The sequence below is a fragment of the Aythya marila genome, assembly GCF_965140915.1.
Source record: "Aythya marila genome assembly, chromosome: 5".
In the NCBI taxonomy this organism is placed as follows: domain Eukaryota; kingdom Metazoa; phylum Chordata; class Aves; order Anseriformes; family Anatidae; genus Aythya; species Aythya marila.
This window is the reverse complement of record NC_139046.1, coordinates 15,982,215-16,253,846: the sequence shown is the minus strand read 5'-3', so window position 1 is coordinate 16,253,846 and position 271,632 is coordinate 15,982,215. Positions and strand designations below refer to the sequence as shown.

At 44.2% G+C, this 271,632-nt stretch overlaps 6 protein-coding genes across 11 annotated transcripts; 3 read left to right on the top strand and 3 right to left on the bottom strand.

Annotated features, from left to right (window-relative positions):
- The first annotated feature begins 17,515 nt into the window (after positions 1 to 17,515).
- On the top strand, positions 17,516 to 27,601 carry CHGA (chromogranin A). The gene is made up of 8 exons (XM_082762251.1): positions 17,516 to 17,647; positions 18,069 to 18,115; positions 22,119 to 22,212; positions 22,651 to 22,719; positions 23,321 to 23,419; positions 24,407 to 24,913; positions 25,343 to 25,803; positions 26,969 to 27,601. Exons 1-8 carry the CDS (start codon positions 17,605 to 17,607, stop codon positions 27,050 to 27,052), a joined length of 1,404 nt encoding a protein of 467 aa, XP_082618377.1. The 5' UTR covers positions 17,516 to 17,604; the 3' UTR covers positions 27,053 to 27,601.
- A 3,494-nt stretch (positions 27,602 to 31,095) lies between these two features.
- On the bottom strand, positions 31,096 to 171,738 carry ITPK1 (inositol-tetrakisphosphate 1-kinase). Of its 2 annotated transcripts, none has more exons than XM_082762530.1 (11): positions 171,625 to 171,738; positions 171,142 to 171,305; positions 140,370 to 140,394; positions 104,323 to 104,448; positions 92,826 to 92,943; positions 54,051 to 54,149; positions 52,122 to 52,162; positions 47,260 to 47,425; positions 45,342 to 45,409; positions 43,705 to 43,867; positions 31,096 to 38,020 (listed from the first exon to the last, which is right to left on the bottom strand). In XM_082762530.1, exons 2-11 carry the CDS (start codon positions 171,234 to 171,236, stop codon positions 37,698 to 37,700), a joined length of 1,224 nt encoding a protein of 407 aa, XP_082618656.1. In that variant the 5' UTR covers positions 171,237 to 171,305; positions 171,625 to 171,738; the 3' UTR covers positions 31,096 to 37,697. The 2 variants fall into 2 exon arrangements, with proteins under 2 accessions (XP_082618656.1, XP_082618657.1); XM_082762531.1 differs by having other exon boundaries at positions 171,610 to 171,693.
- A 16,087-nt stretch (positions 171,739 to 187,825) lies between these two features.
- LYSET (lysosomal enzyme trafficking factor) lies at positions 187,826 to 192,976 on the top strand. 2 transcript variants are annotated; one of them, XM_082762208.1, is made up of 3 exons: positions 187,826 to 187,983; positions 189,213 to 189,254; positions 189,807 to 192,976. In XM_082762208.1, exon 3 carries the CDS (start codon positions 189,823 to 189,825, stop codon positions 190,216 to 190,218), a length of 396 nt encoding a protein of 131 aa, XP_082618334.1. In that variant the 5' UTR covers positions 187,826 to 187,983; positions 189,213 to 189,254; positions 189,807 to 189,822; the 3' UTR covers positions 190,219 to 192,976. The 2 variants fall into 2 exon arrangements, with proteins under 2 accessions (XP_082618334.1, XP_082618333.1); XM_082762207.1 differs by lacking the exon at positions 189,213 to 189,254 and having other exon boundaries at positions 187,828 to 187,983; positions 189,807 to 192,972.
- A 2,469-nt stretch (positions 192,977 to 195,445) lies between these two features.
- GON7 (GON7 subunit of KEOPS complex) lies at positions 195,446 to 195,974 on the bottom strand. Its single transcript, XM_082762660.1, has 2 exons — positions 195,765 to 195,974; positions 195,446 to 195,668 (listed from the first exon to the last, which is right to left on the bottom strand). Exons 1-2 carry the CDS (start codon positions 195,943 to 195,945, stop codon positions 195,541 to 195,543), a joined length of 309 nt encoding a protein of 102 aa, XP_082618786.1. The 5' UTR covers positions 195,946 to 195,974; the 3' UTR covers positions 195,446 to 195,540.
- A 152-nt stretch (positions 195,975 to 196,126) lies between these two features.
- UBR7 (ubiquitin protein ligase E3 component n-recognin 7) lies at positions 196,127 to 206,955 on the top strand. The gene is made up of 11 exons (XM_082762659.1): positions 196,127 to 196,346; positions 196,870 to 197,003; positions 197,298 to 197,358; positions 198,569 to 198,664; positions 199,462 to 199,515; positions 200,744 to 200,849; positions 202,517 to 202,704; positions 203,206 to 203,337; positions 203,739 to 203,901; positions 204,559 to 204,620; positions 205,404 to 206,955. The coding sequence occupies exons 1-11, from the start codon at positions 196,164 to 196,166 to the stop codon at positions 205,494 to 205,496; spliced, it is 1,272 nt and encodes a 423-aa protein (XP_082618785.1). The 5' UTR covers positions 196,127 to 196,163; the 3' UTR covers positions 205,497 to 206,955.
- Positions 206,956 to 208,174: 1,219 nt separating this feature from the next.
- On the bottom strand, positions 208,175 to 264,540 carry BTBD7 (BTB domain containing 7). 4 transcript variants are annotated; one of them, XM_082761794.1, is made up of 12 exons: positions 264,409 to 264,540; positions 245,067 to 245,252; positions 238,189 to 239,268; positions 225,852 to 226,060; positions 224,271 to 224,346; positions 222,526 to 222,686; positions 222,027 to 222,170; positions 221,679 to 221,792; positions 220,019 to 220,208; positions 216,865 to 217,043; positions 214,776 to 215,204; positions 208,175 to 213,098 (listed from the first exon to the last, which is right to left on the bottom strand). In XM_082761794.1, the coding sequence occupies exons 2-12, from the start codon at positions 245,146 to 245,148 to the stop codon at positions 212,283 to 212,285; spliced, it is 3,480 nt and encodes a 1,159-aa protein (XP_082617920.1). In that variant the 5' UTR covers positions 245,149 to 245,252; positions 264,409 to 264,540; the 3' UTR covers positions 208,175 to 212,282. The 4 variants fall into 4 exon arrangements, with proteins under 4 accessions (XP_082617920.1, XP_082617922.1, XP_082617921.1 ...); XM_082761796.1 differs by lacking the exon at positions 264,409 to 264,540 and adding an exon at positions 263,796 to 263,812; XM_082761795.1 differs by lacking the exon at positions 264,409 to 264,540 and adding an exon at positions 260,551 to 260,684.
- Positions 264,541 to 271,632: the final 7,092 nt, after the last annotated feature.

Sequence of the window (271,632 nt, the reverse complement as noted above, 5' to 3'; positions counted from 1 at the left end):
GGGAAAAGGAGAAGAAACCCAGGATTTAACAGTAAATGACTGTCAACGGGAAAACTGTTGTTTTACTGTTTAGAAGACTGAAACTGCAGTGTTTAATGATCTCTGCTCACTTTCCTAATAAATTATTTTCTTCAATTAGCCTGCACTGCAAACGGCTCTGACTCGGAGCCTTTGAGAGGGCTGATGAATGTTCTCCAGGCTTAATGACTGCCCGTGCTCTTTCTGCTCCCTCAGCCAGTTGTTCATCATTGCCAGATTCTCCCCCCTCCAACCCCTCCAACACGTTGTTTATCTGGTAATCAGGGGCACTGCTACTGGAGCATTTCTACAAAAGATTATGCTGCTTATTATTCAGAGGTCATTAATTGGAAGGTGAAGCTGGCACCATCCCTCAGCTTTGAGCTCCCCGGTACTACAAGAATGTTCCCCTTACATAAAGAATATATTTTTTTCATCTGTAGCACATAATCTTCTCACAGCATTTGGAGGAAGGTTCCAGCTCCAGCAGATGTGCTTTGTTTGGAAGAAATAGAAGTTTTCTTCCTTTTAATCCAGGGTATTTTCAATAACCACAACAAACTGAAGACATTTCTCCATCCTGTCGCCACCACAGACTATTTTGAGGGGAAAAAGCAAAAAGCAAATGCCCAGCACCTGCACAAGTGATCCCAGTTGGACATGTCAGTAGTGTCCACAGGCAGGCACTGCAGCTACCTGTGCAAACACAGGCAGGTGTTGCCTGAAAAACTTGGATTCTCTTCTTCCCTAATAACCTTGAGGGTTTGTAGAAATAGAAATGGGTTAATATTCACCTGTGGGTCAGGGAACACAGATTCTGAACATGCCACTCCACTTGTGCCCTTACTCAGAGCTCACCCCTTCATGGAGAACAGGCACTCCCCTACCATGCACTCAGGGCTCTTCTGCAGCCCCTCAGCATCCCTCGTGGGTTTTGTTTTGCCCAGATCTATGGAGCTGCATCACAGGTGGCTGCAAAAATATTGCCAAAGAATTGCAGAGGAAAGAAAGGCTAAAACCAGACCCCAGAGAGGATGTGTGCAGGTGTGACAGGTGAAACAAGGGGCTGAAAGCGTGGAGCAGTCACCCCCTTGCTCAAAGGGGGACATACTGTGGATGCCATGAGCTGCAGAGAGGACGGGACGCAAAGCTTAGATGAGAGTGTTTGTGGGCAGGGAGCTGCATGCTTTGTGATGTTATGCAGAAGAATTGCAGAAGCTGGGTTTGGATCACTGTGATCAGCTGCTCCATCTTATCACTAATCTTTGCCTTATCACTAATACAGACAAGGAAAACTGATCTCTTACTGTGCTACCCAAAGTTGAAAATGATTGTGCCTCAGGGCCACAGCAGTGCTGATGTTTCTGGTTGCTCTTGCCACTCTGTACCCTGCACCAGATGGATCAACAGATTCCCCCAAGCCGGGACTTGGCAAGGGACTTTTCTAACCCGCTGGGAGGCTACCACAGCCCCAGGGCACTGACTGATCCAGCAAAATGAAGCTTTTCATGCAGGATGCAATGGGGCTGCCCGTGCCCATAAAGCAGGCACTTCTGCTCTTACCAACTCCCTCCTTCTGAGGAAATATTAATTTTTTGGTCCCCTGGCTGTAACAAGCGTATGCAAGTGCCCTGCTCACTGCCCACAGCTCTTTTGATTGTCATGATGGGAATCGACAAGCAGAGCCCGCAGGAAGAGATCTTCAGGGAGACAGGAGGAATCCAGAGGCCTGCTTAGGGGCAGCTAAGTCTCCTCCAAACAAAGGATATAGCTCTGGAGAGCTTTTGCTTAATACAGCTATTGGCTGATTTCATCTTCTGCTGGATTTACAAAGAAATTCGCAAGCCAAATCCCTTCAGTCAAAAAACAATCCATCTTTTCCTCCTAATTTTGATACACAAATGGCTTTAAATACACACTGCTGGATAAACTCAAATAAATAATACTGACTAGAGGAAACCTGTGTTTATTTAATAAGGCAAGAATAAGCCTGGCCACAAGAAAGGGGTTACGAAAGAGGTGAGGCCTCCTGGTGCTAAGCGCAGGAGAGGAGCAGCGGCTGTGGTCTCCTGGTGCTGAGCGCTGGTTTACCAAGGAGCTGCTGGTTTAGATGGGCCAACGGGGGCTTCCCCCTGCTTGCTGTGACACCGCTTATCCCCAGCCTGTCTCTGGCAGCGCTGGCTGAAAACCCCACCTAGAATTCATTTTGCAGTTTGGTTTTATGGAGAAAGGCTGCACACCTGGCCTCAGGGGGTGGCCAGGCCTCGGGTGAGGCATTAGTCTTATTCCAGCAGAGGTTTCAGTTCACTGACTGAAAACATGGCTACCACAAGGAGCAACTGCAGAAAACTCATTTGGGAATGTTCCCAGTGCCTGAATATCACCCAGGTTGTGTTTGTCAGTGTTTCTGCTGCAGGCAGGCAGGGACAGGGCAGGGCTGGGTGCCTGAGGGCCGGCTCTCGTGCGTGCTGCTGCTACTCAGCTTCGCGGTGGCAACTGCTGTGTGAGCACTGGGAGCTGTCACTCCGTTGGTGACAGGAGCCCCAGGGTTTGGGACACCGTGGTGGGGCTGCTGGAGGGGGCTGTGAAACCCCAGGCTTTGTTAGCTCTGCTGCACGCAGCACAATTTGTTCCACCACAAGGTGCTGCGGGCAGCGAGCCCCTGCTGGGGCAGCAGGGAGGGGACAGCACAGCAGCTGTCCTTATCAGCAAACCTCTCCGCTGCTCCGAGCCCGGCAAGGCCCATCGCTCATTAAGCCACTCTCTCTGCCACTAATTCAGTTTCCAGCCCTGTAATTGCTGAATATCACTTCATGCACACATCTATTTGCTCCACAGTCCCCCCCCAGGCCAACAGCCACTAGCTACCCAGATGCTGTTTGCCCAGCCTCCGCACTGCAGCCTTGTGGTTTCATGAACAGCATTTGCAATTGAAGAATGTAAGTGCAAAAATAACCAGCCTCAACAATAGGAAGGAAAAAAAAATGAGGTTACAGCTCCCTGAGAGCTCGCAGTGTGCTCTGGCTCAGGAGGCTGCCTTGCGTGCTGATGGAAGACAGCCAGGATTGCACACACACAGCCTGACACCGGGAAAAGGGCTTCAGCACGGCAGCAGGTGTTTCGTGGCAAAAGCCAGGCCCCTGCCAGGAGCCGAGTGTTTGGGGAAAGGTGGGATCAGCAGCACTTTGCGTCTTCCAGATGCTCCAGCCGGCGCTATTGTTTGTAACACGGAGAGGGGATTTGCAGTACAACTCAGCTGTGCTTAAAAAAGGCCCAGAGAGGGTGTCCAGGGTGAGAAGACAAGGAGTAGCAACTCCAGGAGCACAGGGTTCCTGTTTCTTGTGTGTCAGCTGGCTGTTAGTGAGGCCAGGCAGGGGACAGGGCTGTAACGCCCAGGCACACAGAAACCCCCTCTGCATAGGTGAGAAAAGGGGTTAAAACACAGACTGTGCTATCAAAGTTAACCTTGACAGGAATCAAAATCCGTATTCCCATTCCACATGCTCTGCTTTTCCCCTCTGAAACCATTCTTAAAAAAAAAAAAAAAAAAAAAAAAAAAAGGCAAACCAGGAAAACATATCTCAGAAGAAATTTCTTTCCTCTCCTGCTCCAGTGAGGGCACAGCAGTGCCAGCACACTTCCCCACAGGGTTCGCTGGTGCCACAGCTGCATTTTAGTGAGTTGAATCTTCGCCTGTGTTATGAGCAGGCCGGGTGTCAAACACACTCATGCATCCACATACAAACACACCGTTTGCCTTCCCTACCCTGTGCCCGAGGTGCTCACCTTCCCATCTCACCTCCATCACCAGATACTGTAAGCCCAGTTCACTTGTTGCCAGGGCTGCGTTTCCCCCATGCACCCAGGCGTGAAGACACCGTGGGTCACCACCCTGGTCCAGCAGCAGGGACCTGAGGAACTCCTTCTCTTGCTCTTGTTTAAGACCTTTTTCCAGAGTTTTCTTTCACTTTAGCAAGCTCAGACCCCCATGTTCACCCTCCTGATGTTTCTGCATCATTTCAGGCAGCCCAACTCGGTGCTGGCTCTTACCTGCGTCTGCCTGCCTGTCCACAGCAGCCATTCTTGCTGTTGAGCCCCTCTGCTTTTTTGGCACCTTCAGTGCTGCCGTTGACATTATTGATCCCTTCTGTAGGGCGGTGGGTAAGGGCGATCCTTCTTGCTGCACAGCAAAACCCCTTCACTGGCTTGGAGGGTCTGGTTGGAAAGGTATCACGGAGGCTGGCTGCAGACAAATCCTCGGCATCATTAATGCCAGCCTAGAAAGAAAGATGTGGGAGGAGGAACAGGGCATGGGTTAGTCCCTCAAACCATGGTCTGGAGGTTGGCCATGTCCCACCAAACTGTGAGAAGAGGGGCCTGGAGCCACCCGCAAAGGGCTGGGCACACACTGTCTTCACAGGGAAAGCTGGAGCCCGATCCACGGAGGAAAAGGTCTGTGGAAACCCCTGCCCAGGGGCCATTGCTCTCTGTGTAAAACAGCAGTGGCCTGTGGGTCTTCTGCCAGAGGGTCCTGCTTCGTTCCTGGTGGATTGGTTGAGAAGGAGACTCATCCCAAAACAGCAGCATCTTCAGCACCACCTCCCTTCTCCCTGCCCTTCTGAGAAGTGATGAGGAGCACCCCCAGCTCTTCCCCTTTTTGAGGCAGCCATACCAACACAGGGCCGTGCTACCACACGGTGAGAGCATCCCACTGCTCGGCTCCCCACCAAGCAGGACACAACGCTTGCTCTGCACCATCCAAACACCCATGGATACTGCTCTGCTGGGGGGGATCTCAGGCCCTCCAGCCTCACAGATGTGGCCCCACAGCACCTGTGCTTCAGCTCCTTGCTTTGGGTCTTGCTCCTTGCCTCCGAGCCACTGATTAGCGATTCTGCGGCAGTGAAACTGCCATACAGCATAAGCCAGGTTTAGATGGTGATCCCTTTAACCAGGAATGATCTCTGTCAGAACAGCTTTCTTAAATCCTGAGATAGATGCTGCTACTTGCGATGAATTGTTTTTCTGTGTATTAGCTATTTGATGGCATTAGCATAATGCGTGTTCCCATTTGCCGAGGAAGCCTTTATCTGGGCGGATTCACAAAAAAAAAATAAAAAAAGAATGTGGGTTTGATTAATTAAAAAAGGATGGGATTGCTGTGAGGATTTGAATGCAAATGCACCAGCAGATGCTTCCTGATCCTCCCAGCAGAGTACATCACTTTTAATAAACTCAGAGCAGATGGCTGGCTGCGGTGGCAAAGCTGCACTGTACCAACACGCGCCGCACTCCCCTCCCGCCTGGCTCCCTCCTCACATCTGGAAGCTGAGAAGGCTGGATCCTCACCTGCAGCCCTCTGTTAGATCTGCCTCTGCCTCAGGGGTGCCATTTACGCAGGTTTCTGCTTCATGCCCTGCGTAAAGGCAGCAGAGCCTGCAGTTGGATGAACAAGGCAGCATGAGAAGCAGCAGGAGACGAAGCATGGATAGTTAGAAGTTCAGGTGTTGCTCTCTTTTCTCCTCCATGGGAGCTGGCTCCTGCTGGTTTCTAGCAGGAAAAGCTCCCCTGCTTTCAGAAAGGTGGTGGTGTGAGCCAAGCCTGCGGGACTGCAGTGCTCTCTCCCTGAATTGCTTGCTGTACCAAGTCACAACTAAAACTGTTTCTGTGTTTGCATGCCCTCCTGATGAGAACATAAGATGAGGAATCCATTCAAAATAGGAAAATTATAGAATATGAATAGTCATTATTTTCTTCGGGCTTGCATCCCTACGTCCCAAAGCCCTCTCCAGTGACACTGACATATTGCTGCTGTTTTATATGAGGAGTAAACTGAGCTGAAATGTTTCCCCAGTTTAAGCACATCCATTATCTGACTCCTTCCCTGAGTACCTAGTGCTGGTTAGAGCCAAATTATGCAATGAGCTGTCTCACTCCCTCACACCAATTTGCTGCCTGCTGCTGCCTGGTGTCTCTGCCGGCAGCAGCTGCGGGCTGGCAGGCGAGCACTGGAGAAGCCAGTGGGCCTGCTGGAAAGGAAAAATGAGCACCATGATTCACTAGGAAACTGGAGCCAATTTTCTGTTAAGTAGGCCTTTCCCAACCCTGGACTATCACTAGGAAAAAAAGAATATTTTTCCTGGGGGGCTGCACAGCCCAGGTGTTGCCAGCAGCTATTTCAAAGGCTGCAGAGGAAATTAAGGCAGCAGCCTGACTTCTAGGTTTCTTCATCATCTGCAGCTCAAGCAGTGTAACCAGAGGTGAATGCAGACTTAATTGCATAAAATGAATTAGGTCTCGTGAACAGTGTTGGAGATGGAGAACATCTAGGACATAGTTGGCAAAATTTCCAGTGTGAAATCTTTACGAAAATAAGGACTGGTACTAGGAAGCTGTGCCCTGCTTTCATGGTAAGAAATCTGGCCCAGGTGTGCTGTAAAACAGCCTAGCAGAAAGGATAGAGGATAAAATACTAAGCAGAATGGGTTGCTAATGAAATGTCCCCCTTTTAGCTAAAGCACAACAGAAAATCATGTCGATATTCAGCAGAAGGCATGGCAGACTGGCAGCAGAGTCCAGGGGAGCCTCTGGGAGAGGGCAATGAATCAGGAGCTCAGCAAATCCTGATCTGGGGCCCTGTTACATGCAGATCTCCTACAAAGGCTTGGATGAGCCATGCTGGGTCTTTGCACCCACCCATCTGTAGGTGAGGAAGGATGCCTCTAGCAGGCAAGTGTGTGGAGCTGAACATCCCACATTGCACACTAAGCCAGAGGAAACTTGGCTGGTGTTGGTGAGGGTGGTGTGGAGACCTGGCGCTCAGGGTAAGTGCAGAATTAAATAATTAAATTGAATTAAAGAATTGGGTCAGTGGTTCTAAAGAAAAGTGGATGGATAGCAGGGATGAGGCAAATAAAGATATCATCTAGGATGTTTTGGGGAAGAGAAAAGAAGTCATAGGTAGATGGGCGTAGGTAAATGGGAAGGAACAGAGAGGTTGGGATGGTTCTGCCCAGCATCTCGCTGTGTGGATGTCACGGCCCTTGGCCTGTACGATCCCTGGGTATTGCACGAGCTCCCACAGGCCTGGGGATAAACATCCAGTCCTTCCCGCTGCCCACTTCAACAGACACCCGTAAAACTTCACGCCTTCTTATTTCTTGTTCAAAGGCAAAATATTATTGTGTACTGGAGGTCTGAAATTAAGATCACCACAACGTGATTGATACTGGGGGATTTGAAAATACTTCATAAAACTGTGTCTTTGGTAAAATGGAGGCTTTGCAGCTGGATGAATGCCTGTCTTGGGAAGTTCTTTATTTTAAGCACCCATTTATCACTGCAGCAGGTACTGTGGGCTGCAAGCACTCAGCAACTGCAGAATGAACTTTCCCATGAGTACAAACTCATCATTCAGCTCTAATGATCCAAAGAAAAGTTTCAAAGTAATCCATACAAGAAAAACGGCAGTGTCATCCCAGGATGTCTGTAAGAATTGAAACAGTGCAAGGTCATCCCACTAGTAAGGGGAGCCCCGTACGTTCTTGAAGAAGCACCTAACATGTATCTGAAGGCTGTGAGGCAAAGCCCATTGCTCGTGCAAGAGCAAAGGGTCAGTGCCTTGATTTCACTTGAATCCTATGGAATTCAGGAGTGGATGTGAGGGCTACAGTCTCACAAAAAATAAATAAATAAATAAATAAAGTTACCTAGGACATCAAACTTCCAAGTATTCACTTGATGATCTCGATAGTAGTAAAGATATTCCCAGGTCATTCCTGGTGGTAAGGCAACGCTTCTAATACGGGAGATTAAAATTATAAAAGCATTACCCCCAAGTGGTACGGGTGGGGTAGAGAGGGGCATGGGGAGGACGCCTGCCTCGGGGCTCGGGCAAGCCGAGCAGCTGGCGGAGCTGAACCAAGCCTCTGGTGGTTTTACTCACTGCACCGTTGCCTTGTTCTGTGGTGGTTTTATTTTACCCCTGAGGGTCTGACTTCTCTAATTAGCTTTTTTTTTGTTACATAGGAGTGATACATAAAGATTTCCTTTTCTCATCTCTGGCTAAATAGAAGATAACGGCTTCATTAGGCAATTGAGTGCTCTTCCAATCAAACAGCAATACTTTGTCCCCTGGGAGCTTTCCTTAACCACAGAAAGCAAGCAGCTGGTCTAATTGTGCTGTGCTCGAGGCCCGCTGCAAGGGCAGTCAGGGCTGCTGGTGTTCCTGATGGTATCTCATGAGCAGAGCAGGGGGAGCTCTGTGCCTCCCTTCCCCTTTTGCGGTGTGAATTTCCAAGGGGCCCCTCCACCGTTCCAATTAACAAAGCTGCTCTCAGAATGTGAAGAATTAATTTCTTTGCTTAAGTCAAGCAATAAACCCCAGAAGGCTGACGATTTGAAGCACTCAGATGTAAAATTTTTAAATAAAATAACATAAAGTTGCTTGTGTTCCCCAGGAGTGTGTGAGCAGAGGTGGGGAGGTCAGGGCTGAACACACGATTTCTCTCTGTGGCTGTTGTTCAGATTGTGTACCTGCTCTTTATAAAGGGATAACAAATCATCAATAGATGCAATAGGCATGTTAAAAACATGAGTAGCCTGTGATCCAGATGGCTCTAAACATACCAACTGATGGTGCTAGAGAGGGACTTTGGCACAGTTATAAATAGGGCTGATCGAAATATGGAAAAGTGTTTCTGCAAAATATTTCAATGAACAAAAGCTGTTTGCTGATCAAAGGGTTTGAAATACACACCCTTATTTTGTTAAGTGTTTGACAAATAACCCATTCCACTTCTGCCATTATCTGTTAAAATATCATCAAAATAGATATTGACAATTTGCATTAATCAGAAACCCTATAAAATGGGTTGACAGTGAGTTTTCGAGGAGCAAACTGAGTCACTCTCCGAGTGTGTGATCCTGCAGAGTTTCTCCTGAAATGATCTGGGCCGTCTTCATCCATGTCAGGCTTGTGCCCGTATCTGCACACTTCACAAGAAATTCAAGTCAAGTCAGATCCACATCTATACACATTGCTGTTCCTCCTGCTCCGACTTCTAAAATACTCAGTTCAGTCACATCACCTGATGGGTATTTCATAGCTTCAAAGCCAGAGGCATACGGATTTCACATCAAAATTAAAGGAAGACTAAGGGAGAGCATGACCTCCAGCTCCCAGGTGAACACAGGAGCAGTACCTGTCAGCACGAAAGCTTATTTGCTGACAGCAGGTACACGTAACCCTTTGTGCTCGATCTCCCAGAGGCACACGTGGAGAAGTGGCCCTCTGAGGCTCAGCTCCTCCAGAGGGTTTGTATTTGCAACCAGCCTGAAGGCTCAGGCAGGTCGTGCTGTGTCCCAAGGAAGAAGGAAATGGGCTCTTTGACCAGACATGGTTTATACACAGTGGTTCTGCAGAGCTTTGACTGAGCTCTCCCATGTGCGAACCCTGGTCACACCAAAACTTGCTTGAAACTGGAAACAATTTCACTTCTTCATGAAGTACCACTTTAGATGAGCTGTCTCTCCTAGCTGCCTGTTTGCCTTGGGTCACTGGACCTCTAAGATGACAGGGAACGTCTGTATGATTTGGCACTAAGTAAAGCAGGCCAAAAAGGAGCAGGCAGCTCCCAAAAGCTAAGAAGCTCACACATCCTAGCAGGGAGGGCCAGAAGGACTTACCCCAAGAGGTTAGCTCTTGCAGCAGCCGAGAAGAGCACCAATACCTGGCTGTCCACACCCTGTCTCAAGGCAGAAGATAAGGCCACACTGCAGCTGCAAGGGACAGCGATGCAAAGCCACCACAGATGGACTGAAGGAGAGCTATCCCTGATGCCTGACAACCCCCTCCAAATCAGAAGTAGTTCTTTGTGATCCACCTGTTAGGTGTTGTTCTGGGGCTTTGGAAGCATTATTAATGTTCTGGCTTTCCAGTATACATGAAGGTTTTTTCCAGTAGCTGTACCTACAAGGAGCTTGATCCTGTACGATTCAAATTCAAATTCCCATTAATGTGACTGCATGAAGATCAAGTCCTGAAGCCTTCTTCCCAAGAGCCTCCCAAAGAAAGAAGGGCTGGACCATTTTCCTAAGACCCAATAGTGAGCTGAGCTATCTGGAGCTTGCACCCTTCCACAGATTAGTACAGGAAACCTGGAGTAAGGCTCCAATTAAATATTTTGACACCAGAGAAAGGAATTGGGTCAAGTAGTATGCTCACAAGTGAGTCTTAATAAGCAGTGGCTGACATGGCCAGCACTGCCTCTCCAAGTGACCCTGGAAAATTGACCCTTCTCAGCCACAACAAGGTGCACCTTCAGTAATGAGGAGCCAGCTTCAGCTCAGGATTTACCTGGGCAATAGAAAGGAGACTTTCTAGGACCTTTCACTCTCCCGTGTTTTTAATACTGCTACAGGCTTAGGTCTACAAAAATCTTCACCTGACCAAAGCAGACCTGTTTAGTCTTTGGTTTCTCTAAATTGGTATTCAGAGGGATAGAAAGCATTGATGCCTGCCATTAGACATACAGAATTCAAAGTGATTCCTCATCTTTATTTTTGGTGATGAGTAACATTGACTGACACCTCTTTTTTGCCCCCACCTTTTTTAAGACTCCTCTGAACAGCAGTTATTCCACCTTGTAGCTGACATCCTCACTGTTACCTTCACTGCTTGCCTGAGTACAGCAAAAATGGCATCATTGCCTCTGGGGAATGCTTCCCCAGCTCCTCTCTCTGCAGAAGCCAGGCTGCCAGAAACCTTCAGGTGCCCAGTGACAGAGGCCAGCACTGCTCGCATGGGGCAGCAGGCCCCAGCGCCAGGTGTAGGACTCAGCCCAAAGCTCACCGGAATGGGTAAGAGCCTGCCTATTGACCTGCATATGTTTGGGTTCAGGTTTTTAATTAATGATTTATTTATAAATGTAAATAATAAATTTGTGCCTTACACACCCAGTGCTTACTACGTGTACCTATATCAAGTAAAACAGCTGCAGCATCCCCTCAGTACAGTCACGTACTCACTGCGGGTTTAAATGAAAAGCAAATGTAGTACCCATTTATCTTCCCTGCCTGGGGGAACACTTCCATTTCTGCTCCAGGGGGGCTGCACATGACAGCAATTGCTTCTTACAGGGCATGAAACATGTACAAGGGTTTCACCGTGTTTGTGGTTATCTAGCTGCCTCCATAAAACAAAAAGCTGTTGTGAGCCAGTGGACGTTATTCCAGGGAACAAAACAAAACAAAGCAAACACTAAAAGCAGGGAGAAACGTGTGGCTAGGCTTTTCTCTCTTTCTTTCAAGGAGGAACCTGTCCCAGCCATTTTGTCCATGGAGCATGGGGATGTCCCTTGCTCCACGGCAAGCAGTTGCTGCTCCCAAGGACGGGCACAGCAGCCCTGCAGCCTCTGCTCTCCCAGCAAGCCAAAGTGCTGGTGAGGAAGGAAACCTGAGCTCCTGCACGGCAAGGAACAGCTCAGCTGCAGTAATTTAAGATTCTCTGGCTGCTCCTCAAGCTCTGTGCTAATGCTCTTGGGCAATTCAGTACCTGAAAGGCTACCTCTTCCTCTCCACTGTTTAATGCAGCAGGAACGAGTTTGCTTTGCCATTAGAGAGAGCAGTCATTAGCTGGCATTAACGTGCAGTTTGGTGTTCAAAAACAGCCTTATCGAGAGAACATCTGAGGGGACAGCCAGCTGCACTGCGAAGGAGCAGCTCTGCTTGGGAACGGCCTGACCCAGAGCAGGGGGTGGCTGGGGAAAGGGCCAGGGGGCTACTGTGACAAATGAAGCTGCCCTGGGAGGCTTTTTCCTTGCCCCATCCAGGCTGAGTCAGGTTGTCTGGTACAAGCGGAGACCACCTTACTGGCGGCATGTCTGAGAGCTCCAGACTTTCTCCCCCTCCTCTCCACAGTGTCTTTCATGAGGGAATAAATACATCTTGAAGGCACGCAGGCTCCTGAGGCATCTGTGTGTGGTGACTGCTGAAATTAAAGCAGGGCTTTCAGGTATCTCCCAAAGAGTGTCTGTGACACTAGTGAGTGAATGCTCAAAATGTCCTAGGAGAACAGGATCCACCTGCATGTCTTTGCTGTACTACCCATGCTATAGGTGATTTGGCTGTGGGACTCACTGGCTAGTAGCCAGGTTTGAAGGAGCCATATGAGGAACCAGAATGGTGGGACTGTTCCTCTTGGAAAGGAGATGAGTATGGGAGAAATGTAAATGTCCATAAAAGCCTCACTGCTCTAGGGAAATCTATTCAAGACCTTTTGCTTTTCCCAGCTCATAGCAGCAGGGTAAGATGCAGTTTGAAAACAACAGCTAAGGTATTTCTGCACAATGTTTAGGCAAGCCGTGGCACTCACTGCCATAAGAAGTCCTCAGGCTGAGAATGTACCGAGTATGAAGAGAGGTTTTGCTCAGGGGAACAAGCAAACTCACTACTTTTAAATAACACTAAAACATTGTGGAGCACTGATAAATGGATGGCCAGGTTTTGAAAGGTTTGGAAGCTGAGATTCAGCCTGACACAAAGGCAGGGAGTGACCCTGCCTCTGACCCCACTGAGGCCCCAGAGGCCGGATCCTGCCTCCAACATAGAATGGCAACTGCTGTGTCCTTTTGCTCTCTATCTCCAGGTACGTGGTTCCACCAATGTGTTATTACCACTGCTTAGAGAAGAATATTCCTGGGGGACAGCAGTGTCCCAGAAGTCCTTAGGTCTGGCTTTTGTGGCTGGCACTTTTGGGGGACAGAGGAGTGCAGGAAGCAGATGCTCAGATGTCGGTTCCCCACCACCTCCCTCCCTCCTCCTGCAGCAGCAGGGAAGCAAGCTGTGTTCAGCCTTCTTTTCATCTCCTCAAGTGCGATATTTCTGATGTGAGCCAAGGAGATCAAAGAAACCATCTAGAATGGAATGTGCTCCTGTGTTCCACGATCCTAAACCCCGCTGTTTGGAAAACCTTCCTTCAGGAAGGAAGGAGCCAGTGTTTAAAGGCATAAGATGAGGAATAGGATTAATCGGTACCAAATTTACCAGGTAGCCATTTAATGCACATAATCTGGGATGAAGCCAATGCTGGCTGTGGGCTCACGCATTAGCTGTGGGATGCAGGTAGTGTGGGGGTAATCCTGTGAGCGTGCGGATCCCCAGGAGGGGAGTGCAGGTCCAAAGACCTGAATCACTCTCAGCATATTTTTTTTTTTTTGGTATGGCTGTATGGTTAAAAACAAAAACAAAAACAAAACAAAACAAAACAAAAACAAAAAAAAAAAAGATCTGCCAAGCTTAGTCTTTATAAATTTTTAATTTCCAAAACTGTAATTCCACATTTTCCATTTAAATCACTGTTTTCTCCTTGTATTTAAAAATAAAATAAAATAACCACCCAATCCCTTAACTAATTAACCCTAGCGCTTGTTTGCCATCACTGCCTCTCATAAACCTTGTTAGTGCTTGAGGACAATAAATAGGACTATCTGTCTCTCACTTTGGGGGTAAGCAAACATTGAGCAATATCAATGGACTTCACATGAACTTGTTTAAGACCATTCTAGAACTTAGAAAATTGTTTTGTGTTACTTAATATTTACATTAGTGTGACACAGACTTTGTTGTCACAAGTCAAATATAACCATAGCCATGGGAATAATCAGTAATTTCCTGAGGAGGCTGCTGGGGATCGTTTTGACCAGGGAGATCCTCCATCTCCACAGCTTTTCTTGCTGGTTTGGTGAGGCTCACAGGAATAAGCAAGGTCTCTCTGTATGTGCTAGGTGAGCCAACCAAAGCATTGGAGGAATATGATGTTTTCCAGACTGGTGTTTGGATGTTTTTTAGAAAAACTATAGCAAGATCCAAGCTATTCATAAGGGCTCCCAGATGGTATTCTCTGATTGCTATGGAGAAGCCTCCTCTCCCAACAGGGAAGGAACATCATCCATCCGCCCCAGTGAGCGCTGTGCATGCCAGGCAAGGATGGAAACGGAGAGGCAGAGAGAGCAGTAGCCACTGTCAGGATTGAGCACGATATTGGGCTGTTTTGATGGTGTGTAAGTAACCGTTTGAACAGGAAAATCAATTAATTTCAGGTTGGTGCAATCACAGTCTAGACGAAGAAAATCAAAGCAAATCAACGTCAATTTGCCTCTGACCTGAAAAAAAAAGAAGAGAGGGGACTGCCTTTTAGCAGCATAGATGGATATTCACAACAGCAGCCTGAGCTTTGAAGCTCATTTCTATTTGCAAGCAGATGAGCATGGCTTGTGTCAGGGAACTGAAAGGCAAGCGTGACTGACTAACGTGGGCCAGAAGGAAAGGTGTTATGTGGGGTTTTTAATAGGCCTTGCTGCTAATTTGGAAGTGAGAATACATTCCATTTTTCAGTCAGTTATTTACTGATTTCATATGCAAGAATGTAATTGTTGTTAATATTTTGCTTACTGGTCTGTTTGGCTCAGGTGCAGGTGATAGCCATGAATTGACTTTGAATTTTTAGATATCTTTGTGAAAATGACACTTTTCTTCTTTCTCTGCCTCAGCTCCCAGATCTGTAAAGCCACAGCAGTCTGAAATGCAGTGTCAGTGTTTCCAAGCACAGGAGATGGATGAATTCCTATCCCAGTTTCAGCCAAGGAGTTAGAGAACAAAGCTCTCCAAGTAGCTCAGAGCCATACCCCAGATCCTTTGGCTTTATTTCCTAGATTCTGGTGGAGAAAATGTCTCTTATGTGCTGACTGAGAATAACATTTGAGCCAAGTAATCTTTTTCATAGAAGATGTTCATATATCAACATGGCTTTCAGGCTGACCCTCTTGTTCTCTGAGCTTAGAGCATGGCTGGTACAACAGCACAGGGTGCCTACTTCCATCCGTCCAGGCATTGCCTTTTTCTCTAATCATCTCTCAGGCTAGGAGGGCAAATATCCATTTCCCACCACAACAACTCACGGTCCTGTCCAACTGCCCATATTGCACTAGTCACTGCAGGCAGGTCGCAGCATATAGCTCTCCATATTCTCACCACACGTCATGCACTAGAAATTAGACAGCTATAAGGAAAAAAGGCATTGTTCTCTAAAGACATAAACAGCCTTTTTATAAGACTGGAATCGGTCAGAAATGCCTGCCATCATCACTTAGCCAGACACTAAGGATCTACTCCTGTTCTCCGTATACTAAACCACAAACTACTTCAGAGACTCACAAACCTGCTCTTCCCTTGAAGTCTGTTTCTGGCATTGCCTTTCCCTGAGTGGCAGAATACCTTCTACTTTTTTATTTGATCACTTTTGCTCTTTGACATAAATCTTTCCCTGACATGCTTTACTTTGACAGTTCCTAATATAGCTGTGCCTAATGAGACAAATTCCAATAGCAGAAGTACTGATTGCTGGATTAACAGTTTCATATCCATTTCCCTGGGGCAAGATATAGAAAAAATCATCATCCATCATGCCACTACAGTGGGAGATTGCATACCCTACCTGGAAAACGTTTAGTTTCTTCATTGCAATGAGCATAAAGGATGCAAGACCACAGCTTGAGAGAGGGAAATGTATAGTCACAGGCACTGCATATTCTGCTACATGTCTCAAAAAGGGGCCTCAGGGAAGAAAAGGGCCTTGTGTAAGCAACTGGATTAGAACTGAGATAATTTATTACCCTAATAACATCAACATTTATAAGTAAGGATAAGCAAATATTGACTAAGTAAACATAACCTGATAAACAGATCAATCTGTTTCTCTGTTTGAAATATGTAGGAATTAACAAGCTTAATAATATTCAGTGTTTTACACTCGGAGACTAAAATGCTCTGGTGTACCTGAAGTAGTAAAAGGCTATTGTATAAGACAATAATAAATAAATAAATAAATTCAACAGCACCCAGAAATACATACACGGACAAAAGGAAAAAAGAAGGAAAAGGAAAAGAGAAATGAAAAAGAAAAAGGAGAAAAGGAAAAATGAGAAAAATAAAAAGGAAAAGAAAAAGAAAAAGAAAGAGAAAAAGAAAAAGAAAGAATAGCTTTTGTTCCTGTTGGATACAGGTTTCCCATGCAACAAGAACTGTCATGGGTGTTCATTTCCTGGTCTTATAAACATATAACCATCAATCAATGCTATTCACAAAGTACTGTTTAGAAGATCAACTTATTTCCAGCTTTTCTCTGCTATTAATTAAAAAAATGCAACAGACAAGGAGAACTTTGATTTTGTATGGGGGGGATTTTACAATCCAAATGTGCTTTTTGAGGCATGGATTTAAATAAGATACTAGAGGACATTTGAGAGTACATTTGGGAACACGTTTCCATGCACAAAGTGGAAACCTGTGTGCTCCCTGGTCTCAAAGAAAAGTTTTAGTCAGAACAAAAGCGTTCTCACATCCTCCTTGAGCACAGGGCTTCCATAGCAGGGTGGCGTGCTTTTCTGAATTTAATTTTCTAGTATAAGTCCCTGACTTTTGTGACCTCTGAAATTGCTTTAGGTATAATAAACTCCTTGCATACCATTGACACTGAGTAACAGGGGCACACAGTGGAAGGAATAAAACTCTGAGCTTGTTCTAAAGAAGCACTGCGGTCACTTTCAAAAGAGAATCCAACAGGCAGCCCTCACAGACTGCACCCAAAGAATAAACAGGCATTTTGTCAACTGTACGGGGATGATTGTGACTAAGGGAATAGTCCAAGTCATTATTTCATCTCCCTACTTTGTCCTGTGATCAGGTAATCTTGGTTACTTCAATGTAGCAGTGCTTAGCTGGGAGGGTATATATCAGTATAGTGTGATACTGCTGCTCGTTGTGAGCCACTAAAGTAAGGAGAGTGATGTATTAAGGAAAGGACAGCAGTGTATTGCTTGCAGAGTCACAATAGCTGAGCTAAAAGCCAACAAATTTTGCTATTTACCCCAAACACTATCCTACTACTTAAAAGATCTGTCATAAAACAGCTGGGACCTGCCACCTCCATCGGCAGACTGGCATTGTTGTGGCCGGTTCCCTGGCCATTGACCACACTCACAGGCACTGCTACCCTTTGTGGAGGCATCCAGCAGCCATCTAAAAACTTCAACATCTGTTCTGAACTATTTGCCTAGATCTCTGTGGTCAGTGAAAGGCAAGGGCACCCCTGGAGGGCACCCAGCGGTGCTGTGGCGGCAGGGACACGCGAGGGGACAGTCCCCGACTCCTGTTTCTGGTGGTGCACTGAGGGCACCCATGCCTGCAGGTGGCCAGCGCTGGCTGGGGCGCACCCCACCCTCACCAGTGCCCTGCCATACACCCCCAGAACACCTCGCTCCTGCTGGGGGTGAGCAGATGGAGGCTCTGGAGCCTGACAGCGCTTTGCCGGGGCTGGGGGTGCCCGGTGCGAGGCTGCCCCCCGCTCCCCGCGCACGGGGGGAGGGCAGGGGGAGAGGAGGCGGCTTCCTCCTGACGCCATTTCCGAGCGCTGCCCTATTTAACCGGGCGGCTGCGGCACTGCCCGCCTGGGAGCCTCAGCCGGGGGCAGGCACGGCTCTGCCTCAGCACCCGCCGGCACCTCCTGCCCAGCCCGCCCCGCCCCGCGCCATGGGCCCGGCGCTGCTCGGCCTCCTGCTGCTGGCCCTGCCCGGTGAGTGCGGCCCCCACCGGGACCCCGGCCCCGGCCCCTGCCCCTCGCCGCCGGGCCCCAGCACCGCGGGCAGCGCCGCCAGCACGGCCCGGCAGCACCGCGGACAGCGGCACCGCAAGGTCACCGCCGCGGAGCTCCTTTCCCTTCCCTTCCCTTCCCTTCCCTTCCCTTCCCTTCCCTTCCCTTCCCTTCCCTTCCCTTCCCTTCCCTTCCCTTCCCTTCCCTTCCCTTCCCTTCCCTTCCCTTCCCTTCCCTTCCCTTCCCTTCCCTTCCCTTCCCTTCCCTTCCCTTCCCTTCCCTTCCCTTCCCTTCCCTTCCCCCCCACTTTTCACCCCATTTTCCTCAGTTCAGGATTTCTCAGCTTGCCCCACACAGCTGGTAGCTAACTCGCTTTTTCTTTCTGCCCTCCCTCGTTTTGCAGCTCTCTCTCTTCCTGTGACCAGCGACATGAGCAAAGGGGACACCAAGGTAAGGATGAGACTGTAGTGAGAGAGGGCAGCGAAGCTGAAGGGTGCGATGTTTAACCTCCACCTGGCTGGCTGACTTTTGGCTGCTTCTGCTGAAATACCCCCTGGGAAGTGACAGCTGGGGGGATTTGCATGAGATATCCCTGCAGCGGGCTCCATCCTCCCCGACTCCCTCCCCACCAGGATTTACCCTTTGTGCTTTCACTCCTGGGCACCTGAGCAGGATGAGAGCCCCTCAGAATGTACCAGAGGGACCAGACAAGCTGGTCTGAAGCCTGGTGAGGACCATGGAGGTTGGGTATGACCCTTCCCTGTCCTACTTTCAGCTTTTCAAAGCTCCCAGCAGGATGTGACTCAGGGGGAGTGGGGGGAGATGTGATTCAGGAACGGGCATCGCTGGTACGGTGTGTGTTTGGGGGCGTGCGTGCATCTGTGTGTGCGCTGTGTTACTTAGCTGTGCTCCTGCAAAACAGGCAACCGACGACTCTCAAAGTCCTAATCTGTGCTCGTCATCCTGGCCGGGTGGCTGCAAGCTGTGTGTGACTTGGCTGACCTCTTCAGCCTTCTTTAAAGACTTCTGTGCCTACATCCCTGTGCCTCTCTGCCATCCATAGGCGCACTTCACATGTATGTGCACTCCCCCATGCTTGGCTAGGTGTGTGTGTGCCTGTGCTGATCTGCAGCAGAGACCCCCACCCCCTTCCCGATGTTACAATGCCAATAGGCTTTCATGATCTGATCATCTAGCTGCTCAAATTAACACTTCTACAGAAATTAATGTCCAGAAAGCAGATGCCAGACCTTTCTCCCTACTTCCTGAACCTCTTTGACTTCTGAAATCTTCCAGCCACATGTGTTTGTTTTTTTTTCCCCCAGGCAGCAACAGGGAGGTACGCTCATGTCACTCTCAGCCACGGGTTCTGATTTACGGTGCCCCTGCTCAGTTACCTACAGGGCAGGTGCCAGGAGAAACTCCTCCCCATCCCGCGTCAGATGTGCCTGGGTCTGGAGAGCTGTCGCCTTGCTAAGACCTTTAGGCTGCTTAGCCCTTCCTGGGGCTGAGCTGTGAGCCGCTGGGTGCCAGCTCCAGGCTGTGCACTGCCAGCTGGGGGAGGAGACCTGGAGCAGGCACTCATCCCTTCAAACGGGCTGGGTGCTCACTGTGCATCCAGTGGGAAAGTCCATTAATTCCACAGTTGTCCTCGTGAAGTCTGTTTCCTGGTGTGTTTCACCATGGCAAGTCCCAGCAGAACAGGTGTAGTTTCTATGGAAGCTGGCACAACTCCATGGAAGGCCTTCCTTCAAGGAAGGCTCCTCTCCCAGGCCTGTCCCCTCCCCTGGTGCTGCACTGGCACTGGCTCTAGCTGAGAGCAAAATGAGAGCACAGCTTTCTTTTGGATTTAGCTGCAACTGGAAGGAGCCATTAGGGCTCTTCTGCCTTGTGTTCCCTGAGACATTTCAGTGGGGGAGCTCCTGGTCTCAGGGAACAGATACCACCACGTAGGTACGGCACTGGGCACTGCAGCTCTTCCTACCCACCAAGCTGCTGTAGACATCCTCTGCCACCTGTATTTGTGGGTGTCTCGGGGCTGTGAAATGAGAAGCTAGCACCTGCAGGACTTCCCTGGGCAGCTCATCAGGCTTTCCTTGCAGCAAGGGCTTTGTGTGGGGAGCTGAACACAGCCACAGCAGTTACAGCAGCTCTGGTGTATGCCCACTCGTGCTCTAAGGACTCTATTGCACACTTACAGGCAGACATTTCAGAAAGGGCCAGAGCATACCTGAGCTTAAATATGGGGAAGTCTTTCCCAGGAAGGACATGATCCTAGGGAGATTTCTGTGTAGGGACCAACTCCTAAGGATCTATGTACGGACTCACAGTTAGAGGACAGCTATGGCAAAATTCCAGCCTGAGTTTCTGCACTGGATTAATTACATTCATTTGGAGAGGATATCCTTCATTTCCTGGTGCTGGCTGTTCTGTGACCTTGTGAAGCCTCACTCTGCAGGATTTGCTCTTACAAAAAGTCCTGGAAAGTGTTGGAACGATTGCATTCCTCATTTCTTTAAGTTGCATAATTCCTCCACAGAGCTGGCCAAATGTCTGCAGTGGCTGATTTGTTTCTCCGTGTTCAGACAAAGACCCTAAATCATCTGAGAAATCTTCAAAGAGCTTGTATAGGGTGTTTCACTGGACCAGGTTCTTATTTCTCATGCTGAGAAAGTGCTTGCTTCTGAAGCTGCACCAAATTCTGCTGCAATAAGTGGCTCCAGAGGTTGGGAAACATGGGAGGGAAGTATCAGAACCTGTCTTGTTGTTTTTTTTCTTTTTAATGGTAGAGTGAAGTAACTCTAAGCCATCTGAAATCAATATTAATGGATTGTTTGTGGCATAGGAGAAAGATACCAGAGAAATTTCTCAGGTTTCCTTTTGTTAGGTCTTTACTGCAACATTTTTATTCCAACAGGCAATCCCCTCAAACCCAGTAAGCAGATAAGGGCTCAGCATTTTATGGCTGTAATCTGCAAAAGGAGGCTTCTCTCCTTCCACGGGGTGAAAATGGACCTGTTCTAGCTGGTCAGTGGATATATCCAATTGCTTGAATGAGCAGCGCTGTAGCTGACTGAGAACTGCTGACTGTGTTTAATTTCCACTGCAGCTACAGTGCTCTGCTCCCCGGGGAACGGCACCTTGTGAGGGAGGTCAGGGCTCTCGGGGCTGCCTGCAGAAATCATGAGCAAGAGGTTCAGTCTGATTATTTGTTGCCCCCAAGGCTTAATTGTATCTTTTTGTTTTCTTGGGTTTTCTTTGTGGTTTTGTTTTGTTTTTTATTTTGTGAATAATCATCCTTTTGAACTGGGCAGCCTAATTCCTGCTCTATTAGTTGGCGTGAGCTGTAGCAGATGCTGTTCTCTCACCCGTGTGACTACTTGGGTCCACACCACGACCACTGCCCACCTGGTGGGGCTCCTGCTGTGGTGAAGGTGCCTCCCCCCTACCAGAGTGCCACCTTGCCTTTGTGCCGGGGGCTTCGATTCTCTCACCACATCCATACCGCGCTGGGTGATCCCCGTGGGACCTAGCAGTGCTGCGGTTGCCTGGGTACAGAGTTAGGCCTGTAGTCTCTGTGGGGGTGATGGAAATAATGTCTTCTTGTTACACACTGAAGAAAAGGGCTCTGCAGAAGGCAGGTTCAGAGTCCATCCTGTCTGGGAAGCTCCCTCAGGCAGCAGTAAACGCTTCAGATGAAAGGGTGAGAACTTCCTAAATTTCAGGTGACCCATGGCCATGTACAGCTTCCAGTCTGCAATAGATGGCTTGCACTCCAGCAGAGGTCAAACACTTCTCCAGAGTGTGCTGTCTTTCTCTAGGACTTCACAGCAGTATTTCTCAGCCACATTTGAGAGTACAGTTTGCCCTCGGTGCCTGGCTGCAGTCCAGCTAGGATGCGCCGAGCTTGAATAGGTTGCAGGATTTCAAGGTTGCCTGATTAAGAGCTCTGGACAGTTGTTGCTGTCTGTGACCTCCCCCTGAGTCCTTTCACGAGATGTGGGTTGAGGGTTGAGGTGCGTTGACTTAACATTATTCTTACCCTAAATCCCAAACGCAGCACCATAGCAGCTACTAGGAGGAAAATCAACTCTACCCTAGCTGAAACCAGGACAGATGGGTTGGAGCTCCCTGTGTATTTCTATGGTTTCCCTTCAGTCGCTTCTTGTGCCCAGTCTCTGGGGTGGGCTGGAGTCATGAGATCCTCTGCAGAAGCTCGCAGCATGTTGAAAAAGCTCCTTCCATTGCCATGTGTCATTCGCTCACTTCTCAATTTCGGGAGGTACCTTCTGTTCCTGCGTTAGGTGAAATGGGAACCGAACATTCAGTTCTGGCTCCACCAGAAAAGCAAGGGGATCTGTGCCATCATCTGCTGCATTCCAGCCTTGGTAACAAATAGGTTTGGAAAAAAATAGCAAAGCAGTTCTTTAATTTGTGTGTTGTCTCTTTCTAGGTGATGAAATGCATCGTGGAGGTCATCTCTGATACTTTATCGAAGCCAAACCCTCTGCCAATCAGTGAGGAATGCCTGGAAACGCTCCGAGGAGGTACGGATGCAGATTTAGTGCTGGGTATCAACCAGAGCAGATGTGTCAGGGACACAAGCAGGGGCTGGTCTTGCTCCCCATGGCCCAGTCCGGCCCATACTCTATCAGGGCCTGACAAGGGGTCCCCGACACTTTCACCTTCCTCGCAGTGACCCTGCTGGGCTGCAGCAGGCCCCAGGAGCTGCTGCGTGGCCCAGGCCATGCCTCACCTGGGCACCATGGCTGGGTGAGGCGCTGAGTGGTCTTCGTGGGATAAGAAATATCCCATGCCAGCCACCGTTTCTGCCAACTGCACAGCTAAGAGATGCGGCAGCAAACCAGGCCAGGGGAGAGAGAAGAGCAAACGGAGGGGGAGGTGGCACCTGGGGTTCTGTTGTGTTTCCTGAGGGTGGGGGAGTTGTCGCTGACCACCTCCGTACCAAGCCTCTCCTGTTGCAGATGAACGAATCATTTCGATCCTTCGCCACCAGAATTTACTGAAGGAACTCCAGGAAATCGCTGCTCAAGGTACAGTAGTTTGGGAAAAGGGGGTTCATCAGCTGTAGCTCCTCGCACAGTTTCCATTGTGTTTTTCTTTTGTTTTACATTAATTTAATATCATGTAAATGTGCCATAGGGCGTATAGTTTCAGGATTTCAAGAAGATACTGCAGCTGTGGGGGAATTTTGCTTATAGTAACTCCAACGTGTATCCAATGATTTACATGACCCAGTGCTCACTCAGCAGAGCTATGTGGGCAGCATCTGGAAGGAGGCATTTTTTTTATCCTTCAGCATTGCGATGCCTAGGTGTTTTGTTGGCCTCAGTGCACTGCGGTTCAGCATCTCTTATTCCCTAGCTCCCCATCAATATCGCTGTTTTCCTAGCAACCCCACTTCTCTGAGTTCTTTCAGAGACCTTTTATTTCTGCAGATAATGTTTTTGATGACGGCTTTGTTCCTGCAGTTGATTCACATATCCTCCAGTCTCAGTTTTCCTTACAGCTCTCCTTTGACATTGTAGAAAACACACACAGCATTATAAAGGGCACAGAGCTATTGTGCTACCTGTACTCTCTGAAAGACGGGCGGGGATGTTGCTTTTTGCTACCTTTTGTTACCTGACCCAGGTGCCAACGAGAGGACTCAGCAGCAGAAGAAAAACAATGGCTTTGAAGATGAACTTTCTGAAGTCCTTGAAAGTCAGAATGATGAGAACAAGCAAAGAGGTCAGTGTCAGCCTCCCCCCGGGGAAGCACGCCAGGCTGTAAACAAGGATGTTCTTTCTAACAGCCTTGGTGCGTCCATCTGCTTCTCGTTTGGGCCTCTCCTTTGATGTGACACACACAGGCAGCCCTCTTTGCTTTGCTCTTATTGACCAGCTGAAACAGCGTGTCAGTTCTGAGCTCTAGTACCCAGTCACCAGGCTGACACTGAGCTCTCCCACCTTGCTGCCAACACGCACGCTTAATGCTTGCAGTGAGTCACAGCCGGGGAAATCCCGTGCTGAAACACTCAGCGATGGCTGCAAGAGCAACGTGGGTTTGTGCCCGCCACCCTTGTTTGCAAGGCACGTGGCGGTGGGGCTCTGAAGGGCCAGGCAGACCCCACACACACATCACCTGCATCCTGAACAGCCCACATGGGCCGGGATGTCCCCTCGTCCCCACGTTCCCACAGCCCAGCTGCAGACGGGCAGCGCTGTGTGAGGCAGGGTTGTCAGTCCGCTCCCTTTTGCACCTCAGGAGGTGATGATGCCCCAGAGGGGTGCGATGGTTTTTTATCCAGCAGAGCTGGCTCCTTCTGCGTGGTGGGGTGGGAGATAGGGATGTCCAGCGCAGTCCTCTGAGAGCAGAGAGCTGCATGTGTATTACATACAGCCCTAAATCCTTTCGTTTTTCGTGCTATTTGGTTTCATGCACAGAAGGTATGCTACTGATATCTCGGGAGATGGCTGTGAGGAGTGTGCTGCAGCAGAGTGCTCAGGCATATGTTTAACTTCAGCCTTGTGAGGCTCTCCAGCAGAGCAAGCACCGGTGAGAGCCCCGGCTTGCTTGAGTGCAAGCATATGTTGAAGTGACTTGTGAAAGGCTGAGCCACGGGCTGGTTAAGCAGATTGCTGAGCAAGGCTGACGCTCCCTAGGAAACACGCAGGCTCCCCTGTTTGTGAAATGAGCTCTCAGGAGAGGTGTTGCTTCTTGCTCCTCACTCTGCAGATGCAGCGTGGCAGCACGCTGAGGAGGAGCAGCCCACGGAGTCCCTGGCTGAGCTACCAGCAGAGAAAACCCAGCAGAAAGAAGATTTGAGAAAGGAGGGGAAGAACAGCCTGGGGGAGAGGGAGCCCAGGCCACGGGATGCTGACCCTGGTGAGAAGGAGGACCAGGAGGAAGCAGAGAGCAATGAGATCAGGGACACGGGGGATGCCCAAGGAGAAGAAGCTTTGGAAAACCACATCGGCAAAGATCCGAGTGAGGATGAGCTGCAGCCCCGAGAGGATGAAGAGGAGCAGCCCGGAGGCCCCAGGGACAGCCAGGAGATGGAGGAGGAGGGAGAGCAGCCTTCCAGGCAGGGCCAGGAGCAGAGCAAGGAGGCGGTGGGGAAGCGCATGGAGCGGGAGGACGACGGAGAAGATGCTCCTGCAGAGGAGGACCCTACTGAAGCAGAGAGGTCGCTTGACTTGGCTGAGGAGGACGTGGGGGCTGAGGAGATGCAGGGAGAGGACAGTACGTATCTCAGAGACCGCCCTGATACATACCTGGGGTTAGCTGAGACAGGCTGATGAGGCTTTAAAACCCCAAAGTTCAGGCAGGTGCTTACAGGGGTTACAGAAATACCCCCTTGACAGTCACCCACACCCCCAGGCACCCGATCCCTGGGCACACACACAGCACAGGCCCTGCAGGTGCCTCGCTGCCTGCTGCCCAGCTGCCTCCTGGGGACAACTTCCTTTTCCTTGAGCTTCCTGCATGGTTTCTGGCAGCTGCCTCCAGCCCTCCTTACGGACACTGTGACCTCAGAGTGGGTTTTTCTAGAATCCTGGGAGTGGGGCTGAGTCAGGAAACCCACCTCGCATCACCTCTGAAGGCTTGCTTCGAAGGTGGAGCCCAGCCAGGTTAAAATTGTGCTCACTGTTGTGTACAATGCTCTTTCAGGTAACGACGATGCTCTGGGATTTGGCAAAGATGGGCAGAGCTCCGAGGAGGAGGAGGAGGAGCAGCCACGTGCACTGAGACGAGGAAGGCATCACCTGGAGGATGAGGGGATGCAGGCGGACGAGGACACCTTCCAGCCCAGGGATGCCAAAAGTGAGGAAATGGAGGACGAGTCCTCCAGGGAGTGGGAGGACTCCAAGAGGTGGAACAAAATGGATGAGCTGGCCAAGCAGCTGACATCGAAGAAGCGCATGGAGGAAAACGATAGTGGAGAAGACCCAGACAGGTCCATGAAAATGGCATTCAGGTCCCACAAGTATGACTTCAGCAGCCCAGAGGAAGGAGTGAGAAGGTCACGGAAGCATCACTCGAAGGAGGACAGCAGTGAAGGAGGCTTTCCGCTGGCTCCCATGCCTGAAGAAAAGAAGGACGAGGAAGGCAGTGCTAACAGGAGAACAGAGGTTGGTGCACATAGGCTTAAGAATAAATCCTGTCTGGTTATTACTTGGGAATTCAAACTGTGCTTGGAGAGATGTTGATACCTTGGCCTTATGCAGCCAGCATTGGTTCTCTGTGACGTTAACAAGAGGTCTGGTGACCTTTTAGTTTTCCAGACCTAGGCTATATTGAGGTTTTCACCTGTCTGTGCCTTTGGTTTATTTTTCTTGTTTTAATATCTAGTGCAAAAACATTCCCTGTCCCAGAGAACCTTCAAAATGTGACAGAACCTTTGTGCTGGCCTGCAGTGGACACAGTGACCAGCTGGGGGGTGGGTTTTGTGTCCCAGAGCCCTTTCAACTCACAGGGAAAGCTCTTCCTGGCTCAGGTATGGAGTGAGCATTGTCTGATCTCCTAAGGAGGCAAACCAGAACACAGCAGTAGTGAGAGAGCTGGGGTGTGGAGTGGAAATGGCTGGGAGGGATGTGAGTATGTCTGAATATACTCATTCCCTGGTGCCTTGTGTGATGCCGTGCAGTATCTCAGCAGGTCCCCGGGCAGCCAGGAGCTGTGGTTTTGCCATGGTGCTGACACCCAGCGCCAGTTTATCTGAGCCACAAGGGGGCTGAGGAGCCCAGGGAGGTGAGGAGGTGCCAGACCTGTGGAGGGGTAGGGCTACTTTTTCCTCATGAGGAGAACAGCTCAGGGATGAAAAAAAAAAAAAGAATGCCTTTTTTTAATGTACCTGTTGTTTTTTCACACTGACCACACACAGTGCAGGTTGGTGGTTTTGCCAGCTTGTGCTTGGCTCAGCATGGGGGAGAGGATGTTTCTTCAGCACTAAAGAAGTAGTGGCAGCACAGACACACAGCAGCAACCACAGGAAGGCCACGTTGGTGGACAGATGAGCCTTTAAACTGGCCCAAGTTTATTTCCAAACTGAAAAGCCTCTTTTGATGGCAGAGGTGACTGAGGGTGCCTGGCATAGCACGCAGAGAGATGGTACAGAGGTGACACCAGTGCCTAAATGCGGGTGTTCAGCACTGTTTGAGAGCACCCATCCTGCTCTCCCTCACATTAGGGAGCAGAACCCACCCCGGCAGCACCTCTGGGCTCGCGGTGGGCACCACACATCTCCCATCCCTGAGGAGCAGCAGGGCTGACGCTCCTCCTGGCATCTCGTTGCAGGACCAAGAGCTGGAGAGCCTGGCAGCCATCGAGGCCGAGCTGGAGCGCGTGGCCCACAAGCTGCACGAGCTGAGGCGGGGCTGAGGGCTGGTGGCCACCCCCTTCCCTCCCCGCCGCGGTCTCTCCCTTCCCGATCTCTTGGCGAGCACGACGGAGCAGCAGCACCGCACCTCGATGCCGGCCGCGCGGGCACCCAGGCCTGCCTCCCTCGCAGTAGTGTTGTGCCCATCACTGCTTCTTGCCCCATGCTCCTCTGTCCCCTACGGATGTCCAACTGCCCTGACGGGCCACTGTAGCCAAGAAGTGCAACCTGCACCTGTATTTTCTTTCTTTTTTTTTTCTCTCTCTCTTTTCCCCCCTTTCTGTTTTTAAATGACAGGACAGCTTTCTAGAAAGTTCTCCTTCCACCGGTAGTTTCACTGGGTAAAATTGCAATAACTTGTTACCTTTTGATTAAAAGCTGAGAACTCTGACTGTAATATATTCTATATAAAAAATTTATCTAAGGAAAAATAAAACCGCAGTGGGCTCCTTGTTTTATTTGCCAGCTTTGGTCTCGGTCAGCGGCAGGGCTGTCCGGCCCCTTTGGGGAACAGGGAGCCGCGGCGTCCCCTCACCACAACACGTATCAGTGGCATTTCCAGCCCTACCGCTGCCCAGCCCTACGGGCATCTCTCTGGGGCCAAGGGGGGGTTTTGGAGCTTCAACATTGGGTAAATACTGGAGAAAGTCAGGTTATTCAGGCAACATCAGTGGGTTTTAATAAAATACTGATAAATGGGCTAGTCATGAGGAAAACCATGAGGTGCGGTCTGGCGGCACCATCTTGTGCTTTCCCTCCCCTCAGGCGCAGCAGAAGCACCCATGTCCTTGGGTGTAGGCCGGGTGCCAGTTGGAGGGCTGGGCTGTCTGCGGCTGGGGAGATTTGCCCCTAAAAGTCTCTAAACATAAGAATTCGCCCTGCTCAAATGGAAGAAAGTGTTTTTAGGGGGTGTAGGAATATGCTTAATAACTATGATGGTGAGGTCAAAATTAAACTCAATATATGCCTGTATTCTGTTAAAAACATGAGCTGTGTTGGCCCATGCAGTGAATCAGATTGGATTTGGGTGTGCGGACTTCCCTCAGCACAGAGGAGGTGGCTATCACACCACGAGCTTCCCCAGGGGGCTGGCAAAAGCTGCTGCGATGGGCAGTGCTCCTCGTCCCCTCCCAGCCCATGCAGCACCTGGAGGAGGAGGAGGAGGAGAAGGAGGAGGCGGCGAGGCCGAGGCACTGCCTGAAAGCTGCCCTGGGCTCAGGCTGGGACGAGTGACACCCAAGCCAAGTGTGGATCAGGAGGCTCATCCTGACAAGATCACACTCATTAAACCCGTAGAAACACACTTAGGAACAGAAGTGAGATCAAAGCTGTTCCATGGAAAACATACTAGAATTTCAGAAATTAGGGAATTCATCCAGCTGCAAACATCTCGTTTTTACCTACTGCTCACCATTTAGATTTTACTTTAAATACTGTACTTAATTTCCTGCCTTTAGCACTACCCATACAACCCCTTGCAAATTGAGGTCTACATATGGCAAGGAATTCAGAGAACCCCTTCCTCCCATTCTCCCCCCCCCCCCCCCCCAAAGAAAAACCAAACAACCCACAACAGAAATGCAGCCATTTCCAAGGAATCACAGAATCACAGAATTATCTAGGTTGGAAGAGACCTCAACATCATCGAGTCCAACCTCTGACCTAACACTAACAAGTCCTCCACTAAACCATATTGCTAAGTTCAAAATCTAAATGTCTTTTAAAGACCTCCAGGGATGGTGACTCCACCACTTCCCTGGGCAGCCCATTCCAATGCCTCACAACCCTCTCAGTAAAGAAGTTCTTCCTAATATCCAACCTAAAACACCCCGGCGCAACTTGAGCCCGTTCCCCCTCGTCCTGTCACCAGGCACGTGGGAGAATAGACCAACCCCCACCTCGCTATAGCCTCCTTTAATGTACTTATAAAGAGCGATAAGGTCGCCCCTGAGCCTCCTCCAGGCTGAACAAGCCCAGCTCCCTCAGCTCTAACAAGCCTTGTTTCAGCCCTGTCCCCCTTCTCACCTAGTTTAAAGCCCTCTCAATGAGCCCTGCCAGCTCCTGGCCCAGGATCCGTTTTCCCCTTAGAGACAGGGACCTGTCTGTGGCCATCAGGCCGGGTGCTGAGTAAAGGGCCCCATGGTCAAAAAAAACAAAATTTCTGTGTTGGCACCAGCCTCTGAGCCATGTGTTTATCAGGTGGGCTTTCTCTGTCCTCTCTGTACCCCTCCCTGCCACCGCAGGGATGGATGAAAACACCACCTGTACTCCCGCTCCATCCACTAACTGTCCCAGTCCCCTAAAGTCTCGTTTGATGGTCTTCAGGTTTCTCTCTTCAATGTCATCACTGCCAGCCTGGACTATTAAAAGAGGATACTAGTCAGAGGGGAGAACCAGGTTGGGAAGCTTTCTGGCAACGTCCTTGACTCTGGCCCCAGGGAGGCAGCAGACTTCCCTACAGGTAGGGTCAGGCTGACAAATAGGTCCCTCTGTTCCCCTGAGAAGGGAGTAGCCCACAACAATCACCCTTCTTTCTGTCCTGGTGGAGGCAGTCCTGAGGCGTAGAGGCAACTTCCTCACCCCAGGCATCTTCCTGGGTACACTTTCTACCTCTTCCTCAGCTACCTGTCTCTCAAGCTCCAGCACCTCAAACCTGTTGCGTAAAGGCACCTGGGAAGGTGGGGCCGGTGGGGGGGGAGCATCGCCTGCGATGTCGAGCAGGGACCTGTCTCCATTCCTCCTCAACTCCCAGGTCCCCTGCCTCTGCCCGACAGTGACAGGGTAGGGGCTCCACCCCCATTTGGGGTGTCTCACCACAGTACCTCTCCTTGAGGCCGCACAGGGAGTCGCTCCACAAGTCTGTCTCCCGCTCACACTCCCTGATATCCCTCGACCTCTCGACCTCCTCCTTGAGTTCTGCCACCAGGCAGACCAGGTCATCCACCTGCTCGCACCTCACGCACACAGTCTCTCTGCCCCCCGCAGGTGGTAGCAACAGGCTGAGGCACTGCCTGCACCCGGAGACCTGAACTGCCGCAGTTTTGATCGGGCAGTCGGTCTGGGTGTGTACAGACCTACTGGAGAGCGCTGTGCCTGGTGTACACCATTGCAGCTGAGCTAGCAGTAGACCGCCGTTAGAGGAGGTGTTCGTATGGGCAGGGGAGAGCGCTCTGCCCTGCCTGCTCGGCCTGCCTGCGCGAACTGCTGTGCCAACTGCCGCACCACGCCCTAACTGCCACGCCCTAACTGCCATGCCCTAACTGCTGTGCCACGCCCTAACTGCCGCGCCACGCCCTAACTGCCGCGCCACGCCCTGTTTGCCTGTCCTGGTCACTATGCTCCCTAGGGGCAGGTTTTGAACGGCCAGGGAGGGGGCGCTGCTGGCTCCGCCTATGCCTCGTTCACCTCCCTTGCGAGGGCTGCTGGGTCCTGACGGCTCCTTCGAGTGGGCTCGGTGCTGAAAAAATTAGCCCTGCCTGTCCGATCCCCTGCTCCACTGCAGATCACATCTGCCCTGGAGCCGATCGCCTCGGCAAGAAACAACCCACAAACCCACAAAAAACAAACAACCCACAAAAGAAATTCGGCCATTTCCAAGGAAGTTAGACAAGTTTTTTCCATAAAGGATGGTGGTAGCAGACAGAACTTGCCTTTCACAAAATCAACAAAAGGGAAAACGTGTTACTTGATGGACCTACTATGAACATTTTAACTGGACAATTGTGTAATGACAAATGTTTGGGATCCAGAGACTTTCTTCAAAGGAAGACAGAGTTGAGGGCCGGGCAGGGCACCCGACCAGCAGGCAGATGCTCGCCCTCCGACCAGCAGCAGCTCTGCTTTGCAGCCCTGCTCACCTTCCCCGCTGCACGGCTCGTCCTTGGAGATGACACAAAGCGCTGATCTGCTTGCAGTGTTTCCACGAGGGCCCTTGCCAGACCTGCCTGTTGCTTAGCAAAATGTCATACTGCTGGGCAAGACATCCAGCTCCCCTGTGCTAGCCCAAACACGATCCCGATCAAAAACCTGCAAGGTTTGGAATTCCTCATCTAGGATGATAAAGGAAGAATCAGCCCAAAAGGCTGCACGAGGAATAAATTCTCAAGTACAGCCTGGATCCCACTGCAGTTTAGATGTGCTATACAGTAGTTACATAAATAGACTACCCACTAGTCTTGGAAGTCAAAACCAAACCAAACCAGCCACTAGTGGTGCTGCCACAAGATGGTCTGAAGTAACCACAACCAACTACACTGAGGAAGCTTCCCCCAGTGAACTGCTCACTTTGCTGCCCTACCCACTCATAAAGAGAAAGCAAAGAAAACTTGTTATAAGGCATTTATTTTCATTATGTGTTGGGACAGTTCTGTCTTCAAAACGATTACAGAGAGAATGCCACAATACCTACTGTATATTGCTTTACTGGTGAAATCAAAACATTGTCCATCACAGGTGCTTGGCAAAATAAAAAATGAAAAGAAAAAAGAAAAAAAAAAAAAGATATATTACCATTGAAATCATTGCTGTTAGATGAAAACACCATCTTCATTGTCAGATCCGATCAGTCATGCAATTAAAGATGCCAAATAGCAAATACTTCTGTTTTTTTACAGTAAGCCATGATCTTTTAAGGGTTTTTATCATTCCATACAAATTTAAGTACAAAACGGGAATTGTGTTTCAGAAATCATAGTGAAGAGGGCTGAGGCAAATCACAAGACACACTTGTTAACACTGTACAGCTGGATTCGAACACAGATACTGACGACCTTGTGACACCTAGCACACATGAAGAATGGTCCCCAGGTTTCAGCCATGCCTAAGTGGGGAGCACGGTTGGCGAGTGAAGGAGAACATCCAACAGGACTCATGTGTGAGGGGCCAGCTGTCTCAGGACTGCCGAGGTCCCAATGAATTACTGTCACTTGATTTTAAGAATGACTGCATTTTAGTATGTCGTCCTCACAAGGGTATACACAAGCCATATCACATACTGAATGAGAAATAAATAATAAAAGATACATCTAATACAGCTTTTATTTTTAATTATTTTTGTTTTTACAGCACTGACTTTACAAGAGGATAAACAACTCATTTTTAGGGGCTGCTAACATCTGAAACAAAGAAGTCACTATTTTATACTCAACATATACTCAACCTTTTAATAACTTTATATATGTATATATGACTTTTCACACAAAAATGTTAAAATAATTTATACCTAAAAACTACTGTGTAAAGAATGAAGGAGGAAATAAAATGTGGGTTTCCTTAAAAAGGATGGAAGAGGAAGACCTGATTTTCATGAACTCCGTTCACTGTTTCACCTATTTCTAGATTTTCAAGAGCTTTCCAGGCCATCAACAAGAACTTCACAATGCATCAGGAGCCCCATGCAAACTCATGGCATGCTGGGTAAGGCCACCATCAATTGAGCTCATGGCCCATGGGCATCTGCTGGTGTCAACCCCAGGGTTTCGGGGTGAGAAAGGTGGAGAGGAAAAGTCTCTCCAGATTGTTACACAACCAGGTGGAGAGGAATCCTGGCATGTTGGTATCAGGGCCCACTGGCCAGGACTTCACCCCCAAACCCTACCTCTCCTCGCCCCATTTCAGCACATTTTTTAACACTGATTTTTTTCTTCCACAGGGAAACTGCACGACCAGCAGGAATGGACCAGACCCAAAGAGTCCCCTACACACATAGCGAGAACAATTCAGCGCCTTTGCTTGCTTACAGGTGTTGTTGTGCCTGCATTGCTGAGGGATGACTCTAACACCTCCACCTATACCTGGATCCTCTCAAACTTTAACAAGCTTCAGTAATTTCTGTGGCCATGTAAACACGACAGAATCCACAGAGGATGTGTAACTCACCCAGTCAAAAGCTCAACTTTTGATGGCCTGGAGATCCACACAGAGTGAACAGGGAAAGGAAAGGTAGTGAAGATGTGGAAAGTACTTTTCTGGAAGTTACAATCCTCTGAAATAGATATTAAAGCAATATTACAAATAAAATCAGCAATGTGATCTGCAACGGTGTGTCTGTTTATCTATGAAAGCGCGAGGAGATTATATTAAAGGAAATATTTTAATCTACACAAAGCATTTTCACATACTGCTATTACAGAACACACGGTTGCAACGCCATAAAGTAAATGTATACTGAATACAAAAATCAATACATCTCTTACTAAAAAGGAGACAGGGAAAAAAATAGCAGGGTAATGCAAGTGAACTGCAAGTGTGCACATGGGGAGACTGCTACAGACTCAAAATAGACTCTATTCACTAAAAAAATACAAAACCCAAGACTTTCTGCACGGCTGTGGAAGAAGGCAAGGCTGTAAGCTAGTGTGAAAAAGCCCGACTCACTTGTGACTGCTGCCACACGAAGACTTTGGGAAACCAGTGTTAGTCGAAGAACTGATAAGCCTGGAACTTATTTTTGTTGGAGGGAAACAAAAGTTTCCATTTTCCTTTTTTGCTCTATTATTATTAATTATTTTTGCCAGTCAATTCAAACCTCCGGCCACCTTTGTTCTGTTGCCTTTGGACTGTGTCCTGCTGCTTTTACCTACACTGCTCCAACCACTGCTCCCCGGCTGGACATGGCCTGTGGTTAGCAGGAGAACTTCAGGCCGTATCTTGAGCCATCCTCATTACTGTCAGCTCCTCCTGAACCCACAGGGTGAATTTCTTGGTTCGTATCCATCTGTCAGGACAGCAAATTAAGCTGCTGGTTCTCCATCCAAGCAACCTGCTGCAGACCTCTGTGCAGATACTGATGCATTTCAAATGGGGATCGTTAGTCAATTTTCTCATCCCAACAGTCCGAAGGGCATTAATAAAAGCAGCACACCTCGTCCACCAGACGGCCCAGCCAACAGGCAGCTACGCATGGAGCCTGGAATAGCTGGGCACGTGGTTAGCCAAGGCAGAAAGGCAGGGGCCAGGCGGTGGGTGTGTTACACGAACCCCAGGCATCAACACCGACACTCACGTTTGTGCAGGCTGCCTGTCTGCAGCTGGGCTTTCTGTAAGGATCTGAACGTCCTGGTGCCGTCATTGCAAACCCGACCATAACACGGCGAAGATCCCTACAGAGGAAGGATGATGGCGATGGCTTTGCGCCATGGGCACTAATGACACCATTCAAGTTCTCTTCAATCGGGCAAAATCTCCATCTACTGAAGCCAAGCACATAATTAGAGTGGAAATCACAGTCCAGTCTCCTCCCTCACGCTGACATAAAGCCTGGAGAAGTTCCAGTGAAGGTACTGGTGGTTTTGTGGATTTATAACAGTGAAGCAGAACAGAAATTGATCCATAAGAAGCTAACTGGTGACCATGTAATTTTAACGTAATTGCTCCAATCAACACCACAATAATAACTATGCCTCTAAAAACACAGCAGAACCTTTTCTAACCCACAATAGCAGAGTTCAAACAGACGTTATGGAAAATCTCCCTCAGATTGTCTGCAATTTTAAGAGCAAGGGCATTCTGATATGGTCTAATATTACTATATGTCCTTACTTTTACAAAAAGAAAGAAGGAAAAGAAGAGACTACAGAACATTAACCAACTTACTGTGAAGCTTATCGTAAATCAAAACTATCCTGAACTTATCAAATGAGGCAGCAATTCAGAAAAGCACTTTAGCACAGGCTTAATAACATATGCATGCTCAAATATTTCGCAGTAATGTAATTGTACGTCTGAACACCTGGTAATTTACAGTTTTGGCTTTTAAAAATTGGTCTCCCTATCTGCCCATGTGATTCAGCAACAATCTAGTATAGTCTTAGCCATAACAATAATTTCTGCAAGGAAATAGAGTAGTACAGCAATCGCATGGTAATTTATGAGACAACTCTATTGTAATGCCACATCACAACAGGTACCTGCATACTTGCACCTGGTAAATTAAAGTGATACCAATACATTTGATAAATAAAAAATAAATTACAGACTATGGGAAAAATGTCACTGATCACACCAATGACCTAAACTTGTTTTCTAATTACAGCCAAGGTCTGGAGTAATATTTAAATATAGCATTTCTGTAAGCCTTCAGAGAATTACAAAATAAACTTTTAACAATCATTTGTAAACAAGTTTAAAATGCACAATTATATTTCAGTAGTTTATTTTGGAGAAATAAAGCAGTGCAAAATAGGCCAACCAAAATTCAGAAGGCAGCCAGGAAAATAAAATTCTTATTTGATGTTCTAACTAGGAAACAGCATACAGACATTTCAATTGGATCCGACGCTCAGATTCATGTAAACATACTTGGTTTGAAAGGTCTTGAGTTACCAACCCAGTTTTAACATCATCGCTTCTTCCCCACCACCCAATTAAAAACACAAACAAAACAAATCAAAACAACAACAAAAAAAAGCCCAACCCCAAGCCATTGTAATAAAGGGAGCAAAAGGCAAGTCTACAAACACTCCACCAGCTGGTTACAAGAAAGTACCATACAAAAATAAGCACTGGCAAGTTCCTTCCTGAGGGTATCTTTTGTTACACGCGCAACATAAAAACACTTTTTATTTCAAACGAACAAAAACAAACCCCAAACTGTCGATGTCGATTTTATTTCAGTCATGGCTTTACGAAAGGTTTGGTCTACCAGGAATACTTGTACAAACCCTTGCCTATGTACATCTACCTGACCCACGCACACCAGCAGACCTGCAAGCTGCAGCCACCGCGGGGTTCGGCAGCCTTGAAGCACACCAGGGCTGTGAGGGGCGCCCGGCTCACAGCTGAGCTGCAGCACCCTGGGATCCGACAGGCACCACGCCGACCAGGTCCTCCCAGTCCTTACAGGAACACTTGAAAGTTCGTAACCCCTCTAGCGGTGGGATAATCTCTTGTGTAGATCACCCACAGATATCCAGTCCCGGCTACAGAAATTCCCCTAGAATGGCACTTGGGGAGCAAACCCAATCTCTCCCAGGGAAAAATCCAGTTTGCACAAAGTAATTGCTACACAACACTCGCCAAAATGTTATCCCCTCCAGGACTGGTCCCATCAGGTAGGGCGCTGACTTATTCACACAGTTTACTCCTCTCTCTGTGGTCTACCCAGGCTTCAAACTCTAGATCCTTTCCTTCTGAGCAGGCATCTAGTACATGACACTGAACAAAGTGGTATTAAATGCTGCAGTGATGGGTGCTTTTCACATACCTGCTATAGAAAGACGGAGATTACCATATCTGTAAGCTAGGAGCTGAACTAAGGACATTTTCTTAACACCACCCCCTTCAGAAGTATTTTAGGGCTTGTAGAGGGAAGGATAGGCCATTTCAGTCTACCAAAATAGTGTCTACGTTCTCAGCACTGACAGACTTGGATACTTCCAGTTTAGTGTTCAGAATTGGCAAAAGCTGCAGAAATTCTCAGCAGCAGAAGATGCTGCCTTGCTGGAAGGTGCAACAGGGGGGAACACTGTAGGTTTACTGCACATCTCAAGAGATGCAATGAGGCTGTGCTATAGCTTCCACATCGCACCAAGCACTCCTGCAAATTACCACACAGCCTCCCCTGGCAGCCAGCAACACAAGGACGTGGTCCCTCAGCTAGGACTGTCACGTCCTGCCATCTCATACAGGTACACGGTTCTGCTCACGTTTACCTTGCAAGAGGAAAATAAAAGGCAGTGACTGTGTTAGCCCTTGGATCCACAGACCAGGGGTGCTGCTCCAAGGAAAGCGCCCGGCTCTGTTCGGCAGCCTGCTGGCAGAGCTGTCCCAGAGCCTTCCCAAGTGCACGAGGGAGAATTAAACGCCCTGCTAAGAGATGAGCTGCTCTTCTAGGATTTCACTGCTAGCAAACGATTGAAAGGATGATATTTGATCAACTAAATCACTCAACCTAACTATCTGCACCCTTTTTTTCAGACTCCGGCCTGCCTGGACACACTTCGCTGTTGGCAAGTGTAGCTGGAAGCTGCTAGTGACTGGAGCCGTGAGGCCTGGGGGGAAAGCTGCGGAGCTGGGACCAGGGCGACCGCATCAGTTGTGCACCCTGAGCACCCAACAGCCCGGCTGCTCGGTTCCACTCCGAGTGCCGCGGCCCACGGCAAGCTACCTGGCAACACCCCAAATATGTTTCAGGAGATTTGGTTTAGGGACACTGAAGCTGTCTTAGCTTTCTTTTGCAATGGCCTACCTAGAAAAGGGGAATGGGGAGCATTTTAGGCAAAAATCTCTAGCACTGTTACATTCATACATTCCTTTCAACATTATTATCTTCTTGAAACCATGAGGTCCGATTTTAAAATGCTGGTCACCAGTGATTACAAAGAACAATAGAAACGAAAGAGCAACCCTCCCACAATGAAAGGTCTAGTGTTAAAACCCACGTGTGTGTAAACTCACTACAGATTTGCAACTGGAATCTGATGAAATGGATCTGAATCACTTTCCCACCCTCTCCCTCTCAGTCCATTTCATCAGCAAATCAGGTTAAATCAAATGGAAGTTGTTTGTTTTTTTTAATTATTTTGCCTTTTTTTTTTGTGTTGCGTTTTGTATTCCTTTTTTTCACAATTGTACTGTTACAGCCTGATCTGGTTCTGGGACCACAATTTGTATCCCTGCGGCTTCTCCTCAGTCCATGGAACTGGCGAGTTATTGGGAGGAAGCTTTTGTCGCCAATGTAGCGACGCAGTGCTGCTGGAAGCTGGGGGACACTGCTGAGTTGCAGCCTAGTCTCTGGTGTTGCAGTTTTACTGAGCTGTTGGTCTCGCTTTCCACAATCCAGGAGGAGTCTTTTCCCATGACGCTGAGGCAGCCCGTGCCCGCGCAGCATATCCGCTCGTCCATGATCCCACCGGTCTGCTCAGCCAGGAGCTTGCTGCGGTTTAGCTGGGTCACCTCGGGTGCCTGACCCTGCAGGACAGCAGCTATGTGGTTCAGGAGATCTGTGAAAAATTCCGAAACGCCCTCGTAACCTGAAAAGGGAGAAAACAAAGCAGAGAAAAAAAAAGGCAATTAAAGCGTTTCCGTAAGTTCTCTGAAAGGCTTCTTCTACTAGTTTATTTCTTGGGCTTTCCTTGCCCTGCAGCTTATCATAAAATGACTTTTTTTCCATGATGTCCCTGTGACTGAAAGCAATCCAAGTCCAGGTTTTTCCCTAACTTACAAGCTCTGCGGTGTAACACTGATCTTCTGCATCCTGTTCCAGCATACACTGCAGAGACTGGCTCTAAAGCATTTTCCCTGAGGGTCTGGACCTTCTCTAAAATTTCCCAACAACGCCCCCAGTTAGGGAAACCTCAGAGAACAGCTCAGCATGCTTTACACCCTACAGAAAAGGCAGTGGGAAAGAAGCAGTGTGATCCTTGTCTAATCTAACCTGCCTTGGCACTTAAAACATGTTCCCCACTAGAACAATATCTGAAAAAAACACTCAGGGGACACTATGCATATGTCGATGATACAGTATTTGGTAGAAACACCAGGATTTGTTTTCAGCACTGAAACCATATTTCTGCATGGTTCTGTTACGAGATTTCGGACAATTTGCACTGCAATTTAACAACTATTTCCTGGTTTAAAAAGTTGGTCAAATACCTGAAGACACTACATTTTTCGTGATAAAAAGGGGGGTGGCAGGTGTACAGAGCTTCTGCTTCCATTTTAAACACTCTGGTATGGGAGCAGTTTTATGATTACATTCATGTTAAAACTGAATGAGACACACACTGTGTCCGTACAGTGTTTTGCAATAGATCATAACTATGACTGCATTAACGGAAATTGGCATCAATCTGATTTAGTATTTAGAGGTGACACGACATGCAGTGTATTTGATGGGCTAGGCTGATTGTTTTAACATGTCTATAGAAGTATTCTGCAAGTGACCCAATATTAGTACAGGGGACTGAAGCAATAAATAACAGTTTAAAAGCTCCATGTGAATAGCACACATTCAAACAGATAAACACATGAGCAGAACCAGAGACCACAAAGTAAATGTATATTTTAAAACACTTTTAGTGACGTGATCGCAGGGCAGAAGAGTCCCTCAGAGCCATAAATAATTCAGCTTTAATCTCCCTTCTCCTGTAAAAGCCAAATTCCTTTGGCAGTAATAAACCAACTTCCTGAAAAACACAAGGTAAGAGGATAATTTAACCTTGAGATAAATGTGGTGGTTTCATGGTGTATTTATATCTCATACATTAACCAATTAACTCTTATTTAGGCTGCTACATTGCTTTGGATTTTACTGCACTCGACTGTAATTCTCCTAGGTACTTTGTAACAGGTCTCATATGGTTTGTGTGACAACAGCTCCCCGTTTTCCTTTCTCAAAGACCCTTCAAGAAATTCCCCAAACAAATCAGCCATTAAAAAACTTCAAGTTTCCCAGTGCCCCCCCCATAACCCATCCATCAGGGACAACCGGGGCTCTCGTGGCCAGCCAGGGGAGCCAGAACAAGATCTCCACCTCTTTGACAGAGGTGCTTGTTACGCTTTCTTGCTTATGTAAAAGCCATGGGATTAGCCTTCAAATCTACTCAGAGTGCTTCCAGCTCCCTGGGAATAAGCCATCTCCATAGTAACAGCTTTAATATTCAGCGAGGAGACCCACAGTACCCTAGAGTGTTTCATGTCTGCTTGGTGAAAACAAGCCAGCCTTGTTTGAGGGCACACGGCAAACTCACAAAGAAGTTACATTAAATATTTACTGGGAATAAGGTGGCTAGTTATCCAGTCCTAAAAGCAGCAGATGCTACAGAGTAAGGACGCATATATACATTTGAGGCAAGCTTCCTCTGTGCTGGCCTGCTGCACACTGGGTGGAAAGACCCAAATAATTCTGCTTGGTCACTGAGAAGAAAGTTCACACCATTAAAAAAATATATACAAGGAAGGGAGGAAGAGAACCAGGGTGTCTCAACTCTTGAGTCACGATATGGGGAAGGCTGCAAATTCTGTCGGTATTGCCTCACTCTCTTCACGGGCTGCTGCTGCAGATCTTTCAAAAAGAAAGATCTTCAGGGCTGAATTTTGCTATGACGAAAAGTCTCCAGAGTCCTCTGGCAGGGCATGGATAGGAAGGAAGTCACCCAGCAAACACAAATGAAAACAGGTACCCTGCACCTCTGAGCTCTGCAGAGTCAAGAAATGCCTGTGGGCACTGTTACGCTAGTGCTGGAGATGCTGCACACCTGACTGGAACAGACCTTCCTTGGCCTGGCACCCGCTCTGGTTTTCTGCACCTTGGGCAGAGAGAACTGGAGAGCCCGGGGCCTGCCCTGGCAGCAGCATGCCCATGCACACAGGGAGCACGTCCGGATCTGATGCTTCCAGCTGCCAAATATAAGCACAGAGCCAGAGGGTCACACGTCCTGGTGACAGGCAGCTGCTCGGGCTCAGTGAGATCCCCAAGGGATCCCCAGCCACTGCGACACAGCAGTGGGCCCCACGGAGCCTCTTCTGTCCGTTACCTGAGGTCACAACACAAAATCCATGCACTATGTGCCTAGGCCTGCAGTTCAATGTCTCAGCTGGTAACCACAGCTAAATATAGCCCAGGCGGTTTCCTACAGAACAGCAGACACCATAGGCCTTCTGGGCATTTATCTTTAAAATCTTTTTGAGGCGTAGCTGGTGCTAAATGAAGCAGATAACAAATAACACCCTCCTACGGGTACACCTTGCTGTGTGGCAGGCAGCTAAGCACCACAGAGCCACTTGCTCGCTCCCTCCCTCCCCTCCGCAGTGGGATGGGGGAGAGAATCAGAGAAAAGCTAAAATTTGTGGGCAGAGACAAAGACAGTTTAATAGGACAGAAAAGGAAGGGAAAAAATATTAATGACAAAAGAATATACAAAGCAAATGACGCAATGTGCAACTGGGGTGCAGTAGCACCCCGGTTTTATTGCTCAGCACGTCCTCATGTGGCATGGGGCATCCCTTTGGCCAATTTGGGCCAGCTGTCCTGGCTGGGTCCTCTCCCAGCTCCTTGTGCACCCTCAGCCTGCTCACTGGCAGAGCAGTGTGAGAAGCTGAAAAGTCCTTGGCTTAATGTAAGCATTGCACTGCAACACCTAAAACATCAGTGTGTTATCAGCATTATTCCCATCCTAAGTCCAAAACACAGCACCATACCAGCTACTGGGAAGAAACTTAACTCTACCTCAGCCGAAACCAGGACACATCTGCTCTAAATTCTAACTTTACATAATCTCAAGATGACATCCATGGATTGGCAGGTTCAAATGAGCTTCAAACCTGATAGACACAAAAGACAGAAGAAAGGAAGCCAATCCCCTGGGAGCTGGACATGGCTTTGGTCAGGCCTGCCCCGTGCTGTAGCTTGAGCTCCATGAAAGAGGCTTTGAATGCTCCTGAAAGGGCACCTCTTCCTCTCCCTCCCCAAAATGCCGTGGTGCATTGTAATGTAACAGGTCCCCAGGGGGTCTAACTTGGCTCCAATTTGGCTCTTCTGCAATCCTTGCAGGACAGGATGACCTGAGCAGGAGGAATGAGGGAAAGGCCCTTCCTGAGACTGCAGTGAGCCAGGAACAGTGTGATCCCACTGCTGACACAGCCCATCGGGGACTCTTTTGAGCAGGGCAGCATTTCAGCTGCTCATTTACAAGGTGCTGACTTCATTGATGAAGTCAGTCCTTGAAGCTGCTCATCCTCAAATCAAACTGGCCCCTGGAGCGAAATGCATCTGCCTGGCCTGAATGTGCCTTTGAGCAGCAGGATATTCCATGTTGAGATATAAATTTTCTTCGCTGTTGTATTTTACCCTGTTACTTCTCTTCTGATGTCAGCAGCCCTTAAAAGCACCTCATCTCTCAGTTCTGCTATCTTCTACAGATTTTAAGACCCCCAGCATTCTCTCTTCCACATGTCTTGTTCCTGCTGCTATCCTCTGGACTTTCTCCAACTGGTCTTTAACACTCTACTCCATGGTGATAAAACCAGTAGATACCTTCACTACCCACGTGTTCACCACCCCAAAACCAAAAAAAAAATCCTGTGTGAGACCCAATGTAGAACTGTCCACAAGAACCTATCCTGTGCTTTCAGGTATCTTGAAAGGGCTCTATTAAGATGACGTCTCTTCAAGGTCCAATTATTGTGCAGACTGAAATGCAGGACTTGGGTTGAGTATCAAAAACTACTGCCTTAGGGTAGAAGCACAGCAGAGCATGAGCATTACAAGGAGACATTACTCCTCTTTAAATAGTTAAGTTTGCCACTAGCTGCCCCCCAGTCTGGGCTTTTCACCATTTCAAGAAAAGGTGAAGTTCAGTCAGTGCAAAGTACCAAATCCAGAACAATACTCGCAAATAAAACATTACCCCATCAACAGACTGCAAAAAATGAATGCAAAATTCAGGATTGCAGGGGGATGTCTTACATTGCTGACTTCAATACCCAGTGCCTGAAATATACACCCATTCATAAAACAGATTTGGCTCCATCTGACACCTAATTTAGGTTGTTTCACTGCTCTTGACAGAAGAGTTTTCATAGATTTGCAGACTGCATCAACACCATATGGTAGAACCAAGCAGCAAAGTGACCTTAGAACAGCAGGGCTGGAGGAAAAAGGAAGCCAGTCACTGTAGAGACAGACAGGCAAGGCACAACAGGGCAGCACTGGGACTGAGGACTTGGACTGGTGGATCAGGGCAGAGTTTCTAGGGTAAAGATACCTCAGCCACACTGAAAATTCAGTCTTCAGGGACAGCTTAAACTATGTGAGAGTCTGCCTGTATCTCTGGAAACAAACAAGACTATTCAGGTAACAATACAAGATTCTCAAAGAGAAAAAACTCATGCAAAACACCATTAGATGAGATAATCTTTTTTTTTGTGATAGACAAGAATCCAACACAAGTGACAGAGCATTATTGTTTCCTATTATACACACTTATAACTCCTTCTAACAATTCCAGTGGTCAAGGAGCTTGTTTAGCTGTTTCCAAGACATATATTGCACTAACAAAGAGGAGGACAAATGTATCCATTTTCACAAGGTATATTCTATTGTTTTACTCCAGGATTCACCTATGATAATATGCAAGGATATTTAAACCTTTATAGCAGCTTCTGTGAACCTGCAATTTTATCATCTTCCTCAGATTCCTGGTACTGCTTTTGTGCACAAAAAGTGTTTTCATGGGGAATCAATTTGCACAGGAATAAATTTTCTAGGGAACAGTTTGCTGCTTTCACCCCCTCAACACTTTTATTGGCTCAAAGTCTGGAGAAAAATAATCTCAGAGGCTCTCTTAAAATATCATGTATTATTCCTCTCTTCATCTTCAGAATGAGAGAAAGGGCTAGAAAGGTCAGGTCCCTGCACACAGTCCATGCTCCAGTTCCTGGGCAACTCCAGGGAAGAACATGGAAGTCAAGTTACAGCCAGTAACTAAACGTTGACTGTATCTCCTAAAAGCTATTATTTCAGTAGCCTGTTCCACGTCTATATTAGGGTTGTGCCCTTGCTAGATTAAACAGTGTCTGATCTCAGGATAATTTTGCCTGCTGCTCTCCCTTTCCCCACCTGGAAAGCACTGATGTGAGACACCAGCAGCAAAACTTCACACTAAGCACACACTGCATGGCTTCGGCAAAGCATGAGTGGAAGGGCCTTTCTCACCTGGGAATGCATTTATATCAATGACTGCATGCTGCCCGGTCTGATTGTTAATGATGATATCAATGCCAAAGAGGGAAACTCCCAGAGCTTGTCGCAGTGCCTTCGAGATTTCCCGGATGACGTCGTCGTTTGGCCGCTCAAATACTCCTTCGATTTTATCCAGCTATAGTGGAAAAAGACACATTACTAAGGGACTCTGAAACAGTCTTCTCAGTGGAAAGATCAAATTTCATTTTTCAGGTGTACATCCACCAAATCTAATTGCAGAGAACTGGTGGCATGAAACAGAAAGAAACAAAGAGAAACTTATTTCGTAATTCGGAATCCTACGTGTACCAGAAGTTCACCATCTCTAGAGCACCTAGCTTGTTATTTCGTATCAGTGCAGTTCCTTGAACGACATGTCAGCGTAGGAATCAATGGAGAATCACTATTTTAAGTACTACATCTTAATCTTAAAAAACAAAACCAGCTGACCAGTTTAACCCTGTGCTGCAAATGCTCTGGATATCAATCTGTTATTTCAACGTAGATTAAGGCCTATGTCGAAGGACTGGTAAGACAGACTCCTACTATTTTCATTTGAACCATACAGAACAACTCAGCTGGTATCTTCAAGGCAGCAGCTAATTCAGAGAGCAGCTAATTCAGCTAATCTTTCATGTGAGTTTTCATCTCTAAGTTATTCTACAGACATCTATTATTAAGAATAACTCAGGTTACTTATGACTGGAAGATGTCATTTTTTCATGTTTTAAACAAGACTTTATGCAGCAAAAGTATATGTACGCCTACAGAAGCATGTAGGGAATATGTATGTATAGGACCAGAGCGTATATTCTCCCTAAGTTTAAAAGTAGATTAACCTACAGAAGGATTTACGACTAGCACAATTACAGCTTTAAAATTTAACATGCCCATCAGTCATTTACACAACTTAAATTTAATCATTACTACTACCAAAAGTACTCCCAAATAGAGCTTGTGAAACAGAAAAGAATCTGGAAACTCAGAGATTTAAAGGACCCAGTCCTGCAAAGCGACTTTCACAGCAGTTGAGTACCTTAGGCCTTGTTTGGATTCATACATACAAAACTCATTACAAGGACTGGTAATGCAAGCATTAAGGCATAGCACCTGCTTGCACTGTGGGTCTCAGAAGACCCCCAGAAATGGTCCTCTGGTTGCAGCTCAGCAAAGCTTGCACTGCAGCCATTTACTGTCTGTCCCTCTGTGGTCGTGCCCAATGCAATTTCTCTGCTTGAATTTTCACCATTTGTCTTTCCTCACAGAACTGAGTCCTAAAAGGCTGATTTATGCTTATGAAGCTCTCTGGACAGGAAAAGGGCAGACATTTATATTCAGAAGCTTCCTCTTCCCTTTGTCTAGATTAGATTTGGGGAGTTTAAGCCTGGTGAGCAGCAGACAGGCCTGTATCAGTGCTTCCTCACCAGAGCTCGGTAAGGAATACCAGAGGGACACACAGTCATGCTGGTTCGTTGTACCAAACAGACCTCAGCCTGCAACACAGAAGCAGACAACTTGTGAAGGAGAGTTGCTAGCTACTGATGCTTTGATAAGAAAGGACTAGATAGTTTTTCAGCCGTGACAGAACAAAAAAGATCCAGTGTACTTACTGCTGTTAAGACAGATGATGATTCTGGCTTTGAGACATTGTGGCTGTTGAAAAATATCGATTCTCTGTCTGGAATTAAAAGAAGGTTGTAAATAACTTTATAGTGGATTTTAGTATCCCAAGAATTAGTGCAAGGAACAGTAGATGGCACTGCAGCCCAGGGAACCCAGACTTGATCAATACTGGGCAGTCCCCTGCACCATCCACCTGCAAGCCTGCTCATACAACTTGGCTGTGAGCACAGGCAGCAAACCACGGCCCTGGCCAACCATGGTTTCTGGACCTCAGCTTATAGATAAATAGAACTATAAGGAGTTAACACAAACCAGTTTTGATTCCTCCACCAAAGTCAATTCATAATGAAGTTAAATTTCTACTAATTTGATACATTCAATGTGGCACGGGAAGGCATGCAATAGAAAAGAAAAGCTGCTGTCACAGCAGGCATCAGACTGATAGCACCCAGTTTACAGTGAGAGCACTTTTGCTGTGGAGGAAGGCAGGAAATTTTATGGTCTGGACCTGGCCTCCTTTTGGAAGCACCTTAGGAATGCAGGAGACACCCTGAGGTGACCAAAGCCACTAATGTACCGTGGTGGTACCATGAGGAGAATTGCACCAACACCTTCCTTTCCACTCCGTCTGCCCTGGAGGTTTCTAATACCACCATGTGCTCTTCTTGCCTCTCCTCCTGTCTAGAAAGGCCCTATGCTTTCAGACAGTCAGCTCCTGGGAGTGCTTCACAGCCACCAGACCCACCTCATCGTTGGACCTGCTTCATCAGGTGCCTGTAGTGCAGCCCCCTTGGGACTCCCAGTGGTATGGGTAAGCCAGACACTTGTCCTAATCTGCCCACAAAACTTCTTTTTGTGTGGGCTTCCAGACAACTTTAAAGTCTGACACTAACTGATGAGACATTAGCAAAGCCATTTTTAGAAAGAAGCCTTAACATGTTCTCTTCCTGCAAAAGTACAGACCAACTGTCATGGTACTTGATGTGAGCACAGCTCCAGGCCTACTTCATTTGGTTAGGACACTCAGCATGCCTAAAATGCCACACACAGCTACAGACAAGGCCTTTGACCAGGATCCTACTGAACCTCACGTAAACTAAGTATGTGCTCATGTGTGGAACACAATAGTGAGCACACGCTGACACATTAAGATCAGCAGAAACAAAGAAAAGTGACAAGACACTGGCACTTGTTCATTTCCTTCAGCTTGCTACCTTCCCCTCCCTCTACCACCTGCTGGATTTGTACAGGACTCCATCCCCTGGGAGCTCCGAGGGGCACCAAGCACCTTCACAGCCTGCGTATGCTCAGGGACTGCTGTGAAGAGACATACAGGAGGGTCACTGTCCCTACTGACAAGTCCCTTCCTCCTGCCCTCCAACACAGCTGGTATCCACACACCAAAGGAAGCTTCCCATTAGGGTTTACAGCACTGGGCCTCACATGTACAGAGAGGCTCATTTAGGGAAAGCACAAGTGATCTTTAATTTAAACACACATAAATAATCAAGGTAAAAATAGGGAGAGGAAGTTCTGAAGCGATAGAATCCAGGAAATTCTCTCCAAAGCACATTTATAAACAAACTCCGGAACAAATGACATATGAACTTACTGTGAAATTAGAGAATTTCTCTGTCTCCCCCCTTCCACATGACATAAAACACTGTTTCTAACAGGTAAGACTCAGGTTACTGTTACATAAATATTTACTATATGAATGTCATTCATATATATTCCAGAGCCTGTGAGTTATCTCCCTTCCTAGTGAAATACTACAGAAGAGGTAATATGGTATATAACAACCAGATGCATTCATTTCAGCAGCTTTTTCAAAGGTTTTTTTTGGAGATGTTCATTGCCAAGGCTGTAAGAACCGACATTTCATTTCAGATTGGCCTGACGTACCTGAGATTCCAGCAGAGAAGTTTTTCAAAGATGGTCTCTTCACCACCGTGTAGGATTCCCCGACCACAAACACTTTATACAGCACAGCGTTGTGATTGATGAAGCTCTGAATGACACAAGGGGGGCGGACAGCCTTCAGGCCCTCCTGGTTGAAGATGATCGCCATCTGAAAACACACACACACACACAGTTGTGCACAAGCCTTTGAATAAATTCACATATTCCACCAAGCAGTGAAGGGGAACATCTACTGCTGGATATATATTGACCAAGGGTGAATCCCTTCTCAGCAGCTCGTACTATTTCATTACATTTACAGTGACATTACATTTCATTCATGTCACTGACACGTAACTCTCCAGGCACAACTGGCCCTGTAGCTTTCACTTTCAATGACATTTTTTTCTCAGCTCTCTGAGATTTCATTTACCCACTTCTAGTTAGGATGCTACTGCACTTGCAGGTTTTTAGAAGAACAGAAATGGTAAAACATTTGACCTGTACTGCCAACAAAGCCTGCATTAGACACAAGCTTGTATCACCAGAACAACAGAAGTGCAAATGAGCAGGTCTGTATACTAACAATACAAGTTCTTCTCTGCAGCTGTATCCTGTGGTTTGGTGCAGTCCACTTGCAGTGTCCTAAGCAACAAGATTTTACCCACATTGTCAGAGAATTTTTTCCAGCACCTAGCAGTTCTTACTAGTAGCAAATGCTGTGCCAATGATTTTCTTGGCTTGGTTTCACCTCATTATTCCAAATGTATAGTCACCATGAAGGGACTGGAAAAAATAGGCCAAAAAGGAAGTCATTTATAGGGCCTTAATGATGAACACCAGCTGCCACAAACAACTGAAGTGATGCTGGTAGGTGCAGAGGAGTACAAGCCAGCATGTCTTCAGCATGTTACACTGCTCTTTGCATAGATCCTTCCACCAGCATGCTTACATGCACGTTAAATTATCATGAACATGGTGCCCTATCCTTGAGCAAGGATAAACTTAGGTTTGTTCTCAATCCTCCAAACCCTAAAATAGCTATGCTCTAGTTATCTGCACATGGACCTCTCTTCATCATTCCAGTGACACTGGGCCTCATTATCCACAGAGGCAGAAGGGAGTTTTGACAGTCAGGTCAGTGTGAGTAAGGACTATCCAAGGTGAGACAATCTGACGTAACGTTTATCTTCCCTTCTTTTGAGCAAAACTGGCTCCCAGAGGTAGAGATGCTTGGTTAGAGCACCTTCCTCCACTGAGGAGCTGTCAAGACAACAGTTAACCTTCCATTTTTTGTTCCTGCACCAACCTCATTAAGTACAGGATGCCCAACACTTGCCAGAAATACTCCTAAGCTCTGAAAATGAGTTTTTCATCTGTGTCAGTATTTTCTCACTGGCCTCCTTGAGCCTAGTATTTCATTTGGGATGTGAGACAGTCCAGAGAGGCTAAAAGAACTCCTGTCCCACAGTGACTCCATGGCAAGATACAGAATAAAACTGGAGCTTCCTGCCTCAGCATGGTACAGGTGAGTTATCTTTCCACATGCTTCCTGTCAGTTTTCGTGCCTTCTGAGATCAGCTGCATCTTAGTCAGAGTCACTGGAAGGATTTTACAAAGAAACTCTTCCACTTAGTGCTCTCTCACTCATACTTTATAACATGTAAGATCAGCTGCTCATTTGCTGTACAGCATACTGTCAGACTGAGTTCTTGTTAACACCTTTGCTCCTGTAATAAAAATAGTAAATATAACAGGTTTGTTGTTCAAAAATATAGCCATGGTAAGTGATGTAGTGACTACACATTTATAGTTAAAAGTCTAAGCACATTTTTATCTCTACCTGACTATTTATTATTCTGTTTTCCTCCTTATCTGGCAGACCACTTAGGATCACATAATTGTCTGCAAGCATGCACAATGACTCAGTAGATTAGCATTTTCTGAGTTCAAGTCAGTGTGTGCACTCAATGAGTACGTGCAGCTGATATTCTCACTCTGTCTCTGTTATACCTTGTGCTACCTGGTTGACACACAGACTGAATGTGTGAGTGGTAATAACCTGTGCAAGAAACCCACTCTAACCAGCAGAATTGTCCCACAAGATGATTCACAGCCATAACACCGTAACCCATTTGTTTCTCACTGGTAGCAAGAACCGCTGTGCTTTTCCTCCCTGTTCACAGACTGCTCATTTCATAATATCTACAATGTCACACTGGTATGAACTATATTGGTCCTAACCTTCAAGTACTCTCTGCAAATATTAGTTAATTAATTCCTGCAAGCCACTGCTTTGAAAGACAAGCAGGAACTTATCACCCTTTTTTTGTGGATGTGGAAACCCCAGATATTTATCTGCTCAGTACAGAACCAACCCAGTGGAAAACCACATGAAACCTTTCTTCTGCAGAGCTCTGTGCTGACAGCCCGATGGACTAGCACACAACCCATCCAATCCCCATGGTGCAGTGTTGTGCTGGTTCACTGTGATGTCTCATGACTTTTAGCATGCATGAATACAGCTCCAAGAATCTGCTTGCAGGGTGCACTTGCTCTTTGTCATCTAGCACAGACCTGCTGTCTCTGGCAGTAACATGGGAACAACACTTTATATCATAATTTCCAAATGGCATTCCTCATTTTAGATGCAGAGTTCTTTTGAAGGCAAAACAAAACATTTGGCACCAAGAAATATTACTGACAATGTCCTTAAGGAATTCAGTCTGAAAAAACAGAGTGATTCTCTGCCTTTTCATTCCTCCCTGCTCCACATTTAGAAGAAGAGCCATTCTGGACATGTTTCTTCAGGTTATGGGTCCCAGTGATTTCTCACAGCAGGTTTACCAAAGGGCAGTTGTATTCTGACCTACCAGCAAACGGGCAGGAGAACCTTTAGGAATCATCTTGGTTCAATTCTAACACAAATGGTGTTGGCGAAGCAGGGCTTAAGCGCTGCTCTGGCTGATGCGACTCGGAGCGCAGAGGCCACGTGGAACTGCGGGACACCACCAGCAGCCCAGCTGCCAGCACCTTGGCTTAGCTAGCGTGTGCCTTCACAGCGAGACACGGCATCTGCCAGCCAAAGCTGGCACCAAGCCCAAACCGAAGCCTACACCTCCAGCTGTCCCTGGTAGCCAGTCCTGGATCTTTCTAACAGGCATCTTAGGAAGAAAAGCAAGTCTGGCCAGGCTGGGTTCTAGCGTCAGTGTCAGCTTTGCAGTGGGAATCTCTCTACAGAAAATTAAGCAATTTACTAGAAGTAAAGGGAGAAGCCATTATTAAAACAGGCAACAATTTCTTGCTCCCAGACCCATGGTCCATCTTTTAGACAGACTCTATTTAAGCAGACTATTTATTCTATGCTCCCCTTGTCATTACTGTCCATAAGACAGCATTTATACAACAGATCCTCTCTGATCATAAATACATTTATGGATCACACCTGAGAACACAGCAACTCCAAAAGTGATGACTACTACTACTAAATATGTAAAGTACCATGCAAGACTTCAGGCTTTTTTTCAGGGGACTCTCGTAAACTCTAGTTATACGTTCCTGTGATAAAGTGCAGCCTGCAACTATATTTTAGCCTACTTTTTGCTCAGAAAATGGAATTCTGGCAGAAGGCTGCGGTATGTCTGCACTGTATAAAGGAACAGCAAGGAAATATTCACCAGGAAAATGGAAGTCCCTGAAAGCTTCACACATTTCAGGGTGCAGACGCAGAGACAGAAAAACATCACAGAAATCTACACAGAAAAATCAGCAGAGAACCCAGGGTTTTAAATTCATTAACGATCCACTCCCAAGTGCTCTCAGCAAAAATTTATAGCAGCTGCTCCAGCAAACTAACAGGGCTGTCTGTCGTGCTTGTAAAATGATCCACGGTTAAGGCCTGAATGAAAAACCTAGCTGCATTTTTAAAAGTAAGTGCTGGTCATTCAAAATTTCAGCTGTAGGCATTCTGTTAATCTAGACTGACGTTTCACTTCAGGGCCTTCAGTTTTCAGAGATGCTGCAGCAGCATACTGCACATTTCAGGAGCAGCTGGGAAACCTGGAACGATCACCACGCTGCTAACAAAGGAAGCCAGGCATTCTTAGAGCCAGCAGGGAGGGCAGGATTCTCAACACCGAGCTGTGGTACGCAGGAAGGCAGGAAGCACAAATGGAAAAGAATTAAATCAGGACTCGGCTCGGCTAAATTTAGAGGAAGCTAAGCTCACGGAGAATGCACTCCTTCCAGGAATACAGAATGATTTTAACTGCAGTTGCCTTACGGGAATAAGGGAAAGCAGATAATTCTAGCAGCTCTGTCCTTCCCACAGCTCCAGCCACGTTATTACGACTGAACATGCCTGGAAACAGCCACTATTTGCTGTTCCCTTCCCCACAAGGAGAGGAACCAGCCTGCCTTCACTCACACCCTCACACCTGTGCTTCATCTGCAGCACAAAACCATTTCTTATCAGTACCACATACACACTGGAAGGAAACATCACAGGGTGAAAACGTGCACCCCTTAGTGTAACCTCCCACCAAAAGCAAGGCTGATGAAGGAGATGCCTTGCAGACAGCTTGATTGGAGACTAAAAGCTGCTAGAAGGAAGAAAACTAGACCATGGAAGCTTGAAACTGCTAGAAAGAACTTTTACGTCAAGAGGTTAAAGTCAGATTTAGCTACATTTCAGATAAATTTGAAAAAAATAATGGTGTTATTAAATCCAAGGGAGGGGCGGGGGAAGGAGAATGGTTTGGGCATAGCCTTCATTCTGCCTGCTACAGGTTCAGAGAGCACCAGACAAGCCACCCTGAGGGAAGGGGAAGCAGGGGGAAAACACTGCAATGTTTTTTTTAACTCACCTCATGAGAGTTGGTTCCATGGGCCACTCTGGTTTTACAAACTGGATAAAGATAAAAGAAAAAAAAATACACCACTGAGACAGGGCACACAAAACCTTTACAAATCCATTCCCACCCACTCCTACAAACACTGGATTCACCAGCCCAAGGCACTGACTGTACCAGATAACACTGACAGCCTCTGCCTCAAACAGCATCCTCAGCCACTGCAAAGCTTGGCTTGCTCCAAGCCCTCCTCTCTCAACTCCTCTTGCAACCGACGTGCAAACAGAGGTCATTTGTGGGACTGGACAGATTTGCAAAGCATCAGCTCAGGAGTTAGTACCACTGCTGGTACTGCCATCCTGCCCACTCAGAGGGCTTTCTCACAAGTCTGGGGTTCTGCCTGAGGCTGGAGCTATTTACATGTAGCACAAAAACCCACTGTCTTGGAAACAAGGGAGCTGGGAGACAGTGGAAACCAACTGCTTTTCCTGCTTCCCTGTTCCTGGGGAAGGGTAGGAAAACAAACGGTTTGAACCCAACTAAGATACAATGTGTTTTTCACAGGCAACTATAAAGGGGGACAAAGAAGTAGAAAGAGTCCTGCAGTTCTGCTTTCTCCTGCATATTTCTTATCTGCTCTGCATATTCTGGTTCTCATCTCCTTACTAAAACTGGTAAGGGGGGAAGAGAGGGAAGAAAATCTACGGTCTTGCTGTTATGAAACCAGGAAAAAGCTGAAGGTCCCAGGAGCTGCAGGATGAGTAGGGCTGATGGTATTTATATGTTAAACAGAGGAGATAAAACTTGCATGTGGTAAAGGGGTGGATAAGACAAGACTTCTTTGGGGATTGCTGGAAGAATAAAACTGCCAGGCAAGAGGACAGGCAGCTATGAAAGGCAGATGACCTGCACTGGAGTCCAAAATAAGTCATAACTGGAAATTTTGGAAAGTGGTGCATGATGTCTCACAGACACATGCTCTGGAAAGCGGGAGAGTTTAGGGGGGAAAAGAAAAAAGAAAGAAAACCAACAAGAAGCAGGAAAAAGCACTCCCACATCACTCTTGTTATTTTATAATTTTATCATGACTTAGAGGGATTGATCCAGGCCTTCTGAGTACGTAGGCTATGCTGTTTGATACAACACTGAGAAGACAGTGCACGTGGGGTGAGGAGGGGGTGTCAAAGCCATTCAGGGAGCTCTACAATACTGCTTTGCAATCTAGCTTCAAGAGATCTGTCTGTCTCTTTTTGGAGAGCAATGGCAGCAAGGGCAAAACATGCTTTTTCCACACAACTTTACCTCTGAACCTTACAAATGAGGCAAACACCAAGGGAACAAACACCGACTAACCAATTCAGCTCACTTTATACTGCAAAGAATCAGATAAAGGAATGAATTTAAGCACAAGTTCTACAACAAAACCTGCTAAAAAGCACAAACAGATCACAGCAGCTGTTTGAGACTGTGGGCCTTTGGTGCCTGATAACTACATTTTACATTCTTTCTTCTACCTTCTAATATTGTATTTGCAGCCTGGACCAGGGAAAGGAAGGAGTGGTGAAAAAAGGGGCAGCCAGCAAGGGAATGATTGTCACAAGAAAAACAATGAGCACAGCTGGCAGGAGAAACTTCTTGCACAAGTTCAGGGCAAGAGGCTAACTTTGTTAGAACTATTAGCAAATCCCAGGAACACATGTTTACTGTAGAGAGGTGTTTAAAGTAACGAACATCAATAAAAAGCTAAGTAAAAGCTGATAGGGAGGGATTTTGTTCCACATTCCAAGCAGACTGCTTCACAGCCATTTGCTTCAGGAAGGTTTTAACCTGTACACTTTGGCAGTGAACCATGCACTTCTACAATGTTGGCCACAATGTTCCTGAGGGAGCATGTGCAATATTAAGAGCCTACCAGAAGCACCAATGAAAAACTCATTTACATACTGAAAGGGAATGCCAGTCCATTCTTCTCTATAAGCTGCATGGTATCTTCTCCACAGGCACTTGTCAGCTCCATGAAGGGTGGTGAACAGATCCTCTCATCTGCAAGACAAAAAGAGTCCACATGAAGATCAGGGGTTTACCTTCTCAGTCACATCATTACAAGCTATCTCCAGACGAACTGCTTCTTGAGAGTCTTGGCTATACTTTTACAGTCAATATTAAAGCATCAGAAAGATTATCAGTCAGTTAGGCATTCTCAATTCTGAAAACATTTCAGAAGATGAAATGTTGATTTTCAGACACACTAAAATGGAAATACAAAGTCCACATCTTCTCAGGTAGGCAGGCATCACCCTCTTGGGAATATGTAGCTGCACAAGACGTAACCAAGAAAGTAAAAAGCAACTGGGATCTTAGTTCTTAATATTATACCTACAAGTTGCATTTCCAAAGGCATTTTACAAAAACCTGTATGGTCAGCAAGTATGGCTGGAGCAGGCAGCCTCCCAAAGCAATCATTACTGTAGGGCCACTCAGGTGCCAGATTCCTGAGTGGGTTTCTTTCAGCCACGGTGCCAGACATGCTTTACAACCCACTGTCCATTGAGACATCCCTGTCATGAAAGCAGTACCCATCTGGCCTGATAAAGCCAGAGTCAGAGCATCTCCTTCCACTGAGACACCTTGGCAAAACTGTTCATTGGTCTTTGATTAGAGAAAAAAAAAAAAAAAAAAAAAAAAAAAAAAAAGCAACAACAAAGGAACCATGGTAAAATTGAATAGAGCAGTTCTGGTCTGGGGTGTTTCTGCTGATGTGTTTCTTGTTCAAATGAAGTGCATTCTTGTTCAAATGGCTGCATTCAAAACTCGGCCCTATTAGTGATTCAGTAGGTTGAAATGCTCTAGGACTCACGTCCTGTTTGCTGTGGGAGAACTTTGATTCCTCTACACATGCAGCAGGAATGTGTGGAAAGCACTGTAGGACTCAAAGTGCTCAGCCATAAATCTCCACCTCTCAAGAGGGCTGGATTGTGATTTCAAGTGCAAAGAGAACTTTGGCTTCAGCCACAGCTCTGGGACAGGTTAGCGAGCCCAAAGACAAAAGCTTTGCACACACTGACAAATTTAAATCAAGGACATCGCCCGAGCAGGAGCAACCATTGAAGTTAACTTGTCAGTGAGCAGAGTCTTAAAAATACTGTGTCCACAGGGTTTTAACTATGGCCAGGTTGACTTTGGAGTGACAAATTAGTTATAACTCAAGTTAGCTACACAGCATAGAGCCACAATTCAGAAAGGGTCTGCCAAAACTCACTTGTAAGTCTTATTTCAAGGGATGCAGTGTGACACCTTGCTCCAAGAAGCAACCGGAGACAAGCAAAAATGATGGGAGCAACTACGCCTAGCAAACTCAAGTCATGGGTTTGTATCAACCAGCAACTTGTCTTGAAAATAAGCAAAACAGGACTTAGTACCACCCATATCTACCCCAGTGAGCACAGAGAATCCAAACAGGTGGAGGCCATGCTGTGCAGATGCTACAGAAAGTGAAAAGCACACGTAAACTGAAAGCCCAGCAAAACTAACTATATACTCTCAGAGTGCTGCGCATCCGGAAACCACTTTATAAGCATTGTTTAAATTAATGTTTGTCACTTCATTTTAAGAATATGCTTATGCATTTCCTCGCATACAGAAGGGGAAATTGCAACACTGAAAACAACAGAGAGGAAAACCTCTGTATTTTGGTATACATATCTCAGTGCCTGCTTCAATGTTCGGAGAACATACAAGAACTCAGGACACTAGCAATGCTGTTGCTGCAAGAAGTTTTCTGTGAAAAGAGAAGTCTGTTTTCATACATCCTAAACGGAGCAGAAAGATTGATACTTTGAGGTCAACCTCTAAAAAGCTAAACAAAACATCCCAGACTTCAAAGTTTTCACTTCACTGGTATGAAAACAGAAAGCAGCATCCAAAAGTGACAGGTACTGTAATATTTACAAGCCTTTGCCAGAGCTAAAGTTCCTTAGCTGGATGAATTTAAGGAATCAGATTTAGTTTACAGATACTTGGGAACAACTTTGCCTTGGCAGCTCTCCTACCCATATGCTTAGGGCTCACAAATAACTTTGCCTTCAGAGTGGAAATGCAGAGGGATGTACGGTTCCATCTCACTTCCCAAGCAAACAGCAATCGGAGACAGGGAGGTTTCAGCGCTCCTGCCAATTACAGGACACTTGCATGGAGAGATGAAGGAAGGAGCAAACAGTAATCTCTTTGACTTTGTACTTAGAAAAGACCACCTGGATCAACAAAAATGAGTGGAGAAGACTCTTAGCATCTCAAAGTGCTGCTGCTGACTTTGCACAGCAATGGCATTTTCTCCACCAAGAAGGCAATTCTAGCCCACTAAAGCCTCTAAACCAGACTGTTAGTTCATGGCCAGACCCGAGGACAAACAAACCCTCACTCAACCCAAGGTTTCAGTACAGCCTCCAGCTAGGAAGTGCTGCTCTGAGTTTAATTGCACACACCGCAATTCTGAAGGTAGCAGACAGTTTAAAAAAAGCCCTCCAGCTGTCAGTAGTGATCCCTTCTTCCTTCTCCAGGTGGCAAACACACTCTGAAGCTCTCTGGTCACCAGAGTCCCACTAACAGTGACTGCAGTTTCAGTACACCTCCTCTGTCTGCCCTGGGGTCCAGGACAGACCTAATTCCCTCGCCACCGGCCCTGCCTGCACGCGGCCTCTGGAACCGCAGACATCAGAAAGAAAAATCTCTTTGTATGTCAGAGGAGCGCTGTGATGAAAGAGCCTGTATATTTTTATAGGGCACATTTACAGAGTGGTATTTCTTTATTTTTCCAAGTGCATGGTAGTCTGTCAGAGACCTGCCCCTGGAAACAGACAGAGCTGCAGGTGGGCCATGTCAAATGCAGGGCTGGCAATGAGGAAAGGCTACTCAGACCAGAGAGGGTTCAGCTCCCGCTTCAGACAACTACCAAACGTACCTGTACCATTCTTGTTGTGAGGAACAACACATCATCATTAAATGTAAGGTCAAAATGTTGTCACTGTGTCCCCACAGCCATCTTTGTCCCTGTCTTTACTGCATGTCTTGGCACATACTTTGCAGTGTCTGCTTTCTGTATTTTCTTTAAATTCTTCCTTTTCTTCAAGCCTATCTGATCTCACAGGGTGCTTCCTCTCTCCTTTCTTTTTTACTTTCTGCATTTCCTCTAACCCCCACCCCCATTTCTTCTCTATGCTGATCTTTTTTAACCATCATTTCTGTTCTGTTCTTCCCAGCCGGGCCTGCTCTGGCCTGAGCTTTGTCAGCGCAGTGCTCCGCTCCAACCGAGCACCCTGAGGGTGAAGGAGGATCACCCGACTGATGAAGGCTGTGTACAGCATGATTAGCACTGCTAAACAACAGGAGAGAGGTGAAAGAGTATTCATAGCTAGGTGTTGGTGCCATGGAGGGGATTATTATGGATGAGGTTTAATGATAGCAACAGAAGCAATGGGATGTGAAGATGTGGAAGATGCAGACTGAGAACTGGTTGCGGAAAAATAGGTTTTCTGGCAGTGCAAACTGGGGGACATCTTAATGCTTGAGACTTGCCCAAAGAAGAGATGTTGAGCAGTGGTCCCCTACCCAGGCCCTGTGCAACGCTGGTGGCCAGCAGACGGACTGCAAAACGATTACAAAGTACCCAAACCCCCAAAGGAAGAAGGCACAAGAAACCCAGCACTGAACACACTCCCATGCAGCAGGTAAGCAAAACAGATAAAGGAAAACTAACAGCAATAGACGTCTGTTCCCAGTTTAAGCAAATTTTAAGTGATAATAAACAGAAACCACTGGGACAGTGCTGTACAAGTCTCTGGATGGTTTTCAGTAGGGGTAGTTAGTCCTTGCACTATAAAAAGTTGGGAAGTGCAGAGGACAGCTGTGGATCACTGTGGAAAAAAATAAACCATAAGAACAAATGAACAGAAACATATTTTCCTATTCAGATTTCTGTGCTCTTAACAACTTTGGAGAGATAAACCAACAAATAATAAATTGCAGCTCCAATGCTCTGCATACATAAATCAAAAAACTGCACTTCTTCAGAAAAGGATTTTAAAAAAACACAGTTCATGGTCACAGATTTTCTGTGAGGATAGCTTAGAACCTGTGGCTAGGAACAAAGCCACGAGGATGCCATTGCCTATTAAACTTCAGATTTATAGTCTCAACATGTGTCCCTACACAGTAATTCACCATCCTTCACTATCTAACCTAGGGATCAGGGAGCAGAGCAAACACACCGAGGAACAGATATTTATGCTCAGCACCATCAGCTCCTTGCCATGAGACCATGACCACCAAGCATGTCCCATCTCAGAGTTCCCATCTGCAAAGTAGGGAGAAGGCTTCACCTATCCTTGGTGAGGGGGTGCTCTGTGAAGCTAGATTAAGGAGACTTTCAGGGAAAAGACTTTCTGATGCTAGTACCCACCACCTAAACAAACTAACTGTTTGAAGCTTCGGTCTGAATATCAGCAACCAAAATCCTGAGAAAGTTACTGGAAAAACAAAAGGTGTTTACTCAGGATTATTTTGTCTTCTGGCCAGGCTCTGTACTGCCTCTTTAGTGGCAGCATCTTTGTTTAGCCCCAGAAGACATGAGGAGCACCAAATGAGGGGTACATCAATGAAGAAAAGAGACGGGTAAAAGGAGTTCCTGCAGTGAATTTCTGAAACAGGTGGAGGGAGAAAGCAGTTTGTTAAAAGAGCACAAGAGGAGGTCTGGAATCCCCTGGGAATGCAACAGACTTGTCCCAAAGCACCTGGAGGTGTGATCCCCTAATTCTGTGGAAGCACAATAGAGCACAGCTCTGCCTGAGCTGCTCTCTGTGGCTGGAAAGGCGGCCAGGATTATTTCTGAAGAAACAGGATGCATGGGCTCTTCACACAATGCTCCACGCAGAGAAGTGACAAAGCTCCTCCTGAATAGTGCTGGTCTCTGCTGTAAACACCCATTAAGATAAGTAGAAAACCAACCCTGTCAAAATCAGGACTGCCTCAGGTCAGTCACTATCAAACACTCACAGAGCAAATGTTAAGCCTTAAGCTAACTGAAAGATTTATAGCAGACCTTATCAAACTCTAAACTTCCTACTTTAGTGGGAAAAGCCACTCTTTAATAGAATAGTTGGCTCGGTGATTTGAAGACGCTTAAGCCTCTTTAAAAATAAATGGAGATTTTCAGTAAACTGTGCTTCACTGTAGCTGCCACCAGTTTGCACTACTGCACTCTGCTCCTCTGGGGATAGAGAGGATGCATGGCCGGTACAACATCTTTTTCTCCTAATACAATAAGGGGAGGAAATCTGAACTTCCAGCTCACCCTGCCTCCCCTCCTAAATTCATTTTCAACAACAAAAAAAAAACATCAACCAAACACACAGACAAGCTGGCAGGTTCTTTTTTTAGCATGCAGCTGAACTTTATTTTGGAAGTATCTTAATTTAAATCACTACATGATTTTTTTTCCCTTCAGAATCACTTTAATCTCTGTAAACTTTTCATAGCTTTGGACTTGTTACTTCTGCTATGGTCATGATGGCATGTCAAGGAGTTAGCCAAGCTAAGCCAACCCACCACTTGGAGAGACAGCAGCCTAGTCTTTATCATTTGCAAGAATCCTTTCCCTGCCACTTTCTCTGGTACTTCATTTTCAATCAAAGCTTCATTAAATCCACGGCTTTATAATGTTCTATTAGGCTTATTATTGTATTTCTGAACTGTATTAAAAATACTCTCAAGTTGTTTTCCCTTCAGAAATTTCGGTGTCTGTGGAATACCAGCAGAACAGATCTAGCTCAGATGTATGTTGACTCTTACCAATCAAACCAGATCTGAATATCCACGGGTTTGCATCTTATTTTTAAGTCTGTAGGGGGAAAAATCCAATTCTTATGACAAAGCAGCTGTATTTGGGGTGCATTTAGCAGCGTATTACAAAGACACAAGAGGGCAGAGCAGACTTAGCTTTGTGGGCATGATGCTAATCTTGCCATACCTTTAAATACGAGGAATTGTGTACTGCATATCTATGCTAAATGGTACATCTGCAGAAGCAAGAGTCTTGATGTCTAATAAACCGGTGATTTTGGAGCATCTGGTCAGTCGGTGAGGAAATCTCATAACTGAGTACAAATAAGAAACTATTAAAAAAAATCCCAAGAACCTGCCATTTACTTGCAGTTTAGGAGTGCTGAACACAATGTATTCAGCTTATGTTGGGGAGCAATGATAGAAGTTGAAGAAGAAATAAAGAAAGCCAAAGTAAACCCAATCTAATGGAGGTTTCTGCCCCAGCTTCCCTTGCTGAACTCTTCTTCAGCAATAACCATTTCACAAAGCTATGGTCTGCGCAGTGTCCTCCCCTACCTTTTAGAGCCAGATTTTCATCTTATGCCCACTTTCCTCAGAAACAGGATGCTCCTGTCTGATTCCCACAAAAGGAATTCGCCTTTCTTGGGCAGTTAGGTGGAAAGAAGCACGCTTTGCAAACAGGCGTTCAGCTTACTCACTGTGTTTGAGCCTCACGGATACCTGGAAGCAGACCAGAGCAACTACAGACATGCCTTAAGTTAAAACAGGCCTGTGGTGAAACACATTCATTGACACGGCTGATAACATGAGCTCACGGAAACGCAACGCATTAAGAGGTGAAAGATTATCTCATTCAGGAGACAGATCAGAAGAGAGACCGGGAGATGTGTGTTGATCATCAAATTGCCTAATTTTTCAGTGAGTAAGAGCGGTTGCCACCACCTTGCAAACACAAAGAACAGGAAGCTTTGCAGTTTAATTTAAGCAGACAAAAACAACTCTTCCACCCTTCCCTCCCCCCCCCCCCCACTTTTAAAGTACATGACTTCAGGTGCTTGAAAATGGGGCGCTTTGGCTATGTTTATACTTACTGTGCCCCCAAATTAAAGCCTGTTCTGTTTCCTGTAGTGTCAGAGGATCACCTGAGAGTGGGCTACCTACAGACCTCATCCCCCTCCACTGTTTTACAGGTTTCGTAGGAGCACCACAAGCAGAGGCTCTTTGGGAGGCACTCTGACATGCCTGGCAACAGAGGTGGGGGAAATGGAGCAGCTTTCCAGCAGAAGAATATAAAACTTCTGGCGCTTCTTAGGCTCTGTGTAAAGAACTATCTCAGGCAAAACTCTCCAATAAATCATGACAAAGGGTGGAAAAAACTGCTAGAACTGCCTGTGTTGAAACTGTAAGATTTATTCTTTAGAGCAATGAAGCTGTACCAAAACTCAGGGAATCATTTTACAGACTGGATCGTTTCCAGCGTTACAGGAAGAATGAAAGCCATTTTCCTCATCAAGTTAAAAAATGAAAGGGATTACTTGGCAGGCTCAGGGAAGACTTTATCTGCATTTTTACCCCAGTAATGTTCCACTCAGAGCCCTGGCTTTGCAAGTATTAATATCCGTGAAGCCCCAAAGAGTCTTCCAGAAAAGAGAGAATGCAAAATCTGCTCCACAAGTACGCTCTGTGTTAATGCAGAATACCTGAACCCCAATTAAAGGCGGATCAAAGGTCTCTATCTAAACAGTAACCTCTACCGGGTGTGTTTCACATACTTACCTATATACCTGGGTGTAGTAACGATAGCTACAATTGCCATTCTGCAGCCACAAATGTCTCCAAGTTTAGCACTCTCACCAACCCGGCCTGCCTCAGTACACAGAATGAGAAATGAACGACAACTCTCTCCTCTGAAACACAACAGGCATCTAATGGTCCAGTGCTGCTAATTTCATGCTTCCTCTGCCCAAATACTGAGCCAAGAAACTACTTGAGACTGTTACAAAACAATTTCCAAGCTACATTCCCACCTGCAAGCTACACACCTCCAGGTCAGGACTGGTGGGATGCTGGTTTGCCTCCCTCTGGTCTAGAAGGTAGGGTGAGAGCAGCAGACGGTGGCCTGTGCTTCCCTGTACGAACACACACAGCTCAGATGTGGCCAGGGAGCACCAGATTCGGTGCAAAAATGCTGTTACATACTGTGGTGGAACTTGAAGGAAAGGTGTTAGCACCAGGGCCGTCATGTGCTTGAACAGATACGGTAGGATGAAGGAACCTCATAGCCAATTGAGGCACATGAGAGATTCAGATCACAGCACGGCAGCAGTTTGCTCCATGCAGTAGGATGCTAATCACACTGAGGAATCTAAGGTGAGCCTTGAAGGCCCAACACCAAAATCCCCACTGTTTTTGTTTACGTGCAACCCTACTGAGTTAATTGAGTTACTTCCTGTTGGCTACAGAATCTCTATCTCCGTGTCTTACACAAAGTACATTGTCTACCAGAAAAGAAAACCACCGGTGAGTGTATGTCAGGGGGGTGAGGAGATGATACCAGACACAACATAGGCAGCTTTTTCTTGTCCATGACAGAGTTCATTTGCAGACATTAGAGTACCCAGAAGAGCAGAGAGTCAACGGAAGCTCTTTATAGCTCTAATCTAACAGGGCTGATGGCCCTTAACCAGATCAGTTTAATGAGCTTTTGGAGGCTAAATCCTGGGAGAGACTACACGACGCGTGTCCCATGCTTCAGCAAATACCACTTCCAAGCTGTACATGCTGGGTCGGAGGCAAAGCAGCAGCCCCCAAGGACTGTGATACAGCTTCCCCAAGGCAGAGAGGCTTCTGAGGGCTGGCTGTGCAGGAGTGGGCTGACAGCACCAGCCCACGGCCAGACTAAGCCTCTGGAGCCAGGCAGAGCACCACTTCTGCAGCAGCTCTGCTCAAGCTTCATGCCGGGCAGGAACAGGGCTCCTGGCCTCTAGTGCAGAGCACACTGCTGGCCACGGGGGAAATGTGAATAACCACTTACCCATCACTGCCCCACCAACTCACGTGTGTGTGAGCATGCCATGAGGTGCGAGAGCTTACACGCAGACCTGTAACGCACAGTGAGATCTTGGGAGAGCACTCCTAGGAGAGGTGTATCGCTGTCACTGTGCCACTGAGCAGGGCTGACAGCAACCGAGCTGAGCATCTCCAGCCTGATATTTTGAGGGTCCAGCTTGAGCCTAGCACAATGCGGGGCCACCTTGGTGCTGTGAAGTCAAAAGGACTTTCCAGAGACTTAGTGACTGTTGCTTTTATTTGCATTTCATTATGTAAAGCAGCTTCCCAGAACAAAACTACGCGGTAGCAATGGATGTCTCACTGCATCACAACTGAAAACACAAGAACATGGTATTTCAGTAACAGCAGCGGAAATAGCTGTTTAGTCTAAAACAAACATGTCTTTAAACAAGGGTAGATAAACCCAAGCAGAGACTTAAGAATCAACTCAACAACATATGCAAATGACCACGAGCCCTGAGTTTACATCTAACGAAAAAGCAACATCCTGCCCTACTCTGTCTTTCCTCAGATTAGCAAACCTCTCTAGTATATGGGGGACATTTACCACCTACACTTCTCATAGCTTAGATCTTGCACTTTGTGGTGTAGAAGGAACAACCAAATGAACAGTGTGTTTTTTTTCATTATGAAATGTTTTGTATTTTTAAGTTAATATCTTAAAGAAGATCTGTAGACAACTCTGAAATGCTTAGGAAAAATGTAGTTTTCCTAACAGGAGCACTGGTTCTGGCCTCAGAGGGTTCTGTTCTGCACTTGCCAGTAGCGGACACAACTGGAGCACACATCAAAAGGCTGCTGCCTCTGCGGGCTCTGCTGCAACTTGATGATTTTCCAAAGCAGAGTGGATAGGACCCACTTTGAAACCACCGAGAAAAATAACTTTAGACAAACAAGCTCTGGGCATTTCTATTTAACACCGGAAAGAAAGAAGCAAAGGCCTAGCTACGTGGGAAAGCTTTGTTGGTGTATGCTTTTCTGTTTTAATTACGTTAGTATAACTAGCAGAGGAATGCACACACACCACACTGTTTACATTGGGTTAATTTCTTCCTTTAAAGAGTCTTCAGATGGCCCGCACTTTTTTTTTCCCAAATAACTGCAAAACAGTCTGGGTAGACATTGCAGCACTTCCACACAGGATCCTAGACAATCAAAACCCTGTGCTACATATATGCAAAGGTGTCAGGGGGCAAGGACCAGCAGACCTTCCTGGGTACCCCAGAAGCTGTGTTGTTTTACTGAGCTGACACTATTTCCCCTCTGCTGCCAGACTGCAAGGAGGAAATACTGATCGCCAGGACTCTGGCCATCATGAAGAAGGAAAAGCAGTGGCTTGTAAAGTCCATGGTGCATGTGTCTGAGCTCTGTATATCTGCTTGTGTCATCTGCTAAGAGGGCAGCCCTCTATCAATATCCAGAAGAACGTGGTTTCACAGGGATAGCACAGCCACATGGTGCTCCTTGGGAAACACCTACTGCCTCGCACCGTGAGGCGGTGGCTTGGGCACCAGCATTGGTGCCATCAGTGCCTGAGCCACGGGTCTGAGGCTGGATGCATCAAGGAGCCTCCTGCTCCTTGAGGAAATCAGTAGGCAGATGGCTTTCTGACCGTGTCACATACAGAAACCCTTCTGTGGCCTCCTCCTGCAGGAAGTGCAAGCGCTAGCAGAAGTAACTGGAGACCCAGTCTTCACAGTTAGCGCTCAAATTTAGTACCACCTCTCCTGTGTTTGCTGTGCTAGCTGTTTGCATATATTTGCCTTCCAGCCCTAGGGAGCTGAATACAGCCATCTCCCTAGAAAGCAACGAGGTTCAGGACCCCTAGACAGGTTTAGATTTAAGCTGATTTAAGGACTCCATAAATACCCATCTGTTACAATAGGAGTGCCTGCCCGGTCACCCTGCTGTACCCACAATGGGGAGGCAAAGCTGCCCAGGGGCCCTGCAGCAGTGGTGGGGTTGGTTCGAAGATTCCCTCTGAGAAACATGTCTCTTGTGTCCCAAACAGCAGGAATTAAAGCACACTGAGATGGAAGACGTTTTGATTGTAAAATAAAGCCAAACCAATCCTCCCAAACAACTCACATGGAGGGACACACAAAAGCGCCAGAAATTTCACCCCTCTCCATGTGTTAGCATGCAGCCAAACCCCACATGAAAGCTTTCTCCAAACTGTGCGAGTAACTGTACAAAGGGATTCCTCTAGAACCTGATCTCTTTCACCAGCAAATAATCCCCTGGGTTTGCACTCTCTGCATCCATGTACTCTTTCAGACTATCTCCATTGATATGGCACTTTGGGTGACCTGATCTAGTGGAAGATCTCCCTACCCATGACAGTGGAGTCGGACCAGATGATTTTTGAAGGTCCCTTCCAACCCAAAGCACTATGATTCTGTAATACTCTGTGGCCATAGCACAAAAAATCCTACCTTTTACGCTGGAGTCTATTGCTGTGTGGAAGGAAGGATAACTCAGCTGGGACAAAGTCCTGCACCACCTTGCCAGCACTGGTAGCAGCAGCAGGAGCCAGGCGTGCAGTGACCACAACCTCCTGCTGACGGATGGCCATGGTGGAAGGGGACATGAGTCTCACCCACCTCATAAATCACAGAATATCCTGTGCTGGAAGGAACCCACAAGGATCATTGAATCCAACACCTTGTCCATACTAGCTGGCTGTGTACCAATGTAGCCAGAGAAAATGGGCACCCACCTTTGGCCATGCTTCACCTTTTATGCTCAATAGTTTAAGATTAATCACTCACGTATCTCTGCTCAGTGATTGCAGAGGAATGCAGACACCTAGTAGTAAGCACACAAGCAAATTTTAGCTAGATAACGTCAGGTACAATGACCTGCCCTTAGCTGCTCAACAATTACCATCATGTGAACAGTTGCTGTAGTCAGCCAAAAAGAATCTTCCTTGTTTCCTGAAGTGTGTATTTCTGTCTTGCACTACACAATGCTGACCTGTAGATTCTGAATACACAAAGAAATACATACCTTTGTCTGGCCTGAGTTACTACATGAAGCCAGAATTCATGAACCTGCTACCAGGTCCTGTCAAAGAAGCGTGACAAGAGAGAAGATGTCTGTATGCAAAATCACCCTAAGTAAAGCCCAGGAATGACACAGAGCTTGTGGCTGGTTTGCTCAGTTTACATCTAGCAATGCTAGCCAAGACAAATAGTCTCCTGAACCATATTCTCCATGTTAGCAATGATAAACTCCCAAATAATCTTACTAATTTAAGAGAGAATGAAAATATTACCCTGTTCCATCTGACTGTAAGCATGTCTCTGTGGTTTCACCTTGGGCTCCTCATCACAGGCTTTCTGCTGCTTATTGAATCTTTTGCTTATAACATTAACCCTGGATTACATGTCCTGTTCTTGACTAGCTGGTTGGTATGGACTGAAGCAGTGGGAAGAATCTTTTTCCTATGTATCTTTGTATGGCATTAAGCTGGAGGAGTTGTACCGGCTTCAGCAAGTAGTTCCCATCTGCTGATAAAAGGACCAGATGTACTGAGGCATACTTTTTTTTTTTTTTTGTATTGGCTTATCCATTTAAGGTTTGATACAGGAGCTATCTCTGTGATGTCTAAAACCCAATTAGTCAGAATTGAAGGTGCATGGGAAGTGCTTTTCCTAAAGATTAAAATACTTTAAAAAACATTGCTGTGCCTTCTACATAAAACGCCTGTGTCTTCGTTATCATCCTTCTATTTTCCCTTGCTGATAGGAATGCTGGTGGGAAAGCATTCACTGTCTTGGCCCTCTCATCCTGGGGGCCCTTTAGTTGAAGGACTGTCCCCAGGCCTTCTCGCACATTGCTGGTGTGTCGCCTCAGGGGACCTTCAGCTCCTTCCCTCTTCCCCACAGCCACCAGCTGTGCTAACTGATGGCTCAGGCCTCTTGCCATTCCTCCCCTTCCCCTACCTGCCTACACTGCCACTTTTTCAAACACTTTCTGAACATAAACTTTTTTCTGTGACAGCTCTAAAACCAGGTCTTTCCTCAAGCCCCCTCTGCTGAAACTCAAGCTTATACAATCACTTTATTTCTCCTTTCCCTGGATCGTCAGATCTCTTTGACATCTCTCCTATTTAATAGCTTGAAAGCTGTACAGAAGTGTCTTAAGTACGTGAGTCTACTCAGTGAAGTACATATGAAAAAGACCAACAATACCTCAAGAGGAAGAAGCCTCAATTATCAGGAAGGAGCCAAAGAAAACTGAGCTACAATGCAGCCACAGGCTGGAGTGCTGAAACATTAAAGGGTGCTGAGTGAGCGTGGGGAGCTGTGTGAGGAAGCTTTTGAAGTCCTGGCTACCTATCTGTAATTCCTAGAAGCACTGCGCCTATACCGAGAAGCACAGGAACACAGCCTCCTGGAAGGTCAGCCTGTCCCATATAAATCCATTAGCTTATTCTTACAAAGAGGGCCGGGAGCCCTAGAAGTTTGTAACAAAACAGCCAAGTTTTCCCCTGTCACACCAGCCACTGCCAGGATCATGCCCGTGATGTACAGATGGGCCTGCAGGATGCCCTGAGCCACACAGGCAGGTCCACTTAGGAACACCACCACACCGCAGCTCAGACTATCTGATCAGCAATGTTCCCCTTCTGTTCAGTGTCAATTCCAAGATTTCACCTTTTCATCCTCTGTCTTCAGGAAATGTTTGTCTCTGAGAAAACTTCATTTACACCTGCTGACTGTCCTCCCACCTACACTTTGGTGGGCAGCAGCAAAGGCGTGTTGAAATCCCGTGCTCTGCTTAGGACACGTCCTGCACAAAGGAATTCACAAGTTACTAACACGATAAGTAATATCACAGGCCAAACTCAATTCTTAATTATGTGGAAACAAATGAGCATTAAGGACCATCCAGTCAGGAAAATACCGGATTTATACCATGCCGGTTGTAGAATCTGAGCTCTGCTGTGTAGGTGGATTAGAAGTTATGGAAAGAGCTAAATTCTTGGCTAATTTTCAAGCAGAGAAACATTGCTAAGCTCAACAAGCTAGACAGCTCTCAGCATGACCCATCATGGTTTGTATAAAACATCTTTGATTTCGTAGACATGCTATTTCCTTTTTGTCTGATGTAGTTAATGACCTTTTTCCAGGCTTCGGGAATCTGGGTACTCATTTTCTTTCTGACAGACTGAGAATGCTATAACAAAGTCTGTGCGACAGAAGACATTCAGAGAAACAGCATTGCCAAAAGGAGGAACTTGTCTGTCGCTCCGGGAAAGCTAAATACTCCAGGGCAATTAGTAGATTTCTGAGACATGCAGTCATGTCTTTCATTCAAAACGTTGCTAATCTGATTCCCATTAAATGAACAGAATTAGCTTGTATTTGCAATGGTTTAAAAATAAAAAATAAAAACAAAGCCACAACCGTAAATACTAAGAATAAACATTTCAATTACCTAAAATGCTCGTGAAAGAATGCTCGCAGAAAATGCAGGCGTCTGTCACTGAGGTACACGTCACTTATGCTCATTTTTTCAAACACACAAAGCTTCACATACATTAAGGATTCTTTCCACGTCCCTGGGCTATCCAATGGGACTTTCATGGTACTCCCAGGGAAGCTGAAGTGGACCTTTAGCAAACTGAGCACAGCTACAGTGGGTGTCAGGAGCAGGGTAAGGACCAGAATATAGCAGCACTGCTGCCGAGCCCTCCCACAGCACTCCTCATCTGGAGATCGTGCCCTTTTACAAAGGCACCCCTCAGCACCACTCCATTTCACAGTCAGTGAAAATAAGAAACAAACCACTAAAAGGCTCTCTGCCCAACAGACAGCCTGCAGAGGGGCAGAAAACCTCATCTTCTGTGTGTGATTTCACCTGAACCGCGAACTTCCCAGCTCCTGGCCCTGAGTCACCAGCCTCAGTGCAGCTGCTGAGCAACGCCTGGTGAGGCAGCTAGATGCAGAGAAAGGAAACAGGTACTGGAATTAGAGCAGTGCAGTGGAGATGTTTATAAAACTATGCCCAGCACATGGAGCATAAGCATATTGGATTATTCCAAGAACGCAGAATGTGATCTTAAATAATGTTAAGATTTGCAAAGACACCCAACGAAGACTCACTGCTGCGTGCTTTAGATGAGACTTTTTTCCTGTTTCTGGAAGCTCGAATCCATGCCCGTTTGTTTGGTTTTAACTTTGTGTTCTTGTACTGTTGTGATTACTATTGTGGTTTTCTGCCCTTTGTGCCCACAGATGATTTCCCACGCTGTAGCTATCCCCAGCATGGTGCAGGTACCCAAGCACGCCCAGTTCTGCGGAGCCCCCTCAAATCCAAGGGTCAGCACTGAGGGCACTCCAGCAGCGAGCCTGACACGTGCTGTGCAAACACATTGCTTCGCTGGGGCAGGGGAGCTTCTCTTCCAGACTCCAGCTCGTATTTGGAGAAGATGAGGTTATGCAAACACAAGACTTCTGAGACCACAGCTTTGCCCCAACATGAACATTTTAGCTTTTCTTCCTCTTCCCTGAGGCCAGCGCTGGCGCCATTCGCTAGCAGAAACCCCTGCACCACGTGGTGAGCAACAAAGCCAAGTACATACAGTTTTCATGGGTAATTTCCATCCCTTCCCATTACCAGAGAAAAGGGCACCAGAAGGCATGAGGCCACTGTTGCTGTAAACCCCAGCACTGCACTAAGCAGCAGCACCAAGGCACTTTCCAACTCGCAGGGAACATCCTTCCAAACCTGACATCACAGCTTCCCTGCAGGATTTAACGTGGGGAATGCTGCTGCTTTTCAGTGCTGCTAAATTCAGCTCTGCACGCGTGGAAAAGCACTGGAAAACGACCCCACGTATTGTAAACAAGGGCACACCAGTACCCTACAGGGGCACAAACCCAGGCACTGCCAGCCTGTTCTGCTCCTGTGAGCCTGGCTATTGCTCACATTTATGCACAGAGAGCAGCAGCCAGCGCTGCAGTTGGACACCCGAGAGCTATACAGGCAATTGCAAAACTCATTCATGCCGTGCCAAAAGACAACACGCTGCCAGTTCGAGGGGGATTCTCCCTCTAAGAGCAGGGGGAATATTTTGTTTCCAGGATGTAATAGGAGTCAGAGGCGTTATAAAGCCTGGAAACTGGCAGGAGCGTATGAAGTCTCAGCCCGACATGGAGTTTGTCCTCGGGAAGCCCAGGGCTTTAGCACAACAACAGGAGAAAATGCACCGAGCCCTCCTCGGGGCATCTCTGCGGGAAGAGAAATTGATTGCTGAGAAAGCGGAAAAAAAGCAGTGTGCAGAACGAGAGGATCACAGCAGGTGCCGATATTTCCCAGTCTCCAGGCACGTAACATCAACATTTCAGGCTTCTCCGTCAAGCGTTTATTAATGGTCTCTTTAGGTTTCTGAGGAACTGTCTGCACAGCACACAGGAGAGCACAAAGGCAGGAAACTGTCAGGAGGTTTGGTGTTGTACTAAATGGGGAGCAGAGAATGTGCCAAGGTTTTTACGAACAGATGATGACTGCAGGCTCAGTAGTGCTGCACGGGACACGGCTGCGATCCTGACTGCGTGTTCGCTCTGCTGCTGCTCCTCGAAGTGCCATGGCCGAGGCGGCACTGAGCGAGGGTATGCAGCAGTGACCTGCCTCGCTCACGCAGATCTGTTGCTACTGCAACTTTATTTCCTGCATTGATGGCATTTACTTTCACAGACCACTTTCAGAACATTATACAGCGAAGGCAGGGATCCTGCGTACACCATCCATCAGTGAGCATCAGCTCAGGTTCAGGCAGGAACAGGCGGTGACGAACAGAGCCGAGATGAAGTTTAACAGAGCTCCCACCAAGGGAGAAATCAAGGTGGAGCCCTTTAGTTCAGAGCACCTACTGCAGTCATTACTGGACACCTGGGGCAGCACCAACAAAATGCACTCCATATACCCAAACACTTCCATTTCCCTCTGTAATCCTACTTGGGGTACGAGGGCACAGGCTTTGCTCTCCAGCAGATTAAGGGAAGTATTAGCTCTGAGGCTCACTGATGAAGAAACCATCAAAACAGAGAGATCCCTTCGTTACCAACATGCCCTCCTCACTCAGCCACATTTTGATGGAGATGAATGAGGCTGGGAAAGAAGGCAAGCATCTACCAACGCTTCAGGAGAAGACAGGACAGCTGGGATATTCACACGTACTTTAACCAAAAATTATCCACGACACAGAAAAAGGCACGTGGAAGTTCTACTGGCACAACCAGCTGGGGAAACTCTGTCACTGGAAGAGGCAGGGACTTGGCCCTCCTGTGACTGACTTACTGCAAAGGGAGCAAACGTATGCTGCTTCCTAGAGGGATCCGAGCTCAGCTTTGCCCTAGAAGGCAAACTAAACGAGATCCTGAGAAGGATGACGCTGCCACAGCTGCTGCTGGCTAAGGCAAAGATGAAGGCACATCTAAGCCAGACTGATAACAGCCAAGAGCCATGCCCAGGGCATGCAGAGGACAGTTGAGCATCTTCTGAAATCGAAACTCCTCTGCACCATGCGTTTTAGTCAGTTCCCAGTCTTCCCTCCTGAGGCTGAGCTAGATGCTTACTTGAATTTGCATTTAAATCTGCAGGATGACCCTGCTCTGCATGCTATGAAACAGCAATTATATTTCTCTTGGCAATAGGTAAGGCCTGGTATTGAATACCCCATCCTCAATGCCTGTTTCTTAAGCTTGAGTAACAGCATATTCTGTAAGTATTTCCCTGTCAGCCAGCCAACACACTCACGTTATTTTCCATAAAATTGGTGCACTTTTATGGCTCTCCCCATACAAATGCTTTGCGAGTCTCTCACAGACAAGAAGAAATTCACTTTCCATGTGAAAGACATAGCGGGATAGATGTTCCTGCAGCAGACTAAAATATAAAGCATCCCAAAGACATCCCTGCCAATGGGCAATTCTCCTTTCTTCAGTTGCAGTAGTTTGAGAGTTCGGTATGAATGAAGCTACTACCCTTTGCTCTCCACTTTCTCTTTGTCCTGCTAAGCAGAAAATCCCAGAGAAGGCTCAGTGCCTACACTTAATAATGCATCTTTCTAAGAAGCAACTTAAGATTTTTAAAGGATTTTCATTTACTGTAGGTCATAATCACATACACAAGGCACCATACTCATTTTACTTCAGCTCCTCTCAAAAAAGACCCCCGGATTTTAATTTCATTTTCTTTTTAACCTCTGCATCCATTTTCAAGACCACTTGCATTCTGCAGCACGAGTCTAGTTGTTATGTTCTGCATTACATAAAGCTGCCAAAATCCAGGGTTAAGCTGCAGTCAGCCAAATTTCAGACCACTTCTTCAGGCAAAACAGCTCAGGATCAGTTCAAAAGCTGCTCCTCAGCTAAAAGTGGGGTCCTGCACACGGAAGCCTGGCAGGCAGCATCCCATCCCATCTCAGCCAGCAGGTACAACCTGGAGGCACCAGCACCTTTAAAAAAACTTTAAGCACATTTCTTTCCAGATACTCAACAGGAAAGACTTGAAACACCTCAGTTGGCTCCTTATTTCAATACCCATTTGATTACAGTATGATTACAGGAGGAACAAAAGGGGGTTGCGACAACACAGCGAAACATGCCACGGGAAGCAGTTGTGGGCTTCTAGTTTTCCTTATGCCCTCCGGTTTATGCTAGTGCAGGCTTCCAAAGGAAGGAGACTCAGCAGTACAATTTGTGGTGGTGGGGTACGTGTTCACACACTCCCATAGGAACTGTCCCCTAACATTTAGTTTCTTTGCATTTTTCTTCGCCTTCAGCTTCCCCACTTCCCCTTCTCCTTGGGCTTTGTCAGGGACGTCTCCAGCATCCCTTGGCCAATTTTTTGCCTTTTTTTTCCCCAGCACTGGGATGATGCCTCATCAGAGTAGGACAAATCAGCAGAGACAAAGGCTAGAGGCAGATGTCTAGGGAAGAGCATAAAAGCACAGAAAGTTTACAATGACATTTTCTAAGTCATACCCCATTGCAGCTGCCATTTAGGGACTTCTTTAGGAAATTGCAGGGTTTATCTGTTCTCAGTGGATTTTTCTGCCATCAGTCTAATTGCTTTTTTGAACCAACACAAATCAGCATTCACAGCATCCTGTGGCACTGAATTTCCTTGTTTAGCTGTGCAGTAAGGGATAATGAAAATGTTTTTTTTACACTTACCACCTACTACTTTCATATTTACCATAAGAAACAACACACTGCTGTTCCCATTCATCATCAGCATGCTGCTCCTGATTCATACAGGCCCCCATTGTGCTCCCCTCTCAGCTGCTTCAAGAAGTTTAGAGTTCTCTGTTTCATTTTGATCAAATCCTTTGCCCAGTGAAGCGACTGTACTGGATGGAAAAGAAAAGCTCTGGCCACTATAGCGAAGCATTTCATTTATGTGGTGCGTGTTGTCTCAGAAAACCTTTGACTTTGCCTGACGAGATTTACGCTAAGTCTTTAGGAGAGACACAGAAACACAGGCAACCAGAATTAACTTGTGATTTTTTTTCCAGTCTTGTGAAATAAATACATTTCTCTAAGCTTGCTTTGGGACCTTAGGCAAGCTACTTCTGTTGTGTTTCAACGTACCAGGCTATTGGGTAGCCCTTGCAAGGCTAGAGAAGCCACTGTCTGAAAGAAAATGACAGATTTGCTTGGAAGTAGTTGTAAAAATGCAAGAGAATACTATGCTTCTTGCTGCAAGTCAGTTTTTGAACAGTCTCCTACACCAAGTCCCTACCTTTAATATTAAAGTATGCTAAAGCGACAAGCCTAGTTACTAAAAACCAAAAATTGCTCTAAAAATATCATGAAATAGTCTAAAGTTAGCACTCTGAGCTAACTGAAATTTCCTTCATTCAGAAAGAAATACATTTCAGCAATTATAATGAAGATGAGAAGCCGTGCTTACCCAGTAACAGCACATTAAACACACCACATTTCTTTCGTGCAATTTAGGAAACTAATCAGAGGCCATCATCACAAAGGTGCTCTGTAATACCTACGCACTTAACTCAGGCTGTAAATCCTCCCACCTTGTTCCAGAAGGAGGGAGAAGATTCATGCTCCACAAAACTGCTGCAGGCCCAGCTCAGTGTGATAGTGCTGGTCAGACTGACTTTCATCCACGACTCTATTTAGACATGAATCCTCAAGGACTTGTATGCAGGTAGGCAGGGAACAGCATTCAAGTGCAGTGCCTGCAGGGAGTCAGTTTGCTTAACCCATCCCACCCCCAAATACCCAGTACACACACACACATCACAAAACAAAACAAAAAAACACTTTCCTCTTGTAAAACAAAAAAAATGCTATCCCATACATATTCTGCTTCTCAATTCCAATTAAGAGTAATCAAAATAACATATAACCAGAAGTAAGATTTGATTTAAGGTTAACTTTAAGTCAAGATTCAGATTTTATATCCGAATTGTTTTGTTGTTTGTTAGCTGTTGGTTTTTGTTTTGTCCTGATTTTCTTCAGTATCTGCTTTGTAGCAGCAGATGTGTTTGGTTTGGGGCTCATTGGGGCTCAGCTCAAAGAGCTCTGACGGCTGCTCAGATGCTGGTTTTGAATCCTAGAGCAGCTCCACACAGTGCTCTTTCTCTCCCTCCCCTCTCAGTGGAGATGCTCTCAGCTGATTACACAGGCATCCCCAGCCCACTGCAGCATGAAACGAACCAGATCTGTCTAATTCACTTCCACAACTTATCTTCCTTCTCTTACCTTGAAAAGGAGCTGTAAATTCAGAGCCTGTAATGATACTGAGCTAACACGTGCCAGGCAATGAGTGTTATCTCATTACCAAGAAAAAGATATAGCCTGGAAGAAAAATACGTTTCTCCTGCAACGTGCAGTGCTCAGGGCTGGATTTAACCACGGCACAGAAGTAACCCTGCAATGTGACACACGGCACGCTCTGCATCCTGCGAACCCAGGGCTGCTGCTGCTTTAGGCTCTGCCACATCTGAGTGTAATCCTTCAGGAAGGTGGAAGACTGGAAATCAAAGCAAACTGACTTCTCCAACCTCGTTAACATTGCAGGGTGATGCTGACAATGTTGTAGATGGACGTTTTCCCATTATGGAAAGCTTTCAGTAAGAGCATCGTTGTTCTGTACCCGAAAGGCCAGCACTGGCCAAAGACATTTCAGTAAGCCTTATGACAAATGGCAGGTCTGTCCCAATATTATCTTATCCAGCCATCAGCTAGAGAGGTCTCAAGGGGTAAATGCAATAGAAAACTGACAAATAAATCCCATTTTAGAAATAGAGGCTCTCTGGTCAACTCAGTCTACCTAAGTTTAGCTGCAATTCTTCACAGACATGTATTTTAAGCGTAATTAAAATATACATATTTAGTCTGGTTTATTTGGACTACATGCGGTGACACACTGCCAGCCCACAGACTTTTGCTCCCCTACATCAAACTTTGACTGTAACATATGAGTGCTTTATTTTATGCAAACATAGCTTTCCTGTAGGATAAAGATCATTACATTAACTTATCATTAATTTTAATTATCATGCTATCTAAACTTTGGATATCTTTCCCAGCCCTAAAGACATGTTTTGTTTCAAACTACAAAGCATTCTCTCTCTTTCTGGACTGTTTTTTGAAAAAACATTGCTTTTATTTAGCCCTAATGGCAATCATTATGAAGGAGAAAGCTAAATCACACCACTGAAACAGTAAACACCGAGTTCCCAGCAGCGTTAATCTTTCTCCGATCCCTCCCTTCAAGAGGCTGCTCCTTACAATCTGATCAAACTTGAAAGCCAACAAGTACTTGTGGAGATTAGCTGGTGGAGCAGAAGATAAGAGCGAGTCAGGGCGGAGAGCAAGGGTAAGAAAGAGGTTCACTGTGCAAACTTCTGCACACTCAATCCTCGGGGTTCTTTTTATTAGCCGTGTTTAATGTTGCTTGAATGGCAACCTGTGCTGAATTTCCATAACCCTCTGTCAACAGCCCACAAAGCCCAGCTTTGAGAAGAGCTCCTTCCAGCAGTGATGATACCTGTAGCCAAGGATAAACAACACAAACTGCCTCGTTTGCTTAGCATCCTCTTTCAGCATTTCAGTATTTGATGTAGACAGAGAAGTCAGATGAAACACCTTCATTTGTTATCTTTTCCCTTGGTCTGCTCTCCTACAAATCTAACTGCTTACGGTCATGTCCTGACAGACAAACCCTGCTATCTGAATACCTGCCCTCTCACTACATCGTAGTCACTGACACTAAGGCCTGTCGAATAATTTATTGAACAATTAGGTTTCATACAGCTTCACACACACACAAAAAAAAAACAAGTGCTGGAATTGGAATTACTAGCTTCTTTTACTGTGTCCCTTTCAAAAGGCAACACTACGACTAGCAATCTCTTCTCATTATTAATGCAAACCCCATTACACATCTGAATTTCCTATTCCTCTGATCTGCCTTCTCTCATTCATTTCCCTACTTCCTTTTTGAGGGAAATGGATGAATATCCTTCTGAAATGGAGCATTGCTCAATCTCACTTTCATAGATCATGTACCCAGAACAAAAAAGGAAGGCAGAAAAATGTCATAAGAACAAAAGGTCAGAAAACCGAAATTCTTCTACAACAAAAGGCAACGAACTCTCAGAGCTGACCTACAAATGTTACTTAGGATCAAATCAGCTGGATGAGAATTGCTGAGGGTAAAACAGGATGCCCTGAATAACTCCATTCATCTTTCATTTGCGTTTTGTAAAACAGACAATCTACCTCTGCACCCAGACCGGGGACAGCCCAAAGCAGAGCTCCACACATTACCTTGTAGGTAATGCAGAAGTGAGACCTGGGACCCACAAAGGAAAAATGAACTCTGCAATTCTTCTGCTTCTGAAAATCAGTACCTGTTCCTTCTCATCCCAGTGCTCTAGTGTAATTGGGGCTGCACAGGGGTCCCAGCGAACAGGCAGGCTGCCCTTTTGGGGAACAGAAGGGGCAAAAAGCACCAAATCCCACCACCATACATGGTAGATGGATCTCACTCCTGCAGAGCTGTACGAGCATTCCAGCCTTGATGTTACATGCACTGTAATTTTCTTCATTGTTGTAGTTTATTTTAAGGTTTGAATTAGGTTCTGTGAAGTTTGGCTGCTGGTATTAGCTCTAACAGACTGCAGAGACAAAATTCACAGCAGTTCCTGGTACAATGATTTTACAAACCCATTTTTCAACTTGAAGATGAATGTGCAGGAATAAACTTGGAAACATGAAGGCAGTAGGCTGGGCTGAGGGACTGGGCACCGATGATATTCATCACTTCCCAGAAGATCCTACAATGAAACTGGCACGCATGAAAGCAGGGATTGCTCATTGCTGAGAATTAAGCCAAACCATTTGCTTCCTAATTAAATTAACCCTGAGATCCCTGTAAAACCTTTCTAGGATATGCTTGCTACTTGCACAACTTTTGTGTGGATTTATACTGTGAATTTGGTGGGGAGAGGGCACGCGAGAGCCCTTTTACCAGCAGCACTCTGAGCGCTCCGTGATGTCCCTAAAGAAGCTGCAGAGGCACCCGTCCACCCTGCCGGAGCTCAGCTGCGCCGCTCGCTCCCTTGTCCTGCTGCTCTCACTTCAGCTTGCTTAGTAGATGCTAGAACCTACATGGATTTCTGCCGCTGTGCTTTGCTGTATTGATACCCATATGGGATTTCCTATTCTAGCAATTACTGTTCATAGTTGTCCCATGTCCAGAGAACATCCCCTCGGCATCACTTTTTTTTTTTTTTTTTTAAGCTCAAATGCACTTGGACCTTTCTGTGACCTCAATATCCTTGTTGTTTTGCTTTAGTCAAGATACCTAGATCCAGGAGATTACCTACAGCACAGGTTCTGTCAGCCTAAACAATTCCACCTCATAAACAAACATTGCATCTACACTTTTTCCCCTCCCAGTTAAAAATGACACCTTTTCCCAGTAACTGCACATTAACCATGCCTGTGAAATCCAAACCGTGACGGATTAAAGCCTTCAACTCTACGCTTATGCAAACACAACAATAAAGTTCTTAGCTTAAACCACTTCAAGGCTTGCAACTGTAAAGGTGCACTACCCACCCTTAGCACGTCACAGCCGATTGAAGAATTAAGGAGGATTCTCCATAGTCCTCTCCAAGTGTGTGCGTATACTGAAGGAATGGCAAAATAAACTGAAATGATTGAAATGATGCTATAAAAGAGAGCAGGATATCAAAAATAGGTCTAGGAACTCTCATATTCTAAATCTGTGTTTTTCTACCCAGTTTTGGTTTGCTCTGAGCAAATCCCTTACGAATTGCATGTCAAGACATTTCTATAATGATCTGGAGAACAAGTATTATTTATGGCAAGATTTATATAACTACCTACGCATGGGAAGCTCAGCATCGTGTATTTTTAGCATCAGATACTGCAGCCTTCAAAATAACAATGAAACCTCAATGTTTAAAGAAATTAGACCAGAGCTCAGAATTCAGTTTTCACTAGGTGCTCTTTCAAGGTGCTTCCTCTGTATACAAGTCTAATTGAAAGCCACATGGACGCTGTGGAAGGCTTCCTGATTATTTGTATTGCAGTAGGAAAGCTAACGTTTCAAGCATTGTGCAAAACACATGATAAGAAGTAGCACCTGCCCCTGAGCAGCTTCAAAATAAACAAACAGGACTGAAGGACAGAGGTGTGAAACCAAAAAACAAAGGGCTGGAGAGATGAAAACCTACTCAGGCACTACTGAAAAGGCCTGGAACAGGCTCAAGCTTTCCAAGCCCCAACACAGCCAGGTTCTTCTATGGGTCTGTCCTTAACAACTTCAAATCTCCTTCCGTACCTTCCTGCCTGACACGCTGCCCTTGCCCTGGTGGAGCTCATGACGGTGCCATTCCTAAATTCATGCTGTGTGCCCTACAGCCAACAAAAGCATGCATCAACACCTTGCTCTTCACAAGTTGCACTAGATTGTATATACAGTGGAAAAACCTCAGGACAGCAGAGCACAAAAATGATAAGAAAATGTTTTGAAAGTAACAGTTCTTTTTATTTAAGCCGTAAAAGAAGAGAAGAGAAAGTCTACTTACATTTCGGTTTCAGAGAAAACAAACTTCCCTAAGAGCCCAAACAATCAGTGCATGTGCATTTACCTTTACAAAAGGAAAAATTAGTTTTCCTATAAAGGCTAACCAGGTATGGAAAGGTATTGAAAAGAAATTCTCTTGGACAAAATGAAATGAAAACCAAGGACTGCATGAGAGGGCAAAACCAAAATGGATCAATCCCAGCTGCATATGACTAGATCTGTTCAATTCAGTATAAAATGCAGCTGTTTCACTCTTCAGTTCCAGACAGGCTTTTACCTTCCCTCTAAATAAACAAACACTAAAGAGTTGATGCAATTTTCTAACTTGCATGGTTTAAAAATACACCTAGAAATAGGTATACTTACACTCATGAGATATATTTTGGTTTAGAATTTGTTGATATTCCTAATACAGAAGGAAACAATAAATGTGATTTTAGAATTAGACAGAGATAACCATGAACATTTTTTTTCCTAAAGATAAAATCCTTCTGGTAAATCAAAGGTTAAAAAGTGGAAATAAGGCAAATGCTACCAGGTTCAGATGTGTGTGCTTGTCTAGATGTCGTTCTCAGCCAGTAAATGCCTGATAAGCTTTGAATCCCAGCTCTGTCTTTACTAGCTGGTTTTTGTTTGTGCCAAAGTTCAGGGCTCCAACAAAAGGCAAAATGGTCAATGCAGACAGAAATTGGTGCTGTTAAGTGACGGTGGTACTTGTATTTGTGGGCAAAATTGAATCAATTTGGACTTGAAATTAGAAGAGATCCGTAACTATTTTGTTATCCAGCTTGCAACTGAGATAAGGTGGAGAGAAGGGAGGGAAAAAAATCTGACTGTTCTTCCCACCAGCTCACCTTAATGTTTCTAAAATGGATTGCATGCCGAAGTGCCTACAACAGGCAGGACAGGACTTGATAAGCCTGGATACTGAACTACCTCAGAACATCCAATTTCCTTGTAGGAAGAACAAAAAAAGGAAGGGCTCGGTGTGTATACTCCGTCTGTCTGTCTTGCTCTTTCTTCTTTGTGTTTTTCAGGGAGGGAAGCAGCCTCCTCAGCACATGTGTGCTACTTGTTTAAGCTCTTCCACTTACTTCCTTATTCTCTTTTCCCTCAGCTCCTCTGGTCTTTTTTCGACTTCTGCCCAGGCTGTGGTTTAACAACACCGTGCAGCTCAGCAGCAACTCTGCTTTTGTGTGCTCTTGTGCCCAATGCCCCCAGAACACACACTCTTGCCTGCCTGTGTCTGCTGTCAAGCCCTGGCACGCTGCCCCTGAGTTGTACGGGAATAAACACATGCGCTGGACAACGCCTCAGAGAACCAGCTCAGAATAAAAATAAAATAATGACTGGGAGATAGGGGCAGGTCTTAAAAAATGGATTAGTTGCCTGATCCAGTCCACGGCTTGGCCCATCAAATGTTTGCGCTGGGTAGTGCAAGCTGGTGGAGCATCACTGAGCAGGGACGTGCACAAATTGGGGGCAGCAAAAACTTTAGGTGGGTACTGCTGCTGCAGCTGCTGCACAAAGCCAGCCCCAAGCACACAAACCTTCACAAACCAACCAGTCCAGGTCCTCCACCCATACCTGCCTGTGAAGAGCAACACATGACTGTTTGGCACAGGCAGCACCATTGTGTCGGCTGCTTGGTTAGATAAACAATTCTAAAAGCTTCACCGAGCACTTAGGCTGAAAACATGTAACCAGTGGCATTGTTTCACAAAGGATTTACCTAATTCTCAAGATCATCTCTGAAAATAATCAGCCTAAGAAGGCAAGAGGGAAGAGGCAAAGCACTGCATATCTTGGCTCACGACAGGCGTGCACTTGCAGAGAGCTGCATCCACGGAGCGGTTGCTGCCAGAGGTGCAATTACCACCTGGAGCAGCTGCCCTGCACCAACACCTGCCCTGATGGAGCTGTACAGGCTGTAAGGGTGCTTCATCCTGGTACAGTTTATCCCTTTTCCCACGCAGGAAGTTGTGTAAGAGCATCCACACTAGAGCTATCGTTCACTCGTAGAAAAGAAAAGCAACACACCTGATACTGCCAAGTCCTCAGACCATTTCAGAGGGGATTCTCATATAACTCTAGCCATGTAACTAGATTACAGCTACAGTAAGTCCTTAATGTTTAAGGGTTTGTTTGTTTGTTTTTTTCTTCTCAAAATACTGAAGAACAGAAGCAATCATGATCAGCTCTAGTACCTAAAAAAATTACTTTCCCATAGTGTAAGACCTTGAGGAAAAGCAAGTTTACAGCACTGCCTGTATTTCATAAATAGCTCCCAAACAGGAGTGCACTGCAGGAGGTGTTGGAAGACACAACACTCAGAGTAAGTGTAAAACTAGCAAGTGGAGAGATCTGTAGTGCCTAAAATACTTCTACTACATAGATAAACACATTTCAAAATTTTAGCAGTTTAATTAACTGGCAGCCTAACAATTGGTTAGAAAACTCATTGTCAAAATTCATGATCACGACAATAAAACACCGGTGTAGACTTTTTCCCCAAAGCCAAATCTGAGTACTGGTTGCAAAGGCAGCAGAAATCACCTGAACAAAAACCCATCTGCAGCCTGGCATACCTGCAAGACAACCTAGACCAGATCCATGCAATGCCAAGGAATTTATGGTAGGATTTGTTTCCCTGCAGCAAAATACAAGGCAATTTCATTTGAACTGATTAGCTTTCTTATTGCAAGTGCCCCTCCAGAACTGTATCTGCTTCCTGACAAAATTAAGTTGTTGTGTTTTTTGTTGTTGTTGTTTTGGTTTTTAGTTTTTATTTTTTGACATTTTCTTAAATAGGAACTAAAACACTGTCCCAAAGAGCTACAGTGGCATCAGCAAATTACACGGGAGAAGAACTCAGCTATCCAATACACTTCCCTCCTAGAAAACCAACACTAATTGCCCAATATTGAAGTAACTGCAGTTTATCTCCTAGCAAATTCTTGTGAGGATTCCCAAATCAGCAATTAGTATCTGTCCCATTGTGCCGCTCTGCCTAATATCTTATGCAAATTATACAATTTATAGCTCCAGATTTAACGTGCGGTTGCCTCCCCAGTGCCGCAGGGCAGGAGGAGCCTGCTGGTTCAGGAATGCATCGCTCAACCGCCTCACCCTTGTGAACCAAGTGACAAACTCATTCCACAGATTTCTCTGCCGGGAAGGAAATATTTGCTCCTGCTGCACCACGTCCACATGAACAGGTGCAGACAGAGCACAGCTCCCCTCTCAGCATCCCAAATCGAGCAGAATGAGGCCAGCTTCAGTCCCCAAGTCCGCCAGCCATGGTAAGGTGGCTGTGCCCCACCAGAAGGTATGGCTGTTCATAAGGGAGCAGGGCCAAATGTACCCATGTCTGCCTGCACCTACCTACGGAGATTTCCCCCAGCATCAGCCCAAGACTGCTCGGGCTGCTTTGTGCTTATGCCCCTACAAGTGAGCATTTGTTACTCGTCTCCTGAGCTGGGCTGGCGCTGGACAAGTATCTGTCACCATTCCAGTGGGACACCATTAATCTCCCCGGCTCAAGCTGCCAGTAGCTGCTGCTTTTCATTCTGAAGCACGACAAACAAAATATCACTCTGGAAAGGACCTCACCAGATTACCTGCCCCAGGCACGCTGCATTCAGGCAAGATGAAATGCTCCTACCACCAACAGTGACAGGTGTTTGCCTAGTCTGTCCCTAAAACCTCCGACAAGGGAGGTTCCTAATGCCTCCATTAGTTTGTCCCGGAGCTACAGCAGCCTTGTGACCACAAACCTTATCATACTTACCTTCTCCTCCCCACCTTCAAGCAGGTGGAGAGGCTTCCCAAGTGCTGACTAACCCTCAGAAAGTTTCCTTGTGAGACAAGGAAGTCTGGCTGGAGTTTTGGAGATCAAGAGACTAAGTAGGGTTGTAGCCAAAGCCCCGAATCTCAACAACAGAGATCACGAATGCCTGGTTCTGGGCCCTTCAGCTCTACTCGTGGTGTTTCTTTGGAGCATCAGGTAGGGCAACTCTACCAGGACTATTCAAACAAGTAAAGTATCTCCACAGATTTGGCAGCAGCGAACCTGCATGCAGTAGCTTACAGTTCCCAAAATCTCTTCTATATTCTGGCAGGCTCAGAAGTTCCCTTAATATGTGCCTTGCCTATGATGCTGCGTGTAGACTGACATGAAGCCAACCGTTCCTGACTAAACACGAATGAGGATTAGCACAGGATGGGGCTTGGTGTCCCAACTACTGGATGGGTGTCTTGTCTATGCACCAGCACCTCAGGAAGCTGGTGTGACAGACTGGGCTCTGCGTGAGGAGAAGCTGAACTTCTTTAGTGAAGTTTGACCTTCACATGGGACCAAGATCTTTGTGGATCTTCGACTGCTAATAAAATACAGATCAGAAAGGAATTCCTGAATGTTAACATCTTCCATTGCCTTCTTAATATGTTTAGCATCCCTCGGTCAAGAGAAGGACTCTCCTCAAAATAAGCACGTGCCCTTCCTCAGAAAAGACAGGCGGTGGGTAGATGTCTGCACTGCTGACACTTGGCATCTCTGCAGGGCAGATTTCACTGCTGGCCGCTCACTGAGACCCAGTCTGAGACAGAGCAAACACCCCCCCAGCATCCTCAAGCTGGTAAAGGAGCTGGAACGTGAGCACTCCCTCATGCAGGAATCCCGATGCCACACCTAAAGTTAACAGGCTCAGTAACAGCTGGGTTCTCACCTGTCTCCTCATCCCACGGGACATGAAAGAAGCTGGCAGCTGCGCTACCGCACGGGGAACAAGCAGCAGCTATTCTGATCCTGGGCCAGGCTCGTTAAGGCAACCAGGAGGGCGAGACCTGTGAAGTACTATTTGTTTGTTCATTTTCATATTTACATGGGAGATGCACTTTGCAGCTTGTCGATTTTCCTCATGATAGTGCCAGGCAGCAAGGGAGGAAATGAAACAAGAACATCTGAAAGTCACTGAAAGGTCCCAGTGTTGTAACGCCCTGTCCCAGACAATGCCCGAGCATGATCTGGAGGAAAGTCTTTGATCCTCTGGTAGAACAAGAGCTAATCATCAAAATCCTTCAAAGGTGTTCAGTAACGCTCAGTCCCTGGCATTATACTTCAAGTATCTGCTCAGCCGTGCCATGGTTCTGTCCCCACCCTGCCTCACCCCACAGAGCTTAGTCTGGGCTCTAACACAGCAAAAGAGAGCTATGGAATTAAAAATGGTCATAAATATATCATCAAGCTGTATCTCTGATAAAATAATAGTTTTAGCTTGTAAGGCTGTAGTTGAATTTCTTACTTAAGATGTAGATTGCTGCTAATAATTAATATAAAATCCCAAGACTTTATTCACAAGATGGCAACAGTGCCAAAATATTACTACTTGTACCAGGTTTAAAATGTATGCCAAACTAAGAAACGCTTTAAATCACCACCGTGGTTTCAGGCATTCCTGCTTCATGGGAGGTGAGAACCAGAAGATGGAAATTATCAAACCAAATGGGACCACAGGTCAGCTGAGACAGTGTGATCTCAACTTCTGTGACTCAGCAGTGGACTTCGGACCAGAGGAACGTGTGTACACATTGTCTCCGAAAATATCTCAAGTTATAGAGTTCAGAGTTCATAAACCAAGTTTCTTCCTAACACCCACCTGTCATTGCCATTCACCTCAAAGCACGACCATTTGTAAACTTTCAAAACCCAGCTGTGAACATTTCCTATCTTTGTCCGTCCAGCTATTCTCTTGGATGGTGTTTTATGGAAATTGCAGATATTCTGAGGAACCCTATTGGAACCCTGCTGTGCCCTGGTAGGAAAAAGGAGAACATTTGTGCTTTCCCATTTATTCATATTTTGTTTGCTCAGATTCTGTTCCATCTCTGACAGCCCCAGCTTTATCTCACTTTCCCCTTGCATGGTTGTCTCCTGGCCCTGACCACGTCTCTTTTCTCCAACACTTCTTTCATTTCTAACACGTTTTTTTTAAATTCAGGAAAGCAGAACTGAAAACAGTCTTCTGGGGAGAGAAAGCACATTATTTCCATAACTGTATGCTCAGTATCTTCTACGCTATTTTTGGCCACCATAATCTTTTTGTTTGGTTCTGTTGGCATGTTCTCTTTTGACTATTGAGGCAGAGGGGGCAGAAGTTTCCAGTGAGCTGTCCACTGTGACGCCGAGGTCTTTCCTGAGCAGTGAGTCAATTTAGAAGTTAACAATGCATGACTGTTCATATTATTTCTTTATGGGCCCAAGAGACTGCAATAAACTTGATCTATCATCATGCTGACTCTTAACTTACTTTGGTTAGACCCACCTGATATTCCTGTCTCCCATAGCTTGGAAAAAACTAAGCAATTTGGATTTATCTGGAAAAAAAAATAATAAAAAATTGCCACCTCAAAAGGAGGTTCATTTGCCTTTTCCAGAGTGATTACTAAATGTCCTGGAACACCACTGGTATGGGATGTTTGGCTCACCACATCAAAAGCAGCTTGTTTCTTTCTCTCTCTGTCTTTGGTCTTTGTCTTGTACTTTGTGATATTTCAGTTTACTTTGTCAGCTCTCAAAGGAGTCACTTTTTTTGGAAAGTTATTTCCATGTGTAGTATCCACCTATCCAAACTTCACTTGACAACTTTGAAGGGCTCTAAAGACCAGAAGGCCTGAAGGCAACCAGAGCAACAAGGCCAGAGAGCGCCATGTGGGACAGGCACAATTCCTACCACTCCAATTATTTTCCCCTGACTTAACAAGGAGTGGTTCACCCCCAGCATACAGAGTTTAACAAGTTGAACGAATTGGATATCTCACTACAAATCCCACTAGTTCTGAAACATGCTCTAAGTACCTCTTGCCCACCAAACAGGTCACAACAGGGTGCAGCATACACCTGTAACACCACCACACCTTCTTCTCAGTGTCCTACCTTTCCATTTTCATCGATCTAAGCTGTATCCTGCAGAATCAGTGGTTTGTTTCCTTTATATAGAAGCAGCACAGTGACCTGAACCATGATCAGGGACATTCCAGAAGAGCTGACAGTCTCCATACAGCCATGCCTGCCTATGGATGCATTTAAATATCTCCATTTCCACCTCATACACAGTGCTTACACATCAGGAGACCAAAAAAAATCAGCACTTTCCAACCATTTCCAACCTTTACTGTAAGAAGAGTATGCCAAAGAGGAATGATAAGAAGAATCCTCGCTCCTCCTTTCCTAATTCTAGAGAAAGCATAACCTTCAAGAATTGGTCGATGTTCTGTTCTTAAAACAGAAACTGAAGGTGTCTTAGAAAAGCCATGTGACAATGGTGTGCAGTGATTTTACCTCATAAAAGCCGATTCAGGCTTTCTTTTGGTTCGTCCAAACTCCAATCACAAAATTCATAAAGGTCTTGCTTAAATTGCTATAAACTTCTCCATGTTTTCAGTTTTATCGAGTACACACATGCTTTGAAATGATGCACATAGATGTAAAGCAAAAGTCACCAACACTAGCATGCAATAAATGGATAAAAGGGCCAGCTTTGTTTCTTTCTAGATGCTGATAAGCAAAGGAGACTGAAAGTGGGAAGCAGAATCCTCATATCTGGCCAGAAAAGGCACACAAGATTTAAAGAGTAAACCTAACGGCACCCAAAAATAACATCTGAACTTCACAGACAGGCTTATCTGGAAAGCTTAGTGACTGACCATCAAAACTACTGGGATAGAAGGCAACTGTTTATTGGTTCAGGGAGTTCTGACATGCTATGAGCCAACACCATTAAAATGCTTTGTATTTTCTTCTCTGGGTTTTGTGTCTGTGTTGGACTGCAGGATCTCCTTGAACAATGTCAAGCTCATGTATCTTAGCAGGCCAGAAGTATCAAGCCAGGAGAATACCGCTCCTGGTTGGAAGAACTGGGACCATGAGCAAGTTTTTTCATTTCCACATCGGCCCCTCCAGCTCTCTGGTTCCCCCCACCTTCTCCGACAGCTCAAAATGGTAAATTCTGGGAAAGGGGAAGAAGGGTATGAGGGGAAAGAAAAGTAATATTCCTATTTTCTGTTTATGAAATGGATACCTTTCAGCATTCTTACCTCACAAATCCTTTTGTAAATTACCTTGACAAGAGCAAGCAACAGTACAAGACAGGAGATTCCAGCTTCCCTTTGTGGCTTCCCTCTTTCTTTTCCTCCTACCTCTCTCAGGATAGGAGTAGTCCTTTGGAAGCAGATGTCTACTTTAAATTTCAAAGCCTGGCCTTTTTTATTGCAATACCAACTTGCTCTTGCCTCTGTAAACCTGATCCTAGGTGAACGAATGAGCTTTTATAAAAAAGATGCCAGGTGACACCTTTTTGGGTCAAAAGCCCCAGATTTTTCCCAGTTTGGCACAGTGGGGCTGAGATGTACAAAGGTGCTGACAGCCAGAGTACACAGCACTACCATGTTCAACACTGCTGTGTGCTGATGCTCTTTGTCAAGGTCCTTCCAGTTGCAGAGAATTTTAATTTCATTCCCATTACTTCCCTCCATGACTGTACACTAGTTTTCAGACAGAAATTAAAATGCAGAGAGGGAAGATGCACCACACTTGGAGCGAGGTAATAAGACATCTGTTTGTATGTGCTCTTGGAGGGAAGAGAACATATAATTAACAAAGAAGATTTCTGCATCCAAAACTTGGCCTGGCTATAGCAGTAACTAACATCCAGCCTTCTAACTCAGCTGTTTTAGTGACACATCCCTACATTGACAAGTGAGCTCAGGTGGATGATTTTAGGGCCTTTAAATTAAAAACAGATTTCTCTTTTCATTTTAATATGGGCTTCATATATAGATAGAGGTGCCTAAAGTTGACCGTTGTGAATATTCTTCTCCCTCCCCTCTGGCCAAACCTGCTAACTAAAGTAGGCCACACACATCAGTGACCACAGCTTCAAAAGGTGAACGTATAGCTATGTATATGAAGCTATTTTCAGGCACTTTAACTGGGTGGCCTCATTTTTGGAAGTTCTGAGTATGCCCCACTCCAGATATGTACATCCTCCATAACTTCCAAAAAACAAAGTCAAACTACTTTCTTTGCTGTTGAATTGTAAGAACCCAGGTTTCTACTCAACAATAGACCTCTGATTTCTGATAAAACACCGCCCACTCACATTGCTCGACATCAGAGGCAGTGTACGTATATTTGGAAAAGAGGTTCCTGCCTGGAAAAACGTGGCATCTATAGGGAAGAGACAGGCAGACAAGTGTCAGGAGAAGAAAGAGATGCACAAGGGTGGTGTGCTGTGCCTGAGGTCATGAAGCAAGTCAAAACCAGCACCAAGCAGAAAACCCAGTCACAAATCAAGTGCCTTACCCATTACATCATGCTGAGCCGCTCTCCCAGGCACAAAAGATACATGCAGTTGTTCAAGAGGTATTTCTAAGACAGAGACTCAGAATCTAATAAAAAGAAATTCAGGGAAAAGCGAACGGTGCAGTGCTCTGTTCCTTAGTATTGCCCAAAATCAGAAAGGAGTGCACACAGCGACAGCATCTCATGTAATAGTAAACAGTCAAACATAAATGAATTCAGTTCCACACTGCGATGAAAATATCACAGCTAAATGGTTTTGTATTGTTTCAACTGTCCTCAGGGAATAATTCCCCTATTTCAAAAAAGATCATTAGGAGAGAGAGGAATTCAGGAACCACAACTAGGTTCATATGAGAACTCTTAAAACCACTTTAAAAAAAAAAAAAAAAAAAAAAAAACAGGTGAAAATATTTATAGAAATGAACTCCAGGGTCTGCAATATCTGAGGCTCAACCACTGAAGAAACTTTTAGTCAGAAAGTTTCAGGTGACAAAAAAGGGAGCTGAATTTTATATGTAAGCATTAACTAGACAGAGCACCTAGCGCGTAGCAAGTTGATCAGTTTTGATTTTAATTCCTTCAGTTTAGATTATTACTATTACATTTAAAAGCCTTTAATCTTTAAATAAAAAGGCTATATTCCCAAGCCTACTCACAGTGATTATCTGTAATCATCTTAACCATAATTTAAGAAGTCAGATCTTGAACTCCGAGGTTGTAAGATGACAGCTTTTCAAGACGGTTTCAGAGAATTTAGTTATTTTTCATGAGGCTGAAGCTTCAAAAGGCTGACCCAGCCCCAACCATACAATAATCTGCAAAAATGAATTTTGTTAAATAATGCTCCTAATCTTTCACTAAACATTACAGAAGCTGAACTAGAATACTTTTGTATCACAAGTCATTCTTCACTGATAAGTAAACAAAGCCATACAGCTGCCAAGAGAACTCAACTGCCACGCCAAAAAAAAATCTTTTCAGTGATTTATTTCAAGATAGACCTGCCAGCTATGTAGGACACAAGCAGTGAGTGCAAACTTTATTTTTGAAGTCTTTTTTCAAAAGACTTAGAAGTGAAGGTTTCAGAATGACTAGGTCTTTTCGAGCTTGCACTCAAAATAACAGAGAACAGGAAAAAGAGGAAGTCACAGCCCTGATTGGACTATTTCTGAAAAAAAAAAATATATCCATGAAAATCAATGCTAAAATAGCTTTTCATATACGTATACATATTTTTAGAAGAGAGTCCTACTTCCTTCCAAGGGAGATATCACTATCTGAACTGAAAAAAACAAAGGCACCCACTGTTAGCTATATCCTACCCTGTTACACGGTGGGGTCAAGGTGAATCCTGGAGCAGGTTGCCCGGAGTGGTCATTCAGCCTCCTTCCATGGATATATAAAAGCCCAGCTGGACATGGTCCTGCTTGGAGCAGTGGGGGGACTAGATGATCGACAGAGACCCCTTCCAGCCTGAAGTTCTGTGAACCCTGTGTTTCTACAGGTGGCAGCGGAAAGAGTGGTTAGTGCCAGTCTAGGACCTGGAAAGTTCAGGTTCAGCTCCATGCTTGGCACTAAACTGCACGTACAACTCTTCCCTGCTTGTAGTTCTCACTGTTCATTTAAGGGCTACAGACTGCAATAGACAAAGCTTGCAAAAAAATAAAAAATAAAATAAATAGACAAAGCTTGCAAAAGGCAAAGCTTGGGCCACAAAACGTCTTTCCAGACGGTTCTTGTGAGGCTGGATCACAATGCTTATTATTAAGATATTTGACTCCATAAAGAGCATGGAAAGGACTTCCAAAACTCCTAACAATGTCCAGGTGCCCAGTTTTAGGCACTTCATATAGTGATTCTGTTTTTCAGGCCATATGGAGAATTCACAGTTGAAAGGCATTAACTTGGATATCCGAAAGATAATTTCATTCAAAGTCAAGCTGTTTGTATAACACTGTGCCCTACTGCTGCAGAACACAGTCACCTCAGCAACATCCGACGTTTCCAACGATGCAGGCAACACGGAGCAGGATTCAGCATTGTGCAAAATGGAGAGAGCAGAACACATGTCCATCCTCCCTTCAGCCCAACTGGCATGAATCTTTAATTATACAGTTCTGTTAAGGTGTACAGGCTTAAATGAAATGCAAACTGAAGATCATAAATGAAGACTACTTTGTTTACAGTTACTTTACAATATAATTCAATTAGAGGTTAGGATTACCTGAATCCAAAACTGCCCTATAAATCAGATGATGAAATTTAAAGGTTTTCAAAAGCAGAACATTCCTCCTTACACATGTATCGAACCCTCCAGAGCTTATGGCATTCCTTTGGAAGACGGAATCCCTTGCACTGAGCTTAGTGCACCACGTCACTTTTGTATCCTCTGATAAAATGGGTTCTTTTCCTTGCAGCTACATACTAGGATATTATTCTTGGTAGTGACTTCCTTCTGAAATTCCAGAACAAAAAAGATGCAACTCTTAAGACCTTATGCTATTTACAGATGTATTACTTCTTGTTTGAGCTCTCTAAGTGCTCATTGCCTTGGGATACGACATGACAGCTGCAGAGCAGAAAACACAGTTTAGCAGGTGAAAACAAGGAGGGGAAAAAAACACCACAAAGTCTAGAGGGATGCAGCTTTTTTTGGTCTCCTGAATTTCTCACCACAGATGATTACATGTGGGAATACAGAGGCTGGTCTACTTGGACCAGAGTGAGAAGTTAGCCAATTATTCAGCTCTCTTGAGATTTCCCCTCCTAAGTACAAAGTTGGTTCAAGGTCTCTGCCGTAATATTTCTGATGATGAGAAAAAAATAAGCGGAGACGGAGCAGGGGCACTTGGGGTGGGTGTAGATATGGTCACCTAATATTAAAGCAGCCAGTGAAAATGGGTGATGCCTTTTTCTACTTCATTCCTAAATTTTATTAACAGCTTCTCTTTAACATGTCAGTTTTAACTGACACTTTAACTCTTCCTTAAGGAAGAAAAATTTACTCTTTTTTCTCACCAGTTTGACCAGAGAAGGCCATGATACGTGCAATTCAAAGTCCTTGGAAACACTGGATGCTCTCCTGAGTATAATGTTCCCAGAGATATAACACCACCAACAATATCGATAATAACTTAAGGAAAAACAAACAAACAAACAAACCCATCCTGAATCTCTCTGCTCCTAGAACAAAAACCAATCCCTTCCTCGGAGTACAGGTCTCCCTTAGAACCCTTTTCCTACTCACACACAGCAATAACTACTCCAGAAAAAAAGTCCTTTTAAACTAACTGCACGTTTTCTTGTAAAGAGATTCCAAAGCATATGGGAGAGTGCTGCAATTATCGGTCATACTTTTACATACTTGAGAGGGTCATAAAGTCACTACTTATGAGGCCAGGCAGGTCAGATGCAAACAATACATCTATAAAATCCACAATTATAAAAATACAAATTGATGAACTTCTTAGGTGCCCATGAAATAGTGCTAACACAATTGTAATGGCAATTGCAGTAACACCACATTAGAACATAGTTCAGAAGTGCAATTTCCCTAAATTATAGTCATCTAATGTATGAAACAGTTGCTTCAAGAGCTGATCTAAAACTGAACAAAAAAGCCAAGAAATATTTCAAGAAAATGGCAAAAGAAGAAATAGAAAGGCAGTGAAAGACTCACTTAACCTAACAGTTAACATGGTAAGATGATAGCATTATTCAGGTTAAGAGGCATGACCTCCAAATATGGGATGGCAACTCTAATGATACCAATTAAAGGCAACAGTCTGTGTCAGGTAGCCAGCCAGCACCAGAGGAGCATTTATGTTTCTTCCAAGCAATTAACTTGAGCATGCTTCCAGCTTCCAGCCTTTCTCAAATATCTTAGCTCTACTTAGAATTTAATTTCTTTCAGTCTTTTCCAAAATATTTTTTTTTTCTTTCATAAATCTCCCCAAAATTCAAGCCTTCTGGTGAAGCCTAAGGATTCTTATGATAAGCTGTTAAGCTTGTCGAGTTATTTCAATTTACTAGCATGCACAGAAAGAATGTTTTCCAGGAGCTTTCTGGGGTTGCTCACTGTAGTAAATACACTGTCCATTAAACCCATATCATGTTCTTAACCAGATGTAAACCTCCTTTGCATACTTTGAAGAAGAAAAGCACTGGAGTCCAGAATGCAATCCTGTGACACTGGAATGCTTCGGTGTTTGTGCTCCCATGGAGCTAAAGAATGTGAGAGGCCCAAAGCCAGTATTTGACACCTCACAGCCAATCTCCAGAAGCCAGCTGCTTCCCTACGAGTCACAATAAAAGCCTCCTGGGAGAGCAGGCAATTGGCCTACCTTGCATGTACGCCTCTATTTGCCGAATGAGCTCGTAAGACTTGGATCGGTCCAGAAGCGTTCGAATAGCCGGAAGAGGGTCCAGGATGATGGTTTCTGGATGAGCATCAATATACTCCTGCAAAACAAATACAAAGGAAAAAAAAAGGTATTAGGTTGGCTGAAGACTGTGGAAAATACTGAGATGGAGAAGAGAATAAAGTTAAAAACCCCAGTCAACGTCCAGCTTCTCTGCTAGAGGAGGCAAAAGTAAATTGGCAATGCAGAAAGTGACCAGACAGTCTAGACACTGACATTTGAAACAAACACAAACATGACAGCTAACTCTTTCAGGATGGCAAATTCCTCCTGTAGACTCACCATCAGCAGTGAAACCTGCGCTGCAACCCCATCAACTCAGAAGGGAGCCAGTGGCAAAGTGCCACAATAACAGCTGTGAGCAGGGCAAAGAAGAGCAATTAGGAGAAGAAGGATGACATGCTGCTATCTTGGGGTCAGCCCTGTATTGAGTTACTCCACACGAACATCAAAACTGCCTGAGCTAAGCTCAGAACTACATCTGTGTTCTTTAATGTTGTTATTATTACTGTCCTCTAGCTGTGCTGAATGCTGTATTACAAGATGAATGATAAAGGCTAGATTTTTTTTTGGCTGAGCTGAGAAGATTGCTGTTTTACTGTGTCTTCATTAAGGTCTCAAAGCACCCATCTTGCCATTTTTCTAAGCTCTCTCCTCACCACAAAGCAAAGTAACGTTCCCATGGACGTCCTCCTTGCAAACTCAGCTCCCCATTCCCTGAAGTCATGACTGCTCTGCTGCATCTTGGCCATGAACGTATAGACAGCTGATGGTACTGCCCTTGCAAACCCACCCATGGCTACAAAACCTTCTTCTGTTTCTCTGAACAGAAGCCTAGTTCCACTTTTTCATCCTTGCCTGAACTTGACCCCATGAAGTCAATGGATAAACAAGAATCCATTTTATCCCATCCAAAATAGGACAAACATTTCTGAAGTTAGCATCTGGCTTTGTTTAACCCAGCATCTGAAAGCCATCTTTACATTTCCATTTGTTTAAATCTATTCATGTACACGCATGGTAAATGCCCTTGCGAGTCCCACACTTTCACGAAAACCTACTTCCTTTTTTCAATTGCTTCAGAGAAAAAAAAACATGCTCCAAAAGACACTAAGGTGTATGATGAGGTGGCCACAGGAGATGCACTTTGCTAGGCACCGAGATGGGAGAGAAAAGACTCATGTCCCTGGCAAATGATGTTCTTCCAGACACTAACTGGGGAAGCAGTTCTCCCCCGGCACCCAGTACTGGCAAACTCTCTTGCTGCTGACTGCACAGTCTGGGCTGATGGCTTGCTAAAAAGGGATTATTCTCTTGAGGCTAAGAGGATCCAGTGCTGTGGTTTAGTGAACCCACTGCATCAGCCACAACATAGAAGTAGTTTTCCTTCACAGGGTCACAAGGCACACTTCAGCTGCACTAGATGTCTGACAGAATAAATAACCCCTGCAGAACAAATAAAGTGAATTATATATTATTATATATCCCTAAAGGTATGCTCAGCTTTGCTGCTACCTGGGAAAGGTGAGGCACAGAGCCTTTCCCAGGGACTGTCACCACAAGCATCAGGCCCAGCTGCTGCCTCACCCTGGCAGCGCCCCTGGACAAAAAGCCCCCTCTGGCTCCCTGGAGCACAAGCTGGGTTTGTTTCAAGTCATCAGCACTGTGAACAGTTTTCATTAGTCTCCTGTCCCCAATACTTTCAGAGTTTCAAGCAAAGCAGTCAGCTTCCACATACAGAAGAAATTTGCTTTTTGGAGAGAGAAACTTGTTATTAACGCCTCTCAGAGCCCCGTGTGTGTCCGTGCGCGCAGGCACTTTCACACAGCCAGAAGACACCTTGTGAGGCTGGGATGATCCCGTGATTAGGGAATTAGTTTAAACTTGCTGATCATGAAACGTTACTTGGAGTATCTCAACACATCTACATGGCTCCTTCAGCCCCTCTATGCCTCATCTGAAGAGTTTGGAAGCTACCACACATTGGGCAGCTTTGTGAGCAGAGGGACGGGGTGGTACATGAAGGACGGCCAACATGGTGCTGGGGGGCCATGTAAGCACACAGCAAACAGAGTGAGACCTACAGTTCCGCAACCTGATCCCGACATGGATCTAACAGCAAACATCCTGCAGTGTTTCTGACGGGTGTACTAGCTCTTCCTTTTGTACTGCAGTGACTGCCCCTCTGGTCCTGATTCCGCACTGAATTTAAGCTCCACTCTGCCCATCCTGGCCCACTCTGTACACACTAATCCTTCCCTTCACACATATATTTGTCCTCACTTCAGTTTCCATCCCCTTCACTCCCCTCCAAGGACAGAATGACTTTTCCCTCTCTTGGTTCCTTGTGCAGCTTCCCAAATCCTCCTGATGCTCACCTCGGCATTATTGACTATCCTCCCTGCCCTGTCTTCAGGTATATTCCACATTATTTTGGCTCACGTTACTCTATGTATTTCCAGAAGTACAAGTGTTTTTTAATGAGTTCTGTAGGAAACTTCATGGTGCTTTATTTATAACGATAATAGCTCTAAACCATATTATAAGATCATCCAAGCACTAAGCTTGACACAGCATAATGAAGTTTAACAGCAATGAAGGCATAATCCTGAGGCGCTGCTACACCAGGCAAGGCTTCAACAGCAGCGAGCATCGTAGCTGGCTTTCCAGTGACTGATTTCTCATCCTGCTGCCTTAAGGAGACTCCAAAGAGCTCTGGAAGGCAAACACAAAATAACCAAAGAGCATGAAGGTGGGGGCTGTTTCTCAGAAGCCATTTAGAGCCTGGAGGACTTTAACAAGCCCTGCTCGTGTTGAAAAGAACTTCACAGTGAAAGACAACAGCCCCTTCAAACATACACAGGAGTCTGAACGCAAGCTGGTTTTTTATTAAAAAAATAAAATAAAATAAAATTTCTTGGCATCAAACATGTTTCAAAAACTATTCTTCAGATATTCTTCTTTTATAGGCTTAAGTAGTCAGCCACAGGGCACAGGAATGGCAAAGCTCAGAGACTGTCAGCAAAGGGCCATAAAAACCTGCATCAACTGAGTAAAGCAAAGGACTGGGACCAGAAGTGAGTGTCTCCTAGAGCTAATCTGGGGGTTGGCTACACAGCTCTCATTTTAGCTAATCCAGAAATGGCCTGCTCTTTGAGGCACAGAAGTCTGTCAGCGCAGAACAAGGCTGATGTATTTGTATAGGGCATCTCTCCTTGGACACAGCTAGTGGTTAACTCCTGAAGAGCTGTTTCAGGGACAGAAGCATTTAAATGCGCTCAGGTCCTTATAACTCTGCATCTGTTCTCACGGCATTGTGTGTTGCTTGGATTTCCATCACAAAGCGTTAACCCTGCATTCAAAAGCAGAAGCATTGAGTTGCAGCAGGATCCCCAAAGCAAATGCCAGGCCTCCCCTTGGGCATGCATGCTGCCAACACTTTGAGCACATGCAAAAGAAAGAGCTCCAGTATCTACGTGCAGGAAAGCACTTTAAAGGAAAATCAAGTCCAAACCTTAACACTTACATCCCACAACAGGAGAATACAATAGGAAAATTTTGTCAGCTTCACAGGAATAATTACGGTAGCATATATGAGATCTTCTGTACACTTCGATTCTTTACTAGGTACTGCTGCACACTCAGCAACCACATTTTTTTTAATGTATGGCTTTACAGACTAGAAAACTCTCAATTTAGCCTGAGCAGTAGCATTCTTCTCATGGCACAGAATAGCTCCACCACCAGAAATACAGATCTGTCGATGAACATGAAATGGTTGCATCTAAGAATTTTGATAGCAGCTGAGCTACTACAAATGTGAACTTGAAAATGAAGCAGTTGCAGAAAGAAAGAAGAAACACTGAAGCCAAGGGTCTGTATTCAGTAAATCACAACCTTTCAGCTTTTACTGTTCAGCTCTTCTCTGGTCATTCCAACAAAAGAACTGAACTTTATTGTGATGGATTTACCAAAGACTGGTATCCAACTGTAGGCTCCAACAACCCAGACAACAATCTGTTGGATATTTAGGCTTCCCTGCAGTATTTTGAAAGGGCTGTCCCTGGGCTGCAGTTCAGCTTGACCCAGACAATGTCTGTGTTTTCCTCTTCCTAATCTTTGACATAATAAAAGCAAACAAGAAGAAAAAAAAAAAAAAAAAAAAAAAAAAAAAAGGACTTTTAGCAGATCCTCCTTTGTTTGTACTCCAAGCTTGGCATTCAGTAATCCTCTGAACCAGCCCTGTTACTGGCAGAAGGCCAGCAAAGAAACCTGAAATCAAAAGAGCTTCAAATGAGAGAATCAAATGAGAGACCAAGCATCTGATGTTCCCTATTAAATACCTCTGGATATAGCCCAGAGATTAAAAAATAGCTTTTCTTGAGAAGCATATATATAGATGAGAAGAGAACTGATTGTCATTTTACCCAAAAAAGGTAGTTAATGATTTTTTTTTCCATTTTAATATTTTAACAGAAAGTTTATACAGTATCTACTGCAAATATTAGGTCATTAGATGATAAGAGATACTCACTGACTCATTGACTCGATTTTATTACTAAGTAATAAAACTTCTATAACCTTTTGTTTAATATTAAACAAAAGCTCCATATAAAAATGTTAGCAAATGAAACAGTAACAGTGTTTGGATTTGTGTTTTCCTGTGTACAGAAACACAGAGATGACTGCTTACAACAACAAACTGACGTTTTTCAAGGGAGAAAACATGCATAGACAGAAACAAAATTTATCTAAAGACTTTGCATCAGATTCAGACTTAAATTATAGAAGTTCCTGTTCAGTGTCTTGGGTGGTGATGCTCTCTTTTCATGGGCACTTCTTTCCAGGAGGAAAGGTACAGGTAAGGTGGATCCTGAATAAAAACTAATCTCAAAAATGTTTGTCTCTTTAAACCTAAACAGATTCCTACAGTGGTTGGGAGGGATGAGGGTGGTGGCACAGGGCAGTGGACAGAAACCTCCTCTGTTCCTTTTCTATTAATTTCACATCTGAAAGTAACTTTGAGTACTCAGCTTCCTTGATTTTCCTTCAGGAGTCCACCACAGCTTCATTTTGCAAATAGCTATCCCCAGGAAAGCCATCCTACAACAGTTAGCACTTGGAAGGGAGATTTTTAGTTAATTCTGCCTGCTTACAAGGCTCTTCCAACACCAATATAAGAGAATTATTTTTCAAATGGGAAAAACACAGGCGCTGCCCTGTGAATTCAAGTGTAAATAGACCATTTCAACTCTCTCTCTCTCTCTCTCTCTCCCTGGCCCCTCCAGTATGAAAAAAACTTCTAAGCTTTGAAAGTTTCCTTTGATTTTTCACTTCCCTTTTTTCAGCGGAGCACATGAAAAAAGAAAAGAATCACACAAGTATTTTCAGAGTACAAAGGTGGTAAGTAGAATAACAATGGGCTAGTATATTAAAAAGAAAGAAAGAAAGAAAAAAAAATGCACTGGCATCATCTCTCTCCACAAGTACATACCCAAATCATCTTTTTGAAGCTGATACTTCTGATGAAAGCAATCAGTGCAGCAAGAACAATGCACTCCCCCCTCCAGAACAAGAGTAATGCCTAACTTCTCTCCTTCCAAAATATCTCCCTAATTTCCCTTCATCCCAGCCCTAAACCCTTCTAATAAATCAAGAACAGAAGAGCTCTTCCTGGACAACTTCACAGTAGGAAAGTCAACGGTAGGAAATATGGGGCAGGGCTTGGGGGGATGAATAGAGGGGTAGGAAATGTTTTCAGTTTTCAGAGGCCAGCAGAGGTCTAGGAATAAAAATCGTTTGTGATCCATCTTTTCAAGAAGGCTAATGCAAAGAGAACCTGTTCAACAAAATGTCAGAAAGACAAATTAATAACCCTATTGATTTTCCATCACTTGGGCCATCAGTGTGAATGGAACAGACAAGTACGAAGCTGCAATGAATAGAGCTACCCAAGCCCCTGTGCAGCTATGACAGGCAGCTGTTCAGGGAGTATTTTGCTGTAATCACAACAAAGTTTCCCTAGTCAGCAGTGGCTTACACCAGCCAAAACAGACTCAGCTTTCAAAGTCATAAACTTTGTCTGGAGGGCAGGAGCTGGAGTTGTTTGATTCTCTTTCTTATCAAGGCGAAGGGAACCAAGCACCAGCAAGTGAAAGGGACCCTTGCGGACTCTTCCCACCTGACTTCTCCCCCACATTCCTCTGGTCAAGAAGGAACCACCAAGGACTTTAATGCTTTTGTTGTTGTTGTTTGCTTTTACTGGCTGGCAAATGATCTATGTTCAATCAGATGAGCCCAGTGTTGCTGTGGGTAGGAGGGGAGACTAATCATCTCTATGTTCTGCAGCGTTAAGGGCCTATGTGTCCTATGGAGCAAACTGGAAGTTTTCTCCACTTTGCACTTCATGAACTTCACCTGGTGCTGCACATGGTCTTCACTGCAGCTTTGGAGGAGATCACCAAGCACTCATCACTAATCTTAGGTGGAGTCTGATTTGCAGCTGCCAATACTCTCCAGAGGAACTGCTGTCCAGACCACACATCCAAGCAGTATGAAGACCTCGGAAAGCTCAATCCCAAAGTCTTCTTCAGCTAAATGCCCTTGGTCTGTAAATTAGGTGTAATTATAGCTACTACGAGTTTGTTTCAGAGCTCCAAATAGACAAAAAAAAAATCCTTATCACAGCCATTGTGAGTTGACATTAGAGAGCTCTTCATATTAATCTCAAAAAGGAGCTAATGCTATTTTATTTCATTTATGACTTGCAGAATAAAAACTTGGGGATGCAAATGGGATTGCCTAGATGACACGATGAAGGCATGAATTGAACCCACATCCCTGAACTCCTTTCTGATTCTTTAGGAATTATGTTCTACTTCATTGCAGGAAGATGGCATCCTCAAGAAATAGATAGATTAGATTATACATTGTTTACTGAACAACCAAGGATTAATGACAGGGAGAAAAGAAAGAATATCAAGTTCTTCTCTAACATACTTTTTTTTTTTATTATTGTCATTTGCAGTTCAATTTAATATTCCTAAATATGAAGGCCTTGAAGGCACTAGGCAGCTGTACCCAAGCATTTATAAAAAGAATTAAGTTTCTTAGTGCAGCCCTACAGCAGCCGCTCTAGAAGATGCCTGGCCAAAGCCTGCTGTTGCAAGCACAGCAATGCCAAATTCCAATATGGAAAAATGCTCAAAAGAGACTAACCCCACCATTACCAGTGATGTGTAACGAAGATGAAAGATCAGAGGAGTCATTAACGCATGAGCAGAGTTCACCTGCACAGAAGACTGGTATAAGGCAATGCTTTGTACCCATTGGGTGTTTTTCACCCAGTTTTTTTTTTCCCATACAGTTCAACTGTTAGTTGAACAAATTTGTTTAACAAGATTGGTATTAACCAATCAAGTCAGGAGACAGGGAGCTATTTCTTCTGCATCTGACTTACTCAGACCTTATCCTCAATTCCATCCGTCTCTATTACTTGTGCTCTGGAAAAAATACAGAAAGCAGGTATTATGGTGGAGAGAGATTTTCTAATGATACAATTACTTTTTAATTAACAGATCTCAGAGAATTTAAGGGTGCTCTGACTTAGATGTTCCATATGCTCCAGGTGTGTGAGCAATACTTTGCTTCTTACAACATTTGACATATAATACAAATTTCCAGTATTACCAAAAGGAAAACTTCCAACTTCCCATCAGCATACGAGAAATTTTTACAGGAAAATCACAAAGTCCTTTATTAATAAATAGAGATCAGTTTATGAACAGGGGATGGTAAATTAAGGCATAGAAAGGCAGGTGTATTCTTAATAACAAAATAGTGGAGATGGTAACAGACTATAAAACTGAATTTCAGCCCTATTATCCGGTTCCTGGATTACAATTATTTCTGTTTTACTCTACTGTAACCCAACCCTGTTCCAGGCTAATTTGCTTTCCATTTAGTTCTCTGTTATTCTTAGAAGGCAGCAGACAGGTCTGCAAAAATAGGTAACAAAACAGAATGCTCTCGTGCCTTGCAGATATTTAAATCAATTCATCGCTATGCAAATCCTACAGAATGGATCTGCCTTCCTGTATCAAATACCTCTGCTGGTACTCTCCAGGACTCCCTGGTATACCTGAGACGACTGTTCTCACCGATACAGGAGTTAGCATGCCTCAGGAAGCACATCCCCAGCCCAAATCACTGACCTGGGAGGTCTCCTGTTCCTCTACACTGTGTGATAAGGACCGTGCTACCGACAAAAAAAATAGGCACATGGAAACAGGGGCAGTGATGTTAACACAGCTGAAGTTGGCAGTATGGGAGAGAAAAGCCATGCTGTATATGCCTACACAGGGAGCAGACAGATTTGTTAGCCCCAAATCTTAAGGTGTGGGGGGGTGGGATTGTTAATGGCTTCCTTCAGAGTCCACTGAAAAGAAAGATTTACGATATTCAAGATTAGCAAAGACAGCAAGAGCTGCAGCACAGCCCTAAGGAACAGCAAAGCACAGAAATGCTACTGCCCTGCTTCCTTTAGCATGTGGAACAGAAACGCTATCCACAGCCTGCAAGCCCTGGCCGCGGGAGATGCTGGCAGGTCAGCAGCCCCGGGACGATGAGAAGGGAAGAACTGCAGCTGATATCAGTGGGAGGGTCCCCATCCTGTGTGCCCTGCCACATGGGATTTCAGCACAGCTGTTTCTGATGCGTAACTCTCTAAGCTTCCACTGGGAGTGCGTAAGGAGGCTGTAAGCCTGCTGGGAGCATGCTTGGTTTTCTTCACAGCCTTGGCTGACCCTGCACAACAGTGAGACTCCTTCCCACCTGCCAAGCTCCCCCAGCATCTTGACTTTGATCAAAAAGTCAAGGTAGTGAAACTGATGCCGTCATGCACACCGACAGCAAACAAATTTGATTAGTCTGACAGAAATGTATGATTTCTGCAAGTTCTGCCAAGATTTTATGTATGGTCTCCTATTCCTGCCCCTGCCACGACGTACATTGTAAAGAAATATGTAGAAATTTGAGATCTCTGCAGTAAGCAATTGCATACTGAAACTAAGTTATATTTTCTCAAAAAAAAAAAAATAATCAAGCTGCACTATATAAAATACCTTATTCCTGACAAAAGCTTTGAAGACAGAAATAATATTCAAAATACATATCTTATTTTTATGCTCCATTAACCACTATATGCAAATTAGACATTTACCATTTCTGAAAGTTAAAAACAATTTAATTTCTAATAGTCTGTAGTTAAAAATTACTACTATATTTGATATCAGCATCTGAAAAAATTAACTGCCAGAGGATCAGTGATAGACTTTTAACTTATGTGGCTCTGAAGCATTTGGGAATGTTAGAAGAGACTTCAGAAGGGGCAGTTAGGTTTCTGGTCTGTAGGTGCAGTTTTGTTTGTTTGGGTTTTAACATTTTCTGTTGTTTTAGGCCACTGCATCTCTATTCAGGTGATATAATTCTTTCGCAAGCACCATCAAAAACGATACAAAGAACAAGTCCCTAAACTAAAGGATAAATGTGTAAATGTACAAATACACAACTTATCTCTCAGCACTCAGAATCCATCCCACAGACTCATTAGATAAAAGTCACATTTTCACTGAGATTCTAATTTAAATAGGTTTAAAAACAAAGCTTCGATATTTAAGCTATTCAAAAATAATGGATTACGTTCTTTAAATGCTAGCAAAGGTACAGAGAGTAATGTCAAGGTATCATACTGTGATTACTTAAAGAAATTTACTGGGGCAAGGGACTTATCTCTAGCAGGTCACTTTCCCTCTAATAGCATTCCACTGGAGCAGCAGCTGTCACACTGACACAACAGCCCATTAAGTTCTCAGCCAAAGCCAGGGCTCTCCCTGCAAAGTGCTCTGCCCCATTTCATACTGAACTTCACCTTGGCAGTTAAGTGCAGCTTAAGGAAAATATGTCCTCTATACTTAGCACTGCTTCTTCCAGACCTCACCCAGATACTTGCAGAAGTAACAGCCTATGACCTTAGCAATTAAATGCAGTAAGTTGGCTAGCTGAAATTCTTACTAAAAATATTCAACAACCATTGAAGAGTTCTTGCTCAGGAATAAAAGAAATGTGTTTCAGATACTAACTATTGCCACACACTAACTGTTCACTAATGCTTACACAATTTCCCTATCGGCATGTTTTCCAGGGAAAAGTGGAGGTGCCACAGTATTACACAGAGGTGCAAATCTCTGTGCCTCACACTCAGGAATGCAACTGATGTAGGGAAGATTGGGAATCATGAATCTCATGAGTTTTACACAGCTGTGACCAACTCCATGTGTGTGCCCTTTCACATCTTTGGGCATCAGCTTTTACCAACAATATGTGCATTATGAAGCCAAATTAGTTGGCGTTTGAAACGGGCAAAGACTCTGAGCATTAGCAAAAGGTCCCTGAAGTCCATCTTTCCACATGCTGCTTTGGTCATTTGAAATTTCAAGCGCTGTGGGAACTGGGTGCCCATGCTCCTCATCTACTCTTCAGAGAACTGGTGCCAGAGGGCCAAACCCACAAGCCAAACTTTTCATCTCCTGGATGAATTTGAATAATACACAGGCGGGAGGAAGTGGGGAAGCTTTGTAACTAGAGCAAAGAGAACATTTCCTCCATTAAGTACAATATTTTCTGCATTACTAGGAGTAGAACATTAAGCAGAGCAAACAGAACATGATTTCCCAAGACACCAAACTTGTCAAAACTGCAGAATTTGTCTGAGCTGGTTTTGCACCTGACATAAGCATATTTCATAGTTTTCTCAAAATACCTTATTTAACTTTGCTTCTCTTTGAAAGAAAAGAATATACCTTTGATCAAAGCTATCCACCAGGAACACCACCTTTTAAAATGATAAACGCATCGTTATTCAGACTACTGAGAGGAATTCTCTGGGAAAACAGTTCTCTGTACCTTGAGGAAAAAAAGTTAATAGAACAGGATTGTATTAGAGGACAAAAATGCTGACACTCGCCTTGACTTATAGAAATCAGCATTCCGGGAAGCAGGACAACTGGACAGGACTGGGCCAAATTAATTCAGTATTTTCTATCATGCAGACAGGTATATGTAAAGGGCCCTACAAGTACCTGCTTTTCCTTGTAGACAACGCTAGCACGTCTGGAACAACATCAGGACAATGTTTTGTGGGAAACCGGTTATTATTAAGCTTACCAATGCAATGTCAAACCTATCCAGAGTCCATTGTTGACTGACAAAATTTCTGGTGGGCTCCCTAGGGCAGTGCAGCAGTGTTCCTGAAAGCTCTTTTCATCAAACATCACCAACTGCACAGAGAACAGGCTGGATGTGCTGCACCAAGATCACCCTCCAGCTTGAAGGGCAGAAGGGCTGTGAAAGAGCCGCTTACCTGGAACCTTTGCACCAACTCCAGAGACTGGCTGTCGTTCTGGTCTGCTTCAAGGATGACATCTGTCAGTTTATGTATGATCACGTCCAAAGGGCCCTGGTCTTCAAGGGGTTTGGTGAGGTCAAGCTGAAGAAACCAGAGAGAAACCTTTTGTTAGAATGTGGAGGATCTGAGGCTCTTGTCCCTCTCCAAGGCATTCCCATCACACAAGTGGCATTTACACACTGCCTTTATTTTGATACATCACCTAAATCCCTGAGAAGTGACATTTCATTGGCTGCCAAAAAACTTTACTCAGAAATTTACTTCTCAGCAGTACACATCTAACTTCATGTAAAAGCAGTGAAATCGTTGCCAAGCATCCTTCATCCAAAGGCCTATCTGTGCTGCTTCTCCACCCTGAGCAAGTATTTCCCACTTCAGCTCTCTTCCCCATAGTTACACGTACGCACAAAAGGAATGAGCCAACAATAATTAGTGCCACTAATAAGAGGAATGCCTACCATGCCCTTCACCCTTCGGGACTGCGCAGAGCAGCACCCAGGGCAGTAGCACAGGTAACAAATACGCAGCTCAGGATCGCTGCAGGCTCATCTGCTGCAGGGAGAGCACCGAGCTGCAGGGAGGAGTGCTGCACCCAGAGCACAGCAAATATGCTTTGGCAGGGAGCTGGGTAGGGGAATACAGGTTTGGGATGGGCTCGGCAGAAATTCAGCTCCAGACAGCAGGGAAGGGCCCAACAAGGGAGGCGATGTGTCACAGGGCTTGCTCCCAGTACCACGGCAGGGTTCAAGGAGCAGAGCGGCTACATATACTGGAAGAGAGTGGAGGTGGGGATCTCCTGAGGAATCTTAGGCAAGGCTCCTGGACCTGATGGGATGCAGACACAAGCCCTTACAGAACTCTTTAATGTCATTGTGGAACCTCAGACTCATCCCATCAGGCCATATATCCAAAAAGTAAAGATTCCTGCTACACAAGCAAAAAACCCTGCACCACGAGGACCACCCGGCTGCAGCACAGAGACCCGCAGAGGCCGGAGGATCTCCACCCTTTGATGTTTTCAGACCTGACTGGACAAGGCCTTAAATAACTTCATCTGAATTTAAAGCTGAATCTGCTTTGATCGAGGTGATGTACTAAAGACCTCCTCAGGTCCCCACCAAACACCCCAATCCCACGAAGCTTATCGGACCACAACGTTTTCAGCGTAAATAACAGGCAGGCTGACATTCTCGACAACAAGCCGGCTGCCAGCAGCACAAAAGCCACCACAACATCAGCTGCTGCACCTGTAGGAGCTGTGAGATGCACTGCAGCAGCGGCAACTTACACTTGCAAATAGCCGAGTGAAACATCTTCGAAATGTAGGACAGAGGCATGCTGCGGAAGCTGCAGATGGCATCTGCTCCTACAGGCACGGGCACGCGCCTTCCCACGGCTGCCTCTGCTCCTGGCATTGGCAGGGAGAGGCGGAATGGCCGGGAGATGCCCCATCTTCACCATCTCGTTAGCTTGGGTTTTGTCCTATGTAATTTCCCACCGTGTAGAAATGGCTCTGCTTTGAGTGAAGGAGTGCCTTAATACGCTCCTGCTAATGGCCACAGGTTGAGGCTCTAGTGCTATCTTTGAAGTACTCGTGCAGATCCTAATGAGACTGGAAAACATATTGCACATCTTCTGAGGAGACTCAGAGGCACCATTTACAGGCGGGCAGCAGACCCTCTGCATGGGAGGATGATGTAAAAGACAGACAAGACGGACCTGATGGGGACTGCCTTGCCATACCCCAGGAGGCCTGGCTGTGCTAGCACATTTTGGCTCCCATGAGCAGTGCAAATCTAAGTGTCTGCAGAACCAAGGCAAAATGATGTGACTCAAAGCTTAGCTAAGGACATGGAAGGAGACCATCTACTTTTGTAACCAAATTCCAAAATATTAGTTAATATCCTTAGAAGAAATCTCAGATGATCACACAGCTTCTCCTGATTTTTTTTTCCTCTGTCTATCATATCTGGAGGGAAACTCCAAAACAAAGGGTCCATTCAACGGAGTCGGAAAGTTCCCAGTTGCCAAAGTATAAAAATGTGAATTAATCCTTTTCAGGGCTTCCACTTTGAAAAACAGTGAGAAGCAAGAAGTATCTGAGATTGGTTACCCCACCATGTTCTTGCTGCAGTTGCAGCTCAATCTGCACAGAAGCACTCAGAAACAAGAACACAGTCCTCCCTTTCAGCCCTGACCCAAGAATACAAGAAGCCTTCAAGGCATATGCAGGCATTTTCAGCAGAGCGTTTTCCAGAAACGTAAGACATCTGGGCAGGGTAACTTCCTCACAACACTCGTGTCAGCTAAAACCAACAGGCGTATGCCGAGCACGTAAACAGAGTGCACCTACCAGGATTTGCACAGGCAAATCAGCAAGTGTCAAAAAGGGCCCCTGTAACAGTGCTCAGCCTCCTCCCTCGCAAATGAAGCAATCCTGGATGCAGCAGCACGTTCAGGCAGCTGCTCCACGGGCAGCTCAGCTTCAAGTGGCTCAGCGAGGGCAGCAGGTACATTTCGGCCACACAAACCTTCACAATTTGACCTGAGATTTCGTGGATTGGAGGATCAAACCGCTCGCAAGAATAAGCTCTCTGTGTTCCGGGCCACGCTGTGGAAAGCAAATATTTCTGAGCCGTGTGGAATTTGGAAGTGTTCCACCTTCCTTTTATATACCAAGGCAAAAAAGTTGGGAGGAAAAAAAAAAAAGGGTTGAGGGGGAAAAAAGGAGCCTTTTCAAGTGGAGTATCAGACCCAATCATAAGTCACTGAAAGTACAGTGCAAAATTTCTGATGGCCCTCTGCTGAGACAAACACTGATTCATTGTTTGTCATCAGCTGGAATTTGAGCCCTCCTACTTCCCTTCTCTTTCAGCATCTCTCTCTCCAAACGATCTTTGCATTCGACTCGATCACCCCAAGGTTTGTTTTTGAGCAGAACGAACGCCATAGCAACAGAAGGGAGAGAAAAGATTTATCAGCACCAGCTTGAAAAAACAGAAACCATAGCCATGGCGTGCTTTCTTCTGCAAAGTAGGCTACGGTCTGTATTTCCTATTCTGCTTTCAGAAAAAGACAAAAAAAAGGCCAGCTGGGTATTGGTTTCATGTCATTGCTGCTTACCGCCAGAACCCAGCAGAGATCAGGTGAATGACGTGGAAGACAGCGTCAAAGCTGTACAAAATCTGTAGAAAACACCAGATACGAGGCATTTGCCTTCCCAAGTTTTACAAATCCATATACAGAAGAAAGCAACCACTAGATAAATGTCCTCATCACTACACTGCTCACCTTCCAGCAGGAAGGCTGGCTGGGAGTTGAAAAGCACTTCATGCTCAGAAACCTCTCAGCCCCTCCAGAGCAAGTTGTGTGTGTGCACGGCTCCATCGCCCTCCTCTTCCCTCCCTTCCTTCTGCTGTCCTCCAAGCACACAGCCAACACATTATCCAAAATCATTATACAGGAGGGCAGAAGAAGTTTGTTTCCACTAAGCGTAATTTGTTTAAAGTCTTGGGGTTGTTTTTCTCAGGAACACTGGCCATCCATGAACATTGTGGGGACGGGAGGGGACGGGCGCCTGGCGGCGTGCCACCGCTCCCCCGTGGTCCCAGCCGCAGCCCCGCATGCAGGCAGCTCTGGGAGCAGAGTTCAGAAAGCCAGGTCCAAGGGAAGAGGTCTGGAACCATTCACTCAGGGAAAAACAAACAAACAAACAAAAAGCCCTGCAAATACTGGATTTAGAAGAAAATCATTTATCTAAATGACTAAATTTTTTTTTTAATTTTATCAACGTTTCCATCCATGCTATAATCAACTGCATTTCAGAACCCGGCTCAGCAGGATTGCTTTTTTTTCTTTAAAGCTCTTTTGCAGAAATAATTTTTGCATTATCATTCACATGAAATGAAGCCTGAATACCAACCTGTTCTGTTCTCTGAACTGAAGATGAGATCTGCCCCCTGCTACATCCCTGAGGAATGTACAACACATTTCTCCCTTTCCATTTATCCTCATTTTTCTCTTAATTTATTTCCATTAAAAAAAGAAATAAACCTCTTTTTCTTCAACAATTCTGCTCCCATTCTGCAAACAGCTAATGAGCTCCCCTCCCCAGACCGCTGCACCAAAGTTCTGGCTTTGTTTCGGTTTGTATTTGATCTGCTGCTTACAGTAGGAGTTTGTGCACCTCTGCAAGCAGCCTGCCTTGCTGCAGAGGAAATCGTGAAACTTTCACCCAAAAGGGGTGAGTGAAGGTAAGGAGAAACCATCAGAGCCGATACCTTTATTCTGAGCATTCAGACCAACATTATCTCGAGTGCTAGAAAGTTTAATTAAATGCCACACAAGGGGAAGTTCTGTCCAATTTTCCCTCCCTCCTGGTAGAAAGCCATCAATGCTCTGCACTTCCACGACTCAGAGCCCCAAAGTCCCTGTGTGGCAGCTCCAACATTTCCTGGCTCTGAATCCTGCTCCCCAGGAACCGGAGGCGTAGCAGCAGCCTGACCCGACCTCCCTGCCCCCTGACGCACTGAATACAGCATTTTCTACACACATCTACTGCATCCTGCTATTTGGGTATCCATTAAGGCTGCACTGACCCCAAAATGCATGGGGTTTATTGCCATCATAATTTGCCTTCTTAACTCCACTGAATGTCAACCTTCAGGTTATAGTCGCCACCTTTCTCTGCTGAGGTTATTTTCTACCCTGTATCTCATCACAAATTTGCACCAACCCGCTTGTAAAACAGAGCCCCTTCTTTCCCCAGCCACAGCCCCGGTGTTTAGCTCTGCTGCGCATCAGTGCTGCGCGAGTCACGCTGAAAAACAGGCACAGCTCTGGGGTGGAAAGCCGGGTCTTTGAGAAGCTGCAGACTGACAGCTGATGTATTGGTGTGTGCTGCTTTCTCCCCAGAAAGCTCAGAGATGAAAGGCTCCAAAAATATCTTAAGCATTCTGGAGAGGGAAGGGAAGAAGCAAAAAATCAATAGTGCCAAGTTCACCACTTTGCATTGTAGAAAGTAAAGGAAACAGAAATATGCAGGGAAGTCTGATTACAGAGGGAAAGTGCTTGTGTTTGAAAGGAAGTGGGGCAGAAAGCAGGAATATGGTTGTGTGTGTCTACTGCTACCCCTGCACGTGAGACCCTCAGACACAGCCTGGAGCAGCAGCCTGGCTCGGAAGCCTGCTTGCTCTTGGGATAAATCCAGGGAAGCTCTTGGGACCAAAGCAGTGCAGCTCACTCCCCACTACCCAGCCAAAGCCTGCAGGAGCTGCCCCATCCTTCCCCCGTCACCAGGGCATCCCCACAGGCCCCAGGGCCAGGTCCACGCAGGTACGGAGCCGACATGCATGAGACTCCACGCCAGAGCCCACGGGAGGTGGCAAAGCTCATCCCCAGACAGTGGGCAGAAAGACACTGCTCTGGGGGATGAAGAGCAGGTAGCGTCACTGATCCACAGCCTTTCCACAGCTCCTCAAATATTTACATATTCAATCTAAATAAGCATTAAAACTTTTAAATATTTAAGGCTCGCTCCCGGTCTCTCCAGCCAAGCACGCCAACGACCTCAGCTGTCCTCACAGCCGGCTCCGCTCAGCACTGCCGCTGGGGCCGGAGCACGCAGAGCAAACGCAGCCCTCCTTGTGGCAGAAACGCCAGTCCTGCCCCAATGCAGAGGGCAGATGTGACCCCGGTGATCAGAGGCTGCAAAGGAAGAGTAAAGAGTTCACCAGGAGGACCTATTTTCTCTCTCCACCCCTTCCCCAGCCACCCGAACGCTCAGCAATCTGAGCGAGGAAATCCGCTGGGGAGAGGAGACTTCCCCCGGCCCTCCCGCTCGCCCCTCAGCCCAAGGAGCACCACGGCCCCCACAGCCACCGCCAGGGCAGGGAGGAACTGTCCCCCAGGCAGGAAGGAAACGCAGCTTCACAACACCGCACCTTTCTGCTCGTCTTCTCAGAACTGAGGAAATTGAAGGGCTGCCGAGGAGCTCGCCTTCTGCCCCTGCAGGAAGGGAGCTCTGCGGGTTACCTTCTGCAGCCCTGCCCAGCTCGGCTGTCGGAGTGCCACCCAAGGGAAAGGAGAGCAGGTCCCACACTGGGACACGCTGCTCGTATTCCCAGATGCCAGCTACATCCCCAGGAGCCAGGTTTGCCTGAAGGTGAGGAGCAGCACAGCATAAGCTACGAAGCCCTGCTGGGCTCCCATTTTCTCAGATACCGAGATGTTAAGGCAGGAGGAGCAGATTCTGGGCTTAACAGATGGTTTCTTTGCATTTTCTGTCACTGATGGCAGAGCCGATTCCTTTGCATTCTGCTTGGCACCAGCTGCCAGCAGATATGTGGAAATGCTCTGCATGCTTGCAGGAGCTACACGCTGCTGCCGCCCCAGGAGAGGCAATCTCCTAAAGGTCTGGGAAGGGAGAATCTGTATTCCAGAAAAATGAGGCAAAAGAAAGCTTAGAGGTTTTGGGTTTTTAATCTTATACAATGTGTACTGACATACACAGCCATCATCTGTGGCTGTTTGCTAACCTCCATGTAAAAGAACAGCGCTCACACACCCAAGGCTTGTCCCCAGAGCGACAGTGAGCTCCTGGCTCCTCCTCAGCCTGCGGAGTATGGGGAGAGGTGCTCCCTTCTCCCTCCCCTGACCACTGAGCATCACCCAGCTTCTGCCCCTTCATGCCCTAACAGAGTCCCACATCCAGGTTATGGCTAAAGGTCTTCAACAGTACAGATTTCCTTTCCAGGAAAAAAAAGTGGGGATTTTATTTTCTTTTGTTTTAAATCCAAGAATAAAACTTTGGAACTACATTGTTTTTGTTTTAAAAAACAATAAAAAAAATCTAGGAAGGAAAATACATCTCTGCTTGGTTTATCTCCTGCTTTTATGTACAATATTTTGGCACTCGCAGCAAGTTCTGTCCAGAACTTGCAGAGATGCAGGAACAGCTGTGCCTGAGCACAAAACTGAACTGTGAGCTCTCGCCCCACTCAGGCTGGGTTGCAGCAAGCAGCCTGTGGTAGGCAAGTGGTTAAGCAGCTCAGCCTCGTTCAGGGACGGTCTGAAAGGCAACTGTTGATTTTCAGCACTGCAGGAAGAATAATCAATGTTACTCAAATCCAAAAAAGCCTCTTGCCAAGGGTTTCTTCTGAGGTCACAAATGCTCTTGTGGATTAGGAAGGGCAGCCGAACAAATCCAGAGATTAGCAGAGGAAAAAAGTTGAACAGAAAATGTGTGACACGGGAGGATTAGCGCTCCAGAGGAGGAAAGCGAGTGATAGAAAAACAAGATCCTGAGCAGAAACCACAGTAGGCGGAACCTGCTGCTGAGACGGCCTTGCTTTATGTTCTGTACCTGTCAGAAAAATGCTGTTCTCATCTGTCAGATTAAAAGACTCTAAGTAATCCCACAAAAGGAAGGTATGGGAAAATTACAGAGTGGCACAGAAAATTTCTGGTTCACTTCCCGAACTTAAAGCTTCTGAATTGGCAAGTCAGATCCAGAACGACCAGGAAGAATTTTAATGTTCCCTGGAGTGAACTGGGTCAGCTCCAGCCCAGTTACTGGCCTGACAGCTCTATTAATCAATCATGGGGGAGAGCAGGCACTCGAGGAGGAATGGAAGGGAGAAGCCATCCACGGCAAACGCTCGAAGCAATCCAGAGGCCAGCAATACTGCAGCCCTCCAGGCAGCACAGCCGGAGCAAGCACGGGGACAGGAGGGGGGTGCGCTTCTCCGAAGCTTTCAGAGCTTAATTATAGCACTGCATAAACATGTGGAACGTCAAGCTTGGACATCACTGCAAATATTTATTTATTTTTAGTAACTACTGGATACAGAGATAGTTAAGATGAAGGAAAAGCGTACTTCTGAGTGCTGCTCTTGGACCCACATAAACATGCGCTGCGTAACTTCTCTCCCATTGGCAGTGGGATTAGGAAGTAGGACAGCTCCTCCGCACAGAGATGTACACCAGCGAGCCTGACTGCCACCCTGCATCCTAAGGGCTCAGATCTGGACTCCCAGCACACGGCTCAGGCTCAGCTTCAGGACACTTCGTCACTGGGACCTGCCAAGCAGCAGCAGGAGGTGCTCTGGGTGCAAGACTGCGCTCCCCAGGGAGCTCCAGTGTCCCTGCTGCAACTCTCCTTCCAGCAAAGCTTCCAGGTTGAGGGCCAGGCCTCTGTCAGCCTCCCCTGTTCACAGCTGGCACCACAATATATGGATTTCTGGGTTCCTTCTCCGTTCTGAAGAGGCTCTGGATGACACAGAGCTGTGGGCATATGCAGGTAGCATCCAGGGCACATTTGATCCAGTCTGCTCATCGTTTTGCTGAATTTATGTGCTCTTTATATTGTGTTCATATACCTTGAAACACCAAAATACCAAATCCCCTGGAAACAAAAGCATTATAAAGTCCACCTTGTGCTGCAGAGGTCTGACAACCCCACAGCATTAGTTAGACACAGCCAGATATTAATGAGAAACAAAACAAGAGGAGCTGCATCGATAGGGGAGATTTGCTCCTAAGACTCAGGAGAACAACCACTGGTACCAACGGGATGCTCCAGCTACTCCTGAGCAGGGATCGCTAACACAATCGGTAACAGAACTGCTAGATCGAGCTGGGTTAGCTTCAACTGCAGGATAAAATGGTGTATAGCCAAGCTTTTTTTTTTTTTTTTTTTTTAATCTCAGGATGATGAACAGATAAATTAAGGGAAATAATTAGCAAGGACAGCTGAGCTGTGAAAAGCTCAAGGATTTGAATGGAAAAGAGGCTTGGCATTTCATACAGATGCATTAAATAGCGAAATGTATTATTGAATTACATTAAAAAAGAAAATATGGGATCTTTGTGCAGCAAGTGAAGTTTAATATTCAAGACAGTATAGGAATGGCCCAACGTTTTGCACAGATATTTTGCCTCATTTTTCAGCCTGAATAAGGTTGCTGACTGTGGGAGCAAGACAAGGTGGAAATAAAAAAAAAATAGTGTAGAGATATCAATAGGTACCAGAGTCAAAACTAGATCTCACAGACTGAGATTGACTTCATTCAATTTTAGAGTCAGTAGCTGCACTGTAAGTACAGGCTTTTCCATGTAGTCAGCAAAGAGGAATACAGAACTACCTTAGTGTTCTAAATTCTTCTAGCCTGCTTTAGATTCCTGTTCTAGGATATGAGGAATTGCACCTGAAGCATGCCTGACCAGAGGGAGCCTGGCTGGGGGGCATCAGGTGGCTCTGAAGAACTTAACGCACTGGAGCCTGGGGAAGCCACCTCTCTCCTTTAACTGGGTACTAATAATTAAAAAAAAAAAAAAAATCCAATTAACCAAAGCATGGCATGTGAAATCACAGGACGGAGATACAAGGGTTACAAATAACCGCATCCATCATGGAGCACTTCCCAAATATCAAAAAATAGCCATGTTATTTGGAAAAGAGCAGGAGAGGGAAAATTACACTTCTGGACCACTCAGCTGACCTAGTATTGTACAAGCATTTCAACACCTTTGGAGATGGTACAAAAATCAGATCCCCAGATAATAAATAAAAACGTGGTATGGATCTACAAAAGATGGATCAAGACACTCACTGTAGGACAACTGATGCTCTAGACACAGAAAATGCAGAGCTCTCAGACATCAGCAAAGCACGCAGTCAGGTAAAGCAGAGAATGGCAGGGACTAACAGAACAGGAAGGGGAGCTAAATAAAAAAGAAGATGACCATGGCTTGTATGCCAGAAGCAGTACTGGCAAACCAGAGCGTACATGCTAGTGGCGCTCCTCGGGCACTACTCTTGTGACTGTTTTATTTACTATTTCCATTAGTGTCTTAGGACAATAATTAGATTCCTGATAGCCCTTAATTACACAGAAGTGTGACTGACAACCACCACCCAGAGAAAAGTATCATGCAGAAAGGAGAAGCAGAAATGGGATATTGTGACTAAATACAACATGAAGGGCTGCACACAGGTGGCCTAACAATGAAAAAAACCTGCCCTATTCTCAGGGCAAGATGGTAGCTGAAATAGGACTGCGGCACAGATAAGCCGAATTTCAGGATCAGAAATGGGTTTTTACAGGAGGTTTGCAAGAGTCCAGTTAAAACATAAAGCTCTACCAGACTCCAAATGGAACAAATGTGCACAGATTAGGTTATTCATATCTGGAAATATAAACTGAAAATGAAACTAAGTGCTTAAGAATTTAACCAATCTTTGACTATATATATAATATATATATAGATATATGTGTAGCTACCTCTGGGTCAGGGGAGTGCTCACCTCAAAAGCCTAGAAAATCCCTTTTACACTTTTTCCCCACGGTCATGGTTTTTAAAAACTATGAATAAGAGCACTTGGGCTAATGCAGATTCTTAGAGCGTTACTCACTTTCTGGTAAGAAAAGGCTTACCACAGTCATAAAACCCGCTGATGCACTTCAGTGCTGATCTATTTTATGCTATAAATTTGTGTTCTGGGTAATCAGTGCAACAAAGAGATGTGCTACAGGAACCTGAATGGTCCAGGAGCTCCCTAAATACTCTTTTAGGAACAAAAAAAAGGAGGAGGTGCAGCAGTGGAAAAGCCATACATTTCAAATTATTCACTCAGCCTCATATTTTATTCCATTATAAATGGAGTTCTAAATGAGTAGCACATAGGCAATATGGGGGGGAAAAAAGACCATCAGAAACAGCATTCAAGGAGAAGCAGGCGAAGAGGCACTCTGTCATCTAGCTGTTAAAAAGAAGTCTGGCACACTCCATAATTCTGGGCTCTTTCCACACCCACCTGACTGATGAGTCTTCCTCACCAGATGGAGAAGGAAGCTGTGGTTCTTTCTTTGGCACCTCACCAGACTTCTATGAGGATACTGCAGGTATTTTTCCCCATTATGATGGCTGCGCTGACTTAAAGATAAAACTGTGGTGTGAAATTAGGTCAGAATTTGATTTTAATTAGTTAATAATAGTTTCGGGTGCCATCTCCCAGTTCTACGATCTGATTGTTGGGGCTTTAGAATGACATTTCCCATCTCACACTATTAATTTTCTTTTCCCTTTCACTGTTTGAAAGGCTCAAACGAACAGGAAAATGACTTCCTATTCAGGGAAGAGAGTGAATGCAGCAGTAATTAAACAGGCTAGAAAAAGAACAGCTGAAATTGTAGTTCTTTATCTTCATTCAACTGTTTTTACAGGAATCTCGGGAGTTCCTGTCACAGCAACAGGTAAAACATCCTGTTGGATGGAAAACGCGGTCTATAAATTGTTAGTGCACCTTCAGCAGACATCAAATCCAAGCCTCAGCTTTCATACTAATTTTTAACACGCGAAGATAGGAAGAGAAGAAACTAGCCAAAAATGCAATAACAGAGCTAGAGTGTCAAAAGCCTCTCTGCATAGACTTTATATCCTTTTTTCCCCCAGCTCCTGCTTTGCCATGCTACCTACGAAACCTTTGCGTAAAAGTCACTTCTAAAACAGCCAAAATACCAGGTTTATGACGATAACCAAGACTGTCTTATGTCATCCCCTCACCTCCCATAACCTACCTGCCACCCCTTGCCTCACAGTAAGTTCTGTGGAGTAGGGATGCTTTTTCCCCTTGACACACATTTGTAAAGTGCCCACCACACTTGACCATCTGTCTGAGACAAAGGCTTTGAAACACTGGGGTTACACACTCAAATTCTCCTGCCATTACCCCAGCAGACTACTTGACTCCTTCTACTGGCTCAGGCACATACAGACAGTCAGAAGACCACGTCCATTAGTCTTGACAGCCCTGAGCTCCAGATGCACCAAGTATTTGTGCCATGCAGGCAACATAACCAAGCCAAGATTCATCCATACATCTTAACTCCTGGCTAAATTCAAGTCTTGCATGTGCTTTCATGATCACTTCCATCCTTATACTTAGAATAAGGTTAATAAACCCCAGAGAAATACACACTGGTGCAACATCAAACCTAGATTAACAAGGCTATGCAGCTATCAGGTGGTCAGCAAGGACACATCAAACTACTAGGGGCAGAACAAGACTAACAGGGCCAGGTGAGCAGGGTGGCATCCCACCTGAGGTAGATATTTTGTTAGTAAGAAAGTTGTTCATAAAAAGAAGTATAACAGAACACAATACATATTTCTCATATATATATATACTTTTTTTTTTTTTTTGTATACTCAAACATGTTTTCTTCTTCCCCTTCACTTTAGAACTAGTTAACCTTCACTTACAAGATGCCAAAGAAGAAATCTCCACACACTGCCACTCTAATCCACCTTCTGAGACTGAAAACTGAAGTCAGGCTTCCATGTATTTCCCCCAGCCTACCCTCACCAGCATAGTACCGAAGTGTCTAGAGGAAGCACCTACGTTTTGGGGAGGAGACGGAGGTTGAAATCATTATGATGCAGCTAATGGACAGAGTTTCATGCTCAGGGGAGCTCTCAGACACCAGCCTGCTGACCCACACCACGAGCACTGCCTCCGGCTTTGCCTGTCCTGTGCCCAAGAGCTGGGCACCTTGCCACAAGCACTCATCTCACGGCTGTCCGAGCTGGAGACACTGCAACCACATACCACTGCTGGCACACCTTTCACACCTAGATGTTTTCATGTACAATTGGAAAAGAGCCTGTTTGATGACAAACCCTTTCCATGTGCTTCCTGACTGGTCTCCACTGTTAGGCCAAGTATCTTCAGACCTTTCTGGCACAAGCACACCTGCAACTTCCAGGGGAAATTTAAATTTCCAAACAAACACTTTCCTTATTAAAATCAAAACACGTGAACAAGCTTTCTGTTCTAATTTATGGCAGGATTCACGTGAAAATATGCTTCATAAAACTTCAGGGAAAAAACTTATTTAATGAGGATTTTAACAGACAGTGCTGGGGGGGGGGGGGGGGGTGAAGCATACTTCACCCCCTTTGCGCTCCCTGATTTATCGTACCTGTTCAATTCACTAGCAAGGAAAAGCTGACTTAACAACCTCAGATGCCTCACAGAAAGAGTTCCCACAGACAACGTTTACCCTGAGCATCACAGCCGTGGAAAAAAAAGCTCGCTGCTTCCCAGCAGGAGCCGGGAAGGCAGTTCGGAGAGGCTGCTTCCCCCGAGCCCCTCCAGCAGCGCAGCACGAGCACGCACGCTCTGTCAGGGATTTTTCCAGGAGGCCGGCTGCACAGAGCTGTCCAGCTCCTGATGCTCCTGTCACCACAGAGGGATTAATTCTGAGTTTCCTGACCACTACTCCCCTCCCCGCTGCTTTGCATCTCCACAAGCACCCTTTATTTCCCTCCGTGGCAGATGAGGATTACTGCCCGAGCAGCATCTCCCTCCTCTTCCAGTTCACCCAGCAGGTTCCCGTCCCTCTCAGCTGGTTAGGCAGGAAACACCGAGGTGTGCGACCCAGCTGGCCCCTGTCACAGATAATGTTATCACAGCTCCAATTGTTCCTGTCTACATCTGCTGGTGGGAGGAAATAACCTACTTGTCTGAGCTGGAACAGGGGATGTTGGAGAACTATGAATCAGGAATCTGCTTGTGTCAGGAAACTTCAGCCATATGTTGCATTAATAAAGGATTTTTTTCCATGGCTGTACTAATAAATAGCAAGTTATCATTTCTCTCTATTTCTTCCTCTTTGGATGGTAGCAAAAGGCAGGATGGGGAAGAGGTGGGGTGGAGGAAGGCTGAGCCCTATGTGGATAACCAGAGGTGAGCCTTCCCTGTGCCTCACACAGGCTCCTCGTACATAATTGCAGCCATAAGCTGAGCGCAGCGTGTACAAGGCCTCTGCAGTGACAATAACGCTGCTACAAAACAGGAAGCGCTGCAGGATCCACATGCATGTGCTGAATCGCTGAACCCCACGCCAAGCCCTCAGAAAAGCGCACACAAACAATGGGGGCACTCTCCAGACCGGCTTCCTATCGACCTACAAGAGGACATGCCGTGGCTGCAGGCACCGGGAGAGCCCTTCAGTACCGAGCTTCAGGGAGCTTTGCTCTACACAGCAGCATTTCAAAGGAAAAATATAGGTTTTAATCACTCAAGTTGCAACATTTTACCGAAGCATAATGAAATATGCTCCAAAACATCATACTCACCTTGAAAAAGCTTGTTTTGTGCCCTATTATTACCATCATTACCCCTATTAGTTTTAGCAAGCTGGCTTCCTTTAAGCCGCAGTACCCACATTAGTATGTTCTAGAAGCTCACCATTCGGCAAGCCATTTAAGTCCTTCCCCATTTTCCCTCACCTTGCAGCTCTACTATTAACCTGTTTTACTTCATGTCCTATGACTGGATCAGGACGTGGGAGACAGGCTTAGGCAGCCCCACCAGCGTGAGCCTGACAAGAACACACAGCTGACACGCTCTGATCGGGCCTCTCCAAGATGTCCGAGGCCCCAGACGCGAGGCTCCCGCAGGTCACAGCAGCAGTAAGCTCAGCACCGCTTCTTTATGCCACTTTCACAGCAGGCCAGGAGCACAGGCTGTGACTGCAGCCCAACTGCACGACGATAACCCAAGCTAAGGCAGCCTCCTGCCCTTGATTAGAAACGCAGCCACCTCTCCACACTAGCTATTTGCCAGCTGCCATACTCAAGCAGCCTACACAGCATCCTCTTTCACTTATCAATAACTGTTTTTCCCCTAAGAGAAGCTAGCCATGGGACTACTAACTTACTCTAGAGGTGTAACTTTCAGGTTTTTTTTTCTTCCAGTCACCACACTGACTGCCTTCATAAGGACGCTGAGGGCATGGAGCTGCTCCCCTATGACAAAGCTCCCCCCAGTTAAGTACAGCTACTTAGGCAAAACAGTGGGAACCAATTTCTGGAAAAGCAGCCTGTTTAGGACTGGTTGGAGTGGGGTTGGCTGGGAGGTAGATAATTTTCTTCACAGCAGCCCACATGGCGCTGTTTTAGATGGGTGACCAAAGCTGTGTGGGTAACACCAATGTCTCAGCTGCTGCTGAGCCATGCACGTGCAGTGTTGAGGCCTTCTGACTGCCGCTGCCCCACAGTGAGCAGGTCTGGAGGGGACATGGTGGGGACAGCTGACTCGAACTGAGCAAAGGGATGGTCCATGCCATATAACGCCATGCTCAGCAATATAACTGTGGGAGCTTTTCCAAAAAAGTCACTGCTCAGGCACTGGCTGGGCCTTGGCCTACTGGTGGTACACAAGTGGTTTTGCATCCCCCCCCCTCCGCCCCCCACTCATTAAACTGTCTTTATCTCAACCAGTCTTAAGTTATCTTTTACCTCAGCTTTTTTCCTCACTTTTGCCCTTTTGATTCCTTCCCCTTTCCCACTGGTAGGGAGCAAGCAAGAAGCTGGGTAGGGGCTTAGGGGCTGGCTGTGGTCAACCCACCACAGGGGTGTACAGAGTATCTGCCAAATTTGAGCTCAAACCACTGCTAAAACACAGATTTAAGAACTGCTACAGGGTTAAAAATAAAAGAGAAAAACATGTTTTAAAACACGTGGCTAGTAGAGGCCAGTTATTCCTATTGTTTGGGTAACATCAAAGCTCTTTTTGAAAGCCCCCTTCCCATCTCTACACAGCCACAAGCAGACACTCTTCTGAGCTGGAAAGACATGGCAACTGCAAACTTACAGCCACGTTTTGCATATTTATGGCAATGTGACATTTTCAGTTGCGTGATTTAAACAGGAAACTCATTTCAATATCGATGTATCAAGTATTCACATTCCATTTTCTCCCTATTACATCTTTTTCTCCAGTTATTTCAGCTGTTCAAAGGTTTTCACATCCTTCCAGTAATATTTAAATACACTGACCGCAAGTACCCTCTCAAATACGGGCACAAAACCAATTTCCCTAATTTATGGCTATGAAGATGGCCAAGAGGCATTCCCATTTTCCTATGAAAATGAGCTGGCCATCTGATAACCATCCCTTAGCTAGGCCATGGCGTAACATATATACCATTTACTGTTGATCGGGGCCTGGCTGAAGAACACACAGGGGCACATGTGCCCGAAGTGCGACCCACTTGTGCAAACCCTTCACCCACACAGCTCTCACCACCACAGGCCCTTCAAGGAAGGAGGTGACAAGTGTGTGCATGGCACAGCATGCCTTCAGCAGGCAAGGCAGCCCTGTGAAGTCAGTCACTGTTCAGACCAGTGGCAGTGACCACAGCTAACATCTCATTTGCATCTTCAGTGGAATTAAACTCTGCAGACATGGGTTAAAAGGTGAACAGAAACAACAGAAGCAATTTGATTTTAATCATGTGTGTGTGCTCTGAAACAAACATCGAAAGATGAATATAGCAGTCTGGCTGAGACTCTTTACTCTCGCTCTCCTAATTCTAAGTGAAATTTGTGTGCAACTATTTGCTCAAGGTCTGTAAAATTTCTCTCCCAATATTCATAGTTTAGCTAAAGACAAAAATCGTCTCAGAAATTTGTATGAAAGCCTAGGCATTCTTTTCATAATTATTGTGAAACCTCAAACACCGGGAAGGAAAAATAGCCCTATGTATATCGTTTTCAGGTTACTGCCCAGTACATTGGGCTGTCTCTCTTTAATAAGCCCACTTCTCCAATAACTGATCAATAGAGGGGAGGCAGGAGATTGGGAAGGCTCAGAATAGAAGTGTTATTCAAACACCACTAGATCCAAAATAAAGCACAACAATACTGACCAAGCACAGATACAGAAGACCTGGCAGGGCTCCAGAACACAATAACTGTTTGTCTTCTTTGCCAGAGGCAAGCAGCAGCTGGGGATGCCATTCTGGGGGGTAAAATAGCACTACAGCTGGAGGATTACTCCCAGGAGTAACGCAATACATAAGAATAAAAGATGACAAGTTTGATGAATGCCCTCTGAGAACCTTTTCAGAAAGGACCAAGTGTTCTTTACGAGAAGCAGGGAAATTACGGATGCAAACACTACCAGCAGAGTTTCCCTAAATTCACTCAAAACTGAAAATGAATCTACAAGCAAAAGGCTTCATCTGAATCAGCCCAAAGTCCTACAGGGAATCCCTGTAGGGCAGATCCCCAAACAAGGGAGATGCCCAAATGGCAGTTTATACAGAGTGTTTTCCTAAGATCGAATGGGCACCCTTTGAAACACTCCTCATAGTTTGCAGGATGATTTCACACACACCAGTGAAAAATTTTGAAGTGACAAAAAATGTTCATTTAACAACATATCGGGAAAAAAAGAAAAACACAGTAAGTGTTTTTATTATTTTGTTCTACTACCTGATCTAAAATGAATTTTATTGTAACACCCGTAAAACTGCTCTGCAGCTAGATCAACCCTTTGGGGAAATGTATTGCAGCATGAGACTGGATCCAAATAGAGAACCCCTCTCAACACTGACGTTGCAAGACACCAATGCTCCATAAAGCCACAAGAGTTGCATTTTCTACCACTGTTCACTCATCGGGTGACTATTTCAGTAAGAATATACTCAGTGAAAGCAGAAGTGTATGTGCCTTAAAAATACACTTGCGGTAACGTAATCAAACTTGCAAGAAGGACCAGCAGTACAGGAAGCTTTCTGCTGTGGAGCATGGTAGCTGAACTGGAAAAGACTTCACAAAGTGCAACCAGGAGGAAAAAGATGAAAGGGAGAAGAACTTCTATCATGACATCAAGCTTATATAAAGTAAATTATAGCTCTTTAAGCACCACTAAGTCAATACATGATATCCCTGCTAACGACATGGAATGGAAACTATTTGTCTTCTGCACCTTTCAGTGCTGCCAGGAAAAAGATCACAACAATGCTGAAAGGCACATGGTGACCAGCAACAAAAAACAGGCTCAATTTCCATAAAAAAAGCTGAACCTAGCCTAGATACCCAAGGACATGCACAGATTCAAGTTCCCAGGTCACAACTAAGTTTTCTTAGGTACGTAGCTCTCCTGGACAGTTAGTTTGTTAGCTTACAACCATACCATCAAATTACTGTAAGATAAAGCCTGTGGATTTACAGCTCATGAACCGTATTGAAGCCAGTCAGCTGTGCAATAACCCTACATCACCCGTGGACAGCTTGCGGTATGGCAACATAGAGTCAAAAAGGTGCCTTGCCCTCCACAGACAAAATGCCCAAGATGAGAAGCATACAAGAGGGGTTAACTAGGACTTATATGATGAAGAGAAGAGAGGAAACGTATGGCCTGATTAGCAGGAAGACTTCCTGGCAGCAAAACATATTAGACCATGGAGTACTCTCCCATAGGAGCTGGGGAAAGCCCGATCTTTGGAACTTTTTTTTTTTAAATGCACACTGAACAATAGAACAGAATGCAGGAAGGACTCCCACACTTCGGGGAAACAGTGGTGGCTTTTCCACATCTGCAGAGCTCCCCTCCTCACTTCAACCAGCTAGAAAAGTTCTGTGCAGGTCTTTTCCCAACCAGGTCCCCTCCTGCATTTGCAAATAACTTACTCCGCTCCGCAGAGATTGCCATGTCCTCAAGGAGGCAGGCATGCAGGGTTAGTGTTCTGGGATATTAAGATATTGCTTACTACAGACGTGTCACTCAAGCTGCAGCTAGAGCATTCCCAGTAAATCTGCTCTGGGGTTTAAGCAGTGCTTACAGGGCTCAGCTCCATGCACGCAGAAGGCAGCGGCACATCTGAATGCAGTAATAATATGGGCAGACCTTCTGCAGCTGGAGTTCAGCCCATTTACTACCCCGTAGCAACGCACGGCTGAGTAACCACCACACTATTAGCTGTGACCTACAGCTATTTACGAAGGGACATACCAAAGGAAACAGTTGGGTGAAGGGCTGTGTGTCATAACGCACGCGGTGGTTCCAGGAGCTTCCTTGCACCCACTGCCACCAACGCCCAGGATTTTTAAGAGTTTGTTTCATGGAAGGGCAAGAGCTTCTCCCTTCAGCCCAGAAACGTAAAGAAGTGACTGTTTTAGTACCTGGCAAGTTCATAGTCCCTACAGCATGTGCACTTTGACACCAAACAGGCTGCCAGTGCAGCAGGGAACGCCCTGTGCAAACAGGACCCATTTTGCTTGCAGCCTGATACGCGGGCACAGGGAGACCTGGCTGAGCAGCCGCGAGGCAGCAGAGGCTGAGGAAGCTGTGCTTGCACGGCACGTCCTGCCAGGGCATCTCAACACCAGGGGCATCTGCCTCATAAAGATGCTGCAAGAGATGACGGGAGGTCGTGAAATGGATGCCCTGTCCTGTTTAACACCCCAATGAGTAACTGACAATTGCACCTCGAGGCACGTCAGCCTCTCTCACCGAAACCTGTAACCTTTCTCCCCCTTCCTTCCTCTATGCATCCCACAACCCAGGATGACCCCAGAAATTGCAGGCACCAGACCAGTCATCTCCAGACCTCACTGGTAACGTGTAGTGTGCCACAGGCAGGATCACCTTTGGCTTTCCTGCCAGCAGTGGCTATTACAGATGTATTATTGCCTGGAGACATAAGCAAAAAGTTGAGGAGGAGCTGAAATGTGCTGAGTATTGCTAAATTTATCAAGGCAATACACACTGCAAATTCTTTCTATGGTTAAACCCAATAAAACACATGTACGTGTGCAAGATACCTCAGTACCTATTCTACTTTAACGCAGCTGATCCCATAACATAGGAGGAAACAGGAACACAGGATTATTGATAAAATTTCAGAGTTACCTGTGCTTCTTTTGGACTCAGCTAATTCACACACACCACAGTTGGTGACACAGCAATCTACTTACAGGCAAGCAGAAAGGCAGAGCTACTTCAGAGCAAAACGCAGTCACTGCCCGCAGCACCCTCAGCAGCTCCTGTTCTGCTGGCGTGAACACCAACAGGGTGCACATGTGAGAAAATGCCCCAAGCAGCTGCAACTGCAAGAGCACATTCTTAAATCACACTGATTTTGTGTGAAATCTCACAGAGCTAGTGCTGCAAAACTAACAGAGCTAAAGGAAAGAAAGGCAAAAAGCAGCTGCTGAACCACCCGGCCCTAATGTAAGGGACAATCAGAAAGGGCTGCCTGTGCTGGCAACAGCGGAGTCGAAGCACTGCAGCCCCATTGTACTGGATCATCCCAGTGAGCCTGCTGAGCCCAGAACAATTCTGGTCGTGGGCCAAAGTAAGGCCCAGAAAAATTACACGACTGATCCAAAAAGTCTCCCACATGGGAATGAAAACAGGTATTTTAACCGCTCGGAACACCCACCACAAACTGGCTCATAACATCTGTGGCTTGGTTTTTGTTTTGCTGCCATTAGCCAACTGAGTCCCCAGAGAACACGAAGACCTGCAGATGAGCCAGCCAGCCAGATCCCTCCTGAAGAGTTTTGCATCTCTCCTCCGTGCCACAGGACCAGCTTTCCCAGACATTTGTTCCCTCCAGCAGCTTTTCACTTCTGTTCCAGCGGGATGCAAGTCGCTGCATGGGGCGACTCCACTCCAAATCGTTCATTTGCGGGCTGATAAATTAAAGGTTATAAAAGGCAGCTTGCCAAATCCATGACCTAACATCCTCCTGCTTGATTTGAACCATGATCACAGTGATATGTTTGAGATTGATGGGTAAGAAGTATAGAAAAGGAGGCTGCAGTACATTTTGCCTCCTCTTTCTGGTAAAGTTTGCAAGTCCCTGCTCTCCACAAGAAATACAGATGGAGCCTGTCAAGGTGCAAAAAATGGAGATTCACCCAGCAGACATTACAAACATGTACAGGAGAACTCAGTTGTTTTCTTCTCTGCCTAAAATAAACGTCTCAAATTAGCGCTTCAAGTAACTTTCAAGTATTAAAAATAGTTTATGAAAGATGGGTGCCTTTCAAGCTATCTCCTTCTAGGGAAACGTTCCCAGCCAGCATGATGGGAAACAACGGAGACCCTGCAGCTATTAATTCCCAACCCATCCAATAAATTGCATCTTATCATTTTGATTTACATCTCACACTGACATAAGACAGACACAAGCGAACAGCCCACTACACAAAGGTGACATCAGCACAGTAGCAATTTATTGGACTTATTCTGGGCTCTTTGATTTGCTTGGATTTTACTTCAGAAACCAACAGCAAGGGAATTATTTTTACCAGGGAATATAAAAGTTTCTCTTCTTCATCCCATGCCTGCAGGAGGGGTGACCTCGGTTTTCCTGGTAATAAAACTTTTCTTTCCCAGTCTTTCTTTATGTTAGACATACCAAGCTCGTGACCTTAGTCTGCTATTTCAGAAAATTCTCAGAGTTTTGGAGAGTATGGGTGGTATCCTCAAAAGCACGGCTGGGACTGCTCCGTCTACAAGACACGGTGTTTTACAAGCAGTGGGAGATGAAGCTGTGGCACGGTCACACACATTAGCCTTAATCTTCCCAGGAAAACGAGCAGCAGCAAGAAGGACACGGTGCCATTGACGTAGGTCCAGATTATGAGCATAACTACATGTATATATCTCCAGATCAACCGGTCCACGTGCAAATGACACTGCTAACACCCACAGTAGCTAACGCTGAGACCCCACATCCCAGCCACCCCACAGCGGTGCTGCCCTAGGGGTGCAGGTGCCTGTCCCAGCTGCAGAGCTCCCCAGGCTACACACCGACCAGCACAGACCTTGGCGGTTCCAAGCCAGCCCTGTCTACGCTGGCAAAACCAAACTAGGCAACAGCCCACGTCAGCCCCGGGTAAGCTAAAAATGTTAAAACTCGACTTCGTAACGAGAACTGCCTTCAGATCCTCCCTATTAATTTTCTTAAGCCTTGGTGCAGGCTCACCAAACAAACATCCTGCTGAAACCCTGCTTGCAGAGACTGCTGATGCAAGAAGCACCTCTACACGATCAGAAAGAGCGGGCTCTCGCCCCCTCATCCCTTCTAAAACACAAAAGAAAAATAGCACGTTAAAGGGCTCTTTTACAGCGCGAGCTGCAATAAGCTGTCAGCCTGCTATTTTCTTTATACGGGCAGGCCTTCTGCAAGTCACTACGCTGCTTGGTTTCTATATTTGCATCTGCTAAATTTAACTAGTTCCCACAGAACTGAAGTCCCCCACTGAATATTTAGAGTATCTCAACTTGTAGATTTATTAAAATTTTTAAAAAGTTTTCAGCTGTATTTGTGTTACTTGCCTCCTCTTCCCCTCCACATAGCTAGCATGCATATGCAGCACACATGTTCCTTGTGCATATGGTATCTCAGCAACTGCCAAGAAAAAAGGTGTTCAGTCCCTGAAGCATGAACAAAAAATCCTTGTTTTGTGACGGTACTAGGAAATAAATACAACTTCAGTAGGTAAAGTCTTTAATTTTTGCTTTCTTATGCTCTGCTGACATTAACAGTAGATTTACAAACGTAATATTTTCTATAGAGCCACAAGAAACACAAATACTAAAAATGCAGATTTTGTAAAGTATAATCAGATGATAATCTCATTGAGACTGCACTTCTGCTGATGACACACAGGCTGTTGCATGTGGGATTTAGGATATTTTGGTCTGAAGTTAAACAAGGAAAAGTCTCCCAGAAGTGGCAAAAAAAATAACACTGCAACTTCTCCAAATGTTCATACAGGGAAAGACACCAATGGATTGGCTTAAGCACAGAGCTCTCAGGGGTGATGTTTTCCTGTGCCCCAGAACTAGAAGTCTCCCATGCCTGTTTACATCATTAAATGATAAAAGATTAGAGCAACCCAAAGAGAAGCAGCGCAACTGCAAAGATGGTCAAAAAACCTGCAGGCATTTGGAGTTCATTCATTCACGATTTTCCAGCTACTAATTGGGTGGAGGGAATGACATGAATGATAGGACTGACTTACACAAGAAGACTGTGCAGAATGGGCACGTGCATTTCATATTTATGCCCAGAAGGAAGAGCAAGGGCCTTTGGCATTTTGCATGGACCTTAATAGCAGCTGCCTGCACCTTTGAAAAGCAGGCTCATTACTTTGCAATTTACCCCCCAGACCTTCGGATTAAAAAAAAGGTCCAGTACCATCATCTGACGTGTCCTATGGCACAAGCCACAGAACTTCCCCTCACCAAGACCTCTGTTGTAACTGGTGGCCTGCCAAAACACTTAGCTTCTTGAAAATAATAAAATTCTGATTTTCAAAGAGCTTCAACTAAGTGGGGAGCTAATTTGAGGTCTAGTGGTATCTTCAAATGATTACTTCCCCCTGATTAGGGCACCTCATTTCCATTGTAGTGTTTGCAAATTTTAAGTCCCCACCATCCTCACGACACGCAGGGCTGGCAGCACATTACACTATCATAGGGTGCGGTAGCAAATGAGGTGCACGGCTCTCTTCTGCCTGCCTCAGCCAAGAAACGGTGCTGGAAAACACACCGGCACCAGCTGGAGCCCAGCTTGTAAGGAACAGGAGAGGACAGTCCCGTCAGACAGACATCGTGCTGTAGGAGACTTCATGGTTCAAGTGTTTTCTCTACATGAAGTCATCCAAACACTACGCCCACAGGAATTAGCAGGTTCGGGGTAGGTGTGTGGTGACATGCAGGCACTGACACGTCCCGTGCAGCCAGCGCAGCTGTAAGCTGGCCCTCCCAGGGATGCTGCATGGCCTCACCGATGTGGCACGCAGCTCAGGAGACTAGCAAGTCCCACCGCGAAACAAAGCCTGTCCCCTGCCACGCCAGCACAGTTTTGCAACCTCAGAATGAAGGGCTGGCTTGCCTCCAGCCAGCTTCAAGAACAAGCACAGGACAGGCCCCAAAGACACGTCCTTCAGTACAGCCTGTTCTGAACACCCCAGCAGAGACATTTGTGAAGGGGAACAAAGACGAACACGCAGCCAGTGCGAAGCCTGGTTTGAAGTTCGAAATCTGCTCTTCTGAAGCTCTGTCCTTCAGGCTTATCCTGCTCGTGTGAACTGCAGACACGTTCAGCTCAAAAGGAAGTCCCACACGCAAAACTTAAACGAGCCCATAAAACCCTATAAAGACGACATGCAAACAACAAGGAAAAAAATAAAAATGGGAAGTTACATGCATCCTTGACATAAATGAGTGCTTTTCAGCATGGAGATTGAGGGGCTTGAACATTTTGGTGGACATGACATTGCTCAGTTTTGAGCATCTTATTCCCGAAGTACAACCCACAGAAAAGTGCCATCCAATGTTTTCAGCTCTAGCATTAGCAAAACACATACACAAATACTATTTTAATTGTCTTTAGTTTTAAAATTAGCTAGTACAGGGTCTATCCTTTTACCCATTTATTCTTGGTCAAGTACTCAGCGTTTGAAATACGTGAAAGGACAAACGCATGAGGCAACGGATGCTGAATAGACAGGTGTTCACTGTTTCACACAGAAGTCAGAGAGGAAAGTCTGCTACAGAGTTCCAAAAACCAGACTGAAATCATAGGAAACACAGAAAAAGTGCACTGAGGGCCCTTAATTTAGAGCTTTAATGCAACCAATTAATTCACGGCTTCTTGTTCCCATCACATGTAGGTTCTTCATACCATTTGCCACTGTAAGCATCAGCAGAAAGGACAGCACAACCTTAGATAATCCCTTTCTGCATTGCACAGAACGAGACAACCAAGACAGGTTTGTTTTGACCTCCCCTGCTAGGTTAAGTAAACTATGCGATAACCCTGCCCCAAACAGACTGCATGTGTAAAGGCATAACCTGCCCTAGCTCCTTATAGCTGGTTTATCTTAGATAAACCCATGACCTTGACAGAACTGTGAAGTACAATTTTCGACATCTGTAGTGCTATGAACAAAGCAAGTGTGCAGCCTTACAGCCTTCAAGTCAGTGAAGGGTGCTACGCACAGAGATTTCGGACCCCAAGTCTTAAAACACATTACAGACACAGCTTTGGTTTTGCAAACTGACAGAATTCGGACTGTTCTCTTGCTGAACTGATCCAAGGTTTATCTTATGCCAGGGTAAGATGGCAATTGGTGAAAGACAATTCCCTTCAGCAAGTGTACCTCCCTGTTTCGGCTTGAGAGTGTGCTGGGCTTGAACAGGGATGCTATCTTCACATCTTCCTTACTACCAGTCTGTATTTTATGATTTTTTTCCCAAGCAAAACAACAATATGCCCTGTTTTCTCTTCATTGAAAGAGGAGGAATTTTAAGGTCCCAGGAAGAATTTGGAAGTGACTGCAGGGATACAAGGATCAACAAACTGAATTCCACCCCAAATCCACTTTTCCATTACAACCTACATTCACACCCAAACTCGTTGAACTCAGGTAACACTAGACCTAAATGCAAATATTGCAGTCAGATTTCTTCTTTAAAAGGTCAAGAAATAGTAGAATTTCTTCAGCCCACATCCCCAAATGAGGAAGAATAGTTTATATATACATGTACACACACACAAACAAGAATGTCTTTGAACGCTCAGTGTTTTCCCCCCACCTACTCTGAGTCACTCAAACCAACAAGATCCATAAACACAATGTCAGCTATGTTCCTGTCAAGTTACTGTTGCCTGCCAAACACAGATGTGGGGCATTTGCTTTGTATTGTGTCCACATCTCAGACACCAGGGACAATCTCTAAAAAAGAGAATGTTTGCTGATTGCATTCAGCTTTCACCTCCAGTGCAAACTAGGTCATTGAAGTCAGGCAAGTTACTGGTATTAATATACAACAATAAATGGCCTGAAATATGTAATAAATGGCCTGAAGTACGCAGAAATTAAGATCTGAATTTACAATCCTTCTGGAGCCCAAAAAAAGAGCAAAACAACAAAAAATACAAACAAGATAAAAATACCACTCTTGGGAAAAGGAATGCTGATTATTAGAAACAGCATAAGCACAGAGCTCTGAAGTTGAGATACCAGGTTATTCCCCAGACTCCTCTGGGGAACTTTTATTCCTTAGCTATTGCTTGGTGAAGGACTAATTAAGAAGATTTAGGAGATTAAAGTGCAGGTTGCTTTAATATCAAAGAGTTGCTTCTATTTTAAACGCTGAGGAGATGTTCCATTACACCAGCTGCAGACCTCACATGAGCATCTCTAGAAGCAGAGGCTATCGTGGCATCAGGACGACAGTCGTGTAAATAAAGACTGGAAAGCAAAGAATTTTACAAACAGTGCCCCATGGAAATACAAAGCTCTTCAGTGCCTGAACTGCTCTGTCTGGCTGTAAATTTGTATTTACTTGCTGTTTCTGGGTGTTTCCTTGCTGCTCTACGGTTCATCGTGCTAGCTTCAGCATGTCGCAGGCAACCTCACTGTGCCATAGGCTGTTGCTAAGTGATCCTCTGCAAACACACAGAGTTCTTCAGGCAATATCGTAAACAACCCTAACAGATTCAATAAATAAAGTTGCAGCATATCAATCTCAAGAAAATTTAGAAGAAATTCCAATTTGCAGTCACCACCAACTATACTTGGTATGCCTATCTATTGAAGCTCAAGTAAACTCTATTAGCTCTTCTTTTAAACATCAACTTGATGGTATTACTGAACCACAACTTGGCTTCAGACAGACATATCTGGGCAGGAACGAAGAATACCTTCAAGACAGCCTGTCCGTGGACAGGCTATTTCTCATACATGATTACGCAGTATTGACAATGCAGTTCCTTGCACAAAGCAAAAAAGGACATCATAGTATTATGACTTGCAACTTCTATATGCTGTAAACAGAGTTAAGCTGTACTCACTCCCTAGGAGTCTCTGACTACAGTTACAGAAAGCAAGCCTCAAAAACAGGGAATATTCTGCCCTACAGAAGAGGCAAAAGCAGTCCTTGATTTGAAAAGGACATGTCAAAAGATCCACAGAACAGAGAGCTACAAAAATACACGGCTGACCCTCTTCAGCTACCACAGCTCACACAACATGACCATGGCTTAGGTACTGCACAAGAGCAGCTCCCACATCCCAGGCGGCTCAAGGGCTGCAGGCTGGCCCCAGCTGCCTTCAGGGAGCATCCTCAGGGTGAGCTCAGCTCCTCTGCTGTGACCTGCGGTGCTTCCAGCAGGCTCCTGGGGCTTGGCCAGGCGCTCCCTCCTCTGTCCCCGTCTGGAGAGGCCCTCCCCACACACAGGAGCAATGGCGCAGGTCGGCTGGCAGAGCGGGGACTTGGTGACCGATGCCAGGAGCAGGATGAAAGCAGACCTGCCGAATCTTCAGACCTCACGGAATCATGAACAACTACGTCAGCACTTTGCCATCGGAAAATAAAAAAGTAAAAGAATAGGAAACAGACACGTCGGAAGTTGAAGAGCTAGGAAAATGTTTACTCTCCTCTCTAACTTTCCACAGCACAAACCCACTGACCACGGGATGTCTTGCTATCCATCCTTGTTCCTCCTCTGCACCTTTTACTGAAGTCAGACCAAATTTACAACAACACAGAAGGAAATACAAGCCCTTGAGCTGCTGCACAAAGGGCTGAGCGCCCCAAGTTAGTACATTACACTACACCAACCAGCCCTTAAAAGGCTTTGTAAGCCCTGGACCATACTGGACATCCCTGGAATGGGGATGGGGGGGAGGGAGGATCTGTCACCTGCAAGGAGCAAATTCTCTCTCTGCCCCCGTTTGCAGTCACTTAGCTCACTGACAAGCAGCCACTGAGGGCTTGAATGCCACACAACTCGTCGCAGCAGGCCTATGAACATCCAATCTGCTCTGGCTTCTTGTCAAACTGCTCTGTGCTTACAGTTTAAAAGCAGAAATTCTGCTTTCCCCCTCTATAGCTGCTGTTCTTTTTTCAGCCACTTAAGGATGTTACCATAAAGGAAAGGATATTACAAGATAAGCTCCTCTCGGTCACAAGAACAAACATTTTCCAAGCTAGCCTGAAGTACAAACGATCTCTCCGCCATCAACATAAATTCTCTATAGACAGCAATTAGCTTGTTCTCTAATCTTTTCTATCTGTTAGCCAATGGACAATTTTAACTCGGTAACTGTGCTGTTAAGGTTACAGGACAGCAGAGTTGTGCAATGAAGATCCTTGCACAAGAAAACATTTTCAGATGCACTTAGACCTCTGAGTAAAGGAAGCTCTTGGCTCCAATCAACAATTTACTACAAAAACAAAGCAAGCTAAAAAGCTTTTTTCTGTTTGCAAAGTCAGCCAGAAATTCCTCTGCAGCAGTTGTTTCCCTTACGTTTCAGTCTCTTGCTCAGTCTCAGAGTATTAGCTCAGTCCCAACGGCATCTTTTCCATCCCATCTTCAGATGACTGTCAAAACACTGTAAATAACTTGTTTGCGCTTTGGCAAGGTGCTGGGAAGATTTAGTTTAAGTCTTCAGTAACTACTGAGGTGAACACCCACCTTAGAACAAGCACTCAAACAGGGACACGACATACATGCAAGTTGACAGGTATAGCAACCTTAAATTGGGTATGAAACCCCTTTGATTTAGGGAATACCAGTTGGGAAACTAAATGAGGCAACGATAACTTACTGAAGCAACCTTAGGTTGAAAAAATTGTGACAGTGAGATGCAGTGAGACACTGCGTTACCCTGGACCCTAAAATAACAGCCAAAGAACAGTAGTACAAGGCAAATCCATTGTTTTATAATGACAGAAGCAGTCTATGGTTTGTATATAGGTCTGTGGTTTCTGCTTTCCTGCTCATAACGACTGTTATACCATTTTTCAAAGACAAAGGAGCAACATCCACAACTTATTTATTTTTTAATCATGATTGAAGTGCCTGATACATTAATGACTGGTTATTTTGCAGCATTGCCTTAGGATCCTACAGGTCAACACCCAAACTTACAACAACTACAGAGGTCAAGTTCTCTTTATATGCTTTTATTCATTTGTAATAAGTGCAACAATTAATTCTTTTGTCTTCTTTACAAGAATAACATGAATATAAGAAAAGAACAATTAAAACATACTGAGGCATCACTCTTTCAGTGATGAATCTATGCTATAGACTGAATACAGGCTTGGACGTGTCTTGTTCTTAAAGCCCAGCAGGATCACGGTGAAAGCACCCAGAAACCAAGCCTCTGAGGGACAAAACCACGCAGCTTCATGACAGAGTCAGCGGGAGGGAAAGAAGTGGGGTGCAGTCTAAAACTACCATAACACTGTGCTGTACTGCTACATGGACAAAGCTCATCAGCAGCTTTTGCAGTTCCTCTGTCTTTGGGATTTATACAGATCCAATATTTTGTTGGTAGCCACCATCTACAAGTACACTAACAGTTATGTCCCCAGCACAAATCTGAGCAAGAGAAATTCATGTGAACCTGCTGGAGGAGGCTCCTACCTCCAAGCTCCCTCCACGGTCTGTGCAAGGAAAGCAAACCCCTGCCCTGAATCTTCTCTTCCAAAAGAAGTGACCCTGTTTCCACCATTTACAAAGGGACCACTTCGGACAGATCATATCCATCTACTGGCTGTTTCAATCCATTCATTAACAATGGTTGGACCCTCCTTGGCATGGCCAACAGAGCACCACATTCATCTCATCTAGGAGGCTGCAGCAGCTGTCTCTTTTGACAAGTCATGCGAGAGAAGAAGGATGAAAACAAACAAACTAACAAACAAACCACAGCTCTCAACTTTTCCATAAATGTGACCTCACGTTAAGAAGAAACACATTTTGGATGCCCCACTGCTATCTCATTTTAGAGGAACTATGTTTACGATCATCTGAATTTTTCCTGGCTCCCTCCTTTCATCCTCAGATGACATCGAACAATTCCCACCCTAAGCTAAGTGCTTTTGGTCAGCAGTGCAAAGATACCTCTCAAAAAATAAGAAGACTGTAATTAAACTATTAAAAAGCCCATGAGTGTTTTCCATCAATGCTAACTCTTAGAAGATGAAAGATATTGCAAAATAACCAAAGTCATAGAAAACATCCACAGCATGTGCAGAAACCTTATATTTGTCTGATCTGCATACCCTTAGATATGCAGCAAAGAGAGGTCCACACTGGTGTCAAGAAAATAAGAGGGGAAAAAAGAACTTCAGTTGTTCTGACTGAAGGATTATGTTAAAGCCACTCTTCTGCCTCATCCTGCTACAATTGCATGAAGGCAGCTGAGTTCAGTAAACACTTCCAGGTCTCGCTGTGTTTGAAAGTGTCCTGTTTTAAACAGGGGCAACCTCTGTTTGGCTTTAAGAAATTCTCAGCACACATTGGCCAAAGACCAAACACAGCAAGTTTAGAAATTTTATGGCTTAATGTCTGTGACTACCATTACTGGCACATCATTCAATCCCGTGACACCAGTACATTTACCTCATTTAACTGTAAAGCACCAGAGGAGCAAACAAACATACAATACAATAGGTTTCCAGCTGCAAGTATCTCAGGTCACGGCTAAGATCAAAGAAGTAATTTCTGCAGAAGCTGGAGAAAGGAAGTCAACAATGTATAGCAAAAGCCTTTCCCAAACTCCAGGGGTCTTCCAGAGTCCACTGGAAGCTCAGAGCTACCAGCACCCTCACTGAAGGTGGGCATGCAGATAGCCTCCTTTACTGGTCTGATGATACCCTCTCTATAAAGCTTTTGCTTGAAGCAAGCAAGTCTTAGCTATGCTAGAAACCACAATCATCTCTCCCAAGGGAACATCATCACTGTTGCTCCAGAACAAAACCCCAGGACTGAGAGCAAAGTTTAAGCTACCATCACAGCATGAAGTCTGTAGCTCTACGTGTGCAGAAGAACCAAATGATTTCACCCCACAACTGACAAAGGATTGTCACTGAGCTGTGAGAGGACATCTCGGCATTAGGATCCTTGGACCTGTATCTAATCAATTCCTCATCCTTGCCACTCCAAGAAAAAAAGACGTCTGAAGAAAAAGACTAAAGAGCTACACACACATTTGTACTTCAACATACACTTTGCAGTTGCAGCGAGCCGCAAATGAGGCAGATTGGTTTTAAAATAGGCATTTCCTGAGTTACACACTCCACCTGCCCTGGTTTGATACTATATCATAACACCTGCATCCAGTGAGACAAATAATCCTATTGTTTAAAGCAGCCTAAAATTAAAGCTTATTCCTAGCTGGCCCATGGGCACCACTGCGGTAACCCTGATTAACAAAAGCAATATCTAACTGCCCTTCTGTGCCAGGACTGGCCTGCATGCTGCAAGGTATTTGTAGTCAAAAGGAGGCAAATACAGGATTTCATTTAATACAGCATTTCCTTCAGGGTCTTATTTTTATCCTGTTACTTGAGAATGGATTTATGAATCTTTACAGTTCACTGAAGTATCTGGGAAGACACCTTGTGATGGCTGAGAACGTGCTATGCACAGCAATCTTCAGAAATCAGTGTCCATTAATTCTCCAGTTCTCCTTTACACACCCACCTTATTCTATGTCTTTCCCTCTAAGATATCTGAAAGCAACTTAAATGGCATCCCAGTACATGGCATTCCATCTTCATTAGAAAAGGGAGGCAGAGTTTCTAAGGGAGTTGCCCAAAGTGCCTGCAGTAAGTGACAACACGAGGCACCTCCCCACTGCAATCTTAGCCCCTTTATACTCAGCAAAACCTTTGGCAGAGCTCCCAAAGTGACTGGATTTCCACCCAAGACATCCCAACCCCCAGCCTTTAGCTTTGTTAGGCATCACTACCTCATCATGACATACTGAGGAGACAGGAGAAGACAAAAGGGCTGGGCAGAGCTGGCTCCATGGGCCAAAGCAGTACAAGCTCAAACCTGAAAGGCATTCATTGCAGATTTCTAAATCTTAGTAATGTTTTCACTCACCAAGAAATTGCTGCAAGTGACTTCAGAGCCCACACCTCGCTCAGAGCCAGTGGGATGCAAAGTCAAAAGCAAGCAATCAAACCAGTCAGTAAGAGGCTGCACACCTCTGAGCCACAAAAATTTCCTCACAGATCTGTCATTCACTCCCCGGGAATAAAATCAAGCTCTAACTGCATTTTGATGGATTGGCTTACTTGGTCTAATTTTTAAGAATAAGCGCTCATTTATTTAATCTGCTTAATCCGCATGCTGGAAGCATTCTGCTGTTTTCTCTTCCATCCCTGCCCCAGCAGATGTGTATTTATTCTTCCCCACTGGACCAGAAAGGAGCATGCTGTACCTCACTGACCAGCCTGCTGATGCAATGCGGAGCGGCGTGCCAAAAACATCCCTCCCTGCACTGGAACCCGCGTTTTGCTCCTGCTGGGCAGGGCTGCTCCTTCAGTGCCAGGAGGGTCTCCTGTAGAAGACCCTACTGCAGAAGATCCCTACTGGGAAGGATCAGAGACGGGATTCAGCTGGAGATGTGGCTTTCCACGGTCCTGCTGTTTCCAAGGGATGAAGCTGAAATTTTTGTTCATCACTACATTTTTGGAAGACCCTATTCTGAGACATCCAAATGCACGCCGTAGCACAGAAGCTAAGCAGCATCACTCTCTTCTCAAGACCTTGACCAGCAGCCCCCTGCCTACAAGCCAAAGTGCCTACACTATCTAGATTGGGGAGGGCTGGAGGGCTCTTGTAGCATCACTTCCAAAACTGCATTTAAGGCAAAGCTGACTGCCATATTGAGAACAAGCACTGGAGTAATGGCCTGGCATGCATGTAAAAACAAACTTTCTTCTGCCTGTACCAACTCTCCAACATCAAGAAACATGCTTGCTTTGGAAGCTCTCCAGTCACATCTTTCTGTCCGTGCTGTTGGATATATGTTTTATAAGCTCCCTTCTCCCAGCTAGAACGCCGCTGTTCCAGGCTTATTCCATTAATACTGCGTATGAAAATAAACCTCCCGCATTTCTAGAAAACAACCGTTCCCTGGCAACAATTAGTGGAAACTGTTGTCTTTGGTATTCCACTTTGACTGAAGATTTAAGAAAGGGGGAAAGGACCCTTAATTCTCCTTCGCTGTCTTCAGTAAAACCCAGAGCTCAAGGGACAGTTTTCTTCTTAGAAGTAAAAGGTTTCAAATATCTCAATTCCCAGAGACCTGAGGGGAAAAAAAAAAGGAAACCAAAAAAGCAGCCTAGACCATTGTAACTACTACAATCAGCTGTTCCACACTGAAAAACATGTTGTCCTCCATATCCCATTGCTATTAAAAAATGTGCAGCTTGAAATACAATGACTAATCCCACTTTTATAGCCAACTGACTAGAAAGAACATCTCTCTAAGATAAAAGAGAGCATTAGTGCTCGTTAGAACCAAAAATATCCATGGAAAATAGGAAATCTTAACTATTTTAATATTAAAAAAAGAAGTGTGCTAGAGCTCTAGGAAAATTTGGGTGTGGAAATGCCTGAAAGGCCTTTGAAGTCGCGAGAAGTACGAAGGCTCCAAACTTTGTCACACAAAGACTGAACTGGCAATTTGTCAGAAGCCAAAGGGCTGCAGCTAATTATCCTGGATTTGCATAGCTTGTGAAACAAAAATAAATGCATGTCCCCATCAGAGGTACTTGTGATGATTTCCACTTCACTGCACATGTTTTCAATCTTAACCTCTCTAGACTAAGCCAAACAGATTTTTTTTTTTCCTGAAAAACAAGGTATATGGAGATGTTCTTTCTTTTCCTCACCAGTGGACAAAGTCATAAGAAACAGGACGCTTTACTGGCTGAAGAAGAACTGACAATTTGCAATTCTGAATTTGCCCCCACGTTAATTTGGAGGGCTGAAACTGAACAAAACCAAGCTTTTTTAACAAGAGTTCAAAACCAGCTTTATGGTTTAGAAATGATGCAAATCCTATCTTTGCTAAATTCTGTCAATAGAAAATAGAATTTATTTATTTCTCTTAATGCCTCATTAGGCAATCACTGCATAACTTTAGAAGTAGCCTCTCCCTTGAAATGGTGAGGGTAGAAACTATGAAGAAATGTTTCTGTTGAAGCACTTACTGACCCACTGCCTGTGCGGTGGCCACAGCAGATGTGCTTGGGGCACAAGTCACTGTGCAGCACATCCCCACCCTGGGCCACCAGCTCAAGTCACTCCAGCTGAGCAGGCGGCTGCAAGGGGCTGGAGGAGTCAGCAAGAAAACCGAGGGGATGACAGGGAACATCTGAGGTTCTGAGAGCCCCCACACCTCCCCAGGGAGCTGTGGCTGTTCCCTGTGCTGTGCAGCTGTGCCAGCACGGTGCCCAGAACACCACTGGGGCTGGTACGGCAACAGCTCTGCTGCAGAGCCTGGACGCATCCCAGTACATCGTGCTACCTGGAAGCCAGTAACTTAACCTTAGTTCTCAACTCACTACTTCTAACTGGAAAGCATGCCTGCAGCCAGAAAAAAAAAAAAAAAAAAAAAAAAGTTGAATTTATGTTAAGAGGAAAACAGAAAAACAGTCTGTGTACTTCTGTTTTGAGTTGCTTGTCTTTTGCTGGGCATAAGAGCTGGCTTCCCTCAAGACAGCTCACAACAGAGTAAGTTCCTTAAAGGAGAAGGGGAAACAAATGAAAAACTCTACTGCTCAACACAGGTAAACAACTTTCCCTCTATTAAGTAAACTTTGTCCAGCAGATTGACACCAAGACATCCCCAATCAGAAGCAGGGCTAGCGGAACAGATGCACGAGGTGACACAAGCAAAGCTTTCTAGTAACGCTGGATGGGAAAAGAGCACACTTCTGAGACATCCCTCGCTCACTACAAGTACGCGCATCAGGACATATTAAGCAACGCATGTGCTGGGCAAGTCATGATTGCACGTGGCCATTCACCCTGTTCCAGCAGAGCAGCAGGCATCAGTGTTCCAGGTGTGCCTCTGGGGCACAAACTCCCAGTACAGGTTAGTCTGGCATCTCAGCTATGCTGGGAAATTTGAAACCATGAAGCATTTCTACACAAGTCCTGTCTAGTTCTGTCCACGTGTTTTGCAAAACGCTCTTCCAATAAAGAAATGACTAGCCACTAAGCTACACAAACATCAGCAAAAAAAAGCATTCGTGCATCCTACATACATTGATATAGCGAAGACTAACTGAAGCAACATGTTGAAGGACTGCAACTTCAGCCCAATAGATAAAATGGAATTTGTTCTCTGCTCAGCTAATCAGAGTATCATTGAATTCATCTCATACAGCCACCTTGCTGCTTATGTGTATGCAGCAGGCACTAGGCACGTAAAACAAATGCAGATAGTGGATTGGAAAGCACTGGACTACTATCAAAGTAATAGTGTGTCACAGAATGACAGAAATACAGGCTACCTTCCTCCCCATGCTGCTTGTGAAGCTGTGCTTTACACATGCTGGTTGTATTTATCAGCCTGGGGAGGCTGTATCAGAACTGATAAAAGAAGCTGCTCCTTAGCTATGAGCAATAGGAGGTAAAAGTAAGGAAGATGATGCTGTAGCAGCAAAAGGCTGCTGGAAATATGGTTAAATCCAGCCAGTAAAGTATGTGCCTTCCTTCCTTGTAATACCACGCAGCTCTCAAATAACCACACGCCGAGTAAGCACCAGGAAGAGTGAAATCTATGATATGCTGCTCTTCTAAAGCAGACAAAATAGGCCAGAAGGAAAGAGCATTTCTCCCCCTTTGATCTTCCAGGGCTACAGTTCTCTGAGGTATTATTCACAGCAACACAGCTGTCAAGGTAACATAACTCCTTTTACAAGTTGGCATCATCACTTAAGTGCCATCTCATGTGAATACAGCCATTCAGAACTGGGAAACACAAAACAGCCAACACCTGAACTTCACAGTAGATGGGCTAAAGCCCCACAGCAGTCCAGCGCCACTTCTCTGTGCCCTGGGTTGCAAGAACTTGCCGTCTGCCACTGTTTTTTTTCAAAGAACAGCTCCTACTCCTGACAGGCCTGACCATCCTCAAGAGCAGTAAGCACAGACTAACATCACCTCATCAACCACCACATCTTACTCATGAACAAACGTGGGAAAAAACAACTTCATCTCCACTTTGGATACCTGTTTGCTTACGACTAGCTAAGATCAACATATGCCACAAAAGAGGATCCACTGTTTCCAAAAACAGTATTCATAGCAGAGAAGTGAATGGAAAAAAAATAACCGAATATAGTTTTTACTCACCTGTACTACTTCTACTCCTCTTTTCCTGAAAAAGAAAAGAAAAAAAGGAATGGTTATTATTGGAAACATGAGAAATATGTAAAACAAACACTAATGGAAAAGCATTACTTCACACTAGAAAACAAACAATAAAAATCTGCACGTTGGTACCCAATTCAGATTCAGGCAAGCACTTCCCTGGTTCCGTTCCCTGCCTAGGAAGCACCTGGGCAGCTTCTGAGCCGTGGCCTTGGAGAGATGCAGGAGACATGCTGAGCTGCTGCCCTGCTGGGAACGCTGCAGCTGTCCCGAGAGCAGAGGTGGGCACACCTCGATTTTGGTCATACATCGAAACGCTGAGGGCTGCAACTGGTAGAGCCAGCCCAGGCAGATCTGTAGATGTGGCTCATCTCTCTGCCAGCATAAGAATTGAGATTCAGGTGCATGCAACACAACAGTGCTCAGTCACTGCATTTGACACGTTATCAAGGAAAACAACCCACTTCTGCTTCAGTCTGAAGAGTAGAACTGAATCCCTGGCACAGAGCCTAGCCGTTCCTACACCAGACCACTTTCCCACTATATGCAGGCTATTTAAATATATTATAACCTTCTTCTCACTTCGAAGATGTAGGGAATTTAATTTAAGAATGAAAAGCCTCAGCGAGGACATGACTGGAATCTCTTCCTCGTTCCCACTAATCCCATATGTGAAAGTCAAAGACCCTTTTGGGGCAGGCCACAGAGCAGTGGTGCCCGCCTCTGTCTGCAGCACCCGTCTATCTAAGGGCGCCTGTGTTGTCGTCCCCAGTCACAAGTGCTGCACACTGCTGAATACACAATGGTTCCTCCAGTTTTCTGTCCAATACAGTAAGTCTTTCTTTTGGAAAGCCATTACAAAGCTGCCCAAAGGGACAGGCAATCCATCAGCATCCACGACACAAATTGCTCCCTTCTTACACTTCACAAGCCTGGAGTTTCTCTGGCCGAGATGCAGCATGCGTGCACTGCACAACCACAACAGAGCTCATCCTTCCTCAGCAAGGAAATTAAAAAGAAAATGAAACCAAGCACCTCTTACAGAGTATTTCAAAGCCCTCTTACAGATAACGGCAGCCCACAAACGGTGGCCGATTGATACGTTGCCATTACAGCGTGGGAAGCGCTGCTGCAGAACGTCACCTGAGGCTAGCCAGATGCATTCCAACTGTGCTTTGGGAAGAAAAAAAGACGACTCTTGCAGAGAAAGAGTTAATAGCCAAATTGTTGAAACAATGACTTTCACACAGCTAAGCAAGATAAACAAGAAATATGAGGTAGGAAGTGCTTTTTTGTAGATCAGTGCAACAGCCCACTCAGAAGCATTCCAAGTAGTAGAAGCTAAGACTTAAAATAACAAAACGAGCTACATTTTTGCTGTGTCTGCCCGGGAGTAAACAGAATAACTCCAAACTCCCATTAAAATACAGAAGACTTCAGAAAGGGCTGCTCCAGAGCTCCTTGAAGGATAGAGGTTGATGGGAAAGGCTGCATTTTTTGCCATGCATGCATACACACTGAGTAAGCTTTATCCTACTTTGAAGAAAAATACTTGCAAGCTGGCTGCCAGAGCCACTTCAGAAAGAATTGGTCTAAAGGTTTTCAACAATGCCCTCAAAGTGGACTTCAAAAATTTACTGGGATTTAATGGAGAGGCACTGGGTGCTGGGTATGCCAACACACACACTTAAACAGGTACGGGAAGGAGACGGCGATTAGCGAGGTTGGCTCACAGCGCTGGGTCTTCCTTTTTCTCACGAGTGGGATTTCTCCTTTGATTATCTGAAACATTAGAACTTTTAATACTTAAACCCAGGAGACAAGAAACCATAGAAGCATACATATTTTGAGGATTAGTTAATTTGGGAAAAGTCCTCTACCAAAATAGCATTTTTTTTTTTTTTTTTTTTTTTGTATTACACAACACGTGCTGAGCACGCAGCACCACATAACTGCACCAACTGCCCCACATCCCAGGCGAAAAGGATTGGGGCCTGGCACGGAAAGCAAGCTGGTCCAGCACACACACTCCAGGACCCCCTAAAATTAACAGGCAGAAGGAAGCTGGCTGCAGGCCACAGGTGACAGACAGGCCTATGAGGGGCCATCCATGAGGGACATGCGGTGGTGGTGCTGAGGAGACTGCCGAGCTAACTGCTGGGGGAGGCTGCAGCGAGGGGCGCAGGAATGTGCCCAAGGCAGGAACAAGGCCTGACCCAAAGGTGCTGTCCCCTGGCACCATGACCACTGCTAGTCCCTGCTCTGTCCATGAGCCTTCCTTCCCTCCCTCCACGTAGCCTGACACCCAGGTGGTGGCAACCCACAGCAGGCCCGTTTTTCTGAGGGGCTTCAGAAAGACAGATCCTTGCTTGCCATATTTCCCTCCTCCCTCCAAAGAGGCAGCAAAACTGTGTCAAAGTGAGACTGTCTGCCTGCGTTCCTTGAGCAGATGTTTGAAAACTGGTCAGTTCTCCACAAGGCTCCCAGAGGTCACTGTTTTGAAGAGGCACTGCATTGCAAAGAACATCTAGACAGGAATCCTACACTGCAGTCATCAGCCCAAGGAGAAGAAAAATATTTAAGCAAATGTCAGAGAACCTCTGGGGAAAAAGAGAAGGGAAAAAGTGGTTGAAAGTGGTAAAACCAAACACTTAATTTACAGCAAAACTTTGATGCCTTCAACTGGCACAGTAAGTACACCTAAGCCTATGGAGACCTACCCAGGGCAGCACAAATTTCTGACTAGTGCTTCCAGCATACACTTAACTTCAGGGCAAAGCTCTCATTTAATCATACACTACAGCATTTAAAGATAAAACAGACATATAAGTTGCCTACAACACTGAATAAAACCCAGAAGCTTGTTACGATTGATTAGTTGTATACCTGAAGCCAATGCACAGCTCTATGGGATAACGCGAGCCTCACCACATACAACAATGATTAAAATCAATACCACACCAGTTGAAATCACGTTTAAGCTCAGATGACCTATGGATTTAGGAAAGTGTTCGATATCAAGTTACTATGAGCCAATGAACTGTTTTTTATCACAGTCTCAAACTATGCAGAATAGCTTTGGATGTTAAAGCAAGCAAACAACCAAAGTAAACAGCTTGCACTAATTCCCCGTGGCATGCAGGACCTGAACGTTATAGAGAATGACAGTTACAAAGGGAAAACGATGCTCAGGTCATACATTACAGCCATGGTTCAATTAAGTAGCATATTTTTGCTGTCTGGTCTGAGTGATGGATTGAAAAATACCAAATAATTTACAATTCGAAAAGTAAAAAGCAATCATGATATCTGTTTTAATAGCCTAAGAAGTTATTAATGCATGCAGAGAAGTTCATTTTCTCATATGTGAGAATGTTTCACCTCCAGATGCACACATTTAAAAAAAATAGCAAATAATAATAATATATTACTCTGACATAAAACATAAAAAGCATTTTTCCAGAAAAGCCATATATTGGCTTCTAAGGGAGCTGCATAAATATTAATGAATCAGAGAAAAAACCTGCAGCCGCCACGGCTTTCCACCACACTGAAATTATCAGACACAGGAAGACACAATGCAAACAATACCAAAGTAAAGTGTGAAAACCAGCAAACGCCGACCATCCACAGCCTCACAGACATCCTGTTCCTCTTCCAGGCACAAAGGCGAGCTCAGATAATCTGCACCAGGTTCTCCACCAGCAGAGTACCCTGCACTTCCCTCAGGGGACATCTGCCAGGATCCTTGCTTTTATCATTTCTCAGAACTGCCCATGAGAGATGCAAGCAACCAGCAGCCCCAGCTCACACTGTTAACTGAAGTTAACTGAAGGCACCTGAAATACTAGTAGATACAGCTGTAACAGGGGCAATTTTTATTTATTTTTTGTTCTCAATCTATTAAGCAGGGAATTAATCAGAGGTAGTTTTGCCAACTTAAATCCAACTCTTTGTACCTTTCAGTAAGCATTTTCTCTTCTTTGGTCAGTATTTTTGAAAGATTTATGACTGAAATGGGTGAGAAGCTGGCATTTGGAGTGGGATGTGTGTGTGGGGGGGGAAATCCTCAGCTTTCTCCCTCTCTCTGTAAAGCATCACAGATCCAAAGGAGAAGGCAGTAAAGTACAGTCAGGTAGCAACAGACAATGCAGTACAGGAGAGAAGAGGTATCATTTAGAGCTTTAAGTGCTCTTTAAATGGGCTGAAGAAATTAGACTTCTGGCTGTCACAGAGGACCTTTTAAGCACAAAAATCACAGAGGGTAGCCACATTTGTGTATTTCATTTCATCCTTGTTTTTATAAATAGGGAACAGTTCTTGCAATAGAAGCCCCTGTAGATCAGAGACTACGGCACTGTAAGTGATTTTTACACTGCCATCCCCTTCACACATGACATTTGGTAGAACCATCTGATCTTCTCTACATCTTGAGAGCATTATATTATCCCATTTACAGCTACAAAAGTGCTCCTTTGAGAGCTGCAACAGAACACAGGGCCAGCAAATGGACCAGAAAATCAAAGAGCGTTTTGGTAGGGCAGGCAGCAGCATCACTCTCGTGTTTACCTGAGGCACCACAATGCTTCCACACACCTCAGCTTCCCACCACGACACAGGCAGACATTCAGCGGCACCTCAGAGCAAAAAGCCAGCTAGAAACCCACTAACCCGTTATGCTGCCAGACCAAAGACAAACTGAAGCATCCAACATCAAGACTTCAGAGGTTTAAGCTGCAGGGAGGAGGAAGCCACAAAAGAAACCAGACACTTCAAACGGTAAGCAGAGGAAATAGTATTCAGTGACTATGGGCAATTTAAGACTAAGCTTCAGTAACGGGTTAAGGAAACAGAACAGGGTTACTACTTTCAGCATTAAAGAACAGGCATTGCAGAAATAAAATCTCTAAGTACCAAAGTCATAAAAGCCATCAAGTCATTAACTACAAACTTGAAAGGTTCTGTTTTCTTCTGTTTAAACTGGACATTCGAGACACATCAGTGGTGCTGACCTCTGCAGGACATTCTTCCTGAAACTAGTGACCCCAAGGTCTGGGAGCCCATGCTCACTGTTTTCCCAGCAGGGACACAAAACCACTGTCTTTTAAGAAAAAAATTGAGGAGCCATCGTGGGAAGAAGGAATGATTAACAGCTGCACAGAAAATGATTAAAGACAACGAGCTATTCATCCTAGCAGACATTCAAAGACATATTTAGTACCTGATGGCAATTATGAGCAATTATGCAGGGGTTAGCCTTCAACCACAGGCACACAACACCAGGGGGACCTTCAGACGTTAGCAGATCCAGTTTCCAGCTATGGCAGCCAGCCACACCACGTGCTGTCTTTATAAACTTCTTAAAAATCATCTTCAAACCAAGCTGCCTTGGCACTGCATCTTCCATTACAGGACATAATTCCTAAGGGTCAGAGTCCTTCAGATTTGCATGCTAAATTGTTCCAGCCCCATCCTTTGGCTTCGATAAACCGCTTGCCTCTTTAGCCTCTTTAAGCACTGCAGAGAGCATACACGTCCTCCCTCTGCCAAGCTCCCTTTGTCTCCCCGTGACCCCAATCACCCTACTGTTAATATGACCCTGTGCAAAAAGCAAACACATGACCCATCCCTTTCAAAAGCCTTCCTAAGGTCACAAGGCACAGGTGATGGCTGAAAGACACCTGAGAAGGGGCAGCACACTCACAAGGCAGAAGAGTGTTGCTGCTGGGGACAGATACAGTTCATCTTTCACATATTTTTAACTTTTACTTTAGAAGCTATCACAGGCTTCTAGAAACATACAGACACATCGCACTTTTCATTTGTAAAATGTAAATAACCTCACACAAAAGGGTTTATAATATGAAAAACATTGCACAATTGAACATATTGTGGCACTGGAGAGCAAATAAATGTTACACTGAGGCAGAAGTTTTCTGCATGCGTTGATAAAACTTGGTACTATAACCATAAAAGTATTAAAGAGTAGATTTTATTCTCTGAATCCAAACTTCTAAAAATTTACATTCTGTATTGTTCTTAGCAAACCTCCTCTGAACTTAGTTTAAGCCAGCAGTCACAAATTACTAGGTTCTTGTTCTCTTGTATCACAGAGTAAGTCATTAGCTATCAAGAAGATCCTAAAAAGTTCATTCTCCATTGTCACTGGAGCCCTGCAAATCAAGTATGCAGGTGTTCTTCGTCAAGGGAATCGTCACACAATTTGGGAAAGAAGGGCAGTCCTCTCGTTGATGAGGTGCATTAGTTAGCCGATGGGTAATTTGTTTACCTCTGGATTTCCAGATGTTGCCAAAATACAGGAAAACCTATTTCCAATTTCTTAACAGCTATTATACTGAAATGGGAAGGCAAACATTACTGTCTCTTTGTTATGCTAGTACTGAGTTGGAATGCAAGGAAACTGAAGCCATACTGAAAGGTTTGCCACGAAAGGGCTCCCAGACTGAAGCTGAACAGAAAACTCACGTTGACTTGAAGTTTTCACCAGCATTGTGGCTGGTAATGGCAGAACTGCTCGAGGCTGAAAGCTAGCGGTAAGGGGTCCTGCCACTTCTTGCCTGTACCAGCTGAGTTTTAATAAGCAGATGAGTTTTCAGTTTTCCAGATGACAACTTAAGTGGAATCCTAAGAGGAAATCATCTTCAGCAGTTAATTTCACGAGCCCACACCAGCACTCAAAGCAATGGCCCTCCATCCCAAACAGCACAGAGCATTAAACTGCGCTCTCACTGGCTGCTCGGAGAAGCCCGTTTCATCACCTTGTTCATTGCAAGTAAAAGCGCACACGACGTGCTCAGAAAGCACAACGTAACGGGAAGCCGCTGTGCAAAGCGGGATTGAAAAGGATTGACAGAACAATGCTGTTCCAAAAAGTGAACAAGTTGGGATGGTCACACACTGTATGGACACGAACTGTAACATGGAACAAAGAGCAGTAAATTTAAAGAAATACTCAGCAACCCTGCTGGCAGCTAATTGGAGACGTTTGCTCTTAGGAAATATCCTGAAGCTCCTGTGCCTACAGCTAACATGTTTCTCATGCTGAAGCTCCCAAAAGCCAGTCATAACTTTATGCTCAGACATCTCTCAAGCAAAACTAGCAAAAAGCATTAGTGAAATGCCTGCTCTGTGGCTGAGATACCATCAAATCTGAAGTCAGCTGAAGCACAACTCCTCCAAACTCCACCATAATTATGTTGGCCCCGCATTGCTTCCAAGCAGTACCACTCTTGAGCAAAACAGCTTTACCAGTAAACCCTTGATCAGCATCAGAGGAGCTGATTGAGCCTTCTGCCTGCCTCCTTTCACAGGCCACATCTTTTGCAACAGGAACTAAGAATTGACAAGAGCTGGTGCAACGTGCAGGGAGTTGAACCAAGGCCCTCCAGCCTACCTAGCTATAAAACTGTCCAGAGACCAGAGCTTCGCCTGCCTTTAAACACCACAGCTGAGGTGCTAGGAGCCAGCTTTCTGCAGCAGCACGCAGCTCAGTGCGGACTGCAGCTCTTGCCTGAGGATGCGGCCAGCTTCTGCCTCCTGCAGCCCGCACTGCTGCTCACTGCCAAAGCCTCCCGAGCTGGCCAGTTAGAGGCTGCCTCAGGGGGATCTTGTACTAGAGAAAAAAACTAGACTGAGGTGTAGGTCCGTTCCGACTGGCAAAGAAAAACAGGATGAGAAGGGCAGAGAAGAACACGTTTTTATCCCAGCAGAGTAAGGCTGTCAAAGTGAGGGGGGATAAAGCCCCACCCCACCTTTGTGGAAGCCCTTTTTCTAGGCCACCAAAATCATGGTGCTCATACAGATTTCTATCTAGACAGAGCGCAGCTCTCAGAAATAAAACATGTAGGGCAGATGCAAGCAAGTCTTCATTTATTCTGGAGCTTCCTTTAGGCTCCTGCCTCTCCGTTCACTATGGCCCAACATAAAATTACTTACTTTTCAATATAGTTTTTAATTTTTAACTCGTGTACACCATGGCTTGTAAAACCTGCATGCATATTTCATAAGCAGCTTTCTCTCAGAACTGTAACAACTGCCAGCGTCTCCTTATTAAAGCAGCTGCCGCTCGTGTCTGGGCTAACAAATACACTCAGGGCCTCTGGGGCTCTTACAAGGTGAGAGGAGGTTTACAGAGACAGCACGCATTTCTCCTTTCATGGGGACAACACAGAATCATGACATGTATTAGGACAGCCAGAAAGTTGTTTCATTAGTGCTTTTAAACTTCAGAGCATGGATATCTGCATTTACCTGTAAACCTAACTGTCCGTATATCTCACCATTTTGAGAGAGAGAGCCTTTCAGATTAAATATTGACGTCATGCCCTACATATAAACCTTCCCAATGCCTCCCTGTTCTGTTTGAACAGGGAATTCACGCTGAAGAAATGCAACACATCTGGTAAGCTAACCTAAAATGGGCATAGCTCTGCGGACGGCAGCTGTCTTTTTTTGGAAGGGGAAAGAGAACAGAAGAGAAAGGCAGTCAAAAGGTGAGCTGGGCTGCTCTCTCAAGGTCACACAACAATTCTGATTGCCCCATCTGTCTTAGCCTACAGTAAGCAGACTTTCTGAAAGCATTTGGCAATTGCCCCCTAAGAACTTGTCCCTTTCAGGGCTTTTCTCAGCTTTAGGCACCTGTGGCGGTCATCTTTAACAATCTTCTTGCTGGAGCCTACACACAGCTACCCACAAAAGCACCCAGGAAAGCAAACTATTAGGAGCACTCATTTACGAGAGCTGTTATTCACATTTTGTCCTTCCTAGACCAGAATCCCTCTGAGCAGTGCATCTGTAAAGCACCCACCAAGCCTTCATTTGGAAGTGGCTTTTATTCCACCACCCTGAAACCAAATGCTCACCTTCCTCTGCAGCTTCCCAAGCCGCTGGCAAGCGGCCTTGAACAAACCTCTTAGGAGTTTTACATAGGCCAGACACCCACTGAGACGTTCATGAGAAATGTGTAATACACTTTTTTTTTTCCCTACTTCTTGGATCTCTGGAAGAGACTGGGCATTTTTTGGCAGAAATCAAACACTTCTTTAAGCTCAGCACCTTGCCGTGCAAAAAGGAGTTTATTCATTTCCAGCCAGGCTTCAAGTAAGATATATGTGTGTCTGGGGCTTTTTCCTCCATGCAAAGCTTCGTTATACAAACAAGAGAAACTTAAGACAGTGAACATGTCTGCTCGCTACAGAAACCCGATTGCTTCTTTTTTTTTTTTTTTTTTTTTTTTTGCATAAAGGATGGCCCTAGCGTTTCAGCACAGAGCAAGTCAGACACCAAGTCTCCCTCAAGCGTCATCAGCTCTGAGAGCATTTGTGATTTCTTGTCTCCGGCACTCACCAAGTGACCACTGTTTGCATACACACGAACAGATTTCCCTCTTCATGCATGGAACCAAAGTAATTTACTCAGACGTAACCAACAACAAGAGCCCGTGCGGACAGCTCACTGTGGGCAGCTACACGCAGCCCCAGGGCTACCAGTCTGGTGTTTCATCAGGTTAAAAGGACACCCACGGAAAGGGTTTGCAGGAAACAATTAATGCAGGAGAGGTTCCTAGAAATCTTTCCTCCCCAAACTCTGCACCAGCTCAGGCTCACATAGCTCATCCAGCCAGTTCCTGTTTTGTTTGCTCCCTTTGAGCAGCATTTCATGCTTCAGCCTTTACTTTGGGGCCTTTCTGAATGCAGCCACTATTTTAAAGAGGGCTTTTTCTTTAGGCCAAAATTAATGGCTGGCTAAAAAGCATTTCCATCAGACCAGTTTCATCTGAAAGTGGGTTTCATGCTTATTTTGCTATTCATCATCCCACCCTGTCCTATCCCCTCCAAACTCTGTATGAACCACGTCAGCAGCAGACAGAAAAGCAACTGCATGTGAGAAGTGCCACTCTGCTGCCTCATCTCCTCTTTGAGGAGAAAAAGGCGTCCATCAGGAAATTCGTGGTACAAATTCAAAGTGAATTGGATTGTTTTTCTGTGTTTGAACTGATTCAGATGACAGTTACAATAACGGGAAATTCCTTCCCCTGCAACCTACTCCTCTGCTTGAGTTTACACCAACACAGATCAAAAAATGATTTTACTTTATTTGGAAGCCTCATTAGAGAGGCTTGCAATAAAATGAAGGCTTGGCTTCCAACAAGCCATGACCGTACTGTTTCAAAACATCCTGCTTGTTGACATGCAGCCAACTTCCCCGAGAAGAACCAGGACAGCATTTGACAGAGCCACAGTGAATCATCTGGTGATCTACATGAATTACACACGATCCTGGAAATCAAATAAAACGCGAGCTACATGAACTTAGCATTGAGAAAGGATCTAAATTGAGAGGCAACAAGTTAAGGGATTATTTTTATTATATGGCACGCAGAATAATACTAATAGCTGATGTGACCATTAGAGGGAGGAAAGAAAAAGCCTTACCAAAAAGTTCAGATAAGAGAATAGAGCTTTCTGCCAGTCTCACTAGACAGGGCTGCAGTTTGAGGAGTTGGAAATGCAGCACATGTACAACATACTGCTGCCAACCCTATAATATCAAGTCAGTGTAGGTCAAGAGGATTCATAAGAACACACCAGAAGCTTTTGGCAGTGAGGGATGTAGGATCCCTATCTGTAGGATCAGCCAAAAGAGAGCTGGAGCAGAGATGAGGCAGCAAAACAAAGCCTCCATCACTCAGGATAGTTTCTGTACCTGTTAAGGGCAGAACAGCATCTCCAAGAAATCTCTACCCTGGCTGGAGAAAATTCCTTGCCTGGGTTGTTATCTGTAAATTCGTGCCTGTTGTGCCCACTTCATAAGCCACAGGGTACAGCTACTACCTGGTTTTGATCCAAGCTGTTACTCAAACACACATCCCTCCGTAACACAAAAACAAGTGACAGAGCCAGGAAGTTCTTCAACACAAACCCTGATGGCTTACAGGAAGTTTAGAGCATCCCATCTTGTTGAACCAAGCAATTTTTCCCAGTCAGCTTCAACCTTCTGCCAGCACCACTTTGCCCAGCCTTCAGTGCCCTTCCTCGGGCTCAGACACCCAGCACGTGCCACACTGTCCCCACACCTCTGACCTCCCACAGCACTTCTTGCTGCTAATCTCTCTCAGGCAGACACACCCGCACAGTGCCCTAATTAATCCTGCCCTTGCTTTTTCGTAACTTATCCTAGACAGCAGCTGTCACACCCATCGTTTCCACCAGTGACCGAGCTGAGGTGTTCTAAGACTGCAGCTTTCCCAGATTCGGCATGGGGCACACGGGAGCTGCTGCACAACCCCAGAACACCATCACCTTTCCTAGCCAGGACTCATCACAGCCCAGATTTGGCTCTGCTGGGAGCTCTGCCACACTGCATAGCCAGGAACGAGGCAATGTCACGGGCCTCTCTAGATCTTCCAGAAGCTGCCTGGACAAGCAGAACCATGCAGGAGCTCCGTTACTCATACTCTCATTCTCCCTCTCAGAGAAAGAGCCCGAGGCCAGCACCTCACCTGCATCTTCCACACATTTCCCTTTATGGAGCTCCCTGGGCTCCCTGGTACCTGCCTCTCCCCATTGCAACACCAGTGCCATCAGCACACCGATGAGTTCAAGATAACCTCTTCAAGCCAAAAAAATAGTATTATTATTATTTTTTTAAAAAACAATTCTGTTTCTATTCTAGCCCAACAAATTACCGCTGTCCTTACCACTGCTAAGGAGGCGGACACCATCAGCTGATGCAGCTTTTGGGCAGGAGCTGCAGAGGCAGACACAAAGGCGCAGCAAGAGCTCACTGCTTTCCTCTGGTTATTTTTGTCCAGCTCCGCCCCAAAACTCACTCTTCAATCCCAATAATTGGCAGCAACTAATTAGAAGGAAAAATGCAAGTCACTGATTAAATGTTTGATTAAGTGTTGATTACATGTTTGATTAAACAGGATCACAGAACAAGTTTCCCTTGGACAAGCGTACTCATTCCCCGTTGCTCACTTCTTTTGTTTGCAGACACCAGAGATAAGAGACTCCAGAGATGCTATGCCACACACTGGGATTTTAAGCTTATAGGTGACCGTATAGCGCAGGGCAAGGAGAACGCGACAATTCCTCCACTGTTGCAGATTGGTTTCATCATTGGGTGCATGTGGTTAACTGCCCGTGTTCTCTTTTTTGGGCTTGGACATTTGACTGGGGTGTCATACGCAGGATCCAGCTCAGATATTGCCAGAATTATTTCACAGGTTAGCTGGAGATACAATCAGCATAAAATAAAGTGGCTTGTAGGAAGGTTACAGCTTTCAAATTGCTGCAATTCCAAAATACATACAAGGACTTGAAGAATTATACATGGGGGGAAAGTCCACATTACAGATTACCTTCAACAGCTGTTGAAAACTCTGGATGTCTTAGATTGGTCCTCAAAAAACAACAACCACTGAGGAAAGCGATTTTCATTCATCCCCTTTGCTGTCGCTTAGACAAGATCTATCAAGTAGCAGTTAATGAGAATGACCGAACCACATCATAAGATTAGGATTTTCTACACAGAAAAATGCATGCATGTACCTCTTAGTACATAAATACACTATTTGCTCAGGTTTGCAGGAATTCTTGTTCATGAAGGCAAAAGAAAATCCTTGCTTGAGCATCTGCTTTTACACCCCACCAGCACGTACATCTACCCACAGCAGCAGGATTTCTTACTGCAAGAAGCCACCTTCCCAGGCAGATCATTTGCACAGCTCTTTGCATGTCAGATCCTTGCAGCCAGCCATGTTTTGTGAAGAAGAACGAAGCTGCTCCACACCCAGCATGATGTAAGGACCTTGCACACAGCCGCACACCCTGCTGACTGCACCCGGGCGCTGGGCAGATGTTATCTGCTCTGCACTTGGACCTGCAGGGTTTCCTGCTTGGTCAGCACGCGGCCAAGATGTCACAGTAAGCTGCAAAACGCACAGGCATCACCTGAAGCGCAGAAACTATTCCATTTCAACAAAAGCGTTCCTCTTCTAAACATTCCCAACCCTCAGAAATGGAAAAAAGTTGTGGCTGGTAAAAGAAGATAATCAAAACCTTGGGAAAGTTGCACTCGCTCAAAGAGGCCATAAGCAGGCGTTATCTTATGTGGAATGCACCCCTAATTATCTAGAAACTAATTAGAGAAAGTAAGAGTTCAAAAAAATTTGCCAGTATAAAAGTATGGTGTGGGTTTTTTCCCCCAAGAATAATTTGACTACCTACATTTTCTTTCCCACTGAATTCTAGCATCATCGCCTACCACGTGTAAGGGAAGTCTTCCTCCCCCCAGCCTCCACGCTCCTCCAGATGTGGATCCTTGCCCCAAGGGGGGGGCACCAGAGGAGCCCAGCACCACTGTGGACATCCAAGCATCCCACAGCCCCCAAGGCACAGCTCACTGGCAGTGTCAGCCTGACAGCACCAAGGCTGAGCCTCAATTTTGCAGCAGAACCCCCTTTGGAAGCCTGACACAGACCCAACAAAATCTTTGCTCATGTGCTGAAGGTCTGAAGCCTGAAGCCAAGTTTGAAAGCACTGGCCAGTGTTTTGGTCAGGCACAACGCCTACCACTCGGGTTACCAATTTCAAGGTGGAGTTCACACCAGCAGCTTCATGCACTTTTAAACCACAGACCCTGCTTGCAGAGATGCAGTACAGCTTTGTTTATATCCCCTTCTTACTTGTGGGTGTTCAGTCAGGAGCAGTGCTGGAAAGATAACACAGACCATTTCTTTAGGATTTTCTTCCGCTGTTTTCACACTGTGGTGTTCTTCAAAAAATGCTAGCAAGGTCGTGACTAGAATTTTTCAGGAAGGCTTTTTCCGGTGAAGAATAACTTCTCTACTCACATCTCAAAGAAAAAAGTCTACAGACAAACAATTAGGAAATGAAAGAAAAATCTAAAACTGCATTTTTGGCCATTTAAGGCTATGAACTGAGAAAGAATGAACAAGCCCTTACGTCAAAAAACAAAACAAAGTTTTAATATTGTTAAAAGCAGAAAGTTTTCTTTCTTTCAAGCATTTGTCTGTAAAATATTTCACTGTAACTAACTCCTTAAGCCAGTCTTGCATCCTACCCCAACAACAAACTAATTGCAGATGCTTCTAAGGACAACCTGCACGCTGAACTTGCCGTTAAGCTCTGCCTCCCACAAGAGAGGGAGAACTACACGGACAATACAATAAAGATCAAACTTCTTCCCACTTTTTTCCACTTCCCCGATACTAGAATATCTCAAAATGCATTGGCTAATGTCTTTATCCCCCTACAGCAATACACTTCTTGCACTGTCACTTAGCGGCACCCAGCCAAGCATCAGGGCTCTTGCACGTCTCTAGTAGTGTCAGTAGGTACAGCAGGCTTCTGCTGCCAACTATCAGGCACCTCCACTGATGATGGATGTGCCAGGACTGTATGGGCAGCAGAAGCATTGGGTGATGCCTGCCATTGCAGACACTTCACGCAGAGCTACCATTTCTCACCTTTCCTCTGGGTTTTGCAGAGGAGCTGTGAGCTCTTCCTTAAGGTGCTGCCCACAGAGATGTAAGGCCGAGAGCTGCTGCTGTACCAGGCAGCTTTAGGATCAACACAGCAGGTTTCTATCCTGAATAAGATCCCCCTGGAAGCAAACAACTTTCACTCAAACCACTCCCACAAGGCAGAACTAAATGCTCAGTCCTCTGATTTTTGCCACCTCTCACAACAGGGCCTTATCAAAGCGGCCTTTCAAGGCGCTACAGGCCATGCTGCTTCAGTGGGGATAACAGCATTGTTGATTGATTTAATGTGGGTTAACTCCATTGTTGATTCCATGACACTAAAAGCAAGATCACTGTAAATCACTGGACACCAGTACTGAGGGATTAACCGGATTTGTCTGGAAGTGAGCCTACTGGGAAAGCGCTCCTCCCACACGCACACCTCAGGATCGCAGTAGTGGTGGTATTACAGCTACCGACTCCTCCACTTGCCACATACCGTTTTACACAAGCATGCAACAGATGACATCTACTTCTCAGTAATTATGCCACAACAGAAGTTTTCTAAGATGTTTTTGAATAAGTAGCTTAACAGATTTCCCAAGCACTGACTCCGTTCCTCTCAATGCCTGAATGCTGCTCTGAATCCCCTCTTGCAAGGCTTCTCTCCACGCTACAGCTCACAGCCAAAAGGAAAAGACCACATTGAAGTCTCTTCCCATTGCATGCACACACACAGAACAAAACAAACACACCTCAGAGAGAGGAGACAGAAAGGACAAAGGCAACGTCTACCACGTCAAGAACATTTATTCCTGAGGGAAACTGCGCGACACCGTCAGTCCTAGCCTGTTTGAAAAGCAACCTGGAGAGGAGGTACAGGGCCTTGCAGCACAGTCCTAAAAAGCCGTCAGTCTCTCTGGGGCTCTTCTCTCCTATGACTGAGGCCACTTCTTTAAACTTTCAGTAACACAGGGAGGTCACCTGAACGCACCGTGTTCTGCAACAGTCCTGTAGATGAGACAGTCCACATAAGCAGAACCCCCTTTAAAAATACTAAGCTTCACTTACAGCAAATTCACAGCCTTCCTCATTTTCACTTGAGATTTTAGATGAGACTCCTCCACCATCCACCCAGTGAAGATTATTGCCTCACCTGCAGGAAGCCCCGAGCACTGCTCATTCCAGGAGGTGCCACCACACTGCTCAAGCATCACTTTAGAAGATGCACCAAATAATCCTATTTCTCAGAAAAGATACAGTCTTAAAATCTCCTAGGAGATTCTGGGCCTCATTTAGAGGGGAAAAAATAGTTTCTTGGTACAATGGTGAGCAGTAGCTTCCTTTAGAATAAAGGCTGCCGAGTACCTGATCTTTTCATTTTTAATGAAGCGTGACAAAGCCAGGCTGCTACCCACGTCTGATACGAGCCTCAGCCACCAATCAGTCAAGTCTTTCAGATGTTTATTACAAGTAAAATTGTGTATAATAAACACAAAGGAGTAAAGACTTCCTGAAGAGCCAGTCACAGTAAACAACTCTGAAGATGTGAAGGAAAATGAATCACTTCTGAAAAGCAATCTTTTTTTTTTTTTTTTTTTTTTTTTAAGTCACAGCTAAATGAGTAAGTTACACAGCACCTTTTAGATAAGGTGCTATTAAAAACCCATGTATTATGAGAGGTTTTTTTCCTCCCAAAGTTCCTGTGTTTGGTAAACTGTTGTATCATGAAAAATAACTCCCATTAGCCGTAGCAGGCTTAGGGTCGGGCTCACATTTATTTGCAGCTTTCCAAGTTTCCACGTTTCCTGTGTTCTGTCAGGTTCTGGACGTACTTGGAGAAGAGCAGCCACAGCTGTGTCTGCAGGGCTGTGGGGCCTTCTCTGAACTCAGGTACCCCCAGAAGAAGCAGAGAGAAACGTGATCAAGAAAGCAACCCTCAGCACTGCCTGTGGTGGAGGGGATTGCTACACAGCCTCCTGGCTCCTTCCCTCTTTGCTCTTTGAAGCAAAGCTCCACCGTCAGCATGTATTGAAGTGACTGGGTTAAGAAAGTCAATGCAGGAAGATGAGATCTTAGCTTGGCAAAAGCCGAGTGGTCACTTAATCTGTATACGATGAACTGAAAACGTTTACCAGTTAAATAGACAATTGTCTGAGACAATCAAGAGGGCTACAACTTTTTAAAACAGGTTGCAGTCCCCAACAACTGTGTTGAAGGTTACTTCAGAGAACTATTCTGGTTGGAAAAGACCCCTAAGGTCACCTAGCCCAGCCTTGAACTGTCAAGTCCACCACTAAACCATCCATGAGGAACTGTGGAATTTCAATGCCTTGAATTTTTAATTTTGAAATGTGCCTCAGAACAGATGTGAATGAAGAGCTGCTGATAATATCAAGATAAAGTAACAAACACTCTGTCTCCTTTGAAATCCAATAGTCCCTTAACGATTTGCTACCAGCTCAGCCATACGACAGCACTGTGATGTGTTTTTATTACTCCTGCATTTGACAGGTGGAAGAAGTAAGATACTGGGAAATTCACTGACTTGCTTAAGTTACAATAAAGCCTACGACAGAGCCCAAACCCTATTGTGATTGCCAGGCCAATGCTCAATTCAAGAGGCTTTTCTCTATTCTCCCTCGGATCAGAGAACATTCCTCGATTCAAAAACTTCCTTAACGCCCCCCCACGCCCCAATTGTAGGTACTGATGAATACGTGGAAGAGATCAAGTATTTAAACACATTTCAATTGTTTGCAGCTCATCTGTGTATACTTAGGGCTTTATTCATATTTCAAAGCTGTCTGGGCAGCGTGTTTAAAAATACCCTGACAGTCAAACCACACGTTTATAGCAGAGCAGAAAAGAGCCACCTCGCAGGTTTTGGGGATTTGCCTCGCAGGAATGTCTCCGAGTTCCCAAGCCAATGTGGGCGTCCAACACCGACATCAGACATTTTGAATAAACAATTTAATTTCCTGACGTTGTTAGAGGGGAGGAAAAAAGCCAGGGAAAGAATTTTCACATTCAGACAAAGACGTATAGAAGATGGGGGGAGTTAACTCTTTAATAGAGTTTGTTTCATCAAAAGGAGATCGAGCCTTACCAAAAGGGAGCCCTCATCCCTGCTGTTAGAGAAGGCTCCGATAATTATCTCTTTGAAGCCAAACTGGCTGCTGAAAACAGCCCAACGCAGACATTACTGCTTCAAAGATGGAACAATATTTACCAAAACCACTCTGCAGCACAAGCCTTCCTTCACTGTAAGGTTCATAGCACCACCAGTCTGCTCCATCTTGCCTGTATCAGCCCCCTGAAATTGGGGATCTTCTTTGATTTAAAGGGGGATGAGATGGAACAGGGAGATTTGACGTGGACTACGTGCATTTTCCACAAATAAACATTTTGTATTTCAACTTTTACTACCAGCAGCAGCAAGCGTGTTGAAATCTATTCTTGTTGGGAGTTTTCACACCCACAGCGCAGTTAACACAAGGCAAGGTGGCAGCAGCACTAACAAGGAACAGGAAGCTCAGCTACTCTACTTGGTGCTACAGAGGCATTTCAGATCACCCTAACAGATACTTCCCTGGGTCAAGCAGGCATTCAATGCCATCACTGTAGCATGCTTTAATTACTACCTACCACACTTCTGATTCTTGGTCATCAGTCGTTGCTACCCAGCCACTCATCACACCCTTTGAGTGCCCACTCTCGTTATTTCTGGTGCGACAAGGGAAGAGCACACAGCAGCAGAGGTCCATGTGTTGTTGCCCACAGGTGTACCATTGAATTCGTGCCACTGTGAGCAAATTCAATTTCAGTCCCTGACTCTCCAATTTTCCATTATAAAAATAAAAATGAATGAGGTCTACCTAGTTCCCAAGGAATTCAACTAATTTCCAACAGCCTCAGAGGGAGCTGGATCAGGCCCAGGTCTGCAGTGTCCTCAGCTCTCAGTGGGATCAGGGGAACTCAGCACCTCCACAAGCAGCAGCTTGTGAATATATTGGCCTAATTCACATGTGAGGATTCCTATTTTAGGAATAAGCACTAGGACCAAGAGTTTGACTGCTGTCCAACTGAACTACAGAACAACAGGTATAGAGATGTTGATCACATCTCTATAGATGTTGATCACATCAGGAAACAGCTTTGCCCAAGATGAAATCTGTGGTAGAGCTGCCTGAGAATAACTAACTTTGTTTCCAAATTCTTTGCTGAGCTACGAACCAGGCATTTTAATTAAGGTCTGTTAATTGCAGTTAGTGTAATTTGGGGTAGGGGGCAGGGAGGAAGTACACTTTTCCACAGTCCACTGGTACCAAAGCTGACAGACAAAGAAAGGAAAATCGTTTTAAAAGTACATGTTAGATAGAGTAAGTGTTCTACACGTGATTTGTGGTTTCAGAAGCAATTTTTTTTTGTTAGAAGAAAGCTGTGCTGTCTGGTTCTACGACCTTTTTCACAGAAACTCTAGGAACAAGGGAGAGTCAGGGAAGCTCCCTGTCAGAGCAGCCACAGCAAGTCTGACAGCACAACACACCCTGCCTACAGTGTGGCCACAGCTTCTCTGTTTTATAGCCAAAAACACAGAAGAAACAACCCAGAACATTGTTTTTCTTCAGTGATCTCTTGCAACTAGAGCTATGCTGTTTTATTATCTCTGTAACAACAGTGGAGCAAAACCTGCCAAAAAGGAGTAGGATTAAGCATTACATTTTAACAGATTACTCGAGACAAAGGAGAGATCAAATCACAGCACAAATACATTGTGCCAACCCTCTCAAAACAATACCTATTGTGAGCTAAGATGCTGTACTATGCTGATCAGGAAGCTCTTTGACACAGTAGCACAACAGCACAAAAATGAGAAAAAAAGGGTTTCACTATGGTCTGCGCCGTCCCCATGGAAGCGACAGCCTGCTGCACCCATGGGTCTGTACGATGCCCCCACAGTTATTTTAGTCAGGGAGAAAGGACAAAATGCCCCGAGAGGCCCTAGGTCTTTCTTATTCAAGGACTTCTGGCTCCTTCCAGCATGACCAAAAGGCAGACTCCAATTTGGCTCACATCCATCCCACCAGTGTCTGAGGAACTTTTACAATTAAAACACAGCAGCTGACAAGCATCAGTCACGTAAAGCCCTCTCCACTCTCCAGAGCCTGCTCAGGAAGGGCTGAGCTTATACATTAGAGATCCATTTGGTCCGATTAAAATACCCAGAAACAGAGAGAGCCTGGCTTTACTTTAAGGAAAAGATAGACAAAAGAATCTTTAAATTACATTTAGGCCAGACAATAGTAAGACTGAGTGTTATTAATGAAAAAAAAAAGTCCTAATCCTCAAGAATATTCTACCTTGAGGTGAATTGCTACTTGCAAACAAGCAATCCTTCACTAGCAAGCAACAAAGTGATGAAGATCAGAAGATCAATGCCTTACAGCATACCCTAAGAACAAAGCTATGATCATGGTGCATTAGGGAAGGAATCAGGTGAACTAGCTAGACAGTTCTTGAAACAAAGTTATTGCCATGCAAAAGCAATTTAAACTTGGTAATAAGTTGCCGGCCAAAGATTTTCACTCTACTCATTTGTGAGAGAAACAAAATTCAAAGCACAAGTTCTTTTGTGAGAACTGAGAGCCTAAAATAGCATCAGAAAAAGAAAGAAAAAGAAAGAGGAGCGTCCACACCCTGTCTAGCAACAAGCCTGTACTTCTATCCCTCAAAGCATGCTAAAATTTCGGTTCTATAAAGGATAAGAAAAACATCAAGAAAACGCACCCTCTTCAAAATTCACTCCAACATAGACTTTGATCTCTTCCTTGGGACAGAAGGAGATGTAACTCCAAAATGACAAGCCCTAAAGTCAAACCTGCAAGCAAGCCTCTTCTCCTCCTGTAGGCCCAGCTCCTACCTGGGGTCAGTGCAGCTGGGCAGAGCTAAAGGCACAGCACAGAACACATTATCTCCATGGATTAAACCACCGTTGAGAGGCAGCAAAGTTTGGAAGAAAACATCTCCCAGGTGACAAAGGCCACTCACTGCTCTGCTCGATTGCCACGTGCTCTTTGCGCAGCACGTGCTGCTCTGGCCCAGAGCGCTGGCAATAACAGCGCTCCCCGTCTGTGCCTTCCCCTCTCCTGCCAGGTCCAGGGTGCAGGTCAGCAACTGCAAGTGCTATTTTTTATTTGCCCATCAGCCTTCCATCAGAACAGAAGGCTTTCTTAGTTTCTGTTTTGCTCCCCTCCATTCAAGTCTGTTTTTAAAGCAAACTTATTTTAGACAACTGCGTGAAAGAATGCTGAGCTGAAACAACTCTTAAAATACATACCTGAAGCTACAGAAAGGCAGCATTAACTGAAAACCAACAGGAAAAACAGAAAAAAAAATACATGCTTTCAATATTGGACAGAAAACAGTTTTTATTTGCAAATTAATTCTACATGTGGCATAAAGGCTAGAGAGACGGCGCTCGTGTCACTTCTCAGCCCTAATATTGCACTTCACTTTCAGAGAGTGCCTCTCTGCTACATGACCACGTAAGCTGGTCAGGCACTTTTCTCTCTGCATGCAAAGGGGTTTTAGGTTCCCCAAAACTCTCCACTGTTAGCTGTGAGTCACAGATAGGGAGCACTGGATGAAGTCAGAAGGTAGCCCCTAAGCTGGACCCGGCTGCTAGTTCCTCCTCTCCCTCTTTTGCAAGTTTTTGTATTTTTAGCCGGGAAGTCCCTCCTCTTTGGGGAAGAACTTCTGAATGTCTTATGTCTTTCTGACTGAAATGATTTTTTTTATTGATCAAGAGTCAGGGTGTGTTAGGAAAATAAACACAGATAGTAGCTATTACTTATTTTAAGCCTCCTTTACAGGTTAAAAAAAAAAAAAAAAAAAAAAACAGAAGCAACTTTGTATTTGCTCATGTTTGAGTCACAACAAAACTACAGAGTAGCCAACACACACTGATACCTTCTCTGCAGTCCTGTGATATCAGAAATGAAAGCAAGTTCAGAGAACACATTGGTAGGTTTCTGCAGAGCAGGGCCATCTGTGGCTATTGAACACAGCATCACAGGTACAGCTGCTGCCAGCAGAGCCTCCAGCCACCAGCGGCTGATAGAAGGCAGGAGGCTCTGCCAGGGGGAAGGTGAGATGTTTGTGCTGTGCCTCGTTCCTTCTCCAAGCACCTCCAGCTCTGGCTGGCTGGCCTGGACGCCAGGCCACCCCACAGCAGAGCTGTGATCCCCTAGGACCATAGGACCCCCTGTGATCCCCCACCACCCTGTCTCCCCTCAGAGGCCAGTGGGGAGAGTGCCCGTGCTGGCTGCTCTACCACCAGGCACCGTGCCAGACCCTCTCCACTGATACGGGCCTCCTGCAGCAGCAGGGAACGGCTCCGACGAAGCACCAACAGGCAGCTGTACGAGGAGCATAGCTGGCTGGGTTCGGGTGGCCATTACCAGGCTCATTAGAGCTCGGTGTATTGCTACGTGAGGCGAGTGTTCACAACCCAGCTGTTCAAGTGACGACACTTTCCGCCCTGGTAACGAAACCAGGCTGAGGAGATAGAGAACAAGCAGAATCATCACGGCAGCTCATGGAACCACCGAAGCAATTCAGGAGGGGCAGGGAGCAAGGAGGGCCGCGCTCTGCCAGCGCAGATGGCGAAGGAGTGGCACAAGTGGACCTGTGTGATATCGTTTCCTTCCAGCGCCATTAATCACCCCAGACATCGTTTGTTCTATCAACTGCTAAGCAGTTACCCCAGCACACAGATAACTTTATCACGGCCGGGCAGTGACAGGCATTGCCTAGCACCACGCCAGGCAGGACACCTCGCGGCCACTGAGCCCTCTGGGCTATCTCCTGCTGCGAGGAGAGGCGCTACACCAGCACCGTCCCACCCAACAGCAGGGGGAAGTAGAAAAAAGTCACCAGCACTTTAAAACACAGGATTTCAAAAGAGGACAGCGATGTTGCTCACAGCCACAACGCCCAGGCCAGGTCTCTGGAGGCAGCAGGGTTTCAGCCTGTTCATGTCCTGCAAGGAGCAGAAGCTCCCTCAAAGCGCAGGCATGTCTGTAGTATGGTCTGACAGGGCTAACACAGGGCTTCAGAAACACTGCCAGCAGCAGCCCAGCTTCAAAGTTCAAGATTTATCACTTTGTCTTTTGCTACAGACACATCTCAAGTATTTTCTCCTTCAGGAAGAATCCCGTTTCACAAGGCAACGCCTGGGGACCCAGACCAAATACACAGACCTGACGCTTACAGAGGGAAAGGGCAGAAGACAGCTTGTTGACAGGCAGAAAGAAAAGCCTGCGAGGAGTGTGATGAAGAGAAAAAACAATCTGTTTTTTTGAGGAGGAAGGACAGACCTCAAATTCTTCCAAGCAAGCATGACTCAGCAGTGTGTGACAAGACATAAAATGAGATGCGCTTATAAGCCTTCACCAACTGGTATCCGAGGGGACAGGATTAAACAGCTCGACGTGAACTGAACTTGTTTCCAAGTCCCTGGCCTGGCTCTGCCAGCTGCTTTCCTAAAAGCGCAGTTAGACCTAGAAATATGAATTCCTCCACTGCACACAGCAGGTCCCCAGGAGCCCCACAAGACCTCAACACACTCACAGCCACCCCACTGCTCACACAGCAGCCCGAGACAGGCTTCCATTTTGCCTCCCAAGCCACAGGAATCCTTCTGCCATCAGCAGCGATCACAAGACAACCCAAACACTGCAGTTAGGAGGAAGGAGAATGAAAACTACCAAAGTTTTAAGCCCTCTACCCCCAAAATGAAACTCAGTCATTTTGAAAGCCATTGGTTGAGTACATGGTTGTCCTCCAGCGGCGATTTCTCTCTGCAGAGGGACAGAACACTAGCTGATATTTGTGCCTTGTTTGGACAGTGGGGAAACATCAGCAGCTTCCTCCCTGATCACATAGAGGGCATGACTCCTTCCAAAGGGAGCTGAATTCCATCAGTACAAAACAAAGCACTGTTTCAAGGACTGAACGCTGAACTCAAAAATGAGAAAAAGATAACATACAGAAGAGTGTTTGTTTCACAGCCCTACAGCGTGGATGAACCCAGCACAGGTGCTTATTTTATCTATTACCATGCTTATTTTAGTCTTTTACAACGCTTTGCTTCCCTGTTTCCTTGGAACATGTTCAAGAATGTCACCTCACCAAAAGGTGTCAAATTCGAGATAAATAGCACATAATCTGACCAACATCATGAGATGTGCTGTCAATCAATGCTTTGCAAGTGCAATACATTAAAACAGAGCAAACACTTTCAGCAGGCAGCTCTGAAACCCCTCTCAGGTTGAGCCTATATACTTTAAAAAGCTGAAAGCATTTAGACCTCACCTCTAGGTTTCCCAAGTCATGACTGCTGAAGTACTAAAGGGATTTCAGACTACTTAAGGTACACAAAGAACTGTTTCTTGGATACCTTCAGACACTTGGACACCTATTACAGGTCGGACAAAGCCGTGACATCAGGAGAGGTCAGCATCTCTGCCCTGAAACAGGACCACAGGCTTGTGTCATCCCCAGCATGTCTGTCCAAACCTTTCTTAGAAGTTCTGAGCAACAAACTTCGCTGCCTACCTAGACAGCCGCAGTACTTTTTCCAAATCCTAGCATCCCTCCTTCTTGGTGCAATTGAAGCTCACTATTTTTTTGCTTTACCCACAGTGGAATGAGGGAGTACACCATGTTTTTTTTTCCCTACAACAGCTTTTTAAAGTGTCCAAAGATAGTTCTTCATGCTGAATACCACAGTACAATTCACTGTATTTCCAACAGCTCCAATCCTTCTCTGTGCTCTCCCGTGGATGCTTAGAGCTGACCTGCCTTCTCCCTGAAACGCAGAGCCCCACACCAAAGGCAGGGTAAGTAGCAGCCTTATCAGCGCCATGCAGGGTGGACACGTCATGTGCCTGGCAGGCCGTGTCCCAGCTCACGCACCCCATCAAGACATTTGCTTTTTGGCAACACTGTCAATTCATATTCAGCTTGTGATCTGCAGAAGAATCCAGATCTTTCTCTGCCACCTGACGAGGTTATTGTTGTTCCTTGCTGCGTATCACCTCACACAGGCTGTGGTAAGGGGATGTACCGCAGGGAGGACACAGACTTCCTGAATCCAAGGTAAATGATTGCTAGATCATGACACCGAGTCGCCATGAAAGCTGTGATTGTTACAGCCACCTCTGTTGCCACGCAGCTGGGTGCTTGTGTTCCCATGAAACAGCTCTGCAGGCCTAACACAGAAAGCTTTTTGCGAGAGGGATGCCTGTCAGTCAGGGCTCTCTGAGGGAGAAAATGCACATATACCCAGTTATTCTGGGATGCCACGTTTCCTCCTCTGCAGGCTAATGGAAGAAGGAACAGGAACCCAAAAACACACTGACCTTTTCCTCTAAGAAACATGCATTTTTTACTACTACCCTCAACATGTTTTCGTGGCTTATTATAAATTTTATCATTTAGCTAGTTGGAAGGTTTTGTTAGAGCTGATGTCAAAAACCAAACAAAACAAAAAAATATACCCACCCATCCTGCCTCTGGCTGCTTCTCATGATATCCATTGGGGGTTGGAGCTAGATGGTCTTTAAGGTCCCTCCCAACCCGAGCCATTCTATGACAGTATTTCAGCCTAACACAAGCAACAATGGGAGCTATTGATCAATGCACATACATTTTATTTTATGGCCTTTAAGAATGTAAAAGTTAACTGACGCAAGCCATGAATTTTTAAAAACCTGTATTTAGGGCTTTACAGTGAATTGGGGTTAAAGAACATGCCTTCCCCCACCAAGTTCTTCTTGGAAATATATATATGCAATATACCTCACAGCCTGCAATATAAAGAAACGGATTAATTTAATGCCCTCAGACCAGCACTCTTCTTAAGTCTATCTCAAAGCTCATATTTAGGTTCTTATGCACAGGTTGTGCTTCAAAAAGGGCCACGTATAAAGTCTAGAAAAGAAAAAGAGCTGTACAAACCTATAGCACTGACAGCAGTGTTTATGCTTTTTAGCATTGATTTACTAAACAGAATAGCTTCTGATACATGCTAAAAAGACAGCTTAACTATTTACCAAAGATACAAAATGGGAAGAAGCAGGCTGAAGAACCAACTTAGCTTGAAGAGAGAGGAAAAAAAAAAAGGCATGAGAAAGAGTAAGATCAAGTCAGACAAAAAAATTTAAATAAGACATACTACTATTTTGCCAGATAAAAAAAAAATCATTGGATGCTGTGTTCAGCAGATTGATCTAGTAGCAGCATCAGAATAGCTTCAACATAACAACAAACTGAATTAAAAGCAAAAAAAAAAAGTGATCTGTCATACTATCAAATGGTCTTCAGTACGAAAAGCTCTAACCAGAATTGCACACCAAAAGAAAAGTGCATCCCCTTGCAAAAAAACAAAACCAAGAAGCACTGAACTGATGCAGGTAGTTATCCAAGAATACAGGCTGAAGTCTCAGAACATCCCTCAGCAGCAGGTAGCACCTAGGAATCCAAAGCAGATCAAGAAGCCTTGCTTTCACGTGTCAACGAATGCAGTCAGTTTGTCATGGATGATTTCTCAAGGTGGGCTGGCAATTCAGCTTGCTCTCTATAGATCAAGGTGACAAGGCTTTACCAGAAGGTATTCTTTATTAGTTCACTTACATTTTCTTCCTTTATGGTCAGAATTCAATTTTCTCAGAATTTCTAGAATTTCTTGAGAAATCGTTCCTTCCAGGCCCTAACTCTTTGGTGAAAAAACACTGCACAATAAAATCTGACCATAAATAATCTGGACATTAAGATGAACAAGCACAGCCCTGCTGTCTGTCAAACTGCAGGATTTATCATGACACAAATTACATCTTCAGGCAACTCTTCAACTCCTTTGCTATTCATTTTCTACACACTATAAAGAGGATAAACTGACTCAGTACCTACACAGTTACACAGGAAAGCTACCACACTACTATGGGAACTTAAGAGTTGCACATGTGAATGCTTTTTCCCCAAATAACTGACAAGTAGCTTCTCATTCCTAATGGGGTGACTTTAAATTATCTCCTCTTGGATATGTCACTTCCCCTTATAGCACTATAACTTACTCACATAGCCATAACCTTACTGCCTCACATCTTCGTGGCCCCAAAGAGGCGATATTAACTGATGACACACAGAACAGCCACCAAGGAAGTGAAGGCTTTTATAGAGGCAACAGCCCCTTGTAAACGGCCACACCTCACTAATCTGAACTGGTGCCAAACATGTACAACTCATTTTTCAAACAGATAGGCACATTTTTCTGTACTACTACTGCTGCCCCTCCTCATATGACATGAATGCATGAGTCTATTTACTCACAACATGCAAGGAGGCCTGGCAGTACATCTGTGCATATTTTACAGATGTAAAACAGTGGTGTACGAGAGCCTTTACCACAAACTGCAGCTCACCCCGCAGTCCTGTCACCTCGGTAATGGAGCAGGGCATCTCCATTTCCCTGAGCTTGCCCTAATGCTCACGCACCTGCAGGGAGACCATAATTTCAACGTCAACAGGAGGAGCAGGGAACAGGCTGGACTGAAAGTTTTTGCCAACTGCATAACCACTAAAACCAGCTTGAGACAGTGGATGAGGCCAAACAGCTGGAAGAAGGGGGAACTGTTCCTTTCAGCAGCAGGACACATGACAACACCAGAACTACATTTTCACACCACACGCTCCTAACTTCTCACTTAGGAGCCCCTTAGAAACCTCGCCTGACTTTTTAGTGGGCCACAGATACTCTGCATTTTACCACGAGCCAGCTACCTAAAGCTTTGAAACGGTGCCATGCCTTGGTGGAGCTGAATGCCGCACCAAGGAAAGCAGGCGGGAGACGCAGAGGCCAGGGATCTCCACACCACAGCCGCGGGGGGCCTGGCCGCGCAGGTGCGGCACATATGGCAGCACGCAGGGGGTACCCAACTCGACACAAAGCACGGCGACCTAGCAGCTTTCACTCAAAAGCAGGGGCCAGCTTGGCAGCAGTAGCTTCTTTGATCGCCTCCTGACTAACAAATCGAGCGAGGCAGCAAGAGGCCTCAGCCCCGCGTCACAGCTCGCACAGCTCGCAGGGGAGCGTCATGGTACCGGCGAGGGCACGCCGAGGAACGCAGAAGCCTCGCTGTGTGGACAGCTTAGGCAGAAAGCAGTCGCTGGGCGGAACTGAAAACTGGTGTGGGAAGCAGAGGCCAGACACAAGCAGGGTGACTGTCCCGTGGTGTGGTGGCAGGTCCAGACGGAGGACGGGAGAGAGCCCGGCCCCTGCCCCAGGTTCAGCCTCCCTCAGGAGTTAATGGCTGCAGGCTCAAACCCAGCTTCCTCAGGCAAGCTCTCCGTCCTCCAGGTCAGCAGCTCTCCAAGCACAGCCCCGGGGATGTGGAAGCATTAAGGGTTGCACTGGGACACAACTCAAATTGGGAACCACTGCCTGGGCTATAAACGCAGATGTAGGTACCACCACGGCCACTGCTTTCATCTCCTCAGGCTATGTCTGGGAGGCACAGACAAGGCTGTATGCTCCAAGAAGAATAAAGCCCTGGCAGGACATCGCTGGTGTGCCGCAGTGAGGACCACAAGCACAGGTGAGCTTGACGGCCCTTAATACAAGGCCTGTTACCTTGTGAATACAAAGTTTAGGCAAACGTCCCAGACACTGCGGTCAGGCAGGACAGGGCTGTTCCAGACCTACGCACCTGAGGAGATTTGTATCACGAAGCAAAAATTAAAAACAAACAAACAAAACAGAAAGCAGGCGCCTACAATTTTTCCTTTTTTTTTTTTTTTCTCTTCACAAAACCACTTGGAAGGATTCAGATGCCAAAATTTAACAGGGAACCTAACCAAACCCCAGCCTAGGTTGGGCATCAAAGCTGGATGCAAACACCAGGACAACATTAAGGGACCTGCCCCGTCTCTGCAGAGCATGGACCTGAAGACAGGGCTGCCTGTGCCCCAGAGCAGCACCTTCACTGCTGGTGCACTCACGCTGCTCACTCACATTTTGTTTCAGCTAGCGTCTTTCACAATGTTTCAGTTCTGGAGTGCTGCTGGAGACAAAACCTGAAACCACTCCTAGGAAAGCTGTTCAGTACTTAGACCGTCTCCCAGAGGATGGCTCAAGCTGGTTTTGAAGTGTCTGTCCCTAATCCCTCTGTGGCACTGGTGCCTCACGCTAGAGCTGGCTGCGCTGGCAGACTGCAAAAAAATTGAAGACTTTTCTTATCCCAACAATACTCCGGGTCTAAAAACAGCACACTTGAGGAGTTCATTAGGCGTCTTCTGTTACTTTCCTGGGTTATATAACTGCTTCATTGCAAACTCGTACAAACAAAACTGAACTTTGTAGTCATCCAGAAAGTATATCCCTAGGCAACAGGCAAATAAAATCCCAGTAACAGTCACCATAAAATACATAGAGTAGACAGACAGACACATAGTCCACTCTAATGCATGAATCACTGTACAGGAATGAGTACACTTGCCTTGTTTCCTACTATGCACAATATTTCTGGTAAGATGTATGTTGAGCTTGGCACTACTTTTTCTGCCGCAATAAAAGCATATAAATATGCAAGTAATCAAGTAGATATTACTCATAAAATACACAAAATCTTTGCCTAAATGAATGGGGCCTCCCACTGGTATCATTGGATGTTACCAGGATAGGCAACAGAGCAACTTGCTCCAACAACTGCATTGATCTTTAAACCCAACACTTAACTCCACTTCTACAAACAGACTAATACTAAATGCCTTTTAAAAGAAAATAATTGAAGCATGATTAAATGGACATATCTATCCAACATCTGCAAATGGTATTCAAAGCAACCTCAGCTTGTACAGAGTGCGGTAGCCTAATTTGCATCACAAAATTGGGAAAGTGTAGCAAGAGAGACACTTTGGGGTCAATTTTCATAGCACTGCCAGGACTTAAAACTATTAATAAATTTGTACAATACACAAAGAAATTGTGTATCTGTTATGAAACATAAGCATAAAGAATTTCTGAAGTAGAGAAAGTAAAGCAAAGCACATAGTCAAAGAGAGAAACAAGAACAGCGGAGGGCAGAAAGTCACCTTAGGAGATTCCTAAACATAAAGTACTGCGTATGGTAACAGGAATAAAAAGCGATTAACTATGAGAAACCAGTTATGTACTTTCTAAGATTCCCCTTAGTTTCTGCTTATGAAACCCAACCCATACCAAACATTAAGGCCGTAACAACAGCATTTCTCTAACACTTATTAGAGGTTAATGCGTATTTTCAAGCATCACAAAAAAAGAAAAAAAAATCGCTTAGGCAGGCTCAAAACTTGGCATCACTCTTTCGGAAGTATTTTGTTTGGAGAACCACATGAAACTTAAAAAGACATTAAACCAGAACTTGTGGTCCTTTCTATATTTTAAGAAAATCTGGTAAGTTTTGCTGAGGTTTGACAGAGCAGAGACCGAATGCCAAAAACACAAGCTGATGCAAAAGCTTCTGCTGCTTTCTCAAAATAGTTTCCTGCTTCTTGTGCCTCCTTCATCTTTGCAGAGAAGAACCAGTGCTGCCAGCAGGAATTCAGAATGCGGGCGCTGCTGGTTTTAGCATGACATGCTTTAATAAAGCCTACCTGAAGTCTTAGAAAATGTGTTCTACAAAGTCCGAGCAGACTTTGCAGAAATTATGAAAATGGTGACTTAGGACATTTTCAATGACCAAAGTTTATGTTGTACCCTTGATATAAATTTAGTAATGGAATTAAATAAGAAAAAAAAGCTGTTCTTCAGAGGCTATAATGCAAGTGTCACGAGACCTTGGACCCATATGAAGTTCACGCTTCCACTCCAGCAATAAAATCGGTTGTGCAACGCACCGTGCGTGCGATCCTCGCAGCTCCCCTGGCAAAGCCCCGCTGCAGCTCCCCAAAGCCCCCCGCAGCCCGGGGACCCCGCTGCAGCCGCCCCCTCCCCGTCCCAGCTCCAGCCGGGCTCCCGAGGGGCCGGGACACAGGGCACGAAGTTGCCCCCGCCGCTCGGGCTCGCCCCGGGGCCGGCCGGGCTGCGGGAGCCGCCGAGCCCCGAGCGGGGCCGGGCAGGGCTCCGGGGCGGCCCCGAAGCGCCCCGCAGCCGGCCGGGAGGGCGCAGGCCCCGTCCCCGGCGCCGTGCCGCCCGCTTACCGGCAGAGCTCGGCGAAGGCCTGGAAATTGAGCTTCCTGATCTTCTTCTCGCTCAGCCAGTAGCCCACCCGCTTCCCCTTCAGGAAGGTCTGCATGGTGCCGGGCGCCCCGGCTGCTGCTGCTGCCGCTGCTACTGCTCGCACTCGGCGTCCGCGGAGCGACGGCTTTAAATTTAAAATAAAAAATAAAAGAGAGAGAGAAAGGGAGAGCGATCAGACGGCTCTGCCGAGGGAGGACCCGGCGCCGCGCCGCCGCAGCGAGCCGGCCGCGGCAGGCCCTGCCCCGCACGGCGGGCAGCGAGCCCGGCCCGGACACGGCGAGACCCTGCCGCCAGCACAGCACAGCCCAGCACAGCCCAGCACGGCACGGTAAAGCCCAGCACAGCCCAGCACAGCCGGCACGAAGCCGCTGTCCCCCAGCCGAGCCGTGCTGAGCCGTGCCGAGCCCGGGCCGCCCCCCTGCACGGACCCCGCCTGCACGGACCCCGCTGCCGGCTCGGCTCGGCTCGGCTCCGCTGCTGCTGCTGGTGCTGCTGCTGCGCGGTGCTGCTGCAGCCGCTCAGCTCCCCATTTGCCCGCTATTCGCAGCCGCCTCCACTTCCTCCTCCTCCTCCTCCTCCTCCTCGTCCCTCCTTCCCTCCGCCCCGGTCCCGGCGCCGGCCCCGCCCCGTGCAGCCCGGCCGGGCCCGCCCCGCAGCCCCCGGTGCGGTGCCGGGGCCGGGGCCGAGGTGCCAGCTGCTGCCGCGGGGCTGCGTCCTTCACGGCAAAAATAACGAAAATGAGTAAAGATGCGAGTTCTCGCCGCGCAGCCCAGGGCCTGCCTTCTGCCAGCACTTGGCAAGCGTCTGGAAGGGCTTACACACAACTTTCAATAACAGCTACTTGTCCTCTAACTTCATTTTTTTCAGGAGGCGAGGGTCGAGCGCCAGCATGAGCTGGCATTCACCCCTCCTCCTTTTTTTTTTTTTTTCTTTTTTTTTTTTTTTTTTTGAGAAGTGCATTCCTAAATGCCTTGGCAGCTGCTCTCCTCTGATTCCAGATGAAGAATACCTCAGTCTGAGTTACTGTGGCACCTCACAGCCCCAGCATTATTTCCCCACCCTTCTTTCTCCCCTCAATCCAACATGAGTATCACCCACCCCAAATGCTCATGGGCTGACTTGTGTTTTGGTTTTGGTCCTCTCTTTTCAGGGGGTAGAAGAATGATTCCTTCTCAGGGGCTTGGCAGCACCTGAGACGTGGACGATGCTCTCGGGCTGTGCAGCTGTGGCTGTGCTGACTCACGGTGCGGCCTCGCAGCCTCAGCAGGGCATCGGAAACTGGTGGGAGCACCCGTCCGAGGGAAGGAAGGGGTAAAGCCAGGGAAGCCTTAAGAAATATGAAAGGGGTCGTTGGCCTAGGGAGTAGGTAGAGACCGTTTTACATTCCTTTCGTTATTTACATTAACAGTGAAGTCATCCTGAGCCAGGGGTATATTGGAAAGTATGCGGGGAGTGGAGTCGCCTACAAACAGCTCACGCTGAAGTTGTTGGAAAACCTATAAAGTAGTACTCCTTGTCCATTTGCAGGGGCTTTGTATAATAAATGTTTATTTTTCTACTCCAGCTAATCAAATTATTTGCCGCTAATACAGCATAACCTTTATTTTTTGGAGCACGCAATCTGAATAACATTCACATATTTTTGCACAGTTCACAAATGCAATTGGAACCAGTAGATGGATGTCGGTAGCACAGTTTCTGCTGCAAAACGTTTCACTGACGTTTATACACTTCAAGAAAGCATGGTAACTTCAGGAAAATGTGTAACTCAAAACAAGGCTTAATCAGACATCATCAAAATAAAGATTCCTGAAACAGTCTGTTTTCTCTTTTCAAATCAATGCTTTATTTCAGCTATCACTTCACTGGCTTTATTTTTAGATTTCATTATGATTTGTGTTAGCATATTAAGCTCAAGATTCATCTTTATATCATAATGGAATAGGGATGCATTGAAACATGACATAATTGAAGCCATCTTCCTAAATGATTTCTTTCTGAATGTTTTTTCTTTAAGAAATGTCAGTTTCAGACCAATTTAAAGCACAGTCTGCAGACAGAAAGATTTATGAACTTCTTTCCAGCTATGGGAGAGCAGGTTTTCAGAGGTGTTAAGCATTCCTGGCTCTTACAGAAATGAAACAGGAGCTACAAAGTAGGAATTTGTTTTGCTCCAGCTTAGGCAAAATTGAATGACATATATCAGAGATGAGATTCAATCCTAGGAAAGAGAGAGCAGTAAATCCCTTTCAAACTGTTTTTTTTTTTTTTTTTTTTTAATTTTCTTTTTTTTTTTTAAATCTTAACCTTTGAACAATTTCAGACGTGAGAAATGTATTTCAAATGGTGAGCCACTGCACTGTGCTTTGCTGCATAATGTTGCTAACTGCTCCTCTGTTTACATTGCAGAGCCAGTTCAGGCAATGCCAAACCTGTGACCACACAAAGCCCCAGGGTAATGTTTACCCAATTCCTGATCAGGAGCAGGCTGATTATTCCCGCGATTTTCTATGGCCTGATGCTGTAAGCTGCAACTCATGAGCTGCTTCATGCTAATTAAAGGGGTGAGGGCTGATTAAGATCTCGAGCCCTCCAGCAGTCAGCACTATCTTCCTCTTCATCTTAGCTTCAGCTGCAGGTCAAAGCAGGTTTCCTTGCTTTAGGTGGAACCTCTCACACCTTATCTTCTACCCCTTTCAACACATGCAGGGGCTCAGATGAGGTTGGACACTTGCCACGTGGTACAAGTCAGTGAAATTCCATGGGAGTTCACTTTGGAATAAGATGAGGCATCTCCATTCATTTAACTCGTTTTTGAAGTATATTTTCTCAATGAATGATTAAGAACAATTGTCTCATCACCTGGCGAAAGTCACGGCTGGATGTTTCGCAGTGAGTGGAAAAAAGAAGGTGATGTTATTTTCACTGCCTGCAGTTTAGCCTTTTCTATTTTATTTCAATGCCCTTTCTGTCTGCAGGGCAGATGTTACTCTGCAGCAGATAGTCAGGAGGAAGGGCTGAGCCTTCCATGCCAGGAGAGGCCTTTGCTTTCTCCAGCCAGTCCCACCACTGTGTTGGGTGACGTGCTGACATGGTACTGCTGGAACGTGGCTCTAGGCAGGAGGGAGCACGACAAAACCCTGCACACACCGCACTGCAGCTTCTCCTTGGCTTTGACAAGCATGAAGGAGAGCCCTGGTGTTGCACAGCACTGGGGCTGGTCCTCACCAGTGAGGCAGCTGGAGAGACGTGAACGAGAAGCACGGTGGGCTACCATTTGCTCAACTCTCTGCCACATCCATGACAGATTTGTTACTGCAAGACTGGTAAAAAGGCCAGATGTGACCTATTTTGCAGCGGTTAGTAGAGGACATATGAGGGAAGCTGAGCTTTTCCAGTTTATGGTTGGTTTGTGCCCAAATTCTGGCAAAACTCTGCTGTTGTTTGGAAATGCCCAAATGCAGTCCAGACCAGCAGCTTTTAAAATACAAGCCAGTGAAAGTCAGCACTCAGGGATGAAAGCTCGTTGCAGATTTTTGTATTCAAAATCACCGTGCCTAGTTCTAGTAGAGACACAAACTTCAGCCAGCCCCTGCAGCGCTCCTGTACAGCTGGTCACGGGAGGGAGGCCCCTCTAGTGGCTGATTCAGCCCAGCTCCATCTCCCTGAATGGCCTATTGTCCGTGCAGACAGCACAGGGGTTTTAGCCTTGCTAGCTGGAAATCAAATTGTCATTTTACAGTCAACTAAGCCAGGCGTTGCTGTTGAGAGCAGCAGTCTCTCCAGAAACAGCCACTTGTTCTAGCTTCCTGCCATGTCCCCTTCATGGGAAACAGGAGAAGGAAGCTGGAAACTGTTTAGGCTAAAACAAACTCAAGGTAGACAAAAATATTTTAGTCTTAATCAAAAGCAAATCAATTCCCCATCTGCATCACCATACCTGTTTGTAGTGGCACAAGGACAGTCATAGTGGCAGAAGGCAGTGAAGGGGCTGGAAGAAGGAGGCTGGGAAGGGAAAGCACAGAGCTGCCTTGCTTGGTGGCAATGCCATTTTAACAGCAGCAGAAGAGGATGGTGAAAGCATGGTACTCAGCCATATGACTACTCTCTTAGTCCCCAAGCAACCTATGCAGTTCTGTACAACAACAGTCTATGCTGCAAAAACCGCAGCATTTTGATTTCATAAAGCAAAGAAGAATTGGTGAGCATTGGTTGAGACCCAGCAGTATTTCTGGGATCTTGCAGAAAGAGCAGAAGAGGGAATTCAGCTCAAAGGGCTCAAAAACATTCCAAAAGAGCATACTAATAAGCCTGGAAGATGACAGCATCTGTGTGGGCCAATGCACTGCCATTCAGGAATCCCTGAGCTAACTCTCACCAGCCCCAGCAGAGCGCTGCTCACTTGGATTGCTGGCTTACACCAGCAAGCTCTTATGCACCAGTACTGGAAATAGAGTAAATATGGTGGGGTTTTTTGTTGTTTGTTTTTGTTTTTGAAACTGCAACGAAACCACCATTATAAGCAGTATCTCTTACTGTATGTGCATCACAGGAGTTTGGCTATTTTGGGCTCTGGTGAATGTACAAGCTGTGGGAAACTAAGAAAGGGTCCAGCTGCCAAGTTTGGTCACTTTGCTTGTAGCTCTTTGCGTGCAGGCTTTGTTTTGACCTCATAAGCTAAGGAAAGCATATCATCAGTAAACAAAGAATCGGAAACCACAAAAAAAAAAAAAACATACAGACAAGATGCAAAAGATGACGAAAGCCTGTAACAGAACAATTATGCCAGTTTGAGTAGATTTTTTGAACTGAATTATGTTTGTTAGTCAAATCCCAAGTGTGGCTCCAGACTGCACTGATGTACATTGCTGTAGCTCTTTTGCCTTCTGATATGGGCATAAGTTACACAGAAATGATGTTTATGTGAGCTCTTTCATGCTGGTACAATTAGAGATACATGGGGAGATTTACTCAACTGATCAAATCATTGAAATATTTCAAACCACATGAGTAAGTGAGTCCACAGACTGTTCTCTGAAGAATCTGGGTAACCTGACAGTGCATCAGATTCAGATTGAGGCTTTGATAAGGATTAGGCTGGACTGAAGCTTTCTCTACCTACAGTTTTCATATTAACAGAGCTACTTGAGTTATAGGTCTTATATTTTTAACCAGGTAGCTTTAAGTCCATATGACCATTCCAGGGAGCATGCTTGTAGCAAAATGAGCCATTTTTCCATCAAAAAAACCAAACCAAACCAAACCAAAACAAACGAATTGTGTGTTGCTAGAATGTTTTACTCTTTAAAACAATACAACAAGTTTTAAAATGATGCATGTAAAAAAGACTGGAATGGATACAGAACTTATATGTATAAAGGGACCTGGACATACATGTATCTTTCCATTACTATCCTGTATGCATTTGTCTTTGTCTCTTGGTTTAAGTCCACATTGTTCCAGAGGATCTACAGCACATATCATCACTCCAGTGGTCCTCCACTACCATGAGCTGTTTGTGGCTACAGCTGGATATTTCAAACTGCTAAAATGGAGAAAACAGGAAAGATAAAATCTGATTTGGCCTGCACTGCCACACCACCACTTGCACTTTCTTTTCATGCTTAGGCCTTCAAAGATTCAGGACCCTCTTCCTGTTTTTTTTTTTTGTTTTTTGTTTTTTGTTTTTTGTTTTTTTGTTTTTTAAATGCTTCCTTACAGTTCACTAAAAGTTCACATGCCACAGGTCTCACAAAACCATTGTTTTCTGATTCAGCATGCTCACATTAGGAAACACGGGCTTTTTAGCTGTCTAGAAGAGTGGCAATTTTCATGTTCTCAGAAGCTACCAGAATGCGTAGGCTTACAAATGTAAAAAGAATAGATAAAGAAAAAACAATTCCAAAGCTCATGCCAATGTCAGTCCAAAGTCAATTATCTGAAGTATATTAAAAAAAAAAAAAAAAAAAATCAATCCATTTGATGGTATCTCCAGCATACAAATATATTGTGGAAGGACAGGCCTCATTTTTGCCTGCAAAGCCCTCACAGAGCAAACTCAGCCTTTGTCAGCAAGATACAGAAATGCTTTTGGAAACAACACCAATCTTAACCAAAAGTGGCTTCCTCTAGACACTCACGAGTTCTTTAGGTCATACCACAGCTATCCTGCAGTTAACTAAAGATGCTACAAGCAGATAATCTGCAGACGCAGCTGGGGAAGCCCTGCTGTGAGTTAGGTGCTGTTCATTTTTGCACTTACAGGCATCTCATCCTTAGGAATCAGCAGCACGCAGACTCCCTTTCTACTTACTCCTGCACTGGAGGCAGGAGCTTAATGCCTGTCTTGTTCTGCCAGTTATCCCCTTCTTTGGCTTTTTCTTCACAAGGAGCGTATTCTGAAATGTTCTTCCATGTCAATACTCAATGACCAAAAGAAGCTTTTTTTAATCCTTCTCCCTAAAATACCAACCTCATATCCAAAGATTAAACTGTGTATGTACATCTCTTCGCTACATTATCAACATTCTCTGTCCTGTACCATATTGTTTCAAACTCCTCCTACATGCAGCCCTTCTGAAGGAAGAGGAAGGTCGTATAGAGAAGACGTGGAAATTCAGGAGACAAGCAAGTTACAGAAAGCAGGAGATGAGCAGCTGTACCACAAAAAGAAAACAAACAAAAACAAAACAAAATGCAGGAATAGTCAATTGAGACCGCAATTTGGTTATAGCTGTGAGCTTCTACTAAATATCCAGGCTTGTTAACTGAGACATACGGCTTATTTCAGATAAACTTCCAGATATTTTAAATTGCCTAGACCCTGTAAGACACGGTTGCATGGATGATCAATTCTGTTGATATTTACTTGTCGCAACACCATACTGTTAACCTTATCACACATCCTCAGTGCCGATCAGCCTGTAAGTAAAACATAGGTAAAGAGAGCACCCGAATGTGGGATGTTATAACCCCATACTGTCATTAGGGGACTGCCCAGACAGGCAGAGCTTCCCAACTACTCCTCCAATAGCACAAGGGTCACATCCCCAGCCAGAGTCATGGCAAAAGCTCTGAGTGGTTCGGTGCCTCTCTGTGCCTCATACAAGAGCAGCATTGAACAGCCTTGAATTATGAAGCTGCCCTTTGGTATCTTCCCTTCCCTCAGAGCTTGCTTGCCCTGTGCATCAGTTTTCTGGTGTGACTTCTGAAGTAAGCTTTTTGCATGGATGCAGAGTTTGTTATAACCCGGGCCTATAAAGGTTCACACTATTTAATAAGGGGTGAGCTCATGTTGCACCTTTTCTCTCCATGGAGATGCAATCTCCCCAACATATACACAAGTTCAATGTCTCAGAGGTCTATCCTCTGAACTATATTTTTTTAATGGTTCAACAAATCCAGGTGTACCTGGATAAATAACACACATTATTTATTTATGTATCCCTTTATTTATTTGGAAAAACTCTCTGAAGAAATCAGATGAGGGGGTTAGAAGAATGTCCTTCCCTAACCCTAAGCACTCTGTTTAAGGGTTCTTTCTGTGCAGAGCCTGTGAAGTGGATACTTACTCAAAGTGGCAACCTGACAGGAGAAAACAGAGAGGGAGAAAAACATGCTAAAGCAGTGGAAATAAGTCATGCCACCATTTAGAGAGAAGAGGACTCAGGACATGTCAAGGAGCTGTCATGAAGTGTTTCAACCACTAGGCTAAAAGGCCTTTTGGCAAAAGGCACCAGACATGGTGCCGAGGCAGACAAATTCTCTAAAGAACACAGCTGCTTTGTGCTCACATGCAATGCTCCAGCTAAAGCCTGCCTTGTACTGTCTTTCAGCACTGTCACATCAATAATGGTTTTGTATTCCTTGACAGATGTACTTTTGAAGAGAAATTCAGTTGGGCACAATTCTCCCTAATAGCATAATAATCATAATAATGTAAATTCATAAATGCATATGCCTTTTATGTCATGGGGCTTATTTAAATTACCATTATTCACTGAGTAACATAGCTCCCTGCACCACAAACCTGCTCTGCAACCCTGGATCCCTGGTGAACAGGAAATTTTAGCAGAGGCAGGCATCGTGTTCTGTTGAAAAAGTCCAAATAACTTAAAAGTCTTTCCTGTTCATTCCTCAGCCTTCACTAAAATGCTTTTCCATATTTTCACCTACATAATTCAAAGTACAGCAACATTTCTAATGCACAGTATAGCTTCCTCATAAACCTCCATCCTTTTTCTGATACTTCCACCATTTTCTAATCTCACAAACACATATGCTGGAGTTATTTTATAGCGACTTGAACTGAAGAGTTCTCTCTAGAAAGTGCTTTCATAAGCCAGAGAAACAGAAGTTAGACCAAATCACTTCAAGGTAAAATTGATAGTGGTTTCGGGTGAACATTTGGCTACTCTGCAATAAAGTTTATGAAGCTGCCAGGCAAATTGATCATGATTTGTATAACCATGACCTCTTCTGTAATGATGAAGTCTGCATTAGGGTGGAGTAGGGGGATAATGAAATATAATAGGCATGTGGATCCTGTCAAAAGATCCCACATGCTCCGTTTTACAAGAATTCAAAGCTGGACTCTTTAAATAATCTCTACTTCAATGACAATAGTCTCAAAGGATTATTTTATGATCACTCCACACAGCTGGAGAATGGAGAGCTGCCAAGTATCAGACTTTTCTACAGTGATAAAGCTTTTATATTTTTGGCTAATGTTGGTGCTTTGGGGTCACATTTGTGCAGATTTCCAGAGAAGCGGCAGCTACACCTTACCTTCTGCTCTCCTTTCTGTCCCAGGTTAGCGTGGTTATTCTCACCCATTAGCCTAGTGCTTGCTGATTAAGTTTCTAAGCATTTTTACTGTGCAAAGCCACCCAAATATCAGTTTGCTTGATTTTACTCTCATCCTCCCCCTCTGTGTGGCATCATGGTGGTTATCAGACTAAAGACTTTCTGCTGTTTGTGAGTCTGTTTTGTGAGAGCTGTTATCAGGAGCACTCTGAAAATGTGTATGAAAGCAAAACAGCCCGAAAATAATACTGACTGGCTAGTGAAAAAGAGACAAGGGAAAGAACTGAAAGTGAAAAAACTCCAGATTGTAACTTCCCTGCTTCTATACCAAAATTAGGATAGGTTTTAGGTTGTATCACAATCCACTGAAACAGTATCAGTGCTGCTCGGCATTGCATTACTGCAGTTTGCTGGTGAAACACCTCGGCTGGTGACAGTTACCCAGCACAGTGTGAGCATAATGCAAATGAGCTCTGCACAATGTTGAGGCACCGTTTGCAACGAAGGTACTGTACATCCTATTACACAAACCAGTGCAGAAACACACACTCAGCAAGACATTGAGGCTAAACACGTTTTTGTGGGGAGCAAGCGTTGCTTTGGATGCACTTGAATTTGTTATCTCCTACAAGCATATTTCTTTACCTTGTAAATACCTCCGTATTGTCATGGTTATGTTTACATTCTGTTGGTATAAGGCAAACAGAACACAGATATGTGTGGAAAAGCAGATACATCACCTCTGTGTCGACAAATGCAGCAATATGTGTGCTAAGATGGAGACATTTAAATACTCACCTGGAGCTTTATGATAAAGATAGAGCTGATGTAGACATCACAGCCTGAAATTTCATTTCATATAAGAGTAGCAGCTTACAAACTCTGCACAGTAAGGAAAAAACAAAACAAAACAACAACAAAACCAACCATAATACCTTTTGTTTGAAAAATTTGCTTAATGTGTTTTTGTTAAATGAAATGCAAATGTTCACTAACTAATAAATGAACAAAATTCTCCCTTTGAGAGTAACCACCAGCTGTTACTAACATCTCCATTCAAATGGCTCCATTCTGGGTCTGACCCTGTGACAATTTCTGGTACAGGCCTCTAGCACGCGCTTCAGAAAAAGACAAATTCAGTTAAACAACGAGGTGAAGGTGTCTTACATAATAAACCACCTCTCAACTACAGTGAACTGAGCTTGCTTTTATCTTCCACTAAAGTCCATAACAACAGGAGCCCTTCAGTTACTCCCAGATGATGAAATTTATATGAAAGCCATTCTGGATGCTGGCAGTTGGCCTGGCCTTTCACTTGAGCTGACAGCTCTGAGTGCCCTTGAAAGCATAACAAGGTGCTCTCCAGGTCTAAGGCTAGGAACCGCCATCAGGTACTTTTGTCATTCAGCCTGACTCTGACACTGAGGCTTTCTGTTGCCTTGGACAAGTCTGTTACTCATCCAGGTTTAGATTTTCTTTCTGTGAGGACCATGAAGGAATACTGAAGAGACCGAGTCACCAGGGATCTGGAAGAGACACCCACTGTATCAGGCAGGCAGCTCCACAAGCAACTAGAACATGGAACCTATTACCGGAAGAGTAAGAGCTGTCAGTTTCGGTTAGACTAAATAAAGAGAATTAATAAACAGGACTGAGACTTTTTGAGGCACCAGTTACCCTCAAGTGCCCAACACAACCCTTTCCATTACTTATACCCCCCCAAAAAAAACTAAACTGTGGGTTTAAAGTATAAAGTATAAACAAAGAATATAGGTAGAACAGTTTTGAAAATAAACCACAAATAGTACTGTTGAGAGACAAAACAGTGAGCCGAATCTTCTGTTAATAAAACATTATGAAGTGGCTAAATACTACGTGATTTGATTATCCTAGAAAATGAGAAATAATAAAGCTTTTAAGAACCAAATAAAATGAGGTTGAAAAAAAAAAAGGAAGATATTGATACTTCTGCAGGGAAGTGGGAGTTCTGTTTTTTTTTTTTTTTTTTTTTTTTTTTTATATTGTATGCAAACATTTCTGTGACTAAGAAGGTATCAACCCTCAGATCATGTGGATGGATGTCTTATATGTATGTCTCTTGCAGTGCATTTTAGGAGTTGATAAATATGTGCTAATTCCTAAGCTGTAACAGGACACAGAGAAGAAGTTCCTAAGAGAAGACAGACAAACACGTAAAACACATTTTTTTTTTTTCTAAACACAGTTTTTTTCTAGAATGAAAGCTTAGATTAATCGAATCTCAAAGAATATTCTACCTACCACCCCCCCACCCCAACTTCTATTCTGATCTATGCAAAAAAGCTGGGATCCTTGTGAACAAAATTTGAATGTGGGAAAAAGACTGATCTGAACTGTGCTCTTTCACTGTTTGTCTAGTAACAGAAAGTTATGCTTTAGGAGAATCTAAATATAGATACTCCCTGCTGCACATAGTTCTCAGTCTAAGAAAGACAGGCACAGCCTGGGAACAGGGCGGCTTGGGAGAGACAATAACTATATCTCTTCAAACTCATTCTATGGTATTATTGACATCCTGCACAAAAGCATCACAGAAGAAAAGATTATTACTGGGAATTTGAAAAAAAAAAAAAAGTAACAGAGAAGACAAAAAAAAACACACAGAAACACAAAAAAACAAAGCAAACCACCAAGGGTATCATCCCAACCTCTTCTAATGAGGACAGAGCTGTCACCCCATCAGGTGGTCAGATGTTTCTCTTGGAATGTGTATACGGAAGGAAGAAAGAAGGACAGTGCATACGCTTTAAAGAGTGACCTTCACAGAAAAAGATTTTTGTTTTTTACTTTTCTTTTTCCCCTGTTGGTAGTTGAGAAGTAACTCTTTTAGGCCAAATGGCAGAGGCCGGCATTTAGGTCTGCCAGACCCCTGGTTTCAAATCTGTTTTTCTTCCTAACATGGGTGACTTTTCAGTTAACTTGTTTATATGAACAAACCTGTTGGCAGCAGCAAACTCAGCATGGAAATTCAATAACTGTTCTTTTCTGGCAGCACGAGTAGACCTTAGCTGAAATCCCAGAAGAGTAGATTCTGATTTCTCAGCAGTTTAATGGCAGTCTTGGAAGTAAATTTTTGTTGAATATTATTTGTGTAGATTTAATTAACATCAATAAACTGTAATGAATAATGGTTTTGCTGAAATGCAGTTTCTAGCTGAAAACTGTTCTGGCAGAAATTCTGCAGGCTTGCTCTCTTTCTTTCTAGATCAGTACAAGGTTGGGTCATACTGATGGAGTTGTGAAACCAATACCTGCATTGCTTCTGCATAAATTATATTTGTCCTCTGCTTAAATACTCAGTCACCAACTATCTCTGATGGTATTTTTTAGGTATGTTTTGTCAGTTCTTGTTAAACTTTTGAGACACTTTGAAATTGGCTGAAAACATAAGGAAAAAGCAAACAGTTCATCTCTTTCTTGCTGCAATTATTTTTACCACAGAAGATGGAAAGGTAAAGCTTATATTCAGTGGTAACTAATGAGCAAGGAGTATCACTGTAATGAAACCTAAAAGTTCAATCTAAAAGGCAACGGCCAAAAGGCCAAGGCCCCTCTTCATAAAAGACTCAGTTCTTTAAAGACACTCTGACAAAGAGTAGCATTCTGTAATTCTACCTTTGGCTGATGGTTGTTGTGGATGTTTAGGAGAATGACATATGTATTTTACTTGTAAGTATCAAAAAGGCAGAGTTTGTTGGAAAGATGGTAAATACTTCTGGAATAATTTTAGACAAACAGAACAAAGTATGTCTGGTATTCCAGAGAACCTGGATAATAGGATTGCCACAAGCTTTACTTAGATGTGTCTGCTGTAAAGAAACAAATGCTAGAGCAGAATTTCAGGATGAGACAATCAAGGTAACAGAAGGTCCCCGCATTTCAATGCATAAAAAGCAAGTCAAAGCAGGAAAAGATCGCCATGGATTATACACAGTTCACTGAGGATCTCTGCTTCGTGTGATCAACATAGCCAAAACAAGCAAACATAATATTTGAATTCAGAATGAGAAGAAATAAAATATAAAAATGCCAGTTTATTTAAAAGGGCCTTACATGCTTCCAAAATACTGATGTAGTACCCCCATAAGAAAATAGATGCTTCCAACAGAGAAATTCAAAGAAAGATAACAGTAAAGACGAAACAACCACTCAAGGAAAAAAAGGAATCAAAAGACTGTCTGACTTTCAGAAGAAACAAAAGATATAAAATACAAAATAAGGGTTCATAAAATGTGAAATACAGTGTATGAAACTGAGAGAAAACGATGTTTCTGTCTCCCAACAGATGATAGTATAAGTAGCCGATCAAAACAAGTTACTGCACCACAACAGGATACTCTAAAATTCAAAGCAACTACATGTAATAGACAACAAAAACTCCACGAGCTGCAAAAACACTGGGCTTTCATTCACTCGCTGATAAAAATTCACATGACCAGTATAAATATTGTTCTGGGAAAAAAAAAAAAAGAAAAGAAAAAAAAAAAAAAAGAAAAAAGAAAAACTAGAACCATTCTCCTTTTATAAACATGCACCCTTAGTTTTTTGTGTGTTACACAAGCTTCACGGAAAAACCTTTTTATTCTGTATTTCTTTATGAACACAGTACTAATGTGTTCTTGAGAAAAATGCCTTCTGTATGTTTCTGTAATTAGTTTCTCACTTCTTAGTTACCTGTCAATAATGTAAACCCTACCTACAACTATGTCAAATCTTTATCCACACAAATTATGCAGGGTGCATTTTTCCTTTCAGTTTCTACCTGCCATTTGGAAGCCCAACTACTTTTGGTTTGGGAATGATCTCTTCTACATTTGCTCTTCTACTTTGGCCCAAATCTAAGCCTGGTTAAAACCTTAATTTAACACTGTGCATGAAAACTTTGTTTTGATGCAAAGATTACAACCAACTCTTTTGTTTTCCTTCTGTCAGCCCTCACTTGTCCTAAGTACTTTGGCAGGGTCCCAAGTACACTAACCGGCCTTAATAAGCCCAAAAGCCTCACCTGCCCCCTGCCTGTGGGCTCAGGAGCCCCATTTAAGCCGAGCCCTGGGCCTTCAGACTGTATTAGAGCTATAAGAGCCTCTAGCTTAGTGCTGGCTATGCTTAACCATAGGTCATGTTCATCTGGATCTTTGCCTTCAGATCAACTTCCTAGCTTGCCTTCAGTGTTTTCTTATCAGTATGGACCTACTTGGTAGTCAGTAGCTTATGCCTGTTGCTAGTACAATTTTCTCCTCTTGTTTGCAGCCTGAGTATTAATCATTTGAGTATCACTCTATAAATGTTGATATTTCAATATGGAACGAATGAGTTGTTCTCCCTTCATTGTTACTAGCCCTGGTGACTTTAAACCCCTCTGAAGCTGAGAACAGACTCTACTTGTTCCATTAGTTCTGATTTCCTCCCCCCCTCCCCCCAACAGCAGTCTGGGGAAAAACAAAACAATCAAAAAATATCAGCAGCTATTTGCTGTGTCCCTTCTCATACTGTGTTAAGGGTTAAGCATAATGCTGAGTTCACACAAATTGAAGTCTAGCCCAAAGATAGTACAAATCACTCTCTCTGATGCTACACCTCTACTTTCAAAAGCAGCTTGCTTTTGCTGTGGCAGATTCCCAAATTCTTTAAATCTTTCTCTTCAAAGCCAATAAATGAAGCACATTAAATCCTAAGTCATCTTCCCTTTCCAATTCTAACCATTCAGAAGACAGACTTTTTAAGTATGAATAAACCATAGATTTCAATCCTTTTTCATCAGAATCTTAAGTGCAACTGTGGGCTTTATGCTCAGCATTGCCAAGCCAATCACACAGTCACATATTTGTTCTCACTGAAACCTTCCTTTTTAACAACTAGGTCAGCATTTTTAAGGAAATGGGCTCTATGCAGCAGCTATTCAATTTCCCATCACTACCCATCACTCTAACACCAATATAAGATGATGCAAGAAAGCCGTGCTTGATTAGAAGGCCAGTCAGGTATAAAGCAACCAGCAGGAAAACTCTATTTACTTCTGGATCACCTGAGATTTTCGTACCTGCAGGCAGGTAAGAAAGAAATAAATACAAGTAAGAAGGGCATTTAATGTTGAACAACATCCCAACTCTGTGTGGTTACTCGTATCTAAAACACCATTCATTAGAACTACACTAACAGTTCATTTAAACTTCACGAAAGATAATTCAACTGAGGTTAAGCACAAAATCTTTCCTGAATCGGGAGTCGGGCTGGTGACTCCTGGCCAGTGCAAGGTTGGCTTTGTCTTTGGTATTGAGCACCATCTAGTGGTCCTCAAAGTGACCGAGGAGATGGACTTTGAGCCTTTAGTTGTGGGTACTTCTCCACAGCGTCATTTTTTTCCAATGACAACTGCAGCACCATACACTTAGTCCTCAGATATCTGGGATATAATCCAAAACACTACTTTCTAACATATTTTTCATTGGAACATCGAGCATAATAGCACAAGCCATCCTAAAACTGATTTTGCAGAAGCTTTATATACTGTCTTAAAAAAAAAAAAAAAAAAACAAAAAAAAACCCTACTACATCCCCCAAGAAAAATGGCAGAAAATACTAGGTATATATATTTACCCCCTCTCCCCCCCCCATAAGTCATTGCTTTAATATCTTGCATTCGATGCCCCTTTTAAAATTTTCTGTTATTCTTCTTTTTAATTATAGCTGGGTGTGTGTGAATTGTGCCCATGCTGTTTCTCTATAACATCACTTTTATCTTCTCATCTTTCCATATTTCCTTTTTAATGATTTGGATCACCAACTAGAGAGCAGAATTTGATGCTGATTGCCAACGAGCCAGACACTTCCAACACAAACTGAGCATTAGTCAAGGCGCTGACAAACGAAATGGATTTGAAACTATTTCACTCACAGTAAATTCAATGTATGGAGCAGTTCAGAAAGAAGAGTAAGTTGCATAAAAAGAAGCATAAGTAGTATTAGGAAGCGTTCAGAAAGGAGCATAAGTAGAATTAGGAAACAGCAGTTTATTTATGACTCTGGTATGCTAACAATTTAAGAAAAAAGCTTACATTTTACATGCAATGCCATGCAATTCCTGAATTGTTCTAACTAGCACAGGAAACCTGTTAACCAGGACTGATTTCAGACAGATGTTGAAACACATCCTGCACACTTTCTAAGCAAGACTGGGATGCAAACTGGTGAACCACATGGAGGTGACAACACACATTTTTTGGTCAATTTAATCACGGAATCACAGAATTGTAGGGGTTGGAAGGGACCTCGAGGGATCACCGGGTCCAACCCCCCTGCCAAAGCAGGTTCCTTAGAGCAGGCTGTCCAGGTAGGCGTCCAGGTGGGCCTTTAATATCTCCAGAGAAGGTATTTATAAGCCTTTCTGGCTTATGTTTTTTTTTTTCCTGTGGATTTTTTTTTCCCTAATGATTTCATTCAGTAGCAACGTGCAAGCAGTAGGCATTTATGTATAAACACCTGCTGCTGCACACTACGTTGTCACCGGAGGGGCTGTTCCACAACACAGTGCCCCCCACCACCATTTTCCGCTACTTTCTGCCGCTGGGGCTCTCCCCCCGCCGAGCGGCCCCCTCCCGGCGCGGTACCGGCGGCCCGGCCGCCATTTTGGGCGAGGCCCCCACCGGCGCGGCGGGGCGCGGGCCCGAGCCAAGATGGCGGCCGGCCAACGCGCCGCCCGGCCAGCGCCCGCCCCGCCGCGCCGCGCCGCGCCTCTCCTCGCCTCGCCCCGCCTCGGATGCGGCCGGGCGCGCCCCGGCAGTGGTTGTCCCGATGCCGGAAGCGGCGGGGTTCCGGGCTGGCCGGGCGGCGATGGCAGCGGGCCGGCAGCGGCGGCGCGGCTGGGCGGGAGCCTCCGCCCCCCGGTGCGGCGGCGCGGGCTGAGGGGAGCGGGCCGCCCGCCGCCGCCCTCCCGCTCCCTGCTTCTCCGCTGGAGGAAGGTGAGGGCACGGGGGGAGCCCCCCGGGGGGCTCGGGGAGCTGAAGTAGGAGCCGGCCCCGGAGGGAGGTGGGGAGCGGACAGAGCGGGCCCGTCCCGCGCGGGGTGCCCCGGGGCCAGCGCTGCCCCCCCGGTACCGGCAGGAATCCCCTCACGTTCCGCTGCTTCACTTTGTTGCGATTTTAACGGTGTGTGGGCTTTGACTCGGTGCAATCCCTGGGAAGCTTTTTTTTTTTTTTTTTTTTTTTTTTTTTCCTTTTAGTGTGAAGTGCTGGCAGCCTTCTCAAATACGTCTAACTTCTGGGAAAAAACGCCTCACGGCTTAGCTGTGGGGTAAATGTGGACTCTGGAGCTTAAGAATCCGCTGGGGAAAAACTTACCCAAACAGCTATGTCATCTAACTAAACGTATAAACTCAGTGTATTACAAAGCTGACATACTGTTAACTTATATAGAAGTACAAGCTAAACAAATATGCCTCAAAGCTAACAGATTTCTGTGGCGTTTCCCTGCACGTTTGACTGTGTCAGCCACCTGAAGCATGGCAGCGCGAGGGCCGGAGCAGCTTCCCCAGTGCTGCCTGGTCAGATCCTGCCGGGTCAGGGCTGAGGACGTCCTTCAGATGTGGAAAGTCAGAAAGTCTTTGGGGAATGGTGCCTAGAAAAATTAATTTGGCCTTGGGAAGGGGGATCCAAAAAGATGCAATGGCTTTGGTGTCAGTGGCACTAAACTCTAGCGTAATTCTGTTAATAGTTACAGTTCTGTGTGCACACTGTCTAGTGTATTTAGAACTACTAACTAGCTCGTGATATATTTTGTTTAGAACAGTTCTCCAAAAGTTGACTTTAATCCTCTCCAAAATTCTTAGGAAAGGCTCTGATGGTCTATGGCTGCATAACTGTGCCTGGTAGAGCTCTGAGCAGCTGCAGTGGAGCGGTGGCTCGCTCTGCCCTGCCCAGGGATCATCTTGAGGGAAAGCAACAATTTTGCAATTAGTGAAGGTGCTTTGGCTAGTGTGTTTGTGGCTTGTTTCAAGAAGGCTTCAAGTCACTTAGACCCATACAGCCAGCGATCTTAAAGCAGCTAAAGGTTGAGCGCAGCGGTGTGTGTGTGTAGCTTCAATTACTGTGCTTTTGTGTGTGTGTGTGTGTGGGGGGGTCAGTTGATGGGTGTCTGGTTTGTTCTGCAAGGAGTCTGTTACTAATACCCAGGTTCTCCTCCTTTCCTCCAGAAGGCGTAGTGCAACTGTTTCCACAGGTAGAGCAGAAATACAGTAAGTTACATGTAACATCCTGTAGCGCATATCCTCATGTGTGCAAATGGGTACAAGTACACAGCTTTAGTATGTATCTTCTCATGTGTAAATTTAAAACATCTTTTTTATAGGGTTCCTTGATGGGCACTCAGCTAAAGTTTAATTAAACTGGATGCTGGTGCACTGCAAATGAGTAATGACGCTTGTGTTACTAACTGGCTAGCAGCATGTTTGTTTTAGACACAAAAGAGCTGTACAGAAATTCTGAATTTATGGAAAGTCTCGTATAGTCTCACTCAGTGTCTAGAATCACTGGTAGCAGGTTGGATGAATAACTTAGCCGATTCACAACTTCTGTTCTGTTAACTCAGTACTTGACTTTAGCCTGGCAGAACTTATTACCTAGCAGGCGCTAAACTCAGCTATTTAGAAATATGTGCACGTTTTTTTTTTTTTTTTTTTCCACTGGTGTGTTGGGAAAGTTATAAAAGTTACCGTATGAAAATCAAGCATCACCTATGTCCCCCTTCTCCACACTGTACTGAAAATGTACTTCTCGTTTTGCTACAGGTGCAGAGCATGGAGAATGATGAACTTCCGCCAGAGGATGGGATGGATTGGTGTGGGGTTGTACTTGCTAGCAAGTGCTGCAGCTTTTTATTATGTCTTTGAAATCAATGAGACTTACAACAAACTAGCACTGGAGCACATTCAGCAACATCCCAAGGAACCACAGGAAGGAACCACATGGACGCACTCCTTAAAAGTACGACTGCTATCCTTGCCTTTTTGGCTGTGGACTATAATCTTTTTAATACCATATTTACAGATGTTCTTGTTCCTCTATTCCTGTACGAGAGCTGACCCCAAAACTGTTGGCTATTGCATCATTCCTATCTGCTTGGCTGTTATTTGCAATCGTCATCAAACATTTGTGAAGGCCTCTAATCAGATCAGTAGATTACAGCTGATTGACACTTAATTTCTAGTTTCCGTAGCCGTTTTGAAGCAATTGCATACGCCTGATCTAATCACGAGACTGAAGTTCTGAGTGAAGGCTGCAAAGAGCCTTTTCTTTCAAACTGTTAAGCAATGAACAGTGACTGTTTTCTATTTAAAAAAATAATTACACAAGTTTTTTAAAGTATGGGTATATCCAAGTGACTTGAGTGGGAGAGCCCTGTGTGACACTTGATGGAAATATTCCTCATTTTGCCTTAATGATGCAAAATTGCTACACTCCATCTGAAACGTTCTGTGGGGAAATAAGTTTCTGGTCCATAACTTTACTCCTGTGCAAAAAAAAAAAATAATGACTTCTTTTGTTTTCCCTTGGAGTAAAATCAATGAACAGATGCTTCTTTTGTGATAAATGTAAAAGGACAAAAAATCAAACTTGATTATAAAAGTTGCACTTAGCACAATTCTTTGCTTTTTCTTTTAAGTAATCCATATCTACATCAGTGCTGGTTTTTAAGGAATTTTTAAAAAATGAATTTAGGAAATACAGGAAGCAAAGAATAAAGTATGTGCAAATCTTTAAAGAGAAAAAGGTACTTTTTGTCTGTGGCATCATACTTTTTTTTTTTTTTTTTTTTTTTTTTTTCCCCCCCAGTGACCAGAATACCATGCTGTGGCAGGCAGGCAGTGAGGAGTGGCACAGGCCCGGAGGCTGGTGCTTTACGCTTTTTTCCTATGATGTCAAAAGCAGCTTGTGCTGGCATTGGGCTGTAGCATGCACAAAATGTGGTTCTTAAGCGTTGCCTTCTCCTACCTATAGGAATCTGCTTTGATAAAAAGCAATTGGAGTTTACTGCCATTCAAATTTCCACTCCAGACATGTAAAAACATGCTCTGTGAGTGCTGATGAATTAACAAAACTTAGTGCTGATGAATTAACAAAACTTCAAATTTGGAAAAGTGAACTGGTAATAGTTTGGGGGATGCTCTAAGCCTGTTGTAAGACAGATACTATGTTTCTTCCAGAAATTTGAGTAAGATACATTCTCCTTCCTGCAGTGAATACAGTTTTTCCTCAGTCATTCTGAAATTCCGCTGACATTTCTTATCCTGGTTTCAGCCCGTTTTCCAGTGCTATTTTTGTATATCATTTAATCCTAACTACTGGATCATGTATTTTGAATAATGTCAAATCTGTTCTTTCTTTTCTCCTTTTTTGTTTCATAGTATAACTAAGTTTTTGAGCCAATGTGGAAGTAACCTGAATGTGAAAACAGTGCAAAATGCGGACTTGGAAAGTAGCAGGCCCTAAACATTATGAGCTACACTTCTCAGTTACCGTTTTGATTGTACGTGATTGTCAGTACCGAATCATCACAGATGCTAATCTGCTTCTGACTACTGTAAGGGAATCCTGGAGCCTATCGGCTTTCTCCAGCTGTGGAAAGAACACTATTTTCAGTGTTGTTACGTTCAAGCATGGTAGTTACAATACCTTAAACTTTCTGTTTGCATTTGGAGATATTTCCAGGCTGTGGTTTCAAATGCCAGCATTGGTGCTAGGACCCGAAAACACAATGTAGCCTTTACAAGAAGGTTTTAAGTTCTAAGTGCAATATGAAAAGGAGGAAGCTGCCATCCTAATATGCTGGAGTAAGAATAAAGTATAAACTCTGACTTCTAGTATCTTTTGGAGTCAGAGCTTTTAAGTTGTGTTGTTTCTTAACTCTAAAAATCATCATCTTATTTATCTATAAAATAAAAACTTTTCAATGTTTATAAACAGAAGTCTGTCAATGCAGATATATATGAACGGCATTTTCTTGTGTACGTTTGCTGTTAGAAAGCAGTGCTGGCAGTCAGCTGCCATAGCTTATTGTTCTCCTGTCCTTCCCTCCGTGCGTGTTTGATCACTTTCGTTGTCTTTTTATTCTCCACGTCCCAATTGCTTGGCTGTAGCCTGAATTTTTGTGGATAGATAGATGAAACTGAATCCCTTCACCATTTCTCTACCTCAGTGTAACAGGGAGATGCCTGTCTAGACTTTTTTTTTTTTTTTAACTTGCTGTAGTTTTTTAACTGAGAAGTTGCTATGATGTGTCTATTAAAAGAAGAACATCGTAAGAGGAAGCACTGAAAATAGAAAGCGATAGGGAGAACTGTCTGAGCTAGTGTTGTGCAACCATATGGCCTTTAGCAAATTCATCAGCACATCTGATGCGATGAGCCAAGGCGGGATGTGGAACACGTGCTGGGCGCAGCGGTGGCTTGCGGAACGGTGGCTCATGTTTGCAGACTTCTCCATCAGAAACCTGGCTTTAGATTAAAGCTGTCTAAAAGCGTGAGCTTTACACCTAACTACAGAGAGATGCACGAACTAGTTCAGGCCAATGCCGTGTGTGTAAGGATTTGAGCCTGAGGTGGGAAGCAGCAATGGAAAGAAATAAACTATTTAAGCAGCGTGTGGGAATACTGCACGACAGGACTAGAAGAGAAAAGCATTTTTGCCAGCATTTTTGGCACCAGTGGAACATAATAAACAGGTGAAGCATCACCAAGAGAGTAAACAAAGAAAAAATAACGATTGCTTTTTACTTGTACAACAGGTAGTGAAATTACTTTGATTACTGTGAAGATTTTTAGGTAGTGTCAAAGCTAATTCTCAGTTGTGGATCATTGCTTGCAACACAAGTTGACGTAATGTAAAAGCTTTTGGGCTAATTGAGCTCAGTTTTACAACCTTTTTTAGAAGACTGCAGTACTTTTCAATTAGTTCTTGATTGCAAATGACAATAACATCCATTTCTACAGCGATGGAATTACTGAAAGATGTGAGACGAGCTCACACCAGAACTTGCTCATACCAATCTTTTCTCCAAGTGGACAGAGAAGATGAATTGCTACAACTGCCGCTTAGAGGTGGAAAAGCTATTTTTACTCATACTCTTTTAACTTAAAATGATTTACCTCAGACTGAAACAGCTTTCTAAAGCAGAAGCTGTCAAAATAGAGGCAGTGATGAAGTTCTGAGAAAAAGAATTAACCTTTACTAGCTTAGCAGTCATTTGGAGCTTTTTCTTTTTTCCCTGCCAAGAAAGTGAGTAGCTGTAACAAGGTTTATTAACATTTATCTCTGTGTCGCTTACCCTGTGGCTTTTTTTTTTTTTTTTTGGCTGTGTCACAAGATCAAGCTTTGTCAGGCTGCTGGAGTGTTACTTCTGGGCAGTCTGGAGCGTCAGTTTCATTAACTGCTGTACCTTCGCCTGGTGGTACCTGCCCACCTCAGGAGAATCTCTGCCACGTTTTGTAAGTACTGCCGAGCCAGTTCTTCCCTTCCTGCGGGAGAGCAGGTCCAATGAAGAGCCGAAGTGAAGGCTGCAGCCCTTCGAATTTGGCCATCAGTAAGCTGCAATAAAATGTGACTCTTATGAAGCATGTTTCTTCTGGCAGCAAAGTACAGCTGCAAGCTTTTCGGTTTAGCTAAAAATATGAGGATTAAGTTACCCTTGGAACCAAACTCCAGCTTGTGCAGCGTATGTGCTATTAACTGCCCTTTAATTTTCTCTTGCCTTGTCCATTGTTGTCTTAAAAGAATGCTCTCTGGTGGTTTAGTGGTTCAGCTTGTTTATTATCTTGTTTATTATTCTAGTAGTTAAAAAAATATATTTTATGTACCAGTCCTGGATGATAAGCTCGTTTGAACACGACTTAATGAACGAAAGCAGTCCAGTAACCATCAGTTAATTTGTAAGAGCCAACTCATCTCTGGCTCTCCTTCAAGCTAGCCCTGCAGTATCGGCCTGTTCTGGAAAGAAAGAGCACGCTGCAGCCACAGAAAGGCTCTTTATTGCTCGGCTCTTCATGCTGCTAGCACAGTTAGCACACATCAAGATGCACGATCAGCGTGTGCTCACCACCGGATCACTCTGTTTCAGAAAGAATCTGATTTCTGGAGCAGCGTGCGTGTAAGGTAACTTTTAAGGCAGAAGGAGTGGGAATTACCTGGGATGCGCTGGGGGATAACGTTCCGTTCGAGTCCTTGTACTGAAAGCAACGGGAGGGAATGTCTGCTGGGAACTGGGGAAGCCTTGCACCTGGCATGGTTACCAGGCATGATGGCACTACTTCCAGTCGGTGCCTAATAAGAATCACACTTAAAGGTTTTAAGCTTTTTTTTTTTTTTTTGTAAAAACACGGTACTTGTTCTGTAGGCTGAACTGAGGTTAAAATCAACCCTCAGTTGTTTCAACCAGCAAATTCAGTTTTCCAAAGCTGTAACAGACTGTCATACACTGAGATCCCGGTCTGTGTGCAGTAGGCTTGCTTTTGACAAGTAAAAAGTCCCACCGAAGCTCTCTATACCTAGTTACCTTGGAGCAGCTCTCAGAAAAGTCAGTTCCCTGCTCCAGGTTTATGGCACTTACCAGAGGCAAGCCTCTAGCTTAGAATTACCTAAATTCCAGCAAAGCTTCAGTACCCCTTTTGTTCTTTAAGAGCTTTGTGGCCACAATAAGGACTAGAAATGATTTTTCGAAGGCTGTTCTTGACCCAGTGCTCATCAATCTCTCCTGGAGCCCAGGTGCAGCACTTTATTACCTGTCCATGCTGGCAGCTAAAAGCAGTTACCTTGTTACTGGTGCTTCAGCTACATTTGTTTCTATCCTAGGAGAGTTAGGATTTGCTGCTTCGCTCCAGGGGTTTTCAACCTGTGATTTGCCAGTGGACTATTCATACAGAGAGCACCAGTTTAAGTCTGACGTGTTGCTTTACAGTGACTCCACAGCCCTCACCGCTGGTGGAGCAGTTCGGACTGCGGCCTGGAGGAGAAGCGCTGCTCTCGGTTCTGTAACAGGCTTCACAGCTGCAGCAGCTTCACGATGCCACGAGCACCGCTCACACGAAGCAGCCCTTCTGACACGTTTATCAGTCCGGCTGTTCGTACAGAGCCGTTTGATAAAGCACTTCCTTCGGTGCTAGTATGTTTGCTGGGCTTCTTTATCAACTTCTTGCACTGCTTCAGATAAATGCAGGCAAGCTTGTGCTTGTAGAATCACTTACTTTCAAAGAGTCATCAGGGCCGGTTGAGCCCTCCGAGGCCGCCCGGTCCGGCTGCCCCCAGCCCCCCGTGTCCCGGCCGGGCGGGGTGAGGTGAGGCAGGACCGGGGGGGGCTGCCTGTGGGACGCGACCCCCCGGGACCCAGCCGCAGCCCGCTGCCCCGCCTGGCTTTCACAAAGCACCTCACAAACCCTTTTTTTTTTTTTTAAATTTTTCTCCTTTTATTGTCATTTCGCGGCGCCGCCGAGCTCCGCAGGGGCGGAGCCCCCACCGGCCGCCTCACTCAACTCAGGGCCGCTGCACCCTCGTCCTCTTCGGCGGGGGGTCCTCGGGCACGCCGCTCCCCTCCGCGCCGTCCTGCTGCTGCTCTTCATCCTCCTCCTCCTCCTCCTCCTCCTCGTCCTCCTCGGCGCCGCCTGCCGGGAGCCGCGCACAGGCCGCGTGAGGGCCCTGCGGGTGCCGGTGCCGCCGCTCCCCCCCCCCCCTTCCCCCTCCCCCCTCCCGCGCCTCACCGCCGGTTCCCGCCTCCGGGCGCTCGAGCGGCGCCAGCAGCTGCGCGAGGCGCTCCTGCAGCTCGCCCAGCCCCAGGCGCAGCGCGCGCAGCCGCCCGCCCGGCCCCTCCTCCGCCGCCGGGCACCGCACGCGCACGGAGCGCGCCTCCCCGCCGCGCCGCAGCTCGGCCACCAGCTCCATCGCGCCGCCGAGCCGCCGACGGGCGGCCCCGCCGGCCAATCCGCGCCGCCGCCGCGCCCCGAGCCCCGCCCGCCCGCGCCGCCCGCGCTCGCCGCCGCTTTCCCGCCGCTCCGCCCTGCCGCGCGCGGGTCACGTGGTCCCGCGCCCCGCCCCGCCCCGCCCCGCCTCGTCCCGCCCCTCCGCGCGCGCGCTTCCCGCCTCGGGCTCGCGGCCCCGCGATGGCGGCGGCGGCGGAGGGCGCGGGGAGCGGGGCGGGCGGCGGGGCCGGGGCAGGGGCCGGGGCGGCGGCGGAGGAGCCCGTGGTGTCCCTGGCGGAGGTGCTGGCCGAGAACGAGGAGCTGGAGAAGGAGGCGCGGGCCGTGCTGGGCGGCAGCGACCACGAGCGGTGCAGCTACGCCCAGGTGGGGCCGGCCCCGCGCACCCCATGGCACCCCCATAACGGCACCCCCATAACGCCCCCTCATAGCGTCCCCTCATGGCACCCCGACCCCTCACAACGCCCCAAACCCCCCATAACACCCATCCCTCCCTAACACCCAAACCCAGCCATAGCACCCCGTAACACCACACCCACCCGCAGTACCCCTAACACCTCCGTAACCCCCTAACAAGCACCCGACCCCCCCCATAACCCCCTAACAGCCCCCCCATAACGCCCCGACCCTCCTCCGCATCACCTCAGCGCCCCCCGTGACGCCCCCCGCGAAGCTGCGTGTGCCCCGTCCATCCCCGAGCTGTGCAGGACCGGGCTGGAGGGGGCCCTGAGCAGCCCGACCCGGTGGGAGGTGTCCCTGCCCCTGGCGGGGGCTCAGAACTGGGTGCTCTGTGAGGTCCCTGCAAATTCTGTGATTCGTAACACCCCGTAACGCCCCGAGCCCACGCCCCATAGCCCCCAGCCCCTCCAACCCCGGTCTCTCCCCGCAGGGCGCGGTGAAGCGACAAGCTCTGTACGCCTGCAGCACCTGCACGCCACCCGGGGCAGAGCCGGCCGGCATCTGCCTGGCGTGCAGCTACGAGTGCCACGGCTCGCACCGCCTCTTCGAGCTCTACACCAAGAGGTACGGGGCAGGGGGGCCCCTGACGCCCCTCAGCACCTGGCCCCAGGGAATGGGTACTCAGGGGTGGCCCAGGGAGGAGGAGGAGGTGAGGGGCTTGTCTTGGCCGGCCTGGCCTTTGGGTGTGCTGCTGGGGGGGTGGCGAGGCTGTGCAGATATTCAGCTGGCCCTGCTGCCTGGGCAGGCTGCAAGAGTGCTCTTATGGCTGCTAAACAGCTGCTGGGGGTTGTTGTGTGCACAAAAGATAAGGTGTTGTTGCCGAATCCGACCTCTGAAATGCTCTGTTCTCCTTCCCAGGAACTTCCGCTGTGACTGTGGAAACAGCAAGTTCAAGAATTTGCAGTGCAAGTTGCTCCCGGTGAGTCGAGGCCTTGGCTTCCTGCATGCAGAATTAAAGTAACTCGGAAGAGTCTCAGGAGGCTGGTGGCTTGCTGCAGCAAGTGCCAGCTCACGTGGTGCTGCTGTTTTTCCCAGCGAGTTAAATGAGGTGGGAATATTGTGGCAAGAGGTGAAACAGTTGAGGGACCAAAGGGCTGAACCCTGCTGTGTGAGCAGAGGAGTGGGGCTGTTGGGGCCTCATCGTCCGTGACTGTAGCAGCTCGTTGTCCGTGGCCAGTGTAGTGCCAGAAACGTGTGGTGCCGGTGGTAATGAGTCCCAACAGCTTTAAGCTGGCTTCAAAGGACTTTCAGGGTGCAGTTTTTGCAGTTGTTTTATGGAATCTTAACACCGTGCTGCCATCAAAAGGATGGTTCCTTTCCCTTCAGCTTCTTTGTAGCATAAATTCTATGGGTTGTCACCCAACGGGCAGTTTTTTCACTCGGTTAGGCCCTTGTGCTCTCATCCTGGCTGGGCAGTTTGTGCTCATTAAGCAGCTGATGGTCTGTTTGCAAAGCAGCGAGAGAAAGATGCATACCCTTCTGCACGTGGCCTCAGGCTGCAACTACGGACAGTTCTGAAGTTCCCTGGCTGCAGCTGTGTTAGCTGCTTTTAGGAAGGGGATTACCTGCAGTTGGGGTTCAGTTGCTTGTTTTGTAATTTGGATCGTCCTTTGGCATAGAGGGAGGCTTGTGTGACAAGAAATCAGTGTAAACTCAGTGGTAGGATTAAACAAAGTTGGGTTTGGATTATAGTGTGGATATTAAAAAAAAAACTTGGAGGGGAAAGGTGCATGGGAAATCTACAGATACTGCTGCAGTGGCAGCAGGCACACACGATTGGTGATCAAAACTCTTAAAATAACAGTTTTAGATGAGTAGTAGCACAAGAACACCACAGATTTTAACGCATTTGTTACAAATACGGAATGTGTGTTCTTCCTCTTCCCTTTGGAACTTCAGTATTCCTTCTGTGCCCTACTGGTTACTGTATGGCATAGGTGTCTGGGTAATATCGTTGTGTTTAGATTTCTGGGCTGATGTGCATAATGATTGCTTTGGGGAAGTAAAGCAGAACAGGATTTCTTTATTTTTCTTTTTTTTTTTTTTTCTTTTTTCCAGATTTCCATTTTTTCTGTCTTTTGTTTTTTCACTGCATTGTATATTGAAACAATTTTTTCCTTTCCTCCTAGGAAAAAGGCAAGGTGAATTCAGGAAATAAGTACAATGACAACTTTTATGGCTTGTACTGTACTTGCAAAAGACCTTATCCTGATCCTGATGATGAGGTAAGAAATGCAAAATCTAGTTGTAACAATATGTGGATGGTATTTTTGCAGAACATGCAAAGGGTGGTCCTTGAGCTGCATTTCGGGAAGATCTCACTTTAAGAACCTTCTGTTCCATGTCAATTTTCAATGTGCTGTGCTGTTTAGAATAATTAATTTCTCATGTTTGTAAATAGTAGCACTTTTTTATGCCTTAAAGACAGACAAGACAAACCATCGCTAGGACAAAATGCTGCCACAGTCATCTCTGTTCTTTGTCAAGTTACACAATTGCCTTAGAAGATGTGTTTCTCGTTATCTTGAGAAGTGTTATGAGTGGCTATAAATGCTGTAACTGGTTTGTAACAAATCAGTTTTTACTGTACTGTCTTACAAACAGTTCAGGCAGGCTTCTGGCGTGCCCTATATAAACCCGGTGATGTTGTGCATTTCACTATCTTTCTTTTGCTTAGCTGTTTTGCATTTCTGTTCACAGGAAAAAAGATACCGATACTGTGGTAACTTCTGATAGCTCTTTGGTGTGAGAATGTCTTGCTCTACTGGGAAAACTAGTTCTGTAATAATAACTGGGAATTTCCATAGTCTTGATAGCATGACGAATTACATGTGCTGTTGAACTTGAGGGAAGCAAACAGACTTCAGGAAAGCAGTAACTGCTTATTATTGGCAGCTCACTGTGGGTGGGCAAGGAGGGAAATGCAGTTCACTTGAGCAGGCTTCGCATAACACTATAGTTTGAGGCTTGTGAAGGATTCTGAAGGTTGATACCAATGCTAATAACGTGACCATTCATCTAGATTCCAGATGAAATGATCCAGTGCATAGTTTGTGAAGACTGGTTCCATGGAAGGGTAAGGAAACTATAAGTAGCAGAATTGCCATTTGCATAGAAATAAAATAGCATCAGGTAAGTTTGTATGGTAATCTTTGCTTGGGGAGTTGTGCTGTAGTTCTCAAAAGATGATAATGTATGTTCTGGGGTATTTTTTTTCATTTAATGCAGGGGAGTATTAAATCTTTAATCTTGAACTGCTGCTCACTCCAGTCAAAAAAAAAAAAAAAATAATTAGGAAGAGTTCCACCTATTTCAAGGCTCCTTCTGTAGAACAAGGAGACTCTTGTTAGAGAAGTTATTATTTTAATTGGAAAATTCTAATCATTCAAATCAGTGAGAAAAAGATTCTTGCTGAGACACATCATTATCCACTGTCTGAATAGTTCTTCATTCAGAAGAATGCTTTTTAAACTGTAGCTACTTTAAATAGCAAGGAACAAACTACGCTGTTGGTTCCTGATTACAAACTTCAGGGAAATCTTTTAAAAGCAGCTAAAGTACTTTGGTGAGTGTCCTACTTAATGCACGAGTACTAAGGGTTCAGCCTCTTGTGCCTTCAAGGGCATGAGTGAAATTCCATTGTGAATTGTTAGAAAGTGAAGTGTTTGAAGTTGCAGGATCAAAGAAGGAAAAAGGATGATTGGCTTCAATTATAGGTTCTGTAGATACACTACGGGATTCTTTTTTATAAATGTATATGTTAAGAATATTATGCTGCGTACTGTGAACTTTGTAAGAAAGTTTTCTCAAAATAAAGTAGGTAAGTGCTTTTAATTGCCTAAATGTTTCTCACTGGTTTGTAGAGAGGTTTGGGACCCAATTCTTCTCGATCCCAGTATGTGAATGATATGAAGGCTTACGATCTTTTACATATGAGGAAGTTATTTAGGTGTCTAAAGTGTGTGGTAGTATCTTAATAGGCTACGTTTAGGACCATGTTTAGAAGAGTAATGTTTCAGAATGAGATAAAGATAGAACTGGGGTTTCTGGATGTATACAAGGAATAAAAGTCTTAAATAAAGGTGTGTAAGTGAAGACAGATTTTTTTTGTTGTTGTTTCCCGTGGCATTTGGTCAACTCTTTCTGGTCTGTTACGCTGATATTTGTTGCAGAAAGGTAGCAGGACTACATGCTTGCGTTGAAAATACGGTGGCCGATGATGTTTTACTTCGTCTAAAGCTGGAATTGAATCTGTTAATTTGCAGTGAACGTTCAACTGCTGCATCCTTGTTTCCTTTTGACAGCATCTTGGTGCAATTCCCCCTGAGAGTGGAGACTTCCATGAAATGGTATGCCAGGCCTGCATGAATCACTGCCATTTCCTATGGGCCTATGCTCCGCAATTAGCAGGTAAGAAAATTAACTCAGCAGAGACCCTGTTTCATTAGTTTGTTTCTCATAGTTGGTTGATTAACGACATTATACTCTTTAAGTGGTTGGAGAAATGCTGCTCGTTATATTGGGCAATCACCTACAGCAGTGGAACAGGCAGGGCTGCAGTAACTGTTCTGTTTAAAAAAAAAAAAAATGGCATTTCTGATTCCTAAATCTTAATTCCCTAGTGCATACTGATTTATTTAATCAAAGATGTGCTAGCACCTAGACTGATAAGGATTTAATACTTGTCTCAAGGAACTTAATCTCTAAGTTGAATCAAAGACCTGAAGAGGTATCTTAAAGGAAACAGTAAGGAAAACAGCTGAGTCTAAGAGGCTCTGAGCAGTAAAGAGCAAGTGATAAAGTGCCCTGAAAGGGATGTGTGAAACCTTGGTCTGTGTGGGGCTAGGGCTCTGCTCGGGATGTGTGCTGTTTGCGGTCACACCAGGTGTCTCTGGTGTGTGCTCTTTGCGGGATCAGACAGGCAGATGACTTGATTCCAGTGCAAAAAGCTGGCTTCGTATGATCTTGTTTTCCTCAAGGTTGCTTGTAGCAACTGGTCATCTCTCACGTGACAGGAATTTCAATGGAAATTTTAAAGACTGCAAGCTGGCTTACCTGGGTTTCTGTTTGTTCTGAGAGAAATACAGTGGAGAGTGTTGGTTTGTTGTTGTTTTCTGGCATGTTTGTTGTGTTTTCCTTCTTTGTAACTAGCTATGTCACAGCAAACACATGTGACTTGACATTACAACATAGACTTGTTTTACGTAAGGAAGTGGTTAGTATAGTTCTGTCACCGAGTTGATTTTACTGAGATGCGTCACTTGCCTGTTGAGTCACCCTAGGCTACTGGGAGATAAAAACACTTGTGTGTGCCTAGGACTAATAGACGTGACTACTGCTAGTTTTACTTGGTAGGATTTATTTCATATTTAAGTTATTTTGACTAAAATGAGTATCATCAGCAAAAAGATTTTGTGGGTAAAAGCAGTGCTGCTGAAGAAGGATTCAGCTGAAATTACATAATTGTAAATTCTGCTTATTAAGAGCATATGCAGCAGAGGGTCTGAACACTTCAGAAAGTGATGTGCTTGGTACGCTGCATTGTTACTAATGCACAGTTCTTTAGATAAAGAGCTTTTTTTTTTTCTCGTGCAAAACCATATATAAAGCTTGAAGATGTCTGTAAATGTTTAGAAAAGTGGAGCTTCTTTGTTTCGCTTTTTTTTTTTTTTAAACTTGTGTCTGGAGAAAAGGAAGGACTCCGACACAGTCAGCAAAAAGTGCATGCCAGCTACTGAACCTATTAGATGGGGAACAAGGAGTGTCAAGAGGGATAAGCTTATTAGTACAGAACTATCTGAAATTGTGATGCCGTTTTCCCTCTCCTAGGCTTTAGATTTTGTGAAGCAAGAGTGGTTTAGAATGAGTATGAGAGGCGAAGAAGAGTGTGGTGAAAAAGGAAGTGGTTCTTTTCATACATAGGTCTGTGTGTTTGGACAGCTGTAGAATATATCCAGGATCCTGCAGTGTGTGAGGTAATCCAGGTGTTCTTAATGCTGTAATGTACAGCACAAGGAATGTTTGTGGTACCCTGTACTTTCTGGCACGGTATTTTCACTTGTGTGTGCATCTTCTAGTTCCTGCGTTGACCAAAGCGACCTCTCTTGAAGATGAAGGGATTGTCCTGAATGTTGAGGAAAGTGAAGAACAGAAGAAAGAAATAAAAAAAGAAAGCGGAGCAGAACACCAAGAAGTAAAGGAGGAGGAAAAGCAAACGGAACAGTTCAACGAACCATCCACTAGCTCTGGGTCTGCTTGTCCGGAGGTAAAATCCCGCCATTTCTGTCCTGTACATCTTTGTACTAGTGGCAAAACCCACCTCCAGAGGTTCAGTGAGGAGGTAAATGCTTTCTGTCTGTGTTCCTCCTCAGCTGTGGACACTTGAAACGTGGTCTCAGTGGAGCACAGCCCAGGCTATGGGACGTGCCTGGAGCAGTAGGTGGGACAAGGGTGCAATGGCTGCTTGCAGCTGGGGTACCTGCACCCTGTCCTGCCAGCCGCTGGGCCTTTACACAGAGGTGACAGTTTGTTCTAATACTGTGGTGTTAGGCACTGTAACTGCGTTTCTAAAAGAATAGTTTATTATACATCCAGTGGAAACTGCTAAACCACATCAGAATCCTTCTATGAATGGAACAGTAATACAGGTTGCTTAATGAAATTGTATCTGAGACAAAAAAAAAATCTTGTGTAAGGACGTGACGTGCTGGAAAGGAGTGTGGCTATTTGAAGCTGTAGAGCACTGAACACTCTCCTTTTAATTCAGATAGTTACCAAGAGTGAAGAACCAGCCTGCAAGCTGAAAGAACTCCAGAGCAAGCAATTTTTAAAAAAAGATACTGCCACCTTTTGGCCATCAAACTGGAGAAGCAAATTATGCACTTGTGCAGATTGTTTGGTATGTATTTTCTCTTCATTGTAAACACTGAAACGGGGGAGGCAGGGAGGAGCTCCCAAAGAACCTTGGAAGAAAAGCCTGTAGATAAAAAATATGTGAAAATGTTCTTACTTTGCACATAAACACCTAAAAAAATCCCTCCACCTGACATAAAGAAACACACTGGATTGTTTGGAATTAATGCAGCGTGAAGGAGCTTCTAAACATTCAAATTTTCTTTGCTGTTTAAAGCCAGTCTTGTTTTGGAAGACATCATGGGGGAATGGCTGAAATGCTTGAGACAAAACTTAATTATTTTTATTGTTATTATTTGTGATACTGAATGCAAAGAAGGAATGGGAGAGAGCATCTGTATCTGAGAAGTTTTATAATTTAAAAGTAAATTTTGCATTGTTTTCTAGAAAATGTATTCAGAGCTTGAAGTCCCGTTCCTGACAGATGAATATGACACTGTCTTGGCTTATGAAAACAAAGGTACCAGTGACCAAGAAACAGACAGGAGAGATCCTTTAATGGACACCCTGAACAGCATGAACAGAGTTCAGCAAGTAGAGCTCATCTGTGGTAAATATAAAAAATACTGATTTTCAGGATCTGCCTTAGTGTTTTAAGTGAACAGCTAACGAGGTCTTGCAGTTTACTTCAAAAATAGTTTGAAATCAGTGTGTAAAAGACTGACAGGTTGCAAACCTCAGTCAGTATTACTACAGAGAAGTTTGTCCTCTCTGGACTTTACCTAGATGGTGCTGGAACTTTTCTCCTGTTTAACATTGTAGGTATGGTATTAATGGTAATTTCTTCTGACTTAAATATTTAAAGATTAACTTAAGCTGTCTTAAATTTCATACCTTTTCCTGTTGCTGTGGCCGTCTCCTGTTTTCTGGGGGAGTGCTGGTCGATGTGAAGCTGGGGGTGAAGGCTGTTTCTTGACACCTGTCCCGCAGAGCACGCTGAACTTCAGTATGTTTCTCTGAAGGTTAGCTGGACAAATGCTCAGACCACACAGGCTGGTCTGATAAATTACTAGGCATCTCTTGTTTACCCAAACTTCTTTTGCTTTTTGCTTTATTTTTTTTATAATCCAGTTCAAATCTAGATTTCTCTGAAGTAAATCTAAATAATGACAAGAGGAAGTGCAGCAGGTTGTCTTCTTGAGCCAATGTTAAACTAAAGCTCTGTATTTTTTTCTGTGTTTACCCTTGCCTTTGCTTCCCCATTCAGAATACAACGACTTAAAGACAGAACTGACCGACTATCTCAGGAGATTTGCAGATGAGGGAACGGTAAGCAGAAACTTGCAGAATTTGTACAACTTGCCAGAAAGTGTTCTAAAATACTGTTGAGGGGTATTGGGTATTACAATACTGTTGTATTTTTTCTGTCTCTTGGAATTGTTGTAGAAATGAGACATTCCTGATTCAATGGGAATTTAAAAATTGTATTTCTTTAATGGCAGTGCTGAGAAAAAACAGGAACCTTACAGAAATCTGTCTGTAAAGTGCTGGGAGCTGTTTTCAAATTTCAATGAAACTTTTGTTGTTCTAGGAAAAGCATTTGGGGAAAAAGCTCTTAATCTTTGTTCTTAGATTAAATTCAGGCTTTAAGGACTGATGGAATATTGGCAGTGTTGTATTTTGTTTTCCTTGAGGAGTTGCTTGCTATTATTAATCAACACAAGCATTTTATTTGCTCAGTATTAAGCCCCAGCTTTACTGAACAGCCATTCTAAGTTGCATGTGTTGTGTCTGAAGCGAGTGTCAAATCTTGCTTTGTGTTAATTGTTCTGATCATAAAAGCAAGTAGCTAGACCTATTAAAAACACAAGGAGCTTTGCTCTCTGTGCTTAGCATTGGGTAGCTTGTTTCATTCTCTGTATTTTCCTATAATGGAATTTGGGCATTAATCATTTCCTTTGGGTAAGGCAGGAAAGCTGACTTATCACACAGACTTCAGAATACTTTTAAATGCTTGGTGCATTACATATGGAACACATTTAAGAAAAAAAAAAAAAAGCTGCTTAATTGGGTTATTGTACCACAACTTGAGTTTCCTATTGTTTGCAATAGGTTGTTAAAAGAGAAGACATTCAGCACTTCTTTGAAGAATTTCAGTCACGGAAAAGACGACGGACTAACAGGATGCAGTACTACTGTAGTTAGAGGGAGAAGTTCTGAGGCTGAAAGGACAACTGGGGACACAATATTCATTGACAAACAGAAGAGGCATTTTTAGTACTTGGCTTCTCAAAATCCAACTATTCAAGAAACCGCCTCCACCTTCTTCATTTTGTCTCATTTCCTTTATTTGTAGCGCATAGAATGTGTTCTGAACAGGTACATTGCTTTCATATGGATTTCAGTAGCGGTTTTTGCTTGTATTTGTTTGAAAGTTGGCCTCACCTCAAGGGGGAGGAGGACTGCTTGTTGACAGACCTTTGTGCCACTGTTTGTTCCCTTTCTCCTTTGACCTGTTTTACTTTTAGTGCCTATAGCTCTCCTCTGTCCTAAAGCACAGGTGTGGGGCACACTCTGCGTTCTGCAGGGCCGGAGCGTGTTGCTTTCCTGCTCTGAAGGGCTGTGTCATCGTTTCTGGTTGGGGTGACCGTCAGTTGCTCCCTGCACAAAGTAAGTTTGTTTATTTCTGCAGGGAGGCATGGGTCCTTAAAATGTAAAGCAGGCATGAGGTAATGATGATGGCTGTTGGTTGTAATCATGGTGGGTGAAACTGCATTCTAGAAGTCAGTTGGTATCACGTGAACTCAATAGCATGATCGAAGTTCTGCACAGCAGCTCTGCTGGGAAGTACATCCTGAGCAGGTGGAAAGTGAGAAATCAGATGTTGGACTTAATGCAAAATGTTGTATCCATTTTTATAACTTCAAAAACTTTGTTTCTAATTGTGTACAGTGATGTTTTACATGCAAAAAGTTGTCACATGAACTTTATCTGCTGGTTAGAATGCAAACAGTATCTAGGAAGAGGTACTAAATTACAAATTAAGCAGCAGGGGGGTTTATAAGAGGACTTACAATGTGCTTTTATTTTAAAACCTAGCCTACTTCAAATTGTTCTACTTCATAAATGTTCCTGCAAACATTGCAGCAGCCTGGTGTTTTGTACAGTACAAAATGGATGATCTTTTTATAATCACTGTGATAATCAAGGAACAGGAGGTTTCACTGACTTTTAAGAAGCTACAGTTAACTGCAATTAAATCTTGATTTTCCATAAGTTATTTTGAGCCTAATGTATTTTTCTTTTTTGTTTTTACTTACAAACCCCAAACCCTGCTTTAAGAAAGCTATAATTTTTAACTCTTGCTTTCTGTAACTGGAGGACATGTTTGCCATGGGGTACTATTTTGCTTATTCATTAACTATTCATGTTAATGAGACTTTTTAGAAGAAAATCACACATTTAGTATTCCCCCTTTTGTTTTTAATTACTTCATTTACAGAAGCTTTTTCTAGCATAAAGGCTCAGCTAATTGGTTTGTTCCATGCAAAATGACTAGTTGCTTTTAAATTTAACTCTGGGTATTGTATGTGCTTTTTTGTAGCAGTTGTTACAGGACTTGTAACTGCATATCTAACTGAAAAATAAAGAACTGTTCAGTCGTTCACTCTGCATGGTCTGGTCTCTGAAATGCTGCTTTGCCATTCTATTTTTATCCACAATCCAGCCCAGCAGAACTAGGGCGATGACTACACGGTCGCCATCTGGCTGAGATACCTGTGGGAGGCTGAGACAGGGGCTGGGCCAACCCAAACCCGGTATTCTGAGAGCTTTGCTTCCAGCTCTCCCCCACTTCGTTGTGCAGGGCTGGCATCTTGTGTGCGGGTACACGTTTGAGCAGGAGAAAAAGCAGAAGGTATTGGGGCTCCTGGGTGGCAGCTCTTGACATTTAATTCATTAAACTGGTGGGGGCAGAAGGTAGCCAGAGGCTTCACTTCCAGCTCTACGCTCAAATCACCCTGAACTGAAGCCCTGGGTTTTCACTGTTTTGCTGTTCTCTCCCTAGCATATATGAGAACACCACCACACACAGAACAGCTACCACAGTGTAGCACAACTACCTACAGCAACACCCACTTACACCATAGTCACTGTACCCAAGGAATTAAAGCAGTGGTGCATAGAGGGAGTAAAAAAGCCCCCAGCAACAGCATTCTAGTTTAGGAAGCTGCTCTTAAACCCCATCTTCCTGGCCCTGCAGGGATGCCCATTAGCATTTATGCTCATACAGCACTCCTGCTTCTTACCTTCCTCCCCTTTCTGCCAGGACATCACCCAAAAGATTTTGCTGTTGCACATCAAAGTGAGAGCGTAGCCAAAATCTGCTGCTGCTGGATGACGCTTCTAAACTTCTGTCATCTCTCTGCAGTAGTGAAACAGTTGTTCCTGTGAAACAGAGTTAATGAAGATTCGGCTGACACAGGATACCTGCAAGTCAAGGAGAGGATGCTGAGTATTTAATTATTAATTAGTCTTTGGCTCTGAGGAAAACAAGCATTTTCTACAGCACAGCTAATGCTTGCTGCCTTGTCTATGAACGCTGTTACAGACTAGTTATAGCCAGTTAGGCTCTAGCCAGAACTCACTGAGTTATTTTAGTGAAGCGCTTTACTTTTTAATGATTCTTTTTTTCCAGAATCACAGAATTATCTAGGTTGGAAGAGACCTCCAAGATCACCCAGTCCAACCTCTGAGAAGGAATGACAAAACTTACATTTTTTCCTAAGAGCCTGTGTTGTTACAGAGCACCTGACAGGCCGTGTCTCATCACTCCTTCCCCCCAGCCCGGCAGAAGTTACCACCACCACCACCACGCACCTTTCTGCTGCTCAGGCACAGCGCTGGCAGGCTGCCGGGAGCAGGTAAGTGAAGCAGCCACAGGCGGGTTCTATACAAGCCATTTATTTGAAATGCCAACTATACGTAGGATAAAGTCAGTGTTACATGCTTCTCAGCAACAGTAGAAAAATAGAACCAGTGAAAACCTTTGTACAACTGTAATGGTACTCAAAAGAGAAATGTATTGTTTTACAATGTATCACACAAGACTAGAATTCAAGTTTGGAGGTACCTAAATAAAAATACTATTTTTTTAAAAACACTATGTACAATTGAAGCGTAAACAAGTTTTACAAAGTACTGGTTATGCAGGTCGTAGAAAAAACACTTGCATAGGACATGAAGTCAGTTTAAGAAAGTTTTTCTGAGCCTTTAGCATTGAAGGCACTTGACTTTATACCAGTAACAACACAAGGACAAGAAACAAAACCGTGACATTGCAGAAGGCAGAGCTACCTTCTGGAAGTACAGATAATTACAGAAACCCCAAATATGGTTTTACAGTTTTATCTCTCAACCGTTCCCTGTATTGAGCAGAGCTCAGCACCACCTCTACCATAAGCATACAATTATTAGAAGAACTAACATTGCCTCAAACAGCATGTGTATTCTCTCAAAAAAACCCAAACCAAGGAAATCTATGAAGACAAACATTTGGGACGTTCAAAGACCAAAACCCAAGGCTTACAAGTAAGGGTGGCCACAGCCTTAGCTTTCAGAAATGAAAAGCATGACAAGAAACTGCCAAACAACACAGCAGTTATTAACACACAACTACAGTAACTCCGTGGAACAGTAAAACACTTCAAAGGAAGAATCTGTTTCAGGAATTCAGTTATTCAACGATATATTAAGGAAAAGAGGAAGGGCTCAGGGAAAGGGGAGTAAGAAGTTTTTGCATGTTGCTCACTAAATGAAAATCTGAGCTCTTAAACAGAAGAAGGAGCATAACTCTTCCTCAGCCAAGAAAACGTGATGTCCACACCTCTATCCTAAAGAAAAATACAGTCACTGATCCATTGTCTCCATCAAATTTGTAGGAGGAAAGGATGTTAATTTCCAGCCTAATTGGAAAGTGCTTCATGTAAACAAGGAGTTTTTGCACCAGTTTCAGTAGAAAGAGAACAAAAAGCAGCAGGTAGCACAGGTACGTGCGTGCTGCACAAGAAGCATATGAACACTGGCTTCTGATTAATGCTTCCATGAAGAAGAATAAAGATGGTCTCGCTCCACTCCCTCCCTGTCCAACTAGGTAGGAAATCCTACTCTGGACTACAAAAATACGATTCCAGTAATTTGACAAATCCTTTTCCGCTCAAAATCAGCTGCCATTAGCTGCTATCATCTTCCTAACTCAAAATATACAAGTGAAAACAGATTGTCTGAATGGCCTGATTGTCTGCGTGGCCTCAAAAGGACTTGCCTTTTAGTTTGAACCTACTTTTAAACACTTTATTCTTTTTAATACTGTTCTGCTTCTGAGACTTCAGAAGCAATTTTGTATCCTAAAAATGCAGGCATGTCCCCCCCAACCCCAGAAAGACATTTCTCACCAGCTTATTCCAAAGACAAACCATTTCATCATTTCCCTCAAGCCGTAACCTCAAAACTTTTCAGCCACGTCCCCACAAATTTTAAGCTTAAATCTGTAGACTTCAGCCCCATCTCAGTCCAGGCACACAGTGCCGCATCAAACTATGAGTAAAAATAGTTTCCTTTGAAAGTACATTTATAAATTCCAGGTAAAAATAAGTTACTCAGAACAGTAAGTCTTCTGAGGACAGCTACGACTTCTTAGCAGCTAACCTACCAATATATATATATGATGCAAATGCAGTGAGTTTTTTTTCTTTCTTTTGTGTGTGATGCTAACTAATGCTTCTAGTGCTCATGGGCAAGAGACCAAAGTGTCTGGTTAGAGCTACACAGTAAGACAGCACTGTGCTCAGATCTTCAGAATAAATCCAATGAACCTCAGTCCCTGACCCACAGGAACCTGCTCCCCTCCCCACACCTTCCTGCATTTAACACTATTTTACACTGCAGTCCCACACCAGTTACACTCAGTGGTGATGAGACCAGGGCTCATTCTGACCACGGTCAAAAAGCAGTTTAAAAGAGGGTAATGGAGGAAAACACACATCTCCCCTCACCCACAAAACACTTACATGACCTGTGCAGCTTAGTTGTGTTTCTCCTCCAATCCTACACCGTGCCTTTTTGGCTGCACCTCGAGAGGAGTGCCTGCAGAGCTTTCCTAGAAGCGGGAGGCGTATGTATGTAAGCATGTAGGAGACATCATGATTTATTGGTCCACAAACCCACATCTTCATTTATCTACAAGCTATTTGGTAGTTCTGAAATGCAGTATTCAGTATAGTTCAGTAAAATGGTATTGTTGTCAGGCCTTGCATGCTTTAATGGAACAAGGTGGGTAAGAAAAACTGCCATCAGCTACACATAAATTTGCAGAAGATTTCTCTTAAAGTAGTATTTAGGCATTCTGAACTGCAGGGAACAACCTAACTTCGATATAGTTCTTAGGTCACACTTAGGATTAGTTTTCAACTACAGGGAAATCCTTTGTTATAGAAACTGCATTAAAAAACCACAAACAAACGTGTGTTCACCAGTAATCACTACACTGCAGTGGCATCGGATCCCTATCCTAAATGCAACGAAGCTGCTGTAAGAACTGCACACTGGGTATTAAGAAGGATGCATTTAACTACAACCGTCACAGTCATGTTGTTTCATCTCAACCCAGCAGTAGGGAGCCAGCCCCAAATCTTCACATTCCCTCTGCATATCATGTTAATAGATGAATCTCATTCCTGTGCTTTAAAAAAAAGCAAGATCAGGGAAGAGAAGCATAATTTAAGAGTGCTAAAGCTTCACACATTTGACGGTGCTAGAGCAGTTACTCTTCATTTGGATTTTGTTCACAGAACAGTGGCAACTACGAAGTCAGAAACACTTCAGATCAGGTAAGGAACACTGAACGACATCGCTAAGAGTGAAGCCCTTTTTAAATCATAGGCAGGAGAAAGCAAGGCAATGAGCAGTCACCTCAGCACCTCTGTCGGAGAGGGAACCTCTCAGCTGGAGAGCTATCAGCCAGGCAACAGCCTAGGATACTATGCCTTGTCTTCCTGACATGCCAGGATTTAGCATGAATCCTCAGCTCTAGTCTTCACTTACCCCCATGCAGGGGTAGCTGGAAGAACAAGTTATTACTACCCTTTTTACAGTATTTCTAGATTTACCTCTGCATGGTCAAATGAACAACTCAAGTCTGGCTAACTAATAAGTGCTCTTGGGTGATCATGAAATTCTCCATGGTCACAGGCGAACCACAAAGCAAACAGAATCAGAAAGTCAGATCCTGGTGAATTTCACTGGAATTTGGACTCCTAAATATCCCCTGGACACTTAAAATCCCAAGTGTAATTCTTGGAATGGGCTTGCTATATAAGGGTAAGACCAGCTGCCAGAACTTCTCAAACAGAACAGACTGGATTCTTGCCATAGTCATAAAAATCAGGAAGATTTCAGATCTAAACAAAAAAAAAATTAAACTAAAAATGTAGTATTTTGATGTGCTGTTCTTTGGAATTCCTATAATTAAAAAATAAACACATTGTTACTATCTCGTAAGAAAATACATTTCATTATGTGCAACCCAATGCACATAGGGAATTGGCAGGTGAAGGGGAAAATGCAAAAAGTATGAAAATACAGTCCTTTAAATGTGACAATAAAGTTCAACAGATTAGTACAAAACTAATACACTAAAATAGATGTACAGGTGCAAAATGCTACCAGGTTGTAGAAAAAAGGTACCAGCTTTTTTTTTTTTAAAGGCTTAATTAAATCTGATCGAAAAAAGTTTCCCACAAAATAAAACCAGAAGCAGCATTAAAAAACCGATAGCATGCCGTCTCTAACAAAGCAATGTATGTATGTACAAAAGAAGTGAATGAAGCTGAATTTATCTGCTGGCATGAATGAGTTTGTCTGACAGAAGTCAGGCCAGAAGTTGCAAAGAATGGGATACAACTCTTAGGCACAGAGAAATAGTGGAGGTTGCTTTCATAGAGCAGATTTTTTATACAGGAAGTCTGGTTTGTTTGGAGACCTCCTTCCTCTGCTTGCTGCATCTTCCCTTTCCAAATCTGCATTTCTCTGTGTGCCATGTTCCAATGGCTCATCATCTGCCAGTCTCCTGCTGGGTCTCTCTTCTTGAGCTTCAGAGGTGTACGCAGAGAGCGAAGGTCTGTTGGAGGTTAGCCCGTAGGTTAAATCAGTTTCCATTTTTGTTCTTCCCCTGATGTGAACTGGGCCGTTACCAGCATTCTCCTGGGTAGCCAACGCCAAGTCCAGCCGCTGGGGAGGTTGTTCTAAGACATCGAGGTGTATTGGCTCATTCTTTTGTCTGTGTTGATGCCCGTCTTGGGAGAGCAGGTATTCCCTCCTAGAATCCTCTTGCTTTTTAGGAGATATCTGGGAAGGTAGATAAGCTGACTTTAAGCCACTTGGTGATGCCTTATTGTGGCTGTACAAATCTGGGCCAAAGTAAATGCCTTGCGAAGGCGAAGGGCTGTGCCTGTTTGGTGCTGGAGTGGAAGGTCTGCATGCAGCATTAGAGAAATCATAGAAGTCAGGATATTCCTGCTGATTTTCTCGAGCATCTATTTTTTGCTCTATTGCATGTTTCTTTCGAGAAGTAGGCATGTGTCTGCTCTGAATACATGAAATGTGCTGGGGTGGACCGGGCCCTACCTCTGTAACCGTCTGGCTTAGTTCTGTGTCGACAGTGAGCTCGGGTAACCTTCTGTCTTTTAAAGACATTGCTGACACACCCATTGCAATATCTGGCATCAGTTCGTTCAGCAAGGGCTGAGTACACTGGAAAAGAAAAGAAATAGGTCCATGGGGAAAAAAGCAAAAGCTAAACACAAACTGTATTTAGCACAGTTCCTGCAATTCACGACATTTTCTTAACCTACCTTCACCTAGATTGACCTTAGCCAGCAAGTTTTCTATACTGTTTAAAGAACACGTGTTTCCCAACCTCCACCCTCCTGCTAGCTTAAGACCTTTTCTTCATGAAGAAGTGGCTGTGCTACAACAGGAGTACCTTCTTAGACATGTTATATTGTGTTATATTTAGTAAGAGCTCAGTGCAGGACCTAACACAAATGGTTTGCTATGGCAGAGAGTTTCAGTGCAGGGAAGACAATGAAACATTTCTTTCCTTACTATAGCTATAATCCCTCAGCTTGCATTTTAAAACAAGTTAATCAGATGTATGTGTATGCGCACTAGCCTCAGGGCTGGGGAGCACCAGTTACAAGGCTGACAAGATCCATGAAGTGCATGGATCTCGTAGCATGTACATGTACTTCTTCCCTATGCCTGCAATGGGACAAGCAGATTCAGTCTTCCAGATAGAAAAGTTAACTTCCACTTGTATTTAATGTTTCTAATGAAAGCAATTTTAGTAAGCATTAACTACTAGTAACTCACTAGCTGCAGAAAAATTAAGGAACAAAACTATTATCTATACTACATTTATTTCTCCTTCTATTTAATATATTTTAGGTGAAATATTCCCACTATGAAGCAGGGAGCTGTGCCCTCCTGCCCAAGCTATAGATGAACAAGCTCAAATTTATATCAACTATCACAGAAACATCTCCATAACATTACCTTTCTGAAGTCTGCACTGACGAAGAAAGAGAGACACTTCTACTACAAATTAAATCCTTCAACTCAGACTTATTTTTTTCCATTGTTTGCTCAAGTTAAATATTTTAACCTGAAATGCAGTAGTGCAATATATTTAGGGCAACTGCTAAAGGAAAAAAAATAAATCATGTTTCCATTCAGAACTCCAGATCAAGTCTGCACCTAGACAGCAGGCTTTCAGTATGACAGAACAGTACGCTGAAAGTTCTCTCACTGAATAAATGATTACCAAGTTCTTTATTTAGCTTTTCCTGTACTTCAGAGCTATCACTTGGTTCATCATCTGTTACAGTTCACTGTTCACAGTTCATTGCATCATACTGTAGTTCAGTAACTAAGATGTTTTTCTTTAAATGCCGTAACAAATTATCATATCTGCAATTACCAATTTCTGCTTGCCTATCCATTTTAAAATCTTTTTCATGGATGTGAAGCCTTTCCATTCTCCACAGGCTCCCTTCACACACAACTGATTAGTTCAGGGCTACTTACCTGCAAATAGCCAAGATATCATAAATATTTCTACTGTTATAGCATACAGTCCACTACTGAAGTTTACTTGTGCTTTGTTTTAATGTGGAACAAACTATGCTATTTCAGAAGCTTTGCAAGACCTATTTGCCCCTTCAAAACTACTCCTGCCCCTGGAGCATTCGTCTCCCAGGGATGAGACCCTGCCTTTCAGATGCAGAAGGCTGATGACTGGTTTTAACGGAAGAATCTCCTGTCCAGCACGCTGTTTCAACTAAGCTGTTACCTCATCACAAGAATTCTCTCCAGCTCCTCTCAAGCTACTACAACCTGCCAGAGGTGGGGAGAAGTCGCAATACTTACTACTTGCTTCTCAGCTGCCATCACTGCCGCTGCTGCAGCCACCGTTTGTCTCCCCAGACCTGTAGTGTTAGTGCAATCCGGAGGTGCTGCTTTCACGCTGGGCAAGTAGACGGGTGGCGCAGCCTTGGGAGCTGTTCGGGAGTGGAACAGTGAGTGATTACAAGGGTAAGAAAAAGAACGCGAGGGATGTTGACTTGGCACCCTTTGTTTCCAGCCCACTTTGAACTGGTTGTGAATAGGAGTTGCTGGTGGGTGGTATGGAGGTGGAGGAGGGGGCAATGGAGGATGAAAGGCCACAAAAGAGTCCAGTTCTGTAAACATGGTTTCTGCAGTGGGAGTGCTGTTAATGCGGCATCGTCCAGACTGCCTCATTGTCAGGAGCGGGCTTTCATCCCCAAATCGCTCATCAGGAAAGAATTTGTGAGGATTCTGCAAAGGAAAAAAAAAAAAAAAAACAAAGTAAGAAAAAGTAGGAAGTCATCCAAAAAGTCTCCTAAACTGACACTTCGGAACTTTAAATCTGCTAGCTCTGTAACAAGCTAGATGTGCCACTGAACACCTAACCAAAGCTCAAAGCCATTACAGCTACCATGGAGTGATTTTATTTTTTTAAACACAAGAAGCATCAGGCTCACTATGTAAAAAAGCTGCCCAACAAATGCAATTTGCTGCACAGCAACATAAAAACAGAAGAGGTTATTCCAGTTTCCCAGAACTGATACCTCCTATGCAGATCTACTGAGTCACAGGAGAAAAAGGTCTATGTGATTCAAGAATAAGTAATCTAGTTTCCTAGTTATGCCTTGACTGTTTTATGAACTACCTCCTTAACAAGAAATATAAGCTGTTCATGTTCACTTTCACTCCCACATTGAGTACTGTGTTCAGCTCTGCTCTGGAGCCCCCAGCACAAGAAGGACATCTGTATATTAGAATTAGTACAGAAAAAGGCCACAAAGATGATCAGAGGCTGGAGCACCTCTCCTGTGAGAACAAGTTGAGGGAGGTGGGATTGTGTAGCCTGGAGAAGAGAAGGCTCCGGGGAGACCTTACAGTGTCCTTCCAGTACCTAAAGGGGGCTACAGCAGAGCTGGGAAGGGACTCGTCAGGGTGTGTAGTGACAGGACAAGGGGGAATGGCTTTAAACTAAAAGAGGGGAGACTTAGATTAGATATAAGGAAGGAATTTACTCAAAGGGTGGTGAGGAACAGGAGCAGGCTGTCCAGAGCAGCTGTGGCTGCCCCAGCCCTGGAGGTGTTCAAGGCCAGGCTGGATGGCCAAAAGGTTGGAGGTGTCTCTGCCAGTGGCAGGGAGTTGGAACCTAGGGGATCTTTATGGTGCCTTCCAACCCGAACCATTCTGTGGTTCTGCTGTGCACTCCAATTGCACACCATTTACAGTCAGTTAAATCACACCATTCTTTTTACAGACTTATTTCTTTATATCTTAATGATTCAAGCGTTAAGAAAAAAAATCAAAAGAGAGGTAACATTTGGAATTCGCATCTGAATGCCCTCATTTGTATGCTACAGATATTGTACAAAAACTATTTGCCAAATATTCGACTAAATCAGAGTAACCATGATTATGTAACTCAGATTTTGTAATGTTTCAAAACCTAGTTTCAACAGGGGGAAAGACTGACATTCTGTCTCCTAGAAAAACAGCTTTTAACGGCCTTCAGTTAAAAACAAATCTACTACTTCTGGTGCTTCCTTGAAGGATCAGACAGCATATTTTAAAAACTGTTCTATCCTACTTAAAAAACAACCCTTTAATCTCAATCTACTTTAAATCCAAGATTCAACCTTCTTCCCAAATATCTGTGGCAGTCAGAACACCATTCATGGCAACAACTTCTGAGAGAAGTATTTATACATTGCACCTACATGTTTATAAAATCACATCAATCAAATGCAGCAGTCTCACTGGACAGTTCTGAAGTTTGAAGGCATTTCAAAGCATCAGTGTTTGTTCCACACCCGTGTGCATGAAGCAGCTCTTTTACCGCAGATCACACATCCAAGTCAGTTCACAATCAGAACCTGAATCAAAGCATTTGTGACCTTACTACAGCAACTTGTCCTACCTGCAGAAGTTCAGCAGCAGCATCAGAAAGTCCAAATTCCCGCAGCACACGAATCTGAATCTCGTAGCTGACTGTGGCACCTTCTCCACAATTGAGAGCATACGCTCTTTGCACCTGCTCAGTGTGACGAAGCTCCTGCAGCCTTTTGATCATCTCTTTTACGACAAGGAGGTTGGGAACTGGAGGGACAGCAGAGCGCGGAATTGAGGACAACAGATTACTTTTCAAGCTATGAGACACCAAGTCCAAATGCAATAGTTACATTTAATTCTGAAGGAACATCTAACATCAGGCTGACTAAGCTTTTTCTTTTTCTTTTCTTTTTTTTTTTTTTTTTTAAAAAAAGGAACATTCTTCCAAGAAGTTTGACTTGCACATGTTCCTTGGAGCATCGTTATGGGGTAAGACACATGGGATAAGGCACACATCATACTAATGGTAGAGACACACACCATTTTTCCAGCTTCTGCTAGAGTAAACCACAAATACAGCCTTCTTTTCAAACCCCTTATAATGCAGGAATTTTATGATTTGAGGTAGGGGTAGGATATCTTAAATAACAACTGACTGCTCTCTCATGAATACTACAGGCCAAGAATTCATTGATTTTTCTTGGCATCTACTTCATACTTTTAGTGGAATTCTGTAATCACAAAACCATGATACCAGTATGTAAATTCTAAAAAAAAATTATACAAACTAAGCCAAACTAAACCTGCTAAATTATGTTGTTTTATGCAGCCATGTTGAAATCATTAAACAAAGCCTTTCCAAAAGGAAATAATATATAATTTGGGGGTATTTATGCTATTGCAAAACTTTCTCATGCCACTCTTTGCTGCTGTTTGATGATGAATAATATTTCTCTGTGGTCTTTCTGTCCTCAGGAACATATACATATCAAGAGAGAAGACAAACCCAAATCTCTGAATACGTAAGTCCTGGCATCTGATCCATTACCAGCTTTACAAGGGTTATATATTACCATGACCAGATGTCCATAATGAAAGCTCATAAAAATTAAGTGGATCAGACAGCAAGAACAGTGTGAAAAGACATTTGCATTACACAGAAGGAGAAAACCCAACACTGTACAACTACAACTGTTCCCAATTTCCCAAAGTTTACATTGGTACAAGAAATGTATCTAAGTAACAGAAGATATATATATATTTCCAAATTGAGTTCCTGTACTAGGAAAAACTACAGATCAATTCTACCCTGTCTTCAAGGCTTGGAAACAAGTCTTCTACCTTATGTTCCATACACTTCAATTGTTCTTAGAAATCCCAGTTTAGCAATCACATGTTTTGCTATACCCAGCATTTTCCTAACACTGAAAAAAAAAAAAAAAAAAAAAAGATTTGAGAAGTTTAAGTCAGTTCTCCAAATTATTGGTTATAAAAGTTATTTAAATTTAATCATGAAAACGTGCTATCTTCTCAAACCCTTTTTTGTTTTTACACACTATTGTTCATGTGAAGCATACAGAAGAGTTGTTATTTTTTATATATATATATATATATATATATATATATATATATATATATATATATATATAAAATGAAAAATACAATTCATTTGTAGGATTTCCAATTCAAACTGGAACTGGAAAGCACCAAAGGAAACCCAATTACCTGCAGAACCTAGCCTCAAAGCAGAGTACAGACTTCAGTAGAGGTTTAACTCATCTCAGAGTAGCGTTGCAACAGTAGCACCAGGACAAGCTGCCAACAGCCTTCACGCAAATCAAGCCTATGGGCAGTGAGTACAAGGAAGATGCAAGCGACAGATGGAGAGTACCTAAGCTGCAGAGAACCTCCTGTTCCAAGAGCGCAGCCCAAGGGGCAAGGAGATGGTGTTGCCTGACTTTACCTTCAACAGCTCCTGTGAACCATCTGTGCTTCAAGGATGGATTTCTGTGCAAGTTAAGGGTTTTGTACATGACTTCATCTCCTCAAATTAATTGGTTCCCATCTACCCTTCTTGCCTCAAGCAATTGACAAAATAATCAGTTCTTTTGCATAATTACAGAATGAAGCAAAGCAGGCAGTTACCAGACAATACCTGTGCTCCAGCTACTGTCCAGGCTCACAGCTACTGGCAATAATTCCTACATACTACATTGTGCAGCAGAGTTTCAAATTGGTCAAGATGCCTCACTGCCCCCAGAGACAGTTTTTTTTCTGACTATGAGAACTTCTGTAAAATATTAGAGACCTTTGAGAACTTACTTCCTTTATCAGCTTCTCCAGAAAATAAGATCTGGTAAAATGTTATCAAAGTCACATGTAATGATGAAATATTTCAGATTCAATTGGTGGTGAGTGTTCAGTATGTTTATGCTTTTCTGTAGAGGGAGGAAAACCATCTGAATACTTCAATGCCACAGTTACAGGTCTCTGAAAGGCCACAGTTAGAGGTCTCTGCACATTTTTATTTATTTTTTTAAATCAAGCTACAGAATTCTTTTGACATTTCCTTTAGGCTTTATCAAGTCACTTCCTCAATCACAAAAAACAATCAAGTAGAACAAAACCATTCCAGGAATCTTTCTAGAAAATTTACTGCAGTGCTTAACCAAACAGCTTCCTAATACTTCAACTTAAATACTCTTGTTGTAATTTAAGCCTACTATTTTGCCCTGCCTCTAGCCAACCATAAGAATAGTTCATCTACTTCCTTCCACATAGCTGACTGCAGGGAGACACCACAGATATACAAAGAGCTTATGAACTGGTGAGTGGGGAAGTGCATGGCAGGGAGATGAAGCAGACCATTTTTCTGATGGCATGTCATGTTTTCTGCTTTTCTACAAACTCCTAAACTGATCCACATCTACTTAGGCGTGATGCTCTGATCTAAAAATGGACGCCTTGCAAATCACTCGGCAAAGCAGGTTAAAGTAAAAGCCCTTCCAGGAGCTTACTTTTTACCTATTAATTATATACGGATGGCATGATAAATATCTTCAGAATAAAACAAAGCAAAAAGAACTACTGCAGGGTACAAAGAAGCACAATCTATGAAGCATCCCTTTCTGAGGAGGCTGATCATAGTTTTCAATCATTCACATCCACTCCCCCATCCCAGAGCCCCCAACCACTCACTCCCATGAGAGCAAGCAGCATTACAAATGACCCAGCAGCCTCACCTGGGATTTCGTTGGCTATGACTGAAGGAGGACTGGACTGGTTAGCAGTAACTTGCTGGTGGGTGATCATATGACAGCACTGCGGCACCGCGTTGTTTACCATGTAGAGGGTGTCTGGCACGTTGGACATTCGGACCATCCGCAAGCGAACGAGGTCTGTCTGTTCCACCATCATTTCATCCAGGACCGACTGCAACGACAGCCATCGGAGCCCTCATGAAGGCACTGCGCACTCACACCCACCAGGAGCTGCCTCAAACACAGCCCCAAGGCCACAAGCCTAACACCGGTCTAAACTGGGTCCCACACTGAATTTGGCTTTTCCACGGCATTTTCTATTCCATTTTCCAATTACTACTAGAGTTGGCTTTCAGAGCTAAAAGCAGTCAGGGGAATAAAAGTCGGAAAGACTGCTTTGTATGTTTTGTACCTTCTCAAGGCAAGACCCTCTGGACTCTCAGACAATTATTACCTATAATTGTCAATTCTGTGACAGTGAGTAGAAGACACTGCCTTCAAAATGAAGTGTGCTTCCCTCAGATGTCTTCATAGAAAGAATTACGCTATGCACACCTTCAGTTAAGGTTCTAATTTAGCATTTTTTTTTTTCAAAAATAATGAGAGGCTAACAGAGAGTAGTAACTTACAAGTCACTTATGTGCAATTTTTGCATTTTCCTATAAACAAACTGAATAGGAGTAGTCACCAGACAGATAATGAGAATAATTCCTCTAAAGGTAAACTGCTAATGATACTTCTTAAAAAAAAAAAAAAAAATTAACAGCAAAATAAAACAAGATTCCTAGAGGAAAAAAAAAGTGTAGAATGCACTTATTTTTAAGATGCTAAAGCATTCCAATACTATATACCTGAAAACTAAGAGTCAGTGTTTTTATTACATGTTCTTTAACACATTGTTAGTTTTAATAACCCAAGGTACAAAGATACATTTTTAACTGTCTAGCCTTCCTTCACTGCTTTAGTGCCACCTGGCACTCTTATCTGTGCCCAAAGTAAAAAATAGCTTTCCTTTTCCCCTCCCCTCAATGAGTTATGTCAACAACAACTCACGCTTAGAAAGTGTTTTCTTCCTTAAGCAGAGGCCAAAAGCTCTGACTTCAAGACCGCAGTGTTCAGTGTTTGCAGGTGGTGTGGATGCACAGAGCTCCACCTAATCACCTTGTCCTGCCATCACCTGCACTGCTGGGACTCAAGCTCCTGACATAAGTCAGAGCTGCCTTGGGGTGGGGGGGTGTGGGGGGTGACAATGGCTAACCATTTATAAGGGTCCCGTTCTGTCAAATACAATATGGCATGTTTCTGTTCTGCACAAAAGCCCTGTCACCAAACGTCACCGTCATCAGAGGTGATGAGTGACCTTCATTTCACAGTCCTCATGCAAGATATTTAATAAGAAAACTACTGTATGAATGGGACACAAGGGGCTTCAGTTAAGTTGGACACTGAATATTTATTCCACTTTGCATAGGATCGAAAGAATTTTTCTTCTGCTCTAATTCAAAGAAAAAAGTGAAATATCAGAGTCCTCTGCCCAGTGGAACAGAAATTCTCCACCCAGCTCTAGAGGGAGCTGGGGAGCCTGAAAGACCTGGCACTGAGGTTGCTGACTAGCTGCAGACTGGGACTCTCAGGCTCTCACCTTGCCATCCGCCTGCCAGGTGGGCTGCCGAGGAGCTGGGCCGGCAAACTGGCTGGAAACCAGGGAGGTTTCCCTCAGAACGCTGCTTTGTTTCCGGTGGAATTTCATCAAGATCTGTCTCGCAAACATTTCAATTTCGACAAAAAAAAATTTTGTTGAAATTTTTCTGACCAGTTCTAGAGACTTGAGCCTGATGATCAAACTTGTAAGTCTTGTTAAATTGAAAATGTTAGTATTTTAGGGCAGTACATGCAAAGAGAGACAAAACATACCGACATTTTTCCCTGTTTACAGAACCCCCTGATGACACGAGTTTAACAACAGCCAGATACCATTAATTATTATTACCTTAGCCTCCTCCACATATGGTGAGAACAGTCTTGGCCGCACATATATCCCAGCATTTTTTTGTCGCAGCCAGGCATTTGACTTTCCACCTTCTGACGTTGGTAGCATGTCTGAAGGAGGAGTACTAATCAGGCCTCTCTTCATCTTTAAGAATGAAGAAAAAGTTTCATGTTTTACTAAATAAAAAGTGTATGGGGAAAAACTTGCAAGAAATGCACTTCATACACTGAATCTGTACACCACTGTGGGGTTTAGCTTTTCTTTAAAAAGTTTCCTGATAGATTTAAAATATAAAAAACTTTAACCTGAGTAGTTACTTATATCTCACTTTCAGTAATAACATTTTAGTAATCCTTAAAAAAAAAAAAACACCACCCCCCTCACCCCTCCTCCTCAAAAAAGGACTTTTCCTCCACAGAAAGTCACACAACCTAAACACACGTAGAATCTGAAATGCAAAGAACCCACAGAGAGTACTTGTATGAGACAACTGACTTACTGCGTCACTCAGTACTTCACTACTCATGGGTAAGATGTGCTCAATGCGGACAAAAGGTAAGAGTGGAGACAGGATCTCTCTCAGCTCCTCGATGTCAAGATCTCTTCTCTTTACACCTCTCTTGTTTACACTGTGAGCAGTACCACTCAATAAGTTAGGCTCTGTGAGAAAGAACAAGAAATAGTAATTTTACACCAAAGTTTAAATAAGAAAGCAGAAGCTACATGGCTTACAGGAAATTACAGAAGAGGAAAGAAGAGTCTAAATTAGACTCAACAGCGCTTATCAGCACTGTTCCACAAAACTAGCGTATGCTCTAAAATCTGATATGAAACATCGGCGGAGTCAGATTCAGCTTCTATGAGCATGGGTGATTTGTACAGCTGTCACTTTCAAAGCTTAAGACAGGAAGAAAACACTGAAGTAGTGTCTGAGATAAATGACCATAAAACTCAGGTAGAGTTGCTGTATGAAAACAGTTGTGTTTTCCCCAGTGACTCCCTCCTGCAGCTCCTCTTCTCTTCTCTAGCACTTTTCAGAAACTTAATTATTTTCTACAAACTAAGGGCTGAAGAGACCACTGGGACGAGTTATTCTAGCCTCACAGGATAAATCACCCTATTAACAGCTATATCACAACCTTGCTTTCATGCTCACACACTATTTATTTATGCCAGCAGTGGGTATGTACCTAAAGACTGCTAGATGACACTAGATGACATTCCAAAGGCATTCTCTCTCAGAGGTAACTACCTTCACCTGTATTTTAAGTATTGTGCCCAACCTGAATGTGACTAACTTCACTCCTTGAGGACACCTGTCAATTATCCTCCATTCAGGACAGGCCAACCAAGTTCTGGCATAGCTCTTATTTCTGCTTTTGTACACCACATTATCCAATGATCCCAGGAAACAGAATGAGCCATTTACTTAATGAACGCTACTGATCACAAAGCTGCACAATTACTCCAAACGGGCAGCTTCTCTACCAGTCCAGATCTGTGACAATTTAACGAGCTCCATTATGTTGCTAAAATCAAACATGTAAAATCTAGTTCTGAAGACAAAAAGCTAGTATTTACCCAGATCACTAAAAAGCACATCTTTTAATTGAGATTTTGTTGCATCTCATCCAACATATCCATGAAAAACCGTTATATCACAAGTAATAACAATGGATTTCAAAAACACGGCAAGCCACAGCCATCCTACTCCTCACAGCTCCCCAAGCAGGGTAGAGCAGATTGCCCCCAGCCACATCCAGTCAGGTTTTGACCATCTCCATGGATGGTGACTTGATAACTTCCCTGGGCAGCCTGTTACATTGTCTAACCACCCTCACAGTTAAAAAAAAAAAAAAAAAAAAAGAAAAAAAGTTGTGTTTAAATTGCATTTCAATTAATGCCTCATTGCCTCTCATCCTGTCACTGGGTGCCAAGAGAAGAATGTGGCTATGTTTTCTTTACTTACTGCCACAAAGTATTTATAAACATTGTTAAAATCCCCCTTAAGCATTTCCTCCTCAATACTAAATAATCCCAGCTCCTTCAGAATGACTATTTTCATTTTTTCTAGAAAAAGAGTGTTTTTCTTTTTTCCTCTTCAAAATATTCTAGTGCTTCTGCTTAGTTTTGACCACACAGAAGTAGATTAAGTTTTCTTAAATTACAGATTACCAGCAAGAAAGGGCCTTCCATACATTCTGGTTTATTGATTTGGTGGTATGTGGTTAAAAGGATCCTCACCTCGGTCTGCTATTCTCTTCATCAACTGGTGTTCACCCCATTTAATTAGATATTTTAGAATATCTTGTTCACTTGCCTGGTAGAAAGAGAAAGTCAACAATTTGTATATGATTAGTTTAAGTCACAGACACCTCTTTCACAGCTAAGAAGAAACAACTGTACCAAAATACTTGCTCAAAATATTATACAGTAGTATTACTGCTGTATTGCCACCAAGATTCCTAGATTTGTCCCTTATTAAATCCCCAGGAATTAAAACAAAAATTATTTCCATGGAAAGAAAACTTGAGGCCAGTATGCAAACTCACATGACTTAAATCTGAATTAGAGTTAATTGAAAGGACAGTTCCAACACTGACTGTTGTTTGAATCTTTTCTATATTTAGCAATACATTATTTGCATAGACTCATAAATTATAGTAACAACCATGATAATCTCAGTGAAGAGACATACTTACACTATGAACAAAGCACACTTGCTTGGTTTATACCTACATATACACTAACCAAACATTTTTAGAGGAAAAAAATCAGACTGAAAAGTTTTTACTTTCGTAACAGCTACATTTAAATAATCTCTAACACTTTGTAGTTCACAAAGCAAGACTGAGACAGATATAATTTTAAAAATCCTGTCTTTACACTATATGGCTGGTCATCATTAAAGGTATCTTTCTTGAACAGATATAGCAGCAAAAAAAAAAAAAAAAAAACCACACACAAAAAAACCACAAGTTTTCTATTATTCAGTGTGGTGTCCTCTCCCTAAAACCACCGAAGTAAAGACAACAAAAAAAATCTGCAATACTTGTCAGAAAAGTTATTTTTATGTCTCCCCAAAATAAAATAAATTAAGCCTTCTGAGCGATTAATTTATTAGCTCACTGCCCCCAACCAAGATACACATTGTTACAGCGTTAAGTATTACCACATCATTTTTTATAAAGCACTTCAACATGCAAAGCAAATGTTAAGTTCAGAAATGCTTAATTTAAAATAATTTCCAGCTGTTTCTGAGCTATTGTTAGGCTTCTAAGTAACAGCATATACCACCAGCTTGTGTTGTGTTATAAGCCAAGAACAAAACAGTTTTCAATAACTACTTCAATTTCATTTTTTACATATTAAAAGTAAGTGCTTAGCATGCATACAAAGCTGTGGGAAAGGAATTTGCAGGTGGCTTTGTGCTGTTTCACACGTCCCTGAATTAAAGATAATAAGGAAACAAAAGGTAGAAAGAAAAACTTGAGCAAGGTTGAGATAAAGTAACTTGGCTATAGTGTTAAGGATGAGGTTTGGGCAGTGGCCAATTTCTGGCTCTCTCGAAGTGCGTGTCTGAGGGTCTCTAACCAAGTGTATGACAGATTTGGGTGTGTGGACAGCACGTAGGCCAAGGGGAAAGTATACGTAGTAGTGAAAAAAGGCAATAAACATCTGTTCAAGAGCCATCAGGAGTCTTGCATCCCTTCACAAAGCCACCTCCTGACTACAGTTTAAGATGGGCTACTCACAAATGCTTCTAGTAATGGTATCACCTATCCTGCTCCAAGCAGGCTAGCTGTATTCTGAACAGCAGATTACCTGTAAATAGTCAGACTGAATCGCTGTTAGCAGGTGGTCCTTGCTTAGTTCATAGAAGACATCTGAAGTCATGACCTGGGTAAACTCCTCACAGAGGAAATGCAGCGCCTGACGATGCACCCACTTGGAACCGTATGGCTGAGAACTCCACTTCAGAATGGCAATTAAGGTGTCTAGTGAAATGCTCTCAGCAATAATATCTTCACAGCCTAGGAAACAAAAGCAACAAAAAAAATAAATCAATAAAGTTGTTACAAAGGCACTTTGATCCTGAAGAAATAACACAAGAGTCAAAAATACGTAACAAAGGACTATATGATTCCCATCAGAGCTACAGTGAGAGTAAAACCAGAAGTGCTCTACAGGTCAAGATTTGCAAACAGGGTTAAATTCTAATGTATTTTTAATTGTGGTCTAGGGATTCCAACTACAGTCATTTACCCTCTAAAGCCACATGAAACTCTTTCTGCTGGTACACCAAGATGAATGACTGGAAAGCTAGTTCAGCTGTATCAGCCCTTTGATTAACACATTACCTGGGTGTTTAACTCACTTTAAAGTCACAAGTCTGAATTTGAGTCATTAAAGCAGATTTAAAGGCATATATAAACTGCAACACCGGTGAGATTTTTGCCAGTATCACTTTGCATTTGGACCCTCCTGAGACAGACCATGCAGTGGATCAGAAACAAGAGCTGTGATATGTTGTTGATACTCTGCTGTTCAGCACAGCACGAGGGCAGCAAAGCATAATTTTCTGACTAGCAGCAAAGGCAGAAAGCAGAGAGCAGTTGCTCTAGGCCACCACGCTGGCCTCCACACCAAACACATCACAGAGGGGCGCCAGGGCAGAGAGCACCTCTTCAGATAGGGAGCCACAGAGCAAAGTCTGCAAGAGGCAGGGGCTCTGACTTGTGCTGAGTCTGCTACACCTTCTCTGCACCCACTGCTGTGTTAGGATTTACTCCTTCACAGAGTATGTGTCTTCCTAATACCAGACAGGGGATATCTTCCCATCCTGAAAGGAGATGGAGCAGACGTGGAAGAAGTCAGGCGAGACACACTGCAGGAGGGCTGAAAAACACTGTTAGTCAGGCTTACTGCACTAAGACAGACTGCGCCACAAGGCGAATATTCTGAGTCCCCAGCAGCACTGTGCTGATTTCACTTGTACATCTGGCTTAGATATTCACAGAATATGATTTCTATTTGCACTACAAAGATAGTAATTTGAAGAAAAAAATCCTGTGCTAGAATTATACATTCCAGTCTCACTCCACTATCCATTACAGCCACAAAATTATAGCTGTACTCATGCCTGTTAGAGGTTCCTGGATGGCTGCGAGCAGCATGCTTACAGTGCAGTTTTTACTTCTTACACATTACCATTTATACTCTGTTTCAGCAACATGAAAAAATTAAGATCTTTGACTGTTGTTTGGAGAAACGAATCTCCTTACTGCACTCTTGGGTGAAGGAAGTGTTTAGCTTGGTAATCCTAACATTTGTCAAGACAAAAAACAAAAAGACACATGGTGCTACGTACTTCAAACTGATTGCATACATGCAAAACCAAAACAACCCACCAGAAAATAGTAGAACAAAGAAAATCTTACTTTTCTATATAGGCCAGCATATAGTAAGCATTGACTCATTCACACTATTAATTGCAACAGAAATGAAGAAGTCATTATGGAATAACAAGTAAACGTGCTATTGCAAAGACGTAGAACACTATCTGCCAAAGTACTATTTAGGAGCAAAATCACTGAAATGGGAAACTTAAGCAGTAGAGAAGGTACTAGGAAGCAAAAGGTTAAACAAAACACAAAGGAGGCCACAAATTTGCCTGTCCTATCACATATGTGCATTTCTACTTAATAGTATAAAAACAGCATGTTAAATTATGAGAATAATATTCCAACATTTATTTTTTTATGAACTTAAAAGTACAAAAAAAAAAATACAGCGAATGATATTTACAGTCAGTGCTCAGCAAGAACATTTGCAGCAAATTCCAGGAATGTGTCTGAATGTATATGTAGTTTTGGAAGCAGTTTTTATTTATCTTCCAAGGTAATTTAGGAGAATAATGTCTGCATCCCCCAGTATTAATATAAATTAGCCAAGCTTATAATTGAAATAAACTTTCTTCAACAAGCACTTGGGATAATTTGTATTTCTACATTTCTACCTGATTTGCTTCAGAAAAGACCACATCAGTGGAGCCACTGCCAAAACGTTTAACAAATGCATATACATTTCTGGAAGACGTATTAAAGGTCGCATTCTGCTATTTATCCCATGTTACTCCCCATTTGTTTTTGTCAAGGCAAACGCATGAGTCATGTTCCACTGCACCTGTTTAATCCTTGACCATTACTGAAGTAATACGGCACTTCTCAAACTACCTCTGACCATTACATTACACATCGTTACTACTAAAAATAAGGACAGATGACTTACTACAGATGTTGACCTCTAAACTGCAGAGCAAGAACCAGCCTAAGTGAGCAGTGAACATGCAGCACAGCTTGTTGATAGGAACTCGAAGCATCTGCTGTCATTTGTACCAGTGATGATCAGGCAGAGGATCAGAACCACTCTCTGAAATTCTCTACTTGGCTTTTGGTAAGTGATAGAGGAACTGCCCTCCTGGGATGTGGGAACTCCCCAAGAAGGCCAGCAGATAAACCTTATAGTGTATTCTTCTAAAATTCCATTCACGAATCCAAAAACCAGTGTTTAGGAAAAAGCTACTTTAAAAAAAATTAAAAAAAAAAAGATCAAAATACTTCATCATACATCAGAAGTGTGAGTAAACGAAGTCTGGAAGCTTTCCACTTCATAGTCCATTTCTACTTACAATTCTACTTATATTTTTACTTGTGTTGTTAATGGCTGACAGAGCATTGAACTGTCTCTATCTCCCAAACCTGCCCTCCCCAACCATTTTATCTTTCCTTTTGGGTCTCAAAAAGAAAACACTAAGTTAGCAACAAACTTGGCAATGCCAACAAAAGCTAACCAGTCCCTGGAATGACTAGGTACAGTACACCTAAAAGAGGAGCGAGCTTCCCTAAATACGGAACATGCTGTTTGAAACAATTCTTAAAGGCCACCTGTTGTGTTGCACCAAGTCTCACCCTGCTAAATCCTATCACATTTTTTTTGCACATTCTATTCAGTTTGCATGCAAGCTGATTTCAGCAGATGATTACATCCCCTCAAGTCTAAAGAATACACGCAGGGAGCATTCTATTTCAAAGGCCGTTCGTAGGCCCATTCACCGAAATCAGCCACGACAAAACTCAAGCTGTAAGCACAATGAGACTTAACCCACAGTGAATGCCTCTCACAGCATTTCCCCATCCAGCATTTATCTTTGAAACAATAGAAATGCTGTCCCTGCTGCAAAGACGGAAGACTACATATCCACAAGAAATGCAGTTCTGAAGCTCCGAGCACCACCGATTTACAAAAGCAGAGCATCAGCTCAGCCTCGTTTCTGGGAAGCCTTTTTGCACAGCTACCAGCAATATGACAGGAGATGAAAGGCTCATTTAGGATGCCTAAATGATGAAACAGTCCTTTTCCCAAGTACTTTTATCAATGTGTCAGAACAGTGGGCATATTAAAAGTACTTCTTCTGAAGCAAGCATGAGGTAATAATTAAAGTGTTTTCTGAACATCTAAATAAATTAGGGCAACCCAATTCTAGCTATGGAAGGAATCCAATCCTTTTCCTTGGCAGAAGGTTTTCTTGCTTTAACAATCAGCCACTTGGCAAAAAAAGCCATCATCTAATAGCCACAATATTGTTCTGCACAGTGGAACAGAGCATTTTTTTCCTATGAGTGCTGTTTTATAATATTCAGGCAGCAACAGCCTTTCCAAGATCTATTTGCAATGTCCCCGAGTGCTCTACCCCAATCTTCTGCGACCATTAGCATCTTCCAAAGATCTTTCACTTCTTCAGACTCCAAGATGAATGACTTCATCCATTCTGGAAAACTGGGGCTTTCATGCCCTCTTTGTGCTGGATGCCAATAGCCATAGGTCCTGCCTACAGACAAGTCCTTTCTGCTTCCCCAGTTCTCTCTCAAACACAATTCCACAGCCCTTCCAAGCAGAACAGCTTGAGCCCATGCTCAGCATACTAACAGCCTGGAATCTTATCAAGACAGTTGACAGATCTACCAAAAACATATTACATGCCCTCAACAGTTAGCAGGAATGGGATTATGTCAGTTTTTTTCTGACAAAGTCATTAGCTTTATTTAACTCATTTTGTGGTGGAGATCTCTCCCCTTAAACTTATGCATGCCAGAGGAGTCAGGAAAACCAGAAGTAAAAAGAATTCATCTTGACAACAAAATGGCATCTAGAGGCCATTAAATGGTTTCTAAAGTTTGTCACATTAGAAGAGACCATGCTGGTAACTGGGACACACACTTTTGAATCTGCTGGCACACAGAAAATAGCTCAAAGGCATGAGTTACAGCTAGTGTGGACTACAATATATCTGGAAGCTCCAGAGACACGTCATCCATGAGCATTCTTGCTGTTCTAACCATTTTTGATTGGAAGAAAAAAAAGGAGGAAGACATTTACTCAGTCTCCCTCCCATGCCTTACAAAGGATGCAAACGCATTCTGTACTTGTTAAAAGTTCGTTAGAAGGCAGCCCACACGCACAGGCTGGTCAAGCAGTCACAAAAGCAAACCTCCGTGTACACTGGAATTAAACCAAACTGTCCTCCCCCTTACACTCCACACCTCTCTTGCGTCTCAGTGGGACTTGTGTGGCCATGCAGTGCACCAGTCAGCTCACTTCTGTCAGATATGCTTCCACATCAGATCCCTGGCTGCACAAACCACGTGGGAGGCAGGGCAGCAGTACCACTTCTGGCAGCCAAAACAATCTGTGTCAGGTTCAAGTGACCTCATAGAACTCAAGACAATTCATAGCAATATGAATTTAGGTTATCCACAGCAGTAGGCAAAACATCACCTATGAAAACAGTAAGAGCGAGTAAGAAGAGTTAGATGGGCTATTAGTTTTTGTCTGTACTGTTATCTCATAAGCAGCAATACAACAACCCATACTTTCCCATAACTGCATTTGGCAAAGGGGATCTTCTCTTCAGCATCTATTTCTGTCATATTTTGGCTAACCCAATAATTACAAAACAAGATAATTTTAATAGCTTGACTTTGCCAGTTGATTAATTATTAGCTTCATCTCATTTAAATTTTTTTTTAAACCATTTGAAAAAAATAGAAAACAGCTAAAACTTCAAGCTGCTAGAAACCTCTAGCATTCCTTTAGGACAGAGAATATGGCACTGCAGGGAAGAAACATAAACTGATGCCAAGCCAGCAACTTGCAGGTGCATTTCCCCCACACACATACTTTAGGATTCTGAGGCAAACAAGTTTTAGTTACTTAAAGGTAAAAAAAAAAAAAAAAAACAACAATAAACGACATGAGTGTTGTGCAGGAGAGAAAACAGGACCTAAGCAGCACTGAAGATCAAGGAGCCTATGGACCTTGGCAGTCAAACACTTCTGAAATCCATTGTGAAGTTCAGTACCTCTTTCAAGCTACTTTTAATCCCTCCATTGATTTTTCTCAACACAAAAGAATTAAGAACATTCATGTACTCTTATCCTTGATAAACTGAATTCAAAGCAACACCTGCTATGGACCTGGTAATGCATATGGTAGTATTTCCTAATTCAAATACTGAGCTAGCTTGACTTTATAGCACTTCAGACTGTTAAAACAAATACAAAACACAAACTGAAGGTTAGGACAGGCATTTTGTGTTATGCTAACCAACTTTCCACTGTGAAAACTCAATAAATTACATCGACTCCATCACAGCGTATCATCCAGCCATTTGATATACTAAATTATGGAGTAGATGAAAACCATGCAACTTGTGCAATTTAAAAATACTTGGATGTTGCTGTCAAACTGTAAGGCTGTTAAGCCTTCTAAGATTTTTGTAGTTATAAGTTTAGCCAGAAATTTAAGAATTTTTACATGTTTAAGGCATTCACATTTGTGGCAAGACACTTTTTAAAATTTTCTCTGCCAAATAAAGAAAACAAACTCACTCTCCTGCTCCTACCCTAAGCACAGGGCATGAATTTAGGAAGCCTGAAATCTGCTTTTGCATCTTTGGCTTCTTGCAGTCATCAGTTGGTAACAGCCCTCAACTGGGCTGCAACATTCCTTAAAAAGCATATTCAGCAGCAGGCAGCTTAGCTGATCCAGCTTACACAGAAAACAATCACATGTCAGAAACAAAAGGCTGGCAACTCAACCATAACAAAACAGAGGGAAGAACTTAACACAGGAACAATGAAGGGCTGAGGGAGGCTGAGCTGATGTTCCAAGGGACTACTGACCAGTGATGGCTCGTAGCATTACTAGCCGTACGCTTCCTAGAAAACAGGTGACAAAGCCTGAAAGCAGTGTCCAAATCTGTTTCTCTGCAAAAATTTGTTTGCATCATCACAATTACACATGCAATTGGGCATGTAATTGGCCAAGTCTGCGAAATTCTTTATCCTTACATACAGCCCTAACAGTACTGTACGAAAGATTTTCTGCTTTCTGAACTTTCCCCTTTTCGTCTCCTTAATGTAAAACATCAGTAATAATTCCAGGCTTGGGTACAAGTGAGTCATGTTAAGGAGATAAAAGGTCAGATTTATGGTAACATTTACTTCTTCATATTCCATTTATTTTGTAGTTATATGAGCTAGACTAGCTCCTTTGAGCACTTATACTACACTAATATAACTAACATACTTGCTCTAATCTTCCCACAATACATTTGTGTGTATTTAATGCAGCTACTGTGGGCTTCCTGGTGCTTCACGACTTCAGTACTGCTGAGATCAAGGGTACTTTTGATGTCAGATGATATCTGCCTCCAGATCAAAGGATGTGCTCCTGAATATGACTATTAAAATAAAGTTTCTTCTTATTCTTGTCAAATGTAAAGTCAACACCTAAAAATAAAAGGAAAGAAATGCATAGATAAAAGTCTCAAATTATTTTTCAACCTAGAAAGCTTTTTGGAGTCTTTTTTCTACCTCTTGATTCCCAGGCAAGACCACTACACAGGGTCCCAGCACCTGAGAACCTGCAACAAAGATGTGTTGTGCCACCACCTCAACGGGACTGCTTGTGGTAGTTACCACTAGGGCCACGATGCACGTATTCAACGCAGATAACTTACAACTAAGATACTCGGGTCAAACTTCCCTGAAAGAGCAGTGCATGTGGCAGCGTGGTAAAGCTGGAAAGGGGATTGTTCTAACCATGCACAGGGAATAGGATTAGGGAAGTGAACTGGTTTTAATAATGGTGCTATCGAGGAGGACGGGCTAAGTGATTTTACACCCAGTTTTGTGAGCCAGTGTGCTAAAACAATCACCAGTGGAGTTGTTGGAGAGCAGCAAGACGACAAAAGCAGGAACAGGAGTACAACAGGCAGAACACAGCCACATTCCCCTGAGGGCTCTGCTCGAGCATCGCAGAGAAGGCTCTAATCCACACAGCCTCTGCAAAAGCAGTTAAGAGCTTCACTTCCTCATAGTTACCAAATACTGCAGCATGCCTAACAACAGTTTCTGGGTTATTAGGTACAAATGGGTTTTGGTATGATGAGACCTATAGATGAAATGATTGCTGATTAGTTCATTTATTCATATTACTTCACTGAAAGACCCAATTCAATTTCTTTTGGAATATAAATGATTTACACTGATCATTAAGTCAAGCTGAAGCCAAGTAAATTCTGAGTGGGCTTGCTTTACTTGGAGAGTAAAGATTCTTAGCACGTACCCAAACCATCACTGACTTCATCACAGGGAAGCAATCTATTAAATACAGTTAGAAAAGGGAGCACGGCTGCGTTAGGAACAGGCCAATTTCCATAGAAAGAGTCAAAGCTGAATCATTGCTGAAACTGATGAAAAACGACATCTGGATACTTAGAAGGGACCCCAAAGACAAATCAGGCTAAAATCAGCTGGAAATGAAAAAAAAAAAAAAATAATGATCAGAAGCTTTAAAATCCATCAATTTCACTCAACACTCAGCTACAAATATCCAGCCAGAATTGGGTAAAGTGAGCAAAATGAGTTGGAAAGAGGATCCAGACCTGCACATAATGAACCCAAAATATTTTGCAGGAAACCAGGGAGACAAGCTTTAGCATATTTGGAATTGGCCAGAATGAGCGAGCCAAATCAAGAACTTGAGCTGGGGTGTGTGTGTGGAAGCTGAGAGAAGAAACTCGAGACATCAGCTACCGCAAACGCCAGGCGATGAGATGGGACAGAGAACCTGGGTGAAACTGCTGCCCAGTGGAGGAGAAGAGCACTGTCAGAGGACCGAGCTGGGAGGTTTCACAAGAACTGCCAGCGCAGCGGGCTCCAACCACTACACACAGTGCTGCCTCTTCCAGCACCGCTCTGCACAACGCCTGCAAGTCAGATGTCCGAGTGACAGCTCCCAGCACAGAAGTGTGCGAGCAGTGACTCAGGGAACGGGAGGGACACCACTCACCTGGAGACTCAGCTCTCTCACGTGAAGTATTGCACCTGCTAGGGGAGGACAAGGTACTGTGGTACGTACTGAAGTAAGGTGCAATTGCTACTAAAGCACATATTTTAAGTGATCTGCTAGTCAAGTGCAGGCGTTTGGTTTTTTCCTGATCTAATAAGCTTCCTTTTAATTTTGATTATAGGATTAAACCACAGCAATTCTTTAGTGCCAGCACAGTACAGTTTGACCTAAGCACGAACTCAGCATGCTAATTCAGTATGAAACTGCTGGATACTGATTTCACTGGCATGTGCAGATTTTCTACAAACTGCTTACTGCTTTCTCCTGCATCTAGGTAGCACAGCATCCAGCCATAAAATCATAATTAAGTTATCAACTGGAATTTAAAAGTCTGAAGGGGTGGCTGGGGGGGGGGGGAGGGGGAGAACATCCAGAATTTGTTTGCTACTGTTGCATAATAGAGCAAATTTCAATCCTTCCCTGATTTTATTGCATTTCTCCCCTAAGGACAGCAGCCTCCTACCCCGACACTACCTCACCGTTACACAGCTCACCGTTTTCATTGTCAGGCAAAGATTTACCAGACAAAGAAGAGACCTGATGGCCAGTGCATCCCTACACCTACTGTCAGTCACCATCCCCAAAAAGCCCACAGCTCAGGCCCCCAAGCACACAGCTGGGGCCAGGCTCAGACGGTTCCAGCCACCACTGGGTGGTGCTGCTGCAGCTGCGGGAGCTTCTCCTTGCCCTCCCTCAGGGTGGGCAAAAACCCCCGCAATTAAGAACATTTAAGACCTCTTCCCACTGACTCATACAACATATTTTAAGGCAAGTACTGACCCACAGCACGTTACTGAAGAGCGCTGATTTACAACACACTGATCCGATTTTGAGAGAAGTTACGCTGCTCCTTCAGAGCACCTTCAAATTCCTCAGTTGTTCCAGTTTGGATTTCCAATCTGAGGGAAAGAATCACACCCTGTTCATTTATGAAACAGTGACTAATTATTCAGTGTCTTAGTGAGGGTTTCATTCACAGTTTAATTCCCTCATTAGCATTCCCTGCGCACGCTAAATCCTTTTAGCACTTGTATAAGTGCATGCACCAAAATAATCAGACACTGAGAAACTGTGCACTTGCAGCACCTTCCTCATTTCAACTCATTTTCCTTTCCTGCTTTCAGCTGATCTATGAATTATCCTGCTTTCAAGTAGTATGAGCTTGGATATATTGTATAGGAATGAATCCAACACTGCTTCAACCATAGTAAAACTTTATGCCTCTTCTGCATTCTGTTTAATGTTCAGTTTCAAGGTGTACTTAGAGGGGAACAACAACACAATCAAGTCCAAGGACACCTCATTCTCATTCTGTCAGATATCTCAGAAAAGAACTCTCCCCCGTTTCCTGGCAGTTTATTTCAGCAGAATTATTTCAGCTTCCAGCATCATCTGAAAATCAGTTTCCTAATAGCAGCTTCTAGGGAAGATTCAATAGTTACTGATTAGTTCCCCATATCTTTTTGTCGAAGTTAGATGCAGCTCCTTGAAGGACCTATTGATGGTTTGAAGAAACTGGGTATGATCTCCTCATGTAGTGCTTATAGCTGCTCTTATCTGTCAGTCCTCAAGTCCTTAAGTTTCCTAATTCTAAGAAGGTCGGTTTGATAGTTTGTAATACAAAGATTTCAATCTTGATGAGTATAATTTGACAGCTAGAAGTTACAGATGTACAGATCTACTGTAGAAAGTTATTTTCTTTGAATTAAACTAGCTTAAGTAAATCACATCACTGATCTCAGGGAACTCCATTCTCAGTTTCTCACCTCAAAAGTAAAACTATCACCATCACATCACTACCACATCAGCAACTGCAGTATCTCATTATGTACGGCATAGCCACTGAACCCCAACAGGTAAAACAGCAAGCCAGGCTCAGGCCACCACAGGAGATATCAGTTCAGCCATCATGCTCTGCAATCTCAGCCTCCAACAACCCTGGCCAGCCCTCATGTGCAGGAAGAAAGCTATCCAGAGTTGCGTGATCTTCAAGAACAATGGACAGAAGTGAAACCTTTTAGGGCTGAAAACACTAACTGCCCCCAATTCAGTTCTGCTTATTAACACATAAATACTGAAGTCCTGCAGCACTTGCGCAATTAAACCTTTTGTGTTTATGTTCAAACAGCATGATTGTAAGCTTGGTGTGCCTGCTTTGACATAAGCCACAGAAATAATTTATTGCTAATATATAAGATTACTTCATAGTAACGCTAGCTATTTCCTTCTCTCAACAAGAATCCCTTGTATCCTCCACCCCATACCTCATTTAGGCCCAAAAAAGGGATTGTAAATGAAAGTAGATAAAGATCAGAAATAAAGACCTGTTACACATATTTGAAATAAACAGCATGCTTCAATAATGACGCTCATTGCGGCTAAAAGCCCTCATATGGCATTTCTTCTCTCCCTAGAAAACACAGATGCATTATCCCCAACTTACAGATAGGAAATAAATTCTTTTTCTTCAAGTACATTGCCAGCCACTGATAGAAAGACTCATTATGCATACGCACACTGTAAAAGAGAATGCAGACAAACTAATGGTTTTCAAAAAGAAAGCTGGCAATTCTAGACTTCGTACCATGAATGCAGTAAAGGGCCTTATTTTCAGAAAGGAATACACACTCTACAAAAGAGGAATAAAAACTGCAGTTGAAGTAGTTAGCACTTTTCAAAACCTCAGCTTGAACTGAGAAGACTTGAACATAGCAGCTTCTCAGTTCTTCACACAGACAGACATCCCGACTTACAGCTTCTGCTGTCCAGGGTACAGGGCGAGCTGCCCTAGGAATAGTGTTTGAACAGTTCCGTGAGAACAGACACTGCTAGTTCTGCTCATTCAGATGCTCAAAGAAATCCAACTTTCACCACCCCCAGCAACAGCACCCTTTCCACACACAATACAGGTGGCTGACATGTAGGATTCCAGCACCAAAGTGACAAATTAACAGATGTGCATTCACACTCAGGTCAAAAAAAAAAAAAAAAGAAGGATCCCACAGACTGCTCCTATTTATACTTCCTTATTTAAATGTAAGTGTACAATAGCTGTAGTCTTCTTCAATTAACATTTTGAAAAAAGATGCACTTGAAATATGAGTGAATAGAACTCCCAATTTTTTTGCAGAAGGCTATTTTAATCGGACTATGAGCACACTGCAGAAACTCGAGCAAGTGTTCCTTACTCTTCCCCTTCTGAAAGCAGAAGGCATGCAAGCATAATACCCACGGCACACTCTGCTCCTACTGCAGAGGGAGGATGAGAATTACTGAAAGGCACCATGAAGAGAAAGCAACAGCTGGACAGGAGACAAAGCTTCACTGACAGTTTACTGGCTTCTCCACAGGTAAGACTGTGAAGAAAGTTGATTTCCTCAAATGGAACAAAGTGAAGAAACCTCTTCCCCTCCTTTCTTTTTAAGGAACTGTTTGGACTACTGCAGAAATGTGCATTTTTCTTTTCCTACTGACATTTAGCATTAATGTTTTCTTAAGCAAGTCTGACATTTAAGCTATTCACAATTAACTAGTCTTGTGGAAGGTGTCCCTGCCCATGGCAGGGGGGTTAGAACTAAATGATCTTGAAGGCACTTTCCAACGCAAACAATTCTCATTCTCAAGATAAAAAAAATAAATGTTCAAATAAGGTCATTTATTCTGTACAGAGGACAGGATTACATACCTTGTGCAAGCATGTTAAACTCCAAGAACAGTGCTATGTGGTAAAGCTCCATAGCTTCTTCAGCCCTAGTCATGTTCAGTTTTCCTGCTACAAGAGCCTGAACTTCACTTAAACTGCCCACTGAAGGGCTGGAGTGCAAAACTGAGAGGTCCACCACATCTGTATACATACAGTTCAAGATGACCTTAGCGTACTTTTTTGGTATGATAGATTCATCCAATATAATTCTAGTTGGAGTTCGTAGAGTTCGGTCTGTGATTTCTTCACCGGTTCGTATCCTCCTCTGCAGCAAGTGGCGAAAAAACGGAGATCGTGACGAAATAATAGCTTTGTGAGCTCTGAGCTCTTCATCTAGACAGTTCTGACTTCCACCAAAAGTTTCAACTAAATCAGAGTTGGATGAAAAGCTCAGAACCACATCATAATAGCACATATAATCAAACAGTGCACGCATGTCAACGTCTAAGGAATTTGGTGTTCCAAATTCTTCACTAAGCTGCACGAGGATATCAACATTTTGGAACCTTGAATCCTCCATTCCAAACTCTCCTGTATAAAGGTAGTGTAACAAAGCAGAAAACATAGGCATATCAATGCCAGCTGTGTTGATGTCCATTATTATTTCTGCCCCATACTCTGGTGAGGAAGAAAGCAGCGTCTTAAAAAACGGACATCTTGCCGCTAGTATCGCACGATGCACAGGGAAACAAGTTTCTTGAAATATTAAGTCTACATCAGTACAATATTTGTACTGATAAAGTTCAGCCATGTCTTTTTGTAGCGTCCTGGCTTCTGGTCTTGCTAAATTAGCTTGTAGATAAAGTTCTTTTAAGGCTGACGTCCCTTCATATTCTTCTACTAATGCATTAACATCTCTGACATCCCAGCCTGAGAGAAGTTCTCGCATCTGCTTGGCATGATCAGCAGATCGGCTAGATTTCCGACGCTTAATGAATTTCTTTTTGAGGGTGGCAAGGCCAGAGGTTTTCTTTTTCTTGTCTTGAGGTTTCTCATGGCCATGGTCAAGGCTATACAGCTTTGATTCACAGCCATAACCTTGATGAGAGTAGGATGATGTCCCTGAAGGCAAAACAAAAGGAAGAAAATTAAACACATTTATTCTTTAAGAGAAAGGTCTGCAATATTCAAACAGTCCATCAGTGTCTCTAAGTTAACTGTTTTTCCTTCTCCACACATTAGATAATTCAACAAGTTGAAAACCTGACTGAATCCTTTTCTGGCTATTAAGAACAAAAAGCCTTTTTCTTCATCTAATAAGCTTGTATTTATTATGAAGTCTATACTTTAATAATAAGTTATTGAATTATTAAAATTTATAGCTTCATTTTCTCAATTCTAAGAGCCAGGCAGTGCCAGTTGATATAGCTGTTGCACATGGCACACTTATCATAGCAGGGAGAGAGAACTGTGGTCATAACGTTACAGGCTTCATTGCACTAGCTCTAAGAGATGCAAAAACAGCCTTTTTAAAAAAAAACTTGTAGGAACTTAATGAAACAGTAGTCTCACAGTAGCTGTGAGCTTCCCTCAACTTCCAAAGTAATTTTCAAATTCTGTTCTTGTAGCACTAAGTGTTGTTTCAACAAGAAAAGCATATTCTACATCAGACACCTAACAGAGTCACAAGGAAAAAGGGTGAAAAAACAAAAATAAAAATACAGTACCAAAACCGTCAAGAAAATTAAAGACAATGAATCTAATTTCAATGCAAATTTCAACAAGAAAATAGAAATCTTGCATGTGATAATTAAGTAATGCTGAAAATCAAACACAAAATGGGATCCGTTCCACAAAGCAGATGCCAATTTGTATGTACACCCCATTAAAAACAATACGGAATATGCAAACTTTACTATATTAAAGATTCCCTTTGAAAGTAGCATTATGCAACTAAAGAATGCATGTTATTTTTCAAAGATCATTTACATGTAAATTACATTGTGATTTGAGCCTGCCATGAAATATAGATTTTCCCCCAACGTTATTTGCATTGCATTCCTGACCTGTTCTCCTAAATGAGTATTTGCTGATGGCCATTTTGATGTTAGCTACATATACAATAACACAGATAGTAAGAAAAGAAATTAGGATTCACATTTTTAGAAGCAATGGAAAATTGAATTAAAGTTTTAATAAAAAAAAATAAAGCTATAGTTTAAACAGAACTATGACTCACTGGGTAAAGGGCTATTTTCTAACTTAATTTACAGAGTTTTCATTCTGAGACAGATGGTGGAAAATGCAGACTTGACAGGAAAAAAAGTACACCAAACCAACCTCTTCCAGACAATATATGAAAATAAGATGCTTCCAAATGGCATAAAGATTGATAACAATAACAGGCTTTGTTAACCTGAAATATATTTGTAAATACTTAGATTGGGAACATTTCATAATTTTCTATTACTACACTTGTGTAACTGTTGTGGATTTTTAGGTTCAAAGCATGTCGAACCACCACACAGTTTGTGTGGCCTTCTGTAACTTGTTTCAGTCACCTGTCTGTCTCTGTTCGATTTGTTCCAGGCAGATTTGATGTGATGCTATTTTGATGTTATGGGCCAGTCTGTCCAAGTACAGTTTTAGTTACCACATTATTTCAGATAGGTATTTTTTGAAGTTTGAAAAAGACAGGAGCAATTCAAAGTTGTATCTGAGAACATGGCAAATCTAGCAATTTAATATAACCATAAATTGTTTCGTTATTTAAGCCTCACTAACTTTAAGTAACCCTATACACTGGCTTTTATGCCAAGCTAATAAAAACTTCCCAAATCATGCAGTGTAATGGTTTTATAATTCACCTACTAGTGAAAGTTTTGCGAAGGAACTTTACTTTCTTTGAGGAAAGACTATTTTAGCCATGCTACATTAAATTTTGCTCAATCAGGCAACATATTGTAAGTTATATTGAAATTTCACGACATTAAAGTCAATTTAAATGAAAAGACTAGTAACTCACAACTACTTCAAAGAGATCACGCTGTAAAATCTGCCATATTCCTTCTACATGATATAATAGATATTACAACAGAAAAGTGGAGATTTAGCCTCCTGCTGATAGAGATGAGCCTACAATTTCACTATACTTTCAAAAAGAGTATAGATTACATTTCACAATAAAAGTAACTGCACTTTGGACATTCTGTAACGATGCTGCTCTGAGGGAACAAGCCAGCTCATTATTATTTCAAGTATCTTGGATTCTAATGGCAAATTTGAGTACATTCAATATTCCCTTATATTCTGCTAAACAAAAACTAGGACACCAGAAGTCTCAATTTCTCTCTTCCCTGAAGGCTGCCATCAGGTATTACTTGCACATGAATCACCACAAGACACTAAAATACCATTCAAACCTATGCACATCCTGCGCTACACAGAGGATTTAATTTCAGAAGCACTGCTAACAGCACTAGTAAGTCTTACAATTAGATAAAGCACCGCTATTAATAGAGCTGTGGCAACTGCTTTTCTCCAGACGCAGAAGAAGAGATGCACTAGCACAGCCTCTCTGGATTCCCAATAGCTGGTGGCTCAGCATCCCTGAAAGTTTTGACAAGCCTCTTTTGGGTCCACCTATATTCCTTCAGCAGGCAGAGGCATTAGAAGTCAGAAATAAGAATTTACTCCCGTCTTCTACAATAAAAGGTGGAAGTCTAGTACTGCTGAAAGGGACCTGGGGGTGCTCACTGACAGCCAGCATGAACATGAGCCAGCAGTGTGCTCAGGTGGCCAAGAAGGCCAGCAGCATTCTGCTTGTATCAGGAATAGCGTTGCCAGCAGGACCAGGGAAATGATCGTCCCCCTGCACTCAGCTCTGGTGAGGTCACACCTCGAGTGCTGCATTCAGTTTTGGGTCCCTTACTACAAGAAGGACATCAAGGGGCTGGAGTGTTCAGAGCAAGGCTACGAAGCTGGTGAAGGGTCTGGGACACAAGTGCTACTTGTATGAGGAGTGGCTGTGGGAGCTGGGTTTGTTTAATCTGGAGAAGAGAAGGCTCAGGGGAGACCTTACCGCTCTCTGCAACTAACTTAAGTGAGGTTGTAGCAAGGTGGGGAGTCAGTCTCTTCTCCCAAGCACCAAGAAATAGAACAAGAGGAAATGGCCTCAAGTTGCACCAGGGGAGGTTCAGGTTGGATATTAGGAGACATTTCTTCACTGAGAGGGTTGTGAGGCGTTGGAACAGGCTGCCCAGAGAAGTGGCTGAGTCACCACCCCTGGAGGTATTCAGAAGACGAGGTGCTTGGGGAAACGAGATGAGGTGCTTGGGGAGAGGGTTTAGTGGTAGACTTGGCAGTGCTAGGTTAGTGGCTGACTTGATGATCTTGGAGGTCTTCTCCAACCTAAATGATTCTATGATTAAACGTTGTTAAAAAGCAATAGCTACTTCATGCCCCTAGACCATGTCTAGGTTTGAACAGATAAATATTTATAACAAACAGATGACTGCCAAGAGATACTACCAGGGCACTTGACAATGAATAATGGGATTTGTCAAGTCCTCTGCATGCCTACACATGTTAAAAACTAATTATAGAGCTGTATTTAAAAAACAAACATCTTGAACAGATGTACCACCCTAGAAAATGGTGTGAAATCCTCCTTCTGAATGCTGTAGACAAAACAGCAAGAGAATGACTAGTTAAGCCTTGGCTAAAACAAGTATTTTTACAGTGAGCACTTCATTTTTATTGATTTAGCTCCTCTTTGAAATCTGCAAGCAAATTTAGCATTGATTTCACTAACACGGGAAGTCACACTATGAAAATGCTGTGCTTTGTTAGATCAATTCTCTGCTTTCAGTGTTCATCCTACACTTAAACTGTAGCATGGTGCAACTTTAATGGCAAAGCAGCATGTCTAAACAAACCCACAGGTCTGAATCCAATTTCCAGAAAGAAGGCAATTAATACGCATCATGCTCTTACACCACCAGTCTTCATGCTGCCCAAAAGCATAACTGCAAATATGTACACCTCATGTCTTCTACACAATGGAACTGTAAAAGTTCATGTATAACAAAAACATGATTACTCTGACAAGTGATTAAAATCTCATCTTTCAATTTTAGGACTTCTATTTTCTACTGAGACAGCTACAAAAGCCATCCATCCAACCAGAGTCAAGAAACAGCCAACCAACACAAGGCAGAAAGGAGGAATATATGCCAGTGTCACAGGTAGCACAGTTACACTACTCGTGTACATGCCAACATAATATCAGAAGATTTCAGTCTTTTTATTTTTTTTTAAATATAAGAACACTCATTTTCTTTGCTCAAGATGATACAATGACATGCTTATAGACCTTCCTCAAAAAAAGCCTCAACTCCAATTTTCAGTAGGTAATGGGGATCCAAAAGTTCACAGCTCACTAAATAACAGGTTTTTATTTGGGTTTTAATATCAAAGAGCATCATGAAAACCTTCCACACACAAAGGACAAAGTTCCCAGGGAATCTGATGAAGCCTTCGGAACCTTCTCTGCCTCTTATGAACTCTCCAAGTGCTGTTTGGGCATGCAGATCTGCTAGGATTTCTCTTCATTCAATATAAAGGCCAATTAAAAACCCACCAAGATGTGCACCGAAAAAGTTTTAGCAGTGATTTTAGGAAGTACATAGATATAAATTGAGATATCTTTTACTACTCTTAATGTATTTTCAGTGTATCATAACTAAGCCTTTAGGAGGACTTTACAGCATGGGTATAAAAGACGTTAGTACTAAAGTTATCTTGACTTACTACTAGCATACCCAATTTTAATCCAGAGAAGAAACTTTCACATATAAGAACTTGTGTGCTGTCCTCTCCTCAGATCTCCATAAGTTAGGAATGTCACAAAAGCTGAGATAAAGAATAATTATAAAGCAAGCCTATTTTTCCTCTAAGAATTCCACTGCGCTTTCAGTGGTGATTAAAAATAGAAGTAACACTGCATATCATTAGCTACTTATTCACTGTTGCAAGCCAAGGCATAAAGAAGAAATGTGTTTATAAAGTATTTATGTTATTTACTGCTAAGATCATTCTTCAGGCTGTCAGGGTGTTGTTTTTTCTAAACTAGATTATCTTCTGAAGTAGTGTCTTCTTTTAGATTCATCACATAATTATTATTTATAGTGTGACAGTACTTAGATCTCCACTGAGGTCTTTTTCTGCTAGACTGAAAAGAATATAAAGTTGCTACCTGCCCTAGTTATGGCTGGGATGAGAAGGTAGTTTAAGAGCACATCTACTCAAGTTTCTACTTAAGCGAGGTACTTTATTGTCCTAACAGTATTCTAAACCAGAAGTAACTCCCCTCTCCTCACCCCAATTTGCAGAAACAGGAAAACGGCATAAGGAGAAGTTATCTTCCAGACTGCTTGTTACTTGAACAGGTTTATTAGTAGAGATAACCTTTCTGGCAATGAGGAAGTAATTCACTCTCCTACAGACACAGTGCCAATACTACAAGGAGTACTGATGATCAGGAGTGTTCTGCGCTCTAACACTGTTTCACTGAAAACCCGAGGAAGATTGCAAAATGGTAAATACTATTTTCAGATAGCAACTGCTCCTCAAACAGTGAGAGCTAGTGTATATGGCTGAATTATCAAAAAACACTTTTTATTTTCATAAATAACCTGGCATCTGTTTACTAGCAACTGGCAGATCAACTCATTGCATATGTATGCCAAGCAGATATTGGACAGTACCAAATTTTATGCACTATTGAGCTTGAACAGACTCAAACTGATGACCTAGAAAATAGAAACTAGGCATAATATTACTGCAAAGAATTCAAATCCAGCGTATATACAATCCAGCGAGCCATCTACATAAGCAACAAGATAACCGAAGAGACTTACCTATGAATGTCTGTTGTGCCTGTGAATTTCCCCCTACCCTTGGGGAACATGAGTGAGGGTAGTTAGATGCATTAGCACCCATTTTCTTCAGTCACTCAGGCATTCCGCCTGCTGGCTCTTCAATGTATAATCCCATAATCCTTTATAAATCTTCAATCCCAGACCCAGCATTCTGTTCCTCCATTTCTGGAAAGCAAGAACACCAGTAAGTTACTTTAACATTTGTTTTTCATATGTATTACATGATTTAGAACAAACTCAATCTCCAGCACGCGGTGCTTCTAGAACATGTTTGAGGTCTTCTTTTTAAAGGCAACTTTCTGCTTGAAGGATTAAACCAAGATCAAAAAACATTGTTCCTGAAATCTGTAATGTCCAAGGCATGCACAATTCAGTATGATAAACTGCAACAAGGAACAGGATGGTTAGCAAGCTCAGAAGTCTTCAAGCAGGGATGGTCTAGACTAGGCTAGATCTGCTCCTTTAGGTATGCCAAGAAAGACTTTACATGCACACTGATGCATTCACACATTGTTATAAACATCCCTAATTCAATTACAATGACTGGGAAAGCAGAATAAGCCAATTTGTGGAAGGTTGTACCATCATAACTGCTTTCAGCTGCATTCTGATTTCACACCAGCTGTGTACTGCTCATTCAGTTCTACTTTTCAAGTTGAGGCTAGTGCTTAGAAGTAGGTCTTTAATAGTCAAAATAAGGCATATATTCATTACCTAAATGAACATTTATAACAAACCCAAAATTTAATCTACTCTTTATTAGGCATTTGAAAACATTTTAGAAGTCAGTTCTGAAGAAACCTGATCAAGGACCTTCATCATACATACATCCATACAAACAAGCATTTTCTAATTTATTTTTATTTTAACAGTGTTAAAATATTAATCCTGCATAGTGTGCATAGTGAGAGTTAACACAGTAAAAGCTCCTTTTTAGTCAACTGAGCATGTGCACCCCCATCAAGAACACAAACAGATGGACAGGTCAGAAAGAACATCACAAAAGTAAAGTCTATCCTCAGAATTTTTTAGACTCAATTCGGTTCAGATTTAATATTGTGAACATGTAACTAAATTCCACCAGGCTGGTCCAGGTGTAATTACACTTACTGTATTCTACCAACCTTATCCCCTTTCTCAGGGCAACTCTGGCATGCCAGATCGAACAACTGAGTACCACACAAGAGTATGTGTTTCAAGGAAGTTGCAGCACCTGGTCTCTTTTCCCTGCTTTAATAATCTGTATTTCTGGCATGAGTTTAGAAGTGTGAGTTATCATGATGCTGCAGAGGCGAGATATGATCCTAGCTAGACACACACACACCTGGCTTCTTAGTCACAAACTCAGCATGCAAAACGGATCCATCTCGGGGAGCAGAAAGTGAGAGGCTGCAGATTACTGTAGGCATAGGGATGGGGGGGAGGGGGGGGGGCAAAAACAAAAAACAAGTGTCGCAACATACAAGGGCTGCTTACACGAGGAAGAAGAGCAGAGCCAGGTTTGGAAACCTGGCTTAGAGATGTAGCAACGTGAAGAGGTGAGACACTGGCACGGCACTGAAGCATTACGAAGAGGGTGTGTGCTTTTCAGCTGTCTGATGCCACAGAACAAGGTCCCTCAAAGCAGGCCATCTGGTATTTCTGTGCCCATTGGGTGCTTGCAGAAAGGAACCACAACACCTCGCAGTAGACATTTCATACGGGCAGAATCCCTACCATGAAGGGCTTACAGCCCAAGTCTGCCTCACAAAACTGCAGGCTGTTATACCTAGCCAACTTCTGCAAAGGCAGAAGACCACCACAACAACACAGCAGCTTTACTGGCATTGCGTATGCCAAGTGCAGCCCGTCTGCAGGCTCAAGGACACAGAAAGGGGGAGCTGCCGTGCCTGCCCTCTCCAGCTAGGTGCCAGTCTCCTCGAGTGCTTGTAAGCTGGTGCTTTTCTCAACCTTGTCTCTATGCAGATTCACCACAGGTCAGGAAATGGAAAAATAAAAAAATTTTGCTTGCGTGGTGAGATAAGCCTGCTCAGTATGAAACACGAACCAGAGCGTGCACAGAATGGGCAGCATCACACCTGCTAACGCCAGCAAATCTCCGCAAACACAAGCTGTTGGATTAGTTCAGTCTTATGCAATGTTCTCCCCCACCATCACCCATACATAAAAATAAGCTAGTTATTCTAGGATAACCATACCCATATGGATGCAGACCTCTTCTTCATACAAGAAAATCTCCACGGACTTAAGGAAAACCACAGTAAAAAAACTTTCATCAGAAGTGACGCTTCTATTGATCTGTGTACCTACAGGCTGTGGTGCATAGATTTTACATCCTTTTCTATACGGAATTAGTTACATTTAGTACAAGCAATAAGAGTCGGAATTCAAACTGAAAGGCAACTGTATCACAAATAATAGCCAGCATCCTGGGTAGATATCCCAACAACTTCCCTTTTCTCTGGGAAAATTGGACTTAGTTCATTTGGACTGAGTCCTGGAAAAACGTCATTGCTATTCTACTTTCTGCTTCTGTGTTCAGTTGCAATGCGTTAACTCATCCATTAGATGCCAACTAATACTTCACAATTCTTCCTGGCATGGGAAAAAGAGTAGCCTGAGACTCAGGTTTGAAGTTAATACCTCACATCTTCTTCCGTTTGGCAAGAACCGTGCCCCAGAAGATGGGTAAGGAACATGATCAAGGAGTCTATGCAATAATCCAATGCATTAGATATTCACTGTCTGAATTTACAAAACACAAAAGATTGTGAAAATTTTAAAAAGCTCATGAAATGTCTGATATATAATTTAATTAAAAGGCACAAAAGCATTGTTACACATTAAACCCGAGTGAATACCATGCAGAATGAATTCACTCACTAAACATAAAATATGTAACAAGTAATTTTGCAAAACATAGGCCAATGTAAAAAAAAAAAAAGTGTCATTAAAGCTATATATATAAAAATAAATGTATATAAACTATATGCCATTTCAGTGAAGTTCAATGCATTTAAGCAGAACAGGCTCTATGGTCAGCCACTCTGTCCATTCACGTATGTCACAATTTGTGTGTCCTTTCTAATTTAACCATGCACCGAGTGGTCAAGTGGATGGTAACAGACATTCTGAGGGTATTTTGCATCTCAAATTCAAACATTCCAGTTAGTTACAGGGTACATTGTGCCCCATGGCTCAAACCTGATCATAGTTGATACCACTACTCTCCTTAATGTTGTGTATCACTTGAAAATGTAGTCTTTGAACTTGTATTACATTTCTAGATGTTACAAGGTAACACTGCATAACCCACAACCCAAACAAATTAAGCTGGCAACAATGAGGACTGTCCTGGAGGAAGCCCTGCCTTCTGGCCTTCATCCTCAAATCCACTTTCTCTCCCTTATTTGTTCTGCCTCAGATATTCAGTGAGCAAGAAAACTGATCCATGCATTAAAAGCAACCTTGACAAAAAGTTCTGTTTTTAAACAGTCTCAGTTACCAGTTGGCTCCTTATGGCATCACACAAGCACCTGCACCAGGACAGGTAGAAAAAGAAAGAGCTTCAGGGAACTCAGTGACTAGAGCCAGGGCTGCACCTTTTCTGCCAGCAAGGCATACTTCTTGTACCACTTGTGCGTACAGGAGAGTTTCTTTCCCTCCCCCGGCACGCACTTCAGCCTCCACACTAAACCCGGCCTACCTGCACAGAAATCACTCTCGCATGTACCTGCTGAGCCCCGTGTGAACATACAGATTGCATGCTGAGCTATGTGCCAAATCAAGAATGCTTCTTCCCCATAGTTAAAGAGCACTGCAGAAGAAAATTAATGAAAAACAAAGACACAATGCCAAATAATTAGATACTTAGCTGCCAAAGGAAAGATTTCATCTTTCCTTGCAGATGTTATCTTGAATACCAAAAGCTTCCTATTTCAGCTTAACTAAACAATTAAATCTAATTTTAGTCTCAGAATACAGTCCTGATTTATTTTTTAAGAACTACTTTTGTGTGAACTTCTTGCGTGGTCCAGTTCACATCCATGTGAACGCACACATTACCAAGGCTAAACTCAAGATCTGCTGACCTACTGAAACAGGATCTCTTGTTGAGAACAGTGACACACAAACAGATGTGCATTGTTTTTCTGTATACGTGTACACAGAAAAAAGTTAAACTATGTTGAAGTTCTCGTTCAAAAAAAAACAAAAAAAACCACAGCCTGCAATGCAGTAAATAGTAGATGAACTGTGTTATATGAAGCCAGAAAGCTTTAGGAGCCAGAATTACTTCAAATGCTACTGAAAACACAGACGTGACTTCCAGATTAAACCGATACGTAGAGAAAATCAAAAAAAACCAAACAAACAACACACACACACACACAAACACACAAACCATAAATCTAATTAAGTCTTAGTACCTGAATTAAGTTCTTCACTCTTCACAAAACTTGCAAACTGAACTTAAGATTTTAAGAACCTAAAAGGATTTGCATCTGAGGTACCTGGGCTGACAGCCAAAAATTCCTGGATTGGGAATTTTGGTTTAACAAAAATCTATGTACAAAATGGACTTTGGCTAACAGTGACACGTTGCTTATAGTTATCACTCAATACAAAGCTTTCATAAATATTTCTGTATATTAATTAGATCCCATTGGACTAAAGGGCAAGGTGGGGAGCATTACAACACGTTCTACACCCAAAATATCCTCCCACACCACCAAAAAAAACCTTAAAGACCTTTTTGTATTTCTTCTGCAGTTGTTGCCACAGGATTGTGAAACAGCGTAATACTAGGGAAAAAATTAAGAAATCGTATCAAGCATACGTACATACTTGTACCATCATTATTTTTCAGGTTTTATACTGTGCTTCACACATTTGAGATTTACTGTCAGTAATGGACAATACAAACATACCTTATTCATATTTATTTACATCTTCATTTAGCCAAAGACTGCTTTGCTCTTTTGCCCCAACAGTTCCCTTCTAGCAGCAAGGAAGCAGAAAGGACATTAGAGGAGATGACAACATCCAGCAGCAAACAGGTTTGTTTTTGCACAAAATGCAACTAACCAACCCAAGCACACACCAACTAAAATGGCAAATCCCATTAAGAACGAACTTCAATTAAATTTTAGCAATAATAAACTTTTAGTTACTTATTTAATGTTATAAAAATAAGCAGAAACACCTGTGGGGACAGTGGCAAGGGCCTGCGTTCACCAGCGTGCCTGAACCTGCCTCCAGACGCAGCACAGCAGGCTGGCAATGGGCACTGAGCACCGAGCCACGCTCAGGAGCACCACGACAACCCCATATCCAGCAGCACGGTTCTACTGCTCCCGTCCACCTGGGGAGGCTCCAAACACAGCCTTGGCCACAACGGTTATTACATTGCATCACTACTGGAATTACCAGCCAGCAACTGGGACCAGCACTTCAGCATGAAGAAGAAGTTGCTTGTTTCTGCTTGGAGTTGTAGCTAATACATCTGGAAGTTTCTAGTTTGGATTAGGACTGTACAAAAGTGAGGAATTAATAATGTTCTACATGATTTCAATCTAAAAAAAAAAAAAAGCTTATTTCATTATTTACTGCATGGGGAAAAAAAAAAAACAACAAAACACAACTATAAGCAAAACACCAGACCTTAAGCCCTGTCAGCAGTTCCAAGCACAAAAGGGCAAGATACAATGAGACCATGAAAGTGACTGCATCGGTTGGTTCTTTGCTTCAGATCACGTGTTCTAGCTACCACAAAGAACACTTTTCTGAAGTTAAGCGTGAATTTCAAAACATTCTCTTTTTCATAAAGTACTATACTTGCCCATTAAAAAAATAAGATAAAGTGAAGGAGGCAAAAAACCCACAGTAATCCTGGCCTTTTATTTCTAGGCCTATTGAGACCCACAGGGCTGAGCTTTAGAAAAAATAATATAACCTGTACTACTTTTCAACACATCCTCTGGGGAATCAAAGTGAAAGTTAAAAGAACTATATTCAAATCAGGTATGGAGGCATGTAGCCTTGAACATATGCATACCTTAGAAAAAAATGAAAACACTGAGAAGTATTCAGGCAGTTGAAAAGATAGAAAGTACAGAAAACGCCATCTCTTCAGTACTGTCTTGCAAACAATGTTCAAAGTAGGCTTGTTATGATCAGCAAAGCAATTCAGAGCAGTGTGAATGTGTCACATCCCAGAAGCAACTAAGTAATGTCACCTGTGGGTAGTGACTGGCTGAACCACTAACCATGATGAAAAGGTGCCAGACTTAAACATCTTTATATTCCCCTAAATATACCTATCTTTATATACCACTTAGAGATAAAATGCAGTAATTGAATTACAACAGTACAATGCCACAAGGAACAAGAAATTCCTCCCAAGCAACTTAAATATTTTTATGTATTGAAATATGAACCTTGATCTCTACGTATCACTGATCCTTCCAGCTGGGTGCAAGCACCTACTAGTTTACCACAAGTCTGATTGATGATACTCACATGACAGACCTAACTAATGCTCCCAAAGTTTAATTCAAAAGACCACTTTTAGCAAAATCAGCAAGAAGTTGCTTACTGCCTCTTGATATGAAGTAACTGCTTGTATTCTTCAATGATTTTCCACTTTTAGAAGTTCACTTGAAATGAACATGAATGTGATTCAGACACAAAGCATCATTAGAACTACCTTGCAAGAATATCAGAGAAATCCTATCCACTAAATCTTTATCAATATCACTGAACAGAATAATTAGGTATGAACATGCCTATTTACAGGGAAAAAATGAGAGTAACTCATTTTAGCCCATCTAGAATAACTGCATGTTACATTGACATAATATTGCATTTTATTTTGAGGAGTGCAAACGTTTTTCAGAAGATTTATTCTAAGGAAATAGAAACGTTTGCTTTTTGTTGTTTTTGTTTTAAAAGAAAAGGAAGTCCTGTTTGGTGTAATAAACATGTTGTGAACACATTCAGTAGTTTAAGACAGAAAGAGGAACCTCCAAATTACTTGCAAAGTATCTCAAAGAATGGATCAGACATTTTAAATAAAAAAAAATATATAGCAAGCTTTAATTGTACTGAAGTTCTCAACAAGATTCAGTTATCTTGCCAGGCAGCAACTTAACTTTCAGCTAAATCCAGCTTCAGAGACTGGGACTGAACCTGCCTTGGAAGACCGCTTCCCACTCCCTGTGGGCCTGCCTGTCCTGTAGTGCAGCAGTACACATGAAAGGTGCCCTCAGTCATGCGCTCAGGCAGCGTCTTTTCTTCCTCTAAAGAAAGAGTAGCAGTGGAGCAAAAGTAAGAACCTTTATGCAGTGCATTTCAAAGTCTTTTTATTCAAGTAGCCTGTCTGTCAACAGGGTTGGTATTTTTGTGAGGAATGGAAGCCTGTGTGGTTTCCACAATTCACATGGTTCTATTCTATGTTTTGAGACATCCCCGTAAAGATCCTTGTTTCATCCAGAGAGGGAACTCCTCCTCTTGCTCGAGCTGCGACCCAGCTACAACACAAGATGCTGTTTTAAATTAGCAAGTCTACTAAGACAGGGAAATCTTGGCTCAAACCCCAACCATATGGAAGATTTGTCTCTGGATTTTAGCACCGCTGCTTTCTCACATCAGGTACCATCTCAGTGGGATATACCCTACTGTCTCCTCATTCCAGAGATGTTTTCCCTTTTCTCCAGGCCCAATTATTTCACAGAGAGCCATTTACTCTGAATTAGGATCTCAGAGCTTCCTGTACACAATAGTGCTTTTAAATCCAGCACAGAGTTTACATTCACTGTATTTCCTCTAAGAACATACTTCCTCTGAGAGTACATTAAAAGTTAGTAGTAAGGCAATCTGAAATACCATGCTCTGCACCTACCTGCTTTGATATAACAAGAAGCATCATCCATCATCTCTTAAAATTTGTCATTTTCATTTCACCTTCAAGAACAGCATCATTTTGATGCTCAGCTTCCTTATTAACTACCACAGTCTTAACAGGAAAGGTAGAAGTCTGGTGATGACACTACTTGGGGTTTTTCCAAACACTAACCCCAGCATCACAGTGTTGAAGCACACTAAAAATCTTGGACCACATACTGATTGGCCTTCCTACATGGATGTACTCTGTTCACTGATCTCTACAGTCTCCGGCTGCAATTGACACATCATCCTGCCAGTCAGCCACTGCATCAGGAACAACTTCATCTTGCGGTATTTCTGTTGCTCATAGCCATTACCAACATCATTCCTCATTACCTCAGTGTCTCTGCATAATCCTCCTCCTTTCTGCACATGGCCCTATGAGATGCTTGGTGACAGGACAACATGGAACTCAATTACTTCCACTGAAAACCTCCTCCTGTGGCCAGAAAAGCCATTACCAGTATTGCCATATATTCAAAACATTTTTCTCTACATCCTTCTTAATACACCACCATTCATTCAGTTCTGAAAAGCATCCTCCCCGTGCATCCTTTTCTCCTCACACAACAACATACTTGACCTGTGCAGCCTCTGCTCTTTGATACAAGAAAAGTTTGAAGTACCACTTGCTAGCATAATCTTATGCCTTTAGGGCAAATGGATCCACCTATTTACAATACAAAAGCTGGAACACAGAAAAAAAACGGTAAAGAACTCAAAAGGTAATCTAGTCCAGTCCACTTCATGAGACACAGCAGGTATTTTATAAAAAAAAAAATCCTTTCCTGAACAAGGAAAAACAACAAAAATTGAAAAAAAAAATCAAATCAAACTGACATTGAAGCTACAGTTTACAATGAATTTCTACAATAATAGTCACAAGCCACGATGAGTCTTAGATGCAACCAAAATAGTTCCAATCTTGATTCAAAACATACAATTTGGTATATGTAAAAAAACAAAAAGCTGTCTCACTGGCACTGTGGTTCCACACGTTTCCTCATTGGCGCTCACCTCAGCTCCTATTGCCCTCTTCATGAAGCTCCTCCATTTTGTCACCAACGAAACCTCTTCTGCAGGAGTTCTCTCCGCTGCAGCTGGTTCCCCCACCAGTTTGGTGACCAACCAAGGGAATGTCAGAGGGGGAAGAACAGCAAGAAGTAGCCAAAAGGCTGCTCACTCCCCACAGCCAAACATGACGTATGGTTTGACTAACAGTCAGTTGGCCTGGCCTTCACAAATAAACATTCCCAGTCCCATGCACTCATTCCTACGGCAGAGCTGCCCCCCTTACACTGCAGCAAACACTTGTGAAGCCCCAGAACAACCCCATTATCAGGGACCGACAGGACCTTGTTTGTTTTTACCTGATCCTCTGGTGCGACTGCAAGCAGCTCTGCCTTTAAAGGGTAGCACTGCCTTGTCCCCATTCAGTCATCTGTCACCGAATTTAAACATCTTAACGAGAGTAGTTACAAAAACCCTCTTACAATGCAGTAGTTTTTCTATAGAGCTTGTAAGAAATTAGAAGTAGGAAAAAGATTCCCTGCAAGTTGTCCTCAAACAAAGGGCAGTCCTAGCAGAAACAGGCGATGTATGTAGTGCCAGCTACCACAAGGACTTCACTTGCGAGCTGTCACAATACCCAGTGAGCTGACCCACAGCTTCTCTTTCGGCCTGTACTACTTTTGTTCTGTGCTTGTACAGTTTGCTCCTCGCCTCAGCTAGGCCTGTGTTAGCAGCCCCTCAGACAGCAGCCACTGCGAGTGAAGATGTTCACACTGAGGGATACAGGGGTTGCTTTTTGAAGGCCTGGAAGATTTTAAGTTTGTTGTCACAGAATACACACACCTCAGTATTAGTCATGTGGAGAAAGAGAAAAAAAGACAAGCCTGTGTGTTCTCCTCCAACCGGCAAGCTGCTGACGGGGAGAAGCTAGCTGTATAGGCAAGGCTCTCTGCCCGTCGGCTCTTGACAGATACATCTGGACAATCCAACACCACCGCTGAAGTCAAACTAACAAGGAGCTGTACCGTCCCCTCACTCCTCTGCTCCAGCCAAGTGGTTTCCCCACTTCCCTCACCCAGAGATGAGGTGATCACCCCACAGCTCGTTTCAGATGGCTGATCCGCCACACAACAGCTGGAGGGGGCGGCAGGCAACGGAGGAAAAAGGGAGTTGGGCCGGTTGGGCCGACAGTCAGCTGCCACTGGAAGGGGAACACGTAGCTGTGGATGTGGAGAGCAGACGTGCTATTGCCCTGCCTCACAGTTTCACAGAACTAGATCCTCGCAGTCACCAATTTAATTCCCTCTCACCTTGGGCTCAGCCTCAACTAGTCTCTCTAGCCTGGCCCCACCACACAAATGAATCCTCCCTCCTTGGGCAATTCTGAAGCTCAGGTTTTGCTGCTAGTATATCCCCTACCCCTTCACAGCCCACCTCAGATTCTTTCAGTTCTAGGCTACACATTGAAGCAGGCAGCAATACAAAACTGAACTGGAGGTCAGTGTACACAGTATTTATATAATTGGCTCATTTGAGAGCTTGTCAACTGGTTATGGACCATCACTGCCCTGAGGGAGTCTGATATGATTCTGTGATATTCCAGGTCAAACACACAAGATACCCCCTCCCCCCCCAAGTATTTTTTTTTAATTACTTTTAATTTTGAAGTATAAAAACACCGCTTGTGGTGATCTTATGTATGTTTTCCACATCAGTTATTGCTGTACATAAGATTTTAAATACTTATTTAGAAGATTTCTCCTTTGGTTGGGGTTTTCTGTGAGAGGAAAGCTTTAAAAGCCACACTGGCTTCAACAGCTAGCATTTATATCATAACGTCTGATGCCAAGAAATCTTCCTATGCAGCACACTTCAAAGATTTCAGCTGTTTGTAGACAGACATTTTAAGAGCATGCACAGTAACAAAAGACAGTATTGCAGTGCCTCTCCTCACAAGCAATTTCATAGTCTTCCACAAACTACCAAATTCCTCAGAATTTACACCAAACCTTTTAGTGCCTACACTTAGATTCCATGACAGCCACCATAGCCAGAACTAAATGCCCACAGAATTTGATGTGTTTTTCCCCCAAAATACAGAAACCTATTTCAAATGGAACAGTAAATACTTCCTCTACGATAAAAGCAATCAATTAAAGGAAAGGCTTAGTCAGAAAACCAGTCTAGTAGTTAGCCTGCAATTAAGCCGGATCTTTGTTTACATTTTCCCCTTGGCAAGAAGAGGAAGTTATGTCTTCCAGATTTCCTATGAGCTCTCTGCATTTCTAAAGCATTAATTTTTTGTCCTGTAACGTGAACATGCAGGTTTTACAGAAGAGTCAAAGGAGCTATACATGTGTTGATGTTAGTTCCTAAAAATGGATCCACCAATCATTTACACATTTAATAAGTTTAGCAATATCCACACACACCTCATATATACAGACATCAAGATAGCAGTTTTGAGACCTTGCTGGGTGTTTTCTGTTTAACTATTTGCTAAAGCAAATCTGCCCTTTGAGCAGACTGCTGATAAGCCTTAACTCTTCTCTCTCCTTTCACAAGGCTTTAAAAATTTTTCAGCTGATCAAGAACATCTGAAAACATTTTCATAAGAAATCAAAGAAATGTTTTAGAATGAAGGCAAAATTTTTAGATTGTATTAAATATTGTACTTTTAGATTGTATCTCCTAGAGTAGAGGAGGCTTTTCATTAAAACAACCTGTTAATCTCATTTTATACCCAAGTTTGCTCATCTACCCCTATCCACAACTTTCCTTCACATTCGAAGTGAAAAATACAGGAAGAGGAGCCTTTGCCAGTGCATGCTACACTTACCAAACCTCCTTCCATTCTTCCAATATTTGAGGATTTCATCAGTATATGAAAAAAAGTCAATATTGCCAGAAAAAAAAGCACTCTCACTTCCCTCTGTACCCAGATGACCATTCTCATCAACTGTCTACTTCCCCCTTGCACACTCACATTCAGTGAGCTGATTTCACCCAGCTCAGTTTCAAACCTAACAAAAATAAAAGGTTAATTCTAATTTGAATGAAAGAAGTTAATCATGCATACAGAAAAAAAGCAAGTTCTGTTTCCTTCCAAATTTAAAACCAGGATGAAACTCAAATTCACAAGATGCTTAAATAAGCACTAGAGACTGCTGAGAACCACCAAGGGCTTAATACAGTTCAGCCTTGATGAAGGTAAGACCAAGACACTAAAAGTGCCATTTTCTAAAATAGTTCTCCAGAAAAATAAGCTGGTAGCTAAAGATCAGCATGAGGGGAACAGGGAAAAAGAGAAAGGGAAATTCCTAAGGTTCCATTTCCAAGGGGACCAATGGGGAAATATCTAGATCAGCATAAGCCAGTTACACCAAACTGGCAAATTTTGAGCCAATAACAAAATGAGTAACTACACAATAATGGAATTATTTTATATATTCTCAAGGAAACTCAAGGGCCTTGAGAAACATACAACAAGGCAAAGCTAACTGTATTTTCCGTAAAATGGAAAAGCCCCAAGTGGCATGGGAAGATCCTTTAGGAAGTTTCATTTAGGACTGTATTTCTTAGCATCACTATTCTCAGAAGTCTTGTAGTTTAAGCCCTAAAAATGACTTAAAATAGTGAGAGTCCAGGTTACAGCAAAGAACTTGTTTAAATTCAATTACTTAAAGAAACAGGTGCAGAAATACATGAGTCACTTTACTAAGAGTCACCAAGTCTTCAATTTTATGTCTAGAACGACAAAGCACTAATACAGAGGGGATAATCTTATATTGTATGACAGCTTTACAATGCTAAAAAGGTATTTTGGTATTTCAAGTCCAAATGCATGTTTCCAGCAGTGTTTAATAGAGGACTAAAACCTACAGAGATTTTAATGATCAAGTAAGAAACAGTAGGTACTTTCTGATCCAAATCATGTTTCTTTTTAAAAAAAGAATGAGAATTGTTCCCTTAAGTTTTATTTAAAAAAACAGTTGGCCAAGTTTGGAATTAGATAATCTGAGGCAGTAAATACATTCTTAACCAATACTTAGATAAATTAAATCCCCAAGTCATTCATGAAAATAAGTTACAAAGAGAGAGAGATACCTAGTACACTGGGGGCAGACTTACAAAGACATTGACCAGCAGCTCCTCATCCTCTTATATCCGATACATTCCTTTGTAGACACTACGGTGCTTACCTATATCCAGTTCACCATTAACGAGTGTAGCCTCACAGGATGTGAGGAGTACTGACATGGCTTAGAGATTCTTCCTTCTTCAGCATCAAGGCCATCACTACGCTGAATAACAAAAACTTCCTGTCTTGAGTGTGCATTTTGTCAACTTAGCAATTTTCTGCCATGCTAGTATCTGAAGTACAATAAACAACCCATCTCAAAAACATCCTACAAGTACCTCATTACAAGCTGACAGAAGTAGCTTCGACTTAAAATGCAAGCATAAGCAATTTGGTTGTATTTCTCTCAGTCACATTCATTACTAGAATGACTTTAAAGAAATCGATGAGCCTATTAGCTTGATGATCACCTCCGCCCACATTCTAGAGGTTTTACAGTTATTGCATTTCTCTTCTTCAGAAAACTGAAGCTGAGATGCCCATCACAGGATAGACTGAGGTGTAAGGCATCAACCTTTAATGCATTCCCATACTTGATTAGGTGGTTGTTTTTTTTAATACAAGAATAGAAAATTTCACTATGTATATGTCTATACCTCCCTCTTCTCTAAGGGAGATGCTATGGTCATTCAGTTAAAATGAATGAACAGCTTTAGAAGTAGTTAGCCTTCCATGTATATTAAGAAAGCAAACCTCTGGGTAGATGCAATGAATCCCCTAAATGCCTCCAGTTGTATGAAGGACTTCAGCACAGCCCACCACTAAACACCACAGAATCTACACAGATGAGCACTACGATCACAGCAGCAGAAAGTCAAGGATCATGAAATGCACAGCAACCCCAGTTCCTCCTTTCCAGCAATCAAGGGACAACTTTTTTCTCTTCTTCACATCAAGAGCCATCATGAGAACAAAATAATGTAGGAGAGAGTCAAAGAAGTATAAAGAAAAAGGCAGCACAAGCCCAGAAAATATCATCTCATTAGTTTCTGATTAGATTTGTTATTTTAAAGGGCTTTTTCTTCAGCTCTCAAGTAGCATTTCCAATTTTGGGGTCAAGAAAAAGGTATGAAAAGGAACTTCAGTCATTTATACCAATTATTTATAAAGCAATTAGAATAAGCTACCCATCACTGAAGTGTTTTACATACTTCAGTGCAGCACTGATGCTTTGGGTAGCAGATGATAAGCAAAGCAGCATTCCATTTTCATACTAATGCAAAGTGGTCTACCCAGTCACTCAAAAAAACTTTTATTTGCATATAAATGAGCGTAACTTCATTAGGATATGCTTTCATATAAGACATTAGGATTCTTGCTTCCTGTATTCCAAACTTTGACTCGAGACTCAGCACTGGACAGAGAGAAAGCTGTCTTCTTTGATCCAAACTAAATTCTAAAGATAGATGTTAGAAACGCAACAAGCACCACCAAAAAGACAACACCGGTGCACATCAACATTTTGCAGCTCCACTGATCACAGAGCGTCTGCAAGTACAGTGTCACAAAATAAAATGCATAACTAAGAGATAAGCAACAGTTACTTATTAAATCGCTGGTTCAAGCAAATCCTTTGAGTCTACCCATTGTTACTATCAGTAGAAGTGTAAATTGGCTTTAGAATTATCCTGTAACAGTTTTAACAGATCTTGGACAGGGCTTCCAAACCAGAGAGATCTCATGTGCCATTAACGAGCTTGATCTAGCTCTTCCCAGTGGAAAACACTGAACATTTCAAGCGATGCAGAGTGGCAGGAAGAGGATATGTCTTAAAAGCCCCAAGTTAGTACACTGAAATAATCCCATATCAAAGAGGTCAGCAGAAATAGAAAGGTTCTTTAAGAAGATAGGGAGTGGCACTAATAGCAGCACTAGGAAAAGATTCTTGAAGGGAGATTTAAAAAGAACAATTATGTTCTACCCTTTATATTGCAGTGAACTGGCAACAGGCTATGATAGGTAAGAAAAGTAAAGAATAAAAAAAAAATAAAAATCAATCTTTCAAATACAGGAACAACTTCACTGGAACAGCAAAGTTCCAGTGTCACAAAGAACACACGGTGAGAATTCAGACAAGATTTGAGCACAAAGATCACACAGGACTTACGAAACAATCAGACAGAAGAGCCAGTGTTAGAATGTCATGTTTGAAAAATAAAGCAAGACCTGCAGACTTAGAAACTGATTGAGGAAGGTGTTACCCTCAAACGTTACCCACTCCACCTCCCCCTCACACATGCCTTCCTGAGAATTGTTTCTGAATCAGTTTTGACCGCTGTTAAAAGATTTTGGGGTTTTTAACGCTCTGGTAAAACATGGTAATTCCTATTTTCCATTTACAGAAATAACTTAAACCCACAGACAAACCTCAGAAAATCCCCAACAAGCTGAAGTCGCCGGAAGCCCCACAAGTTCTTTAAGTTGTTAAAGTCCACAACCAGTCGTTTGATACAGCTTCATGCAACACTTGCACTCAATGGAGTAATCAAAACAGATTTAAATTTAACTAAGTATATAGTTACATGTGTACCTCAACACACGGTAGGCAACACAGTCCCACCCCCAGATCCCTTTCACCTACCTGGCCTTGCCTCTATTCCATGCCGGCAAGCAAGCTTTCCATAGTAATGCAATGACCCAGATCTCAGACCTTATCTGAAGCCTTTTTGTGTTTCAGCGGTTTATTTTTCAGACAGATCACTTTCTTGCAATGGTTAGAATGAAGCAATATAAACAACTTTACCAACACAGCTGAGGAGACTCCGTGGGAAGCAGGAAAAAGCAGCTGTGGACAACAAGCTTTTGAGCTAATTCTGCCAATAAACACCTGTCCAGAACCTCACAAACATCCCGATAGAGCACAAAGGTGTTCCACCCTAGTCCCTAGGGCAGGTAAATGAGAGAATTCAGATCCCCTTAGCTCCTGTAAACTCTTTGCATCAACACTACAAACAAAAACAACAACAACAAAAAAAAGACAGCAAATAACATGATGAAAACAAGGTGCTAAAGCTGTACAGAATTTCAGGCAGCAAGGCACAAAAAAAAGCGTGGTATGCACCACCACTGCTACTCAACTCCTTCCCACCATTTCTTGCCCATTTTGATTCTCCCCAACACAAAGTTCTGCCATTCTCTACATAAAGCACACAAAGATTTCAGGTCTCCTCCTAGCAGCCATTCATTATGCTGAAGGCATCATTACAACTGGCATCCTGCTTAGGAGATGTGCAGGACAGACTGGATAGGCACAAAAAGCAAGACCAGCATCAAACTTTGCATCTACAGTCCCTTCATATAATAGCTAAGGCATAGAGGTAAGCCAACAAAGGAAATAATATTCTAAAAATCCATAGTAAATTCTACCCAAAGATTTAAAGATACACTGACAAGCCTCATTCTTGAAAGAAGCTAGGTAATGAAACTGAGATACGGCAATTACATGACTCACGGGAAGCTCATCTAACACTCAGATCTCAGCTAGGATTCCCACTCTCCACCACACGCACTAAAAAAGTTTGTATATCTGGTTTTCCAGACCTGTTATTTCAGAAGGTGGTAAAAACCATTGATCTTGTAACAGATACTAAAATTCATGCAAATGCGTTCAGAAATACAAAAAAAACCTGAAACTAGAAACTTTCAGTTGAGATTTGCCACAAGAGGAGTCAGATTCTTAGTAACAGCATTAAGAGCACTTTTATTTCTTATTAAGCAGAATTTCTCATTTTATCTTTATACAGCTTTCATTAGATTAATGTGAACTACATGGAGTCCATGCAGAGTGTCTATAGGATGTTTTGATGCATCTAACTTTTTGACTCTGGAGGGCAGCCAGAACCCCATCAGCCATCACTGTGTGGCCAAGGCATCAGAAGACGGTCCCCTTTCCTGGCACACAGTCCCGTACATCGAGACCAGACCAATGTGGCAGGAGGACTAGGGCTGGTGTTACATGTCCTGCTACAGTCGCATGTAGGACCACAAGCTACCACAGCACCAAAGCAGCCTGCAAAGCAGGACAGAGGAAGATGTTGTCCAAGCCTCTAGGTTAATTACCATCAGTGACAGGTGTAAACCTGACATCGCGTATGCAGCAACTTGAAAAACCTCTTTCAAAACAAAGACTCAATATTTTGTTAGTCTACTCATCAAGCTCTGACAGCCCCACTGAATTACATTCCAACAGCTGGCTGCAAAGACAGCATTTTATACTGTATTTTAAGAATGAGCAACATGCCTTCACAATACAAAGTCTTGAACTTGTCTGAGAAGCTCAAAAAAAAAACAGAAGAAAAATCACAATGACAAGTCCATGCAAGTCTTCCAGGAGCGCTTATAAAAATAATTCTGTTCTTTCATGTATGACTCTCTGCAAATCAGTCAATGCCAGCTATAAGCATTACAACACTACTGTATCTATGACTCAGCAAGGAAATCTGGAAACACGAAGAAAGCTCATGTTATTAGGAGACAAGGATTTTAAGAAGCCAGCAATTATGATAATGCCACAAAACAATGATCCAAGATGACTCGTGTTGGTGCTCCTTCTATGTTTAAACATACAAAATTAGATTAGAGAGTCAAACCCATTTATATACTGGCTAAAGTTTGAAAGCAAGTAAAACAATGCTTCAAAACACGAAGGATTTGGTACCTCCAACAGCCCTCCCCCCCCTACCCCCCGCAATTCCGATGAACAGGAACAAACACTGACTGTACACTGTGTGAAATATTTACCTCTATTTCTCAGACTACCTGTATGTGGTTCAGCTATACAAGTCTCACTAATCTGAATAAAGACAGACAGCAATTGGCAGCTTAATGTCAGGACTGAACACACAAGCCTTGTTCATTAAGACCATCACCAGACATTTACATATAAGCACGAGCTGGTGCCGATGTTCATATAACATTATTTGGTGCAGCAAAGTAGCAAGTTCTTAAATGGATTAGCTACACTGTTGTCCATCAACTGAGAGGAGTAAGAATTAAATTACTCCATGAATGGGGAGAACAGCACAAGCCATAGCTTCACCACACATTATCTTCACTCAATAATTTTACCGAACACACACTCTGACCTTGCCTTGTAAATCACGCAGTCCACAGAGTCTGTGCACTGCTAAATAAAAGACACTTGTTCCACATACTCAAAAATAAATCCCTACAGAATTAATTTCGATATGTTGGCACTGGACTCTTAGTCAACAAGGGGTGGAGGGGAGAACGGAGAAGATTTATATTGCTTTCTTAATCACAAGGTTGAAATAGAAAGTAATATAGAGGCGCTGGATCTGAAAAGGAATTCCCTTCCCCGCACAAAGCACACTAACGCAGAGACAGCGGTCCAAGGGTTACGTTTGAAACATGAGGAGAATCTCAGAAGAATAATCCTCTTCCCTAATATCTTTCAGACAAAAACACTAAAGCTTTAAGTCATCAGGCTTCGCAGTGCCTCAGAAAAGTTATGAGCACTACGAGTTTGATATCCAAGTTTCTATTTTTATTTTCTCCCTTCTAAATGAAAGCAGAGCACGCGATATGTGGTAAAACCTGAGGTGACCGCATCTCGCGGCGTATCTGCCAAGCACTCCAGCTTCGCGTGTTACCTTACTCTGGTCTGGAGCAAAACCCCAAGCGATGCTGTGTCCCCTGGGCTAAGTTCTCACACAGATAAAGCGGGCGCTCGTCTCACGCTCACCGAGCATTTTATCACCTTACTGTCGCGTTTCATGCTGGCGGCTCACTCGCGTGCCATCCTCTCCCCACGGCCTCAGCGGAGGCGGCAGGGGCGAGCGAGCAGAGCCACGACAGCGCCCCGGGGGCAGCGGGAACCTTCCAGAGGCTCCCCACGGGCACCCCCCGAGGACACCCGGGAGCCCCTCGGGGACAGCCGCCGGGCCGGGGGCGAGCCCGCACCCCGAGCTGCGGCCGGTTCCGAGGGCCAGCAGCGGGCACGGGCTCGCTGCGAGGTGCCCGGGGTGAAGCCGGCGGGGGCCGGGAGGTTCCGGCCGGAGCCTGCGGGCCGGGGCCGGCCGCGAGCAGCCCCGCACCGGAGGCTCCGCGGGGCGCCCCCCGCCCCGGGGCACCGCCAGCGCCCGGTCCCCGCAGCCCCACCGCGGGGGCGGCAGCAGCGGCGGCGTCGCCCCCTCCCGTTTCCCACCGCGTATCGCGCTCGGCCTGCCCCCTCCGCTCCCGGCCCGGCTCCCCGCGGCGCCTCACCTCCGGCAGCCGCCCGCCGCCGCCGCCAGGCCCGCCGCCGCCATGCCGCCCGCTCAGCGCCGCCCGCTCCCTCCCGGCCCCGCTCCGGCCGCCGCCATTTTGCGCCGGAGCCCCAGCCTGGGCCGGGCAGGGGCAGCGGGCACGGCGCATGCGCGGCGGCGATGCGGAGCCCGGGCCACGTGGTGCGCGGGGAGGGAGCGGGCAGCGCCTGAGGGGCGCCCGGCATGGCGGCGGGCGGCGGGGCCGGGCAGCGGGAGGTGGTCGGTGTCCTCCCCATCACGGCCGGGGCTGGGGAGGGCCGTGGTGCTTCGTGGCACTCGTTGCCGACGGGGAGATCACATTTAAGGGGTAGAGGCCCACGGAAGCTCCTCAGAAGGCGTTTTTCTGGGATTTGTTGCGGGTTCCAGTCAGCCCGGGTTGGGGGGGCTCGTCCTCCTGTCAGCAAAATGGAGGGTGGGCAGCGCGGCCCGGCACTGCTGGGGGTCCCCCCCCCCCCCCCCCCCCCGGCAGCTCGTCCCCTCCTGAGCCTCAAATGTTGCTTGTTTCGTGCGACAGGGCTCGTTCACTCGTTGTACCAGGTGCACAAGTGTCTGCCATGGGGGTGGTCTGTCAGCACACGCTCTTTGTCCTCGAGACTTCCTTAAGCTGCTTATAGCAAGAATAAGCTTAGCTCCTTGTTTTTCCAACCCCCTTTGAGCTTGTTACAGGCAGGCAACAATCAGATTCCAGCTTTATTTTTCAAAATAAAATGTACAATGTTCACCTGGAAATAAACCCGCAGCACCTTCCCCCTTCCATTTACCTCTGCGTTTGTTAATTAATATTTCACACATCAGGGTGAAAGTAGGTGTCAGTAGTAAAAAGGTTTGTAGCTTTTTCCATTACTGCTGGTACCATTCCTGCTATATTTTCTTTGAAGAAAGGTGTGTCTAGAAAAAAATGTATTGAGGATTAAAAAAATAATCAGCCACTATACCTGTAAAATCACTGTTTTCTAAATCAGAGAAAGTGACCAAAATGTCTCTAAGATTTCTGAGAACAATAAACTATATAAGTAATCAAAATTACTTGTGCTCTCTAAAAGCACCAAGCACCATACATCTATATATGAGAAGGTCTGAGAGAACAGCTTCATACACAGGCAAAAAATCTGATTATTTATCATGGCAGAAAATATTCAGTGGGCTGAAAGCCACATCCGCGATCATTCTTGGTTGATAAGGGCGAGCTCTGACCAATTATGTGCCCTCCTGGCTCTGCTGACACTCCATTTCTGGAGGGAAACCTTCCTCCCGCTTGGCATCACCCTGTCCTCCAACCATCTCTGTAATTAGCTTTCCCAAATGCTGCAGACCTCCCTAACTACCACTTGGCATAACATTCCAGACTGCTGAGCAACTTACCAAGAAGCTAAGAAAAAAACTTCTGATACATTTGGCCATGCTGCAGACTGTTCTTTAACTGGTTTCAGCCTAAAAACTGGTGGAGAAACAGTTGGGCCGATGAACCATATCTTATTCTCCTTGGTTGTTTAACCATCTCAGTTACTTATATGGTCTCCAATATTGTAGTATCTGAGAGAATCAAAGCTTTTGACTTCCATATCCTCACAGTACCAGAGGGAGATAAGGGAGTTTTTATAATCTCAGTTTGATAATGTTCACACTCTCAAGGTTATGCTTGTATCTGTTCAAAGGAGACTGTATTCTGTAAATATTATGTCTGTGTGAGCTGCTGTCGTTTTCCAGAGAGCTAATCTAACTGAGTAGCAGGCATAGCTCAGTCTCTTCAACTGTTGTCTGATAGAGCCTTCTCATCTTCTATTTCTGACTCTTCTCGAGCCTGCCCTAAACCACTTTCCCGTTCCCTGCCACTATATACCACATTCATTGAATTTCACGTAAATTAGTGTTTAGCTTAGTTCGATTTTGCACTGCTTTTCTATAGAAATGTGGCACGTGATCATATTGCTTGTCTGTGCACATATGGTTTTAGGTCTATTAGCCCTGCACTGAAATTTTCTGTACTCATTGATCTGTTTCTCATTTCTCCTTATAAATGCTGCAAGTATTGAAAAGGCTTCATTTGTTTTAGCCATCAAAGTCAAACAACCAAGACACAGACACCTACAGAAAACTAAACTGCAAATAGCTTGAGTGCTCATGGAATTGCTAACTTAAATATATCTGTTAGGAGAAATGGTCGCAGCCAAGGTACTTAAATATCAGCCATGTGTGATAACACATGCTTCTGTATATCATCCACAAGTTATTATATCATTGTTACAATTTTCAGTGCTTCACTGAGATCAGCATAGAAGTAAGAATTAGTTGAAGTTAAGTAAGATGCAGGTCACAGAGCTTTAGGACTGAGGGGAAGTAGCATGCCAGCTTGGTTTCCAGGTGACGTGAACTAGTTAGGGATTTGTTGCCCAAGTTCTGCAGACAGATAAAAAATCCATTCTTCCCCTAGCAAGTCTGGCTTGTAATCTTACAAGCAGTAAAAATGTGAAGAAATGAAGGAAAAGAAGTCTTGCAGGCTGAATGTTTGCTTTGTTAGCATTTTTTAATATTCTAATATCATAAAACAGAGTGCAGTGAAAATGGCGGGTTAGATTAAAGTGCCAAGATCTTCTTCTGCAATAATCACCCTTCTGGTAGCTAAACTAAACCTTCTCGCTCATGTCTTGGAGACAAATGGTGTGTTGGTTGACAAGTTGGGGAGACATCTGTCAGGCTGGAAGTGAGGGAGGCCACCGTGTGATTTTGCTTCAGACGTTTCAAAGCACAGCGGTCACCCCTTGCCTGCAGTGCAGTCTTGTTGTCTTAGGACTGTGTGGTCTTATGTAGTAGGCAATTATGAAGCCAGCCAAGAGTAAGCTGACCAGCTCGCTCTGACACATCAAATCTTGGTGCAGGAGACAGACTGTAAAACACCGAGATACAAACCTTGCTGCGGGGGAGTGGGAAATGGAAGCTAATTGGGTTCATGTGCAGGTAAATGTGGTTTCTGAGATGGGAGGTAAGAGTTTCACACCATCTGACAAACACCCTCAGAGCATGTGCATATTGCACACACGTCACCTCCTTGATCACATAATTATAATTTTCACACAGAGCTCTCAGATATAAATTGATCTTCAATTTTCAGCGTGATTTAGATATGTTCAGATTGATTGATTTAATATAATTGATCTCCTAATGAGCAAAATCTCACATGCCTTAAATATTGTAAAAGGACATCTTCTCTTTAAACAAAGCTCAGACTTAGATACTGTCTGAGCCATGCAACAGTTCTCAGTACTTCTGCTCATACAGAATGATGTAGTGCTTTATTCATTTTTTTTTGCAGAGACTTCTTTGAAATACTTACTGATGATAATCTCTGTACATTTCATTTTATCTCCAAAATCAGGAGTGCTAGTAGGAAAAATTGATTATGTGTCACCACTTATTAAAAATAAAACCAACCCAAATGTCTATTGCGGTTCATTTACCCTTCATTTGCACTGGGAAGCTCAAATTTTGAAATACCCTCTGGATATTAAGCCAAATATATTGAAGATGAAACATGGGAAGAAAAAAGTTCACTTGCATTGATTCATTTTTTGTCCACGGTTCATTTCTTAGACTTTTGGATGTTCCATTCTCTTTTTATTCCAAATGTGTGTGTCTACTGATTATCATTATTAATGAGGTATTTGTGTTGCTGTGTTATGTGGAGGCCCTAACTAAACCTGGGGTCCCATGGTGCTGGATGGTAGGCCAAACTCAGATTACAGTACATGCTCTAGAGAATTCACAAATGAACTGGAAGGTATGGTCATACAAGGTACAGAGAGCCTCCTGCAAACCACCAAGACATCTGGATATGTGTAATTTTCAGTGAGAGCTGGATAACACCACATGTTGCAGAAGTTAGCCCTGAGTGCCTAATACAGAAATATTGTCAGCTGAGTTACTCAGAGAATGCAATTGTCTCTTCCTGTTAGCAACACCTTGATATTCATGGCCATTTGAAGTGTGACTTCCTAGCATTACACATCGAGTCCTTAAAGTCCAATTTATCATGACTTTTCACAGTGTGTGTATTTCTGTTTCAATTTTATGGCACTTAGGGCAGTAAATCGAAGCTAAAGAAAAGCTTAGAATACTTTTAAGTATTATCTGTTTATTGGTAGCTAATTCACAATGAGTACATCCTCAGGGGCTGAAAAAGTAGATTGAAGATTGATGCGTATGCTAAGAAAGCTTCATTTTTATCAGTGATGAATAGTGAGATTCTGCAAATATATAGATACAGACTATTACTAGCCCTTTAATGTTATTCCTTGTTTTCTTTCTTACTATGTGAGCTTTTATTGCTGCCTCCTTCAAAATTTCCCAGAATGGTCTTCACCATACCTATATGCATATTGCTTGTCGTACATCATCCTATTGCCCCTCCCAGAGCAGACTGGAGTTGATGTGCAGTGCACAATAATTGGATTTCTACAGCCAGGGATGGCAGGGCAAGAGCTGTGCTTCCTTGTGTGAAATGGATGGCATGGGAGCAGAGCAATGACAGCAATATGCTCTTTCTGCTTGTCCTTGAGTCTCCAGGTCTTCCCCATCAGCTGTAGGTGAGAAAAGCTAGGGGGCATGGACACACCCTTTCTGAGAAGCCTGGCAAGTTTGATGAGGTGAAATAGTTGTATCCAAACGATTACTTTGGCAGAGGTGTTAAATATGCCCTCCCTGGGGCAGGTGGCAGAAAATACACGTACAGCATGGGCCTTTGAAGAGACATGAGGAAAAGACCTGGCATTAGACTCCTGTGTTAGCAAGGGGAGGCCTGGGGACAGAGGTGTGTCTGTGGGACAGCCTGGCACCTCGGGAAGTGAAGACAAGGTTGGTGGCAATCTCTGCCAGGAGGCTGAACGTTACGAAACTGCCGGCCCATGAAGCCAGTGGGATGACAATGCTGGGCAGCCCGTGGCCATTACATTTAGGGGAAGATAAACTGACATTGGGAGATACAATGAAGATCTCAAATTGAAGCACACAAAATGAACCATTTCACCTGTGTGACCTTTATGCAGCTAACTTGTGCCCACACACAGGGAAAATTTCTACCTCTGATCACCAAGGCAAGTCCTAAAAGGAACATTATCTCCTTGTAAAGCAAATGTCATCTGGATTAACCTTTAGTTGGGTCCTTAAAATGGTTTTAATTTGTGTTCAGTTCGTTGTTACTGATGGTAGTGTCACTGATGTTCTTGGTGAGGGTATAATCAGCTGCCCTGTGGCTGCATTCCCTGGTAAATGCTCTCTGCAATTTGTCAGTGTGGAGAAAGATGCCAAAACCAAACCACTGCTGATGAATGCAATTGCTTGCTTTGGCTGCAGATGTCTGCACTGCTGGTCTTCTCCTGCCACTTAGTACTTTATCAAATGATCACATTTTTTTTCCACAGCACCCATTTCTGTGAGCAGTGTGCACAACGTGAGACGAGCACTGAATGAACAGTTACTCAATATATTGATCTCTCCCCACAGTTCAGTGAGTGGCACTGTACCTACTTCACTGCACGGTCTTCAACCCCTGTTTTAAATGCAGTTACTAACTTCCTAATGCCCGTTCTGTGCATCTAAATGCTACACAAACACTAATGAATTTTTGAAGAGCAATTAAGTCCACCCTGTAGATTACAATGCGAGGCACAGAATTATTCAGGAGGGGAACCTGCAAATTGTGGGGTCCCACTGGGGATACACAGGCTTTTGTGGGTACTTACCAGTACTGTAGCACTTGCTACCTTTGGTGCATATTTCCCATTCAGTTCAGTTGCAGCTCTGAGTCTGCCCTTTTGCAAATTTGGCACCAAGATTTCACGTCAAGCACTCAGAACATGAGGAGCAAACAGCTAACCACAACTTATGAAAAGTTTAAATGATCAGCTCATTATTTCATTATAATTTTTGGCAAAGGCAAGGTTGGATTCCCAGGACAGCACTTAGCTATGAGATGGTGCCTTTCTATTCCTGGAATTTCTTGCCTCATGCCATTTGCACTTTCCAAGTTCTGCAACATGCTGAGCAAAGGTCAACATGTGGACAACATTTTTTTAATATGTATGTCCCAGAACAGGTCCCTCCCATAAGCTATCTATCAGGGTAGACCTTGCTACAACCCAGTTGGATCTGTATGACATAAAGTGCAGTTGCTGATGTTAAAAATAGTTATCCCTGGGAACCTAGATACAGCTTTTGAAGTTATATAGCATCGGCTGAATTTGTAGCACTTAGTGGAATTTGTCTGTGCTTAACATATGGATACACTGAGTAGAAAGTTCATGCAAGAAAGATGGCAGTAGATGAGCAGTGGGAGAATGCATGATACAATAAGCAAGAAATGATGACATGTATGTAAAGCTTGTTATTTGGATTCAAGTTGCTGAACTGGTAGCCCTCTTGAGATGTTGCTTGATCAATGATGGACCAATGTTGCTAAGTTAATATTGCTACTTCCTCTATTGCCTTAGCAAAAAAACTTAGGTGCTGAAGCTGGTCAAGCTGACTGGACAAGACTGAGTGAGGCTGGTTTCTGAAACAGGGAAGGTTAGAACCAAATCAAAGCAATCTGTCATTGTCAGTGAAAGAGCAGTGCTAACAACACCTTCGGATGCTTGAAGTCTTTGGAGTGCCAAGTGAGAGCAGCAGGCAGGGTAGCTAGTGTGCAGGAGAGGCAACCTCAAAAAAAGAAATCAACATGATGATCTCCTACTCTTCCTAGAGAGCTGAGCACTGTAAAGAATTGCTCACAATCAGCAAAATTTCTTGTTACATGCATCTCCTGGTCTTTCTCCACTGTGGGTTACCTTTCAGCTGTGCCATTCATACTATTTCTCTAAGGAAGCACCAATTTTCTGAGATTCCTTTTCCCCCTTAGGCATACATGTAGTTTCCATAGGATCTCTGAGTTTGTTGAACTTCAAGAAAGCAGGGTTAATTACCTTTATTTTTTTACTTTTTTTTTTTTTTTTTTTTTTTTTTTTTTTACTGTTCTTCGCTTCCTTCATGAAATCCAGGAACACTTATTTCCCCTTAAAGTCACCTTTCCGCTCTACATTCTTCACTGTTCCTCTCTGTTGCTTGGAATCAAACGGAGAACGAGCTCCCTTCTAGCTGTATTCTTAATAAAGACATCACCAACACATTCCAAGAGTTAGCTGGACAATCTGTT

Excerpts from the sequence above, each read along its gene's own strand:
- CHGA (XM_082762251.1), top strand. The coding sequence starts at position 17,605 with ATGGGCCCGGCGCTGCTCGGCCTCCTGCTGCTGGCCCTGCCCG. Across the intron at positions 22,720-23,320 it reads CCAGGAAATCGCTGCTCAAG|GTGCCAACGAGAGGACTCAG; the intron begins GTACAGTAGTTT and ends TACCTGACCCAG. Across the intron at positions 23,420-24,406 it reads TGATGAGAACAAGCAAAGAG|ATGCAGCGTGGCAGCACGCT; the intron begins GTCAGTGTCAGC and ends CTCACTCTGCAG.
- GON7 (XM_082762660.1), bottom strand. The coding sequence starts at position 195,945 with ATGGAGCTGGTGGCCGAGCTGCGGCGCGGCGGGGAGGCGCGCTCCGTG. Across the intron at positions 195,669-195,764 it reads CCCGGAGGCGGGAACCGGCG|GCGGCGCCGAGGAGGACGAG; the intron begins GTGAGGCGCGGG and ends GGCTCCCGGCAG.
- UBR7 (XM_082762659.1), top strand. The coding sequence starts at position 196,164 with ATGGCGGCGGCGGCGGAGGGCGCGGGGAGCGGGGCGGGCGGCGGGGCC. Across the intron at positions 196,347-196,869 it reads AGCGGTGCAGCTACGCCCAG|GGCGCGGTGAAGCGACAAGC; the intron begins GTGGGGCCGGCC and ends CTCTCCCCGCAG. Across the intron at positions 200,850-202,516 it reads CTATGCTCCGCAATTAGCAG|TTCCTGCGTTGACCAAAGCG; the intron begins GTAAGAAAATTA and ends TGCATCTTCTAG.
- BTBD7 (XM_082761794.1), bottom strand. The coding sequence starts at position 245,148 with ATGGGTGCTAATGCATCTAACTACCCTCACTCATGTTCCCCAAGGGTA. Across the intron at positions 222,171-222,525 it reads GTGAAGTACTGAGTGACGCA|ATGAAGAGAGGCCTGATTAG; the intron begins GTAAGTCAGTTG and ends TCATTCTTAAAG. Across the intron at positions 213,099-214,775 it reads TGGCAGCTGAGAAGCAAGTA|TGTACTCAGCCCTTGCTGAA; the intron begins GTAAGTATTGCG and ends TTTCTTTTCCAG.
- LYSET (XM_082762208.1), top strand. The coding sequence starts at position 189,823 with ATGATGAACTTCCGCCAGAGGATGGGATGGATTGGTGTGGGGTTGTAC.
- ITPK1 (XM_082762530.1), bottom strand. The coding sequence starts at position 171,236 with ATGCAGACCTTCCTGAAGGGGAAGCGGGTGGGCTACTGGCTGAGCGAG. Across the intron at positions 104,449-140,369 it reads GAGGAGTAGAAGTAGTACAG|CTTGACCTCACCAAACCCCT; the intron begins GTGAGTAAAAAC and ends TGGTTTCTTCAG. Across the intron at positions 52,163-54,050 it reads TGGACTGGCATTCCCTTTCA|TTTGTAAAACCAGAGTGGCC; the intron begins GTATGTAAATGA and ends ATCTTTATCCAG.